A 241,584-nucleotide genomic window follows, 5' to 3' on the forward strand; every position below is an offset into this window, starting at 1 on the left:
ACTCAAACACTGCAGAGACCTCTACCCACCACCTTGCCCTTTAATAAACCACTACTTTCCTAAATGAGGCAGATGGAGTTTTCTTGCCCTTTCCAAGCTACAGTGATAGAAAAGCCACCCCAAGGCTTTGGTGGGGTGGCAAAAAGAAATTTCAGGAGCATATTAACACGTTAGGCTTTTTTTTGACACGGAGTCTTGCTCTGTCACCCAGGCTGGTGTGATCTTGGCTCACTGCAACCTCCGCCCCCCAGGTTCAAGCGATTTTCGTGCCTCAGCCTCCCAAGTAACTGGGATTACAGACATGTACCACCGCACCCAGCTAACTTTTGTATTTTTAGTAGAGGCAGGGTTTCGCCATGTTAGCCAGGGTGGTCTCGAACTCCTGACCTCAAGTGATCCGCCCACCTTGGCCTCCCAAAGTGCTGGGATTACAGGTATGAGCCACTGCATCCTGTCCAATGCACTTGACTTTTGCTCCGAGGGGGGCTCAGGGTTAGCAAGAGAAAGATGGTTATCTTACAGACTTTCCCCCTTGGGTGGCTAGAAAAGCCAGTCCCAGGCCCAGAAGAAGGTTAGGTTTTCTGAGAAGCTAATGAGGGGCCCCCCTGAGTTCCGGGTAGGGTGAGGCATGACTCACCTGGTGAATGGTTTTGTAAAATTTGCAGAAGTAAGACATTTTTATATGCTTTTTCTCGAAGAAGACCTCTATGTATAAACTTCAGGCTCCACAAAATTCGAATCTACCCCTGCCAGACCTGCGACTGTGCCCATACCTCCCTCCTCCTTTTGCACAACATGAAGTTTCCCTGTTGATATGGTTAGCCTGTGTCCCCACCAAAATCTCAACTTGAATTGTATCTCCCATAATTCCCACTTGTTGTGGGAGGGACCCAAGGGGAGGTAATTGAATCATGGGGGCCAGTCTTTCCCATGCTATTCTCATGATAGTGGATAAGTCTCATGAGATCTGATGGGTTTGTCAGTGTTTTCCTCTTTTGCTTCCTCCTCATTCTCCCTTGCCGCTGCCATGCAAGAAGTGCCTTTCACCTCCTGCCATGATTCTGAGGCCTCCCCAGCCATGTGGAACTGTAAGTCCAATTAAACCTCTTTTTCCTCCCAGTCTCAGATACGTCTTTGTCAGCATCATGTAAACAGGCTAATACACCTGCCAACACTAACTGGTTGACACACTAACCACAGAAACCATAAGGTAAAGGAAGGAGTGATGGGACCCATGAAGGGGACAGTCAGAGAGGAGAAAGAAAGTGCCAGGAAGGAAGAGCCACGAAGGCCTCCAAGGGGACTGGTGAGGAGCAAGGTGGAGAACTGCTTTCCAAGGGCTTTTAGACTCAGGATAGTCAAGGCAGCCTTGTGTAGGGCAACCAGACTGCCAGGGTTCAATATGGACTCTACCACTTATTGGCTGGGTGATCTTAGGCAAGTTACTTGACCTCTCTGTGCCACGGTCCCCTCCTTGGCCAAGTAATAAAGAGTAGGTGTCTCATTGGATTGTGAGGATCAAATGAGCATTGCATATAAAATACTTAGACCAGTGTGTGACACATAGAAAGCACGAGCAGGTGACAGTACCTTCCTGCTTTATCAAACATGAAATGCACAGCTAAGGTATTCTTTACAACAAGGATCCCCAACCCCCAGGCCAAGGACTAGTACTGGTCCGTGGCCTGTTAGGAACCTGGCTGCACAGCAGGAGGTGAGCAGCTGGCCCAGCAAGCATTACCAACTGAGCTCCACCTCCTGTCAGATCAGCAGCGACATTAGATTCTCCTAGGAGAGTAAACCCTATTGTGAACTGTGCGTGTGAGGGATCTAGGCTGCATGCTCCTTATGAGAATCTAACTAATGCCTGATGATCTGAGGTGGAACAGTTTCATCCAGAAACTATTCCCCCATCCATGGAAAAATTGTCTTCCACGAAACTGGTCGTTGGTGCCAAAAAGGTTGGGGACAGCTGCTTTACACAATGCCAACCCACTGTATATTTTGTCACTCCAATAGCTTGCAAGTGGTAACACTATCTTCCTTAAAAGCACTCAGAGACCAGCTCCCCTTGCCTACTCTGTATTTCCTACACCAGCAGTAGAGACCTGTCCCAGGCAAGACCTACGCCACCTTCCAGTATACTCCCCACTTCCTTTCACACAAACTGACCATTCTGGCTGGGCACCTCTTTCTCTCCCCAGGTCAAGTCATGCTCCTCCCAGCCTCAAGCCTTTGCTTTACCCCATCAGGAATGCCTTTCATCCTCCTTTCTAAATCTAAATCTCTGAATTCCTGTGACATTCAGGTATTTCCTTCTTCATTCTTGCACTTAATGATTGCCCTCTGGCTCAACAAAGAAAGCATGGCTCTGTGTTCATGCTAATGATCATCTGAGCTTCCGCCAAAGAATGAGAACATGAAGGAGAATAGGCATGGGGGAGAGTGGCAGGGAGGGGGTTTATACTTGTCCCTTCATTTATTCATTCATTCAAGCAATGGTTACGGAGTGCTCACCAGTGCTTATATCCTATAGAGGGATACAGGACACATCAGAATTACCTGGAGGGCTTGGGAAAACATAGATTCTCAGGGCTAGAATTGGCTTATGAATTTGCATTTCTAACAAGATCCCAGATGATGAAATGCTGCTGGTTCAAGACTACAGTTCAGGTAGCACTGCCACAGAAGGCAGCCACTACTTGGCGACTGATCTGTCATGATTCTGATTCACCAGTCATCTCTGAGCAGCATTCGCTCACCCATGCATGCGTTCCTGCTTACATCAGGGTCTCCACACACAGAGTATTTCCTCTGAAATACTCTTCAATACTTGTACTTTCCTTACAAAGCTTGCCTGACTTCATCAGAGCCTCCCTACGCAGCCCCCACCCCGCCACATGAACACACGCACACTTCCCTACTTCTGCTCCTTATTTGTTTCTTTCATAGGACTTTCCAGAAACAAGTATTTGTTTGCTTGTTTCTCCCACTAGAATAAAAACTCCACAAAGGTGGGAACAATTTCTCTTTAATTTTTCTGTGAATCCCCATGAGGTGGGAAAAATTAAAGAAAGAAAGAAAAATAGAAATTTAAAAACAGAAAAAACAAGCTGCCTGTGTTAGGCTGACTCATTACAAAGGCAGTAACAGGCAACGTTTTGATAATGTTATCTAAGGGCCAGAGTTCAAAGGAATGTGCTCTGAAGACTCTCCTAGTACTCCTCAACATAAGGATGTGAAGAGATAAGTTTTCATATCTCCCCTTTAGTGTAAGTAAACTCCCTCCTTGAATCCCATCCCCTGTGCTATGTAACGATACCTTTCTCCTTGCTCTGTAAATTTTATGAGTTCCTGTTTTTCCTATAGTTAATGATTGTAGGTTCCTGCTTCTTCATCTAAGCAGTATAGCAAAGGTTACCAGACATGCCTGAGCAGGTCTAGCTTGTAACCAGCTAGACGTCATGGTGGAGGTCGCAAGATGAGTCTTTGTGAAACTCCTTTGAACTAACCAGATGACCATCGGGGCTGCATAGTGAGGAGTATACTAAACCTGAGTTATGAGCCTGCCTTAGTTTGATTAATGGCCTTTGTCTTGCCTCTGTACATTCGTGTTCGTGCCACCTGAGAGTGGGTATGTAAGCAAAACCTTGTCTTTGTTTGGGGCCCAGTCTTTGGACGTTGGGTCTGCTGGGTCTGAGTGCACTCAATAAAAGATCCTCCTGTGTACCCTGAGGTCTCTCTTGCCCTCCTGATTTTCTGTAATACCCAGTGTCTAGCAAAGCACTTGGAAGATAGCAGGTGCCCAATAAATGTGTTGATCCGTTAACTAACTCTTCTGACAATATTTGGTGAGTGCCCACTCTGTGCCAGGAACTGTTCTAGGTGCTGGGGATACAACAGTAGACAAAATTGACCCAAAATACCCTCAGTTAGTGGATAATACATTTTCACGGGGGGGAGCCTGATAGTAACCAGGGAGTGTGATAAATGATTATATTGTATAAGACACTATAAGGTGTTAAGTCCTGTAGAAAAAAGTGAGCAGAGCAAGGGAGCAGGAATGCTTGCAATGGGGAGCTGAGCTGTGGGTTGAGATTTTAAATTGAGTGATCAGTGTGGCCTCATGGAAATGGTGACATTTGAGCCAAGATTCAGGAGCTGAGGGAGTTTGCCAAGAGGATATCTTTGGAAAGAGCTCTCCAGACAGTTTAAAGTCCTTAAGGCAGCACTGCATGATGGAACTTTCTGGAATGATGTTTTCTACCTGTGCTGTGCAATACAATAGCTACAGGCCACCTGTGGCAATTGAGCACTTGAAACACGGCTAGTGCAACTGAGGGACTCAACTAACTTTCTTTCTTTCTTTCTTTCTTTCTTTCTTTCTTTCTTTCTTTCTCTTTCTTTCTTTCTTTCTCTTTCTTTCTTTTTCTTTCTGTCCTTCCTTCCTTCTTTCTTTTGAGAAAGGCTAGAATGCAGTGGTGTGATCACAGCTCACTGCAACCTCGAATTACTGGGCTCAAGCGATCCTCCCACCTCAGCCTGCCCTCCTAACTTTTTGAGGGAAAGAGGTTTAATTGACTCACAGTAGCTAGGACCACAGGCACACACCACCACACTCAGCTAATTTTTAAATATTTTGTAGAGACAGGGTCTTGCTGATATGATTTGGCTCTGTATCCCCACCCAAATCTCATCTCGAATTGTAATCCCCATGTGTCAAGAGAGGGACCTGGTGGGAGGTGATCGGATCATGTGGGCCATTTCCCCCATGCTGTTCTCATGATAGTGAGTGAGTTCTCACAAGATCTGATGGTTGAAAGTGTTTGGCAGTTCCCCCCCACTCTCTTTTTCCTGCCACCCTGTAAAGAAGGTGCTTGCTTCTCCTTCGCCTTCCACTGTGATTGTAAGTTTCCTGAGGCCTCCCCAGCCATGCAGAACTGTGAGTCAATTAAATCTCTTTCCTTCATAAATTAACCAGCCTCAGGTAGTTCTCTATAGTAGTGTGAAAATGGACTAATACAGTTGCCCAGGTTAGTCTCAAACTCCTGGGCTCAACCAGTCCTCTCACCTTGGCCTCCCAAAATGCTGGGATTACAGGCGTGAGCTACCACACCCAGCCTTCAACTTGTTCTTTTTTTTTTTTTTTTTTTTTTTTTTTTTTTTTTTTTCAGATGGAGTCTTGCTCTTTTGCCCAGGCTGGAGTGCAATGGCATGATTTCAGCTCACTGCAACCTCTGCCTCCTGGGTTCAAGCAATTCTCCTGCCTCAACCTCCTGAGTAGCTGGGATTACAGGCATGCGCCATCACGCCTGGCTAATTTTTGTATTTGTAGTAGAGACAGGGTTTCACCATGTTGGCCAGGATGGTCTCGATCTCTTGACCTCGTGATCCACCTGCCTTGGCCTCCCAAAGTGCTGGGATTACAGAGGCGAGCCACCACGCCCAGCCTCAACTTTTATTTTAGTTGAATTTAAGTAGCTGCACGTGGCTAGTGGAAATGAATCAAGCAGTGCAGCCCTAAAGCATGAACAGGTGAAGGAATTAAGTGTGGCACAATGGAGGGGGCTGGGGGATAGTGGGAGATGAACTCAGATAGGCACAACAGGATGGAGAAGGACTTTGTTGGTCATTGCAAGGATTCTGGCTTTTATCCCAAGTGAGATGGGAGCCATTGGAGGGTTCTGAGAAGAGCAGGGATATGATATGATTTCTGCTTTTAAAGGATTCCTTTAGCTATGGTTTGAAAGTAAACACAGAGGGGCTGAGGGTAGACAGAAAGAGACCAGTTGGGAGGCTGGGAGAGGCAGCTAGGTGAGAGACAGTGGTGGATCAGACCAGGATGCAGCAGTAAAGGAGATGCTAAGTGTCAGGTTAGAGATAGATTTTGAAGGTTGAGCCCACAGGATTTCCTGGCAGATGCTGATTAAAGCATATATTAAGCTCCCAATACATGCCAGGCACTAGCTATGAACTACTTCTGATCCAGATTTGCCAGAGAAATGTCACCCAGACTTTGACTGGTACCAGCTATTCCTAAGACTGATTGCACCACCAGGCATTTCTCACTCTCAATGTCCCACAATTTGGTCTTCAAACATTGCCTCTTCAGATCAGAGCCAATATAGCCTGCTGGCACTGTGAAATTTGTTGTTATTCTTATTATTATTCACCCAGCATCACTGCATGGTATCTACATTAAGAAAATAGATGACTTGACTCCTCCATAAATCCTTCATTCTCCTGCTTTATTTCCCTGTCCATCACCTCCTCATTTATTCTTAATATTCAGACTTTTGCATTCAAGGCCAGGCCAGCTCTCTCGAGGACTTCCATCTTCTTCCTTGCACATCTGCCCTGTCCTCCTGAGACTCACACAGCCTGAGGATGGGAAATTGAGTCATCTGTCTTCTGTAACCATATGGATAAGATGTAGTCATTACCATTCTCAGCATTGTTGTGCTTTGGAAGCTAATTAAGACAATTAGCTATTAAATACCAAAAACAATTAAGCTAATTGAAATAAACCATATGCAGTTTACACCCTTGCATAGACAAAAAGTTAACATGTGGCTGAATGGTAGCACTACAGACACTCCAATGCCAAAATAAATCAGGGACTATGGGAACCAAAGATGGAGATGTCTTAGCACCCAATCCGTTTACTGCCACAAAATGTTTCTCAAAAACATTCGGCTTGATTTTTGGAGGTTTCTTGTATTCTGAAAAAGAAAAAAGTGCATTCCTGTCCAAATGTTTCTTTCAGGCTGTAAAACAGCAGAATCATGTTGTTTCCCTGCCTCTGACTCAACTCTGTGGCTAGATGCAGCACAGAGGAGAAAGGCAGCCTTCTCAGGGGACCTGAAAGCCTGTCTTTCAAAGTTAACCAAATCTCTAGGTGGAAAGGAGATGTCCCATGGTTTTAGGTTGAGACTGGAAGTTTTAGATCACATTTATGGTTTCCAGAGCGGAGCCAGAGGAGAAAAGAGAGACTACACAGGTGAGGGGTGCTCTGTAAGGAGTGTGTTTATCTGGAATTTTTCAGCTGCAAGCGCCAAAGAACTCAACTAGAATTTGCCTAAACCGAAAATGGAATTTAGCTAGGGAGGACAACCTGCAGGGACCAGGAACTCAAAGGCTCCCAGGGACTCAGCCCAAAAAAGACTCTGCCTGTCTGTCTGTCTGTCTCTTATCTCTGCCCAGTTCTGTGTTGGCCACACTCTGGCTATAGAGAGGTCCTCCCTCTCTGTGAGGCAAGGACCACGGATGCTGCCAGTGCCAGTTTCACAACTCTAGTGGGTGAAGAGAACTCCTTATAACCAATGACCATGTATCCCCTTGTCTTTACAGACCTGACCTTTGGACCTTTCACCATAGCTGTAATATAGGATAGGATGGTTCATCCGATCCACAGGCCCATCTCTTCCCGCTTCCATCTCACTTATGGCCAATTAGACACACAAGGGATGGAAAAGTTTGCTACATGGTCCCTAGATCGAGAAGCAAACGAAAGGATCTGACTTTGATGGAGAGAGATTAGAAATGGCAGTGCCTAGGGAAAAGTGTAAAAGAGATCTGAGCATTCATAAAACTGCATTTTTGTAGTTTTACCATCCTGCCATTTCTATGCTGGATATTAAAGAAATGAGATTGTAAACAGCCAGGATTCCATTCCTCCAGCATCTACTTCAATCACAGTCCACAACAGCCTTCTGTAAAATGAGGGAAGCAATGAGGTAGAGAGGAAATCCCCTTAGGAAGAGCCAGCTTTTTCCTCCTCTATAACTGATCTGAGACATTATCCATTTTTTGATTGACATTTGCTATTTGGGAGGTGGAGTCATCCAGTATCTAAACCCACTTCCTATGTATGAGAAATTCCATACCTTAAAAGCAATCCTGGTAAAAGTTTAACAACCATCTATGAGAAAAAGGAGGGGAGGACCTAATTTATAGTGTCTGCTGATTTCTCTGGTATAAATATTCCCACGATGGCCAATTGCAAGCTATTAGTGTGATGTCTGATGTCACTGAATTGGGAAGAAATGTGCCATAGCACATCACTATAGAATATTTCCACCATACAGATATAACAGACATAAATAACTTCCAGCATATAGGCAATAGTAAAAGTAACAAAATAATCGGGAAGTTGTGAATTTTGAGTATTTAGTACCTTTATTTTTAATATAATGTATTTGCCTGTGTTTGAATATAATGTATTTATTTTTTAATTATACATTTGATTGAATTAGTGTCACAACCAGAATATTGACATGAACAGGGCAAAATTAAAGAACATTTCAATCACAATAATGATCCCCCAAGTTGCCTTTTTATAGCTGTCCCCTCCCTAACCTCTGGAAACCACTAACCTGTTCTCTATTTCTACAACGTTGGCACTATAAGAATATTGTATAAATGGAATCATACAGTGTGTAACCTTTTGAGATTGGCTTTTTCAACTCAATGTTATTTTCTGGAGATACACAGTTTACTGTGTTGTGTGTGTCAAAAGTTTATTCTTTATCACTGCACCATTAACCATTCACCCATTAAAGGACATCTGCATTGTCTCAGTTTTTGCCTATTGCAAATAAAACTGCTATAAAATTTGTTTAGTTTATTATGTGAATATAAGTCTTCATTTCTTTGTGATAAATGCCCAAGAGAGCAATTGCTGAGTCATATGGTAGTTGTATGTCTAGGTTTTTAAGAAACTGCCAGACTGTTTTCCAGAGTGGTTGTCCCATTTTACCTTTCCACCAGTAATGTATGAGTAATCCAGTTTCTCCACATCCTGGCCAGCATTTGATGATATCACTATTTTTCATGTTTCTCTGTCTCTCTTTCTCTCTCTCTGTCTCTCTCTCTCTCTGGCTCTCTCTCTCTCTCTCTCTCTCTCTGACATCCTGATAGGTGTACGGTGACACCTTATTATGATTTTAATTTGCATTTCCCTAATAGTTAATAAGGTTGAACACCTTCTCATGTGCTTATTTGCTATCTGCATATTCTCTTCAGTAAAATTTCTCTTCATGTCTTTTGACCATTTTTAAGTGGATTATTTGGTTTTTTTATGTTGAGTTTGAGAATTTTTTTTTTTTTTTTTTTTGAGACAGACTCTTACTCTGTTACCCAGGCTGGAGTGTAGTGGCATGATCTTGGCTGACTGCAACCTCTGCCTACCGGATTCAAGCGATTCTCCTGCCTCAGCTTCCCAAGTAGTTAGGATTACAGGCACATGCCACCACACCAGGCTAATTTTTTGAATTTTAGGTAGAGATGGGGTTTCACTGTGTTAGTCAGGATGGTCTCGATCTCCTGACCATGTAATCCGCCTGCCCCAGCCTCTCAAAGTGCTGGGATTACAGGAGTGAGCCACCATGCCTGGCCCTGAGGAATTCTTTATATAGTCAAGACACTAGTCCTTTATTAGATATGTGGTTTGCAAATATTTTCTCCCACTCTGTACTTTGTTTTTTCATCCTCTTAACAAGGTCTTTTGCAGCACAAAATTTTAAAATTTTAGTAAAGTCTATTTAACCAATTTTTTCTTTCCTTTTATGCTTTTGTTTTCAAGTCAAAGAACTCTTTGCCTAACCCTAACCCCAAACATGTTATCCTATTTTCTTCTAAAAATGTTTATAGTTTCAAGTTTTACATTTAATTCTATGATGTATTTTGAGTTAATTATTGTATAAGGTATGAGACTTGCATCAGAGTTTTGTTTGTGTTTACCAATGGATGTTCTTCTGCTACATCATCATTTGTTGAAAAGGATATTTTTTTCTCCAATGAATTACTTTTGCACCTTTTGTCAAAAATTGGTTGAGTATATTTATGTTGGTCTATTTCTCGGTTTTTAAATTCTGTTCTATCAGTCTTTGCATCTATCCCTCCACCAATACCACACAGTCTTGATTATTGTAGCTATACAATAATTAGCTATTCTGGTTTCTATGCCTTTCCATATAAATTCTAAAATAATTTTGTCTATCTACAAAAAAGCTTTGCTTAGATTTCAATAAAAATTGCATTAAACCTATATATCAGTTTAGGACAAATTGACAACTTTACAATGCTGAATCTTCCAATCCATGAACATAGTATATCTCTCCATTTATTTAGATCTTCATTGATTTCTTTCATCAACCTTGAGTAGTTGATACAGTTTGGATATTTGTCCTTTTCAAATCTCATGTCACCTCAATGTTAGAGGTGGGGCTTAGTGGGAGGTGTTTGGGTCCTGGGGGTGGATACCTCAAGAATGGGTTGGTGTCATCCTCATGGTAATGAGTGAGTTCTCATTTATTAGTTACCACAAGATCTGGTTTTTAAACAGTGTGGCACCTCCTCACTCCCTTGCTTTCTCTCTCGCCATATGACACACCTGCTCATCCCTCACCTTCCACTATGATTGTAAGGTACCTGAGGGCTTCACCAGAAGCAGATGCTGGCACCATGCTTCTTGCAGAGCCTGCAGCATCATGAGCCAAACAAATCTCTTTTCTTTATAAATTATCCAGTTTCAGGTATTTCTTTATAGCAACACGAAATAGAGTAATACAGAAGTTTTCAGCATATAGATTCTGTAAATTTTTATTAGATTTATAAAAAAGTATTTCATTTTTTGAGTGGGCTGCATATGGTATTGTACTGTTAATTTTGGTATACATGTGTTTACTGCTAATATATAGAAATGCAATTGATTTTTGTATATTTATCTTGTATCCTATGATTCATGTTGAACTAAATCACTTGTTCCAAAAGTTTTTTTGTTTTGTTTTTATTTTTATAGATTTCTTAGGATTTTCTATGTAGATAGTTATGTTATCTGCAAACACGGACAATTTTTTTTTCTGACCTATATGTCTTTTGTTTCTTTTTCTTGCCTGTTGCACTAGCTAAAACTTCCAGCACTGAATTGAATAAGAGTGGTAAAAGAGGATATCTTTACCTTGTTCCCAATCTTAGGGGAAGTGCAATCAATCTCTCACCATTAAGTACAATATTAGCTGTAGATTTTGTGTAGACACCCTTTATCAAGTTGAGGAAACCCCCCTACACTTCTATTTTCCTAAGAGTTATTAACATAAATGGGTGTTGAATTTTGTCAGACACATTTTCTGTGTCAATTGATAGGATCATGTGATTTTTTTTAACTTGTTAACATGGTGGATTACAGTAACGGATTTTTAAATACTGAAACAGCTTTTCATCTCTAATAAATTCCACATGATCATGATATATAATTTTTTCTATATTGATGAATTATACTTGCTAACATTTTGTTAAAGATTTCTTGCATCTATATTCAGGAGAGATGCTAGTCTTTAGATTTCTTTTTGGGGGATTGTTTTTGTCTGGTCTTGATATCAGAGGAATACTAGCTTCATAAATTTCATTAGGAAGTAATCCCTCCTCTTCTATTTCTGGAAGAGGTTGTGTAAAATTGGTAGCAATTCTTATTTAAATATTTAGTAAACTTCTTTAGTCAAACCATCTTGGCGTGGAAATTTGGGGGTGGGGGTGGTAAGGAGGAGTTTTAAAGTAAGAAATTAGCTTTCTTAATCTTTACAGGGCTATTCAAATTGTCTCTGTTTTTTTTTAAGAGATGGGGTCTCACTCTGTCACCCAGACTAGAGTGCAGTGGCTTGATCACAGCTCACTGCAGCCTTAAGCTCCTAGACTGCAGTGATCCTCCCACCTCAGCCTCCTGAGCAGTAGGGATTACAGGCATAAGCCATGGTGCCCAGCTTCAAATTAACTCTTTCCTAGAGTGAGTTGTGGTCATTTGTGTTTTTTTAAGAAATGGTCTATTTCATCTGGGTTGCCAAATTTATGTGTGCAAACTTATTCATAGTATTCACTTATTAGTCTCTTGATGTATGCAAGGTCTTCAGTGATATCTCATTTCTTTCTTTTTTTTTTTTTTTTTTTTTTTTTTTTTTTGAGACGGAGTCTCGCTCTGTCACTGAAACCTCTGTGTCCCGGGTTTAAGCAATTCTCGTGCCTCAGCCTCCCGTGTAGCTGAGATTACAGGCATGCACTACCACACCCAGCTAATTTTTGTATTTTTAGTAGAGATGGGATTTCCCCACTTGGCCAGGCTGGTCTTGAACTCCTGACCTCAGATGATCCACCTGCCTCGGCCTCCCAAAGTGCTGGGATTACAGGCATGAGCCACCACACCCAGCCTGTTTCATTTTTGATATTAGCAATGTGTGTCTTCCTTTTTGTCAGTCTTGCTAGAGATTTGTCAATTTTATTGACTTTTTCAAAGAACATATTCTTTGTTTCATTCATTTTCTCTATTGTTTTTCTGTTTTCAATTTTGCTCGTATCTACTCTTATCTTTATTATTTCCTTCCTTCCATTCACTTTGGGTTTAGTTTGCTTATCTTTTCTAGGTTCTTGAGGTAGGAGCTTAGATTATTAGTTTGAAACTTCTCCTCTTTTCTAATGTACACATTTAATGCATATATTCCTTCCCTCTCAGCATTGCTTTGGCTGTGTCCCACAAATTTTGATGTGCTATATTTTAGTTTTCGTTTAGTTCAATAATTTTTTAAATTTTCCTTGAGTCTTCCTTTTTGACTCATTAATTACTTAAAATACGTTATTTAGTTTCTAAGTGTTTAGAGATTTTCCTATTATTTTTCTGTTATTCTAGCTTAATTCCATTGTGGTCAGAAAACTCTATATTATTTTAATTCTATTAAGTCTGTTGCAATTTGTTTTATAGCCCAGAATAGGATTTATCTTGGTATATGTTCCATGACCACGCAAAAAGAATGTGTATTCTGATGGTTTAGCCTTAGTGTTCTATAAATGTCAGTTAAATTCTCTCAGTTGATGTTGAGTTCTTCTATATCCTTGCTGACTTTAGCTATCAATTGTTCTAGAAATTGTTGAGAGAGGGGTGTTGAAGTCTCCAGTTAGAATTGGGATTTGTCTGTTTCTCCTTTCAGTTCAACTGGTTCTTGCCTCTCCTATTTTGCAGCTCTGTTGTTTGGTACATGTACATTTAGGATTGATATGTATTCTTGGTGAATTGACTATTTTATCATTATATAGTGTCCCTCTCTGCCTCTTACTGCTGAGTGATTACAAAGGTTCTGACTCCCCACTAGGCATCCTCTGGCACCATCCAGTGGGAAGGAGAAAGGGTGCCTTATTACTGCGAGGTGGGGCTGAAAGTCCAGGTTCTACTTGGTCTCCTACGACATCACTCCATCATGAGTATTGAGCTGCCTTGACAGTTCTCTAGGTTGGAAGTATAAGCTGCCAGTTTAACCTTCGTTGGCCTGAGTTGGGATGGGGAGATCATAGATTTTTCTGCTGCGTTTGGCCGTTAGTGTCTGAAAGTTTTCTTTATTTTTTTTGAGACGGAGTCTAGCTCTGTCACCTGGGCTGGAGTGCAGTGGCCAGATCTCAGCTCACTGCAAGCTCTGCCTCCTGGGCTTACACCATTCTCCTGCCTCAGCCTCCCGAGTAGCTGGGACTACAGGCGCCCGCCACCTCGCCTGGCTAGTTTTTTGTATTTTTAGTAGAGACGGGGTTTCACCGTGTTAGCCAGGATGGTCTCGATCTCCTGACCTCGTGATCCGCCCGTCTCGGCCTCCCAAAGTGCTGGGATTACAGGCTTGAGCCACCGCGCCCGGCCTGAAAGTTTTCTATCTTGCTCTGTTTCTTCTTTCCTACTCCTTTGACTAGAGAGAGCAGACTTTGGTTGGGGCTTTTTTGCCTACGCCTATTGGCATTTCTGCATTGCCAGTTTCTTCAGCTCCAAGTCTGGGATATATGACACAAAAAGAAAATACAAGGAACTCAGTAATGTATTATTCCTTGGGTCCCGATGTCCCTAGCTGATCTGCCTTCTTCTTGCCTCCATTCAGAGTCTTATTTTTTTTTATACTTTGCAAAAGGAATAGAGACAGTATATCTACTATAATTTACTTTTTAATAATGACTATGTTTAACTACCAGTTCACAAGTTCCTGAAATTTTTACAAGCAGCTCTTGTAAACTAGCTCCAACACATCGCTACTGAGTGTCAGAGCCAGAGCTGCCTCCCACCACAGAAGCTGAAATGCCACAAACCTCTTTCCCAGCCTTCTACAACTTGGACACAGGCATATGACAAAAGTCAGTCAGGCACATTCGCCTGAAACCTTGTGATGGATGCAGGTAGTAGTGATGGATGCAGAGAAGAGGGACAGTGCAGAATCCTCCTGGTGGCCATTCCAGGGGTGATATCCCCCACCAGGGGCTCAACTGTGGCATCTAATGTTCCACAGCAACAACCACATTGCCACCAGCTGTTTTCTGTGGCATGTCTGTGACCATGGTTCTGACCAACACTGCTTCTCAGCTGGAGTCTCCTACCTTCCCAGTGATTCTGTGAATGGCTTTTCAACAGCTCTGTTTCTGCTTAAATCAGCTGGAGCTGGCTTTGTTTGGTGCAAATAAGAATTTTAACTGATACACATTCCCACTGGCTCTCAGCAGCAAACCCCCTGGGAAACAAAACCTCAGCCTCTACCACAGAATGTCCTTATTCTTGCTCAGGGGAAATTATCTGAGGAATAATTAACAGCAAACGGAACAGCAGAATGTAACTTAGAAGGGCTTACTGAGAGGGACTGCTAAGACCCCAAAGCCATCACGACTTTAACCTGCTTCCTTAGTTGCCAAATACCCTCCTCAGCAATTCTGATCCCCTGCACAGTGAGCGTGTGTTTAATTATAGTCTCCTGTGAGATGAGCAATTTGGCATGGTGCAGAATATACCATCTAGCCTGACCTTGGGAACAAGACAATCCAATGACACTAAAATCTTACTTTCCTTTCTCCCTTTCCCACTTCCGCTCTCTCCCCCTGCACTGCTGGAGACTCACTGGTTAGGAAAGTCTTTTATGTCCTTGAGGGTGGCTTTTGTGCACTGAAAAGACCACTCTAAGATTTACTTGGGTTTTGAAAATTAGTATTCAATTTATTAAATTTATAGATTTAGAAATTTATAGCTCTTCCTTACGCTTTTAAAATCACCTCAGGAATCTTATTATCCTATTTATAAGTCTAGCAAATATTAACAATCACTTTGAGAGGGTCTTGATTAATGCTTAGCCCCATTTACACACTTAGTTAATTAAACATCTTTAACATTTTAAATGGCATTTAATAAATTAAATAAATTCAATTCCTTTTTAAGTACTTCATCTGACTGACAAACCTTCCCAAGTACAAAAGTAATTCTTACAGACTTAATAAATTCAGCATACAAGACAGAGTGAACCTTAAATTCTCTTAAATGTCCAAACTATATGTAAACTTGGAAATGTTTCAACTTATCACAAATTTCAATTAATTATTCAAGTACATACATTAAAATGAAATATCTGTACTTGAATTAGAAGGTGGTCTAATATTCCAATAGGCCAAATTCTCCAAAATTATGCCTACACAAATATTATATGTGCACAAACTCTTTAACTTGAAAATATGAAAACTATAGTTTTGATTCCCTTAAACATTTATGTGCTTAATTTTAAATTTTCCCAGGGTTAAAAAAATTAAATGAAATGAAAATAAATTTTCCCAGGGCTACTAAAATGTCTACCCACAAGAGAGGTATTCCCTTCTCAGCCACCTGAGGTTGCTAATCAACCAGAGATTCTGGGTAGGATGCTAACTGCATCCTAGCTGCTGACTCTATGGACCTATCAAGCCCTATTTCCAGTTTCTAACTTTGTAACTTAAAGATGGAGGTGGCCGAGTAGACTAGTCCCTTGATTACAAGTGATCAGTTACTAACGGTCAAGCCAGAGTGGAGTCCATAACTCCCTATCCAGGTTCTATCCCTGACTGTGTATTTATGTGACCCTTAAGGCTTATAACTATATATCTGTCCATCTATCTCTACAGAATCCTGCATCGTTTTCATGTGCTTCTTATCTCATAGGACCACACACCTCTTACAGATGTTTAAACGTCACCTAATTGAATTCTGGTGATCTCTCACAGCTTTGTCCAACATCCTGAGATCATTCTCCAAGTCACTGCTCACCCCTACCCCTTACCCTACCCATCCTGCCCTCTGTGGTCTCTGAGTTCCTGATTCCCTAGGAATGCAAAAATGGACTCCCCCAGGATCTACGTACCTTTTGAACTGGTGAAACTAAAGGAGAAAGTTCCTAAGCCTAGTAATTCTGCTGAGAGATTATCCGGGGGTTCCTATAGCACTACAGCCACTGCTTCCCCGCTCCTGAATCCCCTGCTTCCTGAGCAAGCACTGCAGTGATCAGGGTCTGTTGAAAGAACAAGGTCTATGAAGGAGGTGCTGGAGCCAAATTCCTAATCTCTCAGAAAGATGAAGCAACTTAGCCGAAGTCCAGTTAGTGACTGAGTGAGGCCAGAACCAAGGATTCCCAACTGCCAGTCCCCATGTTCTGACCACCCAACTGCAATGCCATCAACAACAGCAAAGCCAGCAAAGCAAGAGAGGTGCTCACAGATCACAGCCCCAACCAAGCAGCCTAAACATTAGAATGTGCTACGTGCAGCCCTTTCTTTTTTTTTTTTTAACTTTAAGTTTCAGAATACATGTGTAGAATGTGCAGGTCTATTACATAGGTATACGTGTGTCATGGTGGTTTGCTGCACCTATCAACCCGTCACCTAATGCATTAGCTATTTGTCCTGATACTCTCCCTCCCCTCACCCACCACCAACCTGACAGGCCCCGGTGTGTGTTGTTCCCCTCCCTAAGTCCATGCATTTATGTGCAGCCCTTTCTGTTGGTTGACAAACGGAATAGAAATAGGCATGGGTCCTGCCCTCAAGCTTACTTTCTAAAATAAATATGCATACTGTGTATTTGCATTTCCATATCAAGGAGAAGCAATAATAAGAAATAACTTTCAACCACAGTGGAAATCGTGGTGGAAATCAACCATAGGAAAGAATATATTGGTTTAGGACAATGATTCTCAAACCCTGACTCCATATTAGAATCTCTGGGGCTTTGAGGGAAAGGCAGGGGGAAGGGAATGTTAAATAAAATACCAGTGTGAGCCTGACACGGTGGCTCACACCTATAATCCCTGCACTTTGGGGGGCCAAGGCTGGAGAATCAGTTGAGCTCAGTTCAAGACCAGCCTGGACAACATAGTGAGACCCTATTTCTACAAAAAATAAAAATTAACTAATTTAATGTAATACCAGTGTGAACCTGTAGAGATGAGGTTCAGACACTGATATGTTTTGAAACACTCCAGGTGATTCCAGTGCTTAGCCAGAGCTAAGATCCTCTGGCTCGAAGCAATGATTTCTGATATTTTAGTCCTTTCCCTGGCATTGTCACAATTTCTTGCTGTGTATGCTGCATTAGTCCATTCTTGCACTGCTATAAAGAAATACCTGAAACTGGGGCCAGGTGCAGTGGCTCATGCCTGTAATCTTAGCACTTTGGGAGGCCAAGGTGGGTGGATCACCTGAGGTCAGGAGTTCGAAACCAGCCTAGCCATCACAGCAAAATCCCATCTTTACTAAAAATACAAAAATTAGCCGGGCACAGTGGCACGCACCTGTAATCCCAGCTACTCGGGCGGCTGAGACACGAGAATTGCTTGAACCCGGGAGGCAGAGGTTGCAGTGAGCTAAGATCACACCACTGCACTCCAGCCTGGGTGACAAAGTGAGACTCCGTCTAAAGAAGAAAAAAAAAATACCTGGAACTGGGTAATTTATAAAGAAAAGAGGTTTAATTGGCTCACGATTCTGCAGGTTGTTACAGGAAACACAGAGGCTCCACTTCTGGGGAGGCCTCAGGAAACTTACAGCCATAGTAGAAGGTGAAGGAGAAGCAGACATGTCTTACATGGCCAGAGCAGGCGCAAGAGAGAGAGGGGAGGTGCAACAAACTTTTAAATGACCAGATCTCATGAAACCTCACTCACTATCGCAAGAGCACCAAGGGGCAATTTGCTGCCATCATCCAATAACCTCTCACTAGGCCCCACCTCCAACACTGGGGATTGCAATTCAACATGAGATTTGGGCAGGAACACAGATCCAAACCATATCATATGCCTACTAACTGTGCAGTTATAAACTTAGTACTTTTCCTTTAAATCAATTCACTATTTTTAACATATGTATTTAGACTTATCCTACACAATACTGTCTGCAAAATTATGGGGCTCAAGTTCTCATTATGTTTTTTTCTAAAACACATGAAAATATATAACTCTGACAGCTAAACTATCAAAACCCCATCTACAATCGTCTCACGCACCACTACTGGTCTTCTTCCCCACTTGGGGAAACACTGCCTGGGGACTCCTTTGATCTCAGAGAAATGTTTCCCAGTTCTGGGCTCTTTTCAGTAGTTTTGAGGACTTGCTGCTTTGTATTTGTTGACACAACTTGGTTATTTTAAAATGTTGTTTGCTGATTGGGTACCGTGTATATTGCTCAGGTGATGGGTGCACCAAAAGCTCAGGAATCACCACTCAAGAAGTTATCCGGCCGGGCGCGGTGGCTCAAGCCTGTAATCCCAGCACTTTGGGAAGCCGAGGCGGGTGGATCACAAGGTCAGGAGATCAAGACCATCCTGACTAACACGGTGAAACCCCGTCTCTACTAAAAAATACAAAAAACTAGCCGGGCGAGGTGGCGGGCGCCTGTAGTCCCAGCTACTCGGGAGGCTGAGGCAGGAGAATGGCATGAACCCGGGAGGCGGAGCTTGCAGTGAGCTTAGATCTGGCCAGTGCACTCCAGCTTGGGTGACAGAGCGAGACTCCGTCTCAAAAAAAAAAAAAAAAAAAAAAAAAGAAGTTATCCATGTAACCAAACACCACCTGTTCCCCAAAACCCACTGAAATAAAAATAATTTTTAAAATTAAGTTAAAAATGTTGTTTGCTGTGTGGGCCACATTCGTAGGAAAATTCCACCTATCTTAAGAGCCTGATATCCTGACCGGCTGCTCTAGGCCTTACAGTCTAGGCAGGATGTCCCTGGAAGAGACACCACTTCCTGAGAGTGTCTCCTTCCTAAGCTCCGCCGACCCACCTGCTCTCTCCCAAGCCTGGAAAAGCTGCATGAGCTCCCTGGTGGCCCTACAGCGCAAGGACCGCTATGGTCTCTCTTTCGATAACCAGTTATCACAGACAAGGATGCACTGCTCACTGGATCTAAATGTGGTGGAGTCTGCGACCTCTTGGTCCTTCTTTCTCTGCCACCAGCTCACCCCCTTGCCCTCCATGCACCCCTGTGACCAGGCACTGTAGGAGGCATTAGGAGTGCAAAGGAGACTCAGGCCAGGTCTCTGCCCATCTCACAGCCTAGAAGGAGACAGACAAGAACACGCAATGGGCATGCAATGAGAGAGGAGGCGTGGCAGGGGATGCTTAGGGACTCGCAAATGAAAGTCTGGTTTTGCACCCTCCTCCATGCTCCCCTCACCCCCACCTTCCTACCAGCTCTGAGCCCTTGCTCCCAGCCCCTTCCTCATCTCCAGCTGTGCCCCACCTCCTCTTTGTCCCTCCTCTCCCATGGTACTGAGCCCTGTCCCTGGAACTGCAGGCATTAAAGAGCTCCCTGCTCCTCCTCTCCATCTCCCAAATTCAACTGTGACTCATCCACCATCCAGAGAACATCCCAGTGGCTGTCCGCTTAGTCAGCACTTAATAAAGCATTGTTCAGTAAAAAGAAACAGTTCCAACAAAATTAAAAATAATCTCAGCAGCACACTGAAATATTAAATCTTCCTTCCAGAACATAAATCCTACAAACACTGGAGTCTGCTCTTTGCACAAGTGGTGAATCACAATTATATAATTTATTTATCTGAAAACTACATTCCTCACTTTGCATTTCCTTTTTTGCCACACTGGATTCAATCCACCACTCCCTGCTTGCCCAAAATCTGTTTTATTGTTGTTTTCGGCAATGGCTTAATCGCAAGCTGCACGGGCAGTGCTCGGCGCAGGTGCCCTTGAGTTCTGTGTCACCTTTCCTTTGCTGCTCAGAATTCCCTTTGAGAGCTCCAAGTGTCAACAGGCATGATCATTATTTGAGTCACCTGATAAGATACAAGAAGAAATGTCACACAGGCTGCCAAATGGGACACATTATTGCCACGTTCTGTGCCCTAAAGGAGGGGTCCAGGGCAATCCCAGCAGATGGTCTATGAGCTCTGACAGCCAGACGCTGTCACAAGGGCATCAGATATCTTGAGTGAGCCGAATCCTCAGCATGAACAAGAAAGTGACAGCCGCCCTCTTTGCCCAAAGTAAAAGAATGAGCTAGCACTCCTCAGGGCCTGAGGTGGGCCTGAACTTGTCCGGGGATAATGAAAGCTTTAGGCAGCTGCCCAGGATGTGGCCATAACCCCACTCAGAAAGCAGTGAGGGGTGGGGGAAATGGCGACAGGCTGGATGTCCTTACTGAAGGGCTGGTGCACGTGCACATTCCCAAAGCCACTTCCAGTCCAGAGCAGATGGCAGAGAGGCCGGATGTTCAAAAATACAATGGCCTTTGTCCCCTTTTTAGTAACTGTCCTGTCCTACCCCCCAATGCTGGGCCATCAGGGCCGGCTGGGGCTCCCCTCCACTAACTCTCCTCTGCACCTTGAAGAGGGCCGGAGTTGAGGGCCCCAGCACTCCAAGAGGGGAAGGTCAGAGGCCCGGTGAAGAGAAAGTCAGAGGAGGAAACACCAGGCTACAAAGGGCTTCAGGACAAACTCTAAATGTCCCCAAATGACATGCTCTCTGACCAGCCAAGCCCCAGCCCAGGCCCATTGCCTTTCTATGGGTTTGCCGTGTGTCTGCTGTCCCCCGTGTCACACACTCAAGCTGGGTCTCTCTTTCCTCTCCTATCCCCTTGGGTCTGCATCCCTGGCAGACAGTTTGGTTGCTGCAGCGTCCTGGGTCCTCTCAACCCTCCATGGTCCCCCTGAGTATGTTGGGTGTGTTGGGTGAGCTCAGAATGTTAGCTAACCCTGGCCTCCTGCCCTTCCTGAACGACGGCTGCCCTCCCTTGGTATGGATGTGGTCGTCTTTAAATGAGTAACGCTGCCAGGGTGACAAGCAGTTATCACTGGCTGTCATTGAAGCTTTTTCGCCTATTGCTCCGAGGCCTCAAGCCCCAGCTTTGCTGGAGTCCACCGGGACCCACCAGCCGGGACCAGGGCTCATTCCCCGTGTCAGAAGGCCCCGCCCCTCTTCATTTTGCAGTGGAGGAACACGCACAGTTTGCAGCTATTTGCCAAGCAGAGATGACTGACACCACCTGTGTCCAGTGAGGAATCCAGCCTTCTAGACCCACACTGACATTTCCTTGCAGGGGCTGGAAAAAGTGCAGTGTTCCTTCCTGTGGGATCTAGGAATCCCCGAGACCAAACAGGGGAACCTGACCGCATCCAGGCTGGCAAGGAGAAGCAGGACTCTGGGAATGAACCAGGGTTCTCATGTACAAAGCCTTTCAACCAAACTTGTCTGAGTGGCCCCTGCCATCTGTGTTTAGAATCTTCTCTGCGCTGGTCCCTTCTAGGTTTTGCGTTTGACCTTGACTTCGTTCCTTGGCAAAGTTCTTTTGAAATTCCACCCAACCTTGGCCAATCTCAACGAAAAGGAATCTTGTCCTCATATACACCAAGGGAGAGGCTAAATGTAGTTAGAGGCCACATGGCACCAGAGACCCAGGGAGCCTAGGTGGACAGGAATAAAACGCTTACACCCGGACAATAATCCAGGGCATCTGGAGGGCTCTTCTCTTCCTTAGGAACACAACAAACAGCCTCACAGTGGCCTGTCCCTTCTCTCCTGACCAGTTTCGGGGCACCAGCTGTTGACCTGAACCTGGGAGTGTATGATAACCACACCTGACCGCAGGAACTTAAGCACAGCCTGAGAATGGCCCTGTGTGGCAGGCGCACCTGAATGTATGTTCCAAGCTAGGGAATCCAGGAGTCGCCAACCTGGAGATTCCTTCCTTGTCTGAGAAACATCTGAGCCCCCGGGCTGTGGAACATGAGCCATAAAGGTAAAGGTCCAGGCCCAAGTCTGGGTTGAATGAAGAACCCCAGGTGGAGGTTGTTAGGGGGAAGGTGCTAAGTGGAAATGCTATAGAAACTGCTTTTTGCAAGCGGTTGTGGTTCCTCCTGCCCCCGCTCACTACCGCTGGACTCTCTCTCCTGTATGTAAGACCCAGTAAAACCCCATGTCTTGTTTGCTAGTCTGAGTCTCTTTTTCCACCTCTTGAGCCTGGTGCCTTCGCCACTGGAGTTGATAGGGGTTCAGCACATCTGGGAGCAAAATTGGAAAAAGAGAAGAAAGCAGTAGCACCAGCTCCGGAGGAAATTGCTAGGGGCTGAGGGATCCTCGGCCTCAGAAGCTCTGAGGGGCCCAGAGCTGCGGAACACGGAACCTGCCTGACTGAGCTGGTCTCCCCGGGAGGAACTAGATGCGCTTGAATGGGCGCTCTGAGCTCCGCGGATCCACCAGGTGGCAGTGCTGCTATTCCTCAGTCGGGACAGAGCCTGCAGCACGCGAGAGTAGCCACCAGAGGGCAACGGGGGACGATGCGCTCCTTCAGGCTGGGGGTTGCCTAGCAACTATGACGCAATGGGCTCCCGCTCCCCTCAAGTCTCCCGGGTTATTTCTGGCAAAACTGAGACTGTTGCACAAGGAGTGGCCTCAGGAATCCCAGAACTGCCTCTCTAAAACAGCAGAATCTAAAATGGTCCAGGGTCCCCAAATCCGGCACCACCCTGGCGTCTAGGGGATTGGGCTGCTATCTCTGCTCCTCGGAAGGCCAGAGATCAAGAAAAGAAGAGAGACATTTTCCATTCCCTCTGTGGCCCCACAGCCTCTGATTTCCCAAGTGGCTACACGGGAGCAACTTTCTCCCTCTCCCCTCCCCGGTTCTCCCTCTTGCTAAGCAGGAGCTGGATTCATGGGCACGTGACCTTGAGCAGACCTTGAGTGCCCCCACCCCCACTGCCCGCTCCTCGGTGGCACTTGAGGGGGCCTGGGGGGTGATGATAAGGCCCAGCTCTGGCCTTCTGTAGTCTTGATTCTCTCTTTTTCTCCCAAGGACTCTGTCCTTGACTCAAACCTCTCCCTGGTTTTGATGACCCTGAAAATAGAATTCTTCCAATTCCAAATGGATAAGTATGACCTGAGAAACCAAAGATGGAACCAAGAAAGTGAGGCAGACACGAGACAAGGAGTGTGGTTATAATGAGCTCAAAGCCTGTGCCGGTCTGGTCTGTGAAAGGTGAGGCAAGGTCAAAGCCCCGGGCAGAAGTCATGGGGGCCACTCTAGCCATGGCATCAGGAGTGGTTCCAGGCACATCTCTGGGTCCTGAGGAGCCCCCCGGCCCGGGGCTGGGCTCTACCTGAGGCCCAGGTGTCAATCTCTAAGGTCTTGGGGTCTCTGAGGGACACTGTCTTCCAGGGTCACACTGGCATGTGCAGCTCATTGTACTCATCCTGGCCATCCTCATCGAAGTTTGGTTCAGCATCTTCCGAGTCCAGCTGCAGAGGGAACAGAAGGTTGGGGCAGGCAGGGAAGCATGCTCATCCCCTCCCATTCTCCAGCTCCTCCAACCTGCAGTCCTCCCTGCTCCCCGACCTTTCCTGAGCCTCTCTGCAAGTACCATGACCCTGGGTGGCAGCATTGCCCTTGGCCAAAGCCTTCAGGTCACCTCCCAGACCAGATGCCTGGCCCCTCCTGGTGATAATAATAATGATTATTACGAAGCTCTTTCCTGGGACTACTTCTAGTTGCTGTGGTGCCTTTGTACACCATGTTTGAGTATGGATAAATTGCAAAAAGATATCTTACTTTCCTCTAGTTGACAAAAACAGGGCTCAGGGTGAACGCCAGTGCCACATCAACCCTGTAGCCTCTCAGCTGGGTGTTTCTGGTGAGGCACCACCTGCACAGCTGTGTGCAGCAGCCCCGTGCCTACTCCCGTACAAAACCACCATCCTGAGGCCTTCACCTGGACTAGCACTTGACCCTCCCAACAGTCCTATAAGGTAGGATCTACGATTACCTCTATAATACAGGTGAAAATAAGATTTCGGAAGGTGAGATAACTTGCAACACAAGTTTCACAACTAACACAACTAGTGGGTGGCCAAACAGAGATTGGAACCCAGTGCCCATTCACCCTCATACTGTTTCCCCAGACCACCACCCCCTTACCGCCTGCAGCTCCCTGTCCTGGAAGAGCCGGGGCAGAAGGCAATGCCTCAGAGGCACCGTGAGCAGCAGCAGGAAGGGAAAGGCGAGTGAGGCCGCCGTGGACTTGACCACCCAGAGCAGTGCAATGCAGCCCAGCTGGATGCAGGTGAACAGGTGCATCCGCCACGTCTTCACCTGAGGGAGCAGCCGGTGGGCCTCGATGCACAGCATCCTGGCCTGCTCCCACCCACATCGTGGGGAATTTGGCTCCCAGGTCCCACTTTCTCCTTCATATTCATCCCATCCATCGATGCTCCCAGATCCCTCTGGATCCCCTTCCTATCACCCCACTGCCCCACCCCCATGCTTCCTGGCCCTACCTTGGTCACATAGGGCTGCTCAGGATGGTGCTTTGCCGGCATGAGGATGAGCAACAGACGCTGGGACAGCTGGATACCAGACAGGGACGTGACCCCCATGTACAGGAAGATCCCAAAGAGCACAGCCAACGGGATCCGACGCAGCACAGCCCCCATGACGATGGACAAGCCTGGAGGAGGTGACACAGACCCGCCTGACTCTCAGACAGCCCCCGTGAGGATGGACAGGCCTGGAAGAGGTGACACGGATCTGCCTGACCCCTCAGACAGCCCCCAGGAGGATGGACAGGCCTGAAGGAGGTGATACAGACCCGCCTGACCCCTCAGACAGTCACCAGAAAGAGGGACAGGCCTGGTGGGGAGGCGACATGGACCCATTGGACCAATCAGCTCGGCTTTATCACCATGAACAAGAGAAGAGGGAGCAGGACAGAGAGCCTTCCGGGAGAAAGCGGCTAGGGGAGTGTTGGGAAGCAGGTTTAGGAGTCAGATCGAGGGCAACACACAGCACATTGGGAGATTCAGAGTCAAGCCTGGGATAGAGAGGATGTAAGGCCATGGGGCCCAAGGAAGGGGGTGTGCAGGGTGGAGGCAGGCTCTCACCCACGAGGCTGGCGATGAGCACACCAGTGACCCGCTGCTCCCGCACCTCCTGGATCTGGGGCTTGTCACCAGGCGCGATGGCAGTACGCATCACTGTCAACGCATTGACATGGGTGACAGAGCGGACCGTGGCAGCCGTGAGCCAGGGCAACCCAAACAGCCCACAGAGCCCCCCAAGGGAGCCAATGAGGAGCAGGTCCAGGTGGAAACCAGAGCCCTTGAGCAGCCTCCGCGCCTTCTGGCTGACGATAAGCCTGCAGGGAGAAGGTGAGAAGGGGGGTGTGGCTGGCCCGGCAGGGGCAGGGGACAGAGACAGGCACACACAGAGACAAGATGGTAGGGGGAGGACGTGCAGACAACAGTTCTCCCCAGGACTGCCAGCTGCTTCTTTCAAGTTCCCAAATTGAAGTTCTCACATTGAAGCAAATGTGAGCCAAATTCTCATACTGTGAATATTTAAAACACCACAAAAGCCAGATGCCAGATCTTACCACGTTATTGTGGTTTAACCAAAATTAGATACATGTGAGCATCCCTGGCTGCAAGCTTAGACTGCTAGAGTGTTCTGAGCACTGTCAAGTGCCACCCTGCAAAGAGTGGTGGCAACAGATAGATGTCACATCAAACCATCACGGGGAAACCATGCCCCTGCCCCGGATGCCACTGCTCTCTGCTCCTCCCCCACCTCCTCCTCACCCCTGCCACCTTCTCCATATACACTCTCTTCCTCAAGGCTTGCCACTAGCTCCCACCCTCCCGGCACCCTGATACTGATAATGATGTCCCCACCATAACCCTGAAACCAAGCCAAGGAGCCAAGGAGCCTGGCCTCGTCCCTCCCACCTCCTCCTCCCATCTCTCTCACGCCGTGATCTGTGTCTCCATGAAGATCAGGATGAGGACGAGGAGGGCGGGGACAGCGGCTGCCACCATCATCCAGGGCGGGAAAGGACGGGCACTGCCCAGGGGTGGGATGAACCATGAGCGCTTATCGGGAGAGGTCACTGAGAGCCCTGTGGGCACAGTCAGCTTCTACATGGCAGGAAAACAGGGTTCAGGGCCACAGCCTCCCCATGCTGGGAAGCCCACCAGGCTGCGTCCCCAATACCAGGACTTCAGGGAGTTGGGGTGTGAACAGGTTAGGGGGAAATTAGTTTTGCATCCTCCAAAACTCACTGTCCTTCCAAGGATCCAATAGAGGGCAGGGAAATGAAGTGTCTCCTCCCTGAGCCCCAGAGCTTCAGGGGACCTGTGTGGGATACCTGTCACTCTGCTCCCAGCCCCACACCTGCTTCTCCTGGATTCTTCACTCAAGCTCCCCGGGGAAGGCCCTCAGCCAGAAGCCCCAGCCCCACCCCACAGGGCGGCCACTCCACTGGGAAAGCTGAGTTCAGGCCTGATCCCAACCCCAGGGCCCATGGAGGTGTGTCGTTGGCTCCCTTTCCTGGCCTTGGGGTGAGAGCAGCTGCCACAGGCTGGGGCTCCCTCACCTGCGTGTAGGTGTCTGTGATGGAGTAATCCACCAGGACCATCACCAGGATGGAGATAGGGATGCCAAAGTCCCCGATGATGCGGCGAGCCTTGAGAGGGGCCAGTCGGGGAAGGGAGCAAAAGGTGGAGGCAAGGTCAGCAGACTAACCACGAGGCTTGCCATCTCTGGCTCTGCCTGGGTCCAAGCTGGAGTCAGAAGACCTCCCCACCTGCCTCTCAACCCCATAGGTGCCAGTGCAGCCTGGGAGGCTATTGTCTTGATTAGACTTCTCTGAGCAAAGGGCAAGACGACACCCAGGGAAGAGGCTTCCAAAGGGGTGAGGGGCTGCCTGGGCTGGGTTTTGGTCCACAGGCTGATCGGGGAAGGGGTGCAGCCTCTCTGGGGAGCTGAGCCTGGCAGTAAAAGCAGGAATTGTGGGACTCTTGGGGACTCCACACCCAGCAGCCACGCACCTTGCCCCCCAGGAAGCGGCTGTTCCTGAACTTGCGCAGGAAGAAGGCGATGAAGAAGGTCCCGAGCATGAGGATGAGTGACAGCAGTGCCGTATTGGGCTGGTTCCTCGGGCTGGGTGGGCCCTCGGTGGGGGGCAGGGCACTGCCATTCGGCTCCAGACCAGCATCCAGGGACCCCTCCAGGGCCCCCTCGGGGGGGTAGAATGGCAGCAGTGGGTGCTCTGTGAACACCTGTGTGTGGATAACAAGGACACCTTGTCACTCACCTGGCAGGTGACCTGATTTCATCATCATCAGCATACCTGTGAGAGAGAGGGTGGCCCCTCAATACCTGGTCAGACAACAGTAACGCACGGACATCCAGCTGCACCACACACACACAGAACACACATAACACACACATACAACGCACACGACACATAACACAACACACACATAACACACACAAAAAACACAACATGCCACATCCACACCACACACACAACATACACACACACAACATGCACACACAGGCACACACACATGCACACACACAACACACACACCACACACATAACATACCACACACCACACAAACACAACACACAACACATACTCACACACTCACACACACACACTCCTCTACAAAAGATGACCTAAGGACAACCAGCCCCTTAGCACTGACAGCTCCCTCCCCATCACATACCTGTGCAGGTGAGTCCTTATTACTTATTACTAAGCCTCCAACCAGGTGCCTGGAGTTGCGGCCTGGCACCCACCCTCTGGGTCTGACTCCCTCCCCTTCAGTTGAGACCTAGCCTAGGATGTCCCTACAACCCCTCACTCCCAACACGGTCCCTCTCCTTGTCCCCCAGTTTTCCGTACCTCTCCCTCCCATGCTGTCCTCCCCAGGGCAACGTCCACCCCCATCTCTGCCACCCCTAAGACCTCTCTGGACCTCCACCTTGTAGAGCTTGTAGAAGGTCTCATAGATGAAAATGAGTGAGATGAGGAAGGCAAAGATCTCCTGCGTGAAAGGCGAGATGTAGCGGACCAGGAAGCTGCCTTCGGCGGCCACTAGGGCAAGGACGAAGACCACCAGCCAGAGGCCGACCCACACCCGGCCAGTGAGGTACTCCAGGTCCTGGGCTCGGCAGAACTAGGTGGGGGTGGAAGTGGTCATTACCCACAGGTGGCCTGCCCTGGGTGTCCGTGCCCGCTGGAATAGGCAGTGGATGAACTCCGAGGAAGAGGGAGAATGCAGGGATCCATCCCCTAGGTAAGGAAGAGTGTGGGGCAGGATGGATGGAGCAGGGCAAGGCTTCACCTCACCTTGAAGAAGGCTTCCTCAAACACGAGCAGCGGCCCAGAGAAGCCGACCACGAGCAGGGGCTGAGCCCCCAGCAGAGAGAAGAGGACGCCGAGCACAGCGGTGGACACGATCAGCTCCGACACGCCCATCAGCCCCTCGGTCTTCTCTCCTGCAGCAGCACGGGCAGGATGGCCCTAGCCTGGCTCTGTCTATCTGTCCCCTTCCTCATCTAGCTTGTCCTAAACTGGGGCCCCCAACAAAAGCAGAGCGGCCCCTTAGAACGACAGGCAGGGCCCCTTCCATACCCCATTGCTCCCAGACCCTCCCCACTATCCCCCAAAGGTGATCACTGGATCCCGCATCCCTTACACCTCTCCCACACCCTCTCACTTCATAGCCCCCAAAGGTGATCTCTGGGATTCCCTGATCCAGCATCCCTATAAGGTGCTCACACCTTTACTAGCACATCTAACCATTGGCCCTTAATGCAATCACACCCAGACCCAGAATCCTGCAAGTGAGACTAGGACCAAAAGTGACCAGAGGAGCCCCTCAATTCCCCAAGCCCCAGTCCCTTACCCAGCAGCCCCCCGAAGGTGATAGCAGGGCTGAGGGCTGCGAAGTAGATGAAGAGCACAGCGGCCACACACTGGGAGTGCAGCGCATCTCGCAGGTCACTGGGGTAGTGCGGGTACCGGCGCCTCACATCCCGCACAAGCCCCCCAAATACGGAGCCCGTCCGCAGCAAGGGGTCATCTTCAGGGGTCGTCTCGGAGCCCCCCAACTCCAAAGACAGTTCTGGGGGGACAAGGGGCTGCTGGGGCACAGACCACTCCCTCTGGCTTGGAGCCCCAGGCTGTTGGGATCAGGGATGCAAAGGACTCCAGGAGTCAGGATGGGGCTGGGGTCACAGCCTTAGGGCCCTGGGATGGGGGAGTGTGTATTGGGGGCACTCAGCACCCCGCAAGGGTCTGACCTTTCCCAGGGGCCGTGTAGCCACCCCGTGTGGTCATCTCAACTTTGGTCTGTTCACGCTCCCGCCGCTTCCTAAGCAGCTCTCGCTGGAAGGCAGCCACGGAGCGTAGCAGGTCGCGGCCCTCTACCTCGGACGGGGGGATCACAATGCTGCCATCCAGGAACTCGCTGATGGCGCTCAGGAGGTCTTGCCGGTCGTCTGCCTGGTAGGCAGCCTCATGAAACAGCTGGGGGCAATGAGAGGGCCAGGACCCTCAGGGACGGCCAAGGGAGCCTACAGGAGGGAGTCTTGAGGCAGGTGTTGGGCCAGTCCAACAGTGTTGGCTTTTGGAACACTGACACCCATCCCAGCAGGCCAGCAAGCCACTGCCCCAAAGCCCCAGGTGCCCTCCATTCCCCCAGGAGAGGCCAGACTTCCACATGCAGCAACTAAGGGACAACGCCTGGCTGAGGAGAGGCTTCCAGAGCCATTCCAACTGGATCAGCCACACCTTACAGGCTGATAAATATTGTGAACGTTGCCCCTGGCTAAAGGACTCTCCTATCTAATCCCAGGAGAAGCCACAGCAAAGACCAGCGCATCCAGCCCTCCTGATCAAGTCTCACGTCACATCCAAAGCTCTGGGGTCTGGGCTTTTCCCCTTATGTCGCCAGCCCCACCCACAGCCACAGCTCAGGGCTCTCTCTTCTCCCCTGGGCCAACAGCTCCCCCCACCACCCTCCAGGGCATGGCCTCCACCCAGGGGCCTCTAGCACCCTTGCCTCTATGGGCACCACTGTAGACAATGAGAGGGACAGGGGTAAGCAGGGCCTAGGAGAAGAGGCCTTGAGAGCCAGCATGTGCCCAACCTTGTCAGACATAAGGGTGGCAATGGAGCGCCCAAGCTCGTGATAGTCAGTGCTGGTGTGGCTGGGCCCCAGCATCACGAAGAGGAAGCGGACCGGGACAGGGACCTCAAGCACAGACTCCAGGAGTACAGCCTCATTCAGCCGCACAAAGGCTGCTGCAGGCTGCTCCAAGAAAGGCACACAACCTAGTGGAAGAGGAAAGCATAGGACGCTGGGCAAAGGGGAGCAGTCAAGGCAGGCCCTGGGGCAGCTATCTAGGGCTATCATGGACAGTTGAGCAGGTTGTAAACTGCACAAAGAAACCCCAGTCTAAAGGGGCACTATTCACTTGTGTGTCTATACATTGATTACAATTCACCAACAGATGGAAACTCAGGGTATTAAAGAAGGGTTGCTTTTTTTTCTAATTCCAAGTCCAAGATAGCAGAAAACTGGACAGGAAGCAGGCAGGGGACTACAAAAGAAAGGGCTGGGCTAAGACAGGTTGTGAGGAAGAGCAGGGGCCAGGTGGGAGCCTGGAGGGAGATGGAAGAGGCGGCCTCCAGGCCAGAGCTCAGACAAGCAGGCCCCCAGGAGAGGCACACACATGCTGAAGACCCTGCCCGCGCGCCCGGCCCTCCTCACCCACAAGCACGACAGTGGCCTCAGCATCCTCAGGGATCTTCTCCAGCAGCTTCAGGCTTTTCCCCCGGTGACCGTCTCCCCCAGGCATGTGGAGGGGCTTCTGAGGACGCAGAACTGGAATAGGGCTGGGACCCAGACTGGAGGCCGTGGCAGGCCCTCCCAGCCCTGGCTCCAGCCCTGGCTCTGAGACCTGCTTCCCTCTCCCAGAGTGGGCAGGTACTGCCCTGTGGCCCCACACTGGGAGCCACCAGCTGGGATGTGAACCCTGCCTCGATGCCCCCCACTACCATCTCAGCCTTATCTCATTTACACAGCTCCTGTGGGTCTGCCACATCATCACACTCAAAGCTCCTGCGTCTCAGGGCAGGGACCCCTCATGCGGGTCTCCACTAGGTCCCCCAATGCCCAGCATGATGCCAGTAACCCAACCTTCCCAACCTGCTCAGTGAAGTCATTGATGACCTCAACTGAAACTGGACACCCTCTCAGTCCCCTGGCCCAAGCGAGAGCAAGGGCACTGACCTCCTTGGCGTCAGGGTCATGTGGCCAGAGTGGAGCTGGCTCCCCCAGGTCATCAGCCATGGTAGGCACCGCCCCATCAGGGCCATGGCTGGGGGTTGGGTGATGATTCCCCAGAACCGAGTTCATGCTGGAGCTCGATGGGTTTCGGGGAAAGAAGCCACTGTCCTTGTCATCGTTGGGATGGCTGGAAGGGGCAGGGTGAGGCAGGTGAGGAGGAGAGGCTCATGGTAGACTGAGGTCATGAGGTGAGTAGTGGAGGATCAGGGCCTCCATCCCTCTGCCTCAGTGTAAGAAGAAACTTTCTAATGATTGAAAGTGTCAAAAGATAGAAATGAGCTCTCTGTCACTTGTGGTATTCAAGCAGAGGCGGGGAGCCACTCAGAAGAGGCTGTGCTCCTGGAAGGGCAGCTGAGCTGGGCAGGCCCCTCCCAGGCACCCAACCCCGGCACCTGTGTTTCAGTAGCAGGGTACGTAGGACGCTGGCCCTGTCCTCCGGCCGGATCTGGTCAGACACAATCATGGTCTCCACCACGAGGTGTGCAATGCCTGGCAGGGTGGTTTGCTCCAGGTCCAGGAGGGCAGCTCCTAGGGGGACAGTCAGGCACAGAGAGGGCACACAGTCCCATCAGACAGGAGAATCTCCTCCCACTCTGCCTTGCCCCCCAAAAGCATGGGAATGTGCTGGAAGGGCAAAGCACCCAATGTACCCAGGCGGATACACAGCTCCATATTGCCACAGGTCAGCCACAGAGGGGCTGTGAAAATGGAGCATGGGAATGAGGGCACGGCCCCTCCCCACCAAGGAAGGGGAAACCACTTGTTGACTGACTGCTTGCACCAGATACAGCCCTGCCTCCTGGGGCTCACGGGCTGCCCAAGCAAATGGACCCCATAGTCCCAGGTGGCAGCTAGATCTTGCCTGTGCCCAGGACTCCAGGGAGTGTCCCTGGGAGCTGAGCAGCTTGGCACAGACTGAAGACGGCATGCAGCCTTGGGTCAGGCCTGGGGGTCCCTACCATGGGCGATGGTCCTCCTGAGCTCCAGAAGGCTACGGAAGGAGAGCGAGGCAACGTGGGGCTTCCCCCAGCGCTCTGTCTCCTCCTCCACATCCTCCTCAAACTTGATCCAGCGGGCTGTCTCCCGCCAGTGGGGCTCCTGGCTGCGGTCCAGCATCAGCTCATTCAGCTCCACGAACACCTGGGGAACGTGCCAAAGGTGAGGGCCCGGGGACCAACAGGTGTGGGGAACATGGCGACAGGGCAAGACAGGAGGGCAAGGAGAGGAGGGCTCCAGGGCCAAGGGGCATAAGGAAGCCACAGGCCCACCCACTCAGCATTCTGACCTCATGAGGCCTCCGGTCCAGCTTTTTCTTCTTCTTCTTCCTGCGAAGGATGGGGGCCAGGCCACTGGGACTGCCCCTCCCGCCCTGTGTCCGGGATGGCTTTTTCACTAAGTGTCGCCGCACACCAGGGTTGTCCTCCAGTCGGTGACCTGCAGAGAAGATGGGCTTAGGGGTCCCACAGGTCCAGCTGGGGGCCACGGGGGTCACGGCCCAGCTCCTTCTGCCTAACCCATCTACTTGGTGAGCTCTATAGTCACCTTCAGGCCATGCCGAAGGGAACCACATAATCCCATGTGGCCACTTCACTGATAAGAACACGGAAGCTCAGAAAGAGGGAAAGACCTCCTCCCCATGGTCACCTGGGACCACCGGCCAAGGTGCAATCCAAAGGTAGACCCAGCTCAGTCCACAGCCCCAGCCAGACCCTCCAGCCCCTGCCATGGCCACTGCCCCTCCCTGTCTGGGTCCCATGACTGGCACTGAGTCAGAGTCCCGAGGCACTGAGCCCCCAACACTTCCCATGCACCCTCTCTCAACACCCATGTCCCCTCCCCGAAGGTACACAGCCCAGCAGACTCAGGCAAGGCTTCGCTCCCTTCCTCCTGCCTGCCCCACCCAGGCCAGCAGCAGTCAGGGAAAGGCCAGCAGCCCCGTTACTCACAAGTTGGTGGCCGTGCCATGGGGCCCAGCTGGCCCCTGACAGACTCCCACAGGCCACCATCCTCAAAGTCCAGCACAAACATCTCTAAGTCTTCTGAGGCCAGTGAGTCTCGAGGACTGGGGGCTGGATCCCTCCCAAAGCCCCGGCTATTGGCGTACCCAGACCCAGGGCTCAGTGCCCCATTGGGCTCAGGGTCCTCCTCCAGTGGGCTTGTCATTCTCCTGGTGGCCGAAACCTCGGCCCCCACTCCCTGCCAGACCCCTTGGCTCTCCTACAAGGTGGCAGCCTGGACGGGGTGGCTTCTGTCCAACCAGAGCTGAAGGTGGCACAGCCTCCCGACCCCAACTCCCCACATCCACAAGCCTACTCCTCGCGGCATCCAGCATCCACCCTGGGTCTGTAAACACGCCCTCCCCCCGCCCCATCCCACTGCTACTGCTGCCATCGGATTGTTCCTGTCCCTGTCCTCAGGCCCTGGCAACTTTCCATGACGTATTGAGCTTAAAGCCCTACCCTTCCCCCCACCCCGCCCACACACTGTGGCTCCGAGGAGGAGGAGGGATCAGTGGTGCCCCTGGCCTGGGCACAGAGCCCCATGGGTGATGACAGGTGGCACAGAAACCAGGGCACTGATAAGATGGAAGGAATGTGCCGAGATCACAGCCAGGCCCAGCCAAGGGTAGTGGGATGGGAGTGAGGGGTCCTGCCACAGGGAGAGGCAGGGGTCCAGAGCAATGACTCAGACTCAGGGCCTGGGTTTGGAGGGGATCAAAGAGCTAGGAGACAAAGAGTTCACCCTGAGAGGAGGGGCCTTGGGGAGGGATACAATGATGTGAAAAAGAGAGCTGCCTTTCTCTAGGGGTGACTCAGAGGACAGAATCAGGACTGAGGCGTGAAGTGTCAGGAAAGGAAATCTCAGCTCTAGCCATCAGAGAGGGTGGCTGGGTGAGGTAGTGAGCTCCCCATCACTGGTCACATCCCAGCAGACAGGGATTCAGAGAGGACTCAGCCCTGAGTGAAGGTCACTCGGAGGCCGGGAGTCCGTCGCAGTGAACCATGGGGCTGCCACAAGGTCTCACTCACTCTTCATGTCGTCCAGGTCTGCAGAACCCAGCATCTGGGCCTCCGCCTCATCTGTGGGCACCTGCTGCTCTGGACCACCTGGGTTGCCCAGGGCACTGCCTGGGCACAGTCGCTCTCGCAGGTCATAACTGGCCGATGGGCTCCAGGGCCGGCTTTTCTCCCCAGCGAGTCGGGAGGCCCGGGCCCGGGGGCTGGGGGAGCTGGGGAGGCAACACAGCAGCCTTGGACTTGACAGGGCCAGGTCGGTGGTTCCGTCACCGTCCCTCAGCTCAGAGCAGGGCCTGGAGTAGACCCTGAGCATGAGACCCAGGCCCCTCCTGGGCAGAAAGGACGCTAACCCGAGCCCCCCTTCCCATCCCATGGCTCCCCCTTTCCTCCACCTTTCTCCTCATCCTCTCTACTCTGTCACTCTCTCCCGGGGAACTCCTAACCTCTTCACTCTGCTCGTCTCTTATTTTCTCTCCCCTTGTTCTCTCATCCTTGTAAATCACGAGCACAGAGAAGGATCCCCAACCCCTCCCATACCCTGCTTCTCTTCTCTCAGGGTCAGAGCTGGGGACACTCCCCAGGGTCAGGAAGGAGGTGACTGCCAGGAGCTCGGGACTCTGTGGCTCTGGGCTGGGCCCTGCTGAGTAGAGGCTGCAGCCAGTACCTGCTGGAGTGCTGGGGGCTCTTGTCAGTGCGTGGGCCCACCGAGGGCAGGGGCTTGGTGACAGCAGCCCTCCCAGAGAGCCCTGGACTGTCATCCTCGTCACTTCCAATGGAGAACTGAAGACACAGAATGTGCCCTGGGGCCCTGCCCCAACCTACCATGCAGCCCCCAACCCTACCCAGCCTCACACAAGCCCCAACATGTGCTCCTCCCCTCCTCTCTGCACCCCTCCCTGACCCCTGACCTGCCACCCCTCCAAAGGGAAGCCCCTACCTTTGCCTTCTGTGGGGTCCCTGAGGGTGGGGGCTCCACAGGTTCTGCCTCAGATTCTCCTTCCTCTTCCTCCTCTTCTTCCTCTTCCTCATCCACTCCAGCTCCCCCCTCCTCCTGGATGGGAGGGGTCCCCTCGGAGGGGGGAGCAGAGGTTTTCTCCTTCTTCCTCTTTCTCCTGGTGTGCCGGGCAGAGGTGGGGGGCAGCCGCCGCAGCTTGTGGGGTGGAGGCAGGCGCGCTGAGAGCGGGTGGTGGGTGTGGTGGGATGTGTGCCGGTGAACTGGAGGTGCAGGAGATCCGGTTGAGGCCTCCACAGCAGAAACGGGGGCCCTCCCCACCCGAGGGCACACACCTTCCAGCTCAAGGCTGCAAACAAGGGCACCCTAGTCCTTCCTCCAGGGCCATGACCCCCCAACACCTGTGTCCATGTGCCTGTCATTGATGAGGTCTGGTGGAGTGGGAGAGGGCGGATGGACAGGGAAGGTCATGAAGGGGGCTGGGAGGGGAGACGTGATACAGCAAGGAGGGGAAAGGCGGAATTGGAGGAGCCGAGGTGGGACAAGGAGGGAGTGAGGAGGGGAAGGTCACCGTGGAAGGGCCCAGGCCCAACTCCCTAGATCTCCCCTGGTCTGGGGCCCACCTCCCCTGGCAGGCGGACAGGCGATGGGTGGGGGAGGCAGGATGACTGAACACGGCATGTGGCCCAGCACAGAGTCCAGCACAGTGTCCGGCACAGGATGGCACTGGGTGACCAAGCCCGGAGGTGAGCGCAGTGATGGTGGCGATGAAGGTGATGGTGGCGAGGGCGGCCGCACTAGGGGTCCCCAGGCTACCCACACTCAAAGTCCCGCTCGCTGTAGCTGCGGCTGGGCTTCTCAGGGTCCCAGGCCGGGGGCTTGCTGATGAGGTCCCCAAACCTGCTCACAGCCAAGGTCTTCCCCAAGTCATCGTCCTCCTCCTCCACATCTGGACTTAGAGGGGGCTCCTCCAAGGGCACCCGGACCTGCAGGCCCAGACAGCCTCTGCTAAGGACCCCTGACCCATGAAGGCTCCACAACCACCCCAACTCCAAGCCCTAGTTGGGGGAACTCAGCAGGCTCTCGCACCATCGGGCCCCCGCCCCTTGCTCCCAGACCTGTGTCAGCATCCCAGAAACCACCCTCTCTGGGCTCCCAGAGCTTATAGAAAGAGAGGGCTACCGATCTGGAAAATACCAAAAGCCCCCCTCTTTCTCCATAACCCCCAGCCCAGCTCATCCCTGGATCTGGGGGTGGGGTGGGTCCCGGGGTCTGCCAGAGGACGCCTCAGCCCACCCTAAGGCCCCTCCCCTCTCCTCCGCCCCCATCTCTCCCCCGCCCCCGCGCACGCCGGTCACCTGGGGTAGGGGGGAGGCGCCCCCGGGCGGCGGGATCACTCCGTTGGCCATGGCCGGGTAGGCGGCTGGGGATGCTCTCGCTCACTAAGGGATCCGAGACCCGGGTGAGAAGGAGGGGCCACTGAGGAGGCCTAGCGGGGAGCCCTGGGGGAGGAGGGCGGGGTCACGTTCCTTGCGCTGGCGCCCCCCACCCGGGAGCCGGATCCACGCTCCCGGCCCAAGCGCCCCTCCGAGGCCCAGCCACGCCCGGGACAGCCCGGGTCCCCCGCCCTGCTCGGCGCGCCCCGCCCCGCGGTACCTCGGGGCTCCGGAGCCTGCGAGGCCCAGGCGGGCCGCCGCGCCCCATGTCCCCCGCGCTCGCTCCGGAGCGCAGCCGCGACTCCCGTCCGGCCTCTCGCAACGCAGAGCGGGGCTGGCCGGGCAGACGCAGGCGCCGGAGCCCGCACCCCGCGGCTCCACCTCCTCGCGCTCCGCTCAGCACCTCCGCCGCCGCCGCCGCCGGCGCCACCGCCGCCGCCGCCGGGCCGCACAATGGGAGCGGGCGGGCCGTGACTCACCCCGCCCCGGCCGGCGCGGCCCCCACGCGCGGGCCCCGCAGCACCCCACCTGCCCGCGCGCCCCTTCTCCAGGCGCCCCACGCATGGCTGGGGGCGGGGGCGCAGCCCGAAATTCCCACAATCCCCCAGACTCGCTCCCCCACCCTGCTTTTAACCTCCCCTCTCCTCCTGAGCCCAGGAGGCCACCCCCCTCCGCAGACACAGGCCCCTCCAGTCTTGGGAAAGGAGCTCACAGACCCCTGGAAGCACCCACCACCTCCCCTTTCAGTTCCACTACAGGCTTGCCCCTCAAAGTCCTGGCTTCTGTCGCCCGGCACCACCCAACGTTTGACCTTGACACAGTACCTCCCCTCCTCCGGCCTCAGCTTCCCCAACTGTAGCAAGAGGGGCCTGCAACAGGGGTGTTCCAAAGTTCTCTCCACCTCTAAGATTTTATGGCTTCGTTTCCACATTTCCTCTCCCTTCTCCCCCCATCCCTGAGGTCACATCTCATTTTCCAAGGGCAAAAGGCCTTTCGAAGGAGCTTCTGGACCCCAATCGGCCCCTATCCTGAGATCAATGAAACTAGACTTCTACACAGTGCCATGCCCGTACCGCCCTGTGACTTTGGTACTTTACCCTGTCTGACCCCTGGACTCATCTAGACCTCAGCTCAACCCAAGGAAAGATTTTCTGTGTGCATAGCCTTCCAAGGGGAAGGGAGCTAGGATCTGTTGGACGCCCACATTGTCTTGTGTGTGCTCACAGCCCTGTGCTAGCTAGGTAGGCCCTCTCCAGACTGGCTGCCTTGTCTCGGGCATAATAATAAGAGGAGCTGTTATGATTCCCATTTGGTCAGCAGAGGACAGTGGAGACTCAGGGAGGCTCGTTACCTGCCATGATCACAGCTGGAAAGCAGGCTGCTGACAGGTTTGGGCATCATTATCCATGTATTGAAGGTGACTCTCCAAACCACAAACAAAAGTTTTAACTGAAAGAGATGTGCTGTCCTCCTAAGTCTCACAGGGTGAGTCCCAAGGTGGGAATTCCTAGGGTGGGAATCAGCTGTGCCCAGGCAGAGCATGTGAAGTGTGCCCCAAAACCCAGAATGGGAGACCCAGCTGTTGGGGGTTGAATTGTATCCCCCAAAATTTATACGTTGAAGTCCTAACCCCTGGTACATCAGAGTGTGCCCTTATTTGGCAATAACATTCTTGCAGATGTTAAGATAAGGGTGAACTCCTCATCCATTATGACTGGTGTTCCTATGAAAAGGGGAAATTGGCCAGGGGCAGTGGCTCACACCTGTAATCCCAGTACTTTGGGAGACTGAGGCAGGTGGATCACCTGAGGTCAGGAGTTCGAGACCAGCCTGGCCAACATGGTGAAACCCCATCTCTACTAAAAATTAGCTGGTGTGGTGGCACACGCCTGTAATCCCAGCTACTTGGGAGGCTGAGGCAGGAGAATTGCTTGAACCCAGGAGGCGGAGGTTGCAGTGAGCAGGGATCATGCCAGTGCACTCCAGCCTGGGTGTCAGAGCAAGATTACATCTAAAAAATACATATATTATATATATTATATATTATATATATTGTATATTATATATATTATATATATTGTATATTATATAATAGATATTATATATTATATATACACACACACACATATGTGTATATATGTAAGTAAAAAGGGGAAATTTGGACAGAGATGTGCATTCAGGGAGAACGCCTTGTGAAGACTGGAGTTATGCTGCCATAAGCCAAGGAACTACCAAAGCTGGGAGAGAGGCCTGAAACAGATACTTCCCTACTCCCTTCAGAGGGAGCCTAGACCTGCAGACACCTCTGTGTCTGGCTTCTAGCCTCCAGATCCGTGAGACAGTAGATTTTCATTGTTCAAGCCACTTGGTTTATGATTCTGTGTTACAGTAGGCCTAGCAAACTAGAGCTATCCCAATTCTTTATTCCTCTGAGCCAGGCAATGTGGTTCCAAGTCCCTACCTTGAATTTTGTTTTGGTAGGGCCTTCACGTCCTTAGAGATACTCAAGAGCCTTGGAATCTTTCCTAGGGCTCTGCTCTTCAATCCACCTCGACATTGTGTTCCCAACCCTGCTCCTCTAGCCTGTAAAGTCAGACAGCAGTTATTTTAATACTGAGACAGCCTGAGAAGGGTCTTGCCACCAGGGAGCCCTGGTGTACATCCATGTACATCCTGCACGCCAAGATGCCATAAGGGTATCACAGGACTCACCCCTCTGAGGCTCCACCCACCCCAGGGAGTATGCTGAGCACAAGTCCTCATCTTTTGGGAGCCCCAGACCCCCATCCTTTCAGTTGGAGACTCCCGCACCCCACCCAGAGTCTGCAGCTTCATTCTCTACCCTTACAGACCTTCCTCTCTCCTCCACCCCTCTGAGATGATGGAGCAAAATCTCCCCTTGAAGAGCCTTTAGAAACGCATGTTTATCTCCTTCTTTCTAGGCTGGGGGCAGTAAGATGATGCTAACACCCACCAAGTTGTTTCGTACCAACTCATCCTATTTGACATAAATGCATGCTTTTGTTAGGCCTGCTCTCCTCTCTGACATCCTGCCTGCAGCGCACCTGTAATCGTCAGTCCCCTACGGTGTGTTCCCGATGGGGTCTTCATTTCTGTGACAAAAGAGCACTCCTTTCTTGCACAAAGGATGGCCACTCTGGGTATGTGTCAGCTTCTAGCTTAGAGTCTGTAGACACTGAAATGGTGACAGGAAAGGTGACAGCAAAGGCTGAAGCCAGCAACAGGCCAGCTCCGAGCAGTAGCCAACTGTCACACCCTTCCCCACGGTCCAGTCTCACAGGAACATCTCCACCCTGCATGCTGGCACCCCAGTATACTTGTCTGCACATGCAGCAGCACTACAGCCTGTCCCTTAAGTCCAAGGGAGCAGGAGCCATCCTGCCACACCACCCAGATGTGGAGGCAAAGCACATCGTTCTCTGGGCTCCCCAAGAATGGGCCAGAAGCACTCGGGTGGATTCCTCTCATGCTGTTACCTGAAATCACTCTGCAAGTCCAGCATGCTGGGAACTAGACCAGTATGGCAGATTTGTCACAGATTTGTGACAGATTTGTCATCTGTGGCCATCCAAATCTTTGAAAACCCACTTTTACATTTTGATCATTTCTCCTAAGTCCTCTCTTGCCAAGGTAGAAGCCAGAAAACCCTTGCAGCCAGGGCACAGATACTGACCTCGGTTCCACCAGTCAGACTCACCTGTGCAAGACCTGAATTTAGAAGTGAGCAACGTGCACAGGAGACTCAGACTTCTGCAGGCATGGAAGGTGGAGAAGTTCTCGTGTTATGGCTGGTCATTAGTCGTTGCTCTCTATTCCTCCCCAGAATACTACCTAATCCTCATTATTTTTTAATAAATTCCTTTCCAGCTTAAAGTGGCTATTGTTTGCAACTAGGCATCCTGACTGCTAGAAACAGGGGAATGGGCTCTAAGTCCAGGTCATGGGATGAGCAGGCACCAGACATTAGTGGTGCCAACATCAAGGAGCTGGCAGAGAGGATGTGAGGGAATGGCCCTCCTGTTAACAGGCCTGGGTAGCCCCTGCCTCTCTTATGATTACTGTGTCTTTCCCTATCGTCTCCATCCTGTACTCTTAAGGATAACAACAATGATAACTTCATTATTTTAAATGCAGGTAGTGCTTCCTGGCTTACAAACCACTTTAATATTCATATTTTCATTGGTTCCTCACAACAACCCTCTGTGGTAGAACATCTCAATCCCATTTGACAAGTGAGAAAAATGAGGCTTGGGAAGTTTAATTGGCTTGCCCAAGGTCTAAGGCTCATAGGCAACATGGCCAAGAAGCAGATGCACGGGCTTCAGGCTTTACATCTAATGTTTATCCCCATATACCACAGTACCTCCCCGCACCATGTCTTTTTTTTTGAGACAGAGTCTCGCTCTGTCACCCAGGCTGGAGTGCAATGGCGCGATCTCAGCTCACTGCAACTTCTGCCTCCCGGGCTCAAGTGATTCTCCTGCCTCAGCCTCCCGAGTATCTGGGACTACAGACTGGCACCACACCTGGCTCATTTTTGCAATTTTAGTAGAGATGGGGTTTCGCCATGTTGGCCAGGCTGGTCTTGAGTTCCTGACCTCAAATGATCCACCTATCTCAGCCTCCCAGAGTGCTGCCATTACAGGCGTGAGCCACCACGCCCAGCCTCCCCCACCATGTCTTGATGCCTCACACAACTGTTAGACTTTCCATGCCATGGGCACAAACTGAAATAGACCACTAACTTCCCAGATCGACTTTTCAAGGAGACTGCATCTTTGCGACTAGTGTCTGTACGGGGGAGTAGTTAAACGTGAGACTGCTACAGCCAAGCAGCCTGAGTTCATAGCACAGTTCTACCACTTGACAATTGTGTGACTTTGATCAAGTTATTTGCTCTCTCTGGGACTCAGATTGCCTGTCTGTAAAACTGCAATAATAACAGGGTTGTTGAGAGGATGAAATGAGTTCCTTTGTATAAAAGAGTGACTGGCCTATAGTAAGTGCTCAGCACTGTTAGCTAGTTTCAATACTACTACAAATCTAAGAGAAAAAAGTACGAAAAAGTCCTCAAATAACTTGCAGTGTGAAAAATGGTGAAATGTACAGACGTAAAATAAGCAAAAGCTTGCCCTTACCAGAGCAATAATTCTAAGAGCCATACTAAAGATGACAATTGCAAACTCTAAGAAGGCGGGGAGGTCCAGAATGAATTTTACCCCACCAGGGTAGATTGTGACACTCTTTGGTCATGGACCAGTCTTTGCCTTGGTAACCCTAACTTGGCAGGCTAGAGAGTTTCTGGAATAGAGCAGGGTATGGGTTGAGCTAGCCCCAGTTTCACTTAGACTCTTGTGAAAAGTATCTCCCTGCTCCCCAGAGCAGGGCACCCAGTGCCATTTGCTGCTGACTGGCCTGGTGGTGAGTAAGACATTATTCTTACACAAGAGATAACATGGCATTGAGAAAGAGCCCAGACTCTGGAGTTAGAGATGCTATATATAAAATGCCAGTTCAATGCTTGGCACAAAATAGGTGCTCAATAAATGACATTCTTATTATTTACTGTTGTTGTTACTCTGCAGTGGTTTATCCCGTTATAATTTATGGGTTGCTTGGTAAATTTGGACTCAGCTTTTAAATAGATCCAATCTCAGGACAGCACCAATGTCCCTGAAGTTTCTCCCACCCCTGCAGACTCCACCTTCCAGCTCCCGTCTTTACTGATGTATTTGATTTATTTGGCTAACATAGAATTTTGAGATATGGATCTATGTCATTGCATGCTCCTCTTCTGGCCCTACCCAAGCAGGTAGCCTGCTTTGAGTTTTGTTATTTGGGGCGAATGGGTAGGACAGAAAGCAGAAATCGCCTACGAGCCCTTCTGCCTTTTGTTCTTCTAGAGCCAACGCTTTAGGGAACCAAGGGAGGTTTGTGAAGGAAGAAAGAGGAAGAGGGTTAGCGGGAGAGACAGTGTCTTGGCTGGAAGATGGGGAAGGAGTGGAGGAGCAGACCCTTTGACCTCCCCAATCAGCAAAGCAGGAGGGTCTCCAAGATGCAGAGGGGAGAAAGTGAAGTCGGTAAGTCCTGCTAACCCTGTGGGACGGGCGCTTGAAATAAAATGAGGCTGTTTTGCGAATGTTGTAAAGTAACACTTCACGCACCCAGTGTGTAAACTGAAGCTCACACACTCACTCAGAACTCCATGCCAGGTTGCGTATATATTGGTGAAAAAATCCTCATCCCTGTTCTTGGGCACCTTGAAGACAACAAGCAAGCAAACACAATTTATAATTAAGAAACATGGCAACGGCCATGAAGGGAAAGGCCCGTTACAGCGAACATTCAGGAAGCAGAATTAGGGACATCTCGGTAAGGAGGTGACAAAGAAGAAAAACCTGAAGGGAATGAAAGAACTGGCCATGCCATGAAGGGTGAGTTGGAGAAGTGGGGAGAGGAGAACATTCTAGGCAAAAGGAAGAGCCCGGAAAGACCCTATGGCAGGAAAGAATAGTCTGCCTGGATATTTAGGTGATCTGGTTTGTGTTTTTCTGGAAGAATGTGGTTTCCCCGGAAGCTGGTGCCACAAGGAGATGAATAGAAAAGGACTGAAGGTCAGGAACGGTGACTCACGCTTATAATCCCACCACTTTGGGAGGCCAAGGTGGGTGGATCACCTGAGATCAGGAGTTCAAGACCAGCCTGATCAACATGGTGAAACCCCATCTCTGCTAAAAATACAAAAATTAGCTGGGCCTGGTGGTGCACGCCTGTAATCCCAGCTACTCGGGAGGCTGAGGCAGGAGAATCGCTTGAACCCGGGAGGCAGAGCTTGCAGTGAGCTAAGGCTGTGCCACTGCACTCCAGCCTGGGCGACAGAATGAGACTCCAGACAAAAAAAAAAGGAAAGAGACTGAAGGGTGAAGCAGGGTGGGCACTCTGGAAGACCTGAGAGGCAACCCAGTTGAGAGGAAAGGGCACAGATTCCAGGCAGATGGCCCAAGTTTGACATCTAGTATCCCCTTGGTGAGATTCCCTGTATTGAACCTGAGCCTCAGCTTCCTCACCTGTGAAATGGAGATCACACTTTTCATTCTGGGTGGTCATACTGACTGAAATAACGTGAACGAAATTATTAGAGCAGGTGCTCAGAAACAGTCACTATAGCAATATTCTCCTACTGTAACCTTACCCAGCCTTCACGACCACCTCCAGGGCACCTTTCCCCATTCCCTCCCTGGACCAGAAGCTCCTTGAAGGCAGGAGGGTGTCTGATTCATCCTTGGATCCCTGCCCCCATCTTCTCACATACAGCCTGGCACATTCTAAGAGCTCAATAAACGTCTGTGGAATTGAAAGCAAGTGCACAAGTAATTATAGTAACTGGTAAACTGAAGAATGTTTTTGTGGAGAATGGAGAAGTCACTGAGTCCAAAACAATCAAATGACAAAGATGGGTCAAAAGAACAACACCTATGCTATGGTTCACTCCTGTCCCCAGAAGCGTCTGAGGACATATCCACTTAGAAACACATTAAAATGCAGGCTTTTTTTTTTTTTTTTTTTTGAGACGGAGTCTTGCTCTGTCGCCCAGGCTGGAGTGCAATGGCACTACCTCAGCTCACTGCAACCCACTTCCCGGGTTCAAACAATCCTCTCTCCTCTACTCTACTCTCCTGAGTACTGGGATTACAGGTGCCCGCCACCATGCCTGGCTAATTTTTGTATTTTTAGAGATGGGATTTCATCATCTTGGTCAGGCTGGTCTCAAACTCCTGACCTCAGGTGATCCATCTGCCTCAGCCTCCCAAAGTGCTGGGATTACAGGCGTGAGCCACCGTGCCTGGCCCTTCCCTCTTTCGATTACAAATAGAATTTCCAGGCAACAAAGCAGCTTGTGATAAGTAATAGGCAGGGGTTTTTTTGGTTTTGTTTTTTGTTTTTGAGATGAGGTCTTGCTGTGTTGTCCATGCTGGAGTGCAATGGTGTGATCTCAGCTCACTGCAACCTCCGCCTCCTGGGTTCAAGCAATTCTCCCTGCCTCAGCCTCCCAAGTAGCTGGGATTACAGGCACCCACCACCACGCCCAGCTAATTCTTTGTATTTTTAGTAGAGACAGGGTTTCACCATGTTGGCCAGGCTGGTCTTGAACTCCTGACCTCAGGTGATCCACCCACCTCAGCCTCCCAAAGTGCTGGGATTACAGGCATGAGCCACCGTGCCCAGCCTAGGCAGGTTTTTAACCAGCACTTATTTCATGTTTTATGGACCACATAGTACTTCCACATACATGATTACACACAACAATTTTGTGAATTAGGTAAGTTACTAATCAGTCTCATCCTCATGCGGTAGATGAGGGAACAAGGGTGAGCACTTTTGTGATTAAATATGGAGCCATAAAACTAAGGCATAACCCTGGATCTTTTAGAGCTAATTCCACCGTGTCTTTTCCTATACCACAACCACACCACACCACCCCTTGAGTAGATGAATAGATAGATGTGAAATAGTGCATGTACTCAGTGATGGGCAAAACATAACACACAGAACCATGGCTGAATTTTCAACCGCAGCCAAGCAATCTGGGTAGGGTCTCTTAAGAAGCTACCACAGCATCTTGACAAGGGTGGAGGATGTCACCCTGTCCTCCACGTGGCAAAGACAGACCCTCTCCTACAGAGAAAAAGAGACAGGTCTATCGAGCTGGCCTTCTCCCTGCTTCTGAAGTCTTAGTAATGGAGTTTTCTATCACTTGGTTAAGTCACTAACCCCCATAGGGCCTTATATAAATTTTTAAATATAATTTTTGAATCTATAATACAGAGTTTGAAATTTTTCTAAGTATAAAAAAAAAACCCTCAATACCACCTCTGTGCCCCTTCCTCCTCCTCCTCATCTTCATTCCCCACCACCAATTTCCTGCTTCTCCCTTGGATTTAGTTTCAGGTGAGAGGATCCCTTCTCTCCACTGCTTTCCAGGAGCCAGAGGTCTGCATCCTTCATGCCAGCAACCCCAAGGCCAAACAGAGGCCAGGGGATCAATAAGCACTTGCTGGAGGGGAAAGGCCAGACTGAATGGAGGAATCGATCTCTGGAGTCGTCCAGGGTCAAGGGCCTCCTACTGACACCTGTGCTGAGCGCCAGTGGGAAATCAGTCGCCTTTGCTCAGAGGGTGGAAGGGTCAGAGGGGCAGGTGCACCTGGGGCACCTGCTCCTAGTTAGGTGCAGAACTAAAGGGACAGACACCTCCAGGAGTGGTGATGACCTCACCCTTGACCTCTGTCTTCTGCATCACTGAAGAAAGAGCATTTTTGCATAAAGACTGCAGAAGACCCCACTGCACTGTTCTAGAAAACAAGGTGTTCACAGAGATGATAAGCACAAAGAAATGGAAGGAACTTCTCTTCCAACTCCCTGCCTCACACTTCTCTACCAATCACCCTGAATGACTGGAGATTATTCTGCCCCATCTGCACCATGGCCTGATTTGACCCGACTTCTGGGGAAGTGCCTACAAACAGGCCTGGTGTGAAGGGCAGGCTCTGGCCAGGGAAAGGCGTTCCTCAGGACCAGCACTAGCGCCTGTTTGCAGATGGTCCAAACTCACTGACCGAGAAGGGGGTGTGCACGTTGCCAAGAAAGTGGACTTTTTTTGGGAAGTTTTAATTTGCTTCAATTAAAAATTGAGGACAGTTCTAAGCAAAACAGAAGTAGGTGAATTTATTTTCTGGGCCTCTGCACAGATCTTTCTGGGCCCTCAGCCTCTGCAGGCATTTCCAAGGGGCCTCTACCCCAGCCAGCATTTCCCAACTAGCCGGTTCCATAACTCCTACCATTTCCTCCCCACTCTCCCACCAAAGCAGGCCAGACCTGCCAGGGAGAAACTAATCTTAGAAATCAATCTTTGTGTGTGTGTGTGAGATGGAGTCTCACTCTGTCACGCAGGCTGGAGTGCAGTGGCGCAATCTCGGCTCACTGCCAGCTCCACCTCCCAGGTTCACGCCATTCTCCTGCCTCAGCCTCCCAAGTAGCTGGGACTACAGGTGCCCACCACCACCACTAATTTTTTGTATTTTTAGTAGCGACGGGGTTTCACCGTGTTAGCCAGGATGGTCTCAATCTCCTGTCCTCATGATCCGCCCGCCTCTGCCTCCCAAAGTGCTGGGATTAGGCGTGAGCCACCGTACCTGGGCCAATGTTTGCCCGGGCCAATCTTTTTTTTAAATGGAATTGAGTGGCTTAATTACCCTTTTCTGGGGAAAATTGTGTACATGCACTGAGATTTCTGAGCAGATACACAAAAAATGGGTAAGCATGCTTGAATCTAGAGTTAGGGCGTCAGGCATATGAGAGCAACTCACTACATTCTTAAGTGCAGTGTACATTTTTTTTTCCTGTATACATTATCTTTTAAATAAATTTTAAATAATTTTAAATAAATGTAAAAGTACAGGATTTTCAATGACCCCTTTTCATTTTTAAATACTTCACCCCATGGATTTAGAGATGTAGTGGCCTGGTTAGGCCAGGCAACCCTTCCCACATCCTTTCCAGGTTGAAGTCCCCGGTGACACAGCCCCAGTCCTGCTGTCCCACCAAGCAGTCGGGTTACACAGTGGCCAAGGCCATAGGCCTGACACAAAAAAGTGAGCTAGATTAATCATTCTGCCTCACTTCGGAACAGGAACCAAGAACCATGGCCTCTTTGCACAACTGCGTAGCTGCAATGACTTCCATTGTGTTCATTCTTTGATACAAGAAACAGATCTCAGCCCAGCTCAAGTTGGAATCAGGGTTTGTTTAGTTGGAACTCTTGGTGGTTCATACTTGCTTCAAATTATCTTAAGCCAGAAAAACGGGGCGGGGAGGGTATCCTTTTTAGCTTATGTTACCTGAAATCACAGGGGTTTCTGTCTTTGCGTACAACTAGACCCAGGGGCTTCAAAGATATCCCCAGGATCTGGCCCTGATCTCTCCACCCGGGTCGTCTTCCTCTCTCTCATGGTTCCACTTTAGGAAAGCGCCTCCCCAAAGCCAGCAGCTCCAGGCTTATCCTCTCAGCAACCCTGAGAAGAAACTTGCCTCTTTCTTGGTTACTCTAGTCAAATGCCTGCGCTGGGCCTTCATAAGCCAAACCAAGTCACATGAGGATTCCTGACCAGACTTAGAGACAAGAGGTGAGGGAGTGGGGCTGACCATCCAGGCCTCCGGGCTGAGTGAGGCGGTGCTGAGAAGGCAATGGCAGGAAGCAAAGGTCACCACTCAACTCCACACACCCTCTCCCCAGACACTCTCTGCAAGGGCCTGAAGTCCTCACTACTTCCCACATAAAATTCAAGAGAGCAAGACTCTGTGTGGCCCGGCAGCAATTCCATGCCAGGCCACATGACAGGTCACTGCCAGCTTGGGGCTGTGTGCCCGTGGGTCATGAGTTCTACTAGATCCCCCACGCTGGGACCACAGTTGGGTTGGAGATGGGGTCTCATGGTACAAACAAGGCTGCTTGGAGCTGCCCATTCAGGAAAGGTGATGGGCGGGATAACTTCTGTCAGAAGAGGTTAGGGGAACGGCAGGCCATATGAGTGACATCTAAGTACCACACATGACCTATAAGTTGGAAACAACTTTATTGATACCTGAGAAAAAGTGCAGGAAAAATATTCCTCCTGACCACGTGGCCTGTCCCCTGAGGCCAGATCATTCTCTCGCCTCTCCCTTAAGCCCTGGGTCATTTGGGGCCTCACTGGCCGGTACCCAGAGGCTGAAGAAGTCCACAGCCAGAGCCTGGAAGCCAGACCCAGAGACCAGCAGAGGGAATGTCTACAGTGTGGCTCCTGAGGTCAGGGCCAAGGTCGGCGTGGGACCCTCATCGGTCAAGGGCAAGCGCCTCTTGGATCACAGTCCGGAGTCCGATGGAAAACAGCTCCTCCCACGGTTCCCGGATCCAGGCAAGCAGGGCTGTCAGCTGCTCCTGACACACTACACGGAGTGCCCAAAAGCTCTCCAGCCGGGACACCTGGCAGACCGAGCAGTTAGCAAGGCGAGGCTCAGGGGGACCACATCAGGGTGGGCGCAGGGGAGGTCTCCGGGAAGGCCTCACTGTCTCCACCTTGGCTCAGTGCCTCACCCCTCCCCCAGGCCCGTGTCACTCCGCATAAAAGATCCTGACTCTGAGCTTTGTAAACAGAATCCAGTCAGCGTTTACTGAAAGCCTCCAGAGGACCTGTCTCTTTCATCTTCCCTGTTGTACAGAAGATGCAGACACAATTTCAGGGAACTGTGGATTCAATTCCCGGCTCCACCACTTTGGCCAGGGCAAACTGGTTAACAGCCCCAAGCCTCAGCTTCCTCATCTGTAAATAGGACCAGTAACAGTATCTCCCCAGGTGGTGGTCACAAAGGCCAAACAGCTGGCATACAACCGGCCCAATCCTGCCAATTCAAAGCTGCCGGAAACCTCATTGAAAGCCTCACAGCTGGCCGGGCGCGGTGGCTCACGCCTGTAATCCCAGCACTTTGGGAGGCCGAGGCAGGCAGATTACGAGGTCAGGAGATCAAGACCATCCTGGCTAACATGGTGAAACCCCGTCTCCACTAAAAAATACAAAAAAACTTAGCTGGGCGGGGTGGCAGCGCCTGTAGTCCCAGCTACTTGGGAGGCTGAGGCAGGAGAATGATGTGAACCCGGGAGCCAGAGCTTGCAGTGAGCTGTGATTGCGCCACTGCACTCCAGCCTGGGCGACAGAGCGAGACTCCGCCTCAAAAAAAGGAAAGCCTCATGGCTAATAAATGGCTGGGCTCCCAGTCCAGGTGTCTCCCCTACCTACAGCTGCCTCCCTCTCTGACTTGGTGCTCATCCAAGCCCAGAGTCCCCCAGTTCCTCCAACACCAGTTCTCTCATCTGTAAGTGCCATCTTGCCGCCAATGCCCAGGGTTCCTAGACACATTTCCCACCCTGCCCTCATGGCCCCAACCTGTGCTCACCATCTCCCCTCCCTCCCTCTCTCACTGGACATACACACACACACACCTCATCATAGAAGAGCAGCCGCAAGTCCTCAGGGGCTGAGCGGTAGAGCAGCACGGAGCTCAGGCTGCTGAGTGGCTGCTGCTCCCTGACACGCACAACGGGGCCCGGCCTGGAGGGAGGCACCTTCTCAGAGGCTTCGCCAGATGCTGCTGGAGGGGGGGGTTCTGCCAGGGGCCCTGCAGCATCCTCCTCTAACAGGAACAGGGTGGACGGAGTCAGCAACAGGGATACAAGGCAGGTGGAAGGGCCTGTAGGGAAAGAGGCACCCAGAGTGGAAGGTCATGAAGGGGCCCAGATTCCTGGGGCCAGCGTCCCAGTGCTGCTGGGGAAAAGAGGCGTGAACCACACTCACGTGGGTCACAAAGCAGCCTGTGCCCCTGGGGCCAAGACCCTCCCTTTCCCAAGCTCCAGGAATCTCTAGTCTGGAACACCTCTGAGGCCTACCACCCTCCACTGCCCCACACCCACCCTACTCAGAAACAAGGCTCCGCCCTCGCCTTCTCTGACTGATGAGGCAGGGCCCACTCAGCCACGCTGCTCCATTTCATAGAAAGCCTGGGCCTGAGAGCAAAGGCTCTGGGTAACTGAGGATCCTGGGGGCCTCCTGACCCCGCCTAGAGAGTCAGGGCACACTGAGGCTATTACTTGGCTATGCTCTCAAGTAATAGGAAGTCCAGGTTCCAGGAACTGACAGTGGCTACGAAGGCACTGTACGGGTGCTGGGCATGGGCCAGTGCCTGTGACAAGGTGGGGTACAGAGACCAGGGAAGCAACAGCAGCACAGAGACCTCACCTTCAACCAGGAACGCCCGAAGGTAGAAGAACTGGGGAGCCTCCAAGGATGAGTCTTTCTCCAGCAATGGCCTAGGGGGAACATGGTAGGCACAGGAAGATCCGCTAGGGGATGGGAAGGACTTGGAGGGAGGGGAGTGGGAAGAAAGCCCTGCAGGGCGTTGGGAGAAGGCACTAGGGGCCCATGGGGGACATGGCATGAGGACAGGTGGCTGCCCAGGACCTACTCAGCACAGGGCCATGTCTGGTGCTCTGTGAAAAGAGGATTGAGCAGCAACCCCAGCCTCTGCCTCCTATCGACTCACCAGAGCCGGTGCTGGGGGGTGACCTCCTCCTCTGTGGCACTGACACAGTTCCTCCAGGCAGGAGGCAGAGACTGCAAGACATCTAGAGCCAGGCCAGGGAACTTTAGAAGGCTCTGCTCTCCTCCAGCCTAAACTCACCACCTCTCAATCCCTTCCTGTTCTCCACATTTCTGGATTTGAGAAACTTCTACAAGGGACAAGTCCTGTTACCTCTCTGTCTCCGCTACTGGGCACCAGGTGAGGAGCTCAGCCCCAGGACCCTGCCCACCCTCCTGCCTTCCCCTTCCCCCCTCACCAAGGAGCTCCTCTAGGAAGGCCCGGCAACGCCTGGCATCTCGGGGCAGCAGCACACAGCGGCCCGCCCCAGCTGCCCACTCCAGCTGCAGGCTCTGGCCTGCCAGGCCCAGCTCTATGCCACTCAGATCCTGCAGGGGAACTGCCAGGGTCAGCTGCAGCCAGCTAGCTGGAGGCTCACTGTGGAGAGGGGACAGAGCGATGGAGAAGAGTGAGGGTGGAGTGAGAGTCCCAAGGAAGCCCTGCCCTGGCTGCACCCGCCTCACTCACTGCATCACCCCCGTGTGCTCACCGCATCTCCCCCTCACTCACCCCATCTCCCCCTCACTCATCACCTCATCTCCCTGCCTCACTCATCACCCCATCTCCCCCCCTCGCTCACCCCATCTCCCCCCCTCACTCACCCCATCTCCCCACCTTGCTCATCACCCCATCTCCCCCCTCACTCACCCCATCTCCCCCCCACTCACCCCATCTCCCCCCCTCACTCACCCCATCTCCCCCCCACTCACCCCATCTCCCCCCCCACTCACCCCTCACTCATCACCCCATCTCCCCACCTTGCTTATCACCCCATCTCCCCCCCTCACTCACCCCATCTCCCCCTCCACTCACCCCATCTCCCCCCCTCACTCACCCCATCTCCCCCCCACTCACCCCATCTCCCCCCTCACTCATCACCCCATCTCCCCACCTTGCTTATCACCCCATCTCCCCCCCCACTCACCCCATCTCCCCACCTTGCTCATCACCCCATCTCCCCCCCCACTCACCCCATCTCCCCCCTCACTCATCACCCCATCTCCCCACCTTGCTTATCACCCCATCTCCCCCCCTCACTCACCCCATCTCCCCACCTTGCTCATCACCCCATCTCCCCCCCCACTCACCCCATCTCCCCCCTCACTCATCACCCCATCTCCCCACGTTGCTTATCACCCCATCTCCCGCCCTCACTCACCCCATCTCCCCACCTTGCTCATCACCCCATCTCCCCCCTTTCACTCACCCCATCTCCCCCCCCCACTCACCCCTCACTCATCACCCCATCTCCCCACCTTGCTTATCACCCCATCTCCCCCCCCACTCACCCCATCTCCCCCCCTCACTCACCCAATCTCCCCCCTCTCATCACCCCATATCCCCCCCTCACTCACCCCATCTCCCCCCTCACTCACCCCATCTCCCCCCCTCACTCACCCCATCTCCCCCCTCACTCACCCCATCTCCCCACCTTGCTCATCACCCCATCTCCCCCCATTACTCACCCCATCTCCCCCCCGTCCACCCCATCTCCCCCCTCACTCATTACCCCATCTCCCCACCTTGCTTATCACCCCATCTCCCCCCTCACCTCACCCCATGTCCCCCCCCACTCACCCAATCTCCCCCCTCTCATCACCGCATATCCCCCTCACTCACCCCATCTCCCCCCCACTCACCCAATCTCCCCCTCTCATCACCACCATATCCCCCCCCCCTCACCTCACCCCATCTCCCCCCCCACTCACCCATCTCCCCCCTCACTCATAACCCCATCTCCCACCTCGCTCATCCCACTCTCCCCCTCCGCTCACCCCATCTCCCCCTCACCCCATCTCCCCCCTCGCTGGCCCCATCTCCCCGTCCGCTCACCCCATCCTCCCCGCCTCGGCTCAGCCCCCATCTCCCCCCCTCGCTCGCCCCATCTCCCCCCCTCGCTCGCACCATCTCCCCCCCTCGTCAATCGCCCCATCTCCTCCCCTCTCGATCGCCCCATCTCCCCCTCCGCTCGCCCCATCCTCCCCCCCTCGCTCGCCCCATCTCCCCCCCTCGCTCGCCCCATCTCCCCCCCTCGCTCGCCCCATCTCCCCCCCTCAGCTCGCCCCATCTCCCCCCCTCGCTCGCCCCATCTCCCCCCCCGCTCGCCCCATCTCCCCGCCTCGCTCGCCCCATTCTCCCGGCCTCGCTCGCCCCATCTCCCGGCCTCGCTCGCCCCATCTCCCCCCTCGCTCGCCCCATCTCCCGGCCTCGCTCGCCCCATCTCCCCGGCCCTCGCTCGCCCCATCTCCCCCCTCGCTCGCCCCATCTCCCGCCTCGCTCGCCCCCATCTCCCGGCCTCGCTCGCCCCATCTCCCCCCTCGCTCGCCCCATTCTCCCCGGCCTCGCTCGCCCCATCTCCCCCCCTCGCTCGCCCCATCTCCCCCCCTCGCTCGCCCCATCTCCCCCCCTCGCTCGCCCCATCTCCCCCCTCGCTCGCCCCATCTCCCCCCTCGCTCGCCCCATCTCCCCCCCTCGCTCGCCCCATCTCCCCCCCTCGCTCGCCCCATCTCCCGGCCTCGCTCGCCCCATCTCCCGGCCTCGCTCGCCCCATCTCCCGGCCTCGCTCGCCCCATCTCCCCGCCTCGCTCGCCCCATCTCCCCCCCTCGCTCGCCCCATCTCCCCCCTCGCTCGCCCCATCTCCCCCTCGCTCGCCCCATCTCCCCCACTCGCTCGCCCCATCTCCCCCACTCACTCGCCCCATCTCCCCCTTCGCTTGCCCCATCTCCCCCTTTGCTCGCCCCATTTCTCCCCTTGCTCACCGCATCTCCCCAGTCACCTTCAACAGGTACAGCCTGTGGTCAGACACAACCACAAGGCACATGAACTCCCCAGTGTGGCCTGCCAATGCCACTGGCACCTGGGAGAAGAGGAAGTTGGTGAGACACCTGATGGGAGGTCTGGGGAAGTGGGGCTAGACTGAAAGCCGAGTTCCTGGTGACAGCACCCTCAGCCTGACCTTCCCACTGCCCACCCACCAGTCTATGGAGCTTCCCTGACACTCGACAGCCTCTTCATCCACCATTGCTCTCTGCCTTGCAGCCCCTGCCCGCTCAGACGGTAGGCCGCTGGCTTCCCTGCCTGTCACCTCACCCACTCCACGCTCCACCAGACTAACTGTTCTAAGGCACAAAACTGACCATCACTGCCCCATTTCAAATCCTTCAGTGGCTCTCGGTGGCCCTCAAAACCAAGTCCAAACTCCTTGGCAGACACAGGAGGCAGCTCCTGACCTGGCCCCTGCCAGCCCCCCAGAGTCCTCTCGGGACTCCTGCCCCTCACCCTGCACATCCAGATGCCTTCATCCTGGGCAGCTCCCCCTACCAGTGAGTCTCGGGCCCCATGCATTTGCTGCTTCCTTTACCTAATACATTCTTTTCCTCCCTACTCCTTAACTTATCCTTCAAGACTTAGCTTAGACGTCACCTCCCAGGAAGACTCCTTGACCCACTCAAGCTGGACCAGATACCCCTTCTAGGGCCTTAGCCCGATTACAGCACTTGCATATTGCACAATCATTGTGAACTTCTCACACCAGACTGTAAGATCAAGGGCAAAATGGATCTGTAGATCCTCAGTGTCTAGCACAAAAGGTGCACAACAAAGGCCTAACAACATCATGGGTTTAAAATAATGCTAGGAGGCCCCACTGATGAGTGCCAGGGGCTGGGCAGCTTTAACACGACCTCTGATGCACTCCAGTGTGTAAGGGAGGCATCACTATCTCCATTGCAGATGGGCAACAACTGGGACTCAAATACCAAGGAATGGGTCCACAGCCACACAGCAAGCAGCTGCTGGGGTTGAAACCAGAAGCCAACATCAGGTGACTCCAGAGTGTTTGATCTGACTCAGCTGGCTATGATGGAAACGAGTGGGCACCCTGGCCAGCTGGGGGCATGGGCAGTGTCAGGGAGCACAGACCTTGAGGCAGCACTGGAACTCCTCCTGGGCATCGCTGAACACCTCAACATCCAGGAAGAGCCGGAGTCGGTGGTCCACAGAGCGGAGGCCATAGCGCTCAGGGGCTGAGGGCAATGATGGGGCATCAGCCTGCCCGTGGCAGCCCCTGGGCTCCACCTCCACCTCCCCATCAGTGTCCCTTCCCTTCCCCAAACCCATCTATGTTTTGTTTTGCCTATACTCACGGGGACTGAGGCTCCAACTACTGTGGTCACGGGTGCTCGGTGCCTGAGGTGGGCTGTTCTTGGCCCTGTCATGGTGGTCACCATGGCCAGGAAGGTGGCAGACAGGGCTGGCAGACAGAGAGGGAGCCAGAGACTGCTCTCCCTGTTTCTGCTCCCTGTTGGGGGTTCCCCCGGACACAGTCAGGAGAACCACGTGGTCACTACCACAATTAGGACACACAGCAGGAGATTCTGGAGGGAGGATGGACACGGTCCTCATGAGCCTTCCCCACAAAGTGCCAGAACTCCCACCATGCTCACGATGTTCCTTCCCCACTCTCAGGTCTTGCCTGAGCCCAAGTCTCCAGCTTCATACACAACCACCAGCCCACCAGCTCCCCTTCTCCCAGCACAGCTGCCGACTGATCACTCCCCATCCCAGGGAGGGATGAGCTAACCCTGGCCCACTACCTCCTCAAAGTGCACTCTACCTTCTAACTCTAGGCCCTCTCTGACTGGGTCAAACACAACCAGGCCCTGCTCTTACGCCCTCCTACAGACTTGGGCTGATCAAGTACTTCAGGGCTCTCCTAGCAATGTCTGAAAGACCAAAACCAACAAGTCTCGAAAGACAGAGAGAACTCTTGCCATATTTGGGTCCAATTCTAGGCTCCATCAATTAATGGCCCTGTAATCGTGGGCAAGTCATCTAAGCTCTGTGAACCTGGCTCCTCGTCTATAAATTAGGGATGACAATAGAGTCTTTCTTATACTCATCCTTAGTGTCAGGAAGCTGGGAAGGAATCAGGACATGGATCAGCAATGAGAGAAGCAGCACTCAGCAGCTGCACTGTGCTGGGCGTGTGCTAGCTCCCATGCCAGTATGATCACATTTCATTACCAGAGAAACTCTCCCTATCCCATTTTGCAAAGAGGAAAGAAAAGATTAAATCCTTTACACACGCTGCCCAGGACCATATAGCTTGGGGCAACAGCAGCAGCTACCATTTACAGGGGACCTTCGTGTTGTGCCAGGCCCTCTGCTTGGTGCCTTACTGTCACATTGAAACAGCATAACAGCACCATGGGGTGAGTTCATTCCCTTCTTTGTTCAGAGGAGGTAACTGAGGTGCAAATGAAAGAACGGTTGGCCAGGCACGGTGGCACATGCCTGTAATCCCAGCACTTTGGGAGGCTGGCGGATCACGAGGTCAGGAGATTGAGACCATCCTGGCTAACACCGTGAAACTCCTTCTCTACTAAAAATGCAAAAAATTAGCTGGGCGTAGTGGCGGGCGCCTGTAGTCCCAGCTACTAGGGAGGCTGAGGCAGGAGAATGGCGCGAACCCAGGAGGCGGAGCTTGCAGTGAACCGCAGTCGTGCCACTGCACTCCAGCCTGGGTGACAGAGCGAGACTCCGTCTCAAAAAAAAAAAAAAATGAAAGGAGAACAGAGCCCACAGTAGTGTTCATTAATAACGCCATCATGGAAGAGGCTCCAGAGTCCACAGCGATTCATGGTGTAGAGCCAGGGTCCGGGAGGGTCTGGCGGCTGTTTCTGTTTACGCTGTGTCGCTAAGGCTGCATGCCCAGGCCAGTTCACAGTGGGGAACAGAGCTGGGCTCCATTTTCTGAATAAAATGTAAACCCCTGCTCCAGCTGCCGCCAAGAAGAAAAAACTGGCTAATAAAATTCTGGCATTTCCCCATAGCTGTTATCAAGAATATTTATTTCTTCTTTAATGTCTTCTTCAAAGATAGTACTTTCTGACTGGTCTACAATGGAAACAATTCTTGTTTTAAGGATTAGTGCATGAAGAAATGCCACAGGACACTATGTAGCTTCCAAGGTCAGCCGGGAAGGACAAACCAAGCCAACTCCCCGAGCATGTCACTCAACAGCTACACTTGCTGGCAGGTGCAGCACCACCATCCAATACTACGTGAGGGCTCGTCAGGTTTTACGCAGTGTCTGAAATATCAGCCAAAAAAAACCCCAACATAACAAGGTTTCAAGTTATAAAAAAATAATGAGTTCAAGCACAGTTACAGAGATTGCACTTCCTGACTTTTAGAGTTAAAAGAAAAAAATCAGAAAAAAAACAAAACAGGAGATAGTTTTTTCTTTTTTTCTGTTTTCCTTTTTGTAAATGCAGCAGGCAGGCGGTTTTCTTTTTCCTCCAGGCAGAACAACTGGTCTCCACTCCAGCCCCTTCTCCCTGGGGCTCCCCTTCACACTGCCCTACACAGAGCCACTTTCCCTGCAACAGTGGAGGCATGTGGGCAGAGAGGTCAAGGGCAGGCCTTGTACCTGTCTTTTGGAACAGAGGCCTCCAGTCTTCCTCACTGTCCAATCCCAGCCTGGGGTCCTCTGGCTTGAACTCATGGCCACAGCGTAGACACTGGAACCTACCCAGCAGGAGGTCCCTGGCCTCCCCAAGCTGTTCCCGAGCCACATTGGTGACTGGGGTCAACACGGCAAGCAGCTCCTGACAGAGGGTGGATCAGAGGCAGCTGTGAGCAGGCGGACCCCAGATGGACACCTCCCACAGGCCCCTGGTCCTCAGGCCTGCTGCTGCTCCCCTCTGGCTCTCTTAGTCCCCATAGCCCCCTGGGCCCCTACTCTAGGCCCCATCACCTGGACAGCTGCGTGGGCATCAGGCTCCAGCACCAAATAGCGACGCAACTGCCGGTCAGGGCAGATGTAGGAGAAGCGCAGACTGAGGACGGGGGCTCCAGGGAGCAGATCTGAGCCCTGCGCAGAAGAGGGGTACCAGGTGAAAAACAGCAGGAGCGGTGATCAGAGGGATGAGGGGATGCTGAGAGCGTGGAGGACGGCAGGAGCTCTGGAGCCTGTTAAAGGCCTGTGCTGACGTTCAAGCTCGAGCACGGAATCCCTGCTCCTCAGCCCAGCCTCCCGAGTGCTTGTGACCTCTGAGGCTCCCCTCCTCGACTCCTAGTCCCAAGGAGAGACTGTGGGAAATGCCCAGCCCAGTGCAGGGCACACAACAGCCATGTGCCCATAGCTGGCTCCTTCAGAGCCCTGCCACCCCCAACTCACCGTGGGCCCAGGTGACCTCTGGGCCTGGGCCTCCGGCTCTATCTCAGCAGCCTCCAGACTCTGGAGCTCCAGTCGCTCCAGGGTGCGAGCTGCTTGGAGTTCCACCTCAAACAGGTGGGCAGAAGTGACCCTGAGAAAGCATTCCCTGCCCCGCATGCCCTCAGGCCCCTCCAGGGGACACACCAACATGGGGCGACAGAGCTCCGCTGTGGAGAGACCGAGAGAAGCCCTGCAGGGAGGGAAAGTACCCACATGCCACCCTCCCCCGCACTGGCCCTCCACCCACCAGGCCCCACCACTCACAAACATCCCAACGGCCCCTGGCCCCAGCTTGCCCCAGCCCACAGAGGGCTCACCTTCCACTTCCTTCTGGTCCTGCTCCTCTTCTTCCTCCTCTCCTGCCTCCTCTTCTCCCTGTTCCACCATCTCCCCCTCCTTCTCCTCCTCCTCCCCTTCCTTCTTCTCCTCTTCCTCCTCCTGTGGCTCTGCCCTGACCTCCTCTGACATTTTTTGTGGTGACTCCCGGGGGCCTCTGGCTTCCTCCTGCAGGGGTGAAGGTCTGGGTGTAGTGTCGGGGCCCTGGGAGCTGGCTGGAGGTGCGCTGGGGGCAGGAGTGGTGGGGGTGGCCCGCAGAGGGTTTCCAGAGGCCTCCAGGTGACTCCTGTACTGCAGCCAGTTGCGGCCAAACCGTTCCCGGAAGCTGCTCATGAGCTCCAACTCCCGGTGCTGCTGCACGAACCATCCTGGGCAGGAGGGGAACCCAGAGCTGAGCAAGCCCAGCCCAGACAGATGGCCCCAAATCCTTCAACGGTGCTCCTCAGCAATGAGGGGGCAATGGACTGTGTATGGGGACAGGGGCAAGGGAGGCTACAGGCGTCCCCTCCACGGCATGTACTGAAGTGTGTCCTATGGAACACTGTGGTCAAGTACAATCAATCCAAGCTGCGCATCCAATGCTGCTTCTGGAGACTCAGCATGCATGACAGCATCCTAAAGGTCCCGAGACGGCCTTCAGCGAACACATCTATTTCTCTTCAACCTCACATTTCCCAAACTTCTCTGGCCACAATCCTATTATTTTATATATATATACATATATACTTTCTTTTGGTTTTGGGTTTTAGTTTTTTTAAGAGATAGGGTCTTATTCGGTCACCAGGTTAGAGTGCAGTGGCACAATCACACTTCACTGCAACCTTGAACTATCAGGCTCTAGCGATCCTCCTGCCTCAGTCTCCCAAGCAGATAGGACTACAGGTGCACACCACCATGTCAGGCTAATTTAAAAATTTTTTTGTAGAAATGGGCGTCTGTCTATGTTGCCCAAGCTGGTCTCAAACTCCTGGGCTCAGGCAATCCTCCCACCTCGGCCTCCCAAATTGCTGGGATTACAGATGTAAGCCACTGCACCTGGCCTACATGATCTCTTGACACCTCACAAAATTAATGTTCCTCGAAAAGTTTTCAAAATGCTCCCAGAAGCAGTTTTCTCCTTTCTCTAAACTAAAAGAAAAGAAGACAGACTAAGAAGCCCTCTATAATACTCTACCAACAAAAAATAACATTTCTTCCAGCAGACCTTCACCGTAACTTAAAAATCAGAGTGAGCTGGACGTGGACGAGAGAGGTTAGTGGGGTGAAGCTGACTTACCAGCTGGAGAGGGGTTCAGAGTTCGGGGCTCCGGGTCCGTATCACTGGGTTCAGAGATGCTTGCCCGCCTTACACGGACTCGGCTCTGAGGTTAATGGAGGGAAGAAGTTCTATGAAAGCCAAGCCTCCAGCCCTGCCATCCACGGCTGGCCATCCAACCTATCAAAGAAACCCCGACCACGTGCAAGCACAGTTCCTACCATTCCCTGCCCATGGCAGCCCAGAGTCCCCAGAGAGACACACAACCCACCCCAGGCATGAGGCAGCGGAGGACGCTGCTTACCTTAACCTTATGAAGTGGGGCCTGGGCCAAAACACCCCCCGAGGAGAGGCTGTCACTCAGGTCAGGGCCACCTGAGGTTTCAGGAGTACTTCCCACTGGCCAGGGCAAAGGTGGGCCCGTGGGGCTGAGCCCCAAGGATGTGTGAGTCTGGTATTTGACAACAGGAAGGAGAGAGAGGATGGAGACTGGGTGCACCTCTGCCTTGCCCAAGCCAGCCAAAAGGCGGGACCCTACTTTCCACTGACCAGGAAGACCCTGTCACCAGCCAGCCCTCTGTTCTCTCCCCAGGGCCCTCCCTTCATGTCTTCCCCAACAGTCCTTGCCCCCTGACTACACCGACCTGAGAATCTGTCAGCGACAAGACCTTGCCATCAAGAAGGAACTGAGCAAAGACAAAAAGGGTGGGGAAGGGAGTATGTGGTGGGGCCCATCCTGCTGAGTTCCACGTATTGACAACACAGTAAGCAGGGTCCAGGTCCTCGGCCCCTCACCCAGGGATGGCAAGAGGGTGCAAGGTAGGGGAGGACTGGGCAGGAAAGAGGAAGCAGAGTGGACACAGGATGATCACTCACGCCAGTAGCAGCCTCCCTGACCCGAGGTGACAAGTACTGGGCAGTGGCCACTCGGTGCGCAGGGTGGAACCAAAGAGGGTTCCCCTCCAGGTAGAGCTGAGGGGCAGGAAGGGGAGAATGAGGAGGGCCCGGGGCCCTGGCCCTCCCTGTGTGAAGAAAGCACTGACCAAACCAGCATGGGGGGGTGGGTGCAAGGGTGGCTCTCAGGCCCCTGATGCACTGCCATCTTACCTTGCGGAGCTCAGTCAGCAGCCACAGTGGCGACAGCTCCCTATGTCCTTCCAGTAGGTTGTATGCCAAATCCAGGTGCCGCAGATTCCTCAGCTGCTCCAGGCCTGGGATGGGGGCAAGAAGGAAGGAAGGGCATGCGGATGAGTACACGCAGGTGAGTATGGTACATGCACTCGGGGAGGGTGAAGCAGAAAGACCAGCCGGAGCACCCCTGCACTCCCCATAAGCCCTCTCAAGGCTCTAGAGGCACGTGGTACCCAGGCCAGCCCGAACCTCACTCTCCCCCTTCCCCTCCGTGCTTGCCCCATCACACACCCCCACTCACCATGCAGGCTCCGAAGCTCGTTGCCTCGCAGTATCAGGATCCCCAGAGCAGCCCCTGAGGGTCCCATTCTTGGCACCAAATGCAGGCGATTATAGGAGATGTCCAGATGGTGGAGTTCACACAAATCCTGGCAGGGGTACAGGGGTGAAAAAGATTCTCTCATTGACCAAACTCTAGTCAGGGTCTTCTGAGATCTCTTCTAGACTAGGCCTCAACCTTGGCCTATATAAACTGCACGCGCTCGGCACAAATGATTTCATCCACCCCTACTCCCACGTTAAAAGACTTGAACACCACCAGCACTGTTCCTAACAGTTCAAGGTCACATCTTGAGCATGGCGACTCCAACCCCCTTAAGTTCCTGCCTGGGAAAAGTCAAAGCTGCCAAAAGAATTTCCCATTTGTTTCAGCCAGCTCCTAAAGATAGGGTCCCATCTCCCAGTCTCTGTAAAAGGGTAAGGGCCTTATTTTGATAAGTGCCAGTTAGTTAGCAAACCCAGATGGGTTTCACGTGGACCAACCTGATTTCCACTTCCCCAGCTCTGCTCAAGGCCCTACCATTCCCCTGCCCACTCCCCCACCTTTAAAAATGCCCAACTGGCCAGGCGCAGTGGCTCACGCCGGTAATCCCAGCACGCTGGGAGGCCAAAGAGAGCGGATCACTTGATGCCAGAAGTTCGAGACTAGCCTGGCCAACATGGTGAAACCCCATCTCTACTAAAAATACAAAAATTAGCTGGGCATGGTGGCACACACTTGTAATCCCAGCTACTTGGGAGGCTGAGGCACGAGAATCACTTGAACCTGCAGGCACCACTGCACTCCAGCCTGGGTGACAGAGCAAGACTCCATCTAGAAAAAATACATAAAATAACAGTGACCCCTGCACAAAAATGGACTACACTCGACCCTCTTCACTACTGCAATTGTTTATTACTGATTAAAATCTAGTGTCCTGCATTATCCATGACAGCCACCTAGTGCCATGACTTGGATTAGGTCAGATTCATTGTCAGACACCCCCAGCCCTCTCACTTGGGACCCCAAGCTGCACACTTTTGATGCCTTTGCCTTCGCTCCTGACTGATGGGGATTCATCAGTGAGTCTGACTCCCAGCCCAGTGCCTGTGACAAACGTCCACTGAAGCACAGTTAGGAAGCTTTTGACTTTCATGATTCCAAGTACACTCACGAAGCTTGGTTAGAGTCCCAAGCTTCGTGTGAAAGGCACCTCCCTAGGCTGGAAGTTCTTCCTCACTCTGTTTCAAGCAAGAATTCACTCCCTGACTCCTGGGCTAAAAGTACTTCATGGCTGTGTTTTGAGTCCTCTCTGTTTTCCATCCTTGATCCTGCTCCTCCCATGGACTTCACAGCCAACTGAAACCCTCTTCTCAAACCACTGCTGACTATACAGTATATGTCACCACTACGGCACTAACTCTGTCCATTTCCTTTCCTGTTGGCAACACTCTACTAAGGATAATCTGGAACTTCAACGGCTTATTTGGGAAACTTAAGATCTCCCCAGTCTGGCTCCTCTAAGAGCCCCCATCCGCATCACCTCTGCTCCCCTTTCCTCCTTCTCCCACCTTTCCTCTTTCCTTCAGCTCCCTTGACCCCTGACAGGTTCCCCTTCAAGTCCCCTCCTTCTTCACCCCTACTCACCCTGCTAGACCTTTCCCTTCATATTCCAGACCCTCAACTCCCTACAGTCACTCAAAGTTTAAGTCCTCTGCCCCCACTGGGGGTCTCAAGGGACTCAGAGACCTTCAAAAGCAACCAACTGAGGGTTTAAAAAAAAAAAAAAAACTCATGGAAACAGACCATTTAACTCTTGTCATCCACAGAGTTACTGTTTTACCCTGCTTCCTAAAATTTCTTACAATCGGCTACAGCCCAGAGTACTCACCTTCAACAAAAAGAGACTGTTGCAGAGACCCATAGAAAAGGACTATACTAGGTCCTCCAGGGCAAAGGCTTCTGGTGGTACTGCTTAAACAACTTTGATATCATACCACTGGACCAAGTCAGAATTTCCAAAACTCTAATGAAAAAGCTGATGGATTCATAACACTGCTAACCCAAGATCAAGCACAATAAGAATTGACTACATAAAACTGAATGAACTGGTGAAGAATGAGTATAGTTTTAATGGCTTTTGTTTAAAATACTGTTGGTTCTTGAATGTCCTATTTTCTGGATATAAGGAACCTCTTTCCCTTTTCTTTTATGTGATCTATCACATGAAACAGTTTAGTAAATTATACTTTTATAAAAAATATATATGAAGCATTTATCTTTGCTCCATGCCTGATCCCTCCAGAATTCAGGAACTCCCATTGGGCATTCTTATTTACGTGGCAATATGGTTATTTTCACAGGTTCAGTAGGGTCAGCCCTCCTTGTAACAGGACATAATTGGGAAAATTGGTTATATAACTAGGTTTTGACTGGACTTTTAAAATATAACTGGAAAGTCATGTTTTAAAATAATACATAAAATCAGATATGGCCAGTTTTAAGGAACTAAAGCTGACTCTACGGAGCCAATGCTTATAAAGCCCTCTTGGAAAAACCAGCCTGCTACTTGGCTTACAGGGTTCCCAGACTTACAAATTAGTGGCAAAGGCTAGATCCTGGCAGGCCTAGGAATCTTAGGATATCTTGGAGACGTTAAGAAGAGAGAAATTCACTAATCTATAGGTACTCTATGTGAAGTCTGATGGCACGTTCTTGGCTTCCTAACCTCGAGAGGGTTTGAAAGTCCAGTCTGAGAGTCCTTATAAAAAGTTCCAGGAAAGCAAACTTAAAAAGGGCCTCTGTGGTCAATTACCATTCTTACTACACTGATGTAAATAGGCAGACCAAATCTAACAGGATCAGACTTATTCTGTAAAAAAGAATAATCCTACTTTCACTGTTTTGAATCAAAAGGGGAGTGACCTTAGAGAAATCTGTTTTAATGAAAAAACTATTAACACATACTTATGGGTTACCAGATTTTAATCCTGTTCATTTTCTTCGAAATTGTATTATCTACCTGTAAACTGGAATAGGTCCTGCTATCTTACACATCAGCCCTTACCAAAGTCTCAATTCTTCTCCTTTTCTTCATTATTTGGCTGCAATTTTCTAAACTAACATATCCAATTTTCTTCCTCCCAAATTGGCATCACTGAGAACTAAAACCTGAGTGCCCAGATCCTTAGTGGAATTTTAGGTGACTTACAGCTGCCCTTTCCCCCAAGGATCTTTTTTTTTGAGACGTAGTTTCACTCCTGTTGCCCACGCTGGAGTACAATGGCGTGACCTCTGCTCACTGCAACCTCTGCCCCCCGGGCTCAAGCGATTCTCCTGCCTCAGCCTTCCCGAGTAGCTGGGATTATAGGCATGCACCATACCCGGCCAATTTTGCATTTTTGTAGAGATGGGGTTTCTCCATGTTGGTCAGGCTGGTCTCGAACTCCCGACCTCAGACGATCCACCCACCTGGACCTCCCAAAGAGCTGGGATTACAGGCATAAGCCACTGCGCCAGGCCTCCCCCCAGGATCTTAACAAAAGCCCTATGAGCTAAAGCTGGACTAGGTGATACAAACTTCAAAAGATACATCATCTACAGATCACGTGTGGATAACCTACATGCCTGGAGCTACTGTGATATGAGCCCCTTAGAAAGTCCACTGAGGCCGGGTGCGGTGGCTCACGCCTGTAATCCCAACACTTTGGAAGGCCGAGGCAGGCAGATTACCTGAGGTCAGGAATTCGAGACCAGCCTGACCAACATGGAGAAACCCCATCTTTACTTGTAACCCCATCTTTCACTTTTATTTGTAAAAATACAAAATTAGCTGGGTGTGGTGGTGGGCGCTACTCGGGAGGCTGAGGCAGGAGAATTGCTTGAACCCGGGAGGCGGAGGTGATGGTAAGCCGAGATCGCGCCATTGCACTCCAGCCTGGGCAACAAGAGCAAAACACTGTCTCATTAAAAAAAAAAGAAAAGAAAAAAAGAAAGTCCACTGACACTCCTGTATCTTCCAGACTCTGTTCAGGGAAATAAGCATGACTGCAACACTGTCTATGCCGTCACCACAAACATTCAAACTACAAACCAAGAAAGCCATCGGTTGCCACCGCTATCCTCATTCCACCATCTAAAGAAACATAGAGCTCAACACCTAGAAATCTCAACTGGCTGCCCTCTGGACTCAGAAAATTGATTTACAGCCTGTTTCAACCATTCATCTGTTTTCCTTTTTGTTTCCATAGAAATGTCCACCATTAAATGTCCGGTCACTCGCACCATCCAGCAAAACTCATCCCCTACCAAGTCCCAACGAATGGCTCAGTTGGTTTTCAGTGAAAAAAAGGAAGTGATCAAGGAAGAAAAGGATTTATATTGTTCGGGGGAGGGAGGAGTGTCTCTTCTTTCCTCGAATTAGAGGAGGAGGGACTGACAAAGATTCTCACCTTGATCAAACCCTACTCGGGCCCCTCTGGGCCTTCTTTTTGACTAGGCCTCAACTTTGGCCTGTTAAGAACTGCAGACTTGTTTAGCGCAAGTTCAACAAAATTCAACACAAATGATTTTTTTGACTCCTCCAACCCCCACAGTAAAAAACTTGAACAAAAAAAGCAAAGTTCTAGCATAAGGATGCATCCCTAGAATGGCGACTCTAGCCCCCTTAAGTTCCTGCCTGGGAAAAGTCAAGGCTGCCAAAAGAATTTCCCATTTGTTCCAGCCAACACCTGATGACAGGGCTCCCGTCTCCCAGTCTTTGTGGGAAGGTAGAAGCCTAACTTTTAGCAAACCCGGAAGGGCTTCATGTGGTCCAACCTCCACTTCTGCTTTTTGTACATTTCCACTTCCCTTACTCTGCTCAAACCCTCACAGTTCCCCTTCCTATTCCCTCGCTCTCCTTTTAAAATGCCCAGTCACCTCCGCACAAATTAAACTGGCGTTCAGTTCACATTGCACCCTCCTCCCCGCTGCAATAGTTTATCACTGATAAAAATCTGTCCTTACCACTTTAACTAGTTCGGCTTTATCTCTGACACGTGGATGGGAGGACCCAGAAGAAAGGTTCTTCGTCATGATCACAAAAGCTGCCAGTTTCTGAGGTAGGCACTAGACTAAGTAACACTGGGTACTTCTTCACAATCATTTTAATATTATAAAAGCAGGTATTTGGCCAGGCGTGATGGCTCACTTTGGGAGGTCGAGGTGGGTGAATCACTTGAGGTCAGCAGTTCAAGACCAGTCTGACCAACATGGTGAAACCCTGTCTCTACTAAAAACATAAAAATTAGCCAGGTGTGGGGACACGGGCCTGTAGTCCCAGCTACTTGGGAGGCTGGGCAGGAGAATTGCTTGAACCCAGGGGCAGAGGTTGCAGTGAGCTGAGATTGCACCACTGCACTCCAACCTGGGTGACAGAGCAAGACTCCATCTCAAAAAAAAAAAAAAAAAAAGCAGGTATTCTTGTGATTTCTACTTTACATGTAAAGAAACCCAGAGGTAACTAACTTCCTCCAAGTTGTATAGGTATTAGAAGTTGAGATTTGAACTCTGGTTTGTCTAATGCTAGTGCCTAAGCAGTGCTATCTCCCAGAATGCAGCTCCACCCTCATGGCAAGAGCAAGGAGGGAGTAAAAGCCAGTCATGGAGAGAGAGTGAGAACAGAGCAATCAAAGACCCATGGTGTACCAGCTGCCAGACTGCCCATACTCACCATCAGGAATCCCTGGCAGTCCTGGACTTGATTGTGGCTTAGGTTCAAGAAACGCAGAGCTGACAAGAGGCGCTGAGAGAGATGGGAAAGAGGCAGAGAATCGATGTTCACTACAATACTATCTGGTCAACCACCTGGCCCTCCTCCCCAAAGGCCTGGCCTTGCCCTTCCTCGAAACCCTCTCGAGGCACTCACCAGGGAGCTGTCTAAGGCGGTCAGTGCATTGTAGCTGAAGTTGGCAGAAACCAGAGCCAGCCAAGGGAGGGCAGAGCAGAAGTCACCGCCGCAGGCTGAGAGGAGCTCCTGAGTGGGCGGATGGGTGCTTCATTACCCCACTCTCCCCCTCCTCCCCATGCCAAGGCCAAGCTCTACCACCCAGTCACTCATTCATTTTTTATACACTGAACTCCATCTGAAGATACAGGCTTAAAGCCCAGGTCCCTGACCCAAGAACTCACTGTGGGGAGAGTGGGAAGGTAGACACTAGAATATGTAATGTAATACAGTAGGTACGACTATAAATATACAGGAAGGTACTGAGTGCTGTGGGAACACAGAGAGGGAGTGAGGACACTGTCTAGCAGGAAGCAGGAGGCAGGCAGAGCTGCAGAGAAAGAAGAACATCAGAGCTCGTTCCTCTACGTCTCTCAGGATGAGGCGTCTGAGCTCACCCCTCACCCTCCTTACCTCTAATGTCTGGAGGCTCCTGCTGCAAATCAGGGTCTCCAGCTGGGAGTAGATGCCTCGGAGACCATGTAGAGAGTGAAGGGGAACACCTCGGAGCTGGGACAAGGAAAGGGGAGGGAGGAAGGCAGAACCCACAGAAGACAAAGACCTCATCCCCATATCTCCTAGTTGGGAGGAGGGAGAAGACCACATAGCCCAGCAGTAAATGGAAAGACAGTGGATATCACATTACTGCAGAGCAATGGGTATACTCAGGCCCAGCCTCCTCACCAAAGAGGCCCTTCTCTTTCCCATCCCCAAGGGGCGGCCTCAAGTTGGGTGCTGTGCACCAACATCCCCCCGTGTCCCCATACCTCCAGGTGCCGAAGGGATTTGAAGGGGAAAATCTTGATGGGCCCTGGGGGGCCAGGACCAGGAACATGGACCAGCTGAAGAAAATAAATAAATAAATAACTCCATTTATTGAAGCACAGCAGATCTCCCTGTCCTCAACATTCCTTTCTTAGCACAACCACTGGTACCTCTGATACCCTCTGGATCCTGGCAGTGCAGACTTCTGCACCCCTACCCTACCCCCAACTTCCATCATTCTCTTGGGCTCCTTGCACATCCTGCCCCTTCCCCACACCCAGAACCTTGAGTGAAAGCGTTTTCTGCAGCACATCGAAGAGAAACTGAAGCTGAAGGATGACAGGGGAGTCAGCAGGATGAGAGGGCAGAGCCACAAAGCCTGTCTGGCCAGGGCCCCATGGCCCCAGGTGCAGCTCAAATACATGATTCAGCTGTTGCAGTGTGGGAGTGAGCAGGCTCAGGGTGCTACAGCCAGACAGGACCACATCCCCTGCAGAAAGAGGGGCAGACAGGAGGGAAGACATGGTGAAAAGATTTTTCCCTTTATTCTAAAACTCTGCTATGCCAAAATATACCCACTCCAATCCATATTGTAGATGTTCTATTGCAGGATCAAATTTTCTATCTCCTTCACAGCTCAAAAGCATTCAATGGCTCCCCTCATCTTCAAAAAAAAAAAAAAAAACAGTCCTACCATTTCATTCAGCCTAATGAGACTGCTTGGCTACACAACTCCAACCAACTCTTCCAAATTTTCTTTCACCTTCTGCTCAAAAGAGCCTCATCTACTGACAGTGCTGGAAATACAGCCAACGTGGTTCACAGTTCTCTCATGTTCTGAAACACCCCCTTCCACCACCCAGCTTGAGACCAGCCTCCTCCAGGAAGCCACCTCAAGAAGTAATACTGCTGAATTTTCACATTGCAGTCACTCATTATTACATAAAAGTTAATTGGATGTCTTATCTTTATTTCATTTTCTGATTGCAAAGCACATCTGCAGAAACTTTCAAACAATACTAAAAAGTACGCCATAGAAAGAATAACTATTCGTTACAGCACTAAGGCATTGTTACTGCTGTCTGTTAAAAATGCTCTCTCTAATGAGACTTTCATCCTTGAGGGCATCTTTTGATCACCCTGGTATTCATCACTGCACCTAAAAAAGTGCAGCTACAAGCTAGGCATGAAGGAATTTTTTTTGGCTTAAAAAATATAATAAGTATAGATAGAGTCAAAGGATGTTGCAGAAACAGTACAGAAAGGTCCCCTATATCCTTTACCCAGTTTTCCCTAACGGTTACATTTTATATAGCTATAGTACAACATCAGAGTCAGGACACTGAGCTGGGTGCCGTGGCTCAGGCCTATAATCCCAGGACTTTGGGAGGCCAAGGCAGGTTAATCACTTGAGGTCAGGAGTTCAGGACCAACCTGGCCAACATAGTGAAACCCCATCTCCACTAAAAATACAAAAAATTATTCTAGGACTCTAACCTCGTCTCTACTAAAAATACAAATATTCTAAGCCGGGCATGGTGACACACGCCTGTAATCCCAGCTACTCGAGGGGCTGAGGCAGGAGAACAGCTGGAAGCCAGGAGGCAGAGGTTGCACTGAGCCGAGATTGAGCCATTGCACTCCAGTCTGGGTGACAGAGCTAGACTCCACCTCAAAAAAAAAAAAAAAAAAAAAAAGGGCAGGCGCAGTGGCTCACACCTGTAATCCCAGAACTTTGGGAGGCCAAAGCAGGTGGATCACAAGGTCCGGAGTTCAAGACCAGCCTGGCCAATATGCTGAAACCCCGTCTCTCCTACAAATACAAACATTAGCAGGGCATGGTGGCACACGCCTGTAGTCCCAGCTACTCGTGAGGCTGAAGCAGAAGAATCACTTGAACCTGAGAGGCCGGGGTTGCAGTGAGCCAAGATCACACCACTGCACTCCAGCCTGGATGACAGAGCGAGACTCGGACTCAAAAGAAAAAAAAAAAATCAGGACACTGATGTTGGTACAATATGTATATATAGCTATATGCTGTTTATATACATTCCTGCAGCCATGCAATCAAGATACAAAACTATTCTGCTGCCACAAAGCTCTTCTCCTGCTACCTCCTTGTAGTCACACATTCACACACCCACCATTCATCGCTGAATAAATTAACAAGTCCTGCAACCTGACATGAAGGATTCTGTACGTACTAGACACTGAGGATGGATACAGACATGGTTCAAGGACTCTTCCCACGCTCAAAGGGCCTCCTAGTTGTCTCTTCCCAGAGAAGGATAGAAGACATTTGCAAAGTTATCAATACAAGCCAGGAAATAAAACTACTGGCCAGGTGCCGTGCCTCATGACTTTAATCCTAGCACTTTGGGAGGCCAAGGAGGTTAATCACTTGAGGTCAGGAGTTCAAGACCAACCTGGCCAATATGGTGAAACCCCGTCTCTACTAAAAATACAAAAATTAGCCGGTCATGGTGGTGCACACCTGTAGTCCCAGCTACTCAGGAGGCTGAGGCAGGAGAATCACTTGATCCCGGGAGGTGGAGGTTGCAGTGAGCTGAGATTGCGCCACTGCACTCCAGCCTAGGTGACACAGCAAGACTCTGTCTCGAAAAGAAGAAAAGAAAGAAAAGAAAACTGCTAGAAAGAGAGCTTCCACAGATATCATCAATAGGAGCATGGAGTGGAGGACAGCTAACATTAACTGTAGTATGTGCCAGATGACTTTGATATCTCATTCAAACCTTCTCAGAATCTCCCAAAGAGCACTGTTAACCCCATCTTACAGATATGAAAATTGAGGTTCAAAAAAGTGAAAAATCTTGATTGAGATCATATAATTGGCAGGAAGTTACTTCTCCTATTTGATCTCAAAGCTAAGGCTTTTTCTACCACAATTAATGCCAACCAAGTACTCAACAACTACTGTGGCTCCACTATGCCCAGGCACAGTGCCAAGCACCAGGGAAGTCATTACAATAACAATAGCTCCCAAGTGTAAGCAGTTACTATACTTGCAGGCATTGTACTAAATACATGAATTACAACGAATCCCCACAACTGTTAAGTACAATCATTTTTGCAATGTGTGAGGAAAACTGAGCCTCAGGAAACAGTTTGGCAAGTTTGAAAGAGGGTTGATATTCCAACCCAGGTGGGTCCGACTCCAAATCTCGTGCTTCCATCTACTGTACTTAGTACCTTGCTACACAACAATGATTATGACTAAGATCAGTCCCTGGTCCTCAGGGGCTTTTAGTCAGGTAACGATCACTTCCTTCTGACAGTGTCAGAGAAGGAACAGAGGGAGGGAGTTTGGCCTCAAAGGACGGCTAGGGTGTGGGCTATCACAGGAAAAGGTCACTGTAAGGGCGAACAAACCTGGGAATAGTAAAGAAATTGAACTCTGACACCTGGTGACCCTACCAGTCGTAACTCCGTGACTCTCAGGGCGTGTCTGCACAAGGCACCACCCCCACCTCGTCCGAGGCCCAGCTCAACCGGAAGTCCACTCACCGGACTCCCGCAGCAGCCCCGCGAGTTTCCACACCAGGGAGTCCCGCTGAGCGGTCGTCATGGCCACCGGACGCTAGGGGGCGGAGCCTGGGGGGAAAGAGGAAGCGGAAGAGCCTCAGGTGGGCGGTAGTGCCAAAAGCCCAGGGCGTCCACGCAAACGGAGGCGTCGTGCAGAGAAAAAGGCGAGAAAGAGGAGCGAGGAGGAGCATCCTCCTGGCCGCCCTTTGGAGGAACATAAGCCCTGGTCAGACATACCGACCCTCCCCGTTTGGTCCTCCTACCAGCTCAGCTGCCCGGCGCCTATCAATGATGGAAAGGAAGTCCCTCCCCGGAAGAAAATCGAGCCAAGGGACGACCGGAAAACACGCCTCTGCCGCCGGAAACCGCGCCCTAGGTCATGCAAACGAATCGAAAAGGGGCGGTGCGGGGGCTGGCTCGGGAGGGGCGGTCTCTCCGCGGTTGTGGCTGAGGTGGCGTCCTGGGCTGCATGTCCCCTATCTGGGCCCCCATTATTCCCCCGCCCTGCGCAGCGTGGGACTCTCGCTTGGCTTTTGGCGAGCCTACCGCGCCAGTGAGGAAACCCTGACTTGTTTGCAAACTGGGCGGAGAAGCCAAGTTTAGAGAAATGGAGCTTTCTGTTAGAGAAAAATTATTTCGAAGCAAACAGTCATTTTCCAGTGGAAGGAGAGCGTGTCCGCCGTAGGATGGACTTAGATCGTGTAAAAGCTGAGGCTACCAAGGATATCACCTCTGGGGTCCTTTGCTGCTTTTCCTTAGTCTCCCTCGAAACTCGTGTATCTTTCCTTCAGCAGTACTGGGCTCCACGCGAACCTAGTCCTTTGTCTTTACCCTATTACCTTTCATAACATCCTAGTTGAAAAGTAGTTATTCAACCGCGTTTGAAAATGAGAAAACAGGTTCACAGAAGCTAGGTTACTTGCGAAGGTCGTTCAATTAGTAACCAGTAGCGCCAGGACTGCGAAAGTTTCCTGCTTCCGAATTCTCATGATAGCTTTCACCAGGCTCCCCGTCAAATGCTATGGTTAACTACTGAACTAGAGTAGCAAAAAGGTCTTTTAACAGAATTCCTGGTTTTCAGGGAAAGTTTCTTTCACGAAGTGCCCCGTTTCTACAGAGGAAAATCAAAATGAATCATAAGCCAGTGGGGAAAGGAGGAATAGGGTCATAGTCATCTTTATCCCAAGTTGCCAGATTTGAAAGATTTTATTTTCTTAAGACAAAATATTTGAAATGGCAAATATTTTGAATATTTGAACCACACAATTTTGCATTCATGGCATACTACTTGTGCTCTGAGCTGAAAGCCTTTTAGGTTAAATAAAGTAAGTGGAGATACATCCGAAGCAGTGTTGGAGCTCAGAAAAACAATACCCCAAAATATGGCGCTTTGGCATGCTATTTTGAACGAAAAGATACTGGAAGCCTCAGGCACAGTCTCCCTGACCCTCTCCTGCCCTCCTGTCTCCCAGCCTTCTTTCTCCCCCAGGGCAAGCCATAGAAACCAGAATTCCTCTTCCCCAAGATGAGTCATAGAAACTAGAAGCCCTCTCCTGCAAAGCCAGCCATAAAACCTAAACTTCCCCCACCTTTCTATGTAAGAGCTGGCTGTGGCCGGGCGTGGTGGCTGTAATCCCAGCACTTTGGGAGGCCGAGGCTGGTGGATCACCTGAGGTCGGGAGTTGGAGACCAGCCCGACCAACATGGAAAATCCCTGTCTCTTCTAAAAGTACAAAATTAGCCTGGCGTGGTGGTGCCTGCCTGTAATCCCAGCTACTCAGGAGGCTGAGGCAGGAGAATCACTTGAACCCGGCAGACAGAGGTTACCGTGAGCCAAGATCACACCATCGCACTCCAGCCCGGACAATAAGAGGGAAACTCCATCAAAAAAAAAAAAAAAAAGCTGGCCATAAAGAACTTATCTGGCCTACCTTATCTGATAGTAGGCCAGTAAGACCCTCATTTTGGAAAAGATCCTGCCTTATACCTGGGAGGAAGGAATGCTACACAGAAAGGCTTTGTTGGGTTTCCACCTGCTGTCTGTTACTATTAAGTGGCACACTTTTTGCCCAACCACATTACTCCAGACTGTCCATTCTTCATAGAATCTAAGCATTAGAAACAGTTTTCCCTGGCTCTTTGGGTAGCCATTTCTGAAGGCTGTGTCATGTAAAACTTTGATTAAATAAACTTCTTAGTTTATTTTAGGTTTTTCTCTTAACCTATCTTTTGTTATACGAGTGTCCGCTCTGACCCTTATGATGAGGAAGAAAGGTATCACACCTTTTCAGCCCCGGCAACAGCTAACTAGTATGCAAATATAAAGTCAGAATAAGAGCTCAGTATATTTTGTTGAGGTGTTAATCCCATAACCTGACGATTGTCAGTCCCTGTTTATTAATCATCTGGAACTTAGAAGGGCAGATTCTCCCAAACGGTAACTGCCAACTCTGCCCTTCTTGGGCAAGGAACAGATACTTTTGAAGTCCTGACATTGCAGTGTCTTGAAATCCGTTTCAGCCGCGCCTTTTCAACCCATAGCTATTTTCTGAGAATTGCTCCACCTATATGGGTAGCCCCTGTAGCCAGGTTTGCTCTGTATCCCTTTGCTTCTCAGAAACGTGGAAGTGGGACAAAGGCAGAAGCAGAGAAAGCTGAACTACAGAGGGAGAGAAAAATAGATCTACTAAGGGAAAGCAACAGGAGACTCAGTAGTTCTTGTTTCCCTCCCCCTTGTGAGGCCCACTCTCCTTTCTACCCTTGGCCTGTAGGGGAGGCCTTGGCTGCCTTCCAGAGAATTCTCCCCTGCTTTTTCTGTTTTTTTTTTTTTTCTAGGCCTAAGAATCTGAATGTATTTCTGTAAATTGCTACCATAAGAACCTCAACTAAGACAAAACGTTTACAAAACAAAGTCTAAAAGGGAAAAAAATTCCCATTCATCATGGCAGTCAAAAAATAAATTCTAGATATAAATACACATACACGCATGCTTATAACGTTTTGAGAAATAAGCCAGATCTATGTGAAGACAACAAGAGAACTTTAGGACATTAAAAATGACCCAGCCAGGCACAGTGGCTCATGCCCGAAATCCCAGCACTTTGGGAGGACAAGGAAGTGAGTGACTTGAGGTTAGGAGTTCGAGATCAGCCTGGCCAACATGGTAAAACCCTGTCTCTACTAAAAGTACAAAAATTAGCTGGGCGTGGTGGCAGGCACCTGTAATCCCAGCTACTCTGGAGGCTGAAGCAGGAGAATCACTTGAGCCCGGAAGGTGGAGGTTGCAGTGAGCTGAGATGGCGCCATTGCACTCCAGCCTAGGCAACAAAAGCAAAACTCCTTCTCAAAAAAAAATAAAAATTATCTTTATTAAAAAGGTATGCAGCCAGGCATGGTGGCTCCTGCCTGTAATCCCAGCACTTTGGGAGGCTGAGGCGGGTGGATCACGAGGTCAGGAGATCAAGACCATCCTGGCTAACACAATGAAACACCCTCTCTACTAAAAATACAAAAAATTAGCCGGCCATGGTGGTGTGCGCCTGTAGTCCCAGCTACTCGGGAAGCTGAGGCAGGAGAATGGCGTGATCCCAGGAGGCAGGGCTTGCAGTGAGTCGAGATCACACCACACACCCCAGCCTGGGTGACAAAGCAAGGCTCCATCTCAAAAAAAAAAGGGGGTATGCAATGCCATTTCAAAAATTCATGTTGCTGGAAAGTAGCATAACATATATGGGCTGCTATTGTATAATTTCATACTATCATCAATGAGTTTGCGTTTCTCAAAGGCATGCTATGATATCACTCTGTTAACTTGCAAACACTCTTCTAAGTTTTAGTCCCCAGGACTAGTACTCCACCTAAAATCAGAAATGTCCAGTTGGTTCTTCCAAGCACCAACACCAGCTGCACATGACGAAGAACTCCTAGCACTCTGGTACTAGAGAGGCACTACTTATCTGCCTGGGGCTTCACCCCCATGTTATTGTTTGGAGAGAGAGCGGCTGCTGGTAGCTTCCCTGTCACCCCTGAGTTTCCTGGAGTAGGCTCTACAAAGTACTGACGATTAAAGAGGGTAAGGAAAGGTGTGCTTGTTACTAGCTTAGGTTTCAGGGATGAAAAGAAGGTAGAAGGCCGGGTGTGATGGCTCCTTGTGTCCAGAATTGGTTCCTTCCTGTGGGTTCTTGGTCTTGCTGAATGGAGCCGCAGACCCTCACAGTGGGTGTTACAGTTCTTAAAGATGGTGTGTCCAGAGTTTATTCCTTCAGATGTTCAGATGTGTCCGGAGTTTCTTCCTTCCGGTGGGTTCGTGGTCTTGGTGACTTCAGGAGTGTAAGCCACAGACCTTCTCAGTGAGTGTTATAGCTCTTAAAGGTGGCACGTCCAGAGTTGTTTGTTCCTCCCGATGGGTTCATGCTGTTGCTGACTTCAGAAGCAAAGCCACAGACCTTCGCAGTGAGTGTTACAGCTCTGCGTCTGGAGTTGTTTGTTCCTCCCAGTGGGTTCGTGGTCTCGCCGACTTCAGGAGTGTAAGCCACAGACCTTCACAGTGAGTGTTACAGCTCATAAAAGTAGTGCAGAGCCAAAGAGTGAGCAACAGCAATATTTATTGTGAAGAGCAAAAAGAACAAAACTTCCACAGAGTGGAAGGGGACATGAACAGGGTGCCACTGGGGGTGGCCAGCTTTTACTCCCTTGTTCGGTCCTGCCCACGTCCTGCTGATTGGCCCATTTTACAGAGTGCTGATTGGTCCATTTTACAGAGTGCTGATTGGTCCGTTTTTACAGAGTGCCGATTGGTGCATTTACAAACCTTTAGCTAGACACAGAGTGCTGATTGGTGTGTTTACAATCCTTTAGCTAGACAGAAAAGTTCTCCAAGTCCCAACCTGACCCAGAAGCCCAGCTGGCTTCATCTCTCATCATGACTTTAGTCCCAGCACTTTGGGAGGCCAAGACAGGTGGATCACTTGAGGTCAGGAGCTCAAGACCAGCCTGGCCAACATGGCGAAACCCTGCCTCACAAAAATTAGCCAGGTGTGGGTAGCGTGCACCTGTAGTCCCACCTGTTTGGGAGGCTGAGTCAGGAGAATTGCTTGAACCCAGGAGGCGGAGGTTATAGTGAGCTGAGATTGCACCATTGCCCTCCAGCCTGGGAGACAGAGTGAGACTCCATCGCAGAAAAATAAAAGAAAGAAAAAGAAAAGAAAACAAGGGAGAAGAGAGTATCTTCATACAAGAATGAAGAATGACAGCAAACCACATAATACACATCTCAGATCCTGCTTGTTTCTGATACCTTGAACCATGTGAGACCCAGGAGCCTTGGCTACAGGGGAACAGATGTCATAGTTCACCTTTAGGATATGAGCCATTTTCCTGGGTCTAGACCTCCCCACTCTGACGCTGCAACCTCCAACAGATCAGATAACTGAGACCTACAGATTCTACCAAAATGAAAATGTTACACTTGGATTTGGGATGATGGGGGTGAAACTGAATGATCAATTTGTTTCATTTGTTTCATTTGTTTCATCATCTTGGTATCTTTAGCTGGGCATGGTGGTATGTGTCTGTAGTCCCAGCTACTCAGGAGGCTGAGGTGAGAGGATTGCTTGAGCCCAGGAGTTCGAGGTTGCCGTGAGTTGTGATCACACCACTGCACCCCAGCCTGGGCAACAGGGTGAAAAAACTTGCTATCTTTGTGGAGTAGGAAAGGGAGAAGGATGGAAGAGAATGAAAAGGTATGAATATTACCTCCAAATATAGTTTTGGTAAAAAGAGTTTGTACCAGAGAGGAATCCGTATGTGTAGTAGCCACAGCCCCAGGATTGAGTGGCCGGAGGTAGTTCTTTCTATAAGTAACGTTGGCTCTGCTGCTAGACTTGGCCACAAAAGACTGGCCCAGGAATTAACTCAGTTACCAAAGTCAAAAACATACAGGACACATCAGCCACACTGGAGGAGGTCTGGCATGAGAACTCTGAGTTAGACTGTGACCAGGCAAGCTCATCAGAGCCTGGTTCTGGAAGAGATTTAATTTGAGGCACACAGGGGGAAAGCTTGAGAGGCAGAAACTAAGCTCACTGAGAAATCAGAGAAGCTGGGGCCTGAGATTGACTGACTGAAAAGAAAGCAACAGAATAACAATATTCCAGTGACCCAGCATCTGCTCTGCTCTCCCCTCCTGAGAGGACTTGACCATTCTGCACAAAATAAACTGAGGGCTTCCATGAGGAGCTCTGCAGTAAACCCGAGGGTATCTGAGAGTACCTTTGATTCTTTTCACTGTCTATCCTGGAAAGCCATGGAACCATTTGAGAAGAGGGTTAAGAAGGGCTATAAGAAAGACCAGAACTATGTGCTTCATTCAGGACACAAGAAAAGGAGAGATGAAGACCCCAAGAATATTGTAAATAAGTAAAAAAAGAAAAAATGGTCTTCAAAGGACAGAAACTTGATACAAAATATGGACAGAGGTGGTTATGGAGAAGAGAGGAAAGCAGACAGAATCCAAGACAGGAAGGAAAACACAACCTGCTATTTCAGGCATAACCCACAGAAGGCTGGTTGGTAAAATCACCTATAGTATGTGACAAGTGTCTTCCATCTCAGTGCTCCCTACACACATGACCAGAGAGAGGAAGGAAATGATCCACAGCAAGGAGGAAACTGCACATAGAATAGCAGTCAGCCAGGCGCGGTGGCTCACACCTGTAATCCCAGCACTTTGGGAGGCCGCGGCAGGTGGATCACGAGGTCAAGAGATTGAGACCATCCTGGCCAACATGGTGAAACCCTGTCTCTACTAAAAGTATGTGGTGCATGCCTGTAGTCCCAGCTACTTGGAAGGCTGAGGCAGGAGAATCGCTTGAACCTGGGAGGCAGAGGTTGTAGTGAGCTGAGATGGTGTACTCCAGCCTGGCGATAGAGCGAGACTCCGTCTTAAAACAAACAAACAATAAACAAACAAAAGAATAGTAGTCAACCTTGCAGTGTTAAGCATGGGCCGATGGGGAAAAGGAAACAAGAAAACTGAGATCACATGGCTTACGGTCTCCAGGACTGAGGTAAGCGTAGAGGCGGCCTTTTACTCTCAAAACCTCTGGAGAACCACAAAGCTGGAGCTGTCTTTCATTCTTTTGTTCATTCGACAGGTATTTACTGAGCCCTGACTGTGTGCCAGATCCTATGTTAGATTCTGGGTGAAGACGCCAGGTGTGGTGGCTTATGCCTATAATCCCAGCACTTTGGGAGGCCGAGGAGGGCAGATCACCTGAGGTCAGGAGTTCAAGACCAGCCTGGCCAACATGATGAAAGCCCGTCTCTACTAAAAATACAAAATTAACCGGGCATGCTAATGCACGCCTATAATCCCAGCTACTCAGGAGGCTGAGCAGGAGAATGAATCACTTGAACCCAGGAGGTAGAAGTTGCAGTGAGCTGAGATCACGCCATTACACTGCAGCCTGGGTGACAAGAGCGACAACAAAATTTATTGTCTTTACAGTTCTGAAGGTCAGAAGTCCAAAATGGGTCACACTGGGTTAAAATTAAGGTGTCAGCAGGGCTGTGATCCTTTCTCACCAGGGGAGAACCTGTATTTTTTATTTTATTTTACTTTATTTTATTATTATTTTTTTTTTTGAAACGGAGTCTCGCTCTGTCACCCAGGCTGGAGTGCAGTGGCGCAATCTGGCTCACTGCAAGCTCCGCCTCCTGGGTTTACGTCATTCTCCTGCCTCAGCCTCCCGAGTAGCTGGTACTACAGGCGCCCGCCACCTTGCCCGGCTAGTTTTTTTTTGTACTTTTTAGTAGAGACAGGGTTTCACCATGTTAGCCAGGATGGTCTCGATCTCCTGACCTCGTGATCCGCCCGTCTCAGCCTCCCAAAGTGCTGGGATTACAGGCTTGAGCCACCACGCCCGGCCTTTAATTTTTTTTTTCAAGACAGGGTCTCGCTTTGTTGGCTAGGCTGGAGTGCAGTAGTGTGATCATGGCCCACTGCAGCCCCAGTCTCCCAGTCTCAAGAGATCCTCCTGCCTCAGTCTCCCAGGCAGCTGGGACTGGATGTAAGGGTGATATGACTGTGACTTCTGTCACCCCATTGATTACTAGGGTTGATTGGGCTAATCTGGTTGGCTAGATGGGTGTCTCCTTCTTCCCTCACCTCTCCATGTGCATCCCTTCTGAAGCTGTGTGCTCAGTTGAAGAGGATGGCCATCCTGATAGAGGAGGACTGGTCTTTGGTCAAGGGTATACAAGTACTGTGCTCCCCTGCTAGAACTTCCAAACAAGCTCCCAAGTAGCTAGGACTACAGGTGTGCACCACCACGCCCAGCTAATTTTTTATCTTTTGATCTTTTGTAGAGATGGCTTCTTGCTGTGCTGCCTATGCTGGTGTTGAACTCCTGGCCTCAAGTGATCTTCCCGCCTCAGGCTTTCAAAGTGCTGAGATTAGAGGTGTGAGCCACCATGCCTGGCTGGAGAACCTGCATTCTTGTCTTTTCCAGCTTCAAGAGGCCACCGTCTTCCCTTGCCTGTGACCCTCCTCCATCTTCAAAACCAGCAGTGGCTGCCTGACTCTTTCTCATATCACATCACTCTAACACTAACTCTTTTGCCCCACTCAACATTTAAAGACCCTTGTGATTACACTGGGCCCACCTGTATAATCCAGGATAATGTCCCTACTTTATGGTCAGTCCAGGTGCAGTGGCTCAGACCTGTAGTCTCAGCGCTTTCGGAGGCCAAGGCAGGTGGATCACTTGAGCCCAGGAGTTCGAGACCAGCCTGGGCAACATGGGGAAACCCCGTCTCTACAAAAACTACAAAAATTAGCCAGGCATGGTGGTATGCACCTACAGTCCTAGCTACTTGGGAGGCTGAGGTGGAAGGATTGCTTGAGCCTGGGAGGTCAAGGCTAAAGTGGGCCATGACTGCACCACTGCATCCAACCTGGGCAACAGAGTAAGACCTTGTCTGAAAAAAAAAAAAAAAAGAAGGAGAAAAGAAAACGATTTTAAGGTCAGCTGATTAGTAGCCCTAATTCCATCTGTAATTCTCCATTGCCACGTAACATAACATATTCACAGGCTCTGGAGATTCAGATATAGGCATCTTCGGGAGGGGAGCCATTTTCCTGCCTATTACAAACATGGGGCAAGTTATGGTAGTGATAGCACTGTAGGAGATGGTTCCAGTCCAAGACTGCAAGCTGAATACATGTCAGAGCCTCTCCCTCCCATCCCAAATGTCCAGAAATAGTAGTCCCACCTTACCCTCAGGGGGTTACTTTCTAAGACCCCCTCCACTGCCAGTTGCTGCCTCAAACGGTGGGTAGTATACTGCGTTATATACCAGATAGAATACCAAACTTTCTATATACCATGTTTTCCCTACACCAGGGTGTCCAATCTTTTGGCTTCCCTGGGCCACATTGGAAGAAGAAGAATTGTCTTGGGCCACACATAAAATGCACTAACACTAACAATAACTGAAGAACTTTAAAAAAAAAATCTTTTTTTTTTTTTTTTTGAGACAGAGCCTCGCTCTGTTGCCCAGGCTGGAGTGCAAAGGCATGATCACTGCTCACTGCAACCTCCGCCTCCCGGATTCAAGCAATTCTCCTGCCTCAGCCTCCTGAGTAGCTGGGATTACAGGCGTGCACCACCACACTAATTTTGGATTTTCAGTAGAGACTGGGTTTCACCATGTTAGCCAGGCTGGTCTTGAACTCCTGACCTCAAATGATCCACCTGCCTTGGCCTCCCAAAGTGCTGGAATTACAGGTGTAAGCCACCACACCTGGCCCTCCTAATGTATTAAGAAAGCTTATGAATTTGTGTGAGGTTGCATTCAAAGTCACCCTGGGCCACATGTGGCCCACAGGCCGTGGGTTGGACAAGCTTGCCCTACACATAGAGACTATGATAAAGTTTACTTTATAAACTAGGCACAGTAGGCCTGGTGCAGTGGCTTATACCTGTAATCCCAGCACTTTAGGAGGCCTAGGCAGGCAGATCACCTGAGGTTGAGAGTTGAAGACCAGCCTGACCAACATGGAGAAAACTGTCTCTACTAAAAATACAAAATTAGCCGGCTGTGGTGGCATGCGCCGGTAATCCCAGCTACTCAGGAGGCTGAGGCAAGAGAAGCACTTGAACCGAGACGGCAGAGGTTGCAGTGAGCCAAGATCGTGCCACTACACTCCAGCCTGGTGACAGAGTGAGACATTGTCTCAAAAATAAATAAATAAATAAATAAATAAATAAATAAATAAATAAATAAATAAAAATAGACACAGTAAAAGATTAACAACAGTAACTAATAGTAAAATATAACAATTAAACCATATGCTGTTATAAAAGTTATGTGGATGTGGTCTCTCTCTAAATATATCTAGTTGTGCTGTGCTCACCTATTTTCAGACCACAGTTGACCACGAGTAACTGAAACTGTCATGGTGTTCGAACCTGAGGGACTCCATCTTTGGTGAGGGTGAAGAAAATGAGGCTGGGACTTGCTAGGTTGCATTCCCAGAAAGTTAGGTACTCCTAGCCTCTAGATGTTTACTAAACAGACCCAGATGTGGGCGTGTCCTAATATCCTGATTTTTTTTGTTTTTTTTTTGAGACGGAGTTTCGCTCTGTCGCCCAGGCTGGAGTGCAATGGCGCAATCTTGGTTCACTGCAAGCTCTGCCTCCCAGGTTCACGCCATTCTCCTGCCTCAGCCTCCCAAGTAGCTGGGACTACAGGCACCCGCCACCATGCCCGGCTAATTTTTGTATTTTTAGTAGAGACGGAGTTTCAGCACGTTAACCAGGATGGTCCTGATCTCCTGACCTCGTGATCTGCCCGCCTTGGCCTCCCAAAGTGCTGGGATTACAAGCATGAGCCACTGCACCTGGCCTTATCCTGATGTTTTGAGAACAGAAGCACTTCTAATTTTGCTTTAAAAACAGTAATATCGATTCTTGCAAAATATATTAAGAAAACTAATCCTTTATCACAAACCCTTGTAGCAGAGCATATCTCCCCATGATCTTTTTTATCCTATATGTAAACAAGTGGTGTACCCTAGGGTGGACATGTTCCTCCTCTTACTTTCGGGAATGCCCTACTCTGTCTATGGAGGATCTGTACTGTCTTGCTCTTTTTTTTTGAGACAGTGTCGCCCAGGCTGGAGTGCAGTGGCACGATCTCGACTTACTGACACACACCCAGCTAATTTTTGTATTTTTAGTAGAGATGAGGTTTCACCATGTTGGCCAGTCTGGTCTCCCAGCCTCAAGTGATCCACCCCCTTCAACATCCCAAAGTGTTAGGATTACAGGCGTGAGCCACTGTGCCCAGCCACCACTTTATTTTCTTAATAAACTTGTTTTGGTTTGCACTATGGACTCACCCTGAATTCTTTCTTGCATGAGATCCAAGAACGCTCTCTTAAAGGTCTGGATCCGGACCCCTTTCCTGTAACATCTTTCTGGCAAACCATGGAAGTGACAATACTGAAGAGACACCTGGTCCAAAGGAAAATCATCTGTGCACACCAACTGACTGACTTTAGGTAAGTGGAGTTCATATACCTGGGTAAAGGATGGGATTGAGTTAGAGGCCCAACTTAGGGGACTTAGAATCTTTCCTAAGACAGAATGGGTTAGAAGGCCCTCTTAATAAAAGGGAAGGACGCTTGACCAGCTTTGGGTTAGAGGCCCAACTTAGGAAGGTTAAAGTCCCTTCTAAAATGTAAGGGGTGAGAGGTCCCTCTCAGTAATGTCTCTCTTGGTGAAGAATGGGTTTGGCACCACAGGGTGTTAACTGCCATGCTCTTTGTATTAATCTGCCTTGTGCTCTTCACAGCATGAATCAATTTATTGGTGCTGTTTCTGTTTCACTGTCATTTTCAGGAGACTTTATTTAACTGGTCTTAGGGATTTTAACATGCTCTTCCCCTCCATGCCTCCCAATATCCATTCGTTTAATTGTGAAACATTGGAAACAAGAAAGCATTGAAGGCCCCATCTCTAAAATTGCTGATTGAGATTGGGTATTTAACAGCTGTGCGCAGTAAGATTAGATAGATGCGGTTATGTTTTAATGCCGCTATGCCTACTAGGTGTGATCTAGAAGCACTAGGATGGAAATCAGGGGACTTTTCTCCTTGCTGTTTGTTTCATTTTGCACACTAAACAAACCCTTCCTTTCTTGGATTTGGCCAAACCAGCTTTGCTTGGCCAATCCACACTGCCACTATTGCCCAGAGCCTGCTTGCTCTGGTTATTCCCATCGAAATCCTCTCTTTTTCCTTTGCCTTATTCAATATTTCTTTTGTCAGAGTCCACGTTGTGGTTTATCTAAGATTCATGGCTCAGCTCACTTATACTATTTAGATGGTATAAATAAGAGAATTCAATTTTTGGCAGGGATCCCCTCATTAATGCAGCTGGCCTTAAAAACCTCTCTTACCCTTTTCAGTGGAACTCAGTCAGTGGCAATACAATCTTGCAGGTTTGGAACTTTCCTTTCAACATCACCTGCCTCTTTCATGGGAACCACGGCATCCATCCCAAAGGACTCCCCACTAGGATATATTCTTGAACATTGGGACCAGTTTAAGGTAAATGGGCTTAAGAAGAGAAAACTGTTGTTTCTATATAATACTGTTTGGCCTCAGTATTATTTGGAAAAACAAGAGAAATGGCCTCCTACTGGAACCATGGCCTTTAAAACTGTACTTCAACTCGATTTGTTTTGTAAGCAGGAGGGAAAATGAGATGAAATACCATATGTTCAAGCATTTTTGCTGCTCAGTCCGGATGAAACCCTGCAGCAGGCACATGCGTGTTTGATGAGAGGAAAGGAAGAAAAAGAACTAGACATCTTAGATGATCCTTTGACACAAGCTCCACCCCGAGTTCAGCAGGCATTTTTGGGTGGAGCAGAACCTCCTTCTATCAGCTTTGAAGGTTCAGATTTTGTCTGTCCTTTCTCCCTCTAGTCCACCTGAAAGTTCTGTTGAGAACCCTTGGTCCCCTCCTGACCTGCCTAGTCCCACTCTATACCCACCACTCCCTGAGAAATTTGGCCCCTCGAGTACTACTCATAGTGGAGCCTCTTATCAACCTCTGAAGGGAAATCTTTGTCCCCTTAGAGAGGTGGCAAATGGGGAAGAAGGCACTGTGTGAGAGGACATGTCTCCTTTTCTATGACTGAGTTGGCTCTATGTAAAGAGAAGTTTGGTCATTTCTCTGAAGATTCAGGAAAATTCCTAGATGAGCTTGAGAAACTAACTCTGTCTGACCTATGGTCTAACGCAGCAGGAGCTGCATGTTTCATTGTCTCTGTGTTGCACAGTGGAAGAGAATCCATTTGCGGGACAGCCAGGACCCATGCAGATGAGGTATTGGCTCCAAACCCGAACCATAATGTATATCAGGCAGGAGGTGGAGCAGTTCCAGATCAAGATCCAGAATGGGGCTGGGCACGGTGGCTCACGCCTGTAATCCCAGCACTTGGGGAGGCTGAGGCGGGCGGATCACCTGAGGTCAGGAGTTCAAGACCAGCATGGCCAACATGGCAAAACCCTGCCTCTACTAAAACTACAAAAAAATTAGCCAGGTGTGGTGGTGGGTGCCTGTAATCCCAGCTACTTGGGAGGCTGAGGCAGGAGAATTGCTTGAACCCAGGAGGTGGAGGTTGCAGTGGGCTGAGATCATGCCATTGCACTCCAGCCTGAGTGACAGAGTAAGATTCTGTCTCAAAAAAAAAAAAAAAAAAAAAAAATCCAGAATGGAACTATCAAAGGAGCAGTGAGGACTTGGGGAGGAGAGATCATATGGTCACTTGTTCGTTGGAAGGGATGAAGAAATGTATAAAAATGCCTGTTAACTATGAAAAGGACACCAGGGCCTGTCGGGGGTGGTGTGGGGAGGGAGAGGACAAATACCTAATGCATGTGGGGCTTAAAACCTGGATGATGGGTTGATGGGTGCAGCAAACCACCATGGCACATGTATACCTATGTAACAAACCTGCACATTCTGCACATGTATCCCAGAACTTAAAGTAAAATTAAAAATAAATAAATAATGAATAAAATAAAATACATAAGAAAAGGTTAAGGAAGTTTCTCAGGGTAAAGATGAGAATCCAGCTTTGTTTCAAGGGCGTTTAGTTGAGAGAATCAGAAAATATACTAACACTGATCCTGCCTCAAAGGAAGGATAAACCCTTTTGGGAGTACGTTTTATAACCCAGTCTGCCCCTGATATCCGTAGCAAACTACAAAAAGCAGCTATGGGTCCCCAGATTCCTATGGAACAGTTTTTGGATGTGGCATTTTTTGGTTTTTAGTAACAGGGACAAAGCAGAGGAAGCAGAAAAAGTAGGAAGTACCTCCCACAAGGTGCAGTTCTTGGCTGTAGCCTTAAGCTCACCTTCCACATGGGGTTGCCCTCCTGGCTCTTGGCCTGAACAAGGGAAGCTAAAAGGTGGGAATCCCAAAGCTGGTGTCCGAGTCACTGTGCCTTGGGTGTAAATCAGTGTGCACACTGTAAGAAAACTGGCCATTGGAAGGACTGCCCAGCGCTTCGACAGGAGCCATTGGCACCTGAAACAATGATGGCTGAAATAGCCAGACCAGCTCAAGAGTGATGGGGCCGGAGACTTTCTGCCAGAGCCCCTGTCGGACAACTACATATATCTCCAGAGGAGCCTTGGGTAACGCTTGACGTGGCAGGTAAGAATATTAACTTCCTTTTGGATATGGGGACTGCTTACTCTGTTTTGACCCGTTATAATGGGCCTCTGTCACCCCAAAGCTGTATGGTCATGGGGATAGATGGACAAGCTCATAGACACCATTTTACCTATCCTTTAAGCTGCTCTTCAGGGACTTTGGTTTTCTCATGTACTTTTCTTTTCATGCCCTACCCCTTATTGGGAAGGGATTTGTTGACTCAGCTGCAAACAGTGGTATCTTTTGGTTTTTGTTTGTTGGTTTGTTTGTTTGCTTGAGACAGAGTCTCACTCTGTCGCCCAGGCTGGAGTACAGTGGCATGATCTCAGCTCACTGCAACCTCCACCTTCCAAGTTCAAGCGATTCTCCTGCCTCAGCCTCCCAAGTAGCGGGGACTACAGGCTGCTCGCGCCACCATGCCTGGCTAATTTTTATACTTTTAGTAGACACAGGGTTTCACCACATTGGCCAAGCTGGTCTCGAACTCTTGACCTCAGGTGATTCGCCGGCCTCAGCTTCCCAAAGTGCTGGGATTACAGGCATGAGCCACCATGCCCGGCCACAGTGGTATCTTTTGGAAACCACCAGGCAGACGAGGGATTGCTCTTTCTCCTTTCCTGTGATAAAGGAAGAAAAGCAATAGGGGACTTATCTACTTTACCTATTGAAGTAACCTCCCAAGTAAATCCTATACTATGAGACACTAAGGTTCCAGGCAAAACATTAAATGTTCCCCCAGTTTACATCCAACTTAGGCCTGGTGTCCCATAACCCTGGAAAAGGCTTACTTAAAACAGTAAAGCAGATAACTCAGGCCTGTGAACTATGTGCCTGGAATAACCCAAATAACCAATCTTTACCTCCTTCTTCAGTAAGACCTGTTCAGCACAAGAGAATGTACCCTGGTGAAGACTGGCAAATAGATTATACTCAGATGCCCCCATGTAAAAGGTTTAAATATTTATTAGTATTCGTTGACACCTTTACTAGTTGGATCAAGGCTTTTCCTATGGGGTCCGAAAAGGCAATGGAGGTTTCTAAATTCCTATTAAAGGAAATAATTCCTAGATTTGGGCTGCCTAAGAGCTTGCAGAGGGATAATGACCTGTGTTTCACAGCACCGATTACCCAAAACATATCTTCAGCCCTAGGAGTTCAGTACTGCCTTCACTTGGCATGGAGGCCACAATCTCCAGAGAAAGTAGAAAGAGCCAATCAAAGTCTAAAAAGGACTCTGCCTAAACTATGCCAAAAAACATCATAAACCTGGCTATCTTTATTGCCCGTAGCCTTGTTACGGGTTCCAGCAGCCCCCAAGGGAAAGCTGCAGCTCAGCCATGTTGAAATAATGTATAGAAGGCCTTTCTTAACTAGAGACCTCCTAATAGACATAGATACTTTCAAGCTACAAAATTATGTAATCAACTTAGGACAAGTGCAAAACGCACTCCTTGAATATGGAAATCAAAGACTCCCTTCCCCCACTAAGGAAGAAAGTCTAGTTACAACCCAGCAGGGAGACTGGGTTCTACAAACACTTGGAAGGAAGGATCCCCAGCAGATCAACTTTTCCCAAAATGGAAGGGACCTATCAAGTTCTCCTTAGTACCCCAACTGCAGTGAAATTTCTGGGAATAAACAGCTGGGACCATTTATCTCGAATTAAACCTGTCTCTCATGAAGTCCCATAGGCTGACAGAACACAAGAGACTGATCCCACTTATTCCTGTGAGCCAACCAGTGACCTTTGGCTCCCATTCAGAAGAAAAGAAAGGGCTAGGTAATGTAAGGATATGGATTGGCATTCTGCTTTTGAGTACAAGTTGGAATCACACAGAGTAACTTATTTATTGAGTGGGCACAGGCTTTAGCCTCTACATAATCAGACCAACTGTTGGGTACATGGAGAATTGCCACTTCCCTCCGCTTCCAGATTGCCCTGGCATATTCAACCGGCCAACCAAAATTTATGGAGATTTTATTATGATTGAGAAACTGAATATTATAAACATAGTCCCTCTTTTCCCATGTATCACAGCTACACGCCATAGCCCGTTCCCCTCCTGTGGAGAGACAAGAAGGCACCTTTTAAACCTAATTAGGAGACAGCTAAACTCCATCCCAACTTCAGGTTACGCTATACATGATGAACTTGGCTAAATGACAGCTGTTCAAGTGCAGGTATTGGGCAAAGTGCCTCTGTGTTTTTTGTTTGTTTGTTTGTTTGTTTTTGAGACAGAGTCTCACTCTATCGCTCAGGCTGGAGTGCAATGGCACAATCTCAGCTTACTGCAATCTCCACCTCCTGGGTCCAAGCCATTCTCCTGCCTCAGCCTCCCAAGTAGCTGAGACTACAGGTGCATGCCACCATGCCTGGCTAATTTTTTGTATTTTTAGTAGAATAACACTTTCACCGTGTTAGCCAGGATGGTCTCGATCTCCTGACCTCATCATCCACCTGCCTTGGCCTCCCAAAGTGTTGGGATTACAGGCGCTAGCCACCGCGCCCAGCCACACCTCTATGTTTTGAAAGGTGCAGTAATAGTCACCACCAAACTAGAACCCATGATACGGGATGGCTGCCACCTCAACAATGCAATCAAGCCTTAGTGCAGTGGTGCCATCAGGCTCACTGTAGTCTTGACCTCCTTGGCTTAAGCAATCATCCCACCTCAGCCTCCCAAGTAGCTGGGACTACAGGCATGCACCACCATGCCTGGCTAATTTTAAAAATTTTTTTTCTAGAAACAGGATCTTGCCACGTTGCCCAGACTGGTCTTGAGCTCCTGGGCTCAAGCAAACCTCTCTCCTTAGCCTCCCCCAAATGCTGGGATTATAGGTGTGAGCCACTGCACCTGGCCAACAGGAATAATTTTGTCTCCTCAAGAAGTATGCTTGAGGAGCGGAGGAGAGGTAATATGATTATAGTGGTGGATACATGGATTCTTATACCAGACTTCTGGAGTCCAAATCCTGGCTCCATCACTTACTAGGGATGTGACTCTGGATAGGTTTGGGTTTTTGTTTGTTTGTTTGTTTTTTGTTTATTTGTTTGTTTTGAGATGGAGTCTCGCCCTGTCGCCCAGGCTGGAGTGCAATTCCGTGATCTCGGCTCACTGCAACCTCTGACTCCCTGGTTCAAGCGATTCTCCTGCCTCAGCCTCCTGAGTAGCTGGGATTACAGGCACGCGCCACCATGCCTAGCTAATTTTTGTATTTTTAGTAGAGACAGGGTTTCACCATGTTGGCCAGGATGGGCTCGATCTCCTGACCTCATGATCTGCCCACCGCCTCCCGAAGTGCTGGGATTATAGGAGTGAGCCACTGCACCCGGCTAAGTTATTTTATCTCTCTGTGCCTCAGTTTCCTCTACTGTGCAATAGGTATAATATGAGCGCCTACCTCAAATGGTTGTTACAAGGATTGCATGCGCTTTTAGTTCTAACATGCATAAGGCACACAATCAGTGCTACGTAAGTGTTCTGTATATAAATAATTGCCGGGCATGGCATGACACCATTTGTGGGGGGAAAAAAGATACACACCAGATACGTACATGTGTATCAACTCATGGAAATGTGTCTAGAAGGATACCTGCCTCTGTGGAGGGGACTGGAATTGGGAATAACGATCAAGGGGAACTTCAGTTTTATCTTTAATATTTGAATATCTACTGTGATAATGTATCTCTTCGTGGCTTATGAAATCAAGAACAAGTAATTTTTTTTATAAAAATGTAAAAACAGGCCAGGTACAGTGGTTCACGTCTGTAATCCCAGCACTTTGGGAGTCCAAGACGGGCGGATCACAAGATCAGGAGTTCAAAAACAGCTGGACCAACATGGTGAAACCACGTCTCTACTAAAAATATAAAAATTAGCCAAGTGTGAGCCGGGCGCGGTGGCTCAAGCCTGTAATCCCAGCACTTTGGGAGGCTGAGACGGGCGGATCACGAGGTCAGGAGATTGAGACCATCCTGGCTAACACGGTGAAACCCCGTCTCTACTAAAAATACAAAAAACTAGCTGGGCGAGGTGGCGGGCGCCTGTAGTCCCAGCTACTCGGGAGGCTGAGGCAGGAGAATGGCGTAAACCCGGGAGGCGGAGCTTGCAGTGAGCTGAGATCCGGCCACTGCACTCCAGCCTGGGCGACAGAGCAAGACTCCATCTCAAAAAAAAAAAAAAAAATGAGCCAAGTGTGATGGTGCACACCTGTAATCCCAGCTACTCAAGAGGCTGAGGCAGGAAAATCGCTTGAACCTAGGAGGCGGAGGTTGCAGTGAGCTGGGATTGTGCCATTGCACTCCAGCCTGGGTGACAGAGCAAGACTCTTGTCTCAAAAAAAAAAATTAAAAAACAAAGTGACCAGGAAGTAGTGAAGAAGGGGTGAAGAGCTTTGCCACCTGGGAGTGAAGGGGAGGATCACAGAAAAGATGACATCAGAATTGGATCTTAAAGGAAGCACTGAGGTAAGGGCACAGCTGCTCATGCCTGTAATCCCAGCACTTCGAGAGTCGAGGTGTGAAGATTGCTTGAGTCCCAGGAGGTCAGGGCTGCAGTGAGCCAAGATCATGCCACTGCATTCCAGCCTGGGTAACAGAGCCAGACCCTGTCTCGAAACAAAACAAAACAACAAAAAAGGAGGTGCTGCTAAAGACATGAGCACTTGACAAGAACAATATGTATGTGGAATATGTGTTACCAGAGTTTGGGTGTTGTGGTTGGGTGGGGAGAGGAAAGGAGGACTGGGTAGATCCGGCTGAAAGGAAAGGGTTAGGGTTGGTTGTCAAGGGCTTTCCCACCACATGAAGGAGGTTGAACTTTGTGTAGACAATTTTTTAAGCCACCCTAAGTAACATGATCACATCAGAAAAATCCTGTCAGCCATGTCGAGGGTGGATGGAGGGCAGGGAGTGACTGGTTTAGGAGGCTGCTAAATTGCCCAATCAAGAATTGCAAAATAATGTCAATGTAAGGAGAGACAAAGGGGTTGATTTGAAAGATAATTAGGAGGAACAACAAACAGTACTTGCCCCTCAGCATCTACCCCACCTTTCTGTGGTAACTGTCTCCTGCTTTGGGGACATCACCTTTTTTCACTTTTAGCCCTTGTGCTTTAGGCTGGAGGCTCTACAGGTAGGACAAGTTACCTAGGCTAAGGCATTAACGCAGGCCACCTTTCCTGGAGTAGCACATGACGTTAATAAGTCTAATCAGGCCATCAAGACCTGTCCTGGGACTTTTGTTTTGTTTTGCATTGTTTTAAATACAGACAGGGTCTTGCTTTGTTGCCCAGGCTGGTCTTAAATTCCTGGCCTCATACAATTCTTCTGCCTTGGCCCCCCAAAGTGCTGGGATTATAAGCATGAGGCACTGTGCCTGGCTTTGTCCCAAGACTTTTTTTTTTTTTTTTTTTTGAGACGGAGTCTCGCTCTGTCGACCGGGCTGGAGTGCAGTGGCCAGATCTCAGCTCACTGCAAGCTCCGCCTCCCGGGTTTACACCATTCTCCTGCCTCAGCCTCCCGAGTAGCTGGGACTACAGGCACCTGCCACCTCGCCCAGCTAGTTTTTTGTATTTTTTAGTAGAGACGGGGTTTCACCGTGTTAGCCAGGATGGTCTCCATCTCCTGACCTCGTGATCCGCCCGTCTTGGCCTCCCAAAGTGCTGGGATTACAGGCTTGAGCCACCGCGCCCGGCCGTCCCAGGACTTTTATAAGTGAACTCCCTCTTCCTGGACCAAGTTGCATAATGATGGAAGCCTGTTCTGCCTGGAGTTGCCATGGACCCAGGACGGAGCTGATCCAGGGAAAGTAGTCTATAGATAGATCCTAGTAGCATCTTTTGAGCCCAGAATTGAGCCATACCTTAGCCAGCTGTGCCTGTGTATTTATCATGAGCCAATGAGCCAGTGCTGGTGAGTTTTTAAAATTTTTTTTTTTTTTTTTTTTGAGATGAAGTCTCACTCTGTCATCCAGGCTGGAGTGCAATGGCGCGATCTCTGCTCACTGCAAACTCTGCCTCCTGAGTTCCAGTGATTCTCCTGCCTCATCCTCCCAAGTGCTGGGATTATAGGCAAGTGCCACCATGCCTGGCTAATTTTCATATTTTCTGTAGAGATGGAGTTTCACCATGTTGACCAGGCTGGTCTCGAACTCCTGACCTCAGGTAATCCACCCACCTCAGCCTCCCAAAGTGCTGGGATTACAGGCATGAGCCACCGTGCCTGGCTTAAACATACTTTTTGATCTAATCCAGTTTGAGCTGGGTTTTCTATTTAAACTGACTCCATACAAAGGGTATTCACAGTACGTCCCTAATGATTAGCATTGGGAACAGGGAGCATTTTTGAAATTCACTGCTCTTGGGTTGGTGTCATGATGAGGATAGAAGGCAAAACGATGTCTGTAGCCACTGTCAAGCCCCTCTTAGGGAACTGTGAACATCATTCCTAATTCACTACATTGGCAGAATCTAGGTCTTAGAGACCTTAGAAGGGGTGGCTCCAAACAGTGCCTGTCAGACGTTGGGATCTCGCAGATTTCACAGAGCAACAGAATTCCAAAGAAAAATCTTAAATTCCAAACTAGAATTGCCAAGTTTAAATTTTGTTGGGTAAAAAGGCAAACAAACAAAACCACTGCCTTCTACCCTCTTCATAACATCGTGAAAGAGCCAACACTGTCACACACCCACAAGCAGAAAAGGTAATAGGTAGCAATAAAAGATAGCCCTTATAAAATGAATATATTTGGCTTTGTGAAAGACTCACTCATACTCACTTTTCTCATTTTGTCTCAGACATGTGCACGCTTTTCACTTGCAATACCAGTCTGCTAACTGGCCTCGTGGAGAATCCTGTGCCCCTCAGTAATCTGCCCCCAGCCCTCAGCACCCATCCTCATCCCCAGGACAGGGAGAATCTGGATAACACAGGGTTCTAGGGGGCCCCAGCAGGAAGAATGAAGAACTGAAGCCTAGCAGGAAAATTGAAGGTCCCAGTGAAAGACCTCACTGTTTGCGCAGGGAGGATCTAGCCAGAGAAGCCAGGCAGGCAGCACGTAGAACATAGACAGGCTTGGAAAAAACCTCCCCTTCCCACCACTGGCAGAGCCCAAGCAGCTCTCTCCCCAGCCCACTGCCTAAATAGGGATGCACAGAGCTTCGAATGCTGGGTCAACATGAAGGTCCTGGGAGAGACGGGACTGCGAACAGGCAGGTTTCCCCCTCCAGAACAGCCTCCTGGAGGACTCAGTGTCAACAGAGACGGGCGTGTACAGGAGCATGTACATGGCTCTGAAGGCTTCTGCGCTACAGGGAACAGTGGCTCATTCAGGTTAGCTCCAGTGGGGGAGGGGTGTTGGTGTAACTGTGATTCTTTCCCACCATACCGCTCACTGGAGCAGGCGCTTACCCTTCCACTCCATCAAGCCAGGCTGGTAGAAGGGAGTCTTTGACCAGTAAAAGACTCTGGTTGGATAAATACACACTGTAGTTGTGCAGTCAATATTAGAAAGTGTTCTCAAGTTCCAGTCTGATGGACCTGAACATCCCAGCCCTCCCCCTAAGCACGCGCGGGCACACACACACACACACACACCTGTTAGAGACTGGATGGAACCAGCGACTGAGAGCAGGGACCCTGGGGTGGAGCACAAGGATAACAAGACCCAGGGGATAACGAGGACAGTGAAAAAAGCAGGGAGGAAGGCCAGAGGAGAGAGGTTTCCCAATGCCCAAATCCGGAGACAGAATGGACTGATAGGAAACGCAATGAAAAAAGGAAAGTACTGTTTTGCACCGTGCCCTGCACGCGCAAATTCACAAAAGAACTTTTCTATTTTCTGGCAATAGCCTCAGTCTTTCCACACTTCTGATGCTAAGGGCTGAGTTAAGGGATTATATAAAGATGTACAGGGGACATCAACGGAGCCAAAGAGTTCATGAACTGGAATCCTAGTGCAGGAGGCCTCAAGTCTACAGCAAGAGTCAGTGATGGATTCAAAGAAGGGCCCTCGGCAAACCGAAATCCTCAGGTCTTTTGGTCAGGTGATCTGACCTTAACACAACACCACCTCTTTGCCCTTGTTAATTTCTTTCTGATGCTGCCAACACATGTATCTCTCCCTTACATCCCACCCAAGTTTCCCAAGTGACTCCAAGATCTGGCCAACTCTGGACAATTGTCTCAGTGTGGCTCCAAAGGTCACAATCTCTGACCAGGCTACAAATCACCTGACCTTGGGCTAAATGCCCATCAGCTGGGGCAAAGAATGTCAGGGGAGGGGACTAATGGCTGCCTTGGATGTGGGCACGTGAGTGCAGCAGTCTACCTTAGGTGTGCAGGGAAGGCACCCTGATTGACATGTCTGGTTCAGCTTGCATGAGTCCAGCTCTGTCTCCAGGGTGGCTCTCCAAGGAGCTTGGAGCACTATTGTGCCATCCCCAAGCATTGTAGATTCCCGACCGATACACATCCAGTTATAGCTCTTGAATTTCATGTCTCCAAGGTCAAGTGCGGCTGAGTGACCTGGGATCTCACAGTCCCATGCTCCTGGGGGCCCAACTCCATATCGGAGAAGCTGGAGAACGTATGCCAAGTTGTATGCACTGTGTTCTTTATTGAGACAGAAGTGGGATGGGGAGGGTAACCCATAGGCAGAGAAGTGAAAGGAGGGAGGAATGGAAGCCATCTATTTCCCAACTCTGCCTTTCCTCCCAGCTGATGATGGTGGGGGCTTGGCCACCAGCCATGGGATTAAGAAGGAAGACCCGCCCCCCTTAGACCCCTTAGATACAAGCACAGTGTTGTGTGAGAAGGTTGGGCACTATCTCATACTTGAAAGAGTAACCTCCATCCGAGGTGGTGCGGACACGTAGAGGCCTCATGGTCCCTGGGAGAGCAGCACAGCAGGGCTGGGCCCCTGGCAGCAAGGAAGGGGGCTGGGCTGGGGTAGGGGGAGCCCCAGGGACCGGAAGGGGCAGGTTTGGTGGGATGTGCAGCCCACAACCACCATGGCAGTAGTGGAAGATAAAACTGGGAGGGTACACGATCCACCGTTCCCAGCCCAGCTCCTGGAAGGAGATGTTCAGTGCTACTCTGTGGCAGTTGGCGTGGGCAGCTGGTTCCTCCGGAGGCCTCTGCAGCAGGCGCAGAGCAGAAGGAGACCAAGGCCAAGACATCGGGGGAGTTGAGCGTCGGGCTCTCTCCCCTCCACTGGGTGGTCTGGTCCGAGTGTGGGCCACCAGGAAGGGCGTGGCCTCAGGCTGGGCTGAGCAGGTACAGACGGGACAGCGCAGCAGCAGCACCAGGACGGGGTGGGTCAGCAGAGAGAAAGCGGAGGTGGCCAGGTGCAGCACGGCCCAGCGAGGGGGGGCATGGCCCAAAGACATGGGCACAGCCACGGGTCCTGCCGGTGACAGTGCCAGCAGGCCTAGCAGGGGCTCAGAGCTATTGGAGGCTGCTGTGCCCTGCCTGTCCAGCCCAGTGTGGAACCACAGCTGGGCTGAAGTCACTTGGCGGCTGCGTGTGTGCTGGGATGGCCGGAACATGTATGTAAAGAGGCCCTCCTCAGCCTCCTGGGCCAGCCCTCCGGCAGTTGGCTTGTCCTCACAGCTGGCACCTGCAGGAGACAGAAGAAAAGGGAGAGGGCAGCCCTGACTGGCAGGGCCTGGCACCCCTCCTCTTCTGCAGAAGGGATGTGGCCGCCAGTCATGAGCCAATGATAGGCTGCACTCTGCTCTATGCCCTCCAGGATGTGGGGACTCTCCTGAGTTTTGGGAGAGCTTCTGTAGGCTCCCCATATTTAAATTTCATCATGAAAGGACTTTAAAAAATAGAAGACATTGCCAACTTCTCTCTGAGTGGTTTTACCAATTAACATGCCCATCAGCAGTGTGTAAGAGGCCCTGTCTCTCTCCACTTCACCAGCACTAAGAATTGGCATTAGACTTCAATGCTTACTCACCAGACAGTGTTAAACAGTATCCTGAGTGGTGTCTACATGGATGGTTGTTATGTTACTTTTTTTTTTTTTTTTGAGACAGAGTCTTACTCTGTCACCCAGGCTGGAGTGCAGTGGCATGATCACTGCTCACTGTAGCCTCTACTTCCTTGGCTCAAGCAATCCTCCCACCTCAGCCTCCTAAGAGACCACAGGCGTGTGCCACCACACCCAGCTAACTTTCGTGTTTTTTTTAGAGACAGGGTCTCACTATGTTGCCCAGGCTGATCTCAAACTCCTGAGCTCAAGCAATCTACCTGCCTTCGCCTTCCAAAGTGCTGGGATTATAGGCGTGAGCTATCACACCCAGCCATATTACTTTTTTTTTTTTTCTTTTGAGATGGAGTCTAGCTCTGTCGCCCAGGCTGGAGTGCAGTGGCGCCATCTCGGCTCACTGCAACCTCCGCCTCCCGCTCTGCCTCCCAGGTTCAAGCAATTCTCCTGCCTCAGCCTCCCAAGTAGCTGGTGCCACTATGCCTGGCTAATTTTTTGTATTTTTAGTGGAGATGGGGTTTCACCATGTTAGCCAGGATAGTCTCGATCTCCTGACCTTGTGATCCTCCCACCTTGGCCTCCCAAAGTGCTGGGATTACAGGTGTGAGCCACCGCGCCTGGCCCATATTACTCTTTATTTCTTTGGCATGTCAGGAATATTGTATAATAAATTCTTTAAAATAATTCCATTTTTAAAAGACAGGTTTACATCAAAAAAAAAAAAAAAAAGAAGGAGGAGGAGGAGGAGGAGGGAAAGGCGAGTGGGAAGGAAGAAAATGGAGAACAAGGAGGAGGGGGAAGAGGAGGAGGGCTGTAACTCAGAACAGAGAGGAGTCCTTTCAAGAATGTGTAGTTGGCATCCTCACACTGACACACTCATAGACTATACTAATCATCCTGGAGCAGCACCCATTGATGGACTGGCAAGTGGAACTATACTGCTACATGGCTTCTTTCATTATCTAGTCACAATTGGTCCATTTTGCAGGTAAGGAAATTGAGGCTTAGAGAGGTGAAATGACGTTCAATGACTAAGTGGCCAGGCTGGAATTTTGCCTGATCCCAAAGCCATCCTTCTCCCCACTGTGCTGCTAACGGACTGAAGTGAGGGAGGCAGGGGTCCTCTCTAAGAGAAAGGTGGACCAGATGACAAGAAAGCCCACCCAGAGGAGAGCTTATCCATTCAGTCAGTGGAACAAGGGGACACACATATGTCAAGACAGGAACTCAAGAGAAGATAGACTAGTTTTCCAGAAAAGTTTCCCAACTAATCTTTTGCCTGTATCTCTGAGAGCTTCTCAGTCTCAGCTACCTGGGAGTAAAGAAACAGGGTCTGGAGCAGCGAGCAGAGGCAGAGATAGGAGGAAAGGTGGCAGGAAGGGGCCCAAGCCCAGACATCTCCATCTCTAGAGACCCCTGGTCTCCCAGCGCATACCTCCCAAATGCCTCCCACCTGCCATGCACTCTAGGTACAGCCTCTCACTTAATCCTGAGAGGTTGGCGTTATCGCGCATTTTACAGATTGGGAGATAGAGGCATAAGAAGGTTTAATAACTGGCCTATTGTTGCAAAGCCACTGAGTGGTAGGGCTAGGATTCAAACCCAGGTCCACCTGGCCCGCAAACCCATGCTGTGCCTTGCTGCTTCTCAAAGTCACCCTGCCAGTTCCCCCACCTTCGTTACCTGTGGCTGGGAAAAGGATGGCCTGGGAGACATCCTCCTCCTCCTCCTCGGGCTCAGAGCCCCTGCGTGTGAAGCCCCCCAGGGCATGTCTTCGGGGCAGTCGCCTGACTCCAGGGTCCCCACCTTCCCTGGTCACCACAGGGGACCCCAAGGCATCCAGGAACAGGGCCCTCACCTTGGCCAGAACAAGCTCCCGGGCCAGCTCCGGCCCTTGGCAGCTGTGATCACCCTGTGGGGCCAGCAGCAAGAAGAGCAGTAGGGGCAGCACCATAGCTCACCTGGCCCTGCTAGCGGGGAACCCACACCCTCCCCCGTGCCCTTTCTGCCAGGGTCTGCCCAGGGCCGCTCCACTCTCCCCTTCCCATCCCACACCCACCCTCTTCTACCCTTCTCACCCAGTCTTCTCCAGTCCTTTCCACGCCCCACAGTCCGAGTTGCCCCTGCCCGTGGCATTGAGACCTCCTATCTCTGACGCAGATGTCTGTGGCCATGAGCCTTATCTCCCACTCCCGCCAGGGACGTGGGGGAGGGGCTGGGGAGGATTTCGCCCCAAGCGACCTCACACAAGCAAACATACAACCCCTCCTCCTACACACACACACACACACACACACTCTCTCTCTCTCTCTCTCTCTCTCACACACACACACACACACACATCCAGAGGTTTACATCAGGTGGGACAGGAGGAGCCTGGGAGCTGCAGCCGGCCAGTCCCGGAAAGTGTCATTTGTCAGGGAGACACAGTGCACCACCCCTCAGACCTTCTGCGGCCCCTTTGAATAAGCAGCTGCTGGGCCGGCCAGCCCTTGGGGGAAGGGCTGGAGCCGGGGCTAGAACCGGGGCTAGGGCCGGGGGCAGGTGGTCCTGCCTGCTCTATACTTAGCCCAGTGGAGCCAGTCTGGGCTCTTGTCCTCCAGCTGTGTCATCAGAGAATATTTTTGGGATTGGCAGCTGCAGGCGCCTCTGCCACTCAGGCCCAAGCCTGGCGGGTGGCTAGGGACCTGGCGGCTGGAGGTGGGAGGGAGGCGGGGGAAGAGGCCCAAGCTGTGGGAGGGGGCTGGGAAGAGAGGCTCCCAAGAGCAGGAAGCCAGGCAGCGGGCAGGAGAGGCTGCGGGGCCCCTCGCTGGAGAGGCAAACAGGAAGGACTGCCCCCTGAGCGCCAGGCTTCGGCCTGGTAATCGCCGCCGCCGCCGCAGAACTGCAGCTTGGGGCCGAGGGTAAGGAGGCGAGCCGGGAGCGGGAGGCCCGGGAGACCTTCGCGGGTCCCCGCGCCTGGTCCCCAGCCGCGCCCCGGCCCCGCCGCCCCCGGCCTCGGCTCGCCCTCCGCCCACCCTCCCCGTTGGCCGCTGCAGGCGGTCTGAGACAGCCGCGATGAAGGCGAGCTCAGGGGACCAGGGGAGCCCCCCGTGCTTCCTGCGCTTCCCGCGGCCCGTGCGGGTGGTAAGTGGCGCCGAGGCGGAACTCAAGTGCGTGGTGCTGGGGGAGCCGCCACCGGTAGTGGTGTGGGAGAAGGGCGGGCAGCAGCTGGCGGCCTCGGAACGCCTGAGTTTCCTGGCGGACGGCGCGGAGCACGGCCTGCTGCTGAGCACCGCACTGCCTACTGACGCCGGGGTCTACGTGTGCCGCGCCCGCAACGCGGCCGGCGAGGCCTACGCGGCGGCCGCCGTCACCGTGCTGGAGCCACCGGCCTCCGAGCCCGAGCCGCAGCCCGCCGAGCGCCCGCTGCCATCGCCGGGGTCCGGGGAGGGCGCCCCGGTCTTCCTCACGGGGCCCCGATCCCAGTGGGTGCTACGGGGGGCGGAGGTGGTGCTGACGTGCCGGGCGGGGGGCCTCCCTGAGCCCACGCTGTACTGGGAGAAGGACGGGATGGCCCTGGACGAAGTGTGGGACAGCAGCCACTTCGCGCTCGAGCCCGGCCGCGCCGAGGAGGGCCCCGGCGCGAGCCTGGCGCTGCGCATCCTGGCGGCTCGGCTGCCGGACTCCGGCGTCTACGTGTGCCACGCCCGCAACGCACACGGCCACGCACAGGCGGGGGCGCTGCTCCAGGTGCACCAGCCCCCCGAGAGCCCGCCCTCGGACCCCGACGAGGCCCCAGCGCCCGTGGTGGAGCCGCTCAAGTGCGCGCCTAAGACTTTCTGGGTGAATGAGGGCAAGCACGCCAAGTTCCGCTGCTACGTGATGGGCAAGCCCGAGCCCGAGATCGAATGGCACTGGGAGGGCCGCCCGCTGCTCCCGGACCGCCGCCGCCTCATGTACCGCGACCGCGACGGCGGCTTCGTGCTCAAGGTGCTCTACTGCCAGGCCAAGGACCGTGGGCTCTACGTCTGCGCCGCGCGCAACTCGGCGGGCCAGACGCTCAGCGCGGTGCAGCTGCACGTGAAAGGTACGGCGGCGCCCGGGGCCTGGGGAATGGCCTCTCGTGTCCTTCGAGGCCCTCCGAACACCAGCCCTCCTCGGTGCCCAGCGCTGCCCCGAAGACTGGAGGAGAGGAGGTCCGCGGCAATATTAAAATACCAAACCCGCCCGCCTCCCGCTCTCCAGGGATTCGCATTTAGTAGGTCTCCTGGGTATTCAGGAACTTCTTAGCAAACTCCCCAAAAGATTCCGAAGCAGGTGGTGGAACACCACTAAGGAGTGATTGATGTACAAACCCGGAGGGCCGTAGAACTCTTCTCCCCTAGTGGTTTTCAACGTCTTTGTTATTTTACTTCTCCTTCCCCAACTGAATTCACAACCAGAGTCCCCATATATGAGACAGATAAAGGAGTATTTTGTGGGCCTAAATTGCTAAGTCTGCATGTGTAACAGGTACTTCTAAAGCATCAGTGAGAATAAGGAGGCTATTTTATTGAATACAGGCATTTGAAGTGAAGACTGCATTCATGAGTCCAGGCTCTGAACCCTGTGGGGACAGCCTGGCTGCATCTGTCACCTTGAGAAACAAGTGATTCAGTAGAAAGCTAGACGAGGGAGGACAAATGTCCTGCGTGTTTTTACTGTTCTTTGATTAAACTGCTCCCCACGTTTGCAAGAAGAGGAAGGTGAAAGAGAGAAGGTTTATATTTAAATGTTGGATCACCAACAATATCCAATAAACGCTTACATTCTCATAAACAGAAAATTCAAAGGGAAAAAAAAAAAGCACATCCCAAACTCACCATTAGGTAACGCTCCCCATAATAGGATTTCATCACAACGCAAAGGATTTTACCTTCACTAGTTATTGTCCAGATTTTTCTCTTGGAGGAAAAAAAAGTTGGTAAATTCTCCTGAGTCCTGCCTGGCATGCAGTCAAGCATATGGCCCCTGGGCTGCGGTGGTGGCCTCACTGGTACAGTTCAGTGCGCACAGATTTGTCAGGCTGGTGCTGATCTGGACCTCCATCAGGAAAGAAAAGCCCCGAGGGGAGGCTGGAGGAGCTTCCCAGAGTTGCATACACACACACTGAAACTTGCTTCTGCAGCAGCCCCAGTTAATTCTCTAGTTTCCAACATCCTGTTTTCTTTCTTTCTTTTTTTTTTTTTTTTTTTTGAAATACACTTTTGAAAGGGGTTAAAATAGCCAGGCGAGGTGGCTCACTCCTGTAATCCCAGCACTTTGGGAGGCTGAGGCAGGAGGATCACCTGAGGTCAGGAGTTCAAGAACAGCCTGGCCAACATGGCGAAACCCTTTTTCTACTAAAAATACAAAATAATTAGCCGGGCGTGGTGGCACGTGCCTGTAATCCCAGCTGCTTGAGAGGCTGAGGCACCAGAACTGCTTGAACCTGGGAGGTAGAGGTTGCAGTGAGCCAAGATTGCGCCACTACACTCCAGCCAGGGCAACAGAGCGAGACTCCATCTCAAAAAAAAAGAAAAGAAAAAAAGAAAAGGGTTAAAATACTTTAAATTCTACTCAGACCCTTGTGGAATATGTGAAATGCCTGGGGCGGGGGGCCCAGGGAACAGTTTGGAAATCACCAATCTAGGGCCTAGAGGACCCCAGAGAACAGTTTGGAAATCATCAATCTGATCCAACCCCTTTTCTCCCTTTCCCCATTTTACAAGTAAGGAGACTGAGGCCCAGAAGCATTGAAATGGACTTGCTCGAGGTGATGTGGCTAGTGTCAGGGCTGGATGAGAACTTAGGTCATCTTAGAAACCACCACTTCCCTTCTGGTAGTTTTCTGTGATTCCACAGTGCCCGCTGGCTCTGCATGAAGAGCACACAGCATGAGCTAATGCGCTTTGAGGCGTCCTACTCCTAGTCTGGCCCTTCTCCAGAGCCCTCTCTTGTCTCTCCCCTCTCCACAGAGCCCCGCCTCCGATTCACACGGCCCCTGCAGGATGTGGAGGGCTGTGAGCACGGGATTGCTGTGCTGGAGTGTAAAGTACCCAACTCCCGCATCCCCACGGCCTGGTTCCGTGAGGACCAGCGGCTGCTGCCCTGCCGCAAGTATGAGCAGATCGAAGAGGGCACTGTCCGGCGCCTCATCATCCACAGGCTGAAGGCAGACGATGATGGTGTCTACCTGTGCGAGATGCGGGGCCGGGTGCGCACCGTGGCCAACGTCACAGTCAAAGGTCAGCTGGCCTATGGGGAAGAGGCTGAGGTGGAGGCAGGCAGGTGCTCAGATTCCAGGCTGATGGATTCCCATCCGCATCTCAGGGCCCATCCTGAAGCGCCTGCCCCGGAAGCTCGACGTCCTGGAAGGAGAGAACGCGGTGCTGCTGGTAGAAACTCTAGAGGCCGGAGTTGAGGGACGCTGGAGCCGTGATGGGGAGGAGCTGCCGGTCATCTGCCAGAGCAGCTCAGGCCACATGCATGCCCTGGTCCTTCCAGGGATCACCCGAGAAGATGCTGGCGAGGTTACCTTTAGCCTGGGCAACTCCCGTACCACTACGCTGCTCAGAGTCAAATGTGAGGGCAGGAAGGCCTCTGGACAGGCAGGGCAGGGCAAAAGGTTGGCCAGATGCCACAGTTGGGTTGGTGAAGTAGATTTAAGGTGGAAGGGCTGTGGAGGCCCGAGCAAGGCCGAAACACATCCCTGCCTTGGTCTCAGGTGTCAAGCACAGTCCCCCAGGACCCCCGGTATCAGCAGAGATGTTCAAGGGCCACAGGAACACAGTCCTGCTGACCTGGAAGCCTCCCGATCCAGCTCCCGAGACCCCATTCATCTACCGGCTGGAGCGGCAGGAGGTGGGCTCTGAAGACTGGATTCAGTGCTTCAGCATCGAGAAAGCCGGGGCCGTGGAGGTGCCGGGCGACTGTGTGCCCTCCGAGGGTGACTACCGCTTCCGCATCTGCACAGTCAGCGGACATGGCCGTAGTCCTCACGTGGTGTTCCATGGTTCTGCTCACCTTGGTGAGTTGGTCCTGCCAGACCCGCCCATCACTTCTCCTCCCTTCCCCAGCCCTCAGTGCTGGTCCTCTCACAGGCCTGCCATCTGCCAGCCTCTGCCCTCTGCCACCCCTTCTAGTTCTGACAGCTGCACTCTGTCCCTGTCTCAGTGCCCACAGCTCGCCTGGTGGCAGGTCTGGAGGATGTGCAGGTATACGACGGGGAAGATGCCGTCTTCTCCCTCGATCTCTCCACCATCATCCAGGGTACCTGGTTCCTTAATGGGGAAGAGCTCAAGAGTAATGAGCCAGAGGGCCAAGTGGAACCTGGGGCCCTGCGGTACCGTATGGAGCAGAAGGGCCTGCAGCACAGACTCATCCTGCATGCCGTCAAGCACCAGGACAGTGGTGCCCTGGTTGGCTTCAGCTGCCCTGGTGTGCAGGACTCAGCTGCCCTCACAATCCAAGGTTGGTGCCAGTGGGGACCTAAGTGGGCAGAGAGGGTCAAGACACAGAAGTCCTGTTGGCAAAACGAGGCAAGTGTTGGTCCCATTTCTTGTATCGGGGCCAGGAGAGCAAGGAGCATCCATGATGGGCTCAAGTTGAGGGCTCAGAGGTCTGGAAGGCCAATTTCAACTTACATGCAACATCCAGGGCATTGTTATCTTGATATATGTCAGCATTATATCCCAATTCTCTGGAGTGCTTTGTGGTTTACAGAATTCTGTCACATTGGTCATCTCATTTGAAAGACACAGACTCTGGCTGCTAGTCCCTGACCGCCTCCTGCTAAGTTGTCTAATTGCTGACACTGTCACTGCAACTTTCTACCTGCCAGGCACAGTCCTAATCACCTTACATATATTAACACAGTCTTCTCAATGGTCCTGCAAGATAGGGTTTTCTGTTTTGTTTTGTTTCGTGTTTGTTTGTTTGTTCTGAGATGGAGTCTCATTCTGTCGCCCAGGCTGGAGTGCAATGGCGCAATCTCAGCTCACTGCACCTTCCACCTTGTGGATTCAAGCGATTCTCCTGCCTCAGCCTCCTGAGTAGCTGGGACTACAGACGTAGACCACCATGCCTGGCTTATTTTTGTATTTTAGTAGAGACAGGGTTTCACCATGCTGGCCAGGCTTGTCTCAAACTTAAGATAGGTTCTTTTGACATTCCCATTTTACAGCTGGGGAAACAAGCACAGAGAGGTTAAGTGACTTGCTCAAATTATGGAGCTAATGAGCACAGGTGCTGAATTATGAACCCAAGCAGTCTGGCTCCTGATCACACTGTGCCACCTGTTGAAAGGGGGAAGGAGGGGAACAAAGCATCCCTGAGAAGGACAGCTGGAGGTGGGGCGCTGAAAGTTCAGAGATCACGCTAGCATGTGCCATGTCACCATTGCTGGAGTTTGTAAGACCAATCAAGGAATCTGTTGGCACCCATGTGCCGGGTCTTGGGGTGATTCGCTGTCAGCATCGCAGGCGGAGGGCCAGGTGAGACCTGACCAGCAACCAGAGCAGCATTTCCAAAATGGGCACCCTGCTCACTGACATCAGAACCACCTGGAGGGCTGGTTTATAATGCAGATTTCCTGGCCCCTGCATGCTTGGGAGTCCAAGAATTCTGCATTTTTAGCAGGCTCCCTAGGAATTCTTACCCACAGCCAAAGCACTGCTCTTAAAGGTTGGTGTGTAAGCCTAAGCCTATTTTTAAAAACCCCAACAACAGCAGTGGTTCCCTCTGATACATCCAACACTGAGCCCATGCACCGTAGGGAGGGGTGCTTATCTGTGCTTCTCCCCACACAGAGAGCCCGGTGCATATCCTGAGCCCCCAGGACAAGGTGTCATTGACCTTCACAACCTCAGACCGGGTGGTGCTGACCTGTGAGCTCTCAAGGGTAGACTTCCCGGCGACCTGGTACAAGGATGGGCAGAAAGTGGAGGAGAGCGAGTTGCTGATGGTGAAGATGGATGGGCGCAAACACCGTCTGATCCTGCCTGAGGCCAAAGTCCAGGACAGTGGCGAGTTTGAGTGCAGGACAGAAGGGGTCTCGGCCTTCTTCGGTGTCACTGTCCAAGGTCAGGAACCACGCCAGCCTGGGCTCCTGCAGCCAATTGTGGGGCTGCATAAGCCATGCCCTCTGGTCTGCTGCCCACTTGGGGGAGTCCTTTACAGGGAAAGCCCAGTGGCCCAGGGGACATGTTTCAGATAACTCTGCATTTGCTGCTTTTTTTTTTTTTTTTTTTGAGACAGGGTCTCACTCTGTTGCCCTGGCTGGAGGGCAGTGGTGCGATCTCAGCTCATTGCAGCCTCCGCCTACTGAGTTAAAGCGATTCTCCCACCTCAGCCTCCCAAGTAACTGGGACTACAGGTGCGTGCCACCACACCCAGCTAATTTTTTTATTATTCGGTAGAGACAGGGTTTCACTATGTTGGTTAGGCCGGTCTCGAACCCCTGACCTCAAATGATCTGCTTGCCTCAGCCTCCCAAAATGCTGGGATTATAGGTGTGCGCCACCATGCCTGGCTCTCTTCTTTCTTTCTTTCTTTCTTTTTGCGTTGGTTCTGTATTGCTTCGGAGGGTTTGAGGGAGGAGGGAGGAAGTAAGGAAGGACGTTCTTCCGTCCTTCCTAATTACTTCCTTCCTTCCTTCCTGTCCTTCCTTCCTTCCTTCCTTCCTTCCTTTCTTCCTTCTCCTTCCTCCCTCCCTCCCTGCCTCCCTCCCTCCCTCTCTCTCTCTCTCTCTCTCTCTCTCTCTCTATCTATCTATCTCTCTTTCTTTCTTTCTTTCAGATGAGGGTCTCACTGTTGCCCAGGCTGGCCTTGAACTCCTGTGCTCAAACGATCCTCCTTCCTCAGCCTCCTGAGCAGCTGGGGTTATAAGCGTGCACCATGCACAGCATGCCTTTGCCTCCTAAACCCCTGATACACTAACACTGTCTCGCTGTCCACATAGCCTCTGCTGGGTTGGGTGGCGGAACAAAATGCACTTAAGGGGAGGAGAGATGGGAGCGAACACTTTTTGGCGCTTACTCTGAGCCAAGCGTTATGCTAAGTATTTTCAGTATACACTGTTTCATTTAATCCTCACAACTAGATGAGGATATATCTCCTCATCAACTGCAATATATCTCCAGTTCACAGGCAAAGAAACAGAGGTTGTAAGAGATTTTGTGACCTCTGTCACACCATAGCTTGGAGACACACACAGGATTGTTCTATTCCTGCTGCCTCAGATAGAGTCAAACAGAAGTATTGAGTGCAGTCGCCCCATGGTTCTCACAAGGCAGTCCATAGGCTGGCTGCTTTAGGAAGCTCCTGGAAGCTGTTTATAAATCCCTGGACTGTCCAGAGCCCCAATATCCAGGGTGGAGCCTGAAGATCCTCTCTTAACAAGTGCAGACTCTCTGAGAGAGCAGCTTGGGAAGCACAGATCCCACTCATCTCACTGAGTGGAAGTCCTGTTTTCCACACTATTGCCAGGGGCCACACTGGGGCCCTGCCCGAATGCACCCAGTGACAGGGCACCCACTACCTGGAGAGTGGCTGTCTCACTGTTGCCACTTGTTGGATCATCCTTGACCTCCTGCCTGCCCTGGGGTCTTGTAATAGAGGCAGTAAGCATGGCCCTGATGTGACTTGTGACAGTGACCTCCCTTCAGCCTAGACAAATGGTGGCTGCCACTCTGTGAACTCTCTGTGCCTCCTTCTCTCCATGTACTCACTCCAGCACCTTTGATCCTTTGGGGACCCACAGAGCACTCTGGTGCCACATGATCTCCTGCCATGCCTTACCTGCCATGCCCTCAGCATTCCTTGTCATTGTCCCTGAGTCCCTACACAGCAGGGCCTTAGCCCTCCCCCAGCGTCCTCCTGTGCAGAAACAGTGTCTCCTGGCCACACAGCTAGTTTGGACTCATTGTGCGGGGGTGTCTGTGCGATGCCATCTCTGCTCCCCACCCAGATCCCCCCGTGCACATCGTGGAACCCCGAGAGCATGTGTTCGTTCATGCCATAACCTCCGAGTGTGTCATGCTGGCCTGTGAGGTGGACCGAGAGGACGCCCCTGTGTGTTGGTACAAGGACGGGCAGGAGGTGGAGGAGAGTGACTTCGTGGTGCTGGAGAATGAAGGGCCCCATCGCCGCCTGGTGCTGCCCGCCACCCAGCCCTCAGATGGGGGCGAGTTTCAGTGTGTTGCTGGAGATGAGCGTGCCTACTTCACCGTCACCATCACAGGTGGGGGGCCAGGTGGGCCTCAGAGGCACAGGGGAAGGTGCCCCTGCTCCTGCTGGGGCAGCTGCCACACCTTCACTCCTGGGCCACTGTTCCCCGCCCCTGCTGCCCTCCTGCTGGCAGATCAGACCTCCTCCCTTTCTCCTCAAGCTATGGTCTAGTCACACTCAGGAAACGTGTTGTCATAAGCACATCAGTCTTGGCTAAGGAAGCCCTGCTTTCTCTGTTCTTCTAAAAACCTGTACCAAGGGAAATCTTTGGGGACAGTGAGTTTATTGCAGGGTAGGGCAGAGTCTAGGGCAGGTGGTCTCAGGCACTAGAGGGGCCAAAAATTCTTGGAGGAGGAGACCCCCAGCTCCATCTGGGGACCCAACCCTCCTCTCCTCAGTTCCACCCTTCATACCATCTCTGTCCCAACCCAGAGAATGTGGAGTGCTTCTACAGCCGAGGCTGACCCCGTGGTCCCCGCTGTGCAGCTCCTGTGCAGCATAAAGTCTGCGTGCTTTTGTGACAGCTGTATTCATTTGTCTCTAGCTGTGAGTAACTGTTAGCTGCTGTGAGATGCAGTCTCTGGGAGGTCCCTCTTCAACACATGGCCTACTTTCCAGGGTTAGGGGACACAACTGGATCAGGGAGGGCGACAGGGCACACCTGGCCCACCCCTCATGCCCGGCAGTGGCTGTCCCTGTCCTCCAGACGTGTCCTCATGGATCGTGTATCCCAGCGGCAAGGTGTATGTGGCAGCGGTGCGCCTGGAGCGTGTGGTGCTGACCTGTGAGCTATGCCGGCCCTGGGCGGAGGTGCGCTGGACCAAGGATGGAGAGGAGGTGGTGGAGAGCCCCGCGCTGCTCCTGCAGAAGGAAGACACTGTCCGCCGCCTGGTGCTGCCTGCTGTCCAGCTCGAGGACTCCGGCGAGTACTTGTGTGAAATCGACGATGAGTCAGCCTCCTTCACTCTCACCGTCACAGGTGTGGGCCCAGCCCAGCTCCCTGGGGTCACAGAGACAGCCCTGAGCCCTGGAGGAGCTGGCCACATGGCCCCAGCTAGCACCCTGGGGAGGAGGGAGGTGTGGGCTGCAGGTGCATGTGCCAAGGTTCTTGCTGAGATGAGCCCAGGGTCCCTATTCAAGGAAATGAGCCCCTCTCCCTTGCCCAAGGCCAGGCCTAGCTCTGTTCCACAGCTCATTTACTGAGCACTTTCCCTGGATCAGGCACTGGGAGTAGCAGGTGAGTAATGCAAACACGGTCCCTATTCTGAGAGAGCTGCCAGGCTAGGTGAGGAGACAGCTGTTTACCAGGGGTCGCAAACGGGCAGTCCTGGGGCCCTGTGCATTCCACACATGTGCTTTGTTTGGTCTGCAGAGTCTTACCAAAGTCAGGACAGTTCAAATAACAATCCGGAGTTATGCGTCCTCTTGAAAAAGCCGAAGACCCGGCGGCTCTGGTCCCGCTTCCCCCCATGGCGACGAACAGCTGGCACTGAGTAGCAGCTGCCCCCATAGTTTGGGGCCCACATTCCTCTGTCCCACCTCCCTGCCATTGCTTTTTGCCTTTCCCCAGACTGCTTCAGCCACTAACCTAACCTGGCCCCTGTGGGCATTTGAGTTTGCGACCCCTGTGTTAAACCAATAAACATGCAAATAAATGTACAGTGACACCTGGTGATAAGTACTGTGAGGGCCAAGGGCAGAGGGCTCAAGAGTGCAGAGCAGAAGGGTCAGGGAGGGCCTCGGAGAAAGTTGCCCTTCCACACACAGGAGCCAACAGCGCGCAGACACAGCTGCTTCCCTCCAGGAGTGCACAGCCTGGCAGGAAAGCCAGACGCCTTCCAGGATCTTACAGCATGGGTTGTCGAGGGTCCCTGGGCTGGGAGCCACCACCCTGGCCTGGCGACAGCAAGTGCTTTCAAAGCTGATACTGGAGCTAAGTGGGGTGGGGTGTGGGCAGGAGGTTGGGGGAGAATATTCAAAGCAGGAGAAGCACAGGACAACTGTGGAAGTGACGGAGGTTCAGTGCTGGAGACTTCGGGGTGACAGCTCACAGCATCCAGCCCAGTGTGTGTGTCTGGGGTTGGGGGTCCATAGGGCTAGGCAGCTCTGGGTGGCACAGACCCCAGTGGCTGCATTGGAGCCCCCATCCTACTGTGGCTATAGTCCTGTCCTCCCTTAGCCCTGCCCTGAAAGTCATGCTCCATGCTGAGCTGTTTAGGGCCCCCCACTCCCTGCACCCCAGCTCGTGCACCCTGCACACACAAGCCCACAATGCCTAAGAGGCCTTCTGCACACATTCTGCCCTGTAGTAATCACCTTCACCCTCTCCCACTTAGCCATGGCCAGACATAATGGCCACAGACACACAAACTCCAGCCCACGCTCAGGCTCCCCACAAAACACCAGGCTCCCCACAAAACATCAGTCTCTTCACAGGGAAGTTCACACAAACACCACCTCTGCTCTAGGCCAGAGCAAATCAAGTCTGACACCAAGCTGAGGTCCTGGGGCTGGGTGGCCACCCTGGTCCCCTCACTGATCCCTGTCCTCACTCCACTGCCCTCATCACCTTCCCCGCCCCTCAGGCAGCTGCATTCTGGTCTCTCCTGGCCTTGCTTGGCCCCAGAGGACCAGCGTACATCCCCCAGACCCTTAGAGCAAGAAAGCCCATGGGGGAGGCAGGTTGTGTGGCTCAATGCAGGAATCTCCATGGAGGCGGGGGTGCTGAGTGGGGAGCTTGTGGTTACCCCGGCCCATGAGTGTCCCTATAAAACACCCCCCAACCCTGGCCCCCCACCGACTGGGAAGCTAGCAGTTCCTCAGCCCAGCCACCAGGGGGCTAGAGGCTAATGGAGCACTAGTCTCCCTGAAACTTGAAGATTCTGGGGGAACCTGGGGGCAGCGGGGGTGTGGGCAGCCCTGGGCTCCATGCACTGGTCACCTCTAATATTGACATGGTTCCCTTTCTGCAGAGGAGTGACCAGAACTTGGAGATGAGCTCTCAGAATCAGCGTTTAGCACCCCTGGGGAACTCTCAGACAGACGTTGAATGCAAAAAGCATTATTGAGTTCCTGCAAGCCTTGGCTTGGAATTCCTGCCACTACCTGTGGGGTCTGAGCCTCCCTTTAACAGAGGGTATTTCTTCCTCCTGCCCCAGAGTGGGTGTAGCCAGTGTGACCTTAAGGAAGTTGTATAATCACTCTGTGCCCAGTCCCTTATATGGAAAATGGGGATAAAACACTACCTTCCTCTTAGGATTGCCGTGACAGTTAAATGTTTCAAGTGCTTGGGACTGTTCCTGGACCTTAGGAAGCATCATATCAATGTTTGCTATTGCAGATCCACCATCTCTTATCCATAGTTCCAAAATTCCAAAACTCTCAAAATTGAAAGGCTTTTTGTAAGTTTTGTATTACAAGTCATTTCAGTAAAACCTGAGCTTGATTGCTCTGAAGTTATTTCTGTGCTTTAATTATCCTGCCGAGGGTGAATATCGCTATAGCTATTAGGTATAAGATATGAGTGTCTTATAGATGTATTCTTGTATCTGTAAGATTCTGTATCTTTCAATATATCCTGCTTAGGGTGAATGTAATATGTGTCACACCATAGACACGTTAACGTGACTGATGAAGGGGGGGGGCCCCATGGGGGCTGAGGAAGGTATGTGATAGATGAGAAATGCATCATTTCTGGAATCCAAAGCATTCTGGATTCTGTAACACCTCTGGCCCCAGGGATTTCAGAGAACAAACTGTGGACCCATTATTGCTTCTTATTATTATTATTTTACTTATTATTCTCATTATCATGTGGGTGATGGGGACTTCATGCTGCCAAATGGCTCCAGAGAGGCTGACGGTGAGCTTGTGACAGGCTGTGGTTGTCCCCACCCTGCAGAACCTCCAGTACGGATCATATATCCCCGTGATGAGGTGACCTTGATCGCCGTGACCTTGGAGTGTGTGGTGCTGATGTGTGAGCTGTCTCGGGAGGATGCCCCTGTGCGCTGGTACAAGGATGGGCTGGAAGTGGAGGAGAGCGAGGCCCTGGTGCTGGAGAGGGATGGGCCACGCTGCCGCCTGGTGCTACCTGCTGCCCAGCCTGAGGACGGGGGGGAGTTTGTATGCGACGCTGGAGATGACTCGGCCTTCTTCACTGTCACTGTCACAGGTGGGCCGTCTCTGCAGCACACAGAGGAGGTAGAGAGGTAGGGGGCTAAGGGACAGACACCCACCTAGCCCCACTTCCCCCACCCCATCCCCAGCCTTCCCCTTATCCACCTTCCTCGTGTTCGGCCATCAGAATCCTGCTTAGCCACATCAGGTCAGCACCAGAGGCCTGGTGGGAGGGTGCCCAGCAATTAGAACCATTTGTTCATTCATCCATTCATTTAATACTCATTGAGCAACTACTATGTGCTTGGCACTGTTCTAGATGCTGGGGATACAGTAGTGAACCAATAAGACTAAACCTCCTGTCTTCACAGAGCTTACACTCTAGTGAGGGTGAACAGACAAAAAATAAGGCATGGTTTGTCAGGTGGTAACGAGTGCATCAGAGGCAAGGCAGGGAAAGGGGATAGGAAGTGGGGGTTGGTATGGAGTGAGCTGTGTAGATCTGGGTGTGAGTCTAGATCCGCCTCTTTCTGTCTGTGTGACCTTAGGCAAGTCAGTTTCTTCTAAAAAGGCCTCAGGTCCTCAGCTGTGAAGTGCAGCCAGCAGCTGTGCACCTCTTGGGGGTGGTCAGAGTAACTGACTGAAAAACACAGGGTTCTTAGGACAGTGCCTGGCACACAGCAGCTGCTCCACGGACTGCAGCTGGCACCGTTCTCAAGAGCTGGGCTGCCAGTGGGGAGGGCTGAGGATCTGGTGGGTGAGGCAGGAGAGGCCTGCTGGCCAAGCCCATGTACCCCTCTCTCTGACCACCCACCAGCCCCACCAGAGAGGATTGTGCACCCAGCAGCCCGCTCCCTGGATCTGCATTTTGGGGCTCCAGGGCGTGTGGAGCTGCGCTGTGAGGTGGCCCCAGCTGGGTCTCAGGTGCGCTGGTACAAGGATGGGCTGGAAGTGGAGGCATCAGATGCCCTGCAGCTGGGTGCTGAGGGGCCCACCCGCACCCTGACCCTGCCCCATGCCCAGCCTGAGGACGCCGGGGAGTATGTGTGTGAGACCCGGGATGAGGCCATCACCTTCAATGTCATCCTGGCTGGTGAGTGCTCCTGGCCAACCCAGGGCAGGGAGGCAAGGGCAAGCATGCGCTGACACCCTCCTCTCTTGTCCAGAGCCCCCAGTGCAGTTCCTTGCTCCAGAGACAACCCCAAGTCCGCTGTGTGTGGCCCTGGGGGAGCCAGTGGTGCTGAGCTGTGAACTGTCCCGGGCTGGCGCCCCTGTGGTCTGGAGCCACAATGGGAGGCCTGTGCAGGAGGGTGAGGGCTTAGAGCTCCATGCCGAGGGCCCCCGCCGAGTCCTCTGCATCCAGGCTGCAGGCCTAGCCCATGCAGGGCTCTACACCTGCCAGTCGGGAGCAGCCCCAGGAGCCCCGAGCCTCAGCTTCACTGTCCAGGTGGCTGGTGAGTACAGCCTCGGCACTAAGCCTGAGAGTGGCACCCCAAACCCTGTAGGATTCCTGCTTTTCCAGCATGTCCTGCCCATCCCTGGCCCCGCTTCTCTTAGTACCCTCCCCATCATGCCTCCCCCTGCCCTCCTCAAAGCCCTGAGCCTCTCCCTCCCAGTGACCTCCAGCTCTGACTCCACAGAGCCCCCTGTGCGGGTGGTAGCTCCCGAGGCAGCCCAGACGAGGGTTCGGAGCACCCCAGGCGGGGACCTAGAGCTGGTGGTGCACCTTTCCGGGCCAGGGGGCCCTGTGCGCTGGTACAAGGACGGGGAGCGACTGGCAAGCCAGGGGCGGGTGCAGCTGGAGCAGGCCGGGGCCAGGCAGTTGCTGCGGGTGCAGGGGGCACGAAGTGGGGATGCTGGGGAGTACCTGTGTGACGCGCCCCAGGACAGCCGCATCTTTCTTGTCAGCGTGGAAGGTAACAGTGTACCCCTCAAACCCTGTGGGCTCTGGCACCCCAAGGACCACCTGGTATACTCTAGGGCCCCCTTACCCCTCCATCCCTGCTTTGCTGCCTCTGGCTCCAACCAGGGTGTGCATAACCATCACTTGGATAGGGGCTCAGGGCTCCCCTTTCCAGAAACCCTCATGTGAGAGGGTTAAAAGCATAGACTGGTGGTTAAAAGCAGGGGTTCTGGAGTCCACCCACCCAGGTTCCAGCCTGGATTTTGTGCCCCAGTAGCTGTGTGACATTGGCAAAGTTGTTCAACCTGTGTGAGCCCCAGTTCTGAAAAGAGGGGATAGTGCTTGTCTTACAGGCCTGTTGTGACAAGTAAATGCTGTAAATAGGGTCCCTGGTAAATGATATTATTAGTGCATCACCGAGGTGGGGTGCTAGGCTAGGATTGCGAGGAACTGACTAAAAGAATTGGCAGGGAGCTGGCATCTTGTCCTTTGGGCCACTCGTGTGGTCGATACATGGTAGGTCCTCACGGAAGGTTTGTTAAATGACTGGGGATGAGGGCCTGTACCCTGAGAAGGGGATGAAAAGGAGAGAGGAGAAAAGACCCAGCCCAGCTCACTGCCTGACCGTGCCCCTCAGAGCCACTGCCGGTGAAGCTGGTCTCGGAGCTGACACCACTCACTGTCCACGAGGGCGATGATGCCACGTTCCGGTGTAAAGTCTCCCCACCAGATGCCGATGTCACCTGGCTGCGCAATGGGGTCGTCGTCACTCCAGGGCCCCAGGTGGATATGGCCCAGAATGGTTCAAGCCGCATCTTAACCTTGCGAGGCTGCCAACTGGGCGATGCGGGGACCGTGACTGTGCGGGCAGGGAGCACGACCACAAGTGCCCGGCTCCATGTTCGAGGTTAGGTCCTGATGAGGATGAGATGCTCTGTGTCCTGTGCCTGTACTCCCAACTCGGACCCCAGCAGCCTTGCCCATCTACCTAGGGACAGACCAGTGGGTTGGAACAAGGGGCCAGCCTCCAACCCCACCAGGCTCCATGGCCTCCTCCTTCTTCCCCACCAGAGACAGAGCTGCTGTTCCTACGGCGGTTGCAGGACGTGCGGGCAGAGGAAGGCCAGGATGTGTGTCTCGAAGTGGAGACAGGCCGAGTGGGTGCAGCGGGGGCTGTGCGCTGGGTACGAGGTGGGCAGCCCCTGCCCCACGACTCTCGCCTGTCCATGGGCCAGGATGGGCACATCCACCGCCTCTACATCCATGGTGTCGTACTAGCTGACCAGGGCACCTACGGCTGCGAGAGTCACCACGATCGCACCCTGGCCAGGCTCAGCGTGAGGCGTGAGTGCCCTGTCCTCTCTTAATGCATTACCCACCCCAGCCTTTTCTGGCTGTCCTGGAGTCCCTCAGGCCCCCACCAAAGTGCCCCTCACCGCTGAGAAAAGTCACCCATGGCCGTCCCAGCAGCAGCCTGCCCAAAGCAAAACTTTTCTTTTTCTAGTATTTTTTATTTACCTTAGAAGTCCATGTGGATTTTGCATTCCATTGCATATTTCCAAGTTGGCTTTGCTATAAACACAAATATTCTCCAGAAAGACTTGCTGTGGGCATCCTTCAATCATGTATTCTAGGGATACACATACCCACTTAAGTAGCAGGGATGACTGGCAAACAGCACCCTACACGTCCTACCCAAAGCTGGAGCCCTCTCTTTCCTGTGTGACCTCATGCAAGTTAACCTCTCTGAGCCAAGTCTCCTTAAAAACGGGGCTGAGACCAGGTGCAGTGGCTCACGCCTGTAATCCTAACACTTTGGGAGACCAAGGCAGGAGGATCCCTTGAGGCCAGTAGTTTGAGGCCATCCTGGGCAACATAGCAAGAACCCGTCTCTACAAAAAAAATAAAAATTAGCCAGGCATGGTAGTTACTAGGGAGGCTGAGGTGGAAGGATTGCTTGAACCCGTGCGTTTGAGGCTGTAGTGAGCTATGATCATGCCATGGCATTCCAGCCTGGGTGACAGCAAGACCCTGTCTCAAATTTTTAAAATGGGGTTGATCCCTGTCTCAAGTGTCTCTGGGAACATTAACTGAGATGAAAATTCTTACACAGAGATTGGTGAATGGGTGTCATTGGTGACACATCTGTTCTAACTTATTTCATTCAAGAAATCATCACAATAAACCTGTGTCCCAGTGCTATTCACCTTGTACAGCTGGGGCAACTGGGGCCCAGAGATGTCAGGCCATTTGCCAAAGATCACACAGCACACAAACTATGTGGTAGAGCGAGGTTCTATTCTAGTGTGTCTGACTCCAAATTCCGTGCTCCTTCAAGTGTCACAGTACCCCTCACCCAGACTCCATGACCCCCTAACTACACTTCTCCCCCTTCCTGTGCCCTCATCTCCTAACCCTAATATAGCCCTCCCCCTGCCAAGTCTGTCCGCTGTGCCCCTTTCTTCCTGCACACTGGTTCTGAACTTTTTTGGTCAGGAACTTAGGTTGGGTGTTGGGAGGTTTAGGTAGGGCCAAGGGATGAGGATCGACTGCAGTCCCTGCCCAGAGCTGGAGGCCTCATCCTCCCTTTCTCCATCTCCCCTGGCCAGCGAGGCAGCTGAGGGTGCTGCGGCCTCTGGAGGACGTGACCGTCAGTGAGGGAGGCAGCGCCACCTTCCAGCTGGAGCTGTCCCAGGAAGGTGTGACCGGGGAGTGGGCCCGGGGTGGAGTCCGGCTGCATCCAGGGCCCAAGTGTCACATCCACTCAGAGGGCCACAGTCACCAATTGGTACTCAAAGGCCTGGGCCTGGCCGACTCAGGCTGCATCTCCTTCACGGTGGATTCCCTGCGCTGCGCAGCCAGACTCGTTGTGAGAGGTGTGGCTCCAGGACCACAGCCTGCCTGCTGACCTGTGTGGCCCTACTAACCCCAGGCATGAATACTGATCCCCGACTTGTGTGACCCCCATTGACCATGCCTGTCTCAGTGTGGCCCTCATTGACATCCCTGCCAGAGTGTGACCCCCCCTGACTCTTAGGCCGTGTGTGGCCCCAGAGACTCCTCTGCCTGAGTATGGCCCCTGACTGCCCCAGGCTCAGCCAACCACTGACTCTGCTACTGTGAGCATGCCTATGCCATTGTGGTCACTGCTGTCTGCCCGCCTGCACACCACCCCACTGACCACTCTTAACTGTGACCCTACTGGCTACACTGCCTGCCATGGCTCCCTCTGCCTGCCTAAGTGTGGGCCCTGTGACCACTCCAGTCCCTCAAATCCACTGACTGCCTGAGGGTGACATCACTAGCAACTCTGCTTGAGTGTCCCCCATGTTTGCTTCCAGCCCCAGGATGTTCCCACTGACCACTCCACTGGCATCTCTGCTTGTTTCCCCATTGCCCTCTGGCCCCCAGCTTCTCCCCCACTGACCACCTTAAAGTGTGACTCCCAGTTGGCCACTCCTAACCCATTGGCCCTGCCCATAACCCACTGCCCACCACCGCCCCCCCCACCCCTGTCCCCACCACTGACAGATCCTTCTTGGACCACTTGTCCCAGCTCATCCCCCACTCACTAGTGTCCTCTACTGACACCTTGTGCCCAAGTGTATGTCCTCCTTGTCCCTACAAGATGGGTCCCCATCCTGCTCCCTCTGCACTGTCCTCCCTCTCCCACTCCCAGAGGTCCCAGTGACCATCGTGCAGGGGCCACAGGACGTAGAGGTGACCGAGGGCGACACAGCTATGTTCGAGTGCGAGCTTTCCCAAGCTTTGGCTGATGTTACCTGGGAGAAGGTCAGATCCCAGCCCCAGCCCAGCCTACTTCAACATAACACCAACAATAATAATGCACCAGACAGAAACAACTAATACTTAAGCGGATGTGCCTGGCACTGTGCTAAGATTTGCATTATATTTTATCCCTTACTCCAAGGACAACTCTAGGAGGTAGGTCTTGTCACTGTGATACCTATGAGGAAACTGATGCTCAGTGGAACAAATTACCTACCCAAGGGCAGACAAAAGGTAGAGCCCATATTTGAATCCAGGTTTGCCTAACTCCAGAATCCGTGCCCATGTCCCCTGTGATCGATACCTGGCTCTGGGCTTCCCGAGCACCTTGGCGGCCCTAAGGTCCCCAAAAGGTGACACTTTTTCAAAGAGGCTCCTGGCACGACCCCAAAGGCGTGGGGACAGCCCGACCCCAGCCTGGGAACACGAGACACGGATAAACGCGCCTCGAGACTGCTTGGCATTAACAGAGGGTGCTGCCGCCTGCCAGGGCCGGGGTCGCCTGTGCCCAGCCGGGCCCGACCCGACCCTCTGCAACTCCCGCCCCTAGGACGGGAACGCGCTCACTCCCAGTCCGCGGCTCCGGCTCCAGGCCCTCGGCACGCGCCGCATTCTCCAGCTGCGGCGCTGCGGCCCCTCGGACGCCGGGACCTACAGCTGCGCGGTGGGGACGGCCCGCGTCGGGCCGGTCCGCCTGACCGTGCGCGGTGGGTATGGGGTGATGCGGGGGCTGGGCACTGCTTTGGGCACTAGACTTGCGAAGCGGTCTTCCCCCGACACTGCTGACAGCGCGTGCTTCTAGAAAGGGGGCGTGGAGGGGGCGTGGCTGGTACCTGCCCTCCGCCCCGCCCCGCTCACGCCCCGGGCTCCGCCCCAGAACGTACGGTGGCGGTGCTCTCCGAGCTGCGGTCGGTGACCGCCCGCGAAGGCGACGGCGCCACGTTCGAGTGCACCGTATCGGAGGTCGAGACCACAGGGCGCTGGGAGCTCGGAGGCCGCCCGCTGAGACCCGGAGCCCGCGTCCGCATCAGACAGGAAGGTCTGGCCTCCTGGTTACCCTCTCGAGCCCCTCGCTGGCCCCCCGCCCAGGCTCGGACACATCCCGCCCCACCGGGACAAGCCCCGCCCCTGACTCGGACGGGCCCCGCCCCACGGCCCTTTGAGCCTCGTCCCCGGTCTTTCCCTCGCCCCCAGCCCCGAGTCTCGGACCGCTAGTCTTCCCGCTCGGCATCCCGGTTCCGCCCACCCTAGCCTACACTAACGGTGTCCGAACCGACCCAGGGGTCTGCTGCGCCCCCACCTTCGTCCCTAGCGCTCCTCAGAGGTGGCTCCGGCCTCGCTAGCGACCCCCTCACCCCCAGGGAAGAAACACATTCTGGTGCTTAGCGAGCTGCGCGCCGAAGACGCCGGTGAAGTACGCTTCCAGGCGGGGCCCTGCCCAGTCCTTGGCTCTACTGGAAGTGGAGGGTAAGCACCTGGGGCGGGAGCGACAGAGAGAGTACATCCTCTCTCTCCTGCCATGGGACTGACGGACTTGGGACTGGCCCCAAGAACGCTGCCTCTCTCTCTTCCCCTCCCCCCGAGAGGCTGTCCTGGGCCGGGTCACAGAGGGCAGCGCGTTTCCCCGGGAAGAGGAGACTTTGGGTCTGAGGTGCAAGGGAACGGACTGGTGGCATAGAGGGCTAAGGCCAGGAGTGGAGGCTGCTGGGAGGGAAGATGCATCTCTTCTCCTGGGGGCCATGCGTGTCTCTATTAACTTAAGCTCCTGCCCCCTATCCCCAGCATTGCCTCTCCAGATGTGCCGCCACCCTCCTCGCGAGAAGACCGTTCTGGTGGGCCGCCGGGCGGTGCTGGAGGTGACTGTGTCCCGCTCTGGGGGCCAAGTGTGCTGGTTGCGGGAGGGGGCCGAGCTGTGCCCGGGAGATAAGTATGAGATGCGCAGCCACGGCCCCACCCACAGCCTGGTCATCCATGACGTTCGACCTGAGGACCAGGGCACCTACTGCTGCCAGGCCGGCCAGGACAGTGCCCACACACGGCTGCTGGTAGAGGGTGAGTAAAGTCAACTGGGCAGAGGCAGGAGGGCGAGGGCGCCTAGGAGCTGATGGGTTAAGCCACACCTGGCTTTCCAGGACTTGGGGTGGCACTGGGTCCTGGGATACGTTGGAGGTGGGGATGGGGGAGGGGAAGGGTAGCGCACACCCAGGGCTGGAAAGCCCTGGAACCGCTTGGCTCAGATCACCTGCTCCTAGTCAGCTGTTCCTACCTTTCTACGCCCCTTCCTGCCAGGCTTCTTCTCTCTCCTGCCACTGGACCATGTTTGTCTCTCTTGAACAGCCCTGTTTCTATCAGTTCCTTTCCTCCCCACTTCCCCAACACTGCCTGCCTCCAGCCTGTCCCTCCTCCCTCCTGCCCTCTGCCCAGCTTGCCTCTACCCATCTCAGCAAGTTCCATGTCAGCCTTGGCAGAAGCCTCTTTCTTTCCTCTTCCACCTAGGAGACATCCCACCTTCTATCCCAAATCCCAGCATTCCCTTCAGGTGCTGTGCTGTGCCCCATCCCTAGCTGACCCCCAGCTTCCTGCTGCCAAGACAGCCCTGACCAAGACCCAGAAAGGGTAGGGCAGAGCCTGAGGGCCCAGCTCTTCCTGTACTGGTGTCCAGGCTCTGCCAGGGGAGAGGAAGGTGGTACCCACTCTCTCCCCAGCCCCATGTGGAGTCATTCCTCTGCAGGTAACTAGGAAGACCGAACCAGGCCAGGCGGGTGCCCTTGGACAACTTGGAAGGCGTGCGCCCTTACCCTGGGCGGGGTAGAGAGACAGGGAAACCAGAGGTGTCAGGAAACAATAAAAGTGCTACAGCTCATTTCCTTGCCTCTCTGAGTGATGTGGGAAGGCAGACCTTGCCTGGAGCCTCTGTGCAGTGAGCGACACTGGGGACCGAGGGCTGTAGTGCTTGTACCTGGCCCATGAAAGTGCCAGCCACCAAAGACCACCATTCCTGGCAGAGGCCATGCAGTTTGGCACATTTATAAAAGATGTAAAACAGAGTGAGGTGGGGGAGACAGAAGCATGAGGTGTCCAGGTTGGCATGACAGACACCAGACATGCACCGTGCATTTCAGCCCCTCCCCAACTCCCTTCCCAACCCAGCCCAGAGCAGTACCCCCCACCCCCATCTCCTGCCACTGCCCTCAGGCTGGTGGCTTTGCAGAGGCCAGGGGTCCAGGGTGAGGGGTGCTACAGTTTGCCCCATAGACAAGGACAAGAACCCTTAGATGAGTCTGGCTGGGAGGCAGGGCGATGGGAAGGAAGATAGCCCCTCCGCAGAGACATGCAGGAGGTGGACCATGGGACCCCGGCAGGGGGTGAGGAGGTGGAGTTGAGCCTGGAGAAACCCTACCAGTCAGAAATCTAAGGCAAGGGTCCCAGCGTCCCCTCCAAGCCCGCCCACCCCTGCACACATACACACAGACACACGGGCAACACACTCACAACCCTGAGCACACCCCAATGGGGTTCACACCCCGAGTTCCTCAGGAGCCTCTTGGGAGCTTGGGAGGAGGCTTTCCTCTCAGGCCAAGACTCGCCTGAGACAATCCTCCCTTCTAGTGACCAGGCCAGCCCTCTCCAGGCTGGGGAGAGGGACAGCCAAAGCCAGGGGGCTGAGTGGCAGCCTAGCAGGCCTCCCCAAGCTGGCAGAGCTGGTGACTGCAGAGTCTAGACAGGCAGATATGGCTATACCCGCACCGGGGGGCCTGAGCAGGCTGTCAGAGGCCCCCGGGACCCATACTCGTAGTCCGCATCTGTGGGTGAGGCCATGAAGGAGCTCAGGGAGCTCCCGGTCTGCCGGTCTCGGAAGCTCTGGATATAGCTCTGTGGGGGAGCAAACATAGGTGTTGAGAGTCCCACCGCAGAATCCTGTCCTAAAAGCCACCTCTTCCTGAATTCCTACACGCCTGACACCCCTATAGACTGCCATAGATCCAGAGTCCACAGCCCTGAGACACCACCACATAACCATATCCCACTTAAAACCCATACTGAGGGCACCTTTCCCCCAATCCCCCCATCAGCTGGACCCGCCAAGCCCCTGGTGCATGGCCTCCGATGCATGGACAAACAGGCCTTCTAGATAGCAACCAGTCCATGGGGAAAGCCCAGTCCTGTTTGGACAGAGTTTCCACTCTTCCTTCTCATTCTGGCTGGATGGGCTCAGGGAGCTCACCGGGGAGAGGACGTCTCCATTGAAGCGTTTGATGGGCACTGGCCTGCGCCGATAAGCAGGGTCTGGGGGCCCAGGTCTGGGAGGAGCCCGGGGACCTCTGGGGGGAGCCCGAGGAGGTCTCTTTTTCCGCCTTTTCTCTTTGCGATCTTCTTGCTGCCGAATCCGCATCAGTTGCACGCGTCGGCGCTGCCGGCTGATGACCACTGTGGTGGGATAGGTAGAGAAGGAGGTCAGAGGACTGTGCGCCTTATTTCCCCTGAGCCCTCCCTCTCTCTTCCCACCTGGGGCTCTAGGCTTCCATATTCCTCTTGTCCATAACCCCTTACTCCCACCCTGTCACTTCCTTTCCTGGTGTCCTGCCTCTCAGAGGGGACTTCCTGCTGTTGTTGTTTTCTTCCATAGGTCTTTATGGAAGATTCCTAGGCTTCCAGGTACCCCGTTCCAGGCTGTCATCCCTCTCCCAATCACCTAGGCCAGCCACCATCATCTTTCCACTGGACAATCACAGCTGCTTCTTCACTGGTTTCCCCTACATTTGCTCCCTCTAATGCTTTCTACACTCAGCAGCAGAATGAGCATCCCAAAAACTAAATTAGATTCTATCCTCCCCTACTTTAAACTCTCCAGTGGTGTCTCATTGCCCTTCCAATAAAATGTGGAGTGCTTCTTACGACCCAGAGGGTCCACGCAATCACCCTGGCTCCCACACCTCACCTCCCATACTCCTGCCCCACTTCCTCAAACAAGCTGAGCTCATTCCTTCTCAGGGCCCTCACCCTTGCTGTTCCTTCTTCTCTGGCTCTTTGCATGGCTGGCCTCTTAGCTTTCAAGTGCCTGCTTACATATCACCTCCTTCAAGTAGCCTTCCCTGACCACCCTAACTCTAATAGCTTCCATAGGTCACTCTTTCACATTACCCTGCATGTTTCTGTCATATCACTCTACACAACTGGAATCATCTTGTTTGTTTGCATCTCTGTTACCTGTCTCCTGCCTGCCCTGAATGTACACCCGTAAGGACAGGAACCTTGTCTGTGTTATCTCTGCTGTATCCCTGGTGCCTGGAATGGTGTTGGTGCAGAGCCAACACTCCATATGTTGTTGTGGAATGAATGATGGCACCTGGGTCCTATCGTCCCAGACCCTGAGCAAGTCAGCTCTCTACAGCCATCGAGGCCTTCTGCTGCTGTCCCCTACTCCCCAGTCACTCAGCCCCCCAGCCATCCCTGGCCACCCACTCCTCTCATGTCCACCTTGGCCTGTGCCCCCTTACCTTCCGTGTGGGAGTCCCCCTCAGCTGTCACCCGCCACTGCACCAGAATGCCCATGAGGCTGAGCAGGGGCCAAAGTGCCAGCAGGGCCCAGCTTCGCCAGCAGAGGGGGGGCACAGGAGCGGCCCGGAGTCGCTCCACCACGTAGCGCCCCAGCAGTAGCAGCTCGGCGAAGTAGTCAGCGGCAGTGGCGATGAGCGCAGCACCAGTCACGGCGGTGGCCAGGGTGGTGAGTGGGCGGGGCCAGCGCAGAGTGAGCAGGGCACAGAGCAGGCCGCCCCCCAGCAGCAGCCCCAGTGGACCCCACACGGAGCCTGGCTGGTAGTAGGGTGCGGAGCCCAGCAGGGCAGCAGCTGCGAGCAGCAGGCCGAGCAGCAGCCCCACCAGGAAGAGGCCCACGCTGCGCACGAGCATGGCCACCAGCCCGCAGAGCAGCCCGATGCCCAGCGCGATGCCCGCGCTTGCCCCAGCACTCAACTGTGTCTCTAGCACCCGCTCTCGGTAGCACAGGAGGAAGATGACCACCGAGCCAAACAGCAACCCAGTGAGGAAGAGCACTGCCTTGAAGCAGCGGTAACCTGGAGGGGAACAGGGGCTAGTGAGGGGCCAAGATGAGGGCACCAGGCTGGAGGGAGCAGGTCCGAGGGGTCAAGGACATGGGATCCCAGGGGAACCAGAGACAAACACACTAAGATCAGAGAATTGAGGGTCACTGGGGTCATGAGGGCATCAGTGATGGGGCCATTGAGGTCAGGGGAGGTTAGAGAGATAGGGCTGTTGGCGGTCAATGGGAAAGCAAACATAACCATTGAGATCATGAGGGTTGATATATTTGAGGATCACAAGAGTTAGGATGAATCTTTCGAGTCAAGGGTGAATTTGTGCATTGCTGTCATTGGGATCATAGGAGTCAGAGAGATAAGTCATTGGGGTCCCAAGAGGATCAGCAAAAGACTCAATGGGGTCTTTGAGAAGGGATTGCTCACAGAGAGGAGGTATTTGGAAATCATAATAAACTCGAGGGCCAGGCGTGGTGGCAGCATTTTGGGAGGCTGAGGCGGGTGGATCACAAGGTCAGGAGTTCAAGACCAGCCTGATCAACATGGTAAAACCCTGTCTCTATTAAAAATACAAAAAACTAGCCAGGCATGGTGGCGTGCACCTGTAATCCCAGCTACTCAGGAGGCTGAGGGAGGAGAATCACTTGAACCCAGGAGGCAGAGGTTGCAGTGAGCCAAGATCGCACCATTGCACTCCAGCCTGGGTGACAGAGCGAGACTCTGTCTCAAAAAAAAAAAAAAAAAAAAAAAAAAAAAAAAAAAAAAGTTGAGAGGTGAGGGTCACACAGGTTCAGAAAGACGAGTTTTTGCGGGTCACAGGACTTCAGAGATATGGCACCACTGAAAGGTTACAAAGAGGACAGAAGAGCAGGGTTATTGGGGAGTTGTCCTGGAAAATGAGGTATTTGTAGGTTAGGGAGATTGACAGAAATAGAATCATTGAGAGTATAAAATGATTTCCAAGAGAGAGGAACACTGAGACCAAAACAAGGAATTACTGGGATCACAATATGGGGAGGGGTGATCAAATGATGAGGTTATAGGAATTAAGAGAGGAGTAACCAGGGATCAAAGCTAGGAGTAATAGAGGGGGTCAGAGGGATGGAAGGTAATGACATAACTGGAGGTGAGGGGAGGTGGAGGTCACTAAGGCTTACATGAGGTCACACAGAATCAAAGAGAAGGAAATAGTGTTTGTGGAGTTTCAGAAATAAGGAGGTTATAGGGCCATTAGGCCCATTAGAGATACCTGAAAGGGTGAGGGAAGTGGAGATTCTGAAGAGTTGGAAAGATGGAAATCAGAGGTGGGGGTCAAGGAGTCAGGGAGAGCCAAAGAGAAAACAGAGGAGAGTCACTTCCAGGAGTAGGGGGAAGTATGAGAGTCCAGGAGGCTCTGTGAGCAGAGAGAGGAGTAGGGTGTGGACAAGGGCTCAGAGTCCATGAGTCTGGGAGTAGGGGTATCCAAGAGGGGTAGGATGTCAGGAAGCCCAGGAGAGGGAATATGAGGCTGCATCGAGCAACATGCAGAGGGAGTGGGTACAGATATGGAGGGGGTGAGGTGATACAGAATCCTCAGAGGCCCAGAATGTGTCCTGAACCCTTGCGGGGGGCACTTCCTCCTGCCTACTCTTCAGTTGTTCAGCCCAGAGTTTGGGGGAGGAATGGGAGGGACCATCTGGCTCCCAACCCTGTCTACCCACCCATTGTAGGAGGAGGCTGCAGAACACAAGTCTTGCACTACCTCTGCCCAACCTGGAACCCCAGCCCCCAAGCTTCATTTGCCCCTGACAGGTCCCACTCACCTATAATTCTCCTCCCGGAGGCTTTCTTTGGGCCCCCAGCCCATACAGCTCACTCTCCTCTCTGAAGTTCTGTAACTCTTGCTGCAGAGCCACTGGTCACTTACTCCCATTACAGTGGGCCACTAGCCCATATGGCACCTTTATGCATATTAGAAAAAGGTGTGCCTTTCTCTAGGCAAAGCAGCTTTGTGCCAAGGCCCAGATTTTGTCAGGTAGAGCATAAGCTGGACTTTAGCCCCCACTTGCCCACTCAGCTGAGTTCCCTTATTTAGTACCCATCCTGTACAAGTATTCACAGAAGCTCTGATTACTGGAGCCTGCCTTATAGGCTGGAAGGATGTGTGTGACCACCATCAGCCCACTCTAATATGTATCCCAGGTGCAAATGCTCCAGGGAGTCTCCTCCCTGTCAGATGATATGCCCTATGGTAAGAGACCATGTATAATGACCCTGCTAAGTGTTTTCAGTGCCTACCTAGCACAGTGACCCAAACACATCCTCACCACAATAGCTACTATTTATTGAATGCTTATTAATTCTTATAACACTACATGAGACAAATGTGATCATTGTTCAGATGAGAAAACTGAGGCTCAGACAGATTAATGTGCCCAAGACATCACAATTAGTAACTGCAAAGCTAAGTAAATTCAAACACAGGTGTGCCTAATCCAAAAACCTGTGTTTCCTATAATCTAGAGTCTAGACAATCTATAAATGTGTGGGATGAAAGAAAAGGAAGAATTATTCACGATGGTAGAGGGATTCAGAGAAGACTTGGGGGGCGCAGAAAAAGAACTCGGGAAAACACTGGGGAGCCCAGGTGAGGGATGAGATGGGGATCTCACCGAAGAAGCAGTAGACGACTCCAAACAAACAGCACATGATGCAGACGAGGGCCGGCAGTGCCTGGTACCTGCGCTCCAGGGGCTGTTCACAAGGGGCACCCCAGAAGGCATCATCTGGCTCAGGAGGCAGCAGCTGGAACCGCAGTGTTGCCACAGTCCCCGGCATAATGCTGGGACTAGAAGGGAGTCACCCTCCCAAGTTAACCTGACAGAGGGAAAGTTGGGGTCACAGAGGAGTCCTGGGTCCCCACCAGGATGGGGGTGGGAGAGGGGTTGGGAGAACACAGCAAGGACAGTGGACAAAGGAGTGGTATCCACATTTGTGCAGCTCTGGAAGCATCTCTGGAGTGGAGAGCAAAGACAAAGGGAAACAAAAGTGCCTCGCTAGAGGAGACTGGGATGAAGTTAAAAGAGGGACGGGAGTCAGGGGGGATGAGGGGAGTGTGCTGCCAGTGAGAAGAAGGCAGCCAAGAGATTCGTCTGTGGGCGGCTCAATATGGGATTGTCCAAGATTTACCTGGGCTGGAGGCGACCTGAGCTTCTGAGTGAAAGAGACTGTGTAGAGGCCCGAGGGGCCGGGGTTGCGGGGCACCACAGGCTCCAATTGACTGGGGTCCAGGGAAAGTCCGTCGTGCGAGGAAGGGGGCTGCTGGGCCGCAGAGACTGGTCTCGGCGCGGTGGCGGCGCCGCTCCACCTCCAACACCGGCTAGCACTCCAGTCCCGCGGCGTCCAGGAACTCGGGCTGGGCCTGGGGAAGGGGAAGGAGCAGGAGCCGGGGCTCGGGCCGCCCCAGAACCGCGGCCCCATGCCCTGAGCCCGCCCGCGGCCTTTGGTGCTGATGGACAGCTCCGGCCTCTGCTCCTGACGTCACTCAGGGCGCACCATCCAGGCAGGGGCGGGCTGCTTCTGACGTCACCCGGGACGCACCAACCACGCCGCGGGAGGCAGGGGACTCCGCCCCCGGCGTCTCCCTCTCCCGCACCGAGGAGGGGGCACTTCCGGGGGTCCTTCCCCTTTAACCTCCCCCTTCTCCTCCCTCTCCGGTAGCGGGAGCTCGAGACCCCACCCCGGGGGCGGGGCCCTTGCAGTGACACGTCGGACAGCTGCGGCCGCGGCTGAGGCTCCGAGGCCGAGCTCAAGAACCCTGCGCAGCCCAGGGCAGCTGCTGGAGGGGAATCGAGGCGCGGCCCCGGGGATACGACTCGGGTCGCTGGCTCTGCTCTGCGGGGAGGGAGCGGGCCAGCCCGCGGGGCCCGACCCCTCCGGATCCGCCCCCTCCCCGGTCCCGCCCCCTCGGAGCCTCCTCTGGCTGCTCTGGGGCTTCGCCAGGGCCCGGGACCCGCGGTCCGGGCGCCATGCGAGCATCGCTGCTGCTGTCGGTGCTGCGGCCCGCAGGGCCCGTGGCCGTGGGCATCTCCCTGGGCTTCACCCTGAGCCTGCTCAGCGTCACCTGGGTGGAGGAGCCGTGCGGCCCAGGCCCGCCCCAACCTGGAGACTCTGAGCTGCCGCCGCGCGGCAACACCAACGCGGCGCGACGGCCCAACTCAGTGCAGCCTGGAGCGGAGCGCGAGAAGCCCGGGACCGGCGCAGGCGCCGGGGAGAATTGGGAGCCGCGCGTCTTGCCCTACCATCCCGCACAGCCCGGCCAGGCCGCCAAAAAGGCCGTCAGGTAGTGATCGGCTGCGCCCGCTCCACCCACTGGGCAGCGGCTGGGACGCGCGCGGGGAAGCAGCCCGGGCCCGGGTCGGGCTCCGGAAGGAAGGGGCTGGCGAGCCAGGAAGTCTTTGGGCCCCGATAACTTCCGATGGCCCTGCCTTCCCCGAGAGCCGTGGGGCCAGTCCGAGGCTTTCTCTGGGCCCTATCCCGGCCTGGGCTGAACTTGCTGGCCTGTGTCCTAAACCGGCTCGACCCGATGGCTCCCCAAAGATCCTACTAGCTCCCTGGCTGGTCTACTGGGGTTAGAGAAATGACTTGTATATAGGGTTGGGTGTATAGAAGCAGGGAAAGAGAAAGGCGAGAACTAGGATTTACCTGGATCTCTTGTTCCTGAGTGGGTTACAAGGGCCACCTCAGGGTGAGCTGGGGGAGGGAGCGCCCATCCCATTAATGTGTCTGCTGATGAGTTAAAATAATTTCTAAGTAACATTGGGTTCAAATGCTGGTTCTGCAATTTACCTTCTGCTTTAACAAAGGTAAGTTCCTGGAGCCCCTGAGTCCAGTTTGCCCCTCCCCGCAAAAACAGTACACCCCTATGCCAAATGTTCCTTTATATCATTTATGTGAGGCATTTGTGGCAAAATGACATATAGAAATGAGTAAATACATGGTATGTCCAGCATTTGGCTGGACAGACAGATATAATCAGATATAATTAAACAGATATAATCAGTCCCATTTTACAGATGGCTCAGGTTAAATAACATGCTTAAGGACGTAACTACTAAGTAGCGAACCCTGGAGTCAGACCCACAATATCTCTATCCTATCTGGGTGGGTATTGCCATCTCCCAAATGCAAAGAACTACCTGGGTAAGACCATTTCGTTTAAATCCTCATGACCCCTGGGAGAGAGGGTTTATTCTTATCCTCTTCATAGGTGAGAACACAGATGCAGAGAAGACGTGACCTGCTGGAGTTTGTGCTGACACCCCCTCCACCCCGCTCCACCCCCCGCCCCGTTGTCTTTTTGATAACCTTGTGCCATCTCCTCCCCTAGGACCCGCTACATCAGCACGGAGCTGGGCATCAGGCAGAGGCTGCTGGTGGCGGTGCTGACCTCTCAGGCCACGCTGCCCACCCTGGGCGTGGCCGTAAACCGCACGCTGGGGCACCGGCTGGAGCGTGTGGTGTTCCTGACGGGCGCACGGGGCCGTCGGGCCCCACCTGGCATGGCGGTGGTGACGCTGGGCGAGGAGCGACCCATCGGGCACCTGCACCTGGCGCTGCGCCACCTGCTGGAGCAGCACGGCGACGACTTTGACTGGTTCTTCCTGGTGCCTGACACCACCTACACCGAGGCGCACGGCCTGGCCCGCCTAACTGGCCACCTCAGCCTGGCCTCCGCCGCCCACCTGTACCTGGGCCGGCCCCAGGACTTCATCGGCGGAGAGCCCACCCCCGGCCGCTACTGCCACGGAGGCTTTGGGGTGCTGCTCTCGCGCATGCTGCTGCAGCAGCTGCGCCCCCACCTGGAAGGCTGCCGCAACGACATCGTCAGTGCGCGCCCTGACGAGTGGCTGGGTCGCTGCATTCTCGACGCCACCGGGGTGGGCTGCACTGGTGACCATGAGGTGGGATGATGAGCTATCCCGCTGATACCTCCTGTCATGTTCAAATCCCTCTGAGAGGCAAAGGGGTGGTGGAGCTACAGGCCTGGTTTTCCATGCCAATTCGGGCATTTATTTTCTATCCCTGTGACCCCGGGTAAATTACTAAATATCCTGGGCTTCAGTAGCTTCCTCTGTGCCAATAGAAATAATTATTGCTCGGAGTTGTTACAAGGATTAGAGAAAATAAGGGAGCCTTGTACATAATAGGCATTTGATGTTAGTTATTGTTTTAGCCCTTGGACAGCTCTGAGACAGGACACATGCCCATTTCGCAGATGAGCTAGCAGAGGCATGCTGAAGGTCACACAGACTAACAACTGGTCAAGGTAGACTTAAACCCTCAGACTCCAAGTCCACAACAGGTCATAGACTGAGGAGATGAGACACTCACTATGAGACAATGGAAGACAATGCCAGCTCATAACAGATCCCCTCCCTTCCTCTCCCCAGGGGGTGCACTATAGCCATCTGGAGCTGAGCCCTGGGGAGCCAGTGCAGGAGGGGGACCTTCGTTTCCGAAGTGCCCTGACAGCCCACCCTGTGCATGACCCTGTGCACATGTACCAGCTGCACAAGGCTTTCGCCCGAGCTGAACTAGAACGCACATACCAGGAGATCCAGGAGTTACAGGTATGGTCTAGGTCTGGGATGGCGGAGTGAGGGGCACAGGATCTGAGAGGTCACAGAGATCCCAGAGAAATGAAAAGTTAGCACTAGAATCGCAGAACAAAACTACTTCCCAGCCCCTGCCTGTCTCTACATTCTCTGATGAGCCTCCAGGCTCTTAGGCTGTCTATGCTGGGAAAATGATAGGTATGGACCCTGGGGGACAGGGAACTAGGGACCCATCCTGAGTGGCACCTGCTGCCTACCCAGTCCCCCAGTTGTGTGCTGCTCCTCTGGTCTGCCCCTTACTCATGGCCTGTTTCTCTGATCCAGTGGGAGATCCAGAATACCAGCCGTCTGGCCGTTGATGGTGACCGGGCAGCTGCCTGGCCTGTGGGCATTCCAGCACCATCCCGCCCGGCCTCCCGCTTTGAGGTGCTGCGCTGGGACTATTTCACGGAGCAGCACGCTTTCTCCTGTGCCGATGGCTCACCCCGCTGCCCACTGCGTGGGGCTGATCGGGCTGATGTGGCTGATGTTCTGGGGACAGCTCTGGAGGAGCTCAACCGCCGCTACCACCCGGCCTTGCGGCTCCAGAAGCAGCAACTGGTGAATGGCTACCGACGCTTTGATCCGGCCCGGGGTATGGAATACACACTGGACTTGCAGCTGGAGGCACTGACCCCCCAGGGAGGCCGCCGGCCCCTCACTCGCCGAGTACAGCTGCTCCGGCCGCTGAGCCGCGTGGAGATCTTGCCTGTGCCCTATGTCACTGAGGCCTCACGTCTCACTGTGCTCCTGCCTCTAGCTGCGGCTGAGCGTGACCTGGCCCCTGGCTTCCTGGAGGCCTTTGCCACTGCAGCACTGGAGCCTGGTGATGCTGCGGCAGCCCTGACCCTGCTGCTACTGTATGAGCCACGCCAGGCCCAGCGCGCAGCCCACGCAGATGTCTTCGCATCTGTCAAGGCCCACGTGGCAGAGCTGGAGCGACGTTTTCCCGGCGCCCGGGTGCCATGGCTCAGTGTTCAGACAGCCGCACCCTCACCACTGCGCCTCATGGATCTACTCTCCAAGAAGCACCCGCTGGACACACTGTTCCTGCTGGCCGGGCCAGACACGGTGCTCACGCCTGACTTCCTGAACCGCTGCCGCATGCATGCCATCTCCGGCTGGCAGGCCTTCTTTCCCATGCACTTCCAAGCCTTCCACCCAGCTGTGGCCCCACCACAAGGCCCTGGGCCCCCAGAGCTGGGCCGTGACACTGGCCGCTTTGATCGCCAGGCAGCCAGCGAGGCCTGCTTCTACAACTCCGACTACGTGGCAGCCCGTGGTCGCCTGGCGGCAGCCTCAGAACAAGAAGAGGAGCTGCTGGAGAGCCTGGACGTATACGAGCTGTTCCTCCACTTCTCCAGTCTGCATGTGCTGCGGGCAGTGGAGCCGGCGCTGCTGCAGCGCTACCGGGCCCAGACATGCAGCGCGAGGCTCAGTGAGGACCTGTACCACCGCTGCCGCCAGAGTGTGCTTGAGGGCCTCGGATCCCGAACCCAGCTGGCCATGCTACTCTTTGAGCAGGAGCAGGGCAACAGCACCTGACCCCACCTGTCCCCGTGGGCCATAGCATGGCCACACCCCACCCCACTCCTCCCCCAAAATCAGAGCCACCTGCCAGCCTCGCTGGGCAGGGCTGGCCATAGCCAGACCCCAAGCTGGCCCGCTGGTCCCCTCTCTGGCTTTGTGGGTCCCTGGGCTCTGGACAAGCACTGGGGGAGGTGCCCCCAGAGCCATCCCCTTCTCGCCCCAAACCCAGTTTCCTTGCCCCCTGACGCTGCTGATTCGGGCTGTGGCCTCCACATATTTATGCAGTACAGTCTGCCTGACGCCAGCCCTGCCTCTGGGCCCTGGGGGCTGGGCTGTAGAAGAGTTGTTAGGGAAGCAGGGAGCTGAGGAGGGGCATCTCCCAACTTCTCCCTTTTGGACCCTGCTGAAGCTCCCTGCCTTTAATAAACTGGCCAAGTGTGGACTCGTGATTCAGAGGTTTTGAAAGGGTAGACGGGCGTGGGGGAGGGAGGACTCGCTAAGCACACAGGCTCCCCTGCCCCTGCTGGGGCCTGCCTTTCCTTTCACCTGGGACCAAGTCATGCATGTGCCCAGCCTCACCCCAGCCCCCAGTGCGTGCCTGGTCACACATACACACAGAGAATTCTTTATGCCTCTTTATTCCCAATCTCATCAGCACTTTATAAAATCAGAATGCAGGGAGAGAGGCCTGAGAAGGCTCCCTTCCCACCCTCTAACCTCAGCCCAAGTCTGGAAGGTCTCCTGCCCCCTCCCTATAGAAGGGACTCTAGGGGTGGGGCTGGTGCAGGGGGAACTGGGAACTGGGCCAGGCCTGCTGGGCCGTCCTCTCCCCCTGCCAAGAGGGGAGCTGGGCCTGGAGAGGGGCAGGAAGTAGGACCAGCCCAGCACTCCTGAGTCCTGGGGCTCTCCCTTTCCTGCTGACATTAGGGCTGGGACCCTGGCTGTCCCTAAATCACCCACCCCTGTAGCCCTACCCACCTTCTACATCTGTATCCCCCCCACCCGGCTTTCCCTAAATATATACAAATGTACAGAGGGCTCCCCCTCCCTGGCTGGGATGAGCTCTATCCTCCCCTCCCTCTCTCCTTCCTTCCCTTCCTCTCCATGAGGGCACATGGCCTGGTTTCCAGCCCTCCCAGGGCACCAGCCTGGGGGTAAGGGGTGTGGACAAGAAGGACCTTTGTGCAAAGCAGCTGACATCAGGGCAGGGGAGGACAAGAGCAGGAACTGAGTCCTGGCCCTCCCAATGAGCACCGCCCCCAGGCCTTTCCCAGGAGCAGGAGGAGAATGTGCTGAGGATCCCAGGAGGGGTCTCAGACTCCTGGATCCTTTCAGTCACAGCACCATCCTAGCAAGCGAAATCTTCAAAGAGACCTCCTGGGGGACCGTGGGGGTGGTGATGGTTGGGGAGCAGGCTGCTGGCCCCCCCACCCTCGGCATGGCCCCGGCTCGGGCAGGGACTCTGCAGGAGAAAGAAAAGAGGGAGTGGGATAGGGAGAACTCGGGGGGGGCGGGGCAGGGACTCTGCCGAGAAAGAGTGGGACAGGGAGAGGTCAAGTGCTGTCCCCAGGGCTCACACCGCCAGCCTTTCCTTGTCACCTTGGGCAGAGGCTCCAGGGCCCACTCCACAGGCTGGTTCAGAAACCATGGGGTATCAGTCCTGGGGAGGTGTGGCTGCATGCTCTGTAGAGCTGGTCCTCACCTGTTCCTTCAGCTCCTGAAGCCCCAAAGTGGAGATGCCCCCAGTGGAGGTCCGCAGGGGGGTCTTGGGACGCCTCCATACCCGCTTCAGTCGATCCCAGGACACCTTGGGGTTCAGGGTGGGGGACAGCAGTGGGCTCAGGAAATTGGTTGAGGAGAAACGTGAGCCTTACCATACCCAGCTGCCCACAGGACTCACTGCCACAGCAAACTCCCAGTAGGACACCCCGTCCTCCTCACCCATCCCCTTCTCCTGACTCTGAGCCCTCAGGCCTGCCAGCCAGTCAGGGGACCCTGGCAGAGAATCCTGAACCTGACTTCCCAGCCAGGCCAGCTCCACCAGGCACCCCGCACTGCCCCCTTCTGCTTTGCCCATGGCCCCCACTCCCACCCTGCCTTCCCGGGGCCCTTGCCTCATAGATGTAGTCAAGGATCTCCAGCAACGTGAGGATGCTGGCCCCAATGAACAAGCCCATCTGTCCCCCGAGGTCTCCTGGGAAGCAGGAGAGCAGTGTCAGAGGGAGCGGCCGGGTTGATCCACCCACACACAAGCTGAGGGGGACACCAGTCTCACCCAGCAGGGCTGACAGGCCATAGGCTGCTCGCTGCTCCATGGCTTCAGAGGTCAGGGCCTCAAAGAAGACGTCTAGGACCAGGAAGTTCTCCCTGTGGAGACAGGAAGCAGGGTATCCGTGTGGGCCTCGCTTCCTGAGAAGGCTGGCAGGGGCATCCTGGATCCAGGAGATCCTGATCAGAGACCTCTGCATGGGGAAGTCAGTGACGACCCCCTGGACTCCCCAAGGCTGTGAGGGGAGGTAGTCCTGGATGTGTGTCAGCTTCATCTTTTGAGGGGTAGCAAAGGGCCTGGAAGAGCAAAACACAACTCCTGGACCTGAAGGAAACCCTGCTCCCTCCTCTAAAACAGCCAGTGGTGTTGCCTTTGCCTCCTCCTTATGCCTCTGTGGACCCTTCAGTGACCCCTGTTGCCTGTCAGTCCACTCCACAATGCCCCTTCTCAGTGTCCTGGGCAGCTGGTGGCCTGTCCCTGGCACCTTCTTCCGCAGCCGCTGTCTTTTCGCCTTCCTCCACACAGCTGCCTATGGCTGAGGCTCCACACCACACCACTGCCCCATGCCACACCACCCCTCTGCCCCACGTCCTCTCACTGGACACCTCTCCATCGCCTCCTCTCACAGACCCAAACCCAGGGTCCTAAGAGGCGAGCTCACGCCTCCCCAGCTTCCCTCCCTGACTGAGGCCTGAGAGTCAGTCCTACGTTATCAAACGTGGGCTCATTGACAAATTGTGGCATGGATTTTTTGTCGTAATCATCTGTCCCCACAGTACTCAGCACTGGGCTTGGCACCCAGACCATGCTCCGAAACTGCAGACTGGCTGGAGGGGACCAGACCAAAGGCTCAGGGCGGTCCCTCCTGCCTCCCCCTGCAGGGTACTGTGTTTCTCTCCGGTCTCATCCTGTCCCTCTCCCTTAGAGAAGGGGAGGAAGACGCATAAGCAAAGCACTCAGAAACGTGGCATATATGTGATGACAGAGATCTGTACGGGTGCTAGGAACTCAGATGAAAGGTGTTTGGACCTGGAGGTGGAAACACTGAACATGACTTGAGCAATGAGCGGTGCTGCTTAGAAGAAAAGGGCTGTGACCAGGCACGGTGACTCACACCTATGATCTCAGCACTTTGGGAGCCCAAGGATGGTGGATCACTTGACGTCAGGAGTTCAAGACCAGCCTGGCCAACATGGTGAAACCTCATCTCTACTAAAAAGACAAAAAAAATAGCTAGGTGTGGTAGTGGGTGCGTATAATCCAGGCTACTTGCGAGGCTGAGGGAGGAGAATCGCTTGAACCTGGGAGGTGGAGGATGCAGTGAGCCAAGATTGTGCCACTGCACTCCAGCCTGGGCGACAGAGCAAGACTGTCTCAAAAAAGGAGAAGGAGAAGGAGAAGGAGAAGGAGAAGGAGAAGGAGTAGTAAAGGGCTATGAAAGGCATTCCTGGCAGAAGACTCATCATAGAGATGCGGCCTACTCCCCACCTCCATCATGCCCAGCGCCTATTGAGGGCAGCCTCCACCACACACACACAGACGCACATTCTCTCACACACACATACCCATTCACAGATACATACAAAGTGTGCATGTACACACACATACCACACATTCACATACACATACACTCACATACACACCCACAGGAAACACACACGCCACACACAGATACACACAAACATACATGCATGCACACACACGTACACACCCACATACACCCCACACACATACACACCCACACCCACATACACACAAACACATACACACATGCTCACACACACGTACACACACACACAGTCACACAGCCATCCCCCACAGACACACATACCGTATGTAGGTCTCATTGCGGTTGTACTTCCTCGCCAGGTACCGGGCTGAGCCCCTGTTGGGGATCCTGACCATGGAGATCTCTTTCCCGTAGCGCGTCAGGTTGCAGGGGGTGGGGCAGAAGCACGGGCCCTCGGGGCCCCCACCCAGGGAATCTGCAACACAGAGGCAGCAGCTACAGTGGGAGTTGGAGAAGGGTGGTCCAGTGACCCACCAGCTGCAAAGAGGAGGCCAGGGGGCTGTCCTGAGGCAGACACACCCACACCAAGGGCCTTTACTGGCCAGCCCCAGTGCTTCCTAGAGGGGACTGGCTGCAGGTCCCTGCCTGAACCAGCTTCAGACTGCTCCAGAGAGCAGGTGTAAGCAGAATCCCCCAGCACCCTCCCAACCCCCGGGACTGGGGGGGTCCTCATGGCCCAGAGGGAGAACAGAGCCCATCCACCAGAGCTAATCAACTATGTGAGGCCTCAGACACACAAGGAGGTGTGGAGAGGATGCTGGGATGCATGGATGGGTGGGTGGATGGATGGATGGATGGCAGATGGCCAGATCGATGGATGGGCAAACAGAAGAACAAATGGACCAACAAGCTTCCCAGGCTCAATGCACTGGGCTTTCTCTGCCTGCCCCTTCAGTTCCACTCTCCACTCTTCCACCTTGCTCTGCACTCTACGAGGCTGATCTCTGCCAAATGCATCACCTCAACTCCCTTGTCCTCTGGCTTTGGGTTGAGTTTGGCCAACAGGAGGCCCTGGCAGAAACAGAAGGTGAGAGGGAAGAGATGCCAGGGTATTTCTCCCGCCGCCTGGCTTCCTCACTGCCAGGCCGTAGGTGGCAGAGGCTGTGCTGCTCCTCCAGCCATGCTGCTGTCAGTCATCCCTCTCGGACAGCCACAGGTCTCTCCTCCTGCAGGCCTGGTGGGGATGAAGGCTCCCCATATTGCCAGCTCTGTGGTCTCCCGCTGTGCCTTGCAGGTTCTTTACTCCTGATCACACATCTGTTCCTTCACTAAACACCTCCAATCACCCCTGTGACAGATGCAGGTGGTGTGGGGGACAGAGAAGGGCTGGATGTGTGTCTGGCTGCCCAGTGTCTCAAACCCAGCCCCAAGGCCCCAGGTGTCTGGATTACTGCAGCCAGCTTGGCCAGTCCCTGACTTTGAGTCTCCTCCCCTCCTACCCATTGTCCACATCTCACTGGACTCACCTGGCATTCCTGCCTTGCCAGAGGCCTTTGTGGGCTTCCTAGAGCCTCCTTCCTCCCTTTTTTTTTTTTTTTTTTTTTTTTTTTTGAGACAGGGTAATTCCATAGCTCAGATTAGAGTGCAATGGTGTGATCCCAGCTCACTACAGCCTGGACCTCCCAGGCTCTAGCCTATCCTCTTGCCTCAGCCTCCCAAACAGGTGGGACTATAGGTGTGCACCACCACACCCAGTTCACTTTTTTATTTTTTGCAGAGACAGGGTCTCACCATGTTACCCAGGCTGGTCTCGAACTACTGGGCTCAAGTGATCCACAAGCCTGGCCTCCCAAAGTGCTGGGTCTACAGGTGTGAGCCACTGTGCCTGGCCTCCCTCCTCCACTCTTTCCACTCCCTCCCCTGTTCTCTGCCCTGCAGCCCCACAGATCTTTCAGTGCCCTGGACACAGCATGCTCTTTCTGGCCACAGGTCTTTAGTGTATGTCCCCCTTTGCACCTGGCTCTTATACAGCCATCAAGCCTCAGCTAATGTGTCCCTTCCTCTAGGAATCCTCCCTACCTTCCCAGGCTAGGGCTGCACACCCTTCCTTGGGGCCTTGCCACACACCCGAGGCTCCCCTCTCCAGGAGTTGACGGGCTGTGTGGGAATGGCTGCCCACAGCCCTGCCGGGCTGTAAGCTCTCCAAGGGAAGGGCTGTTGCCCCCACTCTCACCTCCAGTACCCAGCACAGGCTGTAAAGGTCTGGAAAATGCACGAATCGATGAATGGATGGATAGATGGATGAACTGCAGATCAGGCAAGATCTGTGGACAGATGGGGTTTGCCTTACCCACACCGATAGCCAGCAATGCATTTTTCCTGAGACCGAGAGAGAAGTCATTTCACTTTCTCAAAGTGGGTGAGCTCATTGGTTGAACCAAGATGAGAAGCCCAGCCCTTCACTCCCAGTCCTGGCTTCTCTGCAACCCCCCCACCCTGCTGCCTCCACTTACCCGAGTGTCTGTACCTGCAGAGGTCTGCAGACCTCTCCCCGACCCCACTGAAGTATGGGCTAAGGCTCAACCCCCAGGAAGAACCCTCCAGGAAGAGATTGGGAGGGGAGGAGCCAAGACAGTGAGGAGAAGAGTGGACAGAGACATGAAGAGGCTGATGGAGAGGTAGGGAAGGGTAGGCAGCACGGACCCAGTGTGTGGTCGGCACACTCGATGTAGATATTTGGTGGGCAGATGGTCTCATTGCCTGAAAGGAGAGAAGATTATTCCTAGAATCTACGATCACTTCCCCTGTCCCCCACACGCCCAAATGTAAGCACATACATGCATGCACACACATATGCACACATTTGCATAAATGTGCTTGAACACCACACACACAACCCCCACAAATATGCAACCATGGATATAAATGAGCATACATGTACACAAATACATATTAACATGCACACAGGCATCTGCATGCCAGCATTCCCACAGGCATACGTGAAACCATGTTTAAAAGTCCCAAACACGCACATGCACACTCACACGGGTACAGACACACACACATGTTGTATACATGCACCTGCCTGTGCACATGAGCAGTGCCTTGCCCCAGGAGGCTCTGGAGCCCAGCAGGGTGGCATGGAGGGCTGGCTAGGGGTGGGATGCCCACCTGGCATGTGCACCATCCGGCAGTGGCAGCGCTGAAGCACAGCCTCCTTTTCACAGCGCAGCCGGCAGGCAGACACACTGTAGGCCGAGTAGCCCTGAAGCTCAGGCTCCCTGAGCTCGCTCTCCATGCGGCAGTTGCCCCAGGGCTGGGGCAGGTAGGTCAGCTGCAGAGGTGCGGTATGATGAGGTCATGCTCAGGAATCCCACCCGGTCCTCCAGTGCCCACAGCCCCAGCAAAGTCAATTACAGCTGGCAGGCTGTGAGCTTCTAAAGGGCAGGTTTGCTCTGCATCCCCTCTGAGCCCAAAGGTGAGCCCTGTGCCCAATCTAGGGCCTGGCAGGAGGTGCTCACCCGCTGTTCCTGGCAGGACACAAAGGTCTGGAAGCCTGGGGACACCCCGAACCCCAGCTGGTGGATGTAGGGCGGCTCCTCCTGGCTGTGGATCTGCACCCGAATACCTGCCTCAAACGACGTCTCATCTGCACAGCAGAGATGGTGACCTTTGGAAACCCATCCCAGGCAGAGGGCCCAGGCCCCAGTCCCCAAGATGGCCCTTGTCCCTTTCTGGCCTGCGTACTTGTCTCCCTCCAGATGGGCAGGTACTCCTCCTGCTGGATGTCCAGCATGATCTCCAGGCCACTGCCCATGCCCCCTGCCCGGCTGGGCAGCGAGCTCCGCGGGTCCGCGTTGAAGGTGTAACACTTCCCATAGCGAGTATAGACCTGGGAGGTGGGGTGAGAGAGCAGGAGGGGAGATGAAAGGAGTGGCCAAGACAACTCCGAAGTTCCCTGCTCCCCGCCGAGGGCCACCAGATCTGCTTGGACACTCCAGTGCCATATCCTAGCAAGCAATGTATAGCCCAGTGTCTCCAATGAGCGCCAACTTTTCCACCGATGGCCTCCCTTAGATGATTAAAAGGCATCTCCAACTTAACATATCAGCACATCAACACCTTCCCAAACGCTGCCTGCCCCACACCATCTTCCTCCTCCCTAGTAAACCACCCCACTATATCCATCCAGTTTCTCAAGTCGGAATTTCTAAAATCCCCCCTTCCATCATCCCTGCTCTTTTTCTGTCTTTTTTTTTTTTTCTTTTTTTTTCTTTTTTTTTTTTTTTAGATATGGTCTTACTCTGTTGCCCAGGCTGGTATACAGTGGCACGATCTCGGCTCACAGCAGCCTTAACCTTCCAGGCTCAAGCCGTCCTCCTGCTTCAGCCTGACAAGCAGCTGGGATTGCAAGCATATGCCACCAAGCCTAGCTACGTTTTTTTGTTTTGTTTTGTTTTGTTTTGTTTTGTTTTGTTTTGTTTTGTTTGTAGAGACAGGGTCTTGCCATGTTGCCCAGGCTGGTCTTGAACTCTTGGGCCCAAGCAATCCTTCTGCTTTTGGCTTCCCAAAGTGCTGGAATTACAAGCATAAGCCATCGCATCCAGCCTCCAGGCCACTTCTGAAATATATTTAGAATCCATCCACTTTCCTTCCTTCTCCAGCAACCCCCATTTTGCCATCTCCTTCTAACTGGTCTCCCACCTTGGTCCACCCTTGCCCCTCCCTACCGGAAGCTATGGTGCCCAGTGCCCAGTGCTCAGATCCAATGAAACCACTCACTGACTTACCCAACAATAGCTTCCCATTTCCCACATAACGAAGTCACGCTCCTTCCCTAACCCAAAAGTGCCCATGTGATGTGGCCCTTGTCTGCCTTTCCACCACCTCCCACATATCTGACAAGTTCAGACACCTGGACTCCTTTCCTCCTCAGGCTTTTGTTGTTATCCCCTCTCCTGGAATGCCACTGCACACACACTCTTGGTATGGCTAGCTGCCCATTGCTGAAGCCTCAGCATGTCACACTCATACATCACACAGACACGTTCAGTGTCACCGTCCTTGCTTCCACATGTCTGTTGGTTTGCCCAAAGTACTTATCAAGACCTGAGATGATCTTGTTCATCTACTTGTCTCCTGTCCATTGTCCATCTCCCTCAATGAGCGTGTATGCTGCACAGAAGCAGTGAGACTGTCTGATGTCCCCAGCCTCCGGCCCAGTGCGGGGCACAAGGGACACTTAATTAGCTGTCTCTGCAGCAGAGAAGCCAGGCTCCCTTTTCCTCTGCGGAGAGTTCTCCTTCATGGACAGCAGATGGCGCTGGCGCCCCGGAGATGGAAGCCCAGGCTCCTGCTGGGGATTTAGCTGCCGCCAGGAGCTGCGCAGCGGCAGGGGTGGAGAAGAGGCTGAGGGAGAGGCGGGTTCTAGTTCCCCCCTGCCAGGCTTCCCCAACAGAGCCGAGCCCCTGGGTCAAACCCATCACAGGCAGCACCTTCCCAGGGGGCAAGGGGTCGGCGTACTCAATCACTCTCTCCCGCTCCCCCTCCCCTCTCCTTGGGAACATTTCCCACTGGTAAAAGCTGGGAGAAAGAGCAGGAAGCAGTGTGGAAGGAAGAAGAGATCCTGAATGCCTGGTTTCACAGGGGGAGTGCAGAAGGGAGAGGGGCCGGGTGGAGAGCAGCGAACCAACTGAGAGTCCTCCCGAGACCTCCTAGGGGTCCCCATCCCTGAGAACTAGACCACCCTGCTGCGGTGCTCTGGGATCTGCAGCCCTGATCCTTCCCTCTCCCACAGTTCTTCTACCACTCAACCACCCTGCCTTCCCTTCCCGAAACAAAAACGTGTGCACCACAAACAAAGCACCCTGAGTTTACAGAACATGGTGCCGTCTACCGCTGCCCACATCCCCTCAGTACCAGCTAGGTGTAGTTATCCCGACTACTGCAGATGAGGACATCACAGCTCAGAGAAGTGAAGTGACATCCAAAGTCACACAGCTGGGAAGAAGGAGAGGTGCCCCTCATCCAGGGGCCAGGGGTAAGGCTCCAGCTGCTCCCGCAAACCATTGCTTGTACCCCCACCCCAAGCCTACCCTACCTCAGGACCCAGCTCCTGCCCCAGCCCCATCCGGGTAGATGAAACAGGAATGGGCCCCAGGCCCGTCCCCTTCTCTTCTCCCATTCCCCTTTCACTTCGGCACCGTTCCTCTTGACCTTCCTCACCCTTTCTTCTCCATATCGGCTTCCCTTCAATTCCTCACCTGTCCCCCAAGTCTTCTCCTTTCCTAACACCCCCCACAAACCTTTACCAGCTTCCAGGTTCAAGTTCTTGACCCCACTGGTATCACCCCTGCCCTCCTCCCTGTTATGTGTCCATCTGTGGGGCAGGAGTGGGTGTCACAGACAGCTCAGGAGCGCTCGGTATGCCCCATGCACTGTGCTAAATGCTTCACATGGTCTATCTGGATGAATCCTCACAACTACCCTGTGAGGTGGGTATTATTATCTCCCCATTCAACAGAGAAAGAAATGGAGGCTCAGAGAATTCAGCTGGTTTCCCCAGATGTTCAAGGTCAGGGCTTCTCAAACGCTCTTGTGCACATGAATCAGGGGGATCTTTTTAAAGTGCAGATTCTGATAGAACAGATGTGGGGAGGGGGTTGGACAAGGTTGAAAGTCCATGGACCACACTGTGAATAGAAAGGCACTAGATGAAGGGGGAGAACCCAGCAAGACAGCCCGACTCTAGACCTGTGCTCTTATCACAAGTCACTGGAGGTGGAGGAACCCTGAAGTGGGCTGGGTGCAAGATTCCTCTGTCCCATTCAGGTGCAGTGGCTCACACCTGTAATCCCAGCACTTTGGGAGACCGAGGAGGGCAGATCACTTGAGGTCAGGGGTTCAAGACCAGCCTGACCAACATGGTGAAACCACATCTCTCCTAAAAACACAAAAATTAGCTGGGCGTCGTGGTGGGCACCTGTAATCCCAGCTACTCGGGAGGCTGAGGTAGGAGAATCGCTTGAACCCAGGAGGCGGAGGTTGCAGTGAGCTGAGATCATACTGTACTCTAGCCTGGGCAACACAGAGAGACTCCATCTCAAAAAAAAAAAAAAAAAGTCCAGGCCCTGGGGCTCATGCCTGTAATCCCAACACTTTGAGAGGCCGAGGAGGGTGGATCACAAGGTCAGGAGTTTGAGACTAGCCTGGCCATATGGTGAAACTCCCATCTCTACTAAAAATACAAAAATTAGCTGGGTGTGGTGGCAGGCGACTGTAGTCCCAGCTACTCAGGAGGCTGAGGTAGGAGAATCGCAAATGGCTGAGATTGCACCACTGCACTCCAGCCTGGGCGACAAAGCGAGACTCTGTCTCAAAAAAAAAAAAAAAAAAAGAAAAAAAAAATCCTGGTTCCTGATGGTGTGGAAAAGGCAGATGGGAGGCATATATTAGTATTTGTAGAAATCTGAAAGTACTCAACCTCTTCCTAATTCAAACCAAGAAGATGCTGGAATCAGCTCTTGCTGACACAGCCAGTTTTGCGTATATGCTTCAGTTGAAAGGCTAAAGAAGGCATGGTCGACGTGGGGTACCCATGTTATGAGCTCCTCACTCGTGTCCCTCAGCATTCAGCACCATCTCGGCGGAGCCCTGACTGTCAGGCACCATTATGGTCTCTCTGAAGCTCAGCCTTACCCATGGGACCATGAATTCCATGTGACCAGGAGTCCTGTTTCCCTCTTGGCATCCCCATATCCCAGCGAGATTTGCAGAAGTAGGTGTGAGATGGGAGGAAGGAAAGCAAATACTATCAAACATCCCCACTTTGTACCAAGTCCTGTGATAGATGCTTTTGATCTATTTTCTCCTTTGAGTCTCCAAGAAACCCATATGAGCTAAGTATTGTTGTCCCCATTTAATGATTAGGTACTGGAAGCTCAGAGAAGGAAAGTGACTTGGCTAAGGGCACACAGCAAGTAAATGACAGCCAAGATTCATACAGAACTGAACCCCGTGTCAAAGCACAGTAGGTGCTTATAGAACACCTGGTGGGTGTTCAGTGAATGAATGACTCTTGGAGGCTCCTGACTCTCGGAGGGGCTGGGGCAGCGTCCCCACCTGGTACCTACAACAGACACACACAGACATATGCTACATGGCACCGAGCCCACCCCACACAGGGCAGAATGAATGCCCAGCTGGCGAGGGTGGTGGTTCCTTGGCACACAAACCCTCAAGGTGGCTGTGCAGAGTCAGGGTGACAAAGGGAGATGGGTGGAAGTTGTCTGGGTCTCAGGGATACTCTGCAGGGAACAGACCAGCCAGACTGGCAGGAGGACACTTGCACAGCCTGGGTCAGTCATGACTGCTGGTCAGAGCACAGTGTTGCCCAGGAGACAGTCCCTGGGCCAGGCAGGCAGGGGCGGGTGGAGCCATCAGCTTCTAAGTGGCAGACCTCTGGTGGCAGCACAGCCCACAGCTTCTTCCATGGAGACGGCACGGCAGCTCTGCCACAAGGTCCCACAGGTTGTCCACGGCTCCCTCCCCATGGACTGGCCCAGGAAGGGGGGGCATGGTATGCAAAGGGGTTGAGAGTCCAGGGTCCACTCACAGAAAGGGGAAGGTTGTGGGCCAGGGAGTGTCCTGATGGCAGAGGGGCTATCTCCAGATCACCAGCTCTCAGTCTCTGGGCCCTGTCCCCATCTCAGACCCCCACCTCCTCCTTTGGTCTGGCCCTCCTTGTCTCTCTGCCTTAGCTCCAGGCACACGCTGCTAGCCCTAGCAGGTGCATGTGGCCTCCCAAAGCCCCTCGGCCTTGGCTGACAGCTCCTAGACAGGACTATGTCTGTGCTGCACACAGACCCTCGGGTCCCCTCCCTCACCTTCCTTCTGGCCAGCCCCTGCCTGTCCTTCTCTGATCACCTCCCCTTTAGTGTTGGCCTGAACCGCGACCTGGGTCTGTCTGCCTCGCTAGCCTCTGTTTCCTGATCTCAGTCTGTCTCTCAAGGCCTTCCCTATCCGCCTGGCCTGTCTGTCCCTGTCCCTGATTTGTTATCCACTCAGACTCTGTTTCTCTGCTCCTGCCCTCTGTTGACCTGTCCCCTCCCCTTGGCCTCTTTCTCTCCCATTGGCCTGGATGCCCCTGGCCTTTTTGTCCCTTGCCTACTGCATTCTGTATCCTATTTGCTTCTTCTCTATCCATCCCTTAGTCTGGCTGTACAGTCTCAGCCTCTTGTCTTCCTACTAGATTTTCCCTGGGCCTGAGGCTCCCTACCCTGACCCAACACATCAGGAACCCCTCTCCAGGTGCCCTCCGCCTCCTTCTCCCTGGCCCCTCTCTCTCAGGATCTACCTGAGACAGTGATGAGGGGTTGGGAGAGAGCTGTCCAGAGCTTGCTCCTCCTGAGAGCGGTGGCTTCTCTCAGCCCTTGGAGCTCCATCCATTCACAGCTTCCATTTCTCCAGAAAACTCTCCCTGGCTGGCTTGCTCACTCGCATCCTCCCTCCCTCGCAGAGCCCACAGGGTTAACAGGCAATTAGCGGGGCCAGGGCTCAGAGCTGCGGTGGGGAGAGGGCCCTGGGCCTCTAGGAGATAAGAAGCAGCCAGGAGCTGCCGAGGCCAGGCTAATCCCAGAGCTAATCTTCGGCCTGGGCTTTATCTCCACTGCCTTCTGGGCATCCTGCCTCTGGTCCCGGCACCTACCCCCCGACATTCTTCCATGGTGTCCCTTCCCCCAAATTCTATCAGCTCTCCCCTTGATGGGGTCCAACCCATGCCTCTCACTTAGGCACTCCTAGAATGAACTCTTCTGCCCCTAGGTCCAGAGTGGGCTAGCGGAAGGGGGTGCATCTTCATCTGCTCTGGAACAGCTCCCACGGCCTGGCTTTATTCAGGGGTGGCACAGTACCCAGGTTCAAAGCCTCTTCCTTCCCTATCCTTTCCAGGGGCAGAGGAAGGAAGATGGCACCAACCAAAATGCCTAGGGTGTCTGCACTGCTCAGAACTTCGAGATCACTCAGTGCTTCGAGGTCACTCAGTCCAATCACTCATTGTACACAGGCAGAAACAAGCCTAGAGATGGCAAGGTTCAGATCCAAGGGCATGCACGCAGAAAACAGGGGCAGATTCAGAAGTGGACCCCAGGTTCACAGGCCAACATCACCTCCCTGGGAGTCAGCAGGCCCTGGTTTCAGCCCCAGTTCCACCACTGACAGCCTGTGTGACTTAGGTTAGTAAAGTGATTTATCAACTTCTCTGGGCCTCAGTTTCTTCATGTGTCAAGCAGAGACAGAAATCCCTGCTTATTTCACAGATTAGTTGTACATCTCAAAAAAGTGAAGTATGTGAAAGGCATTTGTAAAGTGCAGTCATATACATATACCAGTAATAAGGGTTTTGTAGAGACCAGCATGAACCAAGCTAGGGCAGAGACTGATCACTATGTGGTGGTGGAAATGGATACACAGAAGGCTCATAACATGGGGAAAGGGGCATATATTTTGTAGCCTGACAGAACAGGGTTCAAATCCAGCCTCTCCCACCAACTTTGGACAAACAACCTTGATGTGTGATGGAACCTCTCTGAGTCTCGGTTTGCTCATCTGTAGAAGGGGAATGGTAATTCCTCCTCCTAAAGTTAGATGAGTGGATTAGAGATCAATTCAGTGATTCCTGGCAGATGCTCAAGGGAGGGGTGAGGCCCTTTGGGGAATGGAGCTTCCTGCCAGGATGGTGCAGTCATTTTCATCTTGGATCCCCACTGGGCGCATCCTCACAGGGCATCAAGCACCTTGCAGGCTCTCTCTGCAATTTGGGACTGGCTTAGAGGATGGAGCTCTGTCACAGCGAAATCCCCAGGCTCTGAGATATGCCTCTCCTACCAGATGGAAAGCCCAACCTAGTTTACATCCAGGCCTTACCCTTAGTTAAGTCTGTGGGATTCAGATTCAATCGATTAACCTCTCTGATCCTCCATTTTTCATCTGTAAAATGGGAATAACCACAGGCGCCCTTCAGTGGTGTTACGAGAAAAGACAGAATGCACGTAAATCATAGCAACCACTAACATTTACTTAGTACTTACCTCTGTGCCAGGCACAGGTCTACGTACTTTATATAGATTAACCCCTTAATCCTCACAAAACTCCTACACTGGCGGTAGTCCTATGGTTTTCATTTTACAGACAGGGTAACGGAGGTACAGAGAGGATAAGGAAACTGACAGGGCAGGCAGTCTGGGCCTGAAGTCCACCCATAGCCACCATGTGACATACACCTGGCACACAGTACCTACAAATAGTAGGCTCTCAAGAACTAGTGAGTGTGCAAACAACACTTACTTTATCCAACACTATTCATTGAGCCTGTGCTCAACAGTGTCAGGCACTGTGCTTTGCGCTGGACATACAACAGGGAACAAAACAGACAGCCTCTACCCTCAAGGAGTTTGCTGTCTGGCTGCAGAGACATTCATTCATTCAGAGTACTTATGGGCCAGGCGTGGTGGCTCACACTTGTAATCCCAGCACTTTAGGAGGCAAAGGTAGGAGGATCGATTAAGCCCAAGCATTTGAGACCAACCTAGGCAGCATAGCAAGACCTCATCTCTACAAATAATAATAAATTAGCCAGGCATGGTGGCTCACACATGTAGTCCCAGCTACTCAGGAGGCTGAGGTGGGAGGATCTCTTGAGCCCGGGAGGTTGAGGCTGCAGGGACCCCCGTGATGGCGCTACTGCACTCCAGCCTGGGCAACAGAGCGTGACCCTATCTCGGGAAAAAAAAAAAAAAGTGCTTATGGGGCACTTACAACATAAACACTGTGAACTGCACCAGGCATGTTCACAAATTCACCAGTCACACAAATGGATAAATTATTACTAGTTGTGATCCTTGTTGTGATGGAGTGACCTAGCCAAGGCCACCAAGGTGGAACAGGAGCTCAATTTGGCTGGCAGGGTCAGGAAAAAACTTCTCTGAACAAGCCACCTGGCTCACGCAGGAGGGGCATCAGACCACGCCACACTCAAGAAAGAGGAATACACAGCCGCCCTCAGCAGGCCTTGTTCTACACGTGCATACAGGGGCCCCCCACCTCCCCGCCTCCACCGCCACCCATGAGCTTTTCAGGGCCGCTTCCTCCCTACGGTGGATCTAGGAGGCAAGGGCCGCGGTGTTTGTTCCAGTGTAAATGTGTGAGCTGTGGTGGAAGGGACAGGGGAGCCCTAGGAGCCAGGGAGGGCTGGGGCCGTGGAAGAAGGCTGTGGTCCCCGGCGGGCGCCGCGCTTCCACGGGAGAGGAGAACGGGAGGATGAAGGCCTCCGGGACCCAGGTTAACAGTCAAAACCGTTCCCCGGGCAGCGACCGCTTAGGCCTTACACCCTAGAAAGTCAATTTTTAATTGGTGAATTGGTAACTAAGTCCTTCCCTGACATTCCCGCCCCTCGATGCAAAGTTCCTCTTCAAGAGTTTTGCTTACACATTGGAGCACACACCCACAACCAGGCGGGAGTTCAGGAGACGAGACAGAAGGAGGCGGCGGGGACGGTGGGTGGGTGGGTGTGCGCCCGCCAGGAGCCCTGGCCCCTCGCCCTTTCCCGCACACACAGTCTGGCCGCCCAGGCCTGGCCCACCCGCACCCAGAGGGTCGCACCCACCGGCTCGCGCGCCTCGCCGCCCCCCCGACTCCCTCCCGCTGGGCAGGCATCCATCACGGCGCCCGAGCGCCCTCCCTCCCATCTCCTCTGGGCTCCTCCGCTCTCCTCCCTGGGTCTGCCTCATTTGCATTCCCCCGGCTCCCGGCTCCTCAGCAAAGTGACCTCCGCACACAGCAGCGCCAGAGGCTTCCACGGCGGAGGGAGACCCCGCCGCCCGCCCTCGCCGCGGCCGGAGAGGGGGCGACAGGGGCCGGGGTCCCAAGGAGATGGATGCGGAGCTGGGCCTGACTGGCTGGCCTGAAGCGGCCGAAAGGCCCGGGGCCGAGGGGCACTGAGGGACTCGGGTGCTCGGGTGGGATTTGAACCTGCGACCTCAGATCCCCAGGCAGGCGGGAGTGAGACATGGAGATCAGCAGGAGGCCCGGGAGGTTGCGGCCAGAAACGGAACCCCTGCTGGGAACCCGGGGCTCCCCAACGTCCCGTTTCCTTCCCCTGTGAGCCCCCACTGGGGAGAGGCCGGCCCCACCGGGCCGTCGCCCAGGGGTTCCCAGCTCTCCCGGGGGCCTCCCCAGCCCCCAACTCGCCCCCTGGGCCCGCCGAGCCGCCTCCCCTCCCCCCGTTTGGTATTTACACCTTCCACACATTTGTAAGCTATTATCCTGTCCACGCTTAGTCACCGCTGAGCCAAGCGCCACGGATTTAGCTCCTTTAATCTTTCCTCCTAAATCAATCCTCCATTTCCCCTTAATCATCCCGTGGCTCCTCTCTGAACTCTCGCTGCCGCCTCGGCTGCTGCAGCCCGTGCCTATCTCTCTGGAACTGCTCCCCCTCCAACCCAACACCCACGGGTGTCCCAAGGGCATGGTGAGCATCTGAGGGGTGGGTTGGATTTCCAGCGCTGCCAGCCCCAGGCTAGGAGCCAGGGGAAGAAGTGCAGACCCCTGCCCATCTCTTCCTGGAAAACACACCACTGAACCTTCCCATCTCCACTCTCAGGGTCTCTGCCCCTCTGTCCTCCTCCTGCCTTCCCACCCTCACTCATCCTTCTGAAGACCCTAAGTCTCCACCATGATTTGCAAAAAATCAAAAAACAAACAAACGTGGCAGATCTTCTCTCCTTGGCCCTCCTGCCCCCAGTGCTGGCCGTTCCCACCTCCTCTTCCCAGGTGCTCAAAGGAGGTGGGGTGCAGGGCCAGCCTGGAAGGGCAGGGAACACTTATAACTCAGCAGCCTGAGGCTGGCCTCTGTTCCCTCCTCCAGAGTGGCCGTCCATGTCTCCTGGACCACCTCAGGCTCCAACACCTTCACTTCCTCCCACCTCCCCATAGGACCCACTGACTCAGGGACTCAGTAGCTTGGGTCTTGACATTTCAGTGCTCCCTGTAGTGCTCCCTGGGTGCCCTGCCTCTCCATTCCTGATCCTTCCTGCCCCCTGCCTGGACCTAGCAGAGGCAGCCCTGCCACCAGCCACAAGAGGGAGCAGATTCCTCCCAAGAAGCAGAAGGGCAGGGGTGGGGGTCCAGGAAGGAGTGGGGGCAGGGGAGACAGAGAGAGGATCAGAGGGGGACAGGACGTGGGGCCATTTCTTCAAACGCTAATCAGCATCTTCTGGCAGTGTCTGAGAAGCTGAGCTGATAATGAGCCCAGCTCGGGGCTGATTCCTGATTAATGAAGAGGCTACGGGGCTGCTGAGTGGGGCTGGGTGGGGCATGCCCTCACGGTCCTCCCACTGCCCTTGAAGACCAGCCCTCTGAGACAGTCCCTGCCCTTCCCTGCCGGACCACACCACTTACATCCCTTCCAGCCACTCCACTGCCCAAACAGACAGGCTGACCGCACCTCTCCAGGAGGGTCTGAGGCGCAGCTGGTGTGGGGTGGAAGGTGGGGAGGGTGGGTGCACCTGGTTCTGCAATCTGAGGGGTTGGCAGCCCTCAGTATTTTTTAAATCAGTTACTGTTCTGTTAAAATAATCACGATTTGAAGCTGCTTTTGACACACTGGAAGACCCAGCCATCCTGGGCTCCTCACACAGGGCAACAGTTAGCTGGGGCTGAGGAGCAGCTGCATCCTTCAAGACTAAATGGTCTTCAGTTCTCCTCAGACCCCACCCTTCCCTACTGTATCCCCCCACCCCAACCTGACCTGCGTGGCTCCTGAGGGCAGCATCCGCCCTGAACCAGATGTTGAAATAAATGTGCTTAAGGCTCATGCTGCAGGAGAAGCTGGGACCACGGGGAATAGAGGGCTGGACAGGCAGGGGGAGTCAGAGGGACATTTGTGCAGCAGATTAGAGGCTTGGACCCACCTCAGTGGACACCCCCTCCCTTCCACAGCCAACGGGGCAAGGGGCAGCCCTTGGAACCTCCAACCCAGTGGCAAAGGTGTGGAGTTGGGATGGAGTGTGGAGTAACTCCTCCCAGGGCCAAGGGCAGTGGGTGGAAGGCAGAGACTGTCAGTATTGGCCTGACCACACACTGGGAAGAGAAGGGACTAAGGAGGTCGCTGAGACAGAAGGAGTGGCTGCTGAGGAGCCCGAAACTGGGTCCTGTGACAGCCAGAGAGAGAGAGAGAGGGCTTTCGTGCTGTTCTGTGCCTCAGAGCTGTCCTGGCTGGTGGTTGGGTGGGGCAGGGAGAAGAGAGGAGGGCAGGGAGGGGGACTGCCCAGCTGGAAGAGGCCTTGTCTAATTGTGCCTGATTAGTAGAGAGGAAGAGAACAGGGCGAGTGATTAATAGTCACGGCAGTCACCAGCGTGTGGGGAAGGAGGGTCGGGAGGGGGAGGGAGACCGGAGAGACCAGAGGGGATGGAGATAGTGAGGCACCCACAGGGCCCCGGGCTCCTGGCCCTCCAGGGGCTGCCTGGACCCTTGAGGACCCTGAGGAGAGGGGCTGGCTCCTACCCATGCCTCCACAGGGCTTCTCCACCTCCCCCAGCCTCAAATTTCCAGACAGTAACATGGAAAAGACCAAGGTCACGTCCTGCACCTGGGAAGAAAGGCACCTTTGCTCACATGGTGTTTCCAGACACCCCACTGCCCCCAGCTCCCAGACACAGACCCTATCCTCAGCTCCATCTGAGATTGCAGCCCACAGAGTAGATGGCATGACTTCTAATCACAGCCGGCAGCTACCCCCCTATACTCTGTAGTCCATTGTAATCCCAGCCCTGCCCTACCCAGACAGTCTCATTCCGAGGGCCATTCAGAGCTGTGCTGTCCAACACAGCAGCCTCTAGCCACGTGTGGCTCTTTGAATTAAAAATTAATTTTCTCTGTTGCACTAATCACATTTCAAGTGCTCAACGGCCACATGTGGCTAGTGACTACCATGTTGTACAAGCACAGGTGCACAGCGTGTCCATCACCACAGAATGTTCTATTGGCCAGCACTGATCTAGACAGTGTGTGCACACTTCTGCACCTATGCACACGTGCGTGCATATTTTGGAGGGCTGAATAGAATGAGAATGCTAGAACAGGGCAGAGGAGGGTGTGGGCCACAGGGTCAAAAGCCGGGGGACGACTAGGTAATGGAGAGTAATGAAGATGCCAGTACACAGGTCGGAAACCAGTAGGTGGTGCTGAGAACAGTCAGGTTAAAGATAGCCAGGAGTTGGGGTGGCAGCATTTATAACAGCTGACGCTTACACAGTGTATACGATGTGTGTGCCAGGTAGTGTGCTAAGCTCTTTAGGAGCATCTCTTTAATCCTCACAGCAACCCCCAGTTTTTAGGTTCTAATATCCTATTTAAAGAATACACAAACTGATGCTCACAAAAGCTTTTTGGCTTCCCCACGGCCACACAGCTAAATGGGTAGAGCCGAGGTTCGAATCCTGGTGGTCCCCAGGTGAGAGGAGATGCTGAATTGTAGAGCCACCCTTGCATTTTACAGCTCAAGAAATGAAGCCTAGGGAGAAAGAGTGATTTCTGCCTTTTAGTAAGAGGGCAGGCTGAGAGCAGGCCGCAGTGGGGAAGGTAGAACTGGGGCTTGGAGGAAGGGGGTATGGGTAGCAGATGGGAGCAGGAATCAGGGAGGAAGGGAGAGCTGTCTACAAGGCTGGGGGTGGGGGACATACAGGTGGTAGAATGGGTAGGAGTGAGATGGTATGAGACTGAGTGAGGAGGGGAGGGAGAAGAAGAGAGGAGCAGAGGTAACTAGCTGGAGCTAGCCACGGTGCAGAGCACTGCCTCCCAGAGCCCTCTCCTCTCTCCCCTCTTCTCCTCTCCAAACTGTGCCCAGCCTGCCTCATCCCCTAGGTCTTCCCAGCTCTCCTCCACCCAGAATGGCCTCTCCCTCTCTGAACTCAGCCTCTTACTACCCATGCACCTCGTCTGGCAATTGATCCTGGCACCTTATGACACCACTTGCATGGCTGATTAACTCTTGCATGGTTGCTTAAGCTTCTGAGTATCCCTGTCCCCACTCTACCATGAGACTATAGGCTGCTTGAGGACAGGGACTGGGGACAGGGCTTCCCATCTTTGCTGTCCTCCACAGCTCTGAGCAGGGAGTCCAACACATAGTAGGCACGCAGAACTCCATGTTGATTGACTGACTGATTGGGAATGCATGAAGGGATATTAGGGAGCGTGGGGGGAGAGCGATTGCAGTGGTAACAGAAGCAAGAGCAGCAGCAGAGGGGACTGGGGGAGGGCACATTACCCGGAGTAAAAATAGGCTGGAAAATGTGACATTTATTAACTTGGATTCCGGAGGAAAGGTCACAGCAGAGTGGGGAGTGGGAAGCAGGAAACAGGGAAAGCAACAGAAAACACATAACAGCCCCTTGGTGAAGCCTGTCCCTGTCTCTGACCATCTCACCACCCATACCCTGGCAGGCTCCCCACCAACCAGCTCACATAGCCATCTTCCCACCATAGACCCCAAATCCCCATCATTGACTCCAGGGCCTCACCACAGAGCTGATTATGGACCTCATGTCCTTTTTGGAGACCCCATATCTTCATCTCCTTCCCCCTTCTCCAGCCTTTCCCCTATAATACACCCCATCTCCCCCACTGCCATGGATCATGGGCCCCCAGCCCAACCTGCAATTCCAGACCCTGGTGAATCTGCAGCAGACTCAGCCCTTGAATGCCAGACCCAAGAGAGAGTTACGCTCAGCAGACGGGGGATGCAGTGTGTGCAGAAGGGTAGGAGGCTGGGCTGGAGACAGGGGAAATGGAAATCCCAAAGGGGAATTCCTGTCCCCCAGTGCTTGCTATGCCCTCTACCCCTCACTGTCCTGCCCCAGGGCCAGAACCTCAGCCCACAGACTTCTACCATCCTCCTCTCTCCAGCCCCAGGGCACCAGAGGGCCTGTGGGAAATCCACCCACACTCCTCCGGGCCATCCCCAGGATTCCGGGGACTCACCAGCCTTGATCAGGGGATCCCTGTTCCTGTATCCTCCAGGCACCGCCTCCTAGCCTGGAGACCAAGCAGAACCCTCTGGCTTCCTCCCCTTACTTCCTCACCCCCTCCAGCTCTTCCTCTCCTTTCCTCCCACTGAGGTCTCATCACCCTTCCCCTTTCCTGCCCACCCCCACCTCCCGCTCAGGGACACAAAGACCCCATTGATTTCTGCCCCAACAGCACCTGCTGAGCCTGAGCTCTGCCCAGCCCCCAGTACGGAGTGGTGAGGATTGAGGACAGCAGAGTCCTGTGGATCCCAAAGGCCACACTCACCCTCCATACCCCATATCCTCCTCCTTGGGGACTCTACCAACCCTGGCTTTGGGGAGCAGTGATTTTCCCTAGGAGAGGGGGTGTACAGCCGGACAACAGGCCAATACCCCTGACTCTTCTCCCTGCACAATGCTCCCCCTTCTGTCCCTCTGTTTCTACCTAACTCCCCTGCCCAATGGCAGGAGGCCCCAGACACTGCAGACATGGTGGGGGCCAGGAACCTTGTTGGCTGGAGCATGTTTCCTGGCGATCCTGAGGCAGCGGGTGAGTGAGAACCTGGTGGGGGTCCCTATCACTGGGGCTGGCTGCTGGAGGCTGGGCCGGAGTGGGCACCGTGTTGACGCCAAATATTTGCATATGCACTGGGCAGCGGTAACAAGGATGAAACATACACGCACACAGACACACAACGCTGGGAGCAAACTGTGGACTGGGGACAAGCATCTCGAGCACCATGAATACTAGATACCCTGTGACTATGGGTGAATGGAGCCCTGACAGACAGGCGGCGTACAAGACACTCCCACCCCCCTCACATACCTGACTATGGGAGGCTTGCATGGGAGAGCAGCCCAAGCTCACACCCCTCTCCTGGAGAGGGTGCGTGTGTTTGTACTCACACACAGGAGAGAGATGGCGCCAGCAGTCTCCAAATGGGGAGCAGCAGTTGGGATAGATGGTAGGGGGGTGTCATGAGAAGGGATGGCATCCACAGTGGGACCCTGTGCTTGGCAGCTAAGCGAGAGCTGGGAGCTAGAAATGGAGATGAGTAGCTCGCTGGGTGTGGGTGTGCAGGTGTGCAGGTGTGCATGTGAGTGTAGTGACAGGGACAGTGAGTGTGTGTGAGCGAGGGAGTGTGCAGGAAACTGTGTCCCACAGCAGTGTGTGTGTGTGTGTGTGCGCGCGTGCATGTGTGCATGCACCCATGCTGGGGCAGCAGTGAGGGTGAGTTATGCACATAAGAGTGAACCAGTGATTCCCAGTGTAAGAGCCAGATCTGGGCATGGGAGCCGCTATAATAGGAGACAGAGGGGGACTGGCCCCCGGGAGGGCTGGAGGGCAGAATGAAAGAGGGATGTGTGAGGGAGTCTGTGAGGAGGGCATGTGAGAGACACAGAGATCCAGAAGAGACACTGGCACCTAGTGTCCTGAAGACGGGCTTTCTGCAGCCTGCCCACCAGGCCAGCTCCCCAGGAGGCCGCCTGGGGTCCTTCCCTAGATGGAGCCCCCCAAACCTCCCCTCCCCATCTCCTTCGTTTGGTGGGAAGAATCCAGTAGCCTCGGAAGAAAAAGGGAGCAAGAGAAAAGTAGGAGTCAGTTGGTCTGGCCTTGGGATGGTATGTCCTTTCCCTGCAAGCCAGCCAGCTCCAGGACGCCTGGGCCCACCCCAGGAACCCCCACCCCAACTCCCAGACCTGGGCACTGCAGCAGCAGCAAGACCAAGAAGAGTAGCAGCAGGCGCCCCAGGGTAAGCCCGTATGAGCGGCCACTGCTCCATGGCTGGGAAACCAGAGGGAGATGCCAGGCTTGGAGAGACACGAGGCCAGCCTCTGGTGGCGGAAGGAAGGGAAGCCCTGTTGAGGATGCCCCTGCACACCACTGCCACCACTCCTTCCCACTCCCCAGCCTCCAGCCACCCCAGGCCAGGCAGCCCAGCTGGCAGAACTCACCACAGAGAAGTTGCTGGCGGAGCAGTGATGCCCACTGAAGTTGCAGCTCTTGAGCATGTCGGCGAGCTGGTGGCCAGTGCGGTTGAGGATGTCTACCATGTCAGGCTCTGGGTAGCGCAGGCCAGCGGCACGGTGCTCATCCCGGTCTTTGGGGGGCAGCCCTGTCAGATTGGCCAGGTGGAAGATGTCGGCATCGCTGAGTGCCGAATGCCGGAAGCGGTTGATATTGCAGAGGGTGACAGCTGGGAAGCCCGCCACTGGGGCTGGGGCAGCGGGGTCCATTGCCACCAGGTGAGGCCGGGTCAGGTAGCCCCGGGCCAGGCCAGCCGCCTGGTACAGGAAGGCAGCCAGCGAGGTGAGTAGGGCCAGTGCCCACAGGGTTCTGCGTAGTCCGTGGGGGCCTGGACCACAGGCCCGGCCCAGTCCATGCAGGGTGCTGGTGCTGGCAAAGGTGGCCAGGTCCCGGGGGGCTGCTGCCCCCCGAGCAGCCCCAAGGAGGCTCTGCTCATCCCCTGCCTCCTTCTCCTTGGGTTTCGCATCCTCCTCAGCAAATTTGATTTTGCACACAATCTCGATCGGCATCTGTCCCCGGTCCCCGGCTGCCGGGACTGGCCAGAGCCTCCCTGCCCTGTCCCTCCCTAGCCAGCAGCCCTGGTGCCCTCCCGAGTGGCGGTAGTGGCAGCGGCTGCTCTTCTAAACTCAGGGCAAGCGGGAGGAGGGCAGGGACAGGGTGGGGGCCCGAGATGGGGGGAGTCACTCCCACTCCCAGCAGCTCCGCAGCCCTGGTGCTGCCTCTGCCGCTGCTGCCTCTGCTGCCGCTTGTCTCTCTCCTCGATCGTCTCCTTGTGGCTTCCCTTATCAGCACCAGCACAGCTGTCAGCCCCTGCGTGTGTCCCTGCGAGCGAGCGAGTGAGCCAGGGAGCGAGCGCTGCTCCGCCACGCCGCGCAGCCCCAGCCGCTCCACTCAGCATGTGCTCCAGAGCCCACCCCATGCTTAATAATTCAGGACATGTCAACAGCGTTTCACCGGCAGCACGGGCGTCAGGAGCCAGGCCAGGGGAGGGGGCAGTCCCCAGCCCAGGACAGGGATCCCGAGACTGAGGCTATCCCCCAAACTCCTGCTGCACCCTAGCCGCTCACTGGGTCCCCAGATCTCCCCACTCCCTGGCCACCCAGGGAAGGGTGCCGTGCCCAGGGTCCTCGGCTCATTCTTTGCCACTTTCCTGGCCCACACCCCATGAAGGGTCAGCCAACTCTATCCCCCCACCTCCTGGCCTCCGAGACTCCTGACTCCAGCACCCAGTCACTACCTGATCCCACTACCCGACTCACAGCAGCTTCCAGAAACTCCTTGAGAGAGCCACTTGTTTGAATGAGGGAGGGGAGGGGGGCAAAGGAGGGCAGGCTAGACAGACCAGGGGACAACTGTGACTCCAAGATTCTCAGCTTCCCTGGAGCTTTGCTCCTGATTTCAACACCCACCAGCCCCTGCTCCCTCTGGGAGGCTGGCTGCCCTCACCCTCATTTTGCCCCCAACCCCAATCTCAGTCATTTATATGTCTGGGACAGAGAGAACCCTGGCCAGCTTGCATATCTGTGGCCACTTTGCTTCCCCAAATGTTCCCCAAATCGCTTGCCACAATCAGCCTTCAGGGGAGGGGTGTTGGGTAAACAAGCCAGGGAGCAAAGGGGAGGTATATTTCGGGGGTGCTCTATATGTAGGGGGACAGGGCATGCAATGAAGGGAGAGGAAGAGCCCCAGTGGGGGCATGGAAGGGAGCAGGAAGATGTGCTGGGTGTCAGTGGGAGCAAATGCTCTCCTAAGTAAACGGGTTTGAGGGATGCCTGGCAGAGTGGGGCAGGAGAGCCCTAATGGGTCTGCTGTGTTCTTGTGGAGGGGAACAGCCATGTGGGCCATCATCATAGGTGGGGATGGGAGTCTCAGTTGACTGGCCGGTAGGGGATGCATCCTTGCCCCCAGGGTGGGGGTGGCAAGAATCAGTGCTTGTGCCCTGGGGCCCCATGTGAGAGCATGTGCCCTCACAGGGGAGGAAAGGGGGGCTGATTAATCCGGGCGCTAATGAGCAGCAGGGAGAGGAAGCATGGACGGGCGGGGGGAGGTGGCTCCATCGATCCAAGCCGCGGAACCAGCAGCTGAAAAAAAAGTGAGAAGGGAATCGATCTGAGGGAAACGGCAGCTGCTGGGGATTAGAGCCCGAGGTCCACCCGCGGCCCAACGGCCACCCCGCCCCCTGCGTCAGGCCTGGCCCTGCAGCCTCTGCCTTGCCCCAGGGGAGGGGTCCAGGGATGGCTCCCTTGGCGGCCAGGAGCCACTTTGCCCACCCTGGCTGCAAGGCCAGGTCAGGCCCCATCAGGGTCACCCCAGCATGGAGCCTGCCCACACACCCAGCCCTGGCCATGCACGGTGCCCTGCCTAGGTTGTCCCTAGCCTTTAGGCAAAGTGGCTTCCCCAGGGACCCCACAGTTGGGCTTCCCCACAAGCCTCCGATGAGTCTGGGTCAGCTGGTTCCCCAAGCTGGAAAGATAAGACCCCTGGGGCAGGGTGCTGCATCTGGCTGGGACATAGTGTCCCAGAAGGGAAAGTGGGATTGGCATTGGACGAAGCCGCTGAGTTAGCACTGAAAGTGGCCAAGTGACCACAGACAGCCTCCACTCTCTGTCCCATGCCCAGGCAGCCCCCTCCTTCGCTCTCCCCTTCCTGGTAGACTTCCAGACCTTTCCAGAGCTCCCCCCTCCACTGTTCCTCCCCATCCTTCTCTCTCTTCCCCTTTCTCCTAATATTGATTTTTCTTTACTGTTTTTTTTTAAAGGTGACTTAATTGCTTTTTAAGGTTACTTCAGTCTCGGGCCCTGCCAAGAAAGCGGGGAACTGCCCCCCAAACTCTCCCCAGCACTTGTTACTACCCGGAAGTACATACGTGTCTCTGAATTCCCCCACCATCCATTGAGATCTTGGGGTCACACTTCCCCGACAACATACTGGCCTCCATCGTGAGACAAATCACACCCTCCTTCCTCCTGAGGGATGGCAGGACGCCTTCAACCTCTATAAGGAAATTAATCGGGTGGTAACTGGGTATAAGGGGCATGTGGGGGGTGCTGTGAGGGGAGCTCCAGGCTGCCAGGAAGTGGAGCAGCAATTAGCTGCATGCACACCCCCACCACTGCCCCACAGCCAGCTGTCTCCAATTGTCCCCAAGCCCCCAGCTCCAGTCTCCCAGATCTCCAGGAATCTGGTGATGTTCTGGGGGAGTACCCCCATCCTTCCAGCTCATCTCTTGACCTTTCCATCTACTTCTCACCAGGCTCTCTGGCCCCCTCCCTGTCTCTCTATACCCCCTTCGCCTCTGGCCCCATCCCATCTCTCCTCCCTCTCCCTGCTTCCCTGCCTGCCTCCCTCTCTGCCCGGCTGCAGTTGGGTGATAATCTCCCTCATTTAGCCTCCCGGCTGCTTCCCCGGCTCATTGCCCAGCTGGTCCCTGGGGCCCGGCCCAGCTTCTTCCCCACCCCCACCCCAGCCCTGCGCCCAAGCTCCCCCACCCCTCCCTGCTTCCCCCACCCACTCCCGGGGGACCAGCTGCCCCTTGCAGTGAGGCATCAGGGACAAGTGTGGCTGGCCAGGCCCTTAGCTGGGTGTGAGCAAAGGGGACGGGGCTGTTAGGGACCCTGGACTGGGAGTGCGGGGGAGCTGGGTGTTGCGGGGTCAGAATGGGAAGCTTCATCCCAGGTTCCTCTGCTCTCCGGTTGTCCCCATTCCTCAGATTTATTCCCAGTCCAGTTCACCCGCCTCCACCCCCCAGGGCATGAGCTTCCTGACAGTGAGAATGAGTGGTAGTTGGACTGGGATGAGGTTTGGTAACGGGGTCGGGTGGGGGGCGCGTGCAGAGGGGGAGAGAGACAGGGAGAGCAGTGGGTTTCTGGCTCAAGGTTCCTGGGAGGAGGCATGGAGATTTTGTTTGGGCAAAATGCCCCAAAGGCAGACCCAGAGACCTCCCAGGATCCAACCTGGGAGGTTCCAAGGGCGCTTTCTCAAAGCACAGGAACCCCCAAACTGATGCCCAGATTCCTTGCCTGGCTGGCCCCATTCATAAATGCTATGACCCCCCGAATTCCTAGACAGCATTCTCCTAAAGGTGCCCAGCCTCCCCCTGCGCGCAGAGGACACCCTCCCCAGCCCAGACACCTGGCCCTGGTGCGGACCAAGTGGTGAGCCAGTGTGGGACAGATGTGGGCGGGAAGGGACCAGGAATGGAGGGCTGGGGCCGGGGCTAGGCCAGGCCTGGCTGGTGAGCACACAGCGGTGACAAACGGGCTGTGCGGGGGCCGAGGGGCGGGGGATGGACGGCGGCTGATTTATCTGGGTTATTTATGCCGTGGACGAGGCAGGAGAAGCAGTTAATGAGAGTCCCAGCGAAGGGGGGTGGGGAGGCCCGAACGTGATCTGAGGCGACTGAAGTGGGTTAGCGTCCTGCCACCAGGCCCTGCCCCCACTATCCGCCAGTACTCCCTGCACCCCCACCCCATCTTCCTAGGGCCAGCCCAACCCAGCACCTTCTCCCGAGTCTCATACCAACACTTCCCATCTCTTTTCAGGTACTCCCAAGCTGAGGCAACGGGTCCCTGGGACTATAAGGACACCAGGTCCAAGACGGGATGGGCACATCAGGAGGAAATGGGGAAGACACCAGGAAAGGGAGGGCAGGAAGATGAAAAATCCTGGCTGGCCAGAAACTAACAAAGTCTGTGGGGCCTGCAGGGGAGGGCTGGGATGGACACAGCCATCGTGGGAGTGGGTGTGCAGCTGACAGCCTCAGAGCTGAGGCTGCGGAGGGCAAAGGGCATGGGGTAGAGAGGCGGTGTCTGCCAGTAGCCACAGCGGGGGCCTGAGTGGCAGAGACAGGCTGGCCGGGAGGGGGTGCTGGTCAGAGAGCGGAGAGAGCCAAGGAAGGAGGGGGAGAAGATCCAGGAAGGAGGGGAAGAGGGCTTTGCAGCAGTGAAAGCTGCTGGGAGCAGATAAGGCGGCACAGCAGCAGGAGGGATTAGAGCTCAGAGGGAAATGTGGGGAGCGGCGTGGGATGGGGGGGCAGGGAGGAGAAGGTTGAGGGCAAGACACTAGGGCCAAGGAGATAAGTGGGAAAAGTGAGGGCTGTGAAGGTGGCAGGTTTTCATCAGGGGCCAAGAGGCAGTCATCGACAGGGAGAGGAGAGAAGGAATTCCTGATCCTTCTCTCCTCTGTCTTGGGAGAGGGGGACCTTTCTGCCACTGACGGAGCCCCCCCTCCACCACACCCCATGCATGTTGGGGGCAGCAGAGAGACGCACTACCAAGGGTCGAGAACGGGGGGATTTTGGGGTGAGGGCCGTGGCAGGGGCCAACCCTAGCAGCTGAGCTGAAGGCTAGACTGAGAACACACAGCACCCCCTTGAGGTGGCCAGTGGAGCACAAGGGTGCCGCAGCGATCAGTGCTGGCACCGAAACCTTTAGTGCCCAGGCTGTGGCAAAGATCAGTTTCAGAGGGGGCTTCTTCATGGGGAGGGGTGTGGGCTTGGAAGGAGGGCAGATGGCTTCCTAGGGATCCTGCCTCAAACTCTAACACCCCTCACCACCCCTTGCCCTCCTGCTCTCTGAGCCTCCCAGGATGTACTTGGGGTGGGTGAGGCCCCCCACTCCCTCCAGAGCAGAGCCCAGGGCAGTTCAGAGGTGGCTATGGTGGCAGAGGGGAGCCTTGGGGAAGGAAGGGGAGCAGGAAGGGCTGGGGGAGGGGAGCGGGGGTGGCGGGCGGGGCCGGGTAATTGCATGTTTGCCAGTTCTCCTGTCTCTGCACACAAGGGAGCGTGTGTCGGTGGGTGTAGCTTCGCCTCAAGGAGTATGTGTCTGTTGGCAGAGGTGTCAGTGTGTCTGTGTCAGGGGTTTGGGCTCTCCTTGGCCCCCGCCCACCCCTTTCCCCCCTTTGTGTTTTGGGGAGTGCAGCTCTGGGCACACCCAGCTGTGCTCCGTGCGGATGCAGCAGATGTGGCGGGGCCCCAGCTGTGCCTGCTTCCCGGAGAGGGGGAGGGGGCTGCAATCTGCTCCCCCGATAATGGCTGCTAAGTGCCAGGGGGAGGGGATTGAGACGGAGGTGGGACTGGGTCCCCCGGCAGCCTGGCTGAGGGGACGGGAGGGAGATGAGGGCTCTGCCCCCACCCCACCCTGTCCTGGCCAGCCTTCCCCAAGTCTGTGTTCTTGGCTCAGCCTTTCCCCCTTGGCTGGCTCCTGAAGCCCATCCAAATTTCTCTCCACACTCTGTCCCTGTCCCCGGCTCTCCTCCCCTGTCGCCCCATCCAGCTTGGTGCCAGGGACGCACCCCACCCCCGGCCCCCAGCTTGCTCCCCCTCGCTGATTTTACAGAATAATCTTTTTATGGAAACTGAAAAAAGCACTAATGGCAGGAGCACACCCCTCCCCCGCATCCCTCCCCCGCTCATCCCCCACTTCCCACCCCAGTTCCCTCTTGTTTCTCCCTTCCCAGACCCTCCCCGGGCCGGTGCCCTCCTACCCCTACACGGCCAATGACGGTTGGGCACAGGGTCCCAGCAGCGGTGGACAAGGGGGCTCCCTGCACCCCATCCAGGGGCAGGTGCTCCATCTTGGGTCTCTCAGAGATGGATGGGATTTTAGGCCCCTCCCAGCACAGAAGTGGGATGGGGAGGAGTGGGGGGGCATGTCCTTCTTAGACGCCCCCCAACAACAGTGACTGCTTCAACCTGGGGGGCATGTTACAAAGACCTCAGCTTCACTTGTGGCACCCCCCTTCAAACACTGACCCTTTCCCCTTCCAGTGCCTCTCCCCACCATGTCCCCACCCCCACTGGGTCTAGGAGGGGGATCCCGGGGGCCAGGGCCTGACACAGACTTATTGGATTTCACGGTGTTTTGCTGAGAAAATAATTAAATTATCATATTTATGATAGAGCTGCCATGGCCTCTGCCAACCACTCGGAACAGAAGGGTCAGGACTTGGGGGAGGAGTGGGAAGGGACCTAGCTCCTGGTCCTAGGACCCACCCTCTCCCAGCCCCTTCCTTGGGGTGATGACCCCAGCCCAGAGTGGGGACCTGCAGCCCCTACCACTCCCACTAAGACAGATAGTGAAGGTCTGGGCTGGAGGCCAGGACAGGAGGAACTGAGGAACTAGGGACAGCTTATAGGTCAGGACTGCTACACCATGTAGATCATTCCCCACATGCTGGCATATAGCCCACGGGACCTGAGGGACCTGGGAGGTCACATCTAGCCCAATCCCCAAGTCACCCTCAGTCCAGCTCCTGAAAAAGTGCAGCTTCCTAACTGCTGGGCTACAAAGCTATGAAACCCTGGGCTCTGTCCCGGAGCCTGGTGCTGATAACAAGGCCCCGGCACCCTGCCGCCTGTACCCCTGCCTACTGCCAGGACCCCCTCCTTTCTCCCACCCACGCCCTGCACCCCCCATTCTCTTCGGGTAATTAGATTCCTCTCAATTAGCAGATTACGATCATTACCAGCTCATCTGGCAACACAGCTCCGCACCCACAGCTGGGGAAGGGGGGCACCGAGAGGGGCACATGGGGGTCATGGGCAAACATGAGAGATGGCTGGGAGAGGAGGGCTGAGGCCTCCCAAAGGGCAGGGCCAGGAGGACAGGAGGTGGTGAGGGCCTTCCCAGAACAGGGTGCCTCCCACTGTGCTTCAAAGAGAATGGCACCAGCTCAGGCCCACCCAGCCTGCCAGGGGAGTGGAAGACAGAGACATGAGGCCTCGGGTAGAGGCGAAACCCCCACCCTGCCAAAAGCCAAGCTGGGAGCAGATGGAGCTGGCAAAGCGGAAAACCGGCCAGGGCTGGGCTCGGCGGGAACTGAGCAGAGCGGGTTGTGGGGATCAGCCTCTGGGCCTGTGGCCCCGGTTCCTGTGCCCGCTGCCCAACCGAAATCCTTCACCCTTCCCTTCGGAATCCTTGCACATGGGGGCCTGAGCCAGTCTCCGTGGGGAGGAACAGGGAGGCAGGAAGGCAGGGGCGAAGGTGGGGGCCAGGCAGGCTGGGGAGCCTTGAGGGCCTTCCTCCCGAGCAGCGCACGAGGCTGAGGCAGTGGGAGGGGGAGATTTACCAGGGCTCCAGATTCATTATTCATGAGCCCGCAGCAACGACTCCAATTTAAATGCTAATGTGGGGGGGCCTGACTCAGCTGCCCCGCTTCCGCCCCCACCCCCAGCCCAGACATAAGTAGAGTCCGTGCTGGCTCCAAGGTTCATGGGGTTTATTAGGGAGTCGGGAGGGAGAAAGCCCAGGAGTCCCCAGGCCACCCACATTGCTCCCCGGCGTGTGACGATCCTGCCTGGCTTTCTCTGGTCCTTTCTAGACAGAGGCTGGCCAAGCAGGAGGCAGCCTCAAGGGGAGTGGGTAGGAGCTGGAGGCCTTCTGGCAGCCCCACTCAGAGGATGATCTGGTTGGTGAAGCTCCGGCTCAGCTCCTTGTGTGGCAGAACAATCGAGTTCAGGATGAGCACCTCGGCAGGGATCCGGACTCGGCAGCCTGCAGCGTGGATGAGGGCATCAGGGGAGGTCATGGGAGGGGAGATAGGAGCGGGGAGCTGGGGGCCACTGCCAGCAGAGAGGGACCCCTCCTGCCCATCTGTGCCCCTGGCCTCATGCCCCTGGTGACTCACACAGGGCCTGGCACACAGCAGGCCCCTGGTAACTGTTTGCTCAAAGAAGAAAGACGCGTGCACACAGAGGAATGAACGCTCCCCAGAGTCACTGGCCGTCAGCTGTGGGTTCCCCCAGCCCTGGCCCCCAGGAAGCCATACCCAGGATGGTGATGGCAGGCAGCAACTTCCCATCCTTGAAGAGGCTCTCACTGTCCATGCGGGCTCGGGGATCATTGGGGTTGGGGTCATTGGGGGTACCCTCCACGCGGGCCCAGCGTCCCACGGTGCTCCCCCAGCCCACGATGCTATGCAGAACACACGTGTGCTCCTGCCAAAGAGGACGGTGAAAAGTAAGGGGAAGGGGTAGGAGGCAGCAGGAACCGGAAGGTGTGAGGTGGGGCCAGATGCAGAGCCCATGGCGTTCACCCTTCTCTGTTCTTGGGGGGATACCCGGGCCCTTCCCGCAGGCTCTTGGGGTGTCACATGAGGCTGTGTATGCTGAAGCCTACCTGCAATGTGGCTCCATGGAGGACAATGCTCTCCCGGAGCCGCACACCCTCACCCACGGTCACCCCCTTCCCGATGGAGACGTTGGGGCCCAGCTGTGGAGAGAAGCACACACCATAAGCCCTGGAGGGACTTGGAGGATCCCCAAATCCAACTCCCTACTAGAACAGATAAAGCAGAATCGACCTGCTCGAGGCCACACAACAGGCTGTGACAAAGTGAAGAAACCAGCACCCAGAACTCAGACAGTGTGGGCACCCTCCATCCATCCGACCACCACCCTTCCCTCCCTGGGGCTGTGCCCAGCACTCACCACAGCCGAGGGGGCCACCTTGGCGGTCGGGTGGATGTACACATTCCCTAGAAGCAGAAGAGAGGCCCTGGGGGCAAATATCCCAAACCGAATTTGGATCAGGGAGGGGCAGGGATTGAGGCTTCAACTCTGGACTCGAGGTCAAGAAACCTGGTTCAGAGGGCAGAGGGGCTGGGGTGGAAGCCAAAGGTTAGGAATTGGGGCAGGTGGGTACCTCGGATCCGTGGGCTCCCTGGGGTGTGCTTGGCCAGCCGTTCTGGGTGAGTATCCTGGTATCGGCTCAGGTAGAGGCGGGAGGCGTAGAGGGCTGAACTGGGGGCCACAAGGGGGGCAGGGGCTCAGGGGTCAGCAGGGCCTGTGCCCACCACCCCAAAGTTTCAATCCACAGGGGACCCAGACTTCCATACCCTGCGGACTTGATCTGGCTCCAGATACCATCAGTGAGATGCACGTATATCTGGCCCTGCCCTGCCAGGGCTGAAAACACATCCTGCTCTAGGCGGATGGTACCTGCCCCTGGCCACAAGCCTGGTGAGTCCTCCCTGGCAGAGAGGAAGAATGTTGACATCAGTGCCCCAGCTGAGCCCCGGCTGTGGGGCTAACACAGTCTCCCAAGGACAGGAGTGGGAGGGATTCCCACCACCTCTCTAAGCCCCTCTCTCCAGGTCTGGTCCGGTCCTCTCCAAAGGGCTGCTCACATCCCAGGAAACTCTCCCACCCAGCCCCAGCTCGGGTGGGTGCTATCACAAGGGAGCCCCAGGCAGAGGCCTGCTTCCCATCCCTGCCCCATTTCCAGAAGGAGTTCCCCCCATTTTCACATTCTCGTCCCCATTCAGCCCTTTACCCCCTCCAAGTTACCCTCCCACTCATTGGATGGAATGAAACACAGACAGACTCACCCCAGAGCAAGGCAGCTGGTGAGGGCAGAGACAGTCACAGAAAGAGAGGGAGAGAGAGATGGTAGAGATGCCAGCTCAGCAGAGACAGAGACAGAGAGGCCAGGAGAGATGGAGAGGGAAGCAGAGACACGGGTGGGAGTGAGAAATGGCTATGAGCGGAGGAGGCCTTACATGGGGCGATGTCGGGGTAAGGCAAGGATCCCTAGAAGCGAACAGCTTCTAGCCCTAGGAGGGAAGACGCTGGGACTGGCGAGCAGGGCTCTAGGTGCTATGTTCCAAGGGGAGCCGCAGCCTGAGTGTGCATGTCTGTCTGTGTGTGCACGTGCACACGTCTGCACCCAAGCGTGTGTGCGCCCAACTGTGTGTTGCCGTCTGTTCTGAAAGACGTCTCTGGGACACTCAGGGCTTGGCAGAAATGGACCAGAAGGGGAGTGGGCAGGCAGTGACAGAGGAGGAACTGGGATGGATAAGGAAGAGGGACAGAATGAGGTTAGAAGGGGAGGGACTCAGGAGGCTCTGCTGGAGATGGCAAGTGGAGAAGGGAAAGGGGAGGAGGAAGGTAAGCAAGTTGAGACGGAGCCTGCAGAGACTGGTATGTGTTGGGGTCCGTGACTGGGGGTACTTGGGGTCACAGGGCTATGGGGCCTGCCTCACAATTGCCCATCCTGCTGATTGCGCTGGAAGACATCCCGAAGAGGCTTCAGGGCTTCAGGAGAAAAGAGGTAGATGCCGCAGTTGATGATGTCACTGATAAATGTGCTGGGTTTCTCCACATAGTGCAATACCTGTGAACAGAGCAGGCTGGGTTCAGTAGAAGAAGGGACTACTGCCACAGTCCTCTAAGACCCTCTGATTTCCAGGCCCTTCCTGCCTCTTCTCCCTGCTGCCAGGGTGGCCTGGCTAAAATGCAGTGCGCGTCCGCATCCTACTGCCGCCTGGCTTTAAACCCTGAGATGACTGCCCTTCACCTGATTCACCTTCAGATAAGTCCAAAGTCCATGGCTTTCCCTGCCTGATCCTCCCCACCGCCTACCTCTCAGATGCGTTTCCACCCGACTGCATGCCTGTGCCTGGAATGGCCTGTCTCATCTCTTCATCTGGAAAGCCCACCTTTCCAAACCCAGTTGACACTGTCACTCCCTCTGTGCGTCCTCTCTTGCTGGCCCCAGAGTTAGCTATTCATGCCTGGGCACTCCTGAACTCTGGCCACGCCTCACCCTTGGCATTGTATCATTTGCAAAAGTTGGCTTTTGATTCTGTCACTCCTATTAGACTAACGGTGCCCATGAGGCAGGGACTGCACCCATTTGGCTCTGTTTCTCTCACACCTACCTGGTGCTTAGCACAAAACTATCTATGTGTATGTGTGTACATGCATGTGTGTGTGAGTGTTTATATGTATGTTTTATATTAAAGCACGAACAAATAAAAGGGGTATGTGAGGCGAGGTATGGTGGTGGCTCATGCCTATAATCCTAGCACTTTGGGAGGCTGAAGTGGGTGGATCACTTGAGCTCAGGAGTTCAAGACCAGTCTGGGCAATGTGACGAAACCCTGACTCTACTAAAAATACAAAAATTAGCCTGGCATGGTGGCACATGCCTGAATTCCAGCTACTCAGGAGGCTGAGGCAGGAGAATGGCTTGAACCCAGGAGGCAGAGGCTGCAGTGAGCCGAGATTACACCACTGCACTCCAGCCTGGGCAACAGAGTGAGACCCTATCTCAAAAAAAAAAAAAAAAATTTTTGTTGGGCATGGTGGCTCACGCCTATAGTCCCAGCTACTTGAGGGGCTGAAGTGGGAGAATGGCTTAAACTTGGGAGGTCGAGGATGCAGTGAGCCAAGATTGAGCCAAGATCGCACCAAGATCGTGCACTCCAGCCCGGAAGACAAAGTGAGACCCTGTCTCAAAAAATAAACAAATAAAGGAGGGAGGGTTATGTGAAAGTCAAGAGGCGTAGGAGAAGGGAGTTTCACAAACCAGGACAGAGCCCTGCTGCCTTGCCTATCATGTTGCTGCCTCCGGTATGTTATTTCCTACCTCCAGGCCTTTACACCTGCCATTCCCTCCGCCTGTAGTACCTTCCTGTCTCTGTCATGTAGACAAATGGGACTCCGCTCAGACCTTGCTTCCTCCAGGAAGCCCTCCCTACTCCCACCCTGGCAAGGCTGGGCTGGGCCCCCCTTGGTGTTCCCATCATGCACTGTGCATACATTTACTACAGCACCACCTGCAGGAAAATTAACCATTCCCCCTCCCCCTGGTCAATCTCTCTTAAAGGGATATAAAATGATTAATCGGGAGCGTCTCACCTGTCTGACAAGACTAGGGCCCACCCTATACTGTGCCAGTATTCTCTAGAGGCCTGAGGTAGAGGGGATGATGACACAGAGTAGGAACCCACCCAGCCCCCTCTCTGCTCTCACCTCATGTGTCTGTGGATTCTCAACGATGCAGCCGTAGTTGAGGGACTGCGTCCTGTTAGCCTGAAAGACAGACACACCCGAGACAGTGACCTGCCTGCTCCAGGGCAGCCACGTCTGTTTTTCCTTTCTTTCCCTCCCCTACAGCACCTGGCATGCAGCTCTGCCACTGACAGGCCTTCAGCAAGGGTGGAAACTGACAGCTGCCCTCCCCCTCCCTACTTCTAAACAGCCAGAGGGCTCGGGGTCTCCACTAACACTTCCATGCCTGCCAGAGCAGCGCATCTCCCTCCTGACACCAGCTCCCACACCAACTCCCAGGGCGCCCCTGCCTCCCCAACACCCTGAATTCCAGGAAGCTCTTGGGATCACCTCCTTTACACCCTCCAGTCCTCCTGACCCCCTCACCGTAGTGCCAAGGAGTAAGAAAGGGTGACGCTGGTGTCGGTGGGCTTCCAACATAGCACTCAAGGGGAAGTCGGAGCAGACATCAGCATTAAGCACGAAGAATGCCTCGGGGCTCCCAGCCAGGATCTGGTCTCGAAAATGGTAGAGACCACCCCCTGTGCCTAGGGGGGCAAATTCCTGCAGGTACCTGTCCCCAGAGACCCAGGAGCCAGCTCAGTGGATCTTAGGAAACAGATACCATGAGCCAGGGCACTTGACCCCCACCGCCTGCTCCCAGGAGTACTCCTGCCCAAGGCCCACAGAGAAACTCTATATATTCAGGGATTCAGTGATGTCCAAATAAGAATCCTTCTACTAGGTGAGGATGAACTCTGGCAAATGCTGACTCAACCCACTCCCAAGAACTCAAGAGGCCTAGGGCATCCTCCCCACCCCCATATACGAGTATGTGCACAAACACCTGACTGGAAGGTTAAACTCCTGCTGGGCGGCTTCTAGGAACTGGGTGAGGGGCTCATCAGGTTGGTAGAAGCCAATGAGCAGAATCTCCTGCATCCCAGGGACCTGAGGAAAAGGGAAAGGCTGGGAGGAAGAATGTCTAACAGGAGGTGATGTTGGGGAAATCCTTAGTGCTGACCCAAAGTCCAGAAACCAGTTTTAGCCTCAGCTGTGGGGTCCCAGGGCACTCACCACTCTGGGCTATTTTCTCCTGTGGACAGTGAGGAAGTTGGAGGAAGTCGGAGGCCTGATCTTTTTTTGTTTTGTTTTTATGAAAAAAGGTCTCACTCTGTTGCCCAGGCTGGAGTGCAGTGGCATGATTTTGGCTCACTACAGCCTCCACCTCCTGGGCTCAAGCAATCCTCCCACCTCAGCCTCTCAAGTTTCGAGGACTACAGCCATGTCACCACCTCCCTCAGCCTCTAGAGCAGCTAGGACTACAGCCAGGCCACCACATCTAGCTAATTTTTAAACTTTTTGTAGAGAAGGGGTCTCTTGATGTTGCCAAGGCTAGGCTAGAACTCCTGGCCTCAAGCGATCCTCCCAACTTGGCCTCAAAAAGTGCTGGGATTACAGACATGAGCTACCATGCCAGGCCTGATCTTTCAATCAATTATTATTACCCCCACCAACCAGAACTGGGACTCACTCTAAGAAAGACTTTGCCTACCAAGCTGCATTAATCCATTCCCCGCCCCCCACCCTCATTTTCATTATCCGTCAGCCTAAGCTTGAGATCAGCATGAGGTAAGGGTACCATGTATCAAGGGTCTGTGTTGTACTAGGCATTTTACAAATGTCATTTCTAAGCTTCACCACCCAACAAAGTAGGTCTAATCTCCCCCATTTTACACATAAGGAAACTGAGTGTCAGAGAGGGTGTGTTATTTGTTGCAGGCCTCACAGCAGGCAGAGACTGAATTCAAACCAAAACCTTGCCTGTCTCAATACAAAAAGCAATAAAGAAATGAGCATCACGGTGATCAAGGATATGAATTTATGCCTGGTTATCATTAAGAGTCTCCATGCTACGACTTTACATTGTCTCCAAGATCCTTGCCTGATCTCATATTCCATACTTTAAAAATAGGAGTGAAATCTGAGCAGGAAGAGGCCAGATGAGAAACCAGATTAGGGGAAGACAGCAGGGCAGCTGCACAGCATAACTTGAGGGGGCGCCATTCACATTGTCATCTGTGAATGATGGTCCTTGGAGTTATGCCTGGTGGGAAGAGATTACGGTTGGGAAAGGGGGAAACAGCATGAAGATGAGCAGGAAGTGAGGGGAGAGAGGGGAGCCCCTGAGGTTACCTGGGCACAGGCTTCAATATGGTGTTGGATCATAGGGACCCCTGCCACAGGAAACAGTGGTTTGGGCACCTCAAAAGACAAAGGTCTGAAGCGAGTTCCTGGGAGAGGAGAGAGAACGTTTCGGCTTCCTGCCTTCCCCTGCCCCCATTCCGCCTACCACACCAGCCCAACCTCCTCCCCCCATTCCCCTGGCACCTCACCCTTTTGAGGGCCTCCAATCAGGATCACCGCTTTGAGCATGATGGTGACTGCTACCTAAACTTCAAATCCCAACAGAGAAATCAAGCTCAGATCTCATACCCCAACCAAGCCCCAAAACCCAAATAGCAACACTTAGCCCTCTCCCAAGATGTAAACCCAAAGCTCAATATAGTCTCTGCCTGGACCCAACACCTCACAAATCCCACACATCTCAAATCCCAGCGGAGAAATCAGGCTCAGATCTCACACCCCAACCAAACCCCAAACCCCAAATAGCAGCACTTAGCCCTCCCCCAAGATGTAAACCCAAAGCTCAATATAGTCCCTGCCTGGACAGAACCTCACAAATCCCACACATCTCAAATCCCAACCCAGATTCCAGTCGGCCTTCAAACCTCACAGTGATTCCTCCCAAATTCTGAAATTCACGCCCCACAATTTGATCTCTAAAAGACTTCCCTCTGGCCATGAACAAATTCTGCAAATTCAGAAACCTGGCAGAGACCCCCTTCTCAGACCCAACCCTCAAAATACTGAAGCCTCAAATTCACTGATTCCCAAAGTGTTGTGTCTTCATTCTAGATATTAAGCCCTGAATCCCAATAGTGAACCCTGAATATTGAACAGCAAACCCCGAGTAAGCCTCAGATATTTAACTTAAACCTGAACGTAACCCCCAAGTACTGGACTAACACTGATCTGAATTTGACGAACCCCCAATCCCAGCAAAAATCCTCTATATGCTGAACATGAATCCTAAAACTAACCTCTATATATTGAACCCCAAATCAAAAGACAGGTTTCCTTGGCATCTCAAACACTGAACCTATTGACCCCCCTCCAGTCCTAATACGGATGACTGGCTGGGTCTAAATCTCTGGATTCGGAGGACTGCTTGATTGCTGACCCTCTGAACCCCACAACTGACTCTGTCCAATAAACCCTGGCCTCTCATGGCCAGGGATTGTGGGACCAACACAGGCGCGGGCGCACCCACGGCCAGCCAGGACCTCGGAGCCCGCCCTCTGTCTAGAGGCTGTCCCCTGCTCCTTACCCCTTCCGTCACCCCTCCACCAGCTCCCTTTACCACTAGCTCCCTTTACTCCAGCTCTGCCGCCCGCTACTGCAAGCTTCTTCCGCGCACGTGTCTTCTCGCAAGTCGCGAGAACTCATTCGCAGGTTCTGCCGGGAATTGTAGTCTGAACCTTTCACCGCTTTCAAACTTAATGGGAGAGGAGAGCGGTGCTGCAGTCCGGGGGCGTGGCCAAGGTATCGAGGGGCGGGGTTAAATGAGAAGAAGGGTGGGGCCTGAGAAGCACAGCCTGGAACTTAAAGACTGGGACCAGAGCTGTCGGGGAATGGGCCCCGGGGCAGCAACCGAAGTGAGAAACCGAGTCCCAGAGGAAAACGGGACTAAGGACAGCAGCGGGGTGTGGCCAGCCCTGGAAGGGACGGGCCCGGGGGCAAACAGCCACGAGGGGCTGGGGCTGGAGGCGCACAAAAGAGGAGAAGGCGGGGTCCCGGGCCCAGCCCCCGGTCCCGCTGGGAAGTGAGGGCGCCTTGGACGGTGAGGGCAACTGTATCAGGCTGACTGTCTGAAATGCAGCACCGCGCTAGGCGCTCTCCAGACTTCCCTGCGACTCCAACAGGCTGTGACCTTGGCGTGGGGGTCTGGAATACGTGTGGGCGCGGGTGCAGGCGAGAGGGAATGGCGACGTGGAAGAGCAGAACAGACGCGGAGAGTCAGAGAGCAGCTTTATTAAGCAAGCTGGAGGAAGGCTGTGGGTCCCACCAGCCCCAGGCTCGGCGCCAGGGCGGAAGGTCCGGGGGTGTCGTTCAGGCTACGTCTACGCGAGCGAAGCTCTGGTCCATGCCCAGGCTGTTCTCCACGTACACCTCGTACTTGCCGCTGTCCTGGGGTGTGGCCCGGCGAATGGTCAGCGTCGTGGTGGTGCTGCCGATCTCGAAGAACACCCTGCGGAGGGGCGGCGGGGAGGAGGGCGGAGCCGCGGTCAGTACAAGGGCGCACTAGGCCGGGCTCCTTAGCCAACTCTGTTCCTCCCCGCCCAGTCCCCGCCCCCGTCACTCCCGTCAGATTTCTCCGCTCAGTCCCACCCAAGTTCCAGCCCCAGGCCCTGCCCATGCCGCAGGTCCCAGCCCTCGCCTGTCATCCTCCTCAATGTCCTCCCCGTCCTTGGTCCAGCCCACGTCGGGCGCAGGCTCTCCCAGGATCTCCGCAGTCAGCGTCACGGTGGCGCCTTTGCGCGCCTTAGTGTTGTCGGGTCCCTTTTGAATCTTCGCTGGGACTAGCGGAAGGAAAGGGGAGCGAAACCCCGTGAAGGACCTGGAGATGAGGCAGGGCATCACTTCCCCAGCTAATACCTGGCACTAAATACAGATGCATTTAAACTCGCAGCGTGACGTTGAGCAAATCATTAGCCTCTCTGGTTTCATCTCCTTGGCTGTTAAAGGGACTTATCCCTACCTCTCCTCCTTCTCGGGGTCGAATAGAGTATCAAGAGATAAGGCGGGCGAAAACACCTGAATGTTCACACATCTCACGGTGCCTCCGAGACCGCTCCTGGTAGTGGAAATTGCCCAGAGTTGGGAGCCAGAAGACCCGTGTCCAACCCTGGCTCTGCCTCTGGTTTGCTGTGTGACCTTGGGGACCTGGAGCCGCGTGATGGAAGCCCACAGAGGACTGCTTAGCCCGGGTGGGGCTGGATCCCGAGGTAGGGAAGGACGCACTTGGCTGGCGGCGGCGATGCGCCCAGGCTGTGCCCGGCGCTGGGCTGGTGGGGACCCTATAGCTAGGCCCAGAGGTAAACGCGCAGCTGGACCGGGCTGCGGGCTCTGACTGAGTGGTGCTGGTCTGCGCCCTGGCGCTGCGCCCGGGGCGCGCGTACCTTCCACGAGGATGCGCGCCGAGTCGGAGCACTGGCCGAAGGGGTTGGTGACGTTGATGCTGTACTGGCCTAGGTCTGCCAGCTCGCCGTCGCGCACCACCAGTGCCACCACGTCAGGGTCCTCGAAGACGTAGCGGTACTTGGGCCCGTCACGTAGCTCCTTGCCGTCCTTACTCCAGCGGATGAATGGGTCCGGGAAAGCCGAAATGCGGCAAGTGAGCTTGGCCGCGCTGCCCTCGATCAGCACCACGTCCTTCAGCGGCTCCAGTACCCGCGGCGGCCCCTTCTCGCGCAGCTCCTTCCGGGACCTACCCCCGGGCCGAGTCAGGGTCCAGAGCTCCCAAGACAGGCCCGGCGGCAGCCCTTTCTGAGAGTACACCATCTCCTGCCTGCCCCCTGGGCCCGCCAGACCCCTAAACGTGTGGCTTGGTAGGGAAGAGGACTGCTCCTGAACTGCTGCCCTGATAGGATGATGCATTCCTGCCGGCCACTCCTCCACATCTCAGTAAAGACCCTCGCCTAAAACCAGTCATTCTAGAGGCTGCTGAAGCCGCTCAGCCCTTTCCCAACCCCCATTCAAGAATGCGCTCTCTGCAGCTCCCTTCCTCCACAGAACTCCAGCGTTCCCTCTTACCTGTGGCCTCGGTAAGAGGCCTGGATGCGAATAGCCGCACTCTGGACCTGCGGGTCATTGATGTCCAGGGTACATCCAGGAGGTGGGGCCGCAGCCACTGGCTTTTTGGCAGGAGCTGCTTTAGACATCTGGAGAGTGGGCGACAAATATGGGGGTCCAGGTTGAGACAGAGGGTCCCACCTTCAGCCCTTTCCCTCCATGGTCGGAACATTCAGGGGGGTGGAGGAATGAGAGTGTCTGCGGCTTCTCTGAGGATAGGACTTACCGTGGAGGGGTTGACCTAGGGACTTGAGTCGCCTGGCTGGATTGCAGGCAGCACAGAGCCCTTCTGGATGGCACAGTAGGGGTGCAGGCAGGTGCTCAGCCCTGGGCCCGGTTTTATACATCGCTCCCCTCCTTGCCTTGTTTGGCGTGGTTGCCCCAAGCCCCCCGGGACCCCATCCCCCTCCCTCTGACCCAAGCAAGCTCTTTATTTAGCCTGCGGATGCCTGGGATGCTGGCTCGGCCTCTGGGCTAGGCCCGTGGGGGGAAACCCGAGTGGCTCTGGGGTGCACCTCGCGTCAGCAACTGGACAACTGGACAGCTGGATGCTGCCCTGTCCCCTCCCAGGGCAGGGGGTATCCATCCCACTCCTAGTAGGACCAGATTCAGCCCCTAGCTGACAAGAGATCCAGCTTCCTACTGGGGCAGTTTTTCACTCAGGTTGGGCTCTGGATAGTCAGACAACACACCCTGTTGGTAAGGGGTTTCAGTGTTTCGGGGGTGTCCCTGAATAAAGCCAGAGTAGCGACGGGCTTGGGCCTCAGGGCCCCTACAGCTAATGGCAACAGGGCCACGTGGCTGTCAAGACCAATCCAGAAGCTCCTTGCTCTTACCCTGCTCCCAACCCCAGGAGTCCAGGGTTGTCACTTCCACACTGTGCCCCCTGGTGGTAAACTGAGATAAACCGGGAGGGGACGGGAAAGATTTTTGAGAATAGCAGCCCCTCCATGCCATCCCTATCCCCATTCACTCCCCTCGATGTCACATGGTAGGGGCTGTTTAGACTGCACTGTCCTTGGAGATTAGCACCACTACTGGCCCCAACCCTAGGTCTGCCCAAGTCCTTTTTGGGGGCATAAATTGGTGCATCGGGGCATCAGACCACCTGGGGTAAAGGGGTTCAGTGAACCCCTCTGGGGCTTGCCTGGAGGCCAGTCTGCCCAGGCTGGGCAGCTGGCAGAAGCATTGCTTCCATTCATTGGAACTACCCGCCCTAGTGTGGGGGCACTGTCACCTTTTGATCAGAGCAATTTTGACATAGCTCTGCTGACATAAATTACCTTTGCTCCTCCGGGTTTGGAACAAGCAGTTCACATGCCATTTCCAATGGAGATGGGAAGGGAGCTCAAGATCAGAGGGGGGGACGGGAGAGGAATTTTACCATTTATCAAGATACGAGTTCAGGCACCTCATTTTTATACAAAACACTTGCAGTGTGTAGGGGATTGGAGATTCTCACAGGCAAACTGTATATCTTCATCGCTAAAATAACAGGTAGGCAAGGCGTTGTTCTGGTCCCTTCCAGCTGGCTTTAACATCCTTTATTTTATGATGATGAGGCTTGCCTCTTCCCTGGGGTCCTGAGAAGCTAGAGAGGCTGGGCTGGGCTGAGCAAAAGGGTTGTCTGAGCTGGAGTCAAGGGGCCCTCAACCTCCATCAGCAACACAGCGACGTCAACTCTCTCTACCCTGGTCAGAGGCTTTGTTCCTTTTACTTTGCCAAGGGCAGAATTTTGAAGGTGGGGATGAGGGGAGCATTTCCTCTGGAGACAAGGAGATCTGGGTCCCCGCCAACCCCCCAACCCCACATCCCCAACCTCAGCGCAGGGCAGCTCAGTCCTAGATCCCAGTGACCATTCTATAGCATTGCAGGGTTGTGGCTAGAATCGAGGTGCTTTAGCACCCAGCAGACCTCCTAACTTGCCATGCGGACAAGAAGGTCCAGGCTAGTGTGTCCCTTAGTCCTAGGAAAATGCTGGACACAGCAGACCAGAGCACTCCCAGCTGGTGCTCTCCATGTGCTCTGATTTGTGCTGTGACATGGAGGGTGAGGGGCGTGGGCCTATCCTAGTGTTTCGTTTTGAGATGGAGTCTTGCTCTATCGCCCAGGCTGGAGTGCAGTTGTTGGCTCATTGCAACCTCCACCTCCCAGGTTCAAGCAGTTCTCCTGCCTCAGCCTCCTGAGTAGTTGGGATTATATGCATGCACCACCACGCCTGACTAATTTTTGTATTTTTAGTAGAGATGGGGTTTCACCATGTTGGCCAGGCTGGTCTTGAACTCCTGACCTCAGGTGATCCAGCCACCTTAACCTCCTTGTCCTGGTTTCTTCTGCAGCTCCTCACACTACCTACTCTTGCCAACCATCAGCATGAAACCCACTCTGCTCCAGGGGTCAGGACCAGAACTCCTGCCTGTCTTCTGAGCAGAGTGAATGAGGCTGAGCCAGGATTGGGATGAGGGCTGGCCTATTTCAGAGCCCAGCATCCCCCACATTGTGATGAGGGAACATGTGACAAGAGGTGGGGGCTACCAGAGCCTGGTTGTAGGGGTTCAGTGGATCTGCCAGCATTCCAGAAACTGCAAGGGGAGAAGTAGACCACAGTCTCCCCTGCCTCCAGGAATAAGGAGAGGTGAGAGTCAGAGGAGGGGATTGGAAGGACCCAAAGTGCTAGCTGGTATATTCTGGAATGTGTGTGTTGGGGAATGCCCAGAGAGGGCTAAATGCCCCTGTCCCGGACTCACCCCTTCCCAGCAATCTTCCCCTCCAGCCATACCTCCCAACAGACACACAGGTTATGCTGCTTGCCATTTTTATTTCCTTGTGACAGACAGACAGACAGCTGGATGGCTGGGAGGGATGGTCAGGACAACATGGGCAGTAGGGATCGGATGAAAGGGGAAACTTCATAAAAGTCAATAAATAAATAAATATGAATGGGAAGAAGGCCAAAGGCCATGGAGGGGTGGTGGGGACATCCTTGGGCCAGCAGAGGGTGCCCGGGGCTGCATCCACTGGACAGGAGGACAGAGCGAGCTGAGTGACTGCTGGCCTCCAGCTCTCCATGTTTCTCCTCTAAGGGATGCTGACAGCTGGCCCACCCCACCTCCACCTGAGTCCTCTCTTCTCCCTCCACCGCCTCGCTGCCTTCTCTCATGTCCCAGCCCTGGGCCCTTGCCACTGTATCTGTGTCCTGCCCCTGCTTTGCCACACTGACTCCCAGCCTACTGCCCTGACACCCTGGGTTCCTTCCTCTTCCTCCTCTCCAGCCATGCCCATCTTCCTTGGTTCTCCCTGAGATGCACTGACCCCCAACCCAGAACCTTCCTAGAGCCTCCTCCTTCCTGTCCCTCGACTTCTTTTCCTCTCCACTTTCCCATTCCCCTCTTGTCCCTCTGCCTGTTCCCACCCTGCCCAGCCTGGCCAACAGGTCTCCCACTCTGGCTTTGGCCTGGGGTGGCATCAGGTCGAGGCCCTGGGGTCTCTGTCCTTGCAGGTCTATGAGGTAAGAGCCCGGCCAGATGCTGCTGCTGGTGGTAACCGAAGCCCCAGGCCCGCCTGGCTCAGCGTGGGCCCTGGAATGTCCCGTGGCATTGGTGGGAACCCCAGTTGAAGCCCGAGGCCTGGCTGTGGTCCGTGCCTCTAGGGGCCGCCAGGGTAGGAGCGCAGCAGCACCTTGTGGCGGGTGGCGGCCTCAGCCCGGCGCCGCCTCTGCTCGCCCAAGAACTCCTTGAGCCGGTTGGTGGTGAAGGTGAGGGTCTGGCGGCGCAGTTTCATCAGGTAGGCGTCCTGCAACCATGGGTGGGCCAGGCAGTCCTGCAGGGAGGGCCGGCTCCTGCCAGGCAGAGCCAGGGATAATGAGCCTGGAAGGATGGCTCTGGGAGCTGCCAGGGCTCTGTCCTGCAGACCCATGTCCCAATCCTGGATCCACCCCTACATGTGTGATCTTGGGCAGCTCAAGAGCTCAGTTCCCCAATCTCTGGAATGGGGACAGTGATTCTGCCTCGCATGGGGTTGCCTCAGGCTTTAAATGGTGAGTAGTATGACCATTTAGTAGAAGCAGCAGACTTCTTCCTAAGAGCAGGGGAGGAGCTGGGGAATCTCTGGCACAGGCCCGGCCAGGGGCAGGTGACACTGGGGGATGGCAGGTGTGGGGCTCACTCACCAGGGATGTACTGAGAGGACCTTTCGCAAGAAGAGGGTGGCGCTCTGGGATGTGTTGGGGTATAGCTGGAAGGCATCAAAGCGGCCCCCCACAATCCGAGCCTCCGTTTCCTGGGGGTCTGGCTCATAGAACGGGGAGCGTCCACTGAGCCTGTTGGGGAAGATAGCTTGACTGACATAGGCAGACTGGAGGCCAATACCCAGGCCGGGAAGGACATTAGTGTCGGGCGCACAGTGCTCAGGACCATGCTACTCCGTACCTGAGTGTGAGTGTGCGGTGTGATGTGTGTACAGGGGAGATGGGACATAGGGGAGAGGGTGTTGGTAGAAGGTGAGTCCGGGAGCTCACTGTGTGGGCAGAGAGGGCTGTGGCGGGTAGGGGACACTCACATAATGTAAGTGAGCACACCCGCTCCCCAGATGTCCGTGGCAGAGCCGATGGGTCCTCCCTTCACCATCTCCGGAGCTGACAGGAGACAGAGGCCAAGCTGACCCAGCTTCCTGGTGGCAGGGAAGTGGGGGCGGGGGAGGTCCCTGGGTGCTTGAGCAGCAGGACAATGCCCAGGTCACCAGACCATGGGAATGACCAAAGTGGCAGGCCCTGAAGGCCAGTAGGCGGGACAGAGGTGGTGGCATACCCCAAGAGACATATGGGACACCTGAGGAATTAGCCCGGGCACAAAATGGAGGGGGTCCCCAGAACTCCAGAGGGGCTGAGAAACAGGGTGACAAGCTCCCTTGGATCAGCTCCAAGGTATGGCTTCCATTCACAAAGAGTGTGGCTGACACCAAGATTAAAAGCCTTTAAAATCAGCCTGGCTGGTTCTAATCCCAGACCTGCCCTTTCTAGCTATGGCACCCTGGGCGATTTACTAAACCTGCCTGGCTCTCCATAGCCTCATCTGTAAAGTGTGGCCTGTAGAACCACACTAAGGAAGAGAGATCATGAACGTCAAGCATTTAGCAGGTTGCTCAATGGTAGCTGGTTCTCCTTATTTAAATAAAATAATAATTGATTCTCCTGTCTTTTTGGCTTTAGCAAATCCCACCTCTAGCATTTATAATTGTCTGATTGCACAAATTGTTAACATCAGATGTACACCTCAGTTTCCTTATCTGTAAAAGGGGGCTAATATTGTGCCACACTCCACGGTTATTGTAAAGATCAATTGGAAGAAAAATCCACATACTTCATTCATTGCTTGCATACAGTAATCACTCAATAAGTGGCACATATGTAAGTGAAGTGGGGTGAGCCCTGGCTGCTGCCTCTCTGGCAGTGCCCTGTCCCCACCCTGGCTGGCAGCTGGTCCCCTCACCCATGAACTCCAGCGTGCCCGTGCGGTGGCCAAGGGGCTGAAGGGCCTGGGGGTTGTAGGGCTGGGCACTGCCAAAGTCCACGATCTTGAGGGCGTTGTCAGGGGCCAACAGCAGGTTGTCTGGCTTGATATCTAGGTGGAGCACATGGCGGCTGTGGAGGTAGTCCAGGCCTTGTAGCAGCTGCACCACATAAGTGGCCACGTCGTCCTCGGAATACCGGAACCTGGGAGAGCAGGGGTGCAGCGGATGACATCTGGCCCAGCCTCCCCTACCTCTTCCTCCCTACTCCCCCAGAATGCCCAGCTACCTGTCACTGAGCCCACAGAGGAGCTCTCGGTTGCCGCAGCTCTCAGCAATGAGCACGAGGTACCGAGGGGTGATGTAGGCCTCATGCAGGGACATGATCCGCTCGTGGTGCAGGGTCCGCAGCACCTCGTACTCCTGCAGGACCCGCCGCTTGCCCTCGGCAGCATAGGGCACGATCTTGGCCACGAACGTTCGCCCCGTGGCGTTCTCCCGGCACGCTCGCACAACACCAAAGCGGCCCCTGTGTGTCGGGGGGAGGGTTACCACAGGCTCAGAGGACAGGAGGGGAACACTTCCACAGTGAAGGCTAACGGAGGAGAGCAGGGACCCCTAGGGGCAAGAATGCAGCAGTTCCAGTGTGAGCTCCAGAGTTCAATCCTAGAAACCAGGCTTCGAGTCCCAGCTTTGCCACTCACTGGCTCTGTACCTTAGGTAAATCCCAGAGCTTCTCTAACCTCAGTTTTGCCACCTGTGAAATGGGTGATGCTAACAGCGCAGTGTCTCTCAGAGTTGTGAAGATTGATGAGATCACATGGCTAAAGCCCGCAGTGTAGTCTGGCACATTTAAACTCAATGATTCTAATAACCCAGGTCTCAGCACCTCCCCTCACCCCAGCCAGTACCGTCTGGTCTTCTCTCCGAAGCCATGCGCTCCAGACATTTGACCCACTCCCCTATGTCCTCTTCCCTTCCCCAGCCCTGCTTGCCTGGCTTTCTCCTCCAGGAAAGTGTAGGGTTTCTGAGGGGGGCCCTGTCGAAGAGTGGTACCCTCAGGCCTAGGAGAGCTTCGGGGACTGCTCCCAGGGGAGCTGACCACCTCCTTGGCTGGGCTGAGACTCTGCACAGTCACCTTGGTAGGCTCAGGAGGGGGCTCAGGGGCTGGGGGCTCAGGGGCTGGTGGTGCAGACACGAAGGAAGTCACCACATACACAGGAGTAGAGGAAGACGCTGGTTTAACCCCTTGAGGAGTAGAGGCTGGGGTCGGGGTCCCAGTGTCAAGGACGAAAGACTTGGGCTCACTTGGGGTGACCTGGGTACTGAGTGGGGTGGGCTCTGCTTGCCGGGCAGCCTGCAGGCCCCTGTGTCTTCGTGGAGGGGTCTGGGGTGGCGGACCCACAGCCTTGAGCGAGGACAAGGCCTGGCTAGGGGCTGTGGGGGGAGATGAGGGGCTGACAGTGACTGATGGGGGGGTGGGGGCAGCAGGAGCTGGGGGTAGGGGCAGTGAGGTAGGAGAGTCAGGAGGCAGGGCCCTGGCTGGCCCTGAGGTGACAGGGGCCTCTTGGTGGGCAGCAGATGGCACAGCTGAAGAATCTAAGAGACAAAGAAAATCATCACTACGGTGCCTTGCGGCAAGGCCATGGTGCTCCACAAGAACCCTATGCTCAGGGCCCCCTTCTTCCCCCACCCCACACCTTTGCACTGACCTTGAGCGCCCCTGACAAAGACCTTCTCAGAAGGGTTGCTGAAGGGCCCCTGCCCAGCACGGTTGGCACAGGCCACACGGAACCTCACAGTCATGCCAACTGGCAGGTGGCTCACGTTGTAGTAACAGTCGGGGATGCCTGAGCTCACAGGGTGCCACACAGACTCCCCTATAGGCAGTATGGGGGAGGGGCTGAGGTCACAGAAGGGGTGGCCCCAGCTCCCACAGTGCTACCTGTGGAGCCCGGGAGGGCACTGGCCTTCCCAGACTCCCCCTGCCGTTCCCCCCACCCTCCGGCTGCCCCATCCTCACCATCCACTAGCCGCTCCAGGGTATACGTGCAAGGTGCCCGGCTGTCTCCCGGCTTCCACAGCACCAGCGCCGTGTCCTGGTAGGTCTGGGGCACCTCTGGAGGAGCTAGCTTTCCTGGGACTCCTGGCAAGAGAAAGAAGAGTCCCAGTGAGCCCCTACACCCCAGCTAAGAGCCCCTCAAGCCCTGCCCCGCTATCCCCCTCACTACCCCCCCCGGGGCCCTGCCCCAGGCTCACGGGCCACAGCCACGGTACAGGAGCTGGTGATGCTGCCCAGGACGTTGGTGGCAGAGCACTCATAGAGCCCGGCGTGCCGCTTGCCCACCCGGGGGATGCTGAGCAGCTGCCGCCCATCTTTGCAGGACACGATGATCACTGAGGGCTCTGACCTCAATGACTTCTTGTCTGGAGACAGGGAGAAGCAGGAGGAGCTGGTGAGTGAGCTAGCACTTGTCCAGGCCCCCTCACTCACTCCCCACTCCAACATCCCCGCAACCATGCTCAGCCCCCACCCTGGCCTAGCCCCTCCCATCCCCTGGGCTCAGGGCCACTTGCTGGCCTCCCTCTCTGTGAGAGGCAGTTTCCTTACCTTTCATCCAGGAGATGTGCGGTGCAGGGCAGGCTGCTGGCAGGCAAAGCAGGGTGGCTGCCTCCCCCTCCAGCAGCACCTGGTCCTTGAGTTTGATGTGGAAGACTGGGGGGAAGTCTGGAGGAAAAGCAGAGACAGCCATCTGTCTGTGGGGGCCCTGACCCACTTACCGCTGAGGGAGCGGTGGAGAAGGCCTGCAAACAGCCATCAGGAAGCAGCATGAAACCTTGTCTCTTCCCAGGCAGATGTGGAAAGTGGAACCCCAGGCCATGCCTTCAAGAATTTTCTTTGGGGCGAGCATCACTTTCCCCAGGCCCTCACTGTGCTGGACTGCTTTTTCCTTGCACTGACTATTGATGATGCTACTTATGTCATGGGTTTGTAAATCACTGAGAGCAGGGCCTGGCACTAATTAAGTGATCTATAAGCATTTGTTAAATAAAATAAAAGCAAACAAATATTGAAAAACTATAATGGTTAAGATCCTGCAAGACCCACCCTCTCTGGGGCACAATAGGGCAAGTGAGAAAAGAATTGAGATGAGTTAGTGACCTGAGCTGAGATGGGACCGAATGAGGAATGTTCTTGCAGAACATGCAGTCTCAAAAGAGTTGCAGTCTAGGAAAATGTGGGCAGATCCTGGAAGCGTGTCGGCCTCCAGGCCCCTCTTCCCACCTGCCATCCGGGGACAGGGTCGTAGGTCTCCTATATACTCCTTCAGGTCAATTAAGTGGTAAGAGCTTTTGAAGGGGCAAGAGACAGTATCTGCCTGACCTTGGGCAAGTCATTTACTCTCTCAGAAGCTCCATTTCTAATCCATAAATCAAGGAAAATAATACCGCGCCCACAGGATTCTTGCTGTGACAATTACAAAGGCATGTCAAGTGTCTGCCATACAGTAACTGATTATAAATACTAACTTTTCTTGTTGCTAGCATTATCTCAATAATATGGCCAGCAGAGAAGCATGGAGCAGACCCCCAGAGAAAGGCTGTTTCAGCAAAGCAGAGAAGCTGCCTTCACAGCTAGCTGGTGGCTGTGCACATGGTAGGGCTAGGGATGAGACCAGTTTTCCTTCCTCCAATGTAGCCAGCCTGTGACTCCTTAGTGCCCTGAGGATTTGAGTGCATGATCCCTGGGAATATCCCTTTAGAAGAATCCCAGTTCGGCCATGGGGGTGGTGGGTGAAGGGTGGGGATAGGGGAAGACTTGGGGGTGGATTTTATTCACCTGGGCAGAGAAAGCTGAGGAGCCTTGGGAGCCCCAGCTGCTGCCTGTCTGAAGAATTGTGGGGGACTGGGAGTGGGGATGAGCCAGGCAGGAGAGGAGTACTCAGCAGGAGTGGTGATCAGGATGGCAGTGTGCCCCCTTCCCGCTGTACCCCACTGCTCCCCAAGGAGGGGTCCCACACTGAGGCTCCAACAAGGCAATGTGAACAGTTTCTCAATGGCTGCCTCCAGGCCAAGTGAGGGTACTGGGTAGCAGGGAGAGAGAGAGAGAGGCCACCTCTCTCAGAGGTGAAAGTGACCCAGGCCCAGCCCTGCCAGCCCCGCCAGCCCCACCCCCATTCCCAGGGGCCAGCCCTGGTTGTTAAAGTGGACTAGGACAGCCTTGTTTCTGCAGAGAACAGGGAGCAGATAAGGTAAGGGGACACTGCCTAGGCAGGAAATCAGCCGCATAAGCAAAACTGGGCCGGGAGGGAGGCCCCAGGTGGGAAGGATCAGCTGTCCCCAGGCCTCTCTGCTGGCTGATTGCTTTCTTTCCCCTTCATTCTCCACCCTCCCTTCCCCACGAGCGGCCCTTCCCTCCCTCTTTTTCTCTCACTGCAGCCCCCTTTGCCCTGGCCAAGGCTGGACACAATCCCTACAGGCCCAGATGAGGCAAGACTCGACAGCCACTCCATTCTGAGTTTTACCAGGAAATGGGGGAAGAACAGGACTGGTGGCTTGTCAAGATCCTGCACATAGCCTGGCTTCACGGACTCTCTCCTTTCCTGCATGCTGCTCTGGAAAACCCAACCTCCCGAAGCCTTTGCTTGTCATCCTTGAGTAATGCGCCTTTTTCAGGGGGGATGGGGTGACCCCACGTGGGGAATGCCTCCCTGTCTGGAGCTCCAGGACACTCAGGCAGAGAAACAGAAGAGGGCAAAGAGCTAGCAAAGAGCTCCGAAGACTGCTTTTCTGTACAGAAGGGTCAGGGAGGGGCAGTCAGGTGTTCGGAGCTGCAGGGCAATGGAGACTTAGGGGGCACAAGACAGGTCGTGGTCCTCTAGGCTGGAGAGAAAGTGAGTGTCTTTGGGTACACACCCAAGCACACACACATCTAAAGGGGGGACTGTGGGGGCAGGAGAGCCCTGTATCTTGAGCTCCTTGAAAAGTGCAGCCAGTTACAGAAACCTTCCAGGGTCTCCCAGGAGAGAGGAGGCCAGTCCCTGACAGACATAAGTATGGTGTCCTGAAGCCGTTTCCGGGACCTGGCTGCAGAAGGTCACACAGTTCAACTTCAGCTGCTCCACTTACTAGCCCTGCGACTTGGACAGATCCTTAGCATCACTAAGCCCGTTTCCTCACCTGTACAATAGAGACAATGATACTAATATTTTCCAAGCAATGCTGCAGGATTGAATAAGGCAGTGCTTATAAAGTGTTTAATAGAACACTTAGCTTTTCTAATGAATGCCAGCTACTGCTATTGTTATAGTTGTCTGAGCAGACCCCTTCCACTAGGCTCGTCAAGGTGGCCCACCTCTCACCAGCCATGACAGCTCCCTGACATGGGTAGGGAAGAGCAGGAGGGGAGGAGGGTCCTCACCCAGCAGGCCTCTATTACCTGACTCACTGCGCACGTACTGGTGACCCAACTCCTCTTGGACGCTGGCAGAGAGGTTTGGTTGCGATAACCCCTTGTCCTTCCGCTGCCGAGAGAAGCCCCAGCGGAGCCGGCTTCGGCTTTCCCCTGGAGCTGTGAAGACCCAGGCCCGTTAGCACTTGCTCAGTCGGTACCAGCAAGTTCACACCTCTCTGCAGCCCTCAGCCCAGAGAACCAGAAGGAACACCTAGCCCCGCCCTGCCCTGCTGCCACCCCTGCTTTCCTCCCCTCCAGCCTTGCCCATTCCACCCTCGGGGCCTCAGCCTGCCCTCGTGGGTGTCCCCAGCCCCTCTGCTCCTCCCACAGCCTCTCTCCAGCGCACCCCACCCTCCTCTGCACCTGCTGCCCTACCCCTGCCCCTCCTTACCTGAGGAGCCCGACGTGGCGCTGGCCTCGGAGCCCAGGGACTCCGCGGAAGGCGTGGTGGCTCCGGCCTGGGCGGCCAACTGATTGTGCGGAAGGCCGAGGCGCCGCAGACTCTCGCCCTCGGACGTGGCCCTGCGAAGCCGCCCGAATAGCGGTGTGCTGCGGCCCGACGCGCCCCCCGAGTCCTCGCCGCTGCCGCTGCGCTGCAACCGGCTCGACAGCCGCTCCAGGGTGGAGCTCAGCCGCCTGCGCATCGCCAGCACCGGGGAGCCCCGCGCCGAGCTCCCGCCCTCCGAGCTCTCTCCGTCCCCGCCGCGGGCCTCCCAGGCCGGGTGGCGCTGCGCGGGAGGGGTCCGCCGCAGCCGCTGGGACAGTGAGAGCGAGAGGCGGCGGACGAGGCCCGGCTCCCCGACTGCCCTGAGGTCCTGCACCGAGCGCGAGCGCTCAGGACGTCGCACCAACTCCAGCGGGGTCCCCGCTGGACTGGGACGGTATATGCCATCCTCCTCCTCGGCCCCGCGGAAGGGGCCGCGCTCCTCCGAGCGGGAGCGGCTCAGCAGCCGCAGCCCCCGCGACAGGGGCGACTCGCGGCTGCGCTTGAACTTAGCCTCGAACACGGCCTCCGACTCCAGGTTTTCGATGCTGCTGCTAAGACTGCTGCCTGGCCTGGGGGGGACCGTGGGAACTCGGGCTTTCTCGGCTAGCACCGGGGGAGTCCCGGCTGAGGGCACGCGCTTCTCAAGGGCTCCCGGAGGTGGGGAGGCCACCCTGGCAAAGACAGCCGCGTGGGGCTTGAGCTGTGAAGGCGACGCGGCAGGGCCCTGCGGAGGGCCCTGGGCGTAGCCTGACAGCTGGAGGGACTGAATGATCTGGGCATAGGGCGTGAGGGGCAGCGCTAGGGTTTGCAGAGCCTCAGGGCGTGGTGCAGGCTTGGAGGCTCGCGCTGGTTCTGGCCTGGGCTCTGGGGCCTTGTCTTGGGCAGGCTGGGGTGCGGGGGGATGCGGAGCATCACTAGGTGTGGTGGCAGAAGGTTCTGCAGACTTAGGGGCACTGGGTTTGGGGACGCTGGGCCGTGCAGGGCTGGATGGCTGGGCCTCACTGAGGGCAGACAGGGAAGGAGACTCCTGTAGCCTACGGGCCCCAAGCCTGGCCACGGGGATCTCGAGGGGCGCCCCCGCTCGGCGGTGCCGGCCCCGGGGCTCTGCCTCACCCTGGGAGAAGCTGCTGCTCTTCTGCAGGCCCCTGTTCTCGAGTGGGGGCTGGTGGTGGGGCGCTGCCTCGCTGGAGGCAGCTCGTGCCATCCGGGGATCCCGGGCACGGCCCCCCAGGCTCTCCAGCAGGGGACCCCTGAGGCCGCTGACCTTGCCATCCTCGGGGCCTCCCCGCAGCAGCCGCTGGCGCAGGGCCTGCAGCCTCTGGGCATACTCGCCCTCACCCAGGCCTCCCCGGGCCAGGCGGGTGGCTCCCGGGCTGGGGCTCCGGCGCTGCGGCAGTTCCACAGACGCCGCCTTCTGCAGGCCCCGGCCCGGCTCCCGCGGCCCGGCCCGGGGCAGGGCGCTCTCGGCGGAGCTGCCCCTACGGAGTTCTCCCCGCCTGGGGCTAGCCCCAGCTGCAGGCTCCTGGCCTAGGGAGGGGAGGGCCTCGGGGCTGGGAGCCTCCTGGTCCTGAGAGGGAGCCCTTCCCTGCTCCTGCCAGTCCATGGGGGTGGCAGCCCCAGTCTCTGGGGTCCCCAGGGCCTCATCCTCAGTGGGAATATCGGTGAGGGACACCCGGGAGCCTGAGAACTCGGGCTGCAGTGGGCGGGGCACTGAGGGCAGCTCTTCCAGCTCTTCCTCTTCAGAATCGGAGGAGGATGAGAGCCCCCCACTGGGGGGTGGCCTTCTGGGCATGGTCACCCACACCCGCTCTGTGGGGGCCCGCAGCAGCTCCGGGATGGGGCGCAACACCAGGTGGCATTTGTAGCTGATCTGGGAGCGCTGGAGACAGGGTACTGGAGTCAGACCTGAGGGACCCCTGGGGCAGGATTGTCCCCCCCAGCCCCACCTCAGCCCTGGGGAAGAGGCCTGAGCATGCAGAGGGTCAGGGAACAGGCAGGAAGCTGGGCATGGAGCCAGTGAAAGCGAGAAGACAGGAGCAGGAGATGAAGACCCGGGAGGGGGAAGGCGGTGCTAGAGAGAAGGAGAAGGTGGAAAGCATAGAGGCTGGCCTGCCACACTCACCTGCCACCTCCTCCGGGAGAGGAATAGCTTCAGGTGATCCGTGCTCATCTCTGCGCCCTTTGCCTGAGTCTGCAAACCCAGGAAAGAGGGCTTGAGGGAAAGCTGTCAACCTAGACCCTCCAGGTTTGGCAACAGAGAGACAAAGTCCACGGGGTGGGGTGGCAGGAGAGAGTGGATCAAGCAGCACTGAGTCTGGGCTCCTGGGGGTCCCCTTCCCCTTGGGTCTGTCAGGACAATGCCTACAGCCAGGGTGTCCTTAGGGACAAATCCCCTAAAGCCCCCAAGGGAGAGGCAGAAAACTGGTGGCTCCCAGAGGTAGGCTTCTGAGCTTCCACCAGGGCTCATGGCCCTGTCCTGGTAAATCAGCTGCCCTGGGAGGCCTGTGCTCTTAGGCCCCTTACCTAAGCCCTGGCTCCCCAGCTCCTCTCTGTCTCCATGTAGGGCCAACACCCCAGACATCTGGAGCCTTGGTGGTCCAGACCAAGACGGATGCTTCCCTCAGCTACCCACCCAGGCTCTCTCTTCCGGAGCTCATTTCAGGTCTGAGAAAGGAGGCTCTTAATTCAACTCCTGACACCAGAATGACCTCAGCCTTCAAGTGACCTGGCACAACCCTCCGTGAACAGTTTATTCAGGCGCTCTTTCCAGACTCATTTGCTGAACCCCCACTCCCAAATCCCCAAGACCCCATCAATGCCTGGCACTGTGCCCTGAGGCACTGGGGTTTGAAGATGAACCAAGAACCTGCCCACATGAAGCTCATAACTGAGGGGCTGAGCCTGCCTGGTCACCCCCAACGCTAGTGTGTGGGACGAGTGCAGGACAGAGATGGAAAGGCAGAAGTCAGGAAGACCAGGGTCTGGTCTCAAGCATGGGGAAGAATTCCACTGAGGATGCCCAGGATGGAGAAGTCCAGATGCATGCCCTGCAGTCCAGGATACCCCCAACTCCATCCCTGATTTGAGCCTGTTTCCTTGTCAACAAAATGGGACTAATAATGTCTTCCTTTGCAAAGCTATTGTGAGGCTAATAGGTCGTATGTATATTCAATGCCTAACGTGGTTACTGTACATAGTAGGTACTCAATAAATAGAACTGTTAGTAACATTCTCTCTCCTTCCATCTTTTGTGCCACCACTTTGCAGACCAGACTCACTTTGAACCAAGGATGTTCTAGGGTCTCCTCTGCGGTAGGTCTCCTGTGAATGAATGAGGATTAAGAAGGGATTTATCATTCAGTCATCCAGTCAGTCAATAACTGTTTGAGCAAACAGGGCTCCTAAGGACTTGGGGGCTTGCATGTTGAGTGGCAGGAGTTTGGGAGGAGCAGGCAGGTGGTATGAGGGTGACCCTGCAGGTGGGGGCTCCCAGGGCCTTGTACTCACAGCTGGTCCTGCACCAGCACTTTGATGAGGAAGCCCCGGGCCTCCCTGCTCAGGCTCAGGAATGTGGTCTCCTCGAAGGCCACGTTGTAGTTTCGGATGTTCATCAATGTTGTCCGGTCATTTTCCCCAACAAATGGGGAGATTCCTGTCAGACTGCAGAGGTGAAGAGGGCTGTCGTGAGGGGCAGGTGGGGACAAAAGGGAATGCCAGTGGAGGCACAGGGCTGGGGACAGGTGGAGGCTCTGGGGTTGTTAGGATGACAGAGGCTGGGCAAATCTGGGTAAGAGGTGAGGCTGCAGACTCTCTTCTGCCCTGTCCCCTCCCCAGCCCCCTGATGGGCAGAGAAGGGGTGCTGCCTTGGGGCCTAGTGGCCTGTGCTTTAGAGGACCTGTTCCATCCATCCTCCAGTGTGGCCTCTCCATGAGTGAAGAGTCTGTGCCAAGGGGATGTGCCCACCCTGAGCTCCACTCCCTTCGAGTCCAAGGTTTAGACACTCAGAGCCAAGGAGTTCCCTGCCTCCATGGCCCTGAGCCTGCGCTGGGCTCTCTCCATCCAGGGTGCCCACCTCTTACGGAGGGATGTGGGGACAAGCAGAGTGTGGGCATGCAGACCAGGGTGTCCACCTTCATGCACATGAGGCTTCTTGCAGTACAAGAAGGAGTGGGGGGTGTGGAAGAGAAGGGAGTGGGCTGTAGCCCTGCAAAGGTCAGGGGTGGACCTGCCAGGAGACTGCTGGGACACTGCAGAGGGGTCCTTACCAGAGGAAGGCAACGACGCCCACAGGCCTGTGAGAAAAGGAGAGTGATGGGTAAGGACTGCACCGCTCTGACTGGAAGGGAGCAGTCCTTTGCTACTGCTGACCTGAGTGAGCTGTTACCTCCCTGGGAACACTGCCATGGACAATGGGCACAGGAGTGGCTTCTTCAGGGAGGACCCTGAACCCACAGGTCCAGATATGCCTGGAGAAGTCCAGGGTCATGGCAAGGCTGGCCCAGGAAGCCCAGGGAAGTCTGGGGAACAATGGGACCATGCCTGCCTTACTGGAGGAGGCATGCTGGCTGCTGAGGGCAAGGCCCAGCTTCCAGGGGAGACGAGGAGTCAAGGACTAACAGGGCTGAGGCCTTGAGAGAATGGGGCAGCCCTGACTCATGACGGGCAAGGAGTAACATGGGCAGGAAACCCTGCAAGCAATGCCTCCAGCCCACTGTCAGAAGGAATCCAGGCTCGGTAAATCTCCCTGCCAGTCAGCACATCCCCAGCACAGCCCCAAGGGCAGCTGCCCTGGCCCACCTAGCCCAGCATGCCAGCCTTACCAGATGTCAGTGACTCCAGACACGGGGCTCTGATTGACAATCTCGGGTGCTACAAACTCAGGTGTGCCATACTGGCAGTACTGGGGCTCTCCTGGAGTCAGCTCCTGGGCATTCCCAAAGTCACAGATCCGCACCTGCTCTTCACCCGCGGCACCATCCCACACCAGCAGGTTCTCAGGCTGGAAGACACAAGGCGAGGTGTGGGGGCCAAATGAACAAGGAAGGACAGTCCACCTCCTGGCTCCCACAGGGCCTGTCTGCTCTCCAGTCCCCACCTCACCTTGACGTCGAGGTGCAGCACGTGGCTCTGGTGCAGGTAGTGTATTCCCTCTAGCACCTGCCGCATATAGGCCCGAATCTGTGGAAACAGGGGGCCCAGAGTCTGTGGGGGTAGGGTGGTATGTGTCTGATCACCTCCAGGGCGGCAAGCGGTCAGGCTGTGCCTGTAGAATAGCCTTCAGATGGCTCATGGAAGGGGCTGAAACACAGGTTTGGGGTTGCAAAGATCCAAGGCTACCATGTGCACCGGAGGGTACAGCACAATTACAGGGAGGAGCCATCGCATATTAATAAGTAGAATTGTGCAGTGCACAATATGTACAGCCTGACATGGCAGGACTGCAGCAAGATCAATAAAATCTAGGTGGGGCTCCTTCCAGGAGAAATGTTTGGGGGATGCTTATGTGATGGAGTGGGAAACAACAGTTAGGAACTGGGGTGGGTTTGCTGAGATTTAGAGACAACAGCGCAAGTCCCAAATAGATGGGGGTCTGGTATCATTGGATGGGGACTCTGCTGCCTGCCTAACAGTGCTCTCTGCCTCCACCCCTGGCTTCCTGTGGGCACAGATGGCACACTCAGGACCCATTTTGTTGATTCACAAAGCTCAGGTGGGTGAAGGCCAGTGCCCAACCTGGCCCCTACCACCCACTGCCCTCACCTCAGACTCACACACGGTGGGTTTCCTGGCCATTCGCTCCAGCAGCTCCTCTGTGCAGCTACGTCCCAGATCAAGGAGAACAGTGCCCATTGCCAACTTCTCAACCCACCCCAGAGCTCAGGGCAGGTCCCAGCTCAGCATGAGGTCCTCCATTCCCTTACAGAAGACCTGATACTAGTCAGAGACTATCTCTCCCCTCCTCCACATGTACCGCCTCCCCACCTCCTGTCTTCTGAGGGCACAGGTGGGACACCCCTGCTTGAACTCCCACTTTCTATGGGATCTCAGACAAGTCACTTCACCTCTCTGAGCCTAGGTTCCCCCAGGAGTAATACGGGAATGAAATTTCCTCTCCTGCCCACCCTGTAAAGCATTTGTAGGGATCAAATTACAGCAGAATTTCGTTGACTGTGGATGGGACTTCTTGACTCTATTTGAGAATGACCTAGAAGGTCCATGACACGGAATAATTTGTCATTTTGCTGAGGTTTGAATTCAAACAGTGCAGGCAGGAGGCTCATGAGCAGGTTACGGTCACCCTGCTACTGGGGTGATGAGCCGATCACCCAGCATCCTTACCTTAGTGTGCCTTTGCTTAACCACAGCCTTCATGAAAGGGTAAAATCTGTTCCTTATGAAAACAGCCTCCAAATAAAGCCAAGTATTGATCTGAAATGGGGTCACTTCAAATATGCAGATGCATTGTACTGCATTTCATGATGAAAAGCATAGGCCACATGCTAGCTGTGTGACCTTGGGCAAGTTATTTAACCTCTCCATGCCTGTCTCTTCATCTGTAAAACGGGGATAATACAAGTTAATGATAAAATTCTAGGAGATAGGAATATATGAGGATTAAATAGGTTAATATTTGTAAGACTCTTAGAACACTGCCAGGCATACATGAAATGCTATGTAAATTGAAGCTAACAATGGGCTTAAAACTGTTGGTTTTCATAGCAGTCTCCAGATGTATCCCTCCCAATTGTCAATAGGACTACTTTGTAAACTGTAAAACATGTTGCCTATTGGATGTTATAAGGACCAGTCATTTAGGCATGGATCCCCCCAGCCACCAGCCTGTCCCAGGATACAGCTCCGTGACAATGACCAGTCCTCGGCGCCTCTCGAAGGCCTCATGGAAGTAGAGGACACAGTCGTGCTGGAGCCTGGCCAGCAGCCGGGCCTCCCGACGTGCTGATGCCTTTGGCTTGGCCTGGCTGGGGATGAACTTGGCCGCAAACTCCAGGCCGGAGCTACGCTCCACTACACGCCGCAGGTAGGAGAAGGCACCCCTGGTTGACACAGGGAGGGGGTCAGAGATCAGCCATCACTGTGGCCCTCTCCACCCCTCCCAGCCCTCAGACCCAGCAGCTTCTCTCGGCCCCCACTGGCTTCCCTCCTAGCCTCACACCTGCCGATCTCCTGGTGGATGTCATAAAAGTCGCTGAGTCTCCTTCCTCGATGGTCCTCATCCTCCCCGACCCCCTCGACCTCCATAGCTGTCTGAGCTGGGGCAGAGATGTCATGGTGTTAGGTGGGAGGGGAAGAAAGCAAGTAGGCCAGAGACTGGGACAGGTGGACAGAGGAAGGAGACAGAAGAGGTGCAAGAATGTTGGGGGCTCAAGGTGGAGGGCTGGGCTGGGGGTGTGGTGGCTGGGAGTCCAGGGCTGGCTGCTTCCTGGGCAGAGCATGGCGGGGGTGTCACATCAGATTCCAGGAGGTGGACGCTTTACCTTTCTCCGGAACACGTGCCCACCTGAATGCACAGCCAACTCTGCTTTGCAGGAGACCTCGCCCGCCAGGTTCCGGGCGGTGCAGGTGTAGACGCCTCCATCCTGGGCCCCCGTGCTGAGCACCACCAGGGAGCACTCATTCTCCTCATACACGAAGCTCACATGGCTGCTCTCGATCAGCAGCACCTCGTCCTGCAGAGTTGGGTCTCACCTTCAGCCTGGGCCTGGCCTCACCTCTGCCTTGGGGCCAGGAGCCGCTGTTCCAGACCCCGCCCTCATCTACTCTGGGCAGCGCATCTCTTCCCAGTACCCAGAATCAGCTCCTCCCTTATCTTCCACAGAAAGCCCTGCGCCCCTCAGCTAGTCAATCGTCTGCATCCCCTTTCCTCCTCCTAACCACGCCTCCGCCCGGGCTCCGCCCTTCTAAGCCTCCCAGGACCCTCCCACGCCCCCAGGGAGCCCCTCCTCTCCCTCCCAGGATCAGCCATCAGCACACTCTGACCTTGTACCACATGATGTCCGGCAGTGGTTTTCCCTCAACCACCACGGCAAAGCGAGCAGTTTCCCCAGCCCCCACCTCCACGTCCTCCATGATGGACTCAAACCGAGGGGCCTCTGAAACACATGGGGATGGGAGTGGGAAGAGAGGGGGCAGAGGGTCAGCTTTACCCTGCCTCCTCAGCCCCTCCCTAGAGCCCCCATCAGCGACTGGCTCAGGCAGAACGCTAGATCCCCGCCTCCCAGCAAGCCACCGTCCCCCACCCCCCACCAACTGGGACAACAGAGTTCCCCGCCTGGACCAAGCGCCCCCGCCCCCGTAAATCCAAACGTGATGTTCTCCAAATCTCAGGAAACCTGGCACAAGGTGCAGGCTTGCTTTGTTCGACCTTCAGTATTAATTTGGCAGCTTTGAAATTAGGAGATTTTCACACACAAAAGAAATCTGGATTTCCTGCCTCTCTTGAAAAATCAGGACTGGCCATCCTGTGTCGCTCCCGTCACTGCATGAATCCGCGGGCGAGGAGCGGCTCAATGCTGCCCCCTGTGGGTGGCCGCCCTTCTTCACAGGGCCACCCGGGGGCTTCTGACTACCTGAACTTGGTCCCTGCAGGTGGCTCAGCCTGTGACCCTGAATTAAGCTCATGGATGGCATTGCCTCTATCTTGGAGTTTTTCCTCTGAATCTTTGAAAAATGTTTAGAGGAGCTTCTATTAATAGCACCTGGGAGATGGCAAGATGAACAAACAAGTAACCCCCAAATACCAAACCGTCTAGAAATGGACTCTATCTCCCACATGTGGTTGTGATTTCATTCTCCATACATATCACGTGGTCATATGATTTCCTGGTGAAGCAGCTTCTAATTCTCATGATGAAATTAAATACATATTGCAATGTGCTTTGCAAAGGAGACTGTGACTTCCAGGTGTCCTCCGCCAGCCCCCACCCACCACCCCAGCATGTTTGAGCATCTCAGCTTGAGAAGTAGGATGAGTCAGGCACTTGGGAAGGCAAGGTGGCCAGGTGTGGACCCCCACCCTTCACAGGCACACAGACAATGGGGGGAGGCCATCCTGGGGGTGGGGAAGACACTGCAGTGGGGTTGACATGGAGGAAGGGGGCCACCACTCCACTTGCCCTCTCTGGGTGTGGCGGGATGGGGTCTAGTGGAATAGGGGTGTCAGTGCAAGCCCCAGCTCCATCTGAGCCCTGGCTGACTGGGCTCAAATGGGGCTCCATCAGTCACTGTTCCAGCTAGGCTGTGCTGCAGGGCTCTGAGGGCCAGGGGCCCCCCAAACTTCAGGGTTCCTCCTATATGTAGGAAGAAAGGTGAGTCCTGAAGATGAACTGTCAAGGAGTAAAGTGGTGACTGAGTGGAGAGTGCTAGGAACAGGACAGGCAAGGAGGGAGACACTTAAAAGAACACCCAGCCACCCACCATCTTCACAGCAGGGCCGGAAGGGTTCTCTGTCTCTTCGTTACACACCCTATTGCCACTTCTCTTCCACTTCACAGACGCCTCCCCTCCCCTCTAGGAATCCTATCCCCCATGGACTGGGATGTGGTAGGGGCAGTCTGTGAAGGTCAAAGCACCTGCAAGTTTCAAGTGAGCTTCAATGGTTTTTTGAAAGCACCAGAAAATGTCCATTTACCCATGATAAGATTGCCTGTTCTAAGTAAAATGTCACTTTCTTTGCTTTTGGTTGGAATTGTATTTATTCAGCAGGTAACCCTGCTTAGCCTATGTTGATCAAGAGTTCTGAGTGGCAGTTACATATGTCTAGAGTTAATTAACAAATTAGAAAACCAAACAGTTACTACCTAATGCATTAGATAGCAACTAGTTGAGAGACTACATCTTTAAAGGAGAAATTATAAAAAGAATCCTAAGGCCCGGTGCGGTGGCTCACACCTATAATCTCAGCACTTTGGGAACCCGAGGTGGACGGATTACTTGAGGCCAGGAGTTCGAGGCCGGGAGTTCAAAACCCACCTGGCCAACATAGCAAAACCCCATCTCTACTAAAAATACAAAAATTAGCTGGGTGTGGTTGTGCATGCTTGTAGTCCCAGTTACTTGGCAGCCTGAGGCACAAGAATCACTCGAACCTGGGAGGTGGAGGTTGCAGTAAGCCAAGATGGTGTGGGTGACAGAGTGAGACGACTGTCTCAAAAAAAGAAAAAAGAATTCTTGCTGCAAACATTGGGAGGCTCTGTCAAACACGCTTGTGCCAAAGGGCCACCAGGATCCTCAGGGCTGGCAGTCTGGTGATAAGATGTGTTCACGGGTTTCTTTAAAAACCAACTTGGTCTTCTCATGTTTGTTATATCTGAGATACTATTTCCTATTATGTTTAACACAGGAGCTAGGAGTCAGGCAGCCGCACTTGAACCCAGTCCTGTACTTATTAGGTTCTGCGAACTTGGGCCAGTTACTCTTAGCCTCAGCCTCAGTCTCCTCATCTGTCAAATGGAGATAATAACCAATCCCATCTCACAAGGCTGATGTAAACATTAAATGAGGCAATACACATAAAGTGCTACTGAGACTGGCACACATTAGGCTCAATCCATCTTTTTTTTTTTTTTTTTTTTTTTTGAGACTGAGTTTTGCTCTTGTTGCCCAGGCTGGAGTACAATGGCACAATCTCGGCTCACTGCAACCTCTGCTTCCGAGGTTCAAGTGATTCTCCTGCCTCACCCTCCCAAGTAGCTGGGACTACTGGCGCCCACCACCACGCCCAGCTAATTTTTGTATTTTTAGTAGAGACAGGGTTTCACCATGTTGGTGAGGCTGGTCACAAACTCCTGACCTCAGGTAATCCACCCATGTCAGACTCCCAAAGTGCTGAGATTACAGGCATGAGCCACCGCGCCTGGCCAATAAATCTTATTAGTATGATTGTTGTCATTATTACTAGTATGGTATTTGTATAGCCATGACATGGACAGGCCTGACTGAAGGACATGGGTTTGGATCTGCAGCAGTGTCAGGCTGGTTGTGTACCTGAGGGTGTGAGGAGAGAGCTTTGGGCCTTGGAGGGAGGCTAGGAAGAAGGACCCGCTGTCACCCACCTGCCAGCTCCAATGTGACTGAGCAGGTCTGCGTGCCGTGACGGTTTCGGGCAGTGCAGGTGACGGCCCCCATGTCCCGGCGGCTCACCCGGCAGATCCGAAGACAGTACTGGTCATCATCTGGCTGGCTCAGCTCGTACACACCTGCCCGTGCTTCTAGGAGGGCCCCTCGGCAGCTAAGGGACACATGACAGGGAGGTCATCCAGATCTTGCCCCAGGGAATTCTGGCCAGGCTGGGCCAGACCTGGGCAGCCACATGTGGGAAAGGGGCCCACCTCCTCCAGACGACCTGGGCTTCCACATGGTTGAATGTGACGGTGACACTGGCGGGCTGTCCCTCCACCACATACACGATGTCCGGTTTGTCCAGCACAGCAGGGGCCTCCTCCAGGGGTGGGCCTGGGAGGAGGAGAGCTCAGGCTCTGTGCTGGGCTTGACGCCAGGTCCTCAGCACACACCACTCCTTTAACACCCCTCATCAACACTTGAGCTCCATTTTTATAGATGGGGAAGCTGAAGCTCAGAGAGCTTTAGCGATTTGTCCAGGGAACACAGCCAGGGAGCGGCAAAGCTGGGGTTGTGGGGTTGGACCCCAGCAGGCCCGATCCCAAAGCCTGAGCTTCGGCCACTGTGTCCTGCTGCTTTCAGGAGGGAGAAGGAAGTGTGTAGATGGGACAAGGTCCTGCCCAGCCTGGCTGCTCCTGCCAGTTACCATGTCCAGGCCAGCCCTTGAGCTTCCACCCCAGGGCCCTGTTCCCCATCCCAGCATCTCCCACTCCCACCCAACAGGAGCACCCAGGCTCACCGTGCTCCAGCAGTTGCACAGGCTCAGAAGGGGGCGAGGGCTTGCTGCTGCTCTTGATAGTGGTGCTGAGGACCCGGAAGATGTGCTGGACCCCCTTACGCAGCCCCGTGGCTGCCCACCCTGGCTCCCGCAGGCCTGTGACCAGTGCCGTCCACTGGTCCGAGCCTAGCACCTGGTGCTGCACTGTGTACGTTAGGGAGTCCGGGTCTGGTGGGAGAGGAGCTACTAGAGGCTGGTGTTATAGGAGCAGCACCCCCTCCCCATCCAGCTGGACTGGGACCCTGGAACTCATTATTAGTCTGCTCTGAGGACATGCCTCAGTCCCTGCTGTTGCTTCCTGCCTGTCCCCCCATCTGCTCTTGCTCTTGCCCAGCAACTTCCCTGGGAGGTTTAGAGCCAAGAAGATACCAGTTACAGGCACAGATGGGGCTGGAATTGAACTCTAATTCCTTGATACCTGAGGCAGGGAAACTGAGGCAGAGTGGGAGGAGATCCTGGACAAGAGGAGGAGAGGGCATTTGCAAGTCCCGACCCAGGCACCCAGTCCCTCTGAGAATGGGAAGGGAATGTGGCAGTGCCCCGTGCCTCCTCTCCCGACCCAGAGCGAGAGCACCATGCACCATGGAGAGAAGACGGGCAAAGCTGTTCCTGCCAGCATTCCATCAGCTCCTGCCCTGCCCATCCGCTTCTGGGGTCTGGCCCCTATGGTGCCCTGCCTGAGCCTGCCCTGTCCACACCCCTTCCCCACCCATGGCCCTGTGCAGCCCTGACCCACCGATGGCCATGTCCAGACTCCTGGGGGGGTTCCATGTGAGTGTGACCATTCTCCCCGTCACAGCCACCACCTGCGGGGCACCATCTGGAGGGCCTGGGACCACATCTGAAAGCCACAGGTCAAATGTCTGCTGGGTCCAAGGGCCCAACAGCCCCACAGGATCACCAAGCCTCAGGGCAGGAGTCTAGGGCCTGGGGTCTCAGCCGCAGGGGCAGGGGCAAGGGCAAGATGGGGGGATCCCCAGGGGATGGAGGGGAAGGGAACTGATGTAGAGGTCCCTTTCCCTGAGCCCCCAGGTAGTGCCAGAGGCCAGGCTGTGCATGCAGCTGACCACGAGGGTGCCTGCCTCACCTGTGACATACAGGTGGGCATAGCAGGCAGCTTTGCCCAGCTTGTTGGCGATGACGCTCTTGTAGACACCGGCGTGCTGAGGCCCCACGGCAGGGAACACCAAGCGATGGACATCCCTGTCTGGTGGGGAAGGGACAGTGACACTGGGCCTGAACCTGGAGGATACCTTGAGGGGTAGGCCTATGCCATCCTGGGCCTGGTCCCTCATCCCCATCCACTGTAGGGAGGAGGCAAGTGGGGAAGGATGGGGCAAGGATGGGACAGGCAGCAGGAAGTGCATCCACAGCAAACTCCGGGTCCCGGCCCGACCTGGCTTCCAAGTCTACATCTGCCCTGACCCCTCTGGTCTGTTCCTCCAGTGTGTCAGGCCAGGCAACTTATCATCTTCTCTTCCTCCTACACTGGGCACCCTCTGGGGTCCCTGTCCCTGTTGACTGGCCCCTCGTCTCCCCACCTCTGCAGGGTCACAACCTCTATGTCAAAACTCGAACAAGGCTTTGTTCCCAAGGCCCCTCCCCTAAGCCCTTCTTCTCCATCCCCAGGCCACTGCCATTCTGTCTCCAGCACAGCTGCAGGGAAGCCCTCCAGGAGGGCGGCAAAGCCCTCAACCCGAACTCCCTGCCAGCCACATCTCTGCTGCTCCTCTGCATCTTGATGCTGGCAAACCATCAGGCCCCTGAACGAGCCTCTGAGTTCCACCTCCAGGTCATTGCTCACAACATTCCTCCCTTGTGGAATGCTCTCCTCTTACCTGAGGTTTCCTTGTCCTTCAAGACATAGTTCAAGTGGGTGCAGCCCATGAAGCCCTCTGCCTCTGGCCCGCTCTCTGCCCCTCATCCTCGGACTCCTCCCAGGACCCCAACCCTCTCGCCTGCACATCGATGGGCACTGGCCCACACTGCTTTTCATGGGTGGGGGCTCTTCCTCTTGTATAAGTCACAGCTCCTGACCTGGCCTGCAAGCTCCTTAAAGACAGGGCTGACTTTGTCAGATCTGCTTGTCCCACCAGACCCAGAACCTCACACACAGTAAGTGCCAAATATATTCTATGATGATATATTACAAGAGTTGCCTGCTCTGTGTCCAGCCTGTGCCAGGTACCTGACATGCTTTCCCCACCTGGAATCCTCGCAACAACTCTACAAAATTATCCCCATTTTACCAATGAGGTCAGAGATATTGACTTGGTCAAGGTCACACGGCTAATAAATGATGGCTTGACCTTGGTTCCATGTGATTCCAAAGCTCTTTCTCTACTCCCTGCTCCCTGGATGATAAGGAGGCTGTCTCTGGCGAGGACACAGAGAGGAGGCCTGCACTGTCCTCCTTTGTGTCAGGGCTGTCCCCAGACACCCCTCCCTTCTCTTTGCAGTTATCTCCGCATAGAACAGTCACCCATTCATTTATCTCTGCTGACACTATTTATAAGAGAAGAGAAGCCAAGGGCTGCCAGTGACCCCAGATACAGGCAGAAGCGGAGACGCCAGCTCATATCCTGAGACAGACACTCACCCAGGACCTCAGAGCAGACTGGGAGACAGGGATGCCTGCTGCTGAGAATGACAGTCATGGGAGGCTGTGGGCAGGGGTAGGAGCAGGGGTGGCATCACTGGAGATGGGCGGGCAGGCGGGCAGGGAGAATGTAGCATGGGTGACAGGGACATCTGGTTAGGAGCTGGGCACCAGGGTCAGACAGTCCTTTCTTGCCTCTGGGCAGCTTCCTGTATCTCTTTAAGCCTCAGTTTCCCCATCTGTAAATGGGGCTAATAGTACCCACCTTATAGGCCTGTGGCAAGGTAAGATGGTCCTTGTCACACCTTTAGCTCTCAGGGCCTGGCACTTAGAAAGCACTTAATGAAGGTGATCTCTGTCATGTTGCAGCCGTAAGAGGAAACCGTCGTGGGTCAGAGTGGGCACTGTCTTATGGGAGGTGGGCAGACCTTCTCACACAAGACTCAGATTCCTTCAAGGTTGGAACTGAGATGCTCCCATGAGAAAATGTCCCAGGCTGAGAGGACACCAACCCAAATACGTTCCTCTGTCTCCCCTGGCCCCTTCTTCTTTATTTGCTATTTGTTAACAACCCTGGGCAGAGCACCCTTTCCATGCCAGACACTGCCCGCACCTGGTTTTTCATTGCAATGTCTCCAGGAAGTACCACCGCTGATGATAATGGCTACTAAAACAGGAACAGTGAGGCGTCACACCTCCCGACTGCTTGCCAGGTGTCAGGCCCTGCTCTAGGGCTTATATGTATTAACTGATTTAGTCTCATAACAACCCAATTACAGATGAGAAACTGAGGCACGGAGGGCTTCTGTAACTTGCTCATGGGCCCCATGCAGGTTAGCAGCAGGCTGTACTACCTGCCCAGTCAGTGCTAACAGGCACCGAGGGGTGACTCAGCAGATGAGTGCTGTGCTGTGCGGGCTTGCAGGGGAGGCAATGACCTCACAGTCCCTCTGGGTTCCCTTCCCCCAGGTGCCCTGTCCCTGGTCAGGCTACAGAGGGAAGGCCTGGGGAAAGCTGGGGAGAGGGGCAGGGCAATGCAAACCAAGAGGATGCTGCAGGGGACACTCCTGGGGTCCTTCCCAGACACGTACACTGTGTCATGCGCCGGTCGTCACTGCTCTGGATGCGGTGGCCATTGTGGAACCAGCTGATGGTGGGGTAGGGCAGGCCGGTCACCTGGCACTCTAGCATGGCCTCCTTGGCCAGTCCCACCTCCAGGTCCTGCAGTGGCCGCAGGAAGTCGGGAATGGACAGCCGCTCCAGCTCACCCTGCTCTGGCTCCTCGGGAATGGATGGCATCTTCTCCAGCTTCGAGCTGCAAGACCATACGGCTGCCCAGAGGCCCAGGGCCATGCCTCCCACCCCAGGGCTGGGCTGGCCCCTCACAGGGAGCCCCGGCATCATGTGGGGCCCCGGTGGTACCTGGGGCCTGAGGCGGCTGTCCGGGGCTCTTCTACATACAGCTGGGCTGAGCAGTGGGCCTGGCCATAGGTGTTAACAGCACTGACCGCATAGAGCCCCTCGTCCTCGCTGCCCACATGGGCAATGTACAGTGAGTGTAGACCCCCGTCCTGCCGTAGCCGCAAGTTCTCACTCTCCTCCATGGGGCGGCCTGCAGGAGGGAGGGGTGGGAATGCAGAGCAGGCACAGTGACAGGCCCTGCCCTCTGGGTGTACCCCATCCCTGCCTGGACCCTTGGGGGGCCCTCAACACCTGCAGCATAGGGGCCGTACCAAAATGAGTCCAGGTAACAACAGGGGGTGGGGTGCCGCTGATCTTGCAGTCGAAGCGGGCAGCTCGGCCCTCCAACACCTCCACATCTTCCAGCAGCCGTGTGAACAGGGGTGCCAATGAGGGCCGCACGGTCAGCCGGGCACTGCAGGTCAGCTCATCTGGGGGTCAGGGGGCAGCTCAAAGATAGGGAAGGCCAAGGAGGCCCAGGCATCCCAACCCGCCACTCCTGACCTAAGGCTGAAGCTGGAGCCTGGGCAGAGCCCAGCAAAGGCTCTGGGTACCCAGGGGAGGCAGTAGGCACAGATCCAGAGACCAGACCTTCTCGAGAGGGTGGAAGTCAGCAAGGGTGGGCGCAGGTTGCCATGTGGGCTGGGGACTTCATAGGAGCCCAGGGCCTGGCCCCAGCTCTCCCCTCTTCCCCCCACTCTGCCCACCCTGGATGAAGCACAGCCCAGCTCTGACAGGGTCCTAGAAGCCCAGCCCACCCCTCTTCCATCTCCATCTCAGAATTCTCCTCTGTGCTGGAATCATGCCCATGCTCCTAGCCACCTGCCCCAGACCCAGAGCAGATGCCCCTTGGCCCCACTCTACCAAACTCCAAAGAAGCTTCTGGAAGAGATAAGGGTCCCTTATGCTGACTCGATGCACCCTCCTGCTTCGAAAGCCCCTCCAGCTTCTGCTTAGGTCTTCATCATCCACAACGTGGCGAGGCAGGTGCCATCATCTCTGCCCTTCCATGAGGGCAGGCCCAGGTCAGAGATAGCATCACTGGTAACAATGGCTGGCATTTATTAAGCAGGTGTGCCATTTGAAACCCATTTCTGGAATGGTCGGTGCCCTACCCTCTCCTGGAAAGGCCCTTTGACAGGCCCTGTGCTTCGTTCTTCACATACACTATCTCATTAATCCTACCAATCCTTCTACAAAGGAGGCATGATCACCATCCCTGTTCTACAGATGAACAGGCTAAAGCTCAGAGAGATGAAGTGACTTGTTCAAAGTTGTGTGGCTGGTGACTTGCAGGGCAGGCATTGGAACCCACATTCACCTCAGCAGACACATTCCCTCCTAGGAACAGTTAACCATGTTGCGGCCTTTCCTTTGTGCTACGCACTATTCTAAGTGCTTATTTTACTGAGGCCAGGGCAGTGTACTAGCTCCCACCCCCTACACTTCCCCTAGGGGTTGGAGCTCTGTTTCCCGGGCATCTTATTCTGCACCTCCAGTCCCCTCCCTCCAGCTCTTAGGCACCCACAGCAGCCCTAAGGCCTGAGTGGGGAGTTACCTTTGGCTGTGCTGAGCTTGCAGGTGTAGACGCCACTGTCGTCCTCATGTACAGATGTAAGCAGCAGCTTGCATTTGCGGCCATCAAAATGCATCTTGCATTTGAGCAGTGCAGGCTGCAGCAGGCGGCCACGGCACAGCCAATCCACCTCCACATCAGTGGGCCCCGCCACCAGGCACTCAAACAGCGCCATCTCCCCGGCCCCCACGTCCACGTCCTGCAGGGGGGCCAGCACGGCCAGGGACCGGCTTTCAGGGTGTGCTGAGGGGAAAGCAGCCACGGGGGCCACGCACAGAGCAGAGACACACAGGGTGAGGGAGACACACATATGCACGCACAGAGAGACAGACAGACACAGAGAGAGAGATGCATTTTGTTCTCTGAAGATGGGGAAAGCCCACCCACCTGGCCAGGACAGCAAGGCATGCCCAGACCTGGCTTCAAGATGTCAATCCAAGCTAGGCCAGGGAGGGTAACTCATGGAGGCAAGAGGGAACTGAGGGAGGGGAAACCGAGAGGGCCACGTGGTGGCAGAGACAGCGGCGGGGGAAAAAAAAACACAACACACCACCTGGGTACAAACTGGACTTTATTTGAGTTAAGAAATAGGTGTTTCCAAATCTCTCCACACTCACTACAGTGGCCCCTTGCCCCTGCTCCTGCACCAAACCTGGTTAACTCCCTCATTCCCAGACAGAGCACCCCCAGCCCTGACAGGGAAGGAGGGAGACCCAAATGGTCCCTAAACCTGCCAGGGCCATGGCTCAGCCAGGCTGTTCATCAGCACAGAGCCTGGGGCCTCTGGCTTTTGGTCTTTTGTGGAATACAAAGTGTTGTGCCATTTGAAACCCACTAGAATGGTCAGTGTCCTAACCTCTCCTGGTAAGGTCCTTGTCAACAGCCCCTGCTCCTTGGGCCCCTCCACGCCATGCCCTAATCTCTCCCATTCTGTCTCACCCCACCTTAGCTCAGAGGCATCCTTCCCTGACTGTCACAGACACACAGACAGACAAACAGATAGACAGGCCTGTAGCAGCAGTAGCACATGCACTCGCCCGGTGCTCCCCTTCAGGGAGAGACTCGGGGGGATGATACCCCTCACAGCCGCCCCTTCCCAGCACTCAGTCCATCTGTGGGCCTCCTGGCCTGCACAGCCATGTGTCCACTTGGGGAGGGAGGATACACAGGGGCCCATGGGCTATCCCCCTGGGGGCTGCATGGGGTGGGGAGGGGAGGCTGGGACGGGTCCGGGCCGGCGGGCCTGGGTCTGTGGGCAGGAGGCAGTGAAACACAGCGAGGTCCGAGAGGTGCCTGAGACAGGGGCGCGGCTCGGAGGGTAGCGGGGGGAGCGCAGGTGGCCCCCTGAGCTCACTCGCCTGTGTACAGACAAAAACCTCAGTCAGCAAGCGGCAGGTTAGTGCAGCATACGCGCACGCGCGCGCACACACACACACATGCACACACACACCCGTGCACACACACACACATGCACGCACACGCACGCGCACATACACACGCACACACACATGCATACGCACACATGCACACACACGCATGTATGCACATGCACACGCACACGCACACATGCACGCACAGTCACGCAGACCTGGCTAGGTCCCTTCTGCATAGAGGGCTGCCTCTCACACTGCCAGGGAAGCACTGCCACTCTTGGTTCCCCCAAGGTCAGCTCTGGGCTGGGAGGGCCCGGCAGCTAGTCAGAGACTGGTTCCTCGGGGTTCCTGGGCAGGCAGAGACCCCAGGCAACCAGGCATCCATGGGATCAGGAGCATCCCGAAGCCTGGGGGTGTCAGAAGGAATCCCCAAGAGAAAGAAGCACCGAGACACGGGTTAATACAGAGAAGTGAGGCAGAGCCAGGCCCTGGAGAGGAAGCAGGCCGAGGAGGAAGGCTGAAGAATCTGGAGACCAAGGAAGTGGCAACTACAGGAACGGCGGGCACAGAGGAGGGGAACTGAGGCAAGGGGGCCAGCAGAGGGACGATGACTGTCAGGGTCCGAGCTCTGAGTCTTAGGGAAGGTCAGGGGCTGGGGGCTGAGTGAGAATCGAGGAGAGGAAGCAAGGAGCCATTCAGGCGAAGGGTGAGGTGGAAGGCAAGATAAACGGTTGTGGCCTTCGGGGAGGAAAATCCACAGCCCTCGAGGGCCCCCTAGCCAGGGCCTGTCATTCCTGCTGCCTGAGACAGCCCCTTCACATAATGCCCCAGGCTCTGAGGGCCTAGGCCTCTTCACACGTCACAGCGGTGCTCACCCTGGCACCCTAGGGTCCCTGTGATGCTCCAAGCCTAAGCCACCCCAAGGGCCCCTCCGAACGGGTCCAGCCACCAGACTCTCCCCACCGCTACCTCACAGTAACTTCTGCACAGCAATGGGATGGGAGGGTGGGCAAAGGGGTGAGAGGAGAGGGGGAGGGGGATGAGGGAGGGTCCTGGGCAGAGCAGGGTGACAAAGGCTCAGAAGAGTGTGGAGAGAGCTTGGCCAGTGGCAGGTGCAGGGTCTCTGGCAGCCACCAGGGCTCCGTGATGGAGCAACAGGGAAGGTGGTGTTGTGTAGTAAGCTGAGCACAGAATAATGTGCTGTGCAGCATTATTCTGTGCTGGGCAGGTCACTTCCTGTCTCTGGGCTTTGGTTCACTCAACAATAATATAAGCAGCTGGACTAGGGACCCCTTAAGGCCCTTTCAGTGGTGGCATCCTCTAACTGAGGCTGCCTGAGAGCAGACCGTGGGGGCAGGAAGGGGCCAGGGCCAGGTGGGCGTTCATGGAGAAATAAGGTACTCACCTCGGACCTCCAAGCGGGCCTCGCATTGCCGAGCGCCATACTCATTGACCGCTTTGCAAGTGTAGAAGCCAGCATCGCCACGCTCTGCAGCCAGGATCCGCAGCCGGCACAGCCCACCCTCAGCCTCCTCCGCAAAGCGCCGCTGGTCTGGGCGCACGGGCTGGCGGTTTCTTAGCCTGTCAGAGGGGCGAGAACTCAGTCCCAGGACCCAGGAGCCTGATCTGCGTGCACAGGAACTGGGCTGCAGCACTGTGTAGGCCTCTCCTTCCCTGTGCAGTTTGCCCAGTCCCCAGATCTGTCCCACCGAACGTAGGCATCCCTGGTTTCCAGGGCTAGGTTTTTACCCCCGCTCTGCCATCCCACCCGCCTCTAGGAGCTTCCAGGTCACTTCTAACTGCCTGGGAGCTCTCCCTTCTCAGAACCCTGCTGCACTCAGAGTGGAGCCGTGCTATTTAGCTCTTTTTTCTTTTATTTCTTTCTTTTTTTAAACAGGGTTTCACTTTGTCACCCAGGCTGGAGTACAGTGGCACGATCACAGCTCACTGCAACTTCTACCTCCCCAGGTTCAAGCGATCCCCCTACCTCAGCCTCCTGAGTAGCTGGGACTACAGTCACCGCCACCATGCCCCCCTAATTTTTGTATTTTTTGTAGATACAGGGTTTCATCATGTTGCCCACACTGGTCTTGAACTCCTGGGCTCAAATGATCCTCCTCTCTTGGCTTCCCAAAGTGCTGGGATTACAGGCATTGAGCCCTTATGCCTGGCCCTATTTAGCTCTTAATAATTCTTAAACTTCCCCATTTCTTATTTTTATTTATTTATAATGGATAGGTAGCTTTCCCACTTCCCAAAAGGGATATGAAAAAACTTACAATGTTAAAAAAAAAAAAAAAAAAAAACAGTTGGGGCTGGGCACGGTGGCTCATGCCTGTAATCCCAGCACTTTCGGAGGCCAAGGTGAGTGGATCACCTGAGGTCAGGAGTTCGAGACCAGCCTGACCAGAAACCCTGCCTCTACAAAAAATACAAAATTAGCTAGGTGTGGTGGCACCCAGCTACTAAGGAGGCTGAGGCAGGAGAATCCCTTGAACCCAGGAGGCGGAGGTTGCATTGAGCCCAGATCATACCACTGCACTCCAGCCTGGGCGACAAGAGTGAAACTCCATCTTATAAAAAAACAAAAACAAAAACAAAATCACAGTGGGGACCAATCAATTAAAAATGAAAAACAGAACTCAAAGCAATAAAAAATTAGCAAACTAAGTAATCCATGTTCCAGGCACCTGGGATGAGCAAGGCCCCTCCGCTTAGACCCACATTGAACTCTGGGCTGCTGGCAGCTCAGAAACAAATTGTTGTGTGCTTTTTTTTTTTTTTTTTTCCCAGCAACAGGATCTCACTATATTGTCCAGGCTGGAGTGCAGTGGCGTGATCATAGCTCACCGCAACCTCAAACTCCTGGGCTCCAGTGATCCTCCTCCTCACCCTCACAAGTAACTGGGTCTACAGGCATGTACTACCGTGTCCAGCTAATTTTTAAACAATTTTTTGTAGAGACAGTCTCACTATGTTGCCCAGGCTGGTCTTGAATTCCTTGGCTCAAGCAATCCTCCTTCCTTGGCCTCTGAAATCTCTTGCTACTTGCCAATTTGGGGAGGGGGGTGTTTTTGTTTTTGAGACAGGGTCTCACTCTGTCACCCAGGCTGGAGTGCAGTGGTGTGATCTCAGCTCACTACAGCTTCCACCTCACAAGGTCAAGTGATCCTCTCGCCTCAGCCTCCCAAGTAGCTGGGATTACAGGCATGCACCACCACATTTGGCTAATTTTTTTGTATTTTTAGTAGAGACAGGGTTTCACCATGTTGGCCAGGCTGGTCTCAAACTCCTGGCCTCAAGTGATCCACTCACCTTACCTCTCAAAATGCTGGGATTACAGGCTTCAGCCACCATGCCCAGTCATTTATCCCAAATGGACAGACATGAGACCCAAACCCCTCCCCAGAAGGGGAAGCCCTAAATAAGCCTGGAACGTGGGGCAAGGGACAGGGTGCCAGGGGGAGTACACTGCTGTCCCTAAGATGAGGCTCCCGAGGCAGATTATGGGGAAGCCCACCAAGGTTCCATTTTCTTCCACCCAAAGCCAGACCTCCCAGAGCCAAGCCTAGCATAGAGTCGCTGGTGGGTGGTGGGAAGTGCGGCTACTCACCAGGAGACCACAGGCTTGGGTTCCCCCTGCACACGGATGCTCATGATGACATCTTGGCCTTCTCTTACTGACTGGTCCATAAGTGAGACCTGAAGGGGGTACCCCAAAGTGTCAGGGAGAGACAGTCAGGGCAGAGCCTTGGGTCCTGGGGGCTGTGGAATCTGAGACAGAGGCCTCTTCCACAGCCAGAGACTGGCTCTGGGTAAGAGAGTTTGAATGAGAGCCAAGTTCCAGCTCTTGCTGGTGCCTAAGCATGGCCCCAAGAACAAGGGGTCACCCAAAGGAATGGGGGCACACAGGAGGCTGGGCCCCAGCCTCAGGGGTCTGACCTTGAAGGTGGGGGGTGCCTTAGAGCCAGTGTCAGAAGAACGGCGGTTCTGGCTGGGACTGGGCTTCATGGTGGGGGTTCGAGGCCAGGTCTCCCCAGGCTCTGGAAACTCCTCTGGAGGGCTCAGGTACTCCTCGTCAGAGGTGATGGGGCTGCTGAAAGGGGATGTAGATCCACCTGGAGAGAGACAAAGATAGCTGCCAGGGACGAAGGCACGCAGAGAGCCTGGGAGAGCTGGCTGGAATGTCGCCCAGAGACCAGGAGTTGCGGCAGCTCCCCACAGGCCGGCCCGGCCCTGCCCTGACTTCACCCCCCAGGCTCCTGTGACCTCACCCAGCTGCTTCCCTTCCCTGAGCCCCTGGAACCTCGTCTGCCACTGGCTCTGCCAACACCGACCCTGCTGATCCTCCCAGGAGGGGACACCATAGGGAAAGGCCTGGGACAAAGGGTTTGGGCAGCAGAGGGGCCACTCCTGAGCCTGGCAGGAGAATTCCACTGGAGCAGGGAACCCACATTCCTGACATGGACTAGGGGCCTAAACAACCAACTGCAGGCTCCGAAAGCAGGGGGTGCAGGTCTATGGAACCCTGGAGCAGCATGGCTAGGACGCCCATTTCTTGGGCAAGCTGGGCCTGGTGCAGAGGAACACACACCACAGACAAGACACATCCTGACCTCGGTCCAGGGCCAATGAGGTGGCACCATCTAGCCTGCCCCTCCCCCTTTCCCTTCTCAGCTTCCTGCCGTGCAAACCCCAGGGGCACCTATTGGCCACAGCCCTACAGCCTGCACCCCCGAACGCTCGAGGGATACAAAAACAGAGCTGGAGTCATCCACAGAAAAGGGCAACTCAGCCTGGGTAAGAGGAGGGGGGCACCAGAGTCAGCCTTGGGGGAGGGGTGTCCCCAGGGCCCTGACGCCCTCCCCTGCAACTGGCCAGGGGCCCAGTCTCGCTGAGCTGGCTCCTATCCGACTGCCAAATACAGACATGAAACTGCCACAGCCCCCTGGCTTCTCCCCCAGGTCCCTCCACCCCAAGCCCTCAGCAGGGCTGTACCCCAACTCACCCCGAGGCTCTGCACACAGACACCCAGCCTGCGCCTGTCCTGAAGGCTCGGCCCTGGCACCAGGCCCTTCTGCTGCCTGCCCACTGCCCACCCCAGCCTGTCTCCCCAGGGAGCAGGAGCCCAGCCTGTCCAGCCTGCCCAGCCCCACTCACTCGGCTGACCCAGCTGAGGACCTACACGGAGAAGGCCCTGGGGGAGGGGAAGGCGCCTGAGGAGGGGAAGGAGGAGGTTGGATGGCAGGCCGGCAGGCAGCTGGCTGGGAAGCTGGTGCCTGCCGAGACCACAAGCAGCCTGGGCCCTGGTGTGGAGGGGGAGGAGAGGGGAGAGGGGAGGGCGGAGTGCTGCCGTCTGGATTTAGCCACTCTGCTCACTCCCAGGCCGTGGGATCTGTCTTTCCTCTCCTTACAGCTTCGGACCCTGACAAGAGCAAAGCCAGCTCTGCAGCGCCTTGACTCAAGGTGTGGGGCCTCCGTCCCCGCGCAAGACAGGGGAGGGGTGGCACTGCACTGTGCCAATAGAGACGCTTGCCCTGATCCATTTGTTCCAACACATCCACCAAAGGAGGTGCCTGTGGGAAATGTTCCCTGTGTTGCCCCTTGCTCTGATGGAACCACCAAGATCCCTGACATGGGAATGTGCTAACGAGTCTCAAACACTGCAGAGCCAGGGCATACCTGTTTTCTTTGGCCCCAAAAATCAGAGAACTGTCAAGACCTTTGCCCTCCGTCCCAGAGGTGGGGGAAGAATCTGAGGGGGCATCCCACCTCTGCCCCTTCATCCCTGCCATGGAAGGTCTGGCCAGCAGCCATCCCAGGGCACTAAGCCCACATCCAGCCTTCCTACCCATTCCCCCTGGGCACCTGTTGGCAACTTGCCCACCACCCATCAGGCCTGCTAGGGAGGACAGCAGGGGCTGGCTCCCCCAAATGGCCCCTTGTCATGAGCACCCATTTGTATCTGGGTTGGGGAAGGGGCTTGGACATGGAGCCTGAGAGAAGGGAGCTGTTGAGCAGGGGTCACATGTCCTTCTCCCTCTTCCTATCACCTCACCCCCCGTGGGGACACATTCCCAAGCCATGACCTGTGTTTGCCAGCATGGCCAGTGAGGAAGGAGGGCTGGGGGCCGGGCAGAGGAGGGGTCCATTGTTCAGGGGGGCTGTCTTGAGATAGGGTTGTGGAGGGAAGTCAGAATGGCATTTGGTGCTTAAGGCAGCTGATGGCTGAGATCACAGGCATGGCCCTGCAGGTGGGCGGTCCTACCCCTCTGTGGAGCCTGGAGTCCTGCCCCAGGGTCACCTCCAGGCTGGACAGTACTGAGGAGGCTCACGGGCCCAGGGACCAGGAGCAGAAGCACAGCTGAAGGCCAGATGGTCAAGGTTTGCAGGGAGCCTCAGAGACCCCTGGTGGTAGCCAGGGGAACATCATGCTGGAGGGCATCCAGTCACCAAGTGAGCCCCTATCCTCAAGCCCCTTGGAGAGAGAGACTGTCAGAGCAGCCCAGGCCTCTTCCAGACAAGGCAGTAGCACCTGCCCCTCCACACCTCCAAAAGTGAGTGACCAAGGAGGCTGATCAAGGATTCCTGAGGCTCCATACCAGAATCTGGTGCCACCTAGTTTTTTCCCTGGCCCCATAGCCAAAACCATCTTTGGAACCAGTCCCTGACATCCCAGCCCTGCTCCACCTACAAACTCAACTCTCACTGTGGGAAATACAGTTACATCAGCCAGGAAGGAGGGGGCAGGTGCCCCCCTAAACCTAAGAAGCACATACACTCAATGGCCCTGAACAACCTGCCACGGAAGTACCACCCCTTCACACTGGCTCTCAGTCCCCCACACTGACCCAGTGCACATGTCTGCCCTTCCAACATCACTCTCAGGTCAAACTCATTTGATGAAAATACTGGCGTTAGGAAGCACACAGGGAACTCCCTCTCCTCAGACCAGCATATCCACCGGCCCCAACTGTTTCAGTGTCCCCTGATGTGTTCTCACAATAGACAGAGTTGCAGCCACTACTGTGACTATCTAGTACATAAAAGGTGTCACACACGGCCCTTTGCTTCAGGGCTTCTCAGAATGATACTTGACCTACTCACATCAGGACCACCTCAGGCTCATTTAAAATATAGATTCTTCGGCCGGGCGCAGTGGCTCAAGCCTGTAATCCCAGCACTTTGGGAGGCCGAGACGGGCGGATCACGAGGTCAGGAGATCGAGACCATCCTGGCTAACACAGGGAAACCCCGTCTCTACTAAAAAACACACAAAAAAACTAGCCGGGTGAGGTGGCGGGCGTCTGTAGTCGCGTCTGTAGTCCCAGCTACTCGGGAGGCTAAGGCAGCAGAATGGCGTAAACCCGGGAGGCGGAGCTTGCAGTGAGCTGAGATCTGGCCACTGCACTCCAGCCAGGGCGACAAAAGCGAGACTCCGTCTCAAAAATAAAAATAAAAATAAAAATAAAAATAAAAAATAAAATATAGATTCTTCAACCTTACTCCAGCCTGCAGAATTAGATTTTCTGAAATGAGATGTCAAGAAACTGCATTTTAAAAAGCACCCCAGGTGACTCTTAGGTACATGAAACCTTAGGGACCACTGCTGACCTACATGGGAGGAGGACAGCCCTAAGAGGTGCCATCACTGAGCTCCTCTTCACTGGGCCATTCAACCTCAGAGCAGGGCTTTGAACCTAGGAGGTTTGGCTCCACAGCCTGTGTGCTTCCCATGGCATGACCTGGCCTCCCATCTTGGGCACAATCTCTAACTCTATGGCAGTGGTTTTCAAAGTTTTCTGTTCATCAGAGTCACCTGGAGGGCTCCTTAGACCACAGAGTGCTGGGCTCCACTCACGGAATTACTGATTCAGTAGGTGGGGGCTGGGGCCAATAATCTGCATTTCTTAGGAGTGCAAAACGCTCATTGGAAAAAAAAAGAATCTGCATTTCTAACACAAACTCAGGTGAGGTTGTTGTTGCTGGTCTGGGGGCCTCACTCTGAGGACCACCGCTCCATGGTCTTTTTCCCAAGCTTGCCTCATAGGCAGAGCCTCATGACCCTTGTGGCTGGGTGTCATGCCCAGCCTCACCTCTGTGAGTCACCCATGTTGTTCAAGGGCTTGAAAAGTCATGGGGGTCTCTGCCTACTCACTGTCACCTCACATGCACCTCTGCAGTCCACACAGCCCAGCCCCTGACTGTCCAGAAGGGCCCCCAGGCACAGCTGCCAGTGCTAAGGAGTGGCAAAGACACAGTCATGTCCTCAGGAGCCTTCCGGGTGGTGGGGAAGACAAGCCAGATACACAGGTGACTATAAGAGCAAGCAGGAAGTATCAGGTAGCAAGAGAGCAGCAGGTAAGGGGCGTGGGAGTACAGAAGGCAGGAGATGACTTTTGGCTCAGGGAAAAAGAGAGAACTGAAGGAAGAGGCAGTATTGAAATTGCAGTTTGCAGGAAAAAGGGAAAAGTATTACAGGCAGAGGAAAGTGCATGCAGAAAAGTTTGAAGCAAAAGGCATGTGTGCAGAGGACTATAGCTCAACTGTCTGTCTATAAACTGGGTAAAGAAGGAGTGGGGCATACGCTGTTCAAGCACGTGCCTCCCACTGCCACCCGAGGGCCAGCCTCAGGCCTCTGGCTCCTTTTGCCCTATGGGTGCAGATGGTAGAGGCCACCCGAAGGTGTGCAGCCTTTACTCTGCAGGCAAGGCGGACTCCTTACAATTCTCTTTTGGTTTGTTTTTGTTTCTGTTTTTTGTTTTGAGACAGTCTCACTCTGTCATCCAGGCTAGAGTGCACTGGCGTAATCTCAGCTCACTGCAAACTCCACCTCTGAAGTTCAAGCGATTCTCCTGCCTCAGCCTCCCTCAGTAGCTGGGATTACAGGCTCCCACCACCACACCTGGCTAATTTTTGTATTCTTAGTAGAGACAGGGTTTCGTTATGTTGGCCAGACTTGTCTCAAACTCCTGGCCTCAAGTGATCCACCTGCCTTGGCACCCCAAAGTGCTGGGACTACAGGTGTGAGCCATGGACCCAGTCCACAAACAGTTTTTCTCCTTATGATTCTTGAGGAACGGAGTGATAGGCTGCAGGATAGCCAGCATTTGCCTGTGGCTTAGCCCTTCCCAGCTGGCCCTCCACATGCGCTGTTTCAGTAGGTCCTCCACAGGCAGTTCTTGAAACGTCTGCTGTGGTAACCCCACTGTGGAAAAGTCAGGGAAAGGCAGGACATGGCTGGCCAGGAGGTGTGCATTTCCACAGGGTGCTGACATAAACATTTCCTCTTGGACTGAGAATGTTTCAGTCTTAGTTCAAAATGTACAAGCTGTCAGATCATTTCACATGGTCAGCCTGACCTAGCCCCAGAAGTGAAGTGATTAATTTTTCTTTTTCTTTTTTTTTTTTCTTTTTTGAGACAGAGTCTCGCACTGTTGCCCAGGCTGGAGTGCAATGGCGCGATCTTGGCTCACTGCGACCTCCACCTCCTGGGTTCAAGGGATTCTCCTGTCTCAGCCTCCCGAGTAGCTGGAATTACAGGCGCCCACGACCACATCCAGCTAATTTTTTGTATTTTTTGTAGAGATAGGGTTTCACTATGTTGGTCAGGCTGGTCTTGTATGCCTGACCTCGAGATCTGCCCGGCTTGGCCTCCCAAAGTGCTGGGATCACAGGCGTGAGCCACCGTGCCCGGTCGTGATTAATTTCTTACATATGATTATGTTAGTTTGCTCCAGGTGAGAAAAAGTGGCTGCAACAACAGTAAATGAGCTCTCCATACTTCTGACAGGCTGTGAGTGATGGCCTCCATTCTAGGTACCAGCCTCGGGGCAGCCACCTGTCAGGCAGGCCTGTTTCTGGCAGACAGGAGGGTGGAGGAAGGGCTGAGTCTGGGCAAGGGGACCACACCACACTGCTTTGTCAGGTGTTGTCCAAACCCCCATCAAGGACTGACGATGGGGGCCATGTGGCATCCTCCCCATCGGCAGCCACCACCATCACAAGGGAGAATCTGTAACTATGACACAGGTGGCCAGAGACCAGGGGCAAGAGAAGACAGGGACTGACATGGATGCCAAGGTTTTCTTCCTTGTTTTTGTTTTCATGGCCCCCAATAAGCAACCTATTTTCTGCTGTGGTCATGTTGCTTCCATGAGTGGGACTGGAATGTGCTTTGATGAGCTATATCCCCTGTTCTAAATGTCCTGAGTCAACTCGCCCTCCTCACAGACCCTCAGGAACCTCACCAAGTAGGTAGCCTGACTGGTACGAAGATCCTCACTTTGCCGCCAAACAAACCATGACAAGCTAAGGTACAATGAAGAGGCCAAGGTCTTGGCTGGAAAATGCTAGAATCTTGGGCTCAAATATAGGAGACCTGTAGTTGAGGGCAGGACTGGAGGTGGCAGGATGAGGCCCAGGCCCATGGGGCCTCCCATATTCCCGCTTCCTCCTGCCCAGCACCCAGAGGGCCTCCTCTCCAGGCACATGGTGGGGAAGCTGGGTGTGCTCACATCAGGCATGCAAGGAAACAGAAGGACCACAGCTGTGCCAGAGGTGGGGAGTCAACAGAGGAAGGAGAGAAAGCCCCCAGTCTGACCCACCCACAGAGGGTGCCCTCCCAGTGAGCTCATGAGCTCAGTTCCACCTCAATCTCAAACTTCTTCAGAGCAACAGGAAAGGGGATGGGATAGTGTCATGGTTAGGAATGCAGGCTTGAGAGACCAAGACAGTGCTTCAAATCATAGCTCCAGCCTCTAGCTGGCCCTAAGCTCCTAGAGCTGACCATCCCAAGAAGGCAGCCACTAGCCACCTGAGACTATTTAAACGCAGTTATTAAAATGAAATTAAATTTAAAATGCACTTCCTCAGTCACTGCAGCTGCATTTCAAGTGCTCACTAACCACGTGTGGCTAGGGTTACCATACTGGACCACGCACATATACAGCATCTCCATCACCACAGAAATGTCTATTGATCAGTGCTGCTCCAGACAAAACTGCTGGGATTACAGGTGTCAGCCACTGTGTCCAGAGAGTAATTTGCTAAAGTTTTCCAAGTCTCCGTTTCCTCATCCGTAATGTGGGCATAATAATAGAACCTACCTCATAAGGCTGGATTAAACAAAATAATCCAATCAACACAGGGCCTGGTATATACGAAGCACTCAGTAAGTGCTAACTGGTCGTGTATTATTTATTTATTTATTTACTTATTTATTTATTTATTTATTTATGAGACAGAGTCTCACTTTATCACCCAGGCTGGAGTGCAGTGGCATGATCTTGGCTTATTGCAACCTCCACCTCCCGGGTTCAAGTGATTTTCCTGTTTCAGCCTCCACAGTAGCTGGGATGATAGGCATACGCCACCACGCCTGGCTAATTTTTGCATTTTTAGCAGAGACGAGGTTTTGCCGTGTTGGCCAGGCTGGTCTCGAACTCCTGACCTCAGGTATCCACCCGCCTCAGCCTCCCAAAATGCTGGGCTTACAGGTTTGAGCCACCGCACCCGGCCTGGCCATGTACTTTTATTTGCACCCCATACTAAGTTTATTTGCTTCATGAGCAGTTACTTCCATCACCCTAAATCACTTGTTGCTGATAACATCCCTAGGCAGATTGCAAGTGCTAAATAAAGGCTGCTGGCCTGGTGCTAACTCTACCTCACTTTCCTATCCACATTTTTGTCTTCTCATCCGTAAAATGGGAATGTCACCACCTGTCACACGTCCCTCCAAGGGATATGTATGGCACAATGTTATCGCCAGGAAGAGATGTGAAAGGGCTTGAGAAAGTCAATGATACTCTCCAAACAGAAGAAACTGTTTAGAGAGATGTAGCACTTGGCACCTAGTTGGCACTCAATAAATACTTGTGTGATGGATGTGGGCAGCGGTGCGGAATGCTTTGCTTTGGTTAAGCACACTTTTCACACTCCCTAGCCACCCGCCCCCATCCACACATCCGCTTTGGGAGAATGACTGTGGTCTCAACAGAATTATTCAGTGGGGTGGAAAGGATGGGAGGGAACTGGGGAGCTGGTAAGGACCAGGTCCTGCCCGCACAGACCCTGCCCCCTAAACCACGGTCCATGGGGCCGCATTCTCTAGTTATCCATTCCCTGGTTCCCATGGCTCCCAACCAGGAATTGAGATCTGTAGACCCTCAAAAGCAGGCCCTATTGGGGTGGACCCCAACAGGGGACTGGGCAGCCAGCCCTGGTTACCATAGCACTGGGCAGGGGGAGGGTGAGGAGCAAGAAAGGGAGGGGGAGGAGCAAGAGAGGGCGGTGGCTGCACGCAGGCCTCCTCCCACAAGACACTGCCCACTGCCTCCCTCTACCTACTCCCCAGTGGGCCCACAGGCAAACTGCTGGACACCCTCCCCTGATTCCACCCCTCACTCCCTGCAGACTCCAGGCCTGGGACTACCCCTTGCCAGATGTCTGTGCCATCCCCAGGTTCCACCCACTTTTGCTGCTCTCAAGTCCACTGGCCCCCATCCAGCCACTCTGGACTAAACAGTGCCTTGTAGGGTAAGAAAGTCAGCTTGCTCTACACAGCCAGAGCCAAGTCTGGATCCACATGCCTGGTCCCCAGGTCCTGGGGCCCCCGAGCTAGCCTGACTTAAGGAGGTGCTGTCTTGCTGCAATGCCTGATGCAACAGACTAATGTGATGAAGGCTTTCTGGCTCTCCAGGGCAGAGGTGCAGAGATGCTGTGATGAGCTGAGGATACAGGGGCTGGGAAATATGGAGGGTCTGCAGGATATGGCCTTCCAAGGGGAGAGGTGGAGTCCCCAAGGCACAGGGTTTCACAGGGCTGAAGAAAGGGACAGAGAAGGATAAGGCACTTCCCAGATCCTCGTAGAAACCTGAGCTCTTATACACAACATCACCCGTTAATAACGCTAACAACTAACATTTGTCTACAGCTTTACAGTTCATAAAGCTCGTTCACACATTCACTTTCATCCGTGAGGATGGTGTCATTATCTCCGGTTTACAAATGAGGAAACTGAAGCTCCGGAGGTTCTATGCCGCAAATACAGAACTCCCAGTCAAGGGCTGACAGCTGCCTCGCCCCAAGCTGCCTTTCCAACCTTAAAAGGCTCCCAAACAGCCCTGAGCCAATATCGGGGCACCCCCCATCCCACCCCTCGCCAAATTTCAGCCCAAGCCAGGTATTGACCGGAGTCCTGGAGCCAGGCCTGGGCCCCCTCAGGGGAGCTGGGAGCTGAGTCAGAAGCCAGATCCCGGAGGTGATGGAAGGACAGAAGCATGTGGTGGAGGGATGGGCATGATTCATCGGGGTAGGAGAGGTAGGAGGAGGAGAAAACCTGGAAAATGGGCTCCTGGGAGGGATATGCAGCTAAGGAGGATGAAGACCTGCAGTGGCACAAGCCAGACCATGCAACCAAAGGCTCTGTTGGAGCACGAGACTGTGATCAGATGCATCAAGAACTCCCTCACTGCTCAGGTGCTGAGGCCCTGGGACGGGCACACAGGCTCTGCCATCTTGTCTCCTGCAGCCCTTCATGGAAGAAAGGGACAGAACATCGTGTGCTGTTCCCCATCTTGGCATGTCCCGCCTTCCCCGTGCCGGTCTAAATCCCAGCCTCCTTCAGGGCGCCAAAGTTTCTCAGCGCAGGCATCCCAGAACACTAAGCAACTGCTCAGATGTCCTCAGCACTAGATTCATCTGCCCCACACTGTCCCCCAACCTAGATCCTCTGAACCAGGTCTGGTCACCCAGTGGGAACCCCCTTGAGGGTTGAGTGTGTTTTCCTCCTGTAACGACCCCTGACCATCCTCACCTCCCCAAACCCCAGGCCCGGGGTCAGTGCATTGTCAGGCCCAGCAAGCTGAATGAGCTGAACTGGCCATGTACACCGACACTGATCCAGCTGAACCAGAAAGAAACTGGGCTGAATCCCAAAGAAAGTAGTCTGACACCAAGTAAGGGCTTTCACAAAAATAGAAAACAAGGCGGTCTCAGCACTGCCAGCCCCTGAGAAGTGCTCTTCGCTGTACCCTTTTTACGACTTTGGGTTCAAGAAAAGGAGGGGGGAAGTGGCTTGTGGCACTCGAAAGCATCTCTTTTTACTGGGAGGGGGGACTGTCTTACAGGGGAAATGACTTCAGAAGGCTCATGGTGGCTCTTAAGCCCTGTGAGCAGAGAGATTCTTTTTCCGGGAAACTCAAGGACAATTTGCTTTCCCCATAGGACCCTGTTCAGGGAAATGCCATGGGAGGATGGCATTTAGAGGATGGCTAAAGACAAATTTCACTGACTTCATGAATTGGCCAGCCTTGTGTGCGCCTTGGGGATTTGGCCCCTGCCCTGAGGCCAGGGCCATTTAAAATGCTTTCACCAGAGCTGCTGACATCCAGAAGGAACTGCACGGACTGTGCACGCTGGTGGGGAGCCCGAGCTCAAGGCTGAGAGTAGGAAGGGAGGGGGATTGGGCCTGGGCCAGGGAAGAGTCACAGTTTGCCCCCACCCAGTCCCAGGGTTGATGGGCTCCCTACCGGGTCTCACGGTCAGTGAGGCGGCACAGGTGGCCTGGCCCAGCTCGTTGGTGGCAGTGGCCATATAGCTTCCGGCGTCCGCTGCCCTGGCCTCCCTGAGCAGCAGGGTGTGCCGCTCACCCTCAGCCCGGAGGAGGAGGCGGCCCTCGCTGCGCAGCGCTGACCCATCCTTGTGCCAGGACACTGTGGGAAGGCACAGGGACCCAGCTCGCCACGGCCCACGGGCACCCACCGAGAATCTCTCACTCCTACCCCACACACCACACAGGAGCCCAAACCTCTCCTCTCAGCACCCCAGGGAATCCAGAAAAGTCCACCCTCATTTCAGGAAGCCCAGGTTGCCCTCCCCTCTCTCGGGGGTCCTGGGAAATGTCCCTGAACACACACAGAAGTCAGGGCAGCCCCATGGAGGGGATAATTTCCCTCCTTCCCACCCCTCCCTTGGAGGAGTCAGGGGGAACCTCCCCTTCCCTTCTCACATGCCCCCTCCCAACCTTGACCTCACCTTGGCCCAGTGCTGGAGCTCACCTTGGGGCAGGGGGTTGGCAGTGACGATACACTTGAGCAGCACATCTGCCCCTGGTGCCACCACCACATTCTGCAAGGGGATCTCAAACATGGGGGCCTCTAGGGGCTCTTCTCCAGCGGACACGTAGGAGTCATCCGAAGACTCTGTGGGACACAGGAGTAACGGGATAAGGGGCCATGATCCCTGCAGGGATGACAGCGGGAGAGGGAGTCCTGGTGGCCTGCATCCTAGAAAGTCAAACCCAGACAGAGGGGCTTCTAGAAAGCAGGGACTGGGGGAGAACAGGTTCTGCCTCCCGAATGTCGGTAGGGAACAAAGGAAGTCAGAAGGAGCATTCTCAAACAGGTCAGGGCAGTCTTGACTCCATGGTAGTCTGACTGTTCCTCAACTTCATCCACAGTTAGAGCGCTGGCTTCTGGAGGAAGACAGGACCGCACTGCATATGTCTTTAATACATCAGCCATCGTGTATGGCGTACCACGCCCTGTGCAAGGCACTTGGAGGGGCACAAGCTTTCAAACAGACAAAGCACAAACTAATAGCAACCCAAGACTTAAGCAATAACAGTGGTGGCACAGGGCAACACGAGGTGAATTGTCAAATGTGTGAAGCCATCAGATTCACAAGAGTGAATGGTAGGCGGTCTGAGAGGCCTACGAAGATCAGATTTGATTTCATCCATTCACCAAATAGTGACCCTGTACTCCCGGCATACTGAGTACTGTACGGGTACCAAGAACACTAGAGGAAGGACCATGTGGTCCCTGCTTACAGGAAGCTCATACACACAGAGAGATGACAAACTCCACTGTCATGGGTCTCTCTGGGCATTCTCCAACTCTGACATTCCGTAAGCTAGATAAAGGATGATGTATATAGCCAAAAAAGCAGTGAAAATCCCAATTCTGCTGTTTTCCGGCTACAAAACCTTAGGCAAATCAGATAGCCTCTCTGAGCCTCAGTTTTGTTATCTGTAAGATGGAGGGGATGAGACTCTGAAACTGACATATAGGCTGAAATGAAGTAACATCTGTAAGGGCCTAGTTAACACAATGCTGGCACATGGTTGTGTGTTTGTAATAATGGTGGCCAGGAGGATGATGGACAGGGGCCTAATTATCTCTAAAGATTCTGAGGTGGTAATATTTAAATGCAAAATAATTTTGATGAAGAAAAATACAGAGTAGTAAGTGCAATGAAAGAGATCCTGGCAGGGTCTCCCAGGAGCAGCAGGTAAAGGCATCTATTCTGGAGGAGCAGTGGAAGTGGGTCAACGACACCTTCCACCGCCTCTCTCCGGGAGTGGGCCTCCAGTTGATGCGCAGGATGAGGGGTGGGGTGCAGAGTCATTCTCCTGTTGGTGATGTTGGTCACCACCCATGGGAAGGTTGGGAGACAACACACAGGCAGTCATTGTGTAGGGACCACAGTCAGCTCAGCCATGCAGGGTGTAAGCCTGGGTGAGGAGGCTAGAAGGGGAGGCTGGATGGCCACACATGGATCAGGGGATGGTGCCTGGGTGGGAGAGGCAGAGTAGAGTTATCTGGCATAAAGCGTGTCTGTAACAGGAATTTGCAAATTATTTCAGACCATCTACCATCTCTCCCCAACAGAGGGATTGGGGGCATGAAAGGGAGCCTTAGGCTCCCACCAGTGCATCCCCCTCAGTACTGGTTCTTGATCCAACAGCCTAGCGGGCCACTGGACCCAGGGGAGCTATGGCGGGCATCTGGGCATCTGGGCTGAGAATGACTTAGCTCACAGCCTCACCCAGCCTCCATCACAACACTCACGCTCCGCCTCACCAGTGGCAGTCCTAGCACAAGGACTTTCACAATCCTTCACTCAAAGTGGAGCCTGTGTCTGCGCCTTCTCTGGCAAACCCACCCTTGCAGCTGACTAGCAGCCCCAGGCGAAACCCCCGACCGAACCCCCCTCACCTCCCCCCGCTCCTGCTGAGCCGTCTTGCTCTCCACAAACGCCCCCCACCGACCTGGTCCAGGCACCTCATCCAGGCACCTCGTCAGCCCTCCCTGAGGCCTTACCGAGCTCAGGGGAGGTAGGCCGGGCCCGGCGACCTTTGCCCTGGCTGCGGGCCCCTCGGCGGTCCCAGGGCCCCCAGGGACCGTCCTCCTCCGGCCCTCTGCGCAGCCTCTTCTCTGCCTCGGGCCCCGCCCTGTTCTTCTCCAAGGTCTGGGGTACAGCAGCGCCCTCCAGGCCCGGCGTGGCCCAGGGCAGGAAGCGCACGGCCTGCGCCGGGGTCTCCCGCTTCCGACCAGGGGGTGCTTTCGTCCTGGCCTCGGGAGGATCGGCAGCGGGGGGCGACACAGGGCTCCTGCACTCCTGGATGGCTCTGCTCCGGGTCAGCGGGAATTGGTCCCGACGCCTAACCTCCTGCTGCGGGCCTTCCCCCGGCTCTGTCCTGCCTGCCGGCCCGCGGCTCCTGGGCCTCCCAGGCTCGTCCCCCGGCTTCCCCGCGCTGCTCGGAGGGGGCGGCTGGGCGGCGGCGGGGCTCACGGCCCGCGATGTCTTGGGGGTGGAGGGTCGAGAGAAGAGCGGGGGCTCGCCGGGCTCTCGAGGGGATGGGGCGCGCTGCAGCGTGGCGCGCAGGGACTCGTGGGAGCGCACCAGCTCCTCCCGCGACGTGGAGCGGCGGATGCGGCCCAGCTCCTGGGCGAAGCGCAGCTCGAGGTCGGAGGCCGGGCTGCGCTGCCGCGTGCGCTCGTCCAGCGAGGCCGCTTTCTGCTGGAACAGGCGGCGCCGCTCGGCCACGCTGCCCGGCGCCCGCAGTTCTTCCTGCGAGGCCCCGGGGGTGCCCCACGGCGCTCCGCGCTCCGACTTGGGCTGCTCCAGAGAGCGGGCCTTGCGCAGGGGCACCCAGGGCCGCAGGGGCGCCGGTGGCGAGTCGCTGCGCTCCAGGCTGCGCCGTCGCTCCTCGAAGAACTGCAGCTTGTCCAGGATGCGGGAGCCGGCGCGTACCAGCCTAGGCGAGCGGCCCAACGCCGACAGGCGGCCCGAGGCCTCGCTCAGTGGCGTCTGGGGTCGAGATTCCGCAGTGCCCGCCAGGGAGGGCCCGGAAGACTTGGACTTCTTCCCTCGCTTCTCTTCGGCGGTGGTGTCCTCGGGCAGCACAGGCTCCTGAGTGCGGTGGTGGGGCGACGTGGGGGTGGCCGCGGGCTGGGCCTGGGGTCCCGGCGGGGACCGCTTCCCGACCCGAGGGGACGGTGGGGGGAGCAAAGCGGATTTGGAGGGAGGCGGCTGAGCAGGGCGGCGTGGGGCTTCGCTGGCCAGCTGAGGCTGAAGGTCGGGCTCCTCCCTGCGCAACCCGCTCTGAGGGACGCTGCTGCAGAACCAAGATGGAGAGGGGTAGAGGATTCAGAGGGCCTCCTCTCCTAGACCCTTAGCTTGTGACAGGAATTGGGTGGTGGGCATGCTGGGCAGGCTTGGGGGTGACATGGGCCAGATCCTCCTGTCCCCCACCCCCCACCCCCACGAAGAGCGCACAGCCAGAGCAGGTGCTGGGGAGAGGCCGGCGGCTCTGGAACCAAAAGATTGGGCTAATGGCTGGGTCTTGGTACAGACTCAGCCCTAGGACTCGGGCCAGCCAGCCTCCTCTCCCCAGCCCTGGAAGCCGAGAAACAGCGGAAACAGAACTGAGCATGAGGGAGAGAAAAGAATGAGACTTAGGACCCAAAGGATGAAGTGGGGAGGGAAGACAAGAAGGTGGGGTGGGGAAGGGCGCTCTCAGGAATGCAGCCGCCCACTCATTCCAGCCCCCAGCTGGCCCCCACACCCCTGCCCATCATCAGCAGGGCACACCCCTTCCTAGTGGTCCCTGGAAGCCAAGCAACAGCCTCCTGGACCACGCACAAGCCTTTGGGGAGCAGTGTCCCATCCCTAGGATTCCCTAGCTGCTGTGTTGACCTGAGCCCATACCTGCCGCCACCACCAGCACTGATGGGACACAGCAGGTGGCGACGGAATGCCCAGGCTCCTACTCCCCTTGCTCAGTCTGCCCCCAGGATAGGCCTTTGACTTGCGCTTCCCCTGGGAAAGCTATCTTGAGTCCTTGGAAATCCCCCCTGAGAAGCATAGAAGGCCCCCCACAGGGGTATACTCTGAAATAACTCAGCTCGGAAATAGCTACTAAGTGGGCCTGAATAGGGAGTGTGGGCGAAAAGGAGGAGGGAAGGAGCCAGTTACCCCAGAGTATCTCTCTCACTTAACAAAGCTTTGGTGCCCAAGAGAACTGGGTCTCAGTTTTCCCCATCTGGACCCTTGCCAGGGCTGGGGCGGGTGAGGGGGCACATCACACATAAAGATTATAAAGATTAGCAAAAAAAAGGGGGGGGAATTAGATGTATTATCATATCTGACACATTAGAGAGAGCTTAATAAAAATCTGTAAAATGGCTCATTGAATATTTCCTGAGTGCCAGGCTTGTACCAAGTGCTTAAAATGCATTGAATCATTTAATACTCACAACAGCCCTGTGAGGTAAGGACTGTGATCACCCCCATTTACAGATGAAGAAACTGAGGCGTAAAAAAGGTTAAGTGCCTTACCAATGTGACACAGCTGGGAAATGATTGGTGCTAGGATTGAAACCCAGGCAGTCAGAATCCTGAGCCCTTATTCCCTCCAAAGTGTCTGGGTTTCCAGGGGCACAGAAGGGAGGACAAGTAGTAGGGTGCCAGTCACAAGCAGTTCTAGGGGTCCCGAGTTAAGGATATTTTAGCCTACCTGAGTCAGCCACCCACATGACAGACCCGCCTCTGACTGGGGCTAAAGGGGACGGTGGCAATGCAGAGTGCCCTGAGAGACAGAAACCCCAGCCAGCCACCTGCAGGGAGGAAGTGTCTTCTCTGGGGGAAGGGCCGCAGAGTCCCCAGGGAAGGGCCTCTGGGAACTGGGTGAGGCCTGGAGAGAAATTGAGGACAGCAGAGGAGGCCTGTTGCTGGCAGCTCTGAGCTCCAGGCCAGTCTCTGTACCATAGACATCACTAAGGAAATGGGTTCCTCCGAAGTTGCCATAGCAACTCCAGGCTCTGGCTGGGGCCTGGTAAAGAAAGGCAGGAGGGAAAGGCAAGCCCAGGGCACAGGAGCACCGGGTAAGGCCAAGAAGATAAGCCAAGGGAGCCTCCCCCGGGCCATGGCCCAGCCCTGGCCCTCTCCCCTGCCCACCACTTGCCACTCTAATCACCCTCAAAGCAGCGTCCCCCACCAGGCCCCTTCTTTCTCCTGCATGATAGTGCCTGCCCCCACACCCATACCCATCACAAACCAGGCCCCTCTCAGCTCCCCAAATGCCCCCAGTACCTCTATCATCAGCCACTCCCCTCTTCCACTATAGCACTCCCTCATGTATCTGCGAGCCCCAGATCTCCAAAAATGGCTCCAGTGCCTCACTCCAACACCTCCGCTCCTCACACTCCCTCCCAGGACAACCTTGAATCCCACCCTCAGGGACTTAGGGGTTTCCCATGAGAGAAATAATTGCAAGACCCCTGTCACCATCACTCCCACCCTCTCCCTCCAGCCTGGCCCCATTTCCAGCCCTTCCCTTTCCCAGCCCCCTGCCGCCCCCAGCCCACGGCCTCCTGCTTTCACAGGCCCCTTGCCCCATCTGCCCCTGGCCACCTCACTCTCTTCTCTCTCCTGCTTGCTGGCTTGTTCCCCTGCTCTCTCCTGCTCTCCCGGGAGCTGCCGTGTGGAAAGGTTCTGTTCCTCCCAGAAAAAGGCCCACATGGGAACAGGAATGTGCAGAGAGATGAAAAGGCAGCAGCTGCTGAGACAGCAGGCACGGAGGGGGCCCCCGGGTGGGGGGAGGGATCCTGGGGACAACTGGAGCCTGAATGAGTGAGGCAGAAGAGGACCCCTGAGAAACTGGAGATCTTGGAGGAGACAAGGAAAGGACAGAGGGTCCAGGAGACCATGGAGATGGCATGGTGAGCCAGGACAGGTGGGAGCAGGGGGATGTGGGCGGTGATGGCTCAGGAGGAGGAGGGAGCAGTGTGGGAAGATGGAGTGGCAGCAGGGGGTGAAGAAGTGCACAGAGAGATGGATGGGGCAGGGTGATGGGTGGAGGCTAACGGAGCAGTGAGGGCAGCGCAGGACAGCATGGTGAGATGGGGCAGTTCAGGCCCAGGTAAGGCCGTTACTTACACGTGGATAGAGAGCGCCCGTCCTCTGTACAGGCTGAATGCGCTGCCGTACAGGTCACTGGCCACGGAAAGGCTATCCTCTGACCCCCAGCTTGCGCCCACCAGATTAGCTCGAGATGCCCGCACCAGCGGCTCCACCCCCAGGTGCCGTGGCCCGGCCCCGGTTGCCTGTGCTTGCCTTGGGCTGCCCGGGAGGCGGCGGGTGCCACCCCCACTGCCCGCTTCCTGCTCCAGGACCGTCTGCCCGCTGCCCCACCAGCTCACTTGCTCTTCCGAGGTGCCTGTCACGGAGGTCGGGGGTGTGTCCAGGGAGGTGCCCACCAGGGTGTCAGAGCCCCCTAGAGAAAGGAGCACCATGAGACTGAGGCACCCCTTGTGGGAAACCCGCCTGCTTGCTCTTTGTACACCCCAGGAGCTCACCCGTGGGGGTGCTGAAGGCCCCGTCATCCCGAAGCTCCAGGCGCTGGGTCCCCTGCACATCGCTGATGTCATCCTCAGCCGTCTCTGAGTCTGGAGAAGAAGGGGTCTGTGTGGGCAGGGCCCTCCTCCCTCTGCCTCCAACTCTTCCCTATTGCCTTCTGCCTCCCTGCCAACAGCAGGCTCCATCTTATCACTGGCAGGGCTGCCAGCACCTCCTCTCTTTTGCTCCCCATATCCCCTGCCTAGCCTGGGCTGCTCAGGATAACCCCTCCCATGACAGTGCCGTGGTTCCATCTCTGGGCCCCTGGTTACTCACGTTTACCTCCGTAGGGCCCTCCAAACTGCCACCCCCTCCCCGTCTGCCAATATCTTAATGGATTATCAGGGCCTCCTCCCTTCTCCCTTCTCCCTCCTCCCCTTGTCAGTGGAAGCTTAAGCCCCTGTGCAGCCCCCAAAATCATCAGGTCCTAGGTTCCAAGGTGCTAAAGTCTGGGTTCAAGCACCCCAGAAACAAAGAGGAGTCACCTCAGAGTCGTACCGCCAGGGCACTCGACCAACCACAGGGCCAGGCTGTCCTCTACCCCAAACCAGCTGGAAGGCATCAGGTGCAGCTGAGGCAGGGTGAGGAGAGGCCGGGGCCGGGTGGGAAAGCAGGGGACGCTGGGGGCTAGAGCAGGAGCCAGTTTCCTACCGTAACTTTGCTTTCTGCAGGAGCGGAAAACTTCGCTTCCATAGGAGCAGCAGGAGAGAGACAGGGACAGACTGTTATCAGAGCGTTTGTGGGGCAGGGCATGGAGGGCAGTCAGGACAGAAGGGGCGTGAGGTACCCAGTCTCCAGAGGTGCCCTGTGGCAATGGGTGGGGAGGGAGATACCTGGGATGTACCCAGCACTGGGGACCCCCATACTTGGGCTGGTTATTCCAGCTGCCCAGTGGTTTTGGTATCCTTGGTACTTACTGGTGCCGCCACTGGCCACACACACACACACACACACACACACACACCTGTTTGTGTTCAGTCCAGCTGCAGACCTGGGCCTCCCATTAGGAGTCAGGCCCACCCTCTATTACAATATTTGCATTGTGCTTTGACCCCTCCTTGCAAACCAACCCCTTATCTGTCTGCATCATGATGTGACGGGCACCTTCCTCAAGGTCCCTCTCTTCTACTGTTGAATTGTCCTAAAAAATGCCCAGTGGTTAGGTTAGGAGCAAAGGTTCCTGGGAGTATTTTCAACTTTCCCAGATTCTATCAGGTTCTGTGCCTCAGTTTCCCTCTGGCTGCCATGACAAGCAGGAGCCACGTACTGGTTGCCAAAGCATGGCAATGAACTCCTTCCCACTAGGCCTCACATGAACAGGGCACCCAGTGTGCTAGCGAGCCGCCCTCCCTGCTGCCGGGTCCTCTCTCAGCTGTAGGGCACAGGGGGCCTGATCGGGTGGGTGGTAGATAAGTGTGGGGTGTGTGGGAGGGTCCCACATCTCATGGGCTGTCTTCAAGGGCCTTGATGCCTCACAGAGGGACAGGGACCAAGAGGAGGAGTAGGCATGGGCTAGAGCAAGAACGCCCACGGTCCACGCACCATGGGTGAGTCGGCCAAAGGCCCGGCGGGAATGGCCGGTTTTCTGAAAGAGAAAAGCCAGAATGAGTAGTTGAGGGGGAGACTGTTCTTAAGGTCCCTGTGCCTCCCATCCAGTACTGCAACATCAAGCAGAAACTCATTCCCTGGCCAGTGTGTGTGTGAGAGGGGAAGTGGGCAGAGACCCAGAGTGACCAGCTTCCCGGGTAGGGAATGGCTCCCCTGCCTTCTTCCAGGGTACCCAGCTGGACTCTTGGGAGGAGCGGGGGAGGAAGGAGAGAACGGCAGGCTGCAGGTGGAAGCTGGAACATCCCACTGGACAGAGGCTCACAGCCTGGGACCAGGGCAACAGCCCCAGGGAAAGAGGATAGAAGACGAGGTAGTCAGGCTCAGTGAGGAGGAGAAGATGGAGATGCGGGGGGGCAGGGTGCTTGAGTGACTGGGAGATGAAGGAACCAGGGCACAGATTCCTGCTGGGGGAGGACAAATACCTGGGTAGGTGTGGGGGAGGGATGATGGGGGCAGAGGGCCAGAGCCTCACGAATGCAGGAGGCCCAGGTGCGCGGAGGACAGGGCAGGGCTTGGGGAATGTGTTGAGCTCAGCGCGGATCCCTGTGCGTTGCATTCAGGAGCTCCGGAAGATGGAAGGCTCCAGAGTGGGGGGCTGGGGCAAGCCGGGCGGGGGGACGGGGCCCGGGGTTGAGGTTGGACAGAGGAGAGAGAAGAAGGGGTGGCAAAGAAGCAAGTGGGCGCCCCACGCCGAACGCTGCAGCGGGGGTCTTCCCCGGTGGTCGCGGGGATTGCGGGCGATTGAGGAGAGGGGGGTCTGCCCTTCAGCGCGGGGAGGGGCCTGCGCGCCCAGGACGCAGACCCGGGAGCCCCTAGATCGCGCCCGGCCCGCCGCCCTCAGCGGGGCTCGGGTGGGGCAGGCTCGGCTCCAGCGCCCCCTCCACCGGGCCCAGCTGCGGTGACCCGCCCTCCCTCCGGGGCGCCCAGGCCTCCCTGCCCCCTCCCGGCGCCGTCCGCCCCCGGAGCCCTCACCTGGAAACGCTTCTTCACCCACAGCTTCTTCATGGCGGGGGAGGGGGCCGGGCCCGCGGCCGGGCGAGGAGGGGACGGGCGGGGGCGGGGCGGAGTCGGAGGCGGGGCCGGGGGCGAGCTGGGGAGCTGGCGGGAGCCGGCTCGGGTGGCGGAAGGAGCCCGGGGCCTCGGGAGCCGGGTGGGGGTAAGGCGGCGACGGCGGCGGCAGCAGCGGCGGCGGCGCTGGAGTCCGCCCCTCCCTCGCCAGCCTGCACCCCACTTGGGGCCCCTTCCTTGTCCTGTCCCCCTGCTTACCCCGGGGCGGCCCTCACCTGCCTCCCCACACGACCACCAGTCACCTCCTGACGCCGAGAGCCGCGGACCCCCACCCTGTATCTGCCTCCTGAGCCCTAGGCACATGAGGAAACTGAGGCACAGAAAGGGGTGCAATGGCCTCTAGCTCAGGCCACTTTCTGGCAGCCCAGCGCAGCCTCCTCCCACCCTCACCTCCTCCCACGGGGCCTCTCTGGAAGGTCAGCAGCATCTCTACTTGCTCATTCCACAAACATGCGCGCACACACACTGTGCCAGGCAGAACCGAACTCACTGAAGGGCACAGCGCCGGGTGGGGGCGCCTAGGTCAAACGCAGGGCAAGGGTCCTGGCGGGTGTGGACTGCGTGTTAACATGGACTCAGACTGTGAAAACCCTCAGGCTTCTCAAGAAAGCCAGAGAGGGCTTTATCTTACCTCTCGACTGTCCCATGCGCGGCCCCCTACCCCCATACATTCATACACACAAGCAAAGGTGCACAGAGGTACCCCCATTATTCACAAAGTTGGCCAGTGTTCTCACTCACAGGGAAGCACACTCACCAAATTTTTTGTGTGTTCCACCTGACCCCTGCCCTGTTCAGCACTATGCACATTTGGCATACACAAAATTCTATCCTCCCTGTGACCATTATAGCTATGTTTCTTCAGCAGTTACTAAGTGCCAGGCACTTTACAAATGTTACCTCGTTTACAAAAACCCCATGAGCTTGAAACCCTTATGAATAATCCTATACCCATTTAACGGACAAGTGACTGAGTCTCAGAGAAGTCCTATCACTTAGACAAAGCCATACAGGTGCTGGGATTCCATGTGTCCTGGAGATGGGAATTACCATCCCAGTGAGCACAGGGAGTGCCAATACTGGTTTCTGAGTTGTGACTACTGAGTAACTATTAACAGTTATTGCATGTTTGGTATGTACCAGGCATTGTGCTAAGCACTCTATGTGAATGAGCTCAGTTAATCCTCATGAAAAGAGGAAGACTGAGACACAGAGCGGTTACTTGCCCAAGGTCACATTCAATAAATTGAGGGAGCCAGGATTCCAACATAGGCAGATGCATGAGAATCACTTATGCCCAGGAGGTGGAAGTTGTAGTGAGTAGAGATCGCACCACTGCACTCCAACCTGGGTGACAGAGCAAGACTCTGCTTCAAAATAAATAAATAAATAAATAAAATATAGGGACAGACTGATGAGTTTTATTCAGCCTGCACAATGTTTGGGCTGGGGCAATCATGTCTGAGCTCAGCACACCTCCCTCATTATCAGTTTCTCCTTGACCCCTGCAATTATTTGAGTTTGTGGGCCCTTTATTTTATTTTAGATTTCTTTACTATTTTAGAGACTAGGTCTCACTCTGTTGTCCAAGCTAGAGTGCAGCGGTGCCGTCATGGCTCACTGCAACCTTGATCTCCTGGGCTCAAGAGATTCCCTCCACCTCAGCCTCCTGAGTACCTGAGACTACAGCTGCATGCCATCATGCCCAGCTAATTTTTAAAAAATATTAAGTAGAGATGAAGTCTCATTATGTTACACAAGCTGGTCTCGAACGCCTGGGCTCAAGTTATTCTCCAGCCTCGGCCTCCCAAAATGCTGATATGATAGGCATGAGCCACTGTACCTGGCTGCTTTTTTATTCTAAAGTTTAGGTCATGTTTTGTGCATCCTGGGTGCATACAGGTGTTCTTGTTTCCTAGAGCATCAAAGCAAATTACAAGTACAGACACATGCACAGGGACATGTGCTGAGAGGGCATATATGTGTGTCCACCTCGTTCCAGCCAAAGGACCCTGGACACCCATGGGCACTTTCCCTGTACACCCCTAAACACACCCACTCATAAATGGGGAGCTGAGAGAGGAGAGGGGGTAACTTGAGCCCCTGTTCCCCAGGAGAATCCGAGGGGCTGGCACATTCCGTGGCAAAAATAACCAATGGGCAGCGGGGGTGAGTGACGGGACAGCTGGGCCCAGGAGGGGCGGGCAGGATTCTGTGTTCCTGCTCTGGGTCGGCACTGCTCACTCTGAAGGGCTGGCCTGGAACGTATTCTATGGGTGGGCCTCCCCAGCTGGTCCCAGGTTGCCCCATTTTTCTCCCATAGCTGGGCAGCTGTGTCTCCCTGCCACTCACCCAAACCCAGACTTCCAATTTCTGCACTGCCAGCATTTCCCTCTAACCAGAGAAAATTCAAATCTTCATCCTATGCCACAAGCTCCCACCCCATCTCCCTTTTGTCTCCTTTCCTGACTCAGTTCAGTTTCTCCCTTCTCCCCTCATTTACCACCCTGCTCTGTATTTCTGACATACTATGTAATTTACCTATTTACTATGTTTATTGCTTATTGTCTGTCTCCCCTCACTAGAAAGTTATCCCCTGGAGGACATACATTTTGGTATCCCTCAACCCCCTGACTCGTGTATGGAAAGCACATAGTAGGCACTCAATAAATATGGGAGGGGGTGGCAGAGCTGCAGGTGGAGAGGGTAAGCAGTGATGGGAATGGGGACAGTAAATCTTCCTGCAACCGCTTCCATTCATCCAGCCTTCCCTCTTCTCTGTCCTAACCCAGACTCTTTCCCAAGAGGTCTTCAGCCAGAGGAGTGACCATCTCTCGTTCCACTCAGGATTCTCCCGGAGAGGGTCCCAGAGCTCCTCTCTGCTCCCACTCTGGCCTCTCCTCCACTCGCTGGTCGGCACTTGGTCTACGTGGATGTTGACACTCCCCATACCCATTCCCAGCTCCATACTACTTTCCACCTGGCTTCTCTAGCCAGACATTCTAATTTCCAGGTGAAAAAGAATAACTGCAGAATATTCCTCAACACAGGTTCTGGTACATTCCTCCACCCTTTCCTTGCTTAAACTGGCCCTCTCTCCCTATCTGTAAGCTCTCCCCTCCAAGCCTTCAAGTCCCCAGGATGGTTCATTGCCATGTATTGATCTCTGGCCCTTCTGATTAACACCAGAATCTTCCAGACCCTGGCTATGAAGCTCCAATTAACACACCCTGTGAGCATCATCAGTTTACCTCTTCTCTCAAATGTGCCTTCTCCTGCTTCCCCTCTGCCCTTTACTTCAGGTCTGCCCTTCAGCCACACATGCACACCCACAGCTTTGAGGGTAGCACTTGTGCAGGTGGGAGCCTGATATTTTGAAAAAGAAGAATGCCTGCCTATCTTGGAGATTAGGCCAGAGATTAATTTGGGGATATTGACAGAGAAAGATGGTGACGATGACAAATCCTTGACAGTTTTCCCACACTTCTCTTTCTATGGACAGGCAGTATGGACCCAGACTCAAATACCTGACTTTCAGACCTGGCTCTGACACCTCACTAGCCATGGGAACTTGGGTAAATTTCCTCTTTGAACACCAGTTTCTCTATATGAATAATGGTCATAACAGTAACCTAGGGTTTGGAAGGTTAAATAATTAAATGAGACAGGGTACTTACGCATGTTAAGGATTCTACAAGTATCCTGCATTTCTGCCATCTTCACCCCCTTTGTTTCCTATTCTTTCCTCATTTCTACATCCCCCAAATATCAGCACCACCACCCCCAGTTTCCCATCCTCCAAACTCTCCAGGCTGTAGCCCACTCGCCTTCTCATGACCCCAACCTCCCAGAGCCATGCCCAAATCCTTCCATCCTTGAGCTAACATATCCGGCTTCAGGAGTGCCAGGAACCTAGCATCACTCTGTCTTATTGAGCCAGCAATCCCAGCCAGGAAAGCGTGTCCTTCCCTCTGCAGCCAGGTCCTTGCTTGGCTTCCTCGAGTACCCTGAAGTCCTCCTGCTGTTGTTTCCAACCAAGAAAGTTTTCCATGAGTAAGTCTGAGCAATGCTGAGCTGCTTGCCCGGCTGCCCTGGAGCAGGAGCTACCACTGGGCAGGGACTGGTAGAGGTGGGCAACAGAAGGGATAGGAAGCCAGATTCACCCAGTCAGTCCCCAGCATCACCAGAGCAAAGCCCCTCCCTCCTCCAAAGCATATGGGATAGGTGTAATAGTTATACACATGGTTCTTTGCAATGGGACAGACTGAGGCCTCCACCTGTTCTGCTACTTTCTATCTGCACAATCAGGACATGTTCTCAAAGGTTATTTGCTGCAGTCCAATCCTCTTCCTATTCTCATATGAATGTCAAAGGGCCCCTGATCCGGCCCCACAGCACCCAGGGCCCTTTTCTCACCCCAAGCCTCTCAAGCCTGCTGTTCCACCAGAGCAGCCCAGCCTGCACACTGTCTGCCTGGCCTCTGTCTAGGTATGTCCAGCCAGGCTCAGCTCTGCTGACCACACCACCAAGACTGCAGACGGGCTGAGCAAACAGCCCTGCTGGGGGCTCTCACACCTCATCACCGCTTCCCACTTTGAGGGACCCAAGTCAGGCTAGGAGGCACCCATCTTGAGAAATGCCAGGCCTGGGCCAATCATATGGCAGCTACTTTCCCAGCACTCTCCCTCCCTTTCTCACTCTCTCCTCTCTCTCCAGAACTTCTTGAGGAATACAAAGCCCCCAGAGCCAAAACCAGGAGGACTGGGTTCTTAGCTCTGGGATGGCCATAACTAGCTATGTCTCTAACTAGACTAGTACGTCTTAGGCAGAGCTCCCTGATTTTTGGCCCACAGTGTCCTTGCCTGTGAAAGGATGTGTTTGGAGCTGCAGTTCTCTGTGGTCCTTTCCAACCTTAAATAACATTATAACTGTTACTCTCCTTCTCAGCTCTTTCTTTCCCTTCGCTAATGTCTCCCCCAGTCATATTGTCATCAACTCATCTATCTTACCCTTTGATCTATGTTCTATTTTCAGTCCCCTTTGCCCCTGGGGGCACCAGAGCTGAGATCCCCAAGGAGTCCACGCCTTCCCCAGCCCGAAGTCTGCTAGAATGCACCCCATCCCCTGATCCCAGGCTCAGGAAGCCTGTACCTGTCCAGGTGCTAGGCCAACCAGGAGAAGCCAGCCATGGTTCTCTCTGGCCCAGGCCTGGCCACAGAGACTCAAGGAAGGTGGGCAGAGCAGGGCTGGGGGAGAGGAGATGCTGATGGAGAGAGGCCACCCCGGCTCCCTCTCCTGACTCGGTTGTTCCCTAGAGACTTCTTGTCCACCCGCTGCTGAGGGCTTTCCTCCCTGTGTCTCCTCCCCAGCCTCCAAGGATTTACCCCTGCACAACAGCACCCAGAGGAGTGACATGTCCCTCTTAAAAACGCCCAGGGGAGTGAACCCCCAGCTCCTTGCCATCTCTCCCAGCTGTAGCCTACTTTCTCAGAATTCTGTTTCTCAGGGCTCTGCCTGCCAAAGGCTCTGCCTTTGGCTAGAGAAGAACCACTTGGCTTACTCAAGGGCTGAGGAAATCAAAAAGGAAGCCCCAAAATGGACCCAAGGCTAACAGCCCTGGCCTGGCCTCCATGGTAGCCCCAGCTGGACCATGAGCTCTCGGCCCAGCCTCCTGCCCTCCCCTTCTGCCTCAGGCCCTCAGCCTTTTCTTCACATTGCACCTGGAAATCTATGGGCAGGGGTCAAGCACTGGTCCAGAGCATGCCCCTTCCATGCTCTGGAAACATCCACCCTAGAAGCTCAGGTAGACATGGTCCACGAGCTTCCCATACCAGCTCCACATGCCCATACCTCACCTGTTTGCACCATCACACAGAATCCAGAGCCCTCCACAGCGCCTAAGCAGGCACACGCCTGCATGTAGATTCTCAAGCACTCACCTCCATTCATGCCCATGGGGCCCTGGCCCTGGATCCACCTCCTCCGACCCTGGACCCTGTTCACACGTGGCCACCCATAGGCCTCTTCCACCCTGCCTAGAGCTGACCACATCAACCCTGCCACAGCAGTGGCCTGCAGGAAGCTCTGAACCATCCCTTCCACAGTGCAGCCTGGACCAGAAGAGCTGTCCCCCTCCTTCGGACATGCACTCCCTTGTTAAGGAGCTGATCGGAGTGTCAATCTCACGTTTAAATTATGGAGCTGAAGGACATCCTTTCCCCCAGGAGGCTTTTCTCTGCAGGAGGATGAGAACTTCTACCCCAGAATTACCTGAGAGATTGGAGTGGGTCTCAGGCTTGGCTTACCAACTGCTTGCTGCCCCTTGACCTCTGACCTTCCTGTGGGGAGCTTCTCTACCTTGACACCCCATTCCCTGCACTTGGCTCTTCATCTCACTTCTGGGCCCGGGCAGCCAAGAAGCCAGGGCACCTGGGAAGAAGGCGGAGGAACCAGTATCCAGTACCTTACCCACGTGGCCTGGGCAGCCCTTCTCTACCTCTGAGCACCCCGCCCCTGCCCGGCGCGGACCCCACCTGCCCATTACCTCCGACCTCCAGCACTGTGAGCACCGCCTCGCAGGAGGCCCGGCCCCGCTCGTTCTGGGCCGTGCAGCTGTACACGCCGGCGTCCTGCGCCCCGCAGCGCCGCAGCCACAGGCAGCTGGGCTCGGGGGCCGGTGCAGGCAGGAGTTGCCCATCCCGGAACCAGTGGAGGCTGGGTTGGGGCGTCCCGCTCACCACCACCCGCAGCCGCACGTCGCTGCCAGCGCACACCGCCGAGTTCTTCAGGGGCCGCAGGAAGACCGGCGCCTCGGCCACGGCCGCGGGAGCCCCGCCGCCGGCCCCCACCTTGGCCCTCTTCGGGGGCACCCCGGGACTGGGGGGTGCCCTCGTGCCCGCGTCCTCCCCTCGCGTGCCCCGGGCTTTCTGCATGACCACCGAGAGCTGGGCTGGGGGGACGCCGGAACTGGGCGGCCACGGGGGCACCCGCGGGACGGTGCCCTAGGAGACGATTCCTGGGGGGCCGGCGGCCTGTCTTCCTGCTGCCCGCCCGCCTTCGGCCTGTGCTACCCAGAAGGTCACCGGGGCGGCCGGCGATTGCGCCTGGGGGCTATTTTTAGGCCCCCCGGCTCGGGTTGCGAGGGAGCCGTGGAGGGAGGGGGCAGCAGAGGAGGGACTTGACTTCACTGGGCTCCTTCTCTCCCTCCAGGAGCCCCCATTGCCGGCCCGGCTTAAGGAAGTCCCTGGGTATTTGTTCCAGGCTCTCTCCTCTGTAGTGTGCCTGGCCCCCCATGACCCACTGCAGGGAGTCAGGTTATCTCTGGGCTTAATCCCACTTCCCTTCCTCCCTCCTCTCAGACCCCTCATCCCTGCCAGACTCGGCTGGGAGAGGAGGAAGAGGAACGGTCCTGGTGAGATGCCTGAGAGGTGGATTGGGAGGCAGGCCCAAGCAGAAGTGAGCAGACAGCTCCGAAAAGTGACCATGGCTTCCCCCAGCGCCTCCATTACAGCTGGCGAACAGTAAGACCAGGAGCCTGGGAGTCAGGTGGATTGGGGCCCCCAGGGCGCCCTGCCCTTACTTGCTGGGTGACACCAAACCTCTCTCAACCTCCAAGTCCTCATCTGTAAGAATGGGTGGTGGAATAGGGTTGCAATAGGCAGAAAAGAGTGGGCAGGACATTCCAGGCAGAGGGAACGGCATGAACAAAATGAGCCTGATGAAAACAAAGGCGTTCTGGGAATTAGCGAGGTTTGGAGGGATTGAACCGCAGTGGGTGGGGTGAGTGGAAGAAGGGAGGTGGGGCCTGGAGAAGGCTTTGGTTGCTAAGGCTTTGGTTTCTCTACCCTGAAAGCAGGGGGCGCCACTACACAGCTTTAAGCCGCAGAAAAAAAAACGGTGGGAGCTGTGTCTTAGGAGGATCCTCTTGGCGGCCACAAAGTGGAGGATGCATAGAAATGAGGGCCAGTTCAAGTAAAAGCGAGATTCCCAGCCTCTTTGCCCCACACTGATTCAGTAGCTGAGCTGGGAGGAATCTGCACATATAACAAATGACTCAACTGATTCTGTTGTGTCTAAGTGTTGCACGTTGAGAAACATCAAGAGTCCAGATGAGACCTTTATGATAGAACAGTTCTGTATCTTGGCCAGGCACGGTGGCTCACACCTGTAATCCCAGCACTTTGGGAGGCCAAGGTGGGTGGATCACTTGAACTCAGGAGTTCAAGACCAGCCTGGCCAACATGGTGAAACCTGTCTCTACTAAAAATACAAAAAATTAGCCGGGTGTAGTGGCTCATGCCTGTAGTCCCAGCCACTCAGGAGGCTGAGGCAGGAGAATCACTTGAACCTGGGAGGTGGAGGTTGCAGTGAGCCTAGATGGCACCACTGCACTGCAGCCTGGGCAACAGAGTGAGACTCTGTCTCAAACAAACAAACAAACAAACAAGCAACAACAATAAAAAAAACAAACAAAAACAGAATAGTTCTGTATCTTGACAGTGGTAGTGGTGGTGGTCATGTGGATCTACACAAGTGATAAAATTGCATAGAGCTAAATGTGCATTTGCGTTTGTACACAGCACTAATAGTGCATGTAACACTGGTAAAACTTACAGAAGGTAGGTGGATTATACCAACCCCCCTTTCCTGGTTGTGATGCTGTACTATAGTCATACAAGATGTTACCCTAGGAGGAAACCAAGTGAAGGTAATGCAGGATCTCTCTGCATTATTTCTTATAATTGCATGTGAATCTACACTTATCACAAGGTAAAAAGAAGTCCAAGTAGGAGACCCAGGCCTGACCTTTAGCCCCGAGGGATGAAGCCCAGGAAGGGCTGAGAGGAGCCATGAGTATTCAGAGGCAGAGAATGTTACTCTTACCCTTGCCTCCTCTTCCCCATCCTCATTCTGGGATACTGAAGTCAAAGAGAAAGAGAGAGCGTGAGAGAGTGTGTAAAAGGTATAGGAGGAACCATTTAAACACTGAATTACATCCATAGAGATTAAGAACCTTGAGGAATAATTTTTTTTGTAGTTTGCATATATTAAAGCTTTTTTTTTTTTTTTTTTTTTTTTTTTGAGACAGAGTTTCACTCTTGTTTCCCAGGCTGGCATGCAATGGTGCGATCTCAGCTCACTGCAACCTCCGCCTCCTGGGTTCAAGCAATTTTGCTGCCTCAGTTTCCCGAGTAGCTGGGATTACAGGCATGCGCCATCACACCTGGCTAATTTTGTATTTTTAGTAGAGATGAGGTTTCTCCATTTTGGTCAGGCTGGTCTGAAACTCCCGACCTCAGGTGATCCACCTGCCTCAGCCTCCCAAAGTACTGGGATTACAGGTGTGAGCCACCACGCCTGGCCTAAAGCTTATTTTTCTGTGAAGTGCAGTTCTCTGGGCTTTGATAAATGCATAGAATCATGTATCTGCCACTCTAGGACCATACAGAGCAATTCCATCACCCCAAATATTAGCTCATGTATCCCCTTTGGAATCACAGACTCCACCATAGATCCCCTCCACCAACCCCTGGCAACCACTGATGATGAATCGAATTCTAAAGTGTAAATTGAATTCTATCTAGAAGGTGAAAATATGGGGGAAGTCATTGCAAAGAGATGGTACATCAAGAGAAAAGGAATAGAGACTATTTTGAAAAACAAATAACCCAAAGCCACCCAACACTCTGCCTCTAAATGTGTGTGGAATGCACTGTAAATGTTGGCTGGTTAGTTGGTTGAATAAATGAACCACGTGGGCTGGGAGCGGTGGCTCACGCTTGTAATCCTAGCTCTTTGGGAGGCCGAGGCAGGTGGATCACGAGGTCAGGAGATCAAGATCATCCTGGCTAACACGGTGAAACCCCGCCTCTACTAAAAATGCAAAAAATTAGCTAGGTGTAGTGGCTCATGCCTGTAGTCCCAGCTACTCAGGAGGCTGAGGCAGAGAATTGCTTGAAACCGGGAGGCGGAGATTGCAGTGAACCAAGATCACACCACTGCACTTCAGCCTGGGTCACAGAGCGAGACTCTGTCTCAAAACAAACAAACAGACAAACAAACAAACAAAAACAATAAATGAACCATGGGATCTCAAGCAAGTTACCTAGCATCTCTAAGCCTCAGTTTCCTCATCTATAGAACGGAGGTAGCACAACTCAGGGTTTTAATTATTTATTTGTCCATAACTTTTTAAATTTATTCATCCACAAATATTTAAGTTCGTAATATGTATTGGCACTGTGCTAGGGACTAGGAATATAGCAGTGAACAGACGAAGATTTCTGCTCCCGTGCTTTTATTTGAGAAGAGAGACGAACAACAAATACAAAGAAATAGGCTGGGTATGGTGGCTCACGCCTGTAATCCCAGCACTTTGGGAGGCCGAGGCAGGCAGATCACATGAGGTCAGGAGTTCGAGACCAGCCTGGGCAACTTGGTGAAACCTCATCTCTACTAAAAATACAAAAATTGGCCGGGCGCGGTGGCTCAAGCCTGTAATCCCAGCACTTTGGGAGGCCGAGACGGGTGGATCACAAGGTCAGGAGATTGAGACCATCCTGGCTAACATGGTGAAACCCCGTCTCTACTAAAAATACAAAAAACTAGCCGGGCGAGGTGGCGGCGCCTGTAGTCCCAGCTACTCGGGAGGCTGAGGCAGGAGAATGGCGTGAACCCGGGAGGCAGAGCTTGCAGTGAGCTGAGATCTGGCCACTGCACTCCAGCCTGGGTGACACAGCGAGACTCCATCTCAAAAAAAAAAAAAAAACAAAAAACAAAAATTAGCCAGGCCTGGTGGCACACGCCTGTAATCCCAGCTACTCGGGAGGCTGAAGCAGGAGAATTGCCTGAACCTGGGTGGCAGAGGTTGCAGTGAGCCGAGATGGCACCACTGCACTCCAACCTGGGCAACAGAGTGAGACTCCGTCTCAATAAGAAAGAAAGAAAGATAGAAAGAAAGAGAGAGAGAGAGAGAGAGAGAGAGAAAGAGAGAGAGAGAGAGAGAGAGAGAAAGGAAGGGAAGGGAAGGGAGGGGAAAGGAAAGGAAAGGACCTATAAAGACTGTTACAAGGAGGTAAATACTGTGGACAAAGCTTAAGGCAAATGTCAAGTGTGGTGGGAGATTGCACTTTCAAATAGGGTGTGGCTGGAGTTGGCCCTGCTGGGAACATTTGAGCCAATCTTGAGTAAGAAAGCAGATGATGCAAATGTCTGGGAAGCACTGCTTCTGGCAGAGGTGGAAATATGCCTGGTGGGCTCCAAGAAGAAGGCCAGAGAGGCTGGAGGGAGCAAAGGGTGGAGGGAAATGGGTCAGACAGGCGGCAGGTGCCAGATGGCCTAGAATTTTGCAGGCCATGGTGCTTTTGTTCCTGGTGAAATGAGAAGTCATCTTAGGGTTTGGAGCAGAATTACATGATCTGACTTACGCTGTAGTGATGGCATTAAATTATTATATTAAATATTCAAATGAATATTAACTATTTAAAAGAGCCTGGCACACAGCCTGGAACATGACTTGTCTTCTGCCTTCCTAGATCCGTAATTGGGGCATTCGTTGATTTGTGTGCAGGAGTCTGTGGGCCTGGGTAGGGAGGGCACAGGTCCATGCGAGTCACTGGTGCCCTCTTCTGGGAGGAGCCCACACTAGCTGTGACAGCTGGAAGCCATCAGGCTCTGGCCAGGTCAGGCACTTGGGACAGCTGGCTGCAAGTCACTCGTCTGTCTCTTAATGTGGGCCCCACAGTGCCCTGCAGCCTGGCGCCTGGCTGGGTGTGTGTGCTGCCAGTCTGCCCTGCCTTGCGATCACAAGCCTCTGGTGTCATGGAAAGAGAGCTGAGCTCCAGAGGCCAAGGAGCCTGGGGCCCAATCCTGCTTTGCTACAGACTGCTGTGTGACCTTGGCAGGTCACCCTACCTCTCTGGAGGTACCACAGGGCACTTCTTAAGCCATAATGGTGTACCACATGCCTGGCACATGGGGAAAATCTCAGTAAATGTTCATTGAATCAGTGAATAAGGTGGGGGTCATCAGCCCTTCCTGGTGAATATTTAATTTAGAGAAAAGTAAGCAAAAGTGCGCAGTAGGTATTCATTCATTAAGTATTTAAATATTTAATGAGTATCTACTATTTTTCTGGGCATTCTTCTGGGCACTTGGGATACAGTAGTGAATAAAATGGATAAAAACTCTACCCTTAGGTAGCTGACATTTTAGGTGTTAAATCGAAGGTTATTGATGCATTTGCAGATGTGCCTTGGGGGAGCTTGTGGTGAGAGGAAGGAGGGAGGGGGTGAATGAGTAGGATAGGACAGGGGCCTCAAGGGACGGGGGGGAAAAGGTACCTGGAGTGGACAGACAGACAGGAAAGTATCTGCTGAGCCATCAGTCCTGGCATACGGTGTCTGTCTCCACAATCCCTTCCGTGCCATCCTGTCCACTGGGATCAGAACTGGTCTGGGCCTGGTTCCTTGCGTCCGGTGGGAAGCCAGTCAGCATTCTATGAGCCCTGTTACTTCTTGATGTTCAGAGTCTTGAAGGGTAAAACGCCAGAGGCCAAGGAGCAGGAAGAGACTTTGCTGT

General features: G+C 54.2%; 10 protein-coding genes across 39 annotated transcripts; 2 read left to right on the forward strand and 8 right to left on the reverse strand.

Annotated features, from left to right (window-relative positions):
• Window positions 1–23,217: 23,217 nt before the first annotated feature.
• Window positions 23,218–37,286, reverse strand: SLC4A3 (solute carrier family 4 member 3). 8 transcript variants are annotated; one of them, XM_030916449.1, is made up of 23 exons: window positions 37,073–37,286; window positions 36,775–36,918; window positions 36,237–36,402; window positions 35,402–35,679; window positions 35,129–35,244; window positions 34,477–34,757; window positions 32,733–32,881; window positions 32,407–32,587; window positions 31,840–31,975; window positions 31,391–31,574; window positions 30,869–30,968; window positions 30,245–30,429; window positions 29,397–29,622; window positions 29,000–29,218; window positions 28,441–28,589; window positions 28,073–28,267; window positions 27,130–27,360; window positions 26,676–26,765; window positions 26,051–26,217; window positions 25,186–25,439; window positions 24,583–24,752; window positions 24,224–24,397; window positions 23,218–23,547 (listed from the first exon to the last, which is right to left on the reverse strand). In XM_030916449.1, the coding sequence occupies exons 2-23, from the start codon at window positions 36,823–36,825 to the stop codon at window positions 23,470–23,472; spliced, it is 3,780 nt and encodes a 1,259-aa protein (XP_030772309.1). In that variant the 5' UTR covers window positions 36,826–36,918; window positions 37,073–37,286; the 3' UTR covers window positions 23,218–23,469. The 8 variants fall into 8 exon arrangements, with proteins under 8 accessions (XP_030772309.1, XP_030772312.1, XP_030772313.1 ...); XM_030916450.1 differs by having other exon boundaries at window positions 23,229–23,547; window positions 34,477–34,676; XM_030916452.1 differs by lacking the exon at window positions 35,129–35,244 and having other exon boundaries at window positions 23,227–23,547; window positions 34,477–34,676; window positions 35,402–36,402; window positions 37,073–37,285.
• Window positions 37,287–48,484: 11,198 nt separating this feature from the next.
• Window positions 48,485–71,988, reverse strand: STK11IP (serine/threonine kinase 11 interacting protein). Of its 4 annotated transcripts, none has more exons than XM_010360329.2 (25): window positions 71,921–71,988; window positions 71,640–71,726; window positions 68,399–68,604; window positions 68,117–68,191; window positions 67,764–67,859; window positions 67,272–67,379; window positions 67,077–67,148; window positions 61,346–61,472; window positions 61,021–61,124; window positions 60,790–60,885; window positions 60,558–60,599; window positions 60,218–60,364; window positions 59,935–60,019; window positions 58,640–59,026; window positions 58,284–58,489; window positions 57,861–57,977; window positions 57,534–57,711; window positions 55,246–55,476; window positions 55,022–55,125; window positions 53,860–53,957; window positions 51,299–51,477; window positions 51,004–51,085; window positions 50,700–50,770; window positions 49,907–50,154; window positions 48,485–48,892 (listed from the first exon to the last, which is right to left on the reverse strand). In XM_010360329.2, the coding sequence occupies exons 2-25, from the start codon at window positions 71,698–71,700 to the stop codon at window positions 48,743–48,745; spliced, it is 3,270 nt and encodes a 1,089-aa protein (XP_010358631.1). In that variant the 5' UTR covers window positions 71,701–71,726; window positions 71,921–71,988; the 3' UTR covers window positions 48,485–48,742. The 4 variants fall into 4 exon arrangements, 3 of the variants coding, with proteins under 3 accessions (XP_010358631.1, XP_010358630.1, XP_030772316.1); XM_010360328.2 differs by having other exon boundaries at window positions 71,895–71,967; XM_030916456.1 differs by lacking the exon at window positions 48,485–48,892 and adding an exon at window positions 48,906–49,117.
• Window positions 71,989–94,988: 23,000 nt separating this feature from the next.
• Window positions 94,989–99,141, reverse strand: INHA (inhibin subunit alpha). Of its 2 annotated transcripts, XM_030916948.1 has the most exons (3): window positions 98,468–99,141; window positions 98,073–98,301; window positions 94,989–96,014 (listed from the first exon to the last, which is right to left on the reverse strand). In XM_030916948.1, the coding sequence occupies exons 1-3, from the start codon at window positions 98,645–98,647 to the stop codon at window positions 95,182–95,184; spliced, it is 1,242 nt and encodes a 413-aa protein (XP_030772808.1). In that variant the 5' UTR covers window positions 98,648–99,141; the 3' UTR covers window positions 94,989–95,181. The 2 variants fall into 2 exon arrangements, with proteins under 2 accessions (XP_030772808.1, XP_010358628.1); XM_010360326.2 differs by having other exon boundaries at window positions 98,073–99,141.
• On the forward strand, window positions 99,141–120,292 carry OBSL1 (obscurin like cytoskeletal adaptor 1). The gene is given in 22 exon segments (XM_010360325.2): window positions 99,141–100,458; window positions 102,368–102,637; window positions 102,723–102,974; window positions 103,117–103,419; window positions 103,566–103,862; window positions 105,200–105,472; window positions 107,359–107,631; window positions 108,325–108,597; window positions 111,520–111,792; window positions 112,555–112,830; window positions 112,904–113,191; window positions 113,378–113,653; window positions 114,278–114,547; window positions 114,712–114,984; window positions 116,250–116,516; window positions 117,320–117,432; window positions 117,980–118,136; window positions 118,307–118,468; window positions 118,791–118,858; window positions 118,860–118,896; window positions 119,212–119,481; window positions 120,161–120,292. Coding segments are annotated over 22 exon segments (5,691 nt in total). The 5' UTR covers window positions 99,141–99,446; the 3' UTR covers window positions 120,169–120,292.
• Window positions 120,293–120,424: 132 nt separating this feature from the next.
• Window positions 120,425–127,008, reverse strand: TMEM198 (transmembrane protein 198). Its single transcript, XM_010360321.2, has 5 exons — window positions 126,654–127,008; window positions 126,137–126,341; window positions 122,928–123,503; window positions 121,655–121,857; window positions 120,425–121,302 (listed from the first exon to the last, which is right to left on the reverse strand). The coding sequence occupies exons 2-5, from the start codon at window positions 126,300–126,302 to the stop codon at window positions 121,165–121,167; spliced, it is 1,083 nt and encodes a 360-aa protein (XP_010358623.1). The 5' UTR covers window positions 126,303–126,341; window positions 126,654–127,008; the 3' UTR covers window positions 120,425–121,164.
• A 129-nt stretch (window positions 127,009–127,137) lies between these two features.
• Window positions 127,138–132,099, forward strand: CHPF (chondroitin polymerizing factor). 2 transcript variants are annotated; one of them, XM_010360324.2, is made up of 4 exons: window positions 127,138–127,806; window positions 128,854–129,427; window positions 129,917–130,096; window positions 130,406–132,099. In XM_010360324.2, exons 1-4 carry the CDS (start codon window positions 127,493–127,495, stop codon window positions 131,663–131,665), a joined length of 2,328 nt encoding a protein of 775 aa, XP_010358626.1. In that variant the 5' UTR covers window positions 127,138–127,492; the 3' UTR covers window positions 131,666–132,099. The 2 variants fall into 2 exon arrangements, with proteins under 2 accessions (XP_010358626.1, XP_030772809.1); XM_030916949.1 differs by lacking the exon at window positions 129,917–130,096.
• Window positions 132,100–132,998: 899 nt separating this feature from the next.
• On the reverse strand, window positions 132,999–156,419 carry ASIC4 (acid sensing ion channel subunit family member 4). Its single transcript, XM_030916950.1, is given in 12 exon segments — window positions 132,999–133,112; window positions 133,353–133,457; window positions 133,765–133,844; window positions 133,926–134,017; window positions 135,751–135,904; window positions 138,133–138,189; window positions 138,601–138,763; window positions 138,951–139,078; window positions 139,177–139,321; window positions 155,449–156,039; window positions 156,041–156,196; window positions 156,198–156,419. Coding segments are annotated over 12 exon segments (2,007 nt in total).
• A 7,298-nt stretch (window positions 156,420–163,717) lies between these two features.
• GMPPA (GDP-mannose pyrophosphorylase A) lies at window positions 163,718–171,851 on the reverse strand. Of its 10 annotated transcripts, none has more exons than XM_010360314.1 (14): window positions 171,778–171,851; window positions 170,690–170,749; window positions 170,490–170,587; window positions 169,141–169,244; window positions 168,681–168,867; window positions 168,276–168,335; window positions 166,502–166,632; window positions 165,848–165,862; window positions 165,356–165,490; window positions 165,163–165,260; window positions 164,949–164,995; window positions 164,638–164,730; window positions 164,288–164,456; window positions 163,718–164,013 (listed from the first exon to the last, which is right to left on the reverse strand). In XM_010360314.1, exons 2-14 carry the CDS (start codon window positions 170,727–170,729, stop codon window positions 163,913–163,915), a joined length of 1,278 nt encoding a protein of 425 aa, XP_010358616.1. In that variant the 5' UTR covers window positions 170,730–170,749; window positions 171,778–171,851; the 3' UTR covers window positions 163,718–163,912. The 10 variants fall into 10 exon arrangements, with proteins under 10 accessions (XP_010358616.1, XP_030772813.1, XP_010358618.1 ...); XM_030916953.1 differs by having other exon boundaries at window positions 170,690–170,744; window positions 171,778–171,838; XM_010360316.2 differs by having other exon boundaries at window positions 171,458–171,834.
• Window positions 171,852–172,153: 302 nt separating this feature from the next.
• Window positions 172,154–174,358, reverse strand: SPEGNB (SPEG neighbor). The gene is made up of 4 exons (XM_010360312.2): window positions 174,231–174,358; window positions 173,597–173,904; window positions 172,855–172,996; window positions 172,154–172,665 (listed from the first exon to the last, which is right to left on the reverse strand). Exons 1-4 carry the CDS (start codon window positions 174,356–174,358, stop codon window positions 172,527–172,529), a joined length of 717 nt encoding a protein of 238 aa, XP_010358614.1. The 3' UTR covers window positions 172,154–172,526.
• Window positions 174,359–177,067: 2,709 nt separating this feature from the next.
• On the reverse strand, window positions 177,068–236,076 carry SPEG (striated muscle enriched protein kinase). Of its 9 annotated transcripts, none has more exons than XM_030916956.1 (43): window positions 228,910–229,026; window positions 227,872–227,914; window positions 226,981–227,010; window positions 226,290–226,379; window positions 225,871–226,207; window positions 221,751–223,048; window positions 219,705–219,848; window positions 219,177–219,359; window positions 208,585–208,760; window positions 208,256–208,344; window positions 206,048–206,223; window positions 203,252–203,512; window positions 201,966–202,124; window positions 201,655–201,844; window positions 201,324–201,547; window positions 198,721–198,840; window positions 198,370–198,474; window positions 197,595–197,801; window positions 197,065–197,188; window positions 196,789–196,964; window positions 193,715–193,827; window positions 193,236–193,404; window positions 192,891–192,987; window positions 192,571–192,771; window positions 191,477–191,534; window positions 190,817–190,894; window positions 190,537–190,715; window positions 189,982–190,008; window positions 189,224–189,376; window positions 188,995–189,037; window positions 187,839–187,907; window positions 185,621–187,595; window positions 185,215–185,346; window positions 182,386–182,502; window positions 182,034–182,201; window positions 181,798–181,920; window positions 181,487–181,654; window positions 180,770–181,373; window positions 180,064–180,303; window positions 179,756–179,979; window positions 178,827–178,902; window positions 178,438–178,587; window positions 177,068–178,107 (listed from the first exon to the last, which is right to left on the reverse strand). In XM_030916956.1, exons 1-43 carry the CDS (start codon window positions 228,940–228,942, stop codon window positions 177,915–177,917), a joined length of 9,522 nt encoding a protein of 3,173 aa, XP_030772816.1. In that variant the 5' UTR covers window positions 228,943–229,026; the 3' UTR covers window positions 177,068–177,914. The 9 variants fall into 9 exon arrangements, with proteins under 9 accessions (XP_030772816.1, XP_030772817.1, XP_030772818.1 ...); XM_030916957.1 differs by having other exon boundaries at window positions 226,048–226,207; window positions 228,910–229,025; XM_030916958.1 differs by having other exon boundaries at window positions 226,048–226,207; window positions 226,981–227,015; window positions 228,910–229,025.
• Window positions 236,077–241,584: the final 5,508 nt, after the last annotated feature.

Source organism: Rhinopithecus roxellana, chromosome 14 (genome assembly GCF_007565055.1).
Source record: "Rhinopithecus roxellana isolate Shanxi Qingling chromosome 14, ASM756505v1, whole genome shotgun sequence".
Taxonomy (NCBI): Eukaryota; Metazoa; Chordata; class Mammalia; order Primates; family Cercopithecidae; genus Rhinopithecus; species Rhinopithecus roxellana.

Excerpts from the sequence above, each read along its gene's own strand:
- SPEGNB (XM_010360312.2), bottom strand. The coding sequence starts at position 174,358 with ATGTCTAAAGCAGCTCCTGCCAAAAAGCCAGTGGCTGCGGCCCCACCT. Across the intron at positions 172,997-173,596 it reads GGCGCGCATCCTCGTGGAAG|TCCCAGCGAAGATTCAAAAG; the intron begins GTACGCGCGCCC and ends TCCTTCCGCTAG. Across the intron at positions 172,666-172,854 it reads GACATTGAGGAGGATGACAG|GGTGTTCTTCGAGATCGGCA; the intron begins GCGAGGGCTGGG and ends GCCCCTCCGCAG.
- SLC4A3 (XM_030916449.1), bottom strand. The coding sequence starts at position 36,825 with ATGGCCAACGGAGTGATCCCGCCGCCCGGGGGCGCCTCCCCCCTACCC. Across the intron at positions 36,403-36,774 it reads GCGCCTCCCCCCTACCCCAG|GTCCGGGTGCCCTTGGAGGA; the intron begins GTGACCGGCGTG and ends CTGGGCCTGCAG. Across the intron at positions 24,753-25,185 it reads GCTCATCGCCAGCCTCGTGG|GCTTGTCCATCGTCATGGGG; the intron begins GTGAGAGCCTGC and ends CACCTCCTCCAG.
- CHPF (XM_010360324.2), top strand. The coding sequence starts at position 127,493 with ATGCGAGCATCGCTGCTGCTGTCGGTGCTGCGGCCCGCAGGGCCCGTG. Across the intron at positions 127,807-128,853 it reads GCCGCCAAAAAGGCCGTCAG|GACCCGCTACATCAGCACGG; the intron begins GTAGTGATCGGC and ends CTCCTCCCCTAG. Across the intron at positions 130,097-130,405 it reads AGGAGATCCAGGAGTTACAG|TGGGAGATCCAGAATACCAG; the intron begins GTATGGTCTAGG and ends TCTCTGATCCAG.
- INHA (XM_030916948.1), bottom strand. The coding sequence starts at position 98,647 with ATGTTTGCTTGTGTGAGGTCGCTTGGGGCGAAATCCTCCCCAGCCCCT. Across the intron at positions 98,302-98,467 it reads AAAGGACTGGAGAAGACTGG|GGTGATCACAGCTGCCAAGG; the intron begins GTGAGAAGGGTA and ends CTGGCCCCACAG. Across the intron at positions 96,015-98,072 it reads CATCCTTTTCCCAGCCACAG|GTGCCAGCTGTGAGGACAAG; the intron begins GTAACGAAGGTG and ends TGTCTCCTGCAG.
- TMEM198 (XM_010360321.2), bottom strand. The coding sequence starts at position 126,302 with ATGCCGGGGACTGTGGCAACACTGCGGTTCCAGCTGCTGCCTCCTGAG. Across the intron at positions 121,858-122,927 it reads GGGGGACTCCCACACGGAAG|TGGTCATCAGCCGGCAGCGC; the intron begins GTAAGGGGGCAC and ends ATCCCACCACAG. Across the intron at positions 121,303-121,654 it reads ATGGAGACGTCCTCTCCCCG|AGCTATATCCAGAGCTTCCG; the intron begins GTGAGCTCCCTG and ends GCTCCCCCACAG.
- SPEG (XM_010360311.2), bottom strand. The coding sequence starts at position 235,937 with ATGCAGAAAGCCCGGGGCACGCGAGGGGAGGACGCGGGCACGAGGGCA. Across the intron at positions 201,548-201,654 it reads ACAGCCGCCTCAGGCCCCAG|CTCGAAGCTGGAGAAGATGC; the intron begins GTACCACCGGGG and ends ATGGTCTTGCAG. Across the intron at positions 197,189-197,594 it reads TGTGCAACTGCTGGAGCACG|GCCCACCCCTGGAGGAGGCC; the intron begins GTGAGCCTGGGT and ends TCCTCCTCCCAG.
- GMPPA (XM_010360314.1), bottom strand. The coding sequence starts at position 170,729 with ATGCTCAAAGCGGTGATCCTGATTGGAGGCCCTCAAAAGG. Across the intron at positions 168,868-169,140 it reads GAGTTTAACCTTCCAGTCAG|GTACCTGCAGGAATTTGCCC; the intron begins GTGTTTGTGCAC and ends CTCTGGGGACAG. Across the intron at positions 164,731-164,948 it reads AGGTGGCCCCCTCGGCTGTG|CTGGGCCCCAACGTCTCCAT; the intron begins GTGAGTGCTGGG and ends TTCTCTCCACAG.
- STK11IP (XM_010360329.2), bottom strand. The coding sequence starts at position 71,700 with ATGACGACCGCTCAGCGGGACTCCCTGGTGTGGAAACTCGCGGGGCTG. Across the intron at positions 67,149-67,271 it reads CCGCCTTAGACAGCTCCCTG|CGCCTCTTGTCAGCTCTGCG; the intron begins GTGAGTGCCTCG and ends CATCTCTCTCAG. Across the intron at positions 57,978-58,283 it reads AGAGGTCACCTGGGCCCACG|GGCTCAGATCTGCTCCCTGG; the intron begins GTGAGTTGGGGG and ends TCTTCTGCGCAG.